The sequence below is a fragment of the Bidens hawaiensis genome, unplaced genomic scaffold (assembly GCF_021521415.1).
Source record: "Bidens hawaiensis isolate Kalapana, Puna unplaced genomic scaffold, B.hawaiensis_p1.1 tig00001792_1, whole genome shotgun sequence".
NCBI classification, from domain to species: domain Eukaryota; kingdom Viridiplantae; phylum Streptophyta; class Magnoliopsida; order Asterales; family Asteraceae; genus Bidens; species Bidens hawaiensis.
The window spans coordinates 205,291-493,648 of record NW_027491100.1 but is presented as its reverse complement, the minus strand read 5'-3'; the positions used below and the strand labels follow the sequence as shown (position 1 = coordinate 493,648).

Genomic DNA, 288,358 nt, shown 5'->3' with positions numbered 1-288,358 from the left:
ATGTATAATTTTATGTACATCAAACATCCACACACTTGAACATTGCTTGTCCTCAAGCAATCTACTTATAAATATTCTCTAAAAATAGCAAGTTAGGACTTAAACATCCCCAAAAGAGTTCCAAGAAAATGGGAATAAAATAACCAACCTTAAATCATAGGAATATATGTAGTGATAAATAAAAAGGCAATTTGGTTTTTATGAGCTTCTGTTTATGCAAAACGTCACGTTCTCACAATGTTCACTCACGCTCGGTTTATATATCTGATCATATATGTGATGTATGTATGTGAACACTCTTAGTCAACATGTAACCTATGATAAATAAGCTTGTAACAAGTTCAAATCTCCACCTTTGTGAAGAGTTGCATATATCAGAAGGTAATTGGGGTTGGTTTTGTCTGAACCGGGATTGGTTATTTTATGGTGGTTAAAGGGTTTTAGGTTAATGAGGATGGTAAATACAACTTCTGCTGTTTGTCGGGAGTCTTAAGATGTCTTAGACGGTTAGCTTTTCTTCTCCCGATATAAAATGTTTTTTTTAAAACATAGCTAGTGATTCTTTTAAGGTTAGATCATCAAGACCAGTTTTGTCGAGGATGTGGATAAGTTCTTCCTTAATCCTATTTTGAACATAACTTCCAACTCTATTGGATCGTTCGGCTTCGAGCCTAATATCCCCCCACCCTAATTAGCTCAGTATATTCATGTTGAGACTGAGTTTAACTTTTTCTACATCTTCCTTCGCGAGACCAGTTTCCGCAACTAAAGTATCGTTCGTATCTTTTTGCCCTTCTTTTCATTGCGCTTTTTAAAACTCCATAAAATGGTGGCCTTTGTTCGTCTTGGCGCCACTTTTTCCTCACTTCATTGCTAAAGAGAAAAATTCTCTCCCTAAGTTCTGGAGGCAACCTAGGTTTTGCGAAATGTATGCAACAAAGGAAATTGAAATCGAAAGAATGCATTTCTAGTTCTTTAGGGTTTGTCGGTAAAAGACCAGTGTTGTATTTTGCCAGTGAAATGGATAAAGTGGTAAGGTTTTGGTTAAGGTTTTTGGGTTTTGTAATTTGAGGAATGGTTTGATGGGATTGTGATAAAATTACCTTCTTCTTTATACAACGCTTCGTGTGGTCTTGAAATGAATATTTGCGACAAGTTCTAAATCACATGAAACATATTACTCACTCAAATCTTCCGAAAAAAATATTTATATGGCTTGAGGTTTATCTCACAGTAACGAAGGAATTGAGTATAAACGTCATATTCTGCATAAATTTCTTCTCAATATTACAAAACTTCTTTTTTACTTTTCCACTTTTCTTTGGTTATAATAGATTAGTAGTTGGTTATTTGCCAAAAAAAAATTCTTGGACTTTTCTTTTGGTTTTGTTATAAAAATAGTCTTTATTTGCTACAAAAAATTTCGTTTATTATAGAATTTTTTTAATTATTTGAGCAAGCAATTGGTCAAGTAATTCCCCTCCCCACACTTGAATCTCACATTGTCCTCAATGTGAAAATAATAATGAAAAGATTAAAATTCTAATTAAATATGGTGGGTTAAAATGGAGAGGTACTTCTTTACGGGTTAACGGAATTTCAACAAAGCGTCCCCTATTTATCGTCCGTTTTCCTGTTTTGTACCTATATAATATAAAAATGCAAACAACCACAAACAACCAAGCATAATTTTTCTGAAAATTGGGTATGGAACCGTCCATCCCTTGCCTACACGGGCTAAATAAGTAGCTAGAATAGTGTCTTGGAACATATGGCCATCATAAGTATCCAAACAAACAAACAATTAAAAGATAGAAAGTAAATTATTCGAACAAAATACTACCAACCCATGCCCATGCTTATGCCCGACCTATCAGTGCCGCTGCTTATCAGTTGCCCATATCCGGGTCAAATGGTCCCCACTGCCTGTCCATGGGATATCCCAAGCGCTCGATCTCTCGCCTCGTTTCTTCATATTCTGTTGCCTGCTGTTCATCGGAGGCAACGATCTGTCCTGTGATCCTATCAAATGAGGCGGTAGTGTTAGCGGAGAATTGATCGATGAGCTCGTAAATGCCCTCAAATGAATACCGGCTATCATGTGATGAGCTGGGGCCGGCCCCTGATGAAGATGGGCCTCCTCGCTGATGGTAAGTACGACGACGGTACTGTCTGGGCGGTGATCCTTCTCTCCTCTCGGGAACATCTTGTAGTAACATCTCTGCCGGGTCTTCAGGGTCCCAAACCTGGTTATAAGCATCACAAAATCTCCACACATCCGTGTTTTGGCCAATCCGCTGAACCATCTGCATGCTGTTACAAAAATCAAGGTTAAGAGCAATCGGATCTGGGCTTCGGGTCCTTCTCTGTCTACACCATAGGCTCCATAGAGGTTATAGATCCATGCCCCGCCAAAGATCGGTGTGTTCCATTTGGCATTCACATTTTTCGTGAACAGCTTGCAGAATAAATAAGTAATGTTGCATGGGATGCCATTCTTCATGCAATATAGTGCTCAGAGATCCCTTAAATTAACAACCCCCTCACTCTGACCTCTAGCAGTGGCGGTGTGACTGAGCAGGCGGTGAATGTATCTCATAAGTGCGTCACGTAGTGTCGTGCTCTTTGAAACACTTGCATTATAGTTTTCGGTCTTGTAGCTTAGTTGTTCCCATACTTCTAACTTAGTGTTTCCAGCTTCAACATCATCATCACCATCTTCGTCTGTGAATGTTGTCCCTGCTCTGAACCAGATTTCATTGTCTGTTTCCTCAGCCGTGTATATTCCCAAATCAATCCCAAGTTGGGTGACAGAAGTTGTGTGCCATTCACCCCTACATCTGAACTCAATGGCGTCTTCATCCCACATGTCCAATTTCTTGGCCTTTATAGAGAAATAAGCCAAGAATTCCTTTGTTAGTTCCGTTACAGCTTCTCCTGTTTGACCAAAAACTCGCTTCCACGGCCCTCTCACAAGGGTTTTGTACCGGTTCCATTGATTGACTCGTCTTAATGTGTCCCTGCATGCATAAAAGTTTGCCTCTGGAAACCGTCGGTTGAGGTAGGTTAATCTGGTTTGGGCTCTTCTATTCCTTGCATCGCGCCCAGGAAAGACCAGAAATGCATGAACGTCGTCCCCATACTCGGCCATCTGCAATTTGTATTCAAATTAGTCAAAATGTATAGAAAATTATTAATATGCTGGAACAGAGGGAAAACTACGGCGCCGTGCTTTTAAAAGCACGTCGTGCTAGTGTTGTTCTTCAGTTTCTTCCAATTTTGACTTTCTGTTAACCAAAAGGTGACCACGATTCGTTTTGTTTAAAGCATGGTTCGTGTTTTTAATCCTAATTTCAAACTTGTCAAGACTCGAACCTGCGTTTCTACCCGGTTGTTTCAATTGGGTTTTCATTTGTTATATATATTACTCAAGATCCGAACCCGAATGATTTCTTCCAACAAATCTTAGTATAAAACCTATATAGCAATTCATTATCTTTAATCTAAACGAATAACCCATCTAATTTTCGGGTTTAAACCCGATTCGATCGATTGGTGAGAAATGGGGGTTAATCTAGACCTAAGAAGATGAAATCGAACAATAGATTTGTTAAGTTAACGTACCTTTGGTTGGATAACGAGGAATTGATGGAGAGATTAGTGAAATTGATGAATGTTCGGCGGTTTGGGGTGATGAACAAAGTTGTTTTTAGGGTTAAGTGGGTGAAAAATTTATTTTATTGGTTAATAACTCATAACTGCCGTGGACTCAAAAGCACGGCCCGTGCTACTCGAGGCAGACAATTTCTTTTGTTTATGCTGTTTATTTGTCGAGCTGATTCGTTTTTAACTGATTTTCTTTGAGGGTTAGAATTAAGACAGTAACTAAAAGTCCTAAATTTCATTAAAACATAAAACATGCTTAAAGCATAAAACATGGTTAAACATAGTAGAAAGAAAACTACAACAACACTTTCAAATCACAAAACATAATACTTAGCAAGAGTAACTTCTTAACAAGACAAATTCGAAACTTCAACAACCACCACTTCTGAACAGGTCTTGAATATGTGATGGGGCTCATTTAACTTCCAAGAGCTCGGAAAGCTTTTTATCGAGCTTTGCGATCTCCCGGTTAAGATAGTTGAGCTTGAAAGCCACATCCTTGTTGTGGCTATCCACAACATGGAAATTTTCAAACCGCAATAGTTCGACTTTGTTGATCAGCTCGATTAGGCGAGCCTCAGTTTGGATGTTACTTTCGACTTGGTCTCTCAAAATGCATTGGAGCCTCATGATTTATTCCTCAAGGTATGAGGAAGAATTACATTGCTTGCCTTTCCTCACTGGCCTCCATTCAACTTTCTTACTTTCCATTTTAGTGAACTTGTGTTTGGTGTGAATGGAATAGTGAGTTTTTACATGCATTACATAGAGACTGAAAAGTCGAGCATTGCCTCGTGCTTTTAAAAGCACGACCCCGCGCTGCTAGGGAAATAAATGTTTCTGATTCAGAGAATTATATGGAGTCAGCGCGTATCATGCTGAAGATTCTAAGGTGACCAGGGCCCGTGCTTTTTAAAGCACGCCCCATGCTTTTTGGTTACTGAGAGTTTCTTTGAATTTTCAGCCAAACGCGAGAGCCGGAATTTTTAGGATGACGTTTAATATGTTATTTTAAGTATTTAATCATCCTAAAATTACTTTTCATTAAAATTAAAAATCCTAAAACAAGTGTGGGATAAGCCTAGTTTTCCTAGAATTAAAACATTACTCAGGTTAAGCCCGAAGATCCTATCACAATGTGCGTAGTGCACTTGTTTACACATGAAAACAGAAAATTAAGGTTCCTATATTTCTCCGAAGGGTTCTCCTCCGCCGAATGGTCCTGGTGGTGGAAATTACGTGAAACCGAGAACTTGAAACTGGAGTTGTTAGTTAATGTCTTGAAGTTCCATTTTCATGTTTTCTACTGATTCGGTGAGTTGAACGAGAAGCATTTTAGCAAGGAGATTCATTTCGGTGAGTTCCTTGACAAGTTCTTGAAGTTTCAATAGAAGCTCGGTTTTGGAAACATGTCGGGCATCGTTTCTCGGTTGTCGAGGAACGGGAATTGCTTCATTCATTTCAGTAGGCATGTCGAATTTTCAGAGAGGAGTGTTTTGGTTTTGGTTGGTGCAAGGAATGCATTGGCATGAGGTGCCTTTTATAGCCAACCGAATGCCAGACACGGCCCCCTGCTTTTAGAAGCACGGTCCCGTGTTTTTGCTCTGACAATTCTTTTATAAACCAGTGTAACTGAGATTTTTTGCAGTGAAGATTCCGGCCCGCACATTGTGGCACGGTACCGTGCTCTTTGAGGCACGCCCCGTGTTTTTGTTTATTTATTATTATTATTATTTTTATTTATTTATTATTTATTTTTTCATATTTACAAGGCCTAGTTTATGAAGGTCTTTGGCCAGACCTTGTCTTCTATATGTCTACTTAATTGGTTGGAGGATTATTACCTCCAAGATTTCTTCAAATGGTCCATCGATATATGCTTTTAATTGATGTTCATTAACTTTGAACTTGTGGCCGTTAGAATTTTAAATCTCGACTGTCCCATAGTCGAAAACTGATTCAACTATGTATGGACCAGTCCATCGTGATTTTAATTTCACTGGGAAAAGACGTAAACATGTGTTGTATAACAGTACTCAATTGCCAACTTGAAACTTTTTGTTTCCTTTCAAATGGGCGTCGTGCAGACGATTAGTCTTTTCTTTGTAAGACCATGAATTTTCATAGGCCAATTTTCTTAGTTCTTCGAGTTCGTGAATTTGATCTTCCCGGTTTTTGCCAGCGGACATTAGATCGAAGTTCACGGATCTTGAAGCCCAATATGCCTTATGCTTAAGTTCTACGGGTAGATGACATGCTTTTCCATATACGAGATTGAATGGAGTTGTTCCTATGGGGGTTTTGTAGGCCGTCCTGAGGGCCAACAAAGCGTTATCTAATTTTTCTGCCCATTCTTGCGATTCATCCCTATGGTTCTTTCTAAAATCCTTTTAATTACTCGATTCGAGACCTTTACATGCCCACTGGTCTAAGGGTGATATGGTGTTGCCAGTCGGTGGTGAACTCCGTATCGCGCTAAGACTTTGTCCATTAAAGCATTGCAGAAGTGAGTACCTCTGTCACTGATTAGGGCTTTTAGAGTACCAAATCGTGATAATAACCTTTTCAGATTCCGTACAACTACTCGAGCGTCGTTAGTGGGAAGAGCTTGTGCTTTTACCCATTTAGATACGTTGTCGACTGCTACGAGGATGTACTTGGTTCCAAAGGAGTTAGGAAATGGGCCCATGAAGTCTATTCCCCATACATCAAATACTTCATAAATTTGAATGCCCTTTTGAAGCATCTCATTCTTGGCTGAGATGTTCCCGGCTCTTTGACAAGCATCGCATGCTTGGATCAAAGCATGTGTGTCTTTATATATGGAAGGCCAACAAAATCCTACATCAAACACTTTTCTGTCTGTGGTGGCGGTACTGTGGTGTCAACCAGTAGGTCCTTCATGGTAGTGTTTGAGAATATCTAAGGTTTCCTTTCCTGCTACACACCTACGAACAACCTGATCGGCACCCATCCTAAACAAGTAAGGATCTTCACAGAAGTGGAACTTAAGGTCGGAAAAGAATTTCTTCCGTTGTTGATGAGTAAGCCCTTTTCTTAGGATTCAACAAGCTAGATAGTTTGCAAAATTGGCAAACCACGGACTATCATCTTTTTTCCTGTATGACTGCTTGGATATGCATGAGAACTTCATGTGGAAAATTATCATCGATAATTTCCTTGTGATGTTCTTCCGAAGCTGGGCATTCTAAGCGTGAGAGATGGTCTGCGGCTACATTCTGTGCTCCTTTCTTGTCCTTAACTTCAATGTCAAATTCTTGGAGTAGTAGAATCCATCAGAGTAGTCTAGGTTTGGCATCTTGCTTGTTGAAGAGGTAACGTATGGCGGCATGGTCGGTGTAAACTATGGTTTGGAAAGAACTAGGTAGGATCTAAATTTTTCAAAGGCAAAGACTACTGCTAGTAACTCTTTTTCTGTTATGGTGTAATTTTCTTACGCATCGTTAAGATTTTTACTGGCATAGTAAATTGGGTGAAAATGTTTTTCTCTGCGTTGTCCGAGTACGGCTCCAACTGCAAAGTCACTTGCATCGCACATTATTTCGAATGGAAAGGTCCAATCGGGTGTAGTCATGATTGGTGCGTTGACAAGTTTGTCTTTCAATATGTTAAATGATTCAACACATTCTTCAGAGAAGACGAAGGGTGCGTCTTTCTCCAGAGGTTTGGTCATAGGCTTGGCAATTTTGGAGAAATCTTTTATGAAACGACGGTAAAATCCTGCGTGACCTAGAAAACATCTAATGGCCTATACTGAAGTTGAGTGCGGAAGTTTAGAGATAGTTTCTATTTTTTCTTTATTAACTTCTAATCCCTTTTGAGAAATCTTGTGGCCGAGAACGATGCCTTCTTTAACCATAAAGTGGCATTTCTCCCAGTTAAGCACTAGATTTACTTCCTCACATTGGCTAACATTTTGTCAAGATTTTTTAAGAAATGATCGAAAGATTCTCCAAAGACTGAGAAGTCGTACATGAATACTTCCATAGAGTGTGTCATACGGACATGTAAAGGTGGTTTTCTCCTGATCTTCAGGAGCAATGGGAATTTGAAAGTACCCGGAGAATCCATCAAGAAAACAGTAGAATATTTTTCCAGATAAACGTTCAAGAATTTGGTCAATAAAAGGAAGTGGAAATGATCTTTTCTTGTGGCGTCATTAAGTTTTCGGTAGTTAATGCAAACTAGCTAGCCTGTGACGGTTCTCATTGGTATTATCTCATCTTTCTCGTTCATTACAACTGTCATTCCTCCCTTCTTGGGTACTACTTGAACTGAACTAACCCATGGTGAATCTGAGATAGGGTAGATTATTCCGGCATCAGGGAGTTTGATTACTTCTTTCTTCACCACATCTTGCATGTTAGGATTGAGACGTCTTTGATGTTGGACCACGGGTTTGTATTCCTCCTCTATGAGGATTTTATAAGTACAAAAAGAAGGACTGATTCCCTTGATATCCATGATCTTTCATGCGATAGCCTTCTTATGGTTTTTGAGAACTTTAAGAAGTTCGTCTTTCTCTTCTTTAGAAAGGTGAGATGAAATAATTACTGGGATTGAGAGTCTTTTTCCAAAAAGGCGTATTCGAGATGGTTTAGAAATTCTTTTAACTCTAAGACTGGTGGTTCTTCGATTGATGGTTTTGATTTTTCGTTATATTCGGTGATCTCACATACCACTTCTGATGCTTCGTGATAATTAGCATTGAGATTTTCTAAAATGGGTATGGCTATGGTTTCGGTTAGGACTTGTGTTTCGAGTGGGTTAGTGATGGAGGAATCTTGCACATAGCAGCTCATGATAGAATCTATGATGTCGACACAATATAAAGTGTCATCATGATGTTGCGGATATTGCATAGATTTTCCTTTGTCAAAAGTGATTGCCTCTTCATTGACCCTGAGAGTGAGTTTGCCGGTGCAAACATCAATAATAGCATTTGCAGTGGCTAAGAAAGGTCTTCCTAAAATCAGATGTACACTTTTGTCTTCCTCCATGTCTAGAATTACAAAATCTATTAGGAAAACAAATTTGTTAATTTTGACAAGCATGTTTTCAACAATGCCCCGAGGATATTTAACAGATCGGTCAGCTAACTGAATGTGGGATTTGGTTCTCCTATCGCTAGTTTTGCAAAACCGCATAAGGCATTAAATTAATACTAGCTCCTAGGTCAGCCAGGGCATTGCTAACAGACAAATTTTCTATAAGACAAGGGATATTAAAGCTCCCTGGATCAGTCATTTTTTGTGGCAACATGTTCTTGAGTACAGTTGAACATTCTTCACTCAGGGTGACATGCGAGAGCTCCTCCAGCTTCCTTTTGTTTGTCAGCACTTTTTTAAGAAATTGGCATATTTCGGCATTTGATCGATGGCCTCGATAAAAGGTATGTTGATATGGAGTTGTTTGAAGAGTTCTAAAAACTTCCCGTACTGTGCTTCCAATATCCCCTGCTTAAGTCTTCCTAGGTACGAAATACGTGGAATATAGGTTCTGACTTGTTCCTTCGGTTGTAGAGTGCCTGTTCGAACTAGTGTTTCTTGTGGCTTGTTAGCGGCTTCCTTTTCCATAGCTGGTTCTAAAGTTCGCGAGGCAACATTGGTTGTACCGCTTCTAAGTATAACAGCGTTAGCTGTCGCATTCGGGTTGGTGATTGTGTTTCTTGGAAGAGTACCGGGTGGTCTTTTGGATAATTGTCGGGCAATTTGTCCGATTTGGGTTCTAGATTCTGTAATGATGCTTGTTGAATTTTTAGGCCAGCTTCATGTTTCAACAATACTCCGCTGATAACAACAGCTCTTGAGTCGGCCTTCTTTTCTGCTTCATTTGTTTTGGTCATAATTTGGATCAACATTTCTTCGATCTTTGAGTAGTTCGGATTTTGATGGCTACTAGAACTTTGATCTTGGAATTGAGGTTTAGGCTGGAAGGATTGATTCATCGGTCTTTTCTCGAATCCGTGTATGGGTTGAGTGTTACCTCCGTCCTTCCAACTGAAATTCGGGTGGTTTCTCCATCCTGGATTGTAGTTATTGCTGAAAGCGTTATTCTGTCGAGCAATGAAGTCAACTTCTTCCATGGCCATAATGACTTGTTTGCAGTCACTTGTCTTATGAGTTCCTCCACAGGTGTCACAGGTGATCTTGGTTTTTTGAAGTTGTTCGAATTTTTTAGAAAGGGCTTCAAGTTGTGCGGTGACAAGGGTGTTGGAATCGACGTGGTGTATTCCTTTATGGGTTGGTGTAGATCTTGGTGGGTTGTAAGCGAAACTCTTCTTTGCTGCTTTTTCTAGGACTTCAAATGCTTCGTTAGGTGATTTGGATCCCAGGTCTCCACCGGCGATTTGGTCGATTACCTGTTTGTTTTGACTGGATTGTGCGTCAAAGAAAGTTTGTACTTGCAAACATATGCTCAGTCCATGATGTGGGCATCTTCTCTGAAGACTTTTGTATCTTTCCCATGCTGCGTGTACCGATTCATCTTCATATGTCCGGAATCCGGTAATGCTAGCTCGATAGTTGGCAGTTTTATCAGGTGAAAAGTATTTGAGGATAAACTGTTCAACCATCTGGTCCCAAGTAGTGATGGAGCCAGAGGAAAGAGATTCTATCCATTCTAGGGCGTGTCCCCTTAGAGAGAAAGGAAAGAGTTTGAGTTTGATTTGATCTTCTGAATAGTTTTGTATTTTAAAGGTTCCACAGATTCGTAAGAATCGAGATATATGAGAAAGAAGGTCTTCATCGAGGAGACCATGAAATTGAACTGAATTTTCCACCATGTGAATGGTGCTTGATTTAATTTCGAAATTTTCAGTGATTTCGGGTGGAGCCACTCCATTGTCGTAGCCTTCGAGAGTTGGCTTGGCATACTGGCTCATGTTTGGTTCATTGTTTTGGGCTGCCATCATTTCTTTGGTTTGATTTTCTCCAGATGTCGTGGCGTCTACTGACTCGTCTTTGATTGTTTCGGTGGTTTATGTAGTCCGTTTACGAGTTTGTTGACGAAAGAGTCGTTCCGGTTAAGAAATTGGAGAAACAAGCTCAGGCTCGAATGTAGAGGACATACGTGGGGTTAAATCAAATTTAAATTATTTAAATTAAACTAATGGTTAGTCAAGTTAAACTACGAGTTAGGCTAAGCTATTCTAAACTAAACTAAGGTCTAAGTTAATTAAGCTAGGGTAAAGGTTAGACAAATAAAGGTAAAAATTAGGCTAGCTGTAAAACTATATAGTATAATAGTTAGTAAAAAGTAAAATAAAATAAAACTTTAAAAAAATTTATACAATTCTAAACAATGATTAAATTAAAACTTGGATCGTTCTTAGAAACGTACCGTGTCCCCGGCAGCGGCGCTAAAAACTTGATGTCTTGCTGGTGTAGCTTGTAAAATAGTAACCAATTGGATATTTAGCTTTTGCACAAGATCGAGTTTTAAATTTATAAAAGTTATTTCTACTAAGACTAAACACACACAAATAGGCAGGTGTACCTATCGTATATGTAGAATAGTATTGGTAAGAACCAAGTATCGATCCGTGGACACAAATGTTTCCAATAATGAATCTTTGTTTTAGTTTAATCTGGGATTTTTAATCATTTTGGGGTTGATTTCTTTTTAAAATTTTATAATATATATATATATATATATATATATATATATATATATATATAAAACAGGTGACCAAGACGAGAAATTCTAAATGAGTATTTCGATTATGTGAAGGTTACCATCTAAAGTCAACCCTTTCCTAATGTCATGCTACCATGAGAATGTCAATTTGAGTTGGCAAGTAACTTAGTAAAGTAGAAAGATTATGATTGACTTCGATTTCTCAAATACCAATTCTAAACAACTTTGGGTGGTTATAGTTTAGTCACACAACCTCCAATTGGTTGATTTAAGTAGGTTATAATTACACATTCCGTTAACATATGATTTCTTTAGCTAGCATGATAACCTAAGCAATCGTGTTAACGATGTTACTTCAGAATTACCCAAATTAGAGAAATAGATCATAACTTATATCTTATTATTTATAAGTACAATATAAGGATCCATGTTTCGATAAATTATCAAAGTATTCTGTCTTTCAAGAACATGAATCGATCATGAATGATTGTCAATATGATTGTCAATCACCAACTTTGAATTGTTGAATTAAGATAGTGAAACATTTCTCATCAAAAGATAATTACAAAATAACCATGTACTTTACTAAACTAAATCACATGTTTTATATAATCATCAAGTAAAACAAAGCTTCTTCATAGATTTTAGATGGTAAATGGAGTTTAGCTCATAATGAGCATGGTTATGAACATTAAAATGGATGATGATAACAAACACATGATTAAACTAGAACAATCTAATCAAATGTGGATGAATCTTCCTTCTTAATGATGATGATGATAGCTGATGATGATGACCTCCTGTAAGGCCCCGTCACCGGTAACCCTACTTTCGTGTTGGATTTACTCATAAACGCAGTTCTAAATATCAGAATTAATTAAAACATTCGCGGAATTTAAAAACTTTATAAAACATTTCATAACAAAACACGTCTTGTCTTAAAACATTATTTTGTCTTTCAAAATAAACGAAACATTAAACTTAAACGTCTTGAGTCTTTCGATGCCAGCCTCTTATTCAGTGCCACGTGTTTCCTCAAGCGAGCTGCCTCATCCTACTCACCTGCGTGCATACTAAAAGTCAGCTACGCTGAGTGAGTTCTAGTTAATCACATAATCATACAATACATTCTTACATTTCATACTTAACCTCTTAACTTTCTTTCGTACACACCTAAGTGCATATACTTTCATTCTTACCTTCGTACTTTCTTTACATACATAGTCATACGTTTTAAAGAGCCTTTCGCCCTATAACCTCACAGATATTATAAGGGTCTGGTCCCTAACATCATAGATATTATAAGGGTCTGGTCCCTAACATCACAGATATTATAAGGGTTTAGTCCCTAACATCACAGATATTATAAGGGTCTGGTCCCTAACATCACAGATATTATAAGGGTCTGGTCCCTAACATCACAGATATTATAAGGGCCTGGTCCCTAACATCACAGATATTATAAGGGTCTGGTCCCTAACATCACAGATATTATAAGGGTCTGGTCCCTAGTTCTCGAATATTAGTAGGGTTCGATTCCCTCTTCGTTACCATACAACCATACATCATACCTCGAGTATTATTAGGGCTCGGTACCCTTTTCGTAACCATACAACCATACAACCGTCTTTTCCTTCTTTTATTAACTTTATTACATTCATACACATAAGCATACATATCATACTTACCTTATACATAGCGTTACAACCTGACGGTACGTGCAATATCCGAAGATCGTTCACGTACCATCAAGCAATCATTCATACATATCACATATATCACATATGGCATACACTTATCACTTAGGATAAATGTATTAACAACACATCGAGTATGCACACAGCCCCGAAAACATAACAAGGAATGGGGCTAGAAACTCACCTGAACACGGTTACGTTCACCGTTAATCGTAATCCCTTTCTTCAGTTGTGCACGGCTGACTGTATAACAAGTATACGTATCAATTAACTATCACTTCTCATATTGCATTTCTATCTTTATATGACCCACAACGAACGGGGGTCCGGGGGCAGCGCCCCTGGTAGCGGGGTCTAGGGGCGGCAGCCCCTAGCAGGGTCCAAGGGGCAGAGCCCCTGGCTGGGGTCGAGTTGCCAGGTCAGCTTGGAAAAATTTTATTTCCATTAACTGTCTTAACACATTTTTCATTAGGTTTTTAATTTATTTCTTAATCGAACTTGACTTTAAGCGAAGTTAAACCTTAGGCGAACTTAGCTTTAAGCGAAGTTAAACCTTAAGCGAACTTAGCTTTAGGCAAAGTTATCAGTTAGGCGAACTTGGCCGTAAGCGAAGTTATCAATTAGGCGAACTTGGCCTCAGGCGAAGTTACCAGTTATGCGAACTTGGCCGTAAGCGAAGTTATCAATTAGGCGAACTTGGCCTCAGGCGAAGTTACCAGTTAGGCGAACTTGGCCGTAAGCGAAGTTATCAATTAGGCGAACTTGGCCTCAGGCGAAGTTACCAGTTAGGCGAACTTGGCCGTAAGCGAAGTTATCAATTAGGCGAACTTGGCCTCAGGCGAAGTTATCGCTTTGAAGGCGAAGTTATCGCTTTGAAGGCGATGTTATCGCTTTTGAAGGCGAAGTTATCGCTTTGAAGGCGAAGTTGCCCAGTTCAGCCGCTGTTTGGTTTCTATCAAGCATTTTTTGGCGATTTTAACACCCTTGTTATGGTTCGACATCACCCACTACGCTCCCCAACCGTTTTCGGTCGTATAAACACTATAAAGCTTGGATCTTTAAACTTCAAAGATCAAGAATCATACCTTTTTGTGCTTGTTTGGATCTCGTTTAACTTGTTTAATCACAACTAATCGCTCACTCTCTCTCGGATCACGCTCGTTCCTCTCCCTCGGCCGCCGGCGGTGTGTGTGGTGTGGGTGTGTTTTGGAGTGTTAGAGAATAAGATGGAATGAGTGATGTTTTAGGGTTTAGGGGATATTTATATCCCTTAAGCCCATGGACCTAAGGCCCATTCTCATTTAACCCATCTCAATTAATCTAAGTCCATGATCCGCTCCTTACTCGATATTAAATAATCAATAACGCGAAATCACTAAACATAACTTTCTTTATTAAACCTTAAAATTTTAGGATGTTACACCTCCATGCCTTCAAACTCTCAACTAGATCTTCAATATGAGTGTTAGTGGGTGTTTTTATAAGTGAAAACCGTATATAATTCTCTTCAAGGCACACTTGATCAATGCAACATGAGCCACTATTTATAGGCAGTCTGAAGGATGAAGCACAACCCCGTGCTTTTATTGACATGTGCTACAATTGTTTTGTCTTTTTGTTGAGGGTGACCATAGCCCCGTGGTCAAGGGGCACGGCCCCGTGCTTCTGTTCTCAGTTTTTGTCTTTTCTTGTAGATTTTTGTCTTTTCTTGTGTTCAGAAGCATGGGGGCGTGTTTCTTGAGGCATGGGGGCGTGTTTCTTGTTTTTCTTACATTTTTCTTTGTCTTTTCGCTTGTTTCTTCATTTGGGGCTTGGGTTTACCTGAAATTATATTTTATTATGATAAGTAGCCTTCTATGCTATGTTATTTGATAGAAGTTTAAGTTTTTATAGATTATTTGATGCTAAAAAGATGTATAATTTTATGTACATCATTACCTGATAGATTAACCACAATATATTTAACAAATTTTGCCGCATTGATATCGCAAGTCACAATTTTTAGCCATACACTCCCTGAAATGATCGGGTAAGTCAGTGGTGTATTAATAATCCAAATAACTTTAAAAAAAGTGTTGGACTTGTGTAAATTAACGATCATGCATTCTTGTGTTAGGTTATATTACATTTTTTTTTCATCCATGTACGAGGAAAGAGATTAATCATGTTTGGAGCTTTATTGTGTATTTGGAACGCCAAAGTTAGTCATGAAGATTCAATACCTCGGTTAAGCAGAAGGATAAGGGACTTTAGGCGTAACAAGTAACCGATTATATGAATCAAGTCTTTTGAATGACGATTAATGCTATGATAATAAACATAACAAAAAGTATAGTATTACAACAACATACCGTGATAGCTAACTAATGCTTTGTGAAGCTCTCATAGCATTTTTTACAGCAAACTGCTTGATCAACTCTTCACAATATTTATTCTCTAAGATTCCGTTCTCAATAGCTATCATTGCAATCCACTAAGTATTTCTAAGGCTGTTGTGGATCGTAAGTAAGATTTCAGTAACCTTAATTTCGAAAAACTTATTTATGTAGATGCCACCGTAACTTATATTGTCAGCAATACTATGCATTTGGGAAATTTTATTGGGTCCAACTTAAATGCTTCAAAATATCTATTAGGTTGCTAAATTCACGGTTATCTAATGTATTAAATGAGTTTAACTCTATTAGCATTCGACTTTCCTTCAAACTTGAGTGCAATTTCAAGAGAATAAACAAGACAACTTTAAGATCTTCATCTTTAATTACCCTCAAGTTATGTGGAAACGAAATACCAAATAATTTTTCATAATTTTTTAATTGATTAAATTTTGTATCAAGAGAAAAAATAACTTGATCAACAATATATGAGAAATAATTTGTTCTAAAATTCTTTTATGGTGTAAGTGAAACTTCTTCGGTACTTAAACTCTAACCAACTTTTTACCTTTGAATGAAAAGTTTTTGTGGAAATATTGGACTACCAATTTCAATAGCAATATACTTAGCTTCAACAATCGCTTTTAGGTCTCAAAATAAATTATCAGACGGTTATTTAGGAGACATAATTGCTAAAAATAAATACCAAGACATAGGAAAATTATGACTCAAGAATTTTTAATTTATGGCTCAACAATTATCAATTTTTAAGAAAACATAATTGGTAGTTTACGAAGCATAATCTACCTATTCTAATAAAGTAAAATAATGTAGACACCTGTCAGTTTCTAGTTAATCCTCACAATTGTTTTCCCTCCAAAACTAATATATGTTATAGATTAATAATTATTCACTTTCCTTTTACACTATATTTATATTATATTATATTTATAACATGATTAAATTATTTATTTTTCTTTAAACTTTATTTATATTATATCTATACACTTTTATAATAATAAATATTTACATATTATACCACTACTTATTGTTAAAATATATTTCACAACATACTTGGTGAAATCTAAAAATCAACAACAAATCGTTAACTATTGAAAAGAATATAATTTTAAATGTTGTCATTAACATATTACACTATGTATATTGTTGAAAATTGTAAATAAAAAAACCCCAATATGCTTTCAATTTACGAAGTAATTTTTTTAATCATTATATTATAAATATAAACTGACATGTGTCTACATTATTTTACTTTATTAGAATAGGTAGATGCTTAAAAGTTTATCCATTTTTTAAAAATAAATCCATTTATCTGATGTTTTTTTTGTACATTGTCATATAATTTTATAAATTATAAATATATGATTTGAATCTATCTATTTATTTTTCCGATTAATTTAGTAAACTATACATATATGTGTTAAATTGTAAAGAGAGTATATACCAACACTTTCAAATATATTAAAGTTTATCATATTTAGTTTCTTATGTTTTTTTATCAAGGATTGCTGCGGGTTTTTTGTGGAACTTAAGTTTGATTGTTACGGGTTAAAATTTGGTTAATAGATTGTTTGGTACAAATTAACTACATTTGGCTCAAATTTGTTACGGGTAAAAAAGGGTAATCTGAATATTTTTAAAATATTGAGAATGCAAATAGATTTATTGTTAAATTTGTTACGTGTTCAAAGTTTTGACTTGAAAATGAAACAAATTAAAGTTAGAATTTTAAACGTGATTGGGTTTCAAATTTATTTTTAAGGACATTTTTGGAAATAGTCAAGATTCGGTATTTTGCACGTTGGGTATTTTTCCCTTGACTATTAAAATTTAAGACAAAATGACAAGCACTTCCGACATGTCACCTCAAGGCCTGTAAATGCTTTTAACTTTTATCAAATTAGAAAAATTTGTGTTAACATTGACTTTTCTTTTAATAGTGATCGAAATGTTTTATGTGAAGCATGACGTACAAAATTATGTTCAAGTGAAGTAAAACATTCACAAAATTGAACGGATTAACATGTTATTTTTTTTGTAAATTGCTAAAGTCGAGAAACCCCTCAAAATTATCAAAAAAAATTTATGATGTTGCTCAAAACCTATTATTATATGAGAAGTATTCTCCAAAATTGGTTCATAACTTTATTTATTTCAATTATACATATATGATACTGAGAATAAATTTTCAATAGATGGAGTGTTCTTTAGTATGTTTTTGCACATGTATTATTTTTTAATTAAGTTCATTTTTTTTAAATTCATTTTATGATGTAAATAAAATCAATTTATGTATAATAATACAAGAATAGATGTAATACATTTTTCTATGTACATTATGTATTACTTTATTTGTAACTTAATTTTTTGGATCATTCCGTGTGCTACACGGGCTTTAAAACTAGTTACTAATAATGCATCTAATTTGGCGCTCAACAATTAACAAAACATTAAATATACGGCTAAATTAAATATTATAATTAAGGCTAAATTAAGTGCATCAAGAACTTGAAAAATAAATAAATAAATAAAACATACGCAAGATCATGTGCTCATGTTCTTTAAGAGTCTTATCGACCTACTTTTGGTGAGTATTAATCTTGGCAACCATTGCTGACGTGAATTAGGAATGAATAAAATTAGGGTTTAGAATTGAACAAAATTGGGGAAAACTGATCGAATGAATGATCAATTAAGATTGATTAAAATGAAATCGGACAAATTGTTGAATGAATTGAAGGAAATTGATCTAAACGAAGATTAATTTCAAGAGATTTGAAACGAACAAGACGGTAACCTATATTGAGTAATGTTTGCGGAAGAAATAGGTAACCTGACGGATCGGTGCTCTGACACCACTTGATAGGTAGGGCCGTTCACGAGCCGAGCCGAGCCCGAGCCAGGGCCAGCTCGAGCTCGAGCTCGAGCTCAATTTCTAATCGAGCTGGCTTGGCTCGGCTCGAGCTCGAACTCTTAATCAAGCTAAAAATAGGAGCTCAAGCTCGACTCGATTTGACTCGATTTTACCTGTATACAGTGTATTCAATAATCAACAAGACATTGTAACCACCAAATGCATACAATGTATTCTTAATATATCACTTATTTACAATAATGCTACTGTTTTTTTTCGGTTTATATAGAAATTAAAATGAGCAAATTACTTTCAACCATCATGTCAACAACTAATTAAGCAGCAGCAATAGTTCAAATCACTTTCAAGCCCCAGGTCAACAACAGTTCTTCGCGACTCCAGAGTCTGCTCTATGCGTCTCTCACAATGCGATGGAATCGGCCCCATCAACGTCGTTGTCTTCGTTGTTTCAGTCGGCTACGGTGTTGGATTTTGATGCCGATGCTGCTAATGGAGATGACAAGGATTATATTCTCAATCAGGGTTTGTGGGCATGACTGCAAGAGCGGCGTGAGGAGAGGAGTGAGATTAGGGTTGAAGAAGTGAAGAACGGTTATTTTGTATAATTGTATTGGGCTGTGGTTAACCGGGTATTTTTTATAATATCGGGCTAGACTCTTTAATTGAAAAGGAAGCCCATGTGTTAAATAATTGGACCGGATATATATGCATGTATGTACGGGGTAAGGATCCTAAGAGAACCCTTTGCAAATTAAGAACTTTAAAAATCATTTTAGACCACTAAAAACACCTTTAAAAAAATATTTAAAAAAAAAATCATAAAACAAAAAATAATAAAAATTTTAAAAAAGTAAAAAACCAAAATTCTTATATTTAATTCCGGTTTCATTAAAAGAAATAAAAAAAAACAAAAAAAGGTCGTATTATACATATATGTATAATTTTATATAATCTTTAGTTATGTAATATACACATATGTACAGTATCATTTGTCTTTAATTATACACATGTGTAAAAAAAACATGTAAATGTACATATATGTATATATCATACATATGTGTATATAATTTAGCTAAACCGAGTTTTTTTTATGAAACCGGGATGATAAAATAAGAATTTTGGTTTTTTTTTTTTACTTTTTTGATTTTTGTGTTTTTTTTTATTTTATGATTTTTTTTATTTTGGGTTTTTTGTGGTCTAAAATTGTTCTCAAAGTTCTCAATTTCAAAAAAGTTCTCTCCTAGACGTGTATATATATATATATATATATATATAATAAATTAAAATAAAATAGTTCGAGCCTATCGAGCGAGCTCGAGTTGAGCCGGGGCTAGCTCATGCTCGGCTCGTTTAGAAATCAAGTCGAGATCGGCTCGGCTCGTTTACAATCGAGCCGATTTCGAGCGAGCATTCTTTGAGATTTTTTCGAGTGAGCTTCGTGCCATGAACTTTTTGAACAGCCCAATTGATAGGTAAATAATGGATTAACATAATAACAGAAGAAGAATTAACCAATTTTTGCCTAACTTTTCATTAATGAAATGGATTTAAGTACACTACGAATAACAACCTCTCTATCCATTACAACATTTCATAACAGACCCCTAATCTAACTATTAAACTTTAGACCCGTGTACTTTTGAACATGTAACAATGTTTTTCTTCTTTCTTTTTGTTTCTCACATTATTAGTTCATATCGTGTCTGCGCATTATAATTGGAAAAATTTGCAGGCTATGTTCAAAATTGCAATATTCTATATTGCTTACACAAACTATACCATATTTTTAATTCCGCAACAATTTTTTTACTTTATGAGTTATGACAAGCTTTGAAAAAATATTGAATTGATGACTATTGTTTAATATTTTTGGAACGGAGCTAACAACGTCTGTATTATTATTGCATTACCAATTATTGAGTGTAAGCGTGCCATCCTTGTTAATAACTATGTTCAACACCGACCCGGGTTGGATTGAATTTAGGGAGATATGTAATTGATTTTATTAGAAAGAGTACATATGTAAATAGTTCTTAATTTAGCTCATTAAGAGCAAACCAATCATTTAATTAATTAATTTTAATTAAATGGGTAAAATATGTAATACATGTGGTTTAGGAATGAGAAATATGTAATTGACTTTTATGGGTTGAGTAAATATGTAATAAAGGATATTTATTAAGGGATAGGAGATGGCTAGTTAAAGGCTAATTTTTTTAGAATTTTTGCTCAGGCTTCTGATAAACTTTGTTTTTCGGCTAATCCAGAACTAACACTTCAATATATTTCTTGTTGGAAGTATCCCTGATCCCATTGATAGCGAGTAGGCCTAAATAATTCGATGGGATGGGAATAGTCGAATTTGACTGAAACTGGAAATGGAACAACAATCTTAATTTGATCTCCTTGATATTAAAGAAAGGATGAGGTCAAAAAAGAGAAAAAAAGGGGGGGGGGGTGGTTAATTAATCAAAGGTCCAACTAATCACCATGATAAAAAATAATGTGCACTCATCAACAAAAGAAGAACCCAAAGAAAAAAAATCCAGTTACTTAACTATGTCTAGTTTGTGATGTTAAATCGCTTTTAAATATTTTAAAAATCAAATAAACGAATGATTGGTGTTTGGCTTGTTTTGGTTCTCGTTGGAGTGTCAAAAAGAAAAGGACAAAGATGCTAAAAACGAATGATGATAATGTAAAAATCAGTGTTAATATTGAATGTATCATAAGTTGTTTGGCGCAATTAAAAAAAATAAAATATATAAAAAAAATCATAAGTTGTTTGGTAGTGGAATTACTATTATTAAAATCTGAAAAGGACCTAAGTCCAACATATCAACAATGGAATTGAAGATATCCTAAAATGGGGTTTTCAGGAACACCCGCCCTTTTTTTAGAAGACCCTCTGTACGTCACGTATAGGGTTATATGAAACATATTGGGTTCCGAATACGCTTTGTATAGGACTATACGGTGACCTAGAGCATGTTTAGGATATGGTGACAAATCTTTCAGGGTAAGTTTTAAGTTTAATATTCAAGCTTCATGTTACATTCCAAAATTATAGTTTGAAGTTGGAGGGGTTATGCTGATATTGGTCAAGTAAAGTGTAATGGTTCTAAAAACAATTATTAGATTCGATCTTAAAACCTTAATGTCTCTGTCTATCAGGTACTGCAGCTATTCCGTGCAAACCTTTGGCAGTAGCTGTTTTATGCTTTTTGTACTGACTCAAGAAGCTTGGTTCTTTAATTTAACAGCTTGAAAGCATATCTTGTCTGTTTGTTGCTTCTTTTTTCTCTCTTCATTTGAAAGCATGCCAAATTTCAGAGGTATTCAAGCTCTGATTTGGATTGTTTTTCCTTCTATTTTGCTTGCCTGGTATTTGATGATCATTGTTCAACGAGTTTACTTTTACCGGTTATCTTGTTTCCGTTATTTGCCTAATTTAGGAGCCTGATTGTTTTATCATCCATGTAAATTAGATAATGGATCGTCTGTTTTTGTTTTTACTGATTTCATTTATGTAGTAAGCCATCTTAAGTGTTTAGCAAACTGAATACTTATATATATATATTGGCTGTGTGCTTTTGCAATTTTATTTAGCATATGTTTGTCTGACGTTATTTTTAGTGGTTTCAAACAACCACCAAATGTGTTAGGCATGGGGCTAAGTGTAAAAGACTTTGAGAACATAACAAATAACTAGTTATAGTCTAGTACATGTATTTATCAACAGTTGTACGTTTTTGATAAAAAGTCCTCGATCAAGCAACACAATTGTTAGAAAGAGTAAAAGTTTTCAATTGTTTCCATTGGTATTATTTCAACTATGTAACCACTTGTATTTTGAGTGTTTAGTTTGTCCTAACTGTTGAATGCATTCAAACTGCACGTGTGTCCAAAAGACAAGACATGATTTAGAAATCGGAAAGACAAACGAGGACATAAACTAAAATTTGAGCCGAATCAACAAGAAAATAACCTGAATATATGTGAACTCTTCTCTTTTTCAAGGCATAGTTAGGAGACAATGGATAATGGGCATGATGAAATAATAGTGAGTGTAGAAGATGATAGACAAAGCAGCTTGCCGGACGATCTTATATATAAAATCCTATCTTATATTAGCATTAAACATGTCGTCAAAAAAAGTGCTTTGTCATCTAGATGGAGGTATATATGGAAGCAGCCTCTCTATTCTTACGGGGTAGAGGTAAGACTGTCTACATCTTACCCTTCTCAGACCCTACCATAGCTTTGCTATTGGTGGGATTTACTGAGTAAGATGATGATGATGATGATGGAGGTATATATGGACCTCAATGTTGTATCTCAATTTCTCAACCCAGGATTTTCATAGGCTGCCCAGGGTCTCCAAGTTTGTTAAAGGTTTACTATCCGGTCGACATAATCAAAGAGAGGTGATTTATGTCAATCTCACTTTTCATGGAAAGGTTAGCCACGAGTTTGTTCAAAGAATTTTGGACTATGCATTCTCCCACAATGTCCAACGACTGAATATTACTTGTTTTGCCCGACCATGTGTACTATCTGGTCGAGTTCCCTCCTCTCCTTTTTAGCTCTCAGTCTCTCAAACATTTAACTTTGACCGAGCGTATTGAAATTGAGAAATACCTCGTTACAATTAAACCCACTTGGGTATTGCCAACTTTAACAATATTGAGTCTTACATTCTATCACTACTAGAAAATTGAGCAATTGCCACCAAAGTTTGCTACCGGAAAAAAACAATATCAAATTTAGCAACCGATTTAGCAAATTTGCTACTGAAAAAGCCAATTACTTAATATGGTGGCTAAGCGGTCGAAGTTTTTGCAACCGATGGCTAGGCGGTTGGAGTTTTTGCAATCTAGGCGGCCAGAGTTTTTTTGCAACCGGTGGCTAGACGGTCGAAGATTTTGCAACCGGTGGCTAGGTGGTCAGAGTTTTTTTGCAACGGGTGGCTAGGCGGTTGAAGTTTTTGCAACCGTGGCTAGGCGGTCGGAGTTTTTTGCAACCGATGGGTAGGCGGTCGGGGGTAGGCGGTTGGAGGTTTTGAAACCTGTGGTTTAGGCGGTCGGAAATTTTGCAACCGGTGGTTTATGTGGTCCGAGATTTTGCACCGGTTATTAGGTGGTCGGAGATTTTGCAACCGGGTTTCTAGGTGGTCGGAGATTTTGCAGCCGGTGTGAGTTTTTATATAAAAAAACGGATTTGTTTACAAACAAATCACGTGACTTATATATGCAGACCATTTAAATGCATACTGATTCAACATCTTTATTATCATATTACATCATAATTACTGGATTCACATATTACATCTTTGAGATGAAGGTGAGTAAAGTATTTGTTGAATTTGCATATAAACACCAACACTTAACAACATAACGTTATTAAGTACCTTTATCTACAACAATTTGTTTGTTTATTTTTGAGTTTCTTAGCAATTTCTTTGTTTTTTCACTTATTTCAATCGTGCACACCTGGTGCTTGATGAAATGTCATAATTTGAATCAAAAATTTTCCAAGTGATTCTTTGGCTTAAGTGATATAAAGTGTCTTTGTTTTTCACTTATTTTAGTCGTACACACCAGGTGTTTGATGAAATGTCCAAGTAATATTTTGAATCGGAAAGTGTTATGAAGGAAACCCGAATTAAAAATAATGTTTTTCGGTTCATTAGGTAGAATCATATAATACCCTTGAAGTTTGTTTTCATCATTTGTAGTTCGGTTATGAATAAATTACCACTCAAGATTTTTCATGATAATCACTCTTCAAACTTTTGCTTTATTTGGAGACTTTTAGTAATTCTTGTTTTTGACACAATAATTTTTGCAGTGTAATTGTTGAAGTTTTGAAGGTGGATAATCTCCAAAAGCTTTGATTTGGAATGGCGTGATACACTGATCGAAAGTGGATGTATGAAAGGATTGACAGTGACGAATTTCTTAATTCTGAATATTGTGACAAGGTGGATTTGTTTTTGGACTCTGCATTTTCTAATGATGTTGTTGATACGAGGGCGAATATGCATGGTGAGACCATACATGAAATAAAATGTCCTTGTTATAAATGCCAAAATATAAGTTATAGAGACAGAGCCACTGTTCAAAAGCACTGGATAAGGAAGGTTTAATGCTTCGTTATGAAACATGGAGTGAACATGGTGGAAATTCCATTCGTGACATTGAACAATCTTCTACTGCAATGGAAGTTGATGATAATGATGACAGATACAAACGCACGGTGGTAGATAACATGTATGCACACGGTTATACTTCAAGTACTTTGGAAGGAAATGCACCGAATCCAGAAGTCAAAAAATTCTATGACATGTTACAAGCTGCTGACGAACCTTTATGGGAGGGAGAGAAGGCTATGAATTTTTCCAAGTTACAAGCTGCCACGAGTTTCTTGACATGGAAATCACTTTTCAATGTGTCCACTGCAGCTTACAACTATAACATTTCCATGGTTAATGCATTGCTGCCTGAAGAGAATAAGACCCCGAAAAGCTTTTATGATACAAAGAAGAGTTTAGAAAAGTTAAGTCTTCCTTATGAAAGAATTGATGTTTGCAAAACATTGCATGATATTCGATAAGCAAGACAAGGCATTGACACAATGAAAATACTGTAAGGAATCCCGTTATAAGAGTGGCCGGAATAAGGTACCTAATTTGATGATGTCTTACATACAAATTGGTCCTAGACTTAAGAGGTTATATATGTCTATGAAAACAGCCAAATATATGACTTGGCACCATCACCACAACACAAAGAAGGGTAGCATGGGACATCCAAGTGACGGCATGGCTGGGAAGCATTTTGACTCGGAAAATCCTGAATTTGCAAAAGAGATTCGATATGTTTGTCTTGGATTATGCACTGATGGTTTTAGTCCAAATAACTCCAAATCAATTCCATACTCACTATGGCCCGTCTTTCTTACAGTGTATAATTTACCTCCTTGGATGTGCATGAAAGACTCATTTATTGAAGTACGTTTGATTATTCCTAGAGGAAAGAGTCCGGGTCGGAATATCGATGTGTTTCTAAGACCATTAATAGATGAGTTAAAAGAGTTGTATAAGGAAGGCATTGAAGTTTATGATGCTGACCGTAAAGAGAATTTTATTATGCGAGCTATTCTTTTGTGGACAGTTAGTGATTTTCCTGCATATGCAATGTTGTCGGGCTGGAGCACGCATGGTTGTAACAACTCGGGTTTACGGATTTATATTTTTATTAAATAACCGACTCGTTTCGATGTTCAGGAAATTTTATCAAGAAAATATCGCTTATTCGAGTTAATATTATATTATAATTAATTGTTATTATAATTATCTAATATATTAAAAACAACTTTATATTATTATATTATTAAACCTTTTTACCCATTTACCCGGATCCAAATCCTAACCCTAGACCCGTTTTGGTTTGAACCCATTTATACAAAATCTCGTCTTGGGCCTCAAGTTTCTTTATTAAAATGGCAATTGAATTAGAAGATGTATTATACATACCATTTGTGGCCTGCCGACAATCGTAATTACGTTAAATCAATCAATTAGACTCGTTATGCCCAAAATACTTAGCAGACAACCCGTAATTTCAGTTTATATTATAATAACCACCATAATTCAATTAACGCAGCAGAAACAGTCTTCAGAACAGCGCCTACTAAACCCCCTTATTCAATTATATCCTCGTTGCCGCAAGTGTTCGTTCTTAATCGTATTAGGGCCGGCGACTGTGGAGTCAATTAACCACCGTTCCTTCATCGATATAGGTAATATATATATTCAATGAATTCGTATTTCCATCCTATTCATAAGCCCTAACAATAATTACAACAACATCAATCAGATTAACCGATTGATGTTGTTAGGGTTCATAAGCAAACTGATGTGTATATTTTTATATATATGAGTATTAAAATTGGTTGAGAGTTTTAAATAAAATATAGATTTAATAAAATATGGTTCAAGTATTTTTAAACGTATAAAGATTTAAATGATAATAATAATATATATTTCTTTAAAACAGACAATATTACTTTTACTTTCCTGCATCTTGTTAAGTATTATAATCATATGTACATTTATATCTGTGTATAAGTATACATATATGTATATGTATAAATATATATATACACAAAAGGTAAACTTTAAAATTAATAAAACTAATAATATGTTTAAAAGGTGTATTTACTTATATAATATTTTCATTTATGATATACTTTTAAAAAGGGATTTTACGAACTAAGAATATAATATGACTTATTAACTTTACAGTTTTCGAACTCGCTCATCCGATCAAGTTCATTAACTTAGCGTATCCGCATTCTATTTTCCTTATTAGGGCTTATCGTCAACGCGTGACTTCCGCTAATCGTCCTTCTTAATATTTCCCTTTAGTTTTTGTTCGTCTATCGAGGTGAGTACCACATTCCCTTATTTTACTTGTTTTACACGTTTTGGGGACATATGCGTAAATTATATTTCTCATTTATACTTATACTCAAAACTACAACTATTGTCTTATGTGTTAACAACTTATACCTTACTTGTTTATATGCTTATTTGCTTTGTATGCTTTCGCATTCGGAGAGGTCCAACATAATCTCAGTCTAGTATGATCATACGCCAGTCGTTAGCCTTTGTGCTTCTCGACATCTCAGTTGTACTTGCTCATTTGGTTAATTTGTTATTCTCATATGGTGTGTTGTTCACTCTACCTTGTGTTGACAAAACTATTTTATTTTCAATGCACATGAAGGTTATCGTGTGACGTGATTATCAAGATTGTTTGAAGCAACTTAGGATGCATGTTAGAGAAAAGTTACAAGAACTTAATTTTGGATGTTTAATGTAATTGTTTATTTATAAATTCGATGTACATGAATATTTTTTTGAATTTATTAAATAGATGTTAAAACTTTTAATGTTGCATGATTGTAACCTTGAGAGCTGTGACAATCAGTTCGCTCCCCGGCATTTCTACCGTAGGTTGGGGTGTGATAGATTGGTATCAAAGCCGAATGTTTAAAATAGGTCGTTAGTGGTGCCTAAGTAACATGTTTGGTATCCCCAAACGTGCTTATCTGTTTACCTTTATGTGTTCGAATTAATTGTTTACAGCTTTCTTAGATAATTATTTATTTATTATCTATTGTATTGTTATGCATACACACAAACTCCGAGGCAATGCCTCAACATTCAAAGAAAACTTTTCAAAATTAGATTGCTTTTATTTTCGGGAAATTCCTTAAGAATTCCTACCTTTTGTTTTTGCTCGTACACCTTAAGGCTAGGTTATGTGGCATGTCTCTACGATAAATGAAAGCGGAAGAGAAACTGTGAGTTGGGCACTGGCAAAATGGTTCCAAGAACCAAAGGTAAGACCCTATTCCTTACCTGGGTGATAACCTGACCACAGTACTCGACCCTATGGACCCGAGCGAGACCCACAAATGCCATATGACCGACACCCTAAGTTTTCAAACGTGACCACATTAGTGGTTGCATCCCTAAACCGAATTCACGGAGATACGTGGCTAAAATTGGTTTTTCCGATTATTGTATTTCGTTATTTAAATGGTTATTTGGGTGAAAAATCCATGGAACCCATGGGCACTCCTACTATCCATTTCTTAACTTGTTTTTGTATTTTTGTTGGAGTAATCAAACGTGGTGATTCACAAGATACTCCGACTACCCATATTTATTTCGATAGTTCATTATTTAGTTTGGTCGGTTAAAACGCCGTGTAACGCTCATTAGGCCGACAAACTTCATTGCATTGTTAATTCGTTAATTAGTTGGGACAATCAAATTGCCATGTAACGCTGATGGGTTGTCCAACTCAGTTGTTTTTCGTTTGTTTGTTGGGCCATTCAAATTGCCATGGAAAGCTCATGGGAGGCCAACATCCACAATTTATATTTCGTTAGTTTATTGTAAACTTAATAATCTAAATTTTAAACTGATTTAACTCCTCGTGTAGTCATCACACGTTAATCTTATTGACTACATCATTTAACAAATATTTACGCATTGTACCCCCTCATCTTATAAATTTACTCTTAATTCACATGACGCAATTCCTCTTACTTCTTAAAGCAACGCTATTATAAGTTATCCACATAGTTAGACATTTTACTATTCTTATGATTCCTCAGTTTATCCTTCATCTTGTAAATCCTCATTTTTGGTCCCTATAGAATGTCTCGTTCAAGAAACCAACGTTATCCTCGACATCAATCGTTTGATTCTCAAGACCATCGTATGGCTGCCTGAATTGCCAAAGAGATAGCTGCTGTGATCCCTAGGATAGTGACGCAAATTCAAAACATCAATGCAACCTATTCAACTTTTCCCACTAATTCCTCTCCTGGTAACGACAAATCATCTACCACCGTTCATCGTCACAGCAAGAAACGTAAGAACCTTGCTGCAACAAATCCTACCCACCCGCAAGTCTCCTCAAACAAGAAACCTTACCTCGGTCCTTTTCCGCTATGCTCCATTTGTATCCGTCATCACTCGGTTAAATCCCTATGCCGTCGTTGCACCCAATGTAACCGTTATGGTCATCTTGCTAACACATGTCGTGTCCCGCATACTGCACAAGCTGTTCCGCAACAACCTGCCCCTCATGCTTAACATGATGTTCCTAATACCCGTGCTTGCTACCATTGTGGAAACCCAAATCACCTTCGTAATGCGCGCCCTCAACTCACCCAAGCTCATCAAGCACAATCTACAACTACACCATACTACTTGACTCATGCTTACCAAGCTCAAACACATCAATCTCATGTCACTCAAGATCCTCCCATCAATCAAGGTCACATTTACTTAACCCAACACTACCAGACCACACAACTGCAAGCCCAAGTTTACCAGACATATTTCCACCAAACAACTCTCTTGCAAACCGTCCAAGCTCTAGTTTTCCAAGCAATGCCGAATCAATCTACCTCAACTGCTCCTACTCGTGCAACTCCTTATGGTGCCTCAAGTCACGTAAATTAAGCTACTCAACGATATTGAAGACCTTTGTCTTTCCCTTTTGCCTATCTTAATTTATTTTGTCTTTTTCTTTACGTATTGTAACGCCTTTTTATGGCCTTAATTCCGTATTTGGACTATTTATCTCCTATAATAAATAAAGTTTCTTTTGATTAAATGGATTGTTTATTAAAGCCTACCTTTATACTTATTTCCTTACCTTTATCCATCATAACCCATTTTATAGACCTCAACTATTAATAAGAAGCATCTTTTTAACTTTAAATACTTATAATTTCACGTTTAAAAGTCGTCTTAAAATATCTTGCTCTATTAAAATTCACTTCAACTTTTGAAATTATTTTATACATTGATGACTTTCTAGTGTTCTAAATTAAAACTCCATAAAACCTTGTTTCCTCAAAGTCATGATTTTTGTAATCAAACGTTTTGTAAATCCACACGATGGGATGAATCATGTGGACCATCCGACGATGAAAATAATTATGGTCCGGAACATAATTCTCGAAGTCCTCGCATGGAAAACATGATGCGTAAGATTGTGTGTCTTAATAGAGAATTGAAAGTGGTTGGGATAACGGTACAAATGTAAAAATGATAAGGACATGGTGGATATGCTGCTGGTGCATTCTATATATAAGTGCCCTTATCGGATTTTCATTTGGAGCGTTACTTCAACTATCTAAAGTTTTGTATTATATATTTTATTTAATGGTGTTGTTATAGTATTTCTTAATTTCGGGACGAAATTTCCTAAAGTATGGGAGACTGTAACAATTCGGGTTTACCGGATTTATATTTTTATTAAATAACCGACTCGTTTCGATGTTCGGGAAATTTTATCAAGAAAATATCGCGTATTCGAGTTAATATTATTTTATAACTAATTGTTATTATAATTATCTAATATATTAAAAACAACTTTCAAATATGTACAACTTTCCCCATAATCTATACTTTAACTCTTTTATGTAACTATCTTTATAGTCTAGGGACCCATTTGTAACTTCTGTTATATTATTATATTATTAAACCTTTTTACCCATTTACCCAGATCCAAATCCTAACCCTAGACCCGTTTTGGTTTGAACCCGTTTATACAAAATCTCATCTTGGGCCTCAAGTTTCGTAATTAAAATGGCAATTGAATCAGAAGATGTATTATACATACCATTTGCGGCCTGCTAACAATCGTAATTACGTTAAATCAATCAATTAGATTCGTTATGCCCAAAATACTTAGCCGACAACCCGTAAATTCGATTTATATTATAATGACCACCATAATTCAATTAACGCAGCAAAAACAATCTTCAGAACAGCGCCTACTAAACCCCCTTATTCAATTATATCCTCGTTGGCACAAGTGTTCGTTCTTATTCGTATTAGGGCCGGCGAGTATGGAGTCAATTAACCACCGTTCCTTCATCGTTATAGGTAATATATATATATATATATACTCAATGAATTCGTATTTCTATCCTATTCATAAGCCCTAACAATAATTACAACAACATCAATCGGATTAATCGATTGATGTTGTTAGGGTTCATAAGCAAACTGATCTTGTATCTGCTTCTGTTTATAATAAATTGAAACCAATTTTGTTTGCACGTCCCGGGTCAGCCCAGTTGGTTAAACATATGAACTATGGGGGCAGAGGTCGCGGGTTCGAACCCCTGCACCTAGTTTTTATTTGTTTTTATTTTATTTTTTTTCTTTATAAATCATTTAATCTTTATATTAATAATAATAATAATTAATAAATTTTATTGTAATAAAAACCGGTTTGTAATACTCGTGTAACACTCATTTCGTTCTCGTCTTTTACATAAAGGATTATACCTATATATTAATACTAATATTATAAAACTCATAATTTAATTTGCATTTTTAACCAAAGAAAAACCGACACCATAACCAGTTTCTTTTCAAACACTGGTTTAACCATATACATGTATATATACTTATATATGTGTATATTTTTATATATATGAGTATTAAAATTGGTTGAGAGTTTTAAATAAAATATAGATTTAATAAAATATGGTTCAAGTATTTTTAAACGTATAAAGATTTAAATGATAATAATAAACGATAAAAAAATATATTTCTTTAAAACAGACAATATTACTTTTACTTTCCCGCATCTTGTTAAGTATTATAATCATATATACATATATATGTGTATAAGTATGCATATATGTATATGTATAAATATATATATATATATATATATATAAGGTAAACTTTATAATTAACAAAACTAATAATATGTTTAAAAGGTGTATTTACTTATATAATATTTTCATTTATGATATACTTTTAAAAAGGGATTTTACGAACTAAGAATATAATATGACTTATTAACTTTACAGTTTTCAAACTACCTCATCCGATCAAGTTCATTAACTTAGCATATCCGCATTCTATTTTCCTTATTAGGGCTTATAGTCAACGCGTGACTTCTGCTAATCGTCCTTCTTAATATTTCCCTTTAGTTTTTGTTCGTCTATCGAGGTGAGTACCACATTCCCCTATTTTACTTGTTTTCCACATTTTGGGGACATATGCGTAAATTATATTTCTCATTTATACTTATACTCAAAACTGCAACTATTGTCTTATGTGTTAACAACTTATACCTTACTTGTTTATATGCTTATTTGCTTTGTATGCTTCCGCAGTCGGAGATGTTCAACATAATCTCAGTCTAGTATGATCATACGCCAGTCGTTAGCCTTTGTGCATCTCGACATCTCAGTTATACTTGCTCATTTGGTTAATTTGTTATTCTCATATGACTTGTTGCAGCTACGCATTTTGTTATATATACTATATGTACAACTAAACTGGTGTGTTGCTCACTCAACCTTGTGTTGACAAAACTATTTTATTTTCAATGCATATGCAGGTTATCGTGTGACATGATTATCAAGATTGTTTGAAGCAACTTAGGATGCATGTTAGAGAAAAGATACAAGAACTTAATTTTGGATGTTTAATGTAATTGTTTTTTATAAATTTGATGTACATGAATATTTGTTTGAAACTATTAAATAGATATTAAAACTTTTAATGTCGCATGATAGTAACCTTGAGAGCTGTGACAAGCATTTCCTCCGTAGGTTGGGGTGTGACAGATTGGTATCAAAGCCGAAGGTTTAAGATTGGTCGTTAGTGGTGCCATAGTAATATGTTAAGTAGCCCCATACGTGCTTATTTGTTTACCTTTATGTGTTCGAATTAAATTGTTTACAGCTTTCTTAGATAATTATTTATTTATTATCTATTGTATTGTTATGCACACACACAAACTACGAGGCAATGCCTCAACATTCAAAGAAAACTTTTCGAAAATTAGATTGCTTTTATTTTCAGGAAATTCCTTAAGAATTCCTACCTTTTGTTTTTGCTCGTACACCTTAATGCTAGGTTATGTGGCATGTCCCTACGATAAATGAAAGTGGAAGAGAAACTGTGAGTTGGGCACTGGCAAAACGGTTCCAAGAACCAAAGGTAAGACCATATTCCTTACCTGGGTGATAACCTGACTACAGTACTCGACCCTATGGACCCGAGCAATGTCACATCCTTTTCGTACTGATAGGAGTGGTGTGACCCTATTTCCGTCGTAGGTTGGGGTGTGACAATGGTCGTTTAGCTTGTCCATATTGTATGGGAGATACTCAAACTTTTCGATTACCTGCTGGACGTAAAGCTTGTTGGTTCGACTGCCATAGAAGATTTCTACCAATGTCACATCCTTTTCGTACTGATAGGAGTGGATTTCGAAAATCAGTAAGATCGTTATTGGGACCTCCACATGAGTTAACTGGTTGGGAAATATCTGAACAAGTCTCTAACATTCAAGTTGTCTATGAAGGTGTGGTGTGTAACCCAAAACATAAAGATCCAGAATTCGGCAAAACCCATAATTGGGTAAAGAAAAGCATTTTTTTGGAGCTTGAATATTGGCCCATGTTGTTAATCAGCCACAACCTTGATGCAATGCACATTGAAAAGAATTTTTTTGAGAATCTATTTCAAACGGTCATGGATACTTCTAAAACAAATGATAATGTCATGGCAAGAAAGGACGTGGAAGAATTTTGCAATCGACCATCATTACATCTTTCAATGGAAACAATAATAAACTTTTAAAACGAAAAGCAACATACACATTAACCAAAGAGGAGGTAAATGACGTTTTTAAATGGTTGAAACAAGTAAGGTTTCCTGATGGTTATGCATCAAATATAGGGGGGGTGTGTTAACGCTATACAAGGTTCTTCTCTACAACTTTAAAAGCCATAATTGTAATGTCTTCATGCAACGATTGTTGCCTAATGTCTCACGAGGGATGCTACCAAAACAAATATGGGAATCGATAGTAGAGCTTTTATATTACTTAATTGTCACGAGCTTCTCGAGTCTGTTTGGTTACTTGATAAAGAGTTGAGAGATTCTTTTCCAAGCTATGATGAAGCAACCCTTGATAAAATGAAAGAGAAGGAATTTTCTAAGTGGTTGCTGATCCATGTAAGCATTCTAAGACATCTTTTATTATCTTAATATTGTACCTTTGCAAAAATAATAACACACTTTTATGAATGTAGGTTATGAATGTTCCAAATAAGGAACATTTGAGAGGCCTATCCCAAGGGCCTCGTACTTATGTAAAGTCACACAAGGGTTATTTTGTTAATAGTTACAAGTTTCACACACAAACAACTTATGATGGCCGAGTCACACAAAATAGTGGTGTGTGTGTGTCAAAGGGGCTGCATACAACGAACATAAAGCGACTACTATGGATTCCTAGATGAGATCTTAGAGTTGGAATATCATAGCACCATTGGGCATTGCATGGTTGTTTTGTTCAAATGTACTTGGTTTGATCCTGTGAGAGGGGTAAGGGTAGACCCCAAAACTCATTTGGTTGATATTAAACCCACAGTTGTAGGATGTTTTGACGACCCCTTTATCTTAGCATCACAAGCGCAACAAGTGTCTTATACACCATATCCCTCAAAAGCAAAGGAACTAAAAGGTTGGTTAGCTGTTGTTAAGACGACCCCAAGGGGAGTTTACGAACTCGCACAAGATGTTAGTGAAGTGGAAAATGATGGTAATGCGGATGGAGAGCATTTCTTTCAAGAGAATGAAAGGATAGAATGCATGGCAAGTGATGATTTTTCCCCGTTTCTTTTGCGCATGAGGATGGGATGCTAGAAGAAGTAGAAGACATGGATAATGATGAAGAAGTTGAGTTTGAAGCCACCATTTAGATGATAAGGATTTTGACGATAACAATGTAGAAGCTGATTTTGACGATGAAGATTCTGAAGATGAAGATTTTAATGAAAATTTGTAACAAAATAAACATAAAACCTTCTTGTTTTGAGAATTATAGTTTTAACTGAACATGTGATTCGGTTTGATTATTCCAAACGTAGTTTTTAGTATTAACTGTTCTTTTTTATTATTCTTTTTATGGTCATATGGAGGATTGATACATGGTTTTGGTTTTATTTTATTTGTTTGGTGAACAGGGGCATTTTTGGTATTTTAAAATGTCTTTTATGCCTAAAGTCAACAATACTTAAAGTAGCCAACTTAGAAAGTCAAATGGGCTAAGATTTGGCAATTGTATGATCTGCTTCAGTTGGTAAGAATTTTTTGGCAAGTGCTTGCTGATGTGATATGTTTCTCAACAAATGTTGCTGATATGTTAATAATATTTACTTGTTGCTGCACAGATTTCACGAACAACAAAGATGAGTTTTATGCAGGGGTATTTTGGGTTATTTGCTGCTGCTGCTGCAATTTTGTTTAAGAGCTGATGCATTGTGTTAATACCGAACATTTGTTGCATGTCACAAAAGATACTGATATGGTGTTTCGAACAGAAGTTTGCTGATCTAATCTGATATATACGGGCTGCTGCACAGTTTTTTTAAGGGGCAAATTGGTAAATTTTGCAGCTATGTGTAGGGGCAGAATCGCAGATTGTTTGCTGCTGATACATTTGTCGTTGCTGCAATCTTAACAGGTCAGATTTGCTTCCAACACGTAATATGTTGTTTCTTGTACAAGTTTAGGCTGCTGATTTTATTAACATGCAAGGGCAGAATGGTAATTTCAGCAGTAGTACAAATGGTCTGCAGTGGTGGAAGCTCCTGATGCAGCTTATGCAGGGGTATTTGGTAATTGTTGCAGTTAATATGAAGTATTCAGGAATAGTTAAAGGGCTGCATTGGATGGTTTATTTCATGAGTACTATATTAAAGAGGCTATGATGATGATGGATTTCTTTCTATATGTTCGACTGGATCGGTCCAAAGTTTGAGATTATCGGCATCTTGGCAGGGCAATTAATAGATACATTTGCAGCCATGGCCGATAAGTAATTAATCATTTTCTTAGTTTTTTTTTCTTGCCTGATCTTTAAGTTGCTTTATTTTGAGGTATGTACAAATAAGTGATGAATCGTTGCATTTTGATTTTTTTTTTGTACAACACAACTAAACTATCAAATATCAATTTCAATTTTGATTAGGTTTTTGAAACGATTAGGTTAATATGCATGCATTATTTTGATTTTTCTAGATGTTATGGGATATTTTTAAGCTTTGCTGTTAGTATATAATTTCTTAGGATTTTGAAAGGATTATTGATTTTTTTTTTGTACAACACAACTAAACTATCAAATATCAATTTCAATTTTGATTAGGTTTTTGAAACGATTAGGTTAATATGCATGCATTATTTTGATTTGTCTAGATGTTATGGGATATTTTTAAGCTTTGCTGTTAGTATATAATTTCTTAGGATTTTGAAAGGATTAGGTTAATTAGTTATTTGAACTACCACGGATTCAATAAATCAGTTATACATTAGCTATAATTGATTGATTTGTAATGCTGGTGTTTTATTGTGAGTTGAATCTAGTGATTAAGTAATTGTTAGTTCTGAACCGGAGAATTGAGGCCCATTTGTTGTTTATGCATTCTAGGGTTTTAGAGATGAATAATTTATTTAGCAGTAAATAATTAGTATAGATACATTTAACATATACATGAAATATCTATAATTTTGTTTTTGTTGTAGTTATCATGGCACGTACTATGGCCGAGGTAGTGTTCAATCAGGTGGTCGAGGTGCTGGGCGGTCTAGTGGTCGAGGTAGTTGTTAATGTATTGGTCTACGTAGTATTCGAGGTATCGGGCAAGGTAGTGGTCATATTGGTGTTTGAGGTGTTGGGCAACATGGTGATTGAGGTGGTGGTCAAGCTAGTGATGGAGTTAATGAACAAGGTAGTGGTCATATTGGTGATGGAGGTATTGGGCAAGGTAGTGGAATAGGTAGTTGTGATAACATTGGACCACAATCAGATGTAGATCATGATCCATTGATGCCTTCTCCCATTAATGGTAGTGATGGTGGTGACGACTCTACTATTCATGTTGCTAGGCGAGGACGTGCTTCACAAGTTCAAGTACCTGAACCGATAAACCGTGAGTGGATTTGGATCGAAGATGGGCAGTAAGTACATATATATTGATATTAATGTTACTAATGTGGTTTCTTTATATATTAATATTAATGTTATTAATGTTTCACAACTTTCATACAAATGGAAAAGAAAAATATATAGTCAATACATGGATCGTAAATACGGAAAGATTAGGATTTCCTTTTAGTAGAATATGAATAAACTGTAAAAGTTTAACTAAGATTGAAAAAATTCACATCAAAATCCTGTCATGCCATGTTAGGGTATATGGGATTTGTGATTAGTGAGTGATTTTTCAAACTTTTTCCTTAAAGTTTAATAAGAATCATTTATGATTTGAATGCATTTGCCAAATAAACTTGGCAAATACAAACAAGAGCAATAGGTCATGGGTGTAAGGTGGGGGTAGACACTACACATTTAATGGAACAGATCTTAATATTGTTATTAATGTTTCACAACTTTCATACATATTAATATTGCTTCTTTATATTTATAAAAATGTTACTCACGTGTTTTCACATTTATTGCTTTTTAATTTTTATATTTAGTAATCAAACGACGTCCACCCGGATTATTGGATTGAACTTAAAGCATATGTGGTTGGATGCATGGGATAGTTGGAAAGACGTATCGTATGAGCACCGGATGAGATTGTTTGAGCGTTTTAAGGTGTGTTTACATAGACATAATCATTTTTAAAATAGTGCAAAATAAATTGCGATTTCACATTTATTGCTATTAATTTATTACCGTTAAACTTATTGGACCATTTTGTATATTTATTAAAAGTTTTTTTTCTTAGTGTTATTTTCAATGGGAGGAGAAATGGAATACCGAAATTTTGAGGTATTGGGAGAAGTGCATTGCAGGTAAATTCCCTTGAATAGGGTGCGAATGGAGGCCATAACAGTGGCAAGAATACAAGGTATGTTGGAGATGACTTTACCCTTGACGACTTTAAACTCTCTTGGATAAGATATGAGACATGTAAGAAAATGCTTGCAGCTTGGAACACCCCTGAATGGAAAGCAAAGCCTAAAAGAAATACAACTGTTAGAAGTAATTCAACCGGGGACAAACATACGATTGGAGCACAAACCTATGTGACTGCAAAAAGAAAAGCGGTAAAATACACTTCAATTTTATTATAATTTTCTCATAATATTACCCTCTTAAATTGCCAAATGCTTGTCATAACTTTGTGCATGTTTCTCTTATTTGTAAGTAGGATTTGTCCTAGCTTTACAGTGTTTAGTTAATATGAATCTAACAGCTACAATTTTATGTTTTCTAGTGATGAATCTTTTCCAATTTGTTGAGGTTATTTGCTAGTATTTACACTATGCTCACTAAAAGGATCTGTTCCAAATTGAGGTTATAGTTCATAGTGGTGGTGTGTTATTGATTTCTATGTTAAAGTGTGTTTTATATTGTTAAAAGATTATTCAGTTTAATTATTATTTACATGCACTGTGTTGTGTTTATGTACACTGTAGATTATTAACACAGGTGTTAATAATTGTAACTGATCGACTTTTTTGGTTATATCAAACAAAGATCACGTTAACTAAATGATTTTTTATGTTTTTTTATTTAATTAATTGCAAATATGAAATTATATAACTACCCTTTTCTTTAAATTAAAAGAAGTGCCACATGTTAATAATCTAATGGTTCTTATTATTTTATACAAAACTACTATTTTAACGAACATTATAAGTATTTGTCGTGACATGATAATATAATATGCATCTCTTAAATGATCCAAGAAATTCGAAAATAGTGATGCCTAACCAAAATCAGAAATTATAATGCAAATTTTGATTATTTGAACAATTTTAAGCAATTTGATAATTCCACCTTTGTAAAGAAAAACACTCGGGCGTGAACTGGCAACTCGTGAGATGTGGAAGCAATCACATTGTAGGAAAGGAAGTCGGCCATTGGATAAAGATCTAAGCAGTTTTCTAGTTTCGGATGATGATTCGGAAGGAAGTGTTCAAGGAGAAAATTTGAATTGGGTTGACAATAGGGCAGAGGAGACTTGGGTAAGTTGACTAATTAGTAAATGCAAACAACATATTTCAAAAGAGAAAAATAGTGAAATTTGAATAATGTAATTATGTGGGTTTAATAATAGGTTAATTACAATAAATATGTTGTGGAGAAGTACGGAGATGATCGTAGCATACATCCGAAATTTGATGAAGACTTGTGGTCACGAGCTGCTAGAGGCATAAAGAAAGGAAAAGTGTACGGGTTAAGCAATGTTAGTGGCCCGCATGTACATGACAGACAAGACCCCGAGGTATACTAATAGAATTTTGTTTTGAAAAAAACTTTGAAATCAGTTTACATTTTGGTTATAAGGCAAAGATAGAGTTGTGTAATTGGTTTACAGTTTAGTAACAATACTTTTTTTAAAAATATTTTTGACAGTTTGACTTTTAAAAAGTCAACTATCACTTTAATTTTCATAATAATAAGTTTAGGATCAAAAGACGTGGTTAATAATTGGTTGTTTGATATTACAAGTCGTTTTGGACAAATTGCAAACGGGTTGGTTAGATTTTATTTTGACATAGGTCAAATTTTTGGCCAAGTCCGGGCTAGTTCGAAAAGTTGTTAAAATTTTATTTGTCTTGGGTCAAAAAAACTTTTCTCACATACAAGGGTTGCGAGTCGGGTCTAGTAGTTCCATGGGTCTTACACTTTACTTGCTTAGTCCTAGTCAAAGACGCATTACTAGTTTATAACTCATTAAACATGTTTGTTATAGCCCGTTAATAATATAATTATATACCATCAGCCCTTTTACAACTCACATATAAGTTGCTTATAACCCGCTTATAAACAGTTTATTACAGCCCGTTTTTATTGACAGTTTGACTTTTTAAAAGTCAAACTATCACTTTAATATAAACAATAATCAATTAAGGATCAAAATGAGTGCTTAGTAACTGGTTGTTTAGATTACAAGTCGTTTTGGAGCTGCAAACGGGCTGGTTATATTTTATTTTGACACGGGTCAAAATTTTTTATTTTTATTTCTGACCTGTTATTAATTGTTTTGTAGATTGAAAATTTGCACTTGGTTATCAAGGAGCTCGTGAAGAAAAAAGAAGATAAAGAAATATTCAATGAGATTATTGCGGAGTTGATGGCTGAAAAGGAAAAGGATAAGGCGGAGAAAGATGCAATTCTTAATAGGATGACTAACATTGAAGCTATGTTAAAATCTGTGGTTGGATAAGCAATTTCATGTATTTTGAAGCCACGTTAACACACTTTATTTTGAATATTTTGAACATTTGGACGTTCATTATGATTATATTACACTTTAATTGGTTTATTTTTGGATGTTTTATTTATTTATTTATTGTTTTGATAAAATGCCTGGACAATTCAAAATGATCCAAATTAACAAGGACGCTGTGGTTTGCTCATGTGACTGCTATTTGAGGTGATTTGCGACCGTAGCGGGGTTGCAAGGATTGCGACCGCAACGGAGTTGCAAGGATTGCGACCGCAGCTGTGGTCTCAAGGTTTGCGACCGTATCGGTGGCCACAAGATTTGCGACCGCAGTTGCGGGTAACAAGATTTGCGACTGCTTTAACGGTTGGTCGCAAAATGTAATGGCAGTCGAAAAATGGTCGCAATAGAGCAATTGCGACCTGCTTTTTTCCAACCGCATTTTCAGTTGCAAAACGGTCGCAACAGGGCAATTGCGACCGTTTTGCGACTGAAGAGATGGTCTCAAGTGCCTTGTTTTCTAGTAGTGTATGATGATAAGTATTCCAGTCTTCTCTCCAACTCTACAAACTTGAAGAATCTCACTTTGAAGAATTGCATGACGTTGAAGAGTTTTAGTATAATTCATTCTGGTCTATCTAGTCACACTTGAAAATGGTAATAAGTCTGTCAATGTGGTTACACCTCAACTCAAGAATCTCACTATAAAACATTGGCGAGGGATACATGTGATTTCCGCATCCAACCTTTCCACATTGCGTTATGCAGATAATTATTATTCTTATAAGGATAAGGGTGCTGTTCTTTTGCAACTTCCTACTGACGTGCATCATATAGAGAAGGTTGATATATGCATTGATCATCTCTGTGATGTAAAGGCACATACTTGCAAAATTTTTTGTCTAGTTCAACAACTCGGTTGTGTCAAATTTCTTACACTTAACTTGGAACTTTCAAGGTATTTTGCTATTGGTCCCTTAATGTTTATTAAGCGCATATAATAAAGTTTTTAAATATACAACAGAATATTCTTGTTATTTGTATTTTTATCTCTTGAGATAAAGGAAATGTTTATTATCATCCCATCCTCCCTAAACTATGCTTTATTGATGCAGCGTACAATGAGAATCTGAAGGCTAAACACGTTGATTCTTGGAATACCCGTGAAAATCCTTCCCAAACCCCCAAATTCGACCCAAAAGTCAAGAACTTGAAAAGTCAAAAGTTTTTTATTAATTCTGATCGATGATCAGTCACATTACATTCATAACATATTAATAGAGAAGCCAAAATAGGTTTGTGCCGAAATAAACAACTAAAGGCCCAACAACAGCCCAAAACAAAACATAAAAAGTAGACGAAAAACATAAAAGTGGCCCAAAAGTGTATCTAGAGGCCTTATTTCGGAAAAATAAACGGGATACCCCGCCCACGGCTGGTTATCACAACATGGCCCACGTTCCAACAGTCGAAACGAATGGTAGAACGCCAGAAACGGAGGCCCGTAGCCCAAGTTAAGCCCATTTTCGTGAAGCCCCTTTTGAAGCTCGATCTTGGGCCTCTAGAAACATAATGGCCCGGTCTTCTATACTTGGGCCCACATTATTTCCCCTGGATAGAAAAATTCGACCTCGAATCAGTAGCACCCTCATCATCAGAAGTGTCCCCGTAATAAGGTAGTAAATGTTTCACATTAAACACATCAGAACAACGAATGTGACTCGACAGCTTTAGACGATAAGCATTTGAGTTTATCTTCTTCACAATTTCCACGGGTCCAATCTTCTTAGCTGATAACTTGTTGTATTCCCCAACAGAAAAACGATCTTTTGTCAAGACAGCCCAGACAAAATCACCTTCTTCAAATTCAATATGTCGTCGCTTCTGATCAGCACCCAGCTTGTACTTTGAATTGGCTCGAACCAGGTTGTCTTGCACATCTTTATGAATCTCATGTAGCCCTTCAACAAAATCTTTCACCTTCTTGGGAACAGAACCAGGAACTGGAAGTGACATCAGATCAAGGGGTCCCCGTGGCTGAGCAGAATAAACCACTTGAAAAGGACTAAACCCGGTACTTCGATTGACAACATGATTATGAGCAAACTCAGCTTGACATAGTTTTTGATCCCAGGCCTTGACATGTTCACCCACAAGGCACCGCAGTAAATTTCCAAGTGAACGATTAACCACTTCAGTCTGCCAATCTGTCTGAGGGTGGTAGGCACTACTGAAATTGAGCTGAGTATTCACCATCTTCCACAGACTACGCCAAAAATAACTTAAAAAACGAGTGTCCCGGTCAGACACAATAGAAGTGGGCAACCTATGCCACCGGTAGATATCTCGAAAGAACAATTGAGCTACATTAAATGCATCTGTCGTCTTCTTGCAAGGAACAAAGTGAGCAATTTTAGAAAACCGATCAACAACAACAAATATCGAATCATGACCACGCTGAGTACGCGGTAATCCCAACACGAAATCTATGCTAATATCAACCCAAGGCTGTGAAGGAACGGGTAAAGGCATATAGAGCCCAACATTAGTAGCGGTTCCCTTTGACACTTGACAGACCCTACAACGCTTCACAAACCGGTCTACTTCCTTGCGCATAGTGGGCCAAAAGTAGGAAACTTGCACCAACTGTAAAGTACGGTCCCTTCCAACATGCCCTTCACCATGTAACTCTTGAATGATTTGAAGGCGAAGACTTGAATCTGGAATACACAGTTGATTTCCCTTGAAAAGGAAACCGTCATGCACTAGGAAATTTGACCTCTTCCCAGATTGCACATCCTGCAAAACAACAGAAAAATAAGGGTCCACCATTAGCTGTTCCATGAAGGTGTCTACACCTGGCACACCAACCCTCATACAGACAAGCAAATTGCTCCTCCTACTCAAAGCATCTGCCACCCGATTCGAAACCCCAGACTTGTGTACCACAAAAGTAAATTTTTCAAGAAAGCCATCCATCTTGCGTGCTTGTGAGACACCTTGTCCTGACTACGAATATGCCTCAAGGAATCATGATCCGTAAAAAGAACAAACTCCTTCTGGAACAAGTAGTGGCGTCAATGTTTCATAGCCTGGACCACTGCATAAAACTCAATATCATAAGTGCTATAACGAAGCTTAGCACCTGTCAACTTTTCACTGAAATAGGCAACGGGCCGCCCCCCTTGACTTAGAACTTCCCCAATTCCACCCTGCGAGGCATCTGTATGTAGTTCAAAAGCTTGAGAAAAGTCTGGTAATACTAGAATCGGCGCCGTTGTAAGTTTTTCTTTGATTAACTGAAAAGCTGACTCAGCATCTTCACTCCACATAAAGGTCTTCCCTTTCATACAGTCTGTCGTTGGTGCCATGATGGAACTGAAATTTCTTATGAATCGCCTATAGAATGAAGCAAGACCATGGAAACTTCGTACTTCAGTTATTGAGTTTGGGGTTGGCCACTGCTTAATGGCTACAACTTTAGACTCGTCTACATGTATTCCTTCCCTCGAAACAACATATCCCAAAAAAAAGAACTTCTGGGGCCATGAAGACACACTTCTTCTTGGCTGCATACAAACTGTCTTTGCGGAGTAAGGCCAAAACCTGTCGTATATGGCTAATATGCTCACCAATATTAGCACTATAAATGAGAACATCATCAAAATACACCACAACAAATTTACCGATAAAGGGCCTAAACAACTGGTTCATGACTCGCATAAAAGTGCTGGGGGCAGGAGATAAACCAAAAGGCATCACCAACCACTCATACAACCCTCACGAGTCTTGAAGGTGGTTTTCCATTCATCACCTGGTCTAAGGCGAATCTGATGGTACCCACTTTTTAAATCCGTTTTCGTGAAAATAGTGGCACCACTTATCTGGTCAAGCAAATCATCAAGTCGAGGAATTGGAAATCTGTACCTGACAGTAATCTTGTTGATGGTACGACTATCAACACACATATACCATGTTCCATCCTTCTTGGGGGTCAACAAGGCAGGGACAACACAAGGACTCATGCTTTCCCGAACATACCCCTTAGAAATCAAGTCTTCAACCTGCCTGTGCAACTACTCATGCTCATTAGGACTCATTCTATAGTGTGGATTATTAGGCAGTTGGTCACCTGGCTCCAAATCAATATGGTGCTGGATGTCATGCAATGGGGGCAAACCATCTGGTAATTCATCAGGAAAGACGTCAACAAATTCATCAAATAATGGAGCCATTGCTTCAGGAATTTCAGTCTCCTGAGACACTTCCTTCCCTATCAAAACGAAAACCATTTCTGCATCCTTTAACTCCTCTTCAAACTGACTAATCATCAAATAATTACCGAAAGAGTTCGTGGCCAACTATTTTGGCTTGCTAGGAACAAGAGTTAGATTCACACCACCGAACATAAAACTGTAAGTATTTGAACGCCTGTTATGTTCAACGCTATGTTCATACTCCCAAGATCTACCCAACAACAAGTGACATGCATCCATAGGAACCACATAGCACCAAATATCATCTTTATATGTTGTACCCACAGAAAAAGAAACAAGAGCTAGCTTGGATACCGTTACCTCACCTCCCTTCTTATGCCACTGTAGCTTATACGGTTTGGAATGACTCTCTGTTTTCAAAGCAAGCTTACGAACTTCCTCTTCTGAGATCAAGGTATCACAACTCCCAGAGTCAATAAAAAAGGTGCAAACCTTCCCCAAGATAGTACACGTGGAGTGGAATATGTTATGCTTTAGCCAATCATCACCATTCGCCTTTGGTGTATTGCAAGAACGCCTAACCACCAAATTCACCCCCACATCACCGGTCACAACCTCTTCCTCATACTCGGGTTCATCGTCATATTCTGGGGTATTTTCATATTCTTCATATTGTTCATCCTTAGATTCAACAAACAAATGTCTCTGACCCGCTTGTTTACAGTCAACTTGTCGATGGCCTGTCTCACCACACTTGAAACACTTCACCCCGCTACTACTAGCCCCCTTAGAAGTTGACCCAGTTTTGTTGGCCCCGACCTCTGCTGACTTGACACGACACGAGGTCCTGCACTACCCGACCCCGAATTTCCTCCAGCAGGGGCTGGTGAATACGAACCGCCCACCCGACGGTTTTGTTTTTCAAAAGCCAATGCCCGTTGGTATGCCTTGGCGACCGTTAATGGATCAAAAAGATTTACAGAGTCCATGATCTGAACCCTTAAACCCCCAATATACCGAGAAACGAGCTGTTCATCGGTTTCTTGAACATCATTACGAGCAACCAAATGATAAAACTCAGTCGTATATTCGTCAACCGATCTGGATCCCTGCTTCAGATTCTGCAAATGTTGATACATCAACCATTGAATGTTGTGAGGTAAAAAAGTATCCCTCAAGAACTTTCTCATCTTGGCCCATGTAACGATCCGTGACTTTCCGAGTCTATTTCGTGTCGTTTTCAACTGTTGCCACCATGCTGACACCCTCCCACGTAGCCTGGTAGCGATCAAAGAGACCCTCTTATTTTCAGGGACCTCTCCGAACTCCAACACCTCTTCTACAGTAACCAACCAATCGATGAACCCTTCCGGATCCAAACTAGTCTCATCAAATTATGGGAAATCAGTACGGATCCCAGCATCCCAACGCCGGTTTCCATCTCCCCGTTCTTGTCTTGGTCCCCTCTTGTAACCTTCTTCGGAAGACGAACCATCATTACCAAAAAAGGAATTATCAAACTCCCGGGACGGCCTTCTACGATTCATCAAGTCAGCCATTCAATCAGTGAGTTGATCGACCACTTGATCCAATCATTGCTCCACCCGCGCCATAAATCGTTGTTCCAACTCTCGTTCGCAAACCTCATCAAGCGGTCTCTGTTGTCTCCTTGGAGGCATTTTGAGCCAGGAATTCGGCTCTGATACCAACTGATGTAGCGTACAATGAGAATCCGAAGGCTAAACACGTTGATTCTTGGAATACCCGTGAAAATCCTTCCCAAACCCCCAAATTCGACCCAAAAGTCAAGAACTTGAAAAGTCAAAAGTTTTTTATTAATTCTGATCGATGATCAGTCACATTACATTCATAACATATTAATAGAGATGCCAAAATAGGTTTGGGCCGAAATAAACAACTAAAGGCCCAACAACAGCCCAAAACAAAACACAAAAAGTAGACGAAAAACATAAAAGTGGCCCAAGAGTGTATCTAGAGGCCTTATTTCGGAAAAATAAACGGGATAACCCGCCTATGGCTAGTCTCCAATCAAACTTCTCCATTTGTCAACTTAAAGAGTTTAAACGTTTACGTTACATTGGGAGAGCAAAAACAGAAAGAAGTCCCTATGCCTAATGAAGGTAAAGACTATTTGCTTGGTGGTTCTCCGGATGCCACTTTTACAATGGTTTCATATGGGGCATTTGCACAAGTATAAAATTATTATTTACATATTTTACTTACGGCATTGTCTAAAATGACTATATTTTTTTTACTGAATCGTGTAATTACAATGAATAGAAAGCCCTTAATGTATATAAATTATAAATTAAATACTCTGATTGTCCTACATTCCGATTTAATTAAGTTGAGCATATTCTAAAATGAACCATTCATTAATATATGAGTTTATGATGACAAACGAAGAGAATTAAATATATATATGATCCATGTAAACCCTGTAGGAGATTAGAGGTGTGATGAATGCTACATGGGCACAAAATTTTATGAGAGAATTGCAAGAAAATATAGAGAAACACAAGGCACCAATGGAGAGCCACATGGCAACAGTGAGTGAGCTATTGGTTGATGTGCGACGCAAACTTTCACTGGTGCAGTGGATTAAAGCATCATGATAAGGATAAGCTGGTAGCAAGGTTTTATGGTTTATGGACAAAGGTCAACCTATCATGAAACATTTGATGGATCAGACAGAACAAGTTGCATGAACCTACTACATCATCACAACCGTCTACATGAAAAGCAGTATGTTCTTGATTTTCTATTCCATATACACGCTTCTGAAAATCTGTCAATTCTCTTTTAATTATAGCAATTTGCAAAAACAAACTAACGAATATGAATACACAAACATAAGTTGAATTGCCAGCAATCTACAAAAAGAAAAGATATGATGGCCCGACAAAATAGATCCGCTGGCAGACCATTTATTAAAAGGTCGGACCGACTGTTTAATAAACGGTCGGCGCCAAAACTAAACGGTGGGGCCTGACCGTTTAAGTGTATACGTGTCAAGATGTGGTTGGTTAAAAAACGGATTGGTGTTAGAAGGATCTGTCGAGTGTCAGTTTTATTAGGGTGGATCCAAGCGTTTAAAAAATGGACATTTTGGTTATTTTTAGCTTGGAATGCTAGTCAACTAATTGGCTTGGTCAAATAAGCCATTTTGATCCTTTTCCCAAGTTATAATTCCACCTTCTAAAGTTGCCTTTTTTAAAAAGGTGCTAATTGCATATCAGCCGTTGAACGCTATGTTCCAGAGTTAATTTACTGAAAGAATGGAAATGAAAGGAAAGAAAAGTTTTTCCTTTCCATTCTACTCTTTTCTTTTTCTTTCCCTTTCATTTTCCTTCCAATTTGAAAAGAAACACTTTCCTTCCATTTTACTCTTCAAACATCCTCTTTTCCTTTCCTTTCTTTGTTGATCAATTCCTCATGGTGATAATGGAAAACATGAATAGTATGATAAACCTAAAATTATGTGTGTACCTGTTATAGGATGGAGAGTACTAACCGCATCGAGAAGGATGTAGACGACATAGTTGTCAGCTTGATCGAGTTCACCTTTAGGATGTATAGTTAAGGATGGTGTTAGGGTTCTTGAGAGGAACCCGGTTTAGGAGAGAGGAGACACACAAAATTGTATGTGTGTGAGATTTGGTTATAATGTTATTATTCCCTCTCTCTATATATACATTCAAGAGGAAACCCTTTATTGGTTAATTATAGGTAATATGACCCATCAACAATTACCAAAATAATATATAATAAGTATAGTTAATATTTTGATCTATTATAATATATATGACTATAATGGCCATATATAAATATATATTATATATTATTCTTACATTCTCCCACTTGGCCGAGTAATCATTTATTATGAGTATTAGATAAGCCTGATCAGAAGTTAACACTCATTTTAGCTTTAAACTTAAACTGGAACAGAGAAATACAGTCATTGAATTGAACATCAGCTCAAGACCTCCATTAATCATACTGCAATCCTTATTTAAAACCTAAGTAGTTATGATCAAAATTTTCAAGTAAGCCCTTCAAACGTTTGATTTGTATAATAATTTGTCTATATGTCATTATGCATGCAGAACATATTAAGAGACATACAAAATCAAAATTGATGAGGAAATATAATAGTTAATCATTCAAAGTACGATATGCAGTTGTACGTGGTCATTAATAAACCCCTCATGATTATAAGCGCTTTCATAATACTTATGGGTCATAGACCTTTAGTTATAGGATCCTGAAGCATATCATGAATGTATTCGATATGAAAATTTAGATTCCTCAATTCGTTCATAAACGAATAATTAATTTCATATCAAAATTTAATACAATACCTCTCAAATTGTTACTGTTTGAGAAAACATGGTAGCTGCCTTTATCACAATTAGTCTTCAATATATAATTTATCTGGAGTTTAATCAAACTTATGAGTCCACTAATAAATATTTAACAACATTTATTGACAACAACGTTGTAATTAATCAACATATTATGTCGTTATGACTTAGGTTGTTGTTATCGGTTTATTATGACTCCTCCATAAGAATATATCCCAAAAATTACATTTTCTTTACCTGTTTGAATTCTCACTTCTTCTTTTAAATTATAGTCTTTCATTTCTTTTAAAGATATTTTAATACTCTTTTAGATGTTTCACATTAATCTAGACATATCTAGTGTGTTGTTGCAATTTTGAGTAATATCTGAATGAGTATAGACTTGAACCTACACAAGGCTTCTACTTAATGGAGCATAAGGTAATAATCTCAATGAACCTATTATCCTCTAAATAGAGCAATATTTTTTGTTACATGTGTAAGGACCCATTTAAGATAAAACTTATAGAACAAAACTAACGTCCCTTTGGGTCTATCTCAGAATGTTATGATATCTATTATGTAAGGGATATATCTGAGATCTATCACATCAAAGTATGTACTAACACTGCTTTGACTTATGAAACATATACTTGTCAGAAGAATGTCATCTATATAAGGACAAGTTTGTTTTTAGTTGCTCCCACTCATCTTTAGGTAGGTACATTAATCCACTAGGTTTTTGATGAAAATAATTGTATAAAGATTTCATCACATTTTGATGTTTGCATTAACCCATATATGGATTTTATTGACTTATAGACTAAATTTTCTTTAACCTTCAGTTATAACTTTTAGGTTGTGTTATGAGCATATAAATATGTAAGCCGATTGTTAGGGAAATTTGTTTTAATTTTCATCTAATGTAGCTCTTAACTATTATAAGCTACTAGAATAATAATGATATTAAAAGAAATCTTTTGTAATATAGGTAAGAAGATTCTTTGATAATTGATTTCTCCTCGAATATAACCTTTAACAATCAATCATGCTTCCTTGTTTCTTAACATTTGTATTAGGATTTAGTTTAGTTATGAACACCCTTAGGTGTTTCAATAAAATCTTAAACGTTATTCTGACTTATGAATTTTAGTTTAATTTGCTAATAATAGCTTTATTCTATTTAGAATATTGATTGATTTAATGGTTTAATTAGAAGGGTATGATCATTAAACTTTCCAACATCCTTTCAACTTTAGTTAGAGATCTTACAAAATCATCAAAGTTAGTAGGTTGTAAAACCTAGATGACCTCCTGAGTTGATTATTGGGTTTATTTGAAGTTTTAGTTTTATGAATTAGCTCTTGGTTAGGTTGCTATCATTTTCAAGATTCTAAGTGTGTAAGAGTTGGTACAGTATGGTGTACAAGAGGTGTAATTGGAGTTAAATTTAGAGTAAAATTTAATGACTCTCTTCCCCCTGCCTCTTGTACTTTTGCCAAGTCATTATAAGGACTTTTACACTCCCACTGACCTTATAAACCTTTAGGAAATTTGCAGGCTTAGGGTCAATATTTATAGACCAATAGATTCTAACAGAGGAACAAGTTAATAATATAAGTTGTTGGAGTTTCTCTTGTTGAGGATTAGTTTAGTAAGAAATCCGAATTTGCCCACTTTAAGCAACAATGAAACTTTTGTAAGAGTAATTGTAAATTCTAAAGAGATAAGTTTTGATAGAATAGTATTGTGATGTAGTAGTGTCTTGTACAGGAGTTGTATTTGAGAGAATATAAAGTTTTCACTCCCACACCTCTTGCAAATCTTGTAAGTTATAATTGTGACACTTAAGGCTCCCACTGATCTTTAATATCTCTAGGAAAAATACAAGAGAAATTTCAATGATGTATGTGACATGGGAAATAGTTATATATATGTTAGACTTGATTTGATTTCATTAACGTCCAGATGTCATAGTAAAATTAGGGACATATTTAGAAGAAATCGTATTAAGTATATATGAATGGATCTCGTTAAGACCGTGGACCATAGAAGACAGATTGGATACAAGTAAATAGCCTTTTAAATTATAAAGAATTATGTCTGAATATTCCATTTGAATAAGTTTCACGAATGCAAGTGAAATATAACTTCTGGTGGACCCATACTTATTTCTTGAGCCAAGTAATGTTTAGGGCATCTAACACATGATTTAAATAACTAAGAATGAGATTATGAAAAATCAACCTCGTCAACAATGTCATGATTTCTTATGATATTTTGTTTTAATGGATGAATTTTATAGGTCTCATTTGTCTTTTATTAAATTTTTATTTGCGTGATAACAAAAGTTGTGAAAGTATATAATATCATCTAGTTCTATTTTATAAATGTTTCAATCCAGATATTAATAACAAATAATATGAGAGTTTAAGATAAGAGTGACTTTATGTTGGCTATGCAAACCTCATAACTGTCATATTGTAGCTTAAGTATGATACTAAATTCTGATTAATCTCTAGAATGTTTAAGGTATCATAAAGCATAATTAGAAGACAGTTTTTATGGTTATAATAGCTTTAACATTTTAATTTTGTCACTAACATTCATGTTAGTTATTTGTTGATATCAGTAAAGAAACTTATAAAACTAGACTCAACCTATCATTTATTAATTGGAATATTAGGATTAGCATACTTAAATATCATTAATACACGACTACTGTTTTAGCCATATATTCTTTTGAATTATGGATAGCCTTGTTACTTATGCCTAATATAATGACATATTTTTACAATGAGACTTCTTCTTAGAGAAAGCTGGAAGTAATACTTGTATTTTGTCAATGAACATTAGAATTATCCTCTTTATGGTTTTAGTGGTAGTGAGTTGAATAACATCTCATGTTCCACTGCCATATTCTTTTCTTTTACATGTGTTGCTAATCAACATACTCGTTTTCCTTTTGTACTTGTGAGTGTTATAGTTAATAGAAAATCTTAGTATGCAATGCATAAGAAAAGTGTACTTATTTCCATGTGTGAGCCCTTAACTTTATGGGTCATGGGACTGTACATTATGATGTATTCGGTAATGCCATTTAACCTTATAGTTAGAATTTTCAAGCAACACATGCATCTTATGAGTTATTTTAATTATTTAATAGATATTTGATTAGTTTAGGAAAAAACAAAATCCATAATAACTCTATTTGATAGCATGAGTTTATTGATTATCATAAGAGACATTCAGTTTTACTCATCCCATTTTTCATGCTCTATGTTTCTTCTTTATTACTATTATAAGAAGGAGCAACGAGATGGTCATGTCTTGAGAATAATAAAAAAAACGAGAAGAGCTAAAAGTTAATGAAACTCTTTATGAAGCAAAACATATTTGGGTTTGAGATTAGAGCGGATGATTTGAATGAGATAATTGGTTATAGAAGAAAATTATAGTGAGTAATGTTATGGGATACTAAAATAATATATATTAAAATTTATGATCATTAGATTAATGAAGGATAATTAATGTGAGGATCATTATATTTTATTGAAGATGTGATATGTCTATTATTAACATCAAACTAATAAACTATAATTAAAAGTTCTACTTAAACAAAAAATAAATCACCTTTGGGCAGAATTAAAATTTATTTAAGTATATGTGTGCAAAACAATTATAACACATCACCTTTGGGCAAAAGTGGGAAAATTGTTTTAATTATGCACGAGTTAAGTTTGTTGGATATAAATGTAGCACAACACCTTTGGGCAGAAATGAGACATTTAAATCATGTAAGCAAAATTAACAAAGCTTTGTAATTAGACCTGAATGAGGAGTTGATGTAACACATCACCTTTGGGCGGAAGTGACACATCAAAATTCATTCAAGTAAAGCTTTTATGTTTTGTAAAAAGATTTTTAAGTTTCAAGAGTTTACAAAACATTTAAATAGTTAACAATAACCTGTTTAGTTTAGAAAAGTTTTGGTTTTCGGTTTTGTAATGAGTTCCCGATTCTAATAATGAGTTCTCGGTCAAATTATGAGTTCTCGGTTTTTATTGGGTTTTCAATTTTTAATAAGTTTTCGGTTTTTAATGGGATCTTGGTTTTAGTGAGATTTTGGTTTTGATGAAATCTCAGTCTGATCGAGATTTCGGTAAACATTAAAATCCAAAAATTATTTAAGGTAATAATATTTTGGTTCAAATTGTTAGAGATTAATTTTATCTCCAAGATTTATTTAATTTTGAAATTTATATTATTAATAATTTTTCAGATTTCAAAAAAATCTTAGGAGATTTGTTTATTCAATTATTTTAGGAAAAACACAATCATAATCTGAATTTTTAACCAAAATATGTATTATTTTCGAAAAAACCATGATGAACACGAAGAACATCACCGAAAAACCATAAATTTTTAACAGGTTTTTAATGTGAAATTGGGTTCTAAAAGTTTTAAATAGTTTATTTAAAAACCGATTTAAATGAGCACAAGCATAAAAAAAATCAAAATTAGGTTTTATCAAGACTTTAGATTCAAGTCTTCCAGTTTAAATCCAGATTTAATGGAAACCCATGAAGAACTGATTAAACAACATCGCTCTGGTACCACATCTTGATCAATTCCTCATGGTGATAATGGAAAACATGAATAGTATGATAAACCTATAATTATATGTTTACCTGTTATAGGATGGAGAGTACTAACCGCATCGGAGAAAGATGTAGACAACATAGTTGCCAGCTTGATCGAGTTCCCCTTTAGGATGTATAGTTAAGGATGGTTTTAGGGTTCTTGAGAGGAACCCGGTCTAGGAGAGAGGAGGCACACAAAATTGTATGTGTGTGAGATTAGGTTATGATGTTACTATTCCCTCTATATATATACATCTAAGATGAAACCCTTTATTAGTTAATTATAGGTAATATGGCCCCATCAACAATTACCAAACTAATATATAATAAGGTATAGTTAATATTTTGATCTATTATAATATAAAATATTATAATGGCCATAAATAAATATATATTATTATATATTATTCTTACATTCTTTCCTTTAATGAATCTCTGGAACACCCTTTTTGTTATTTCCTTTCATTTCCTTCAAAAAAATCAGGAACAAACCTCTTTTGTTCTTTCCATCCCTTTCATTTCCTTTCATTCTTTAAGTGATAGCCATGAAGTTTTATGGAATTTGTAAATTACGTTTTTGAGAATGGAGGAAAATTTAAAAGAATATTTTCTAAGGTTCTGAAGAAACACGGATCTACTCCCCTTGACGGGTCTTAGATCCAATGAGTCCACAGGGTAGGATATGGATAACTGCCAATACGATATGAACTCAATTCCCCAAAGTCCAGTGACGTGAACCTGCAAATCAGACATAGTGAGCTTGTTACTGGAAATTCAAGAGGGGGGGGGGGGGTATTCCCGTAACCACCCTCCGGCGTGAGAATAAGTACGATTCTGATGAAGATAATGCACTTAAGTAAACAATGAGAGTACAGTGGGAGTGAATGAATACCTTATTGAGATTGAGAAAGTATTTATAGCCGAAGGGTGTGGGAAGGTGATTGGGCCAGCTGTCCCTTTGGAAGATGCACTCGTAACCACCTGGACACGTGTCCTCATATGATAGGTTAAATTTATACGTTGCACGTGCATGTATAACAACTTGGACACGTGTGTTCATAGGATAGGATGATAGACAACCCTGACCATGTGCACGGTTATAATTGCCTTGCCAGGTGTCCTTTACTAATTGGCCGAGAGGTCCCGTATTGCCCAAGAAAGCATCTTGCTAAATCTTCCCGAAGGTAATTAGTTGTTGACAGCTGTCTCTGGGCATTACCTCATGGTCATTTACGCGGACGAGTACTCCGTCTTGCAGATGACTTCTGAGGGTGCCAGGATGCTTCCGCATCTCTTGTGAGGGTGTTTCTTCCTCAAATAATTATGCAGGTGATCCATATGTCCCGCGGGTGCCCTATGAGGGACCTCTGATTGAACCGCGGGTGGTACTTAAAGGGTATTTGGGTCTTTTTGGTACCTTACCTCTATAAGTCCCCCCAGTCCAGTGTTTCTTCCACGTGAAGTACTTTATGCGGGTGAAATTTTGGACTTAATATGTATTTGGGGATTTATTTATTCCACAAGTGGATGAAAAATATCTTTTGTTGTTGTGGATAATCATGAAAAAGGACAAGTTGGCCACTCGCAGGCGCGTGGGCAGGTGACGAGGCGTGTATGACGGCTGTCACTGTACCCGACTGTACAACTTTTCCCCTTGTTCGAATTTCCCGCGTGACGCGGCGCCTGTCTATTGGGTGATCTTTTCTCTCTCCACTGTTCATATCCCATCGCATTAATTGCGATGGGTATAAATAGTGGAGTTTAACTTCTTATTGAAATTTTATTGCCTTTGAATTCCAATTATCATCTTGCCTTTTCTTGTTGAACTTCTGACTTACCACTTGATTTTTCATACAACCGCTTACTGCTTTACCAGATCTTACTGTAATGACGACTCTTCAGTCCGAGATTGACGAAGTAGATGTTCAATGGGACCAGGATGACTATCTGAAATTGCTCGAAACTTATGGTATTCCACCAGAATGGTGACCGGAATTTCCTTCTCCTGGTTCCATAGTTAACCTGCCACCGCCCGGCAAAATGGCTGTTTATGCTGACTACTTCGTATACAGGAATTTTCGTTTCCCTCTTACGAAGTCTTTTATGAGAGTAGTTAATGCTTTTGGGATACACTTATCTCAATTGCATCCACGTGCTGTTATGAGAATTCGCCACTATGATTTCATGTGTATGGCTCATGAGATGGTGCCTCGTCTTGACTGGTTCATTTTTTTCTACCGAATGGTCAACCGGAACGGGTGGTTTACTTGTCCAGCTATAGTTGACCTGAGCATTGGTCAAGAAGTTGAAGGAGGCTCTAAAGATTGGAAGAAAAGATTCTTCTGGATCTCTAAGGACGGGTACCGGATCCCATGGTTCACCGTCCAGCTAATGAGGCACTCCCTAGCATTGTCCCGGCCGCTTATGAGGGAAGGGAGTGGTTTCGTACTCTGGTTTCCAATCCAACTCCAATGCCGGCACTACCCGAGGAAGCCCTCGTATGGGCTGGTATGAGCCGCTTATGGCCGTCTTCGTACCTGGAGCCTGTGTTTATTGGCTTGGATGATCGTAAGTTGTCTTCCTTTTATTATTATAAGAGAATTACACGACTAACTTTGGTGTTTCTCTTTCAAGGTCCAGGCCCTATGTTGAATGCTCTGTTTTATGACAAAGGTCATGTGATGAAGAGTATCCGTGACGCGAAGGACACGCCCATCCTTGATAAGACCAACAAATACTTCATTTTTCCGGTCAAGGTGCGTGCCGAGCCTATTGTTTCGGACACCACCTTTTAAAAATGTGCGTATGTTCTAAATCCTCCTCCTCTTAATGTGCTTACTTCTGACGAGGTAATCGTCATTCTATCGTCGAGTGACGATTCCTTGCCCCAGGAGGAAGAAGGCTTTGATGACGCTTCTGAAATTTCATCTGTCTCGCACTTGTTGGCAGAGTTGGCACAGAAACGATCCTTTGGATCATCCCAGGCCAGTGATGTGGGAGCGGGTACCATGAGTACCCAAGATGAGCAGTTGGCCAAGAAGCAGCGGACACATCGGCCAAAGAAACCACAGTCCAGCCTTGCAGAACATTTGAAGACGTTGACTGGTACGTATTTCTTTTTTTAACATGTACTACCTTTGGAAAGTTACTCAGTTGTGATTTTCCTGTGCAGATCCATCGATTGTTGGGAATGACACGTCAAAGAAATTACCATCACCAACCCCAATCATTGAGAAACAACCGTCTCCTCCTCCGAAAAAAGAAGCTGAGGATAGGGCGCCTACCCCTCATACTGTAGCAAATGTGGAGGGGTCTAATCTTCAATCCGGAACTAATGACTCCTTAGATTATCTATTTCAATCCGGGAACGCTACTGGTTTCAGAATGATAATCTTGAAGTCACCGCAGACGGCTTCCGGATTCATGAATCTCCCCTCGATCTCCTCCTCATTTTTTTTTCTACCTCCTCACCCTTAACCATGGGTGCAGGGGGAAATTTCCAATTTGGACCATCTGTCCATGAAGTTGGAGGAGGTTCGACGTAGGGCGCCCCACAACAATCCTCCACGATTCCTGCTCGTTTTGCATATTCAAGCTCTCGTTATTACGGGGAGGCGAATATGGGAGATGACTTTGATTTTTTTGTCCCGCCTTGGGATATTATCAATGGGTCTCGGTTTTCTGAACCCGAGACCTGTATGAGCTTTGTCAAGTAATGCGTGACGCCTGCAGAAATGGCTCACCAACGTGACCGTTCCCGCCATGATCTTCATACTGACTTGTCTTTTTCCTTGGCTAACAGTTTGGCATGTAGCCAGGAAATCTTACGCGAATGGCGTACCATGGGCAGGAATTTAGGTGAAGCTTCCCGAGCCGTCTAGGCTGCGAAGAAAGAAGCTGAGGGGCATCACACAGCAGCAAGTGCCGCAAGGTGGAAACAATCTGATGCCGAGGCTGCCCTTCAAAAAGAAAAAGATCGGAATTCAGCCGCTGCTCAACAATGGAAGGAAGCCTGTGAAAGGCAAAATGCAGTTCTCGAGGCTGCCTGAGCTGAAACTCAGAAGAAGAAGGATGACTTAGCGATGGCTCAAGAAGCAAATTCTGCTCTAGAAAGTCAAGTGACCCGCCAAGGCAGCCGGATCCAAGAGCTCGAGGCTGAGTTGAAATTGCAGAAGGAGCAATCTGAGCTTAAGGACAAAAATTCTACTGAAATGCAGTCCGCTTATGACTCCTTGTTGCAATCTCGCTCCAAAGCGGAGGCTCGGGCCTCCGAAGTAACCAATGAGTTACAAGAGCTTCGTAGTAGGGCGGAGCATGCTGAGCAGGATCGGCAATGGTTCCTCAACCGAGGGCTTGACTCTGTGAGTTTCCCTCATAAGTTGTTTGTTATATACTTTATGTTTACAATGCTAATATACTTCTTTTGTTCTTTCATCAGGTCATCCGCCATGTTAAGGGGAGCACGGAACTCACTGTGTGTTTTGTAAACTTAATGACTGCTTCCTCTGAAAGGCTTCAATGAAGGGGTGGAGTATGCTCAATCTGGTCAAACCTTCGAGAATCAACCGCTTCATGGCCTTGATGCAAAACAATAATATGACATGCGAGTTAAGGAATATGATAGTATGATCTTCCCGCTATAAAATATGCTTCCGGAGTTTGCCTCTGCTGATGATGGCGTGAAGCAACTGCGGATCTATCTGGATGACGAGTCTGAGGATGCCTCATCTGAGGACACTTCTCCAAATGCTCCGGAAGATATACCAGCCCCTAACCCATAAAATAGGTTTAGAGTTTAGGGCTTGTAATTGTTTTCCATATTTTGTAACCACCTTTTGAGTATTAATTGAAAGAATTTTTTGCCTTGTGATTATTATATTTGTTTTGCACGATAATATCTTTGCAAGATATTTTTGAATTTTGAAATTTTGCGAGTTGGATGACGTGGCGGAGAGAGGAAACCCAAGGGGCAAATGACAAGATGTGTAAGACACCTTTTGACAGCCTGTTCCCACTTTTTCGATCCTCCCGCCTGACGTGTCAATCATCCGACAGTCCGCATTTTCTCTTTCTTCTGTTAGTCAGATGGTCGAATTTATTGCGATGAGTATAAAGAAGTCGTTTGTGGTCTTCAATCCATTCTTATTGCTTTAAACTTTTTCTTTCAATAACCAACAGATATAAGATTTCCATAACTTTGCTTTCTATTTCTTTACTCGTACTACATTAAAATGGCAGGCGATAAGAAGAATCCTCCTTCTATCCATGAGGTTGGATGTAACATTAAGGAGAAGGACTTTAACGACGTAAAATATGTATATGGTCTAGCACCGGCGTGGGAGGCTGAACGCCCGGCCGATGGTGCGATTGCCACTGTTCCGCCTGCGAAGAAGATGGTTGTATACTTGGACCATTTCACAACAGGGAACTTCCGTCTTCCTGTGACAAAATTTGTCCAATCTGTCTTAATAACATATGGGCTCCATATATCCCAGATTCATCCCTTTGGGATGTTAAGAATTCGACATTTCGAATTCTGTTGTCAGGCTCATAATTTCGAACCATCTGTTGGCATGTCGCCGTGTTTTACAAGATGACTTTCCGCGACGGTTGGTATAGCTTTTCTACCACCGGGAAGGGATCTATTGGCTTCGAATGGATCCGAAGCATATATGGGTGGAAATCGAAATTCTTCTGGGTCCGGGAGGATACTATTCCTTTTACGATGACTCATCGTAAACCGGAAGATGCGCCACCGGAAGTCCCTGTCATTGACTACGAGGGTCATCAGTGGTTCATTACTCTAACGAAGACGCCTACGCCCATGCGTCCCATTCAAGAGGGAGCAACGGTAAGTGCGAAGATGAGTCGCCTGTGGCCGTTCCCTACTTTGGAACCCTACTACGAGACTTCGAAAAAATGTAAGTTTGTTACTAGCCTTTATTGTCAATATACCTCCTTACTCCTAACTTTATTTTCTTTTTACATAGGTGAGGGTTCAATCTTCAGTACGCTCTTGGATCTTGAGGGGGGGGGGGTTTAATGGTGCGTCGTCCAATTGACCAAAAGGACGCCCCCATTCTGGAGCGAACTCGCTATAACTTCCTTTTTTCTACTACACTTAGCCCGGAACCCGTGGTTTCCGAGGCAATGTATGCCAAAGGTAAGGAATTCGTGTTGAAAGGTGAGGGTATTGCACAACCCTGACGTATTACTGCTGCTACTTCCAGCGGAGTGATAGTACTTCTTTCGTCCAGTGAGGAGTCATCACTCTGTGAAGGAGGGTTAACAACTGATGCCACTAATATGTCGCGTGCAATTGTAGGTCTAACTCGTAAACATGATTCTAAGGCCACCGCCAATCCGTCAACCGGTGACGAGGGTGATCACCAGACGGTCGGTGATGCCAATGTTGAGGAGGAGTCACAAGCTGTTGGTACGGGTGCTTCGAAGGCAGCCGGCAAACGTAAAGCTCAACCCACCAAGGCTTCTCCGTCCAAGAAGAAGAAGAAGACGAAAGTTGTAGATTTGGGAACTCGTCTTCAAGAACTTGCTTCAAAAGACAATTCTTCAGGTAAAATTGTCTGTTTTTAAGTCTTGTATTTATGCGTATTTAATAAACCGATTATTGTTTCTCAGTGGCCTTAAAATATTTCCTGGAAGACGTTTCAAGTCTATGGAAGTCAACTCCACCTTCGTCTCCACTGTCCTCGCCCTCTAAGGCTGTCCAAGAACCAATCGTTGTTGTGGATGAGTCTGAAAATCTCCGTATGTCCCCTTCTTACAATTTTCACCATTTCAAGGACCAGGGGGCGTTGGCGCATTCGCTTACGGGCATTAGAATTCTCCATCTCCCCATGAAGAGGATGCTGCTCCACACCGTCCACGTTGGTCGTTACGTGAAAGCTCAACACTAAACGACGTGGATGTGTGTTTTGAATACTTGCGAGAAAGCCTTCCTCCCGCTGAGAAGGAGCGGCAATGTCGCCGTATTCGCCAAGAGTTGTTAAACTCACTCTTATCACTTGGCGAATACTATGTCTACTAATCAAGAGATATGCCGAGACTGGCTGGCGATGAACGAGGAAAGGGATGCCCTAGAAGTTAACCTTCTTGAAGCCAAGAAAGAGGCTCTCGGGGCCCTAACTGAGGCTAGAGAGAACTATCAAGCTTTTGAAGCTGAGAAAACCAACCGCCTTGCTGCTGAGGAAGCTAAGAATATTCTCCAGAAGCAACTAGATGAATAGGCTGAGTTGATGAAAACTCTTCAAGCTGACTCAGCAGCGAAGGACAAGCGCTTGTCCGACCTCGCCACCAAAAACCGGGACCAAGCCCTGGAATGTGCTGGTCATAAGATGGAACTGTTGCGGGCTAAGGCAGACAAGAAGTGGCTTCTGGCAAAAGGCATTCCTGAGTTACATATAATTTTTATTCCTCCGGAAATAATTATATAAGTCATGATTGGTTATGCTTTAATTATTTTTTGATAGGTTATCACGCAAGTTCGAAATAGTGATGATCTTGGTGATTGTGTTGCTGTGCTCCTGAATGCCTCCAAGCAGGCCGGGCGCCGGATAGGCTTTCAAGAGGGTTACGACTTCGCCTCAGAAGGCAGAGTTCCAGAAGAGTTTATCCTTCATGGCAAGGATACTGCTGCAATACTTATTGAGAAAACGAAGTCTTATGATAATTTGAAGTTTTCGATTTCAGAGCAGATATCCAAGCTTGCCGACAAGGAAGACGCTATTGAGTGATTAAATGATCTTCTTGATCTTGATGAAGAGGATCAGGATGAAGCGGATGGTAACAATGCGGGAGGTGAAGACGTCGCCTCGTAAATCTATATGTATCTTTCTTGTAATCATCTTTGTAATCTCTTTTGATCAATAAATAAAAAGTTTGTTTCCTCCGGTACACTTTGTCTTATGTGTTATAACATAAGTGTTTTGCCGGACCTTCGTTTTTGTCAATAAAGGATTACAAGTTAACAGAATAACATGGGACTAACATAAAGTTTCAATAGATTGGGCATAAGCCATATTACAAAAATTGAAACTACATAACTTCTGCTAGTCAATTTGGGCGCGCATGCCAAAGTAAAAAACAAACGAAACTGTTATATGTAGCACTTTTTTAACTGTGCCACATTCCAAGTTCGAGGGACCTCAGTCCCATCTATCTTCTATAACTTGTAAGCACCCTTAGATAAAACTTGTTTTATCTTATAAGGGCCTTCCCAAGTTGGGGCCAACTTGCCCGGAGGCTCCTGGCCGGAAGCCTCGTTGTTGCGGAGGACAAAGTCTCCCGCATCGAACTCACATTTATGGACCCACGAGTTGTAATACTTCTGAAGTTGTCGCTTATAATTGTGCTCGCGGATCGATGCTAGTTCTCTTATTTCCTCAAGTAGATCAAGATTCATCTGAAGTTTGTGATCGTTATCATCAATCATCAACACTCTTGCGGATGGAATCCTGATTTCTGCTGGGATCATGGCCTCAGTGCCATAGGTTAAACTAAATGGCGTCTTGGAATTGCTAGAATTCCGTTGGGTGCGAAAGGCCCAAAGTACATGAGGCAATTCGTCCACCCAGTCCGTCCGCTTAGTTCCTAACCTTGCTTTAGTCCCTTCCTTGATAGTTCGGTTGGTTTGTTCGACCTGACCATTTGCTTGCGGATGAGCTCAGACGTGAAACTTTGAATGACTTGAAGTTCTTTCAACCATTCCGGTAGTCCGTTATCAGCAAATTGGGTCCCATTGTCACTTACCAGTTCCTGCGGAAGGCCAAACCTGCAAATGATGAATTCCCAAAGGAATTTCTTAACGCTTGATGCTGTTATTGATGCAACCGGTTTGGCTTCTACCCATTTGGTGAAGTAATCAATGGCCAATATCAAGAATTTGACTCGTCCAGGGGCTTCTGGGAATGGTCCCATGATGTCAATAGCCCACTTCTGGAACGGCCAGGCAGATGTTACCGGGATCAGTTCGTTTTTTGGACGCAGGGTGTTGGGAGCATAGCGTTGGCAAGAATCACACTTTCTGATTTCTTGCACAGCGTCCAAAAGCATGCTGGGCCAGTAATACCCCGCGTTCATGATCTTTGCAACCGTCATTCTCGGACCCGCATGTAAGCCACAAATACCTTCGTGAACTTCTCGAATTAAGTAATTTGCGTCTTCCGAATCTACACATCGTAGCAGCGAACCGAGGAATGATCTCCGGTATAGTATGTCATCATTCAACTGGTAATTCAAAGCCTTGTGCTTTATCTTACGGGCCTCAGTTTTTTCTGCTGGGAGGACTCCGGATGATAAGTAAGCCTTGATCGGTGTCATCCATGATTCGACGCCCGTTTGGATTACCAGAACTTGACTTTGTGGAACGGACGGGTGGTCCAGGACTTCAACGCGAATATCTTTAGCAAAGTGCTCGAATTTTGTCGAAGCTAGCTTGCAAAGAGAATCCGCAGACTTGTTCTCACTCCTATTGATGTGAATTATATTGAAGGAAGAGAACTGGAGGGTTAAGTCCTTTGCTTGCGAGAGATAAGAAGCCATAACATCATTTTTTGCTTCATATGTTCCATTTATTTGCCCCGCAATCAGCATAAAAACCACCCGTGCCTCCAGATGTTTCACCCCAAGCTTTTTGGCTATCCGCAAGCATACCAGAAAGGCTTCGTATTCTGCCTCATTGTTAGTGCTTTTAAAGTCTAACTTTATGGCATAGGTGAATTCATGTCCCTCGGGATTGACTAGCCTGAGGCCTGCACCAGATCCTTCGCTGCTTGAAGCTCCGTCTGTGAACAATGACCAAACCTGCCCTTGTTTCGGAGGTACTTGGGGTTGTTGTTCGATCAAACACTCTTTCTCTTTGTGCTGCGGACCTTCGGTAACGAAGTCCGCAAGTACTTGTCCCTTGATTGCTATTCTGGGTTTGTATTCGATCGCATGTTCACCCAAATTGATGGCCCACTTTGCCAATCGTCTAGACAATTCAGGTTTATTCAACACATTCTTGAGTTTGTACCCGGTTAGCACATTGATGGGATGACCTTGAAAATATCTGCGGAGACGCCGAGCAGCATAAACCAATGCTAAGACTAGTTTTTCGAGCATCGAATATCTGGTCTCCGGGTCTGACCATGTCCTACTGATATAATAAATTGGGGTCTGAACATTCTTTCTGTCTGTCAGTAGTACGGCTCCGATGGCAATGTCGGAAGCAGATAGGTATATTGCCAAAGGTTCACCCGCCCATGGTGCTGTCAACATGGACAATTCCATTAAACATTTCTTGACTTCCAAGAATGCTTGTTCAGCCTATGTGGTCCACTTGAAATGCGCCTTTTTGAGGCAATTTCTCAGTGTTGACATGAATGGGTAAGACTTGGCCGCATGATTTGCTAAGAAGCGATTTAGCGCAACAAGTCTTCCATTAAGTGTCTGGACCTCTTTAAGTGAGGAAGGGGAAGGCATGCGGGCGATGGCTTGAACTTTATCAGGATTGGCTTTGAAGCCCGCACCTGCCACTATAGCTCCCAAAATTTTCCCTTCTTCCATCCCAAATGAACACTTAGCCGGGTTCAGTTTCATGTTTATACTCCTCAGAGTTTCGAAAGTCTCTTCGATATCTCTCAGTATTTGATCTTCTTCAATGCTTTTGATTACCAAGTCGTCCATGTAAACTTCTAGGTTTCGACTTATCTGACTCTTGAAAGCTTGATCCATCAATCTTTGGTATGTGGCACCCGCGTTTTTTAGTCCGAAAGGCATCATTCTGTAGCAGAATGTCCCTTGATCGGTGCGGAATGCTGTCTTGTCCTCGTCCCCAGCTGCCATGTGAATTTGATGATAGCCTTTGTAGGCATCGAGGAAGCATTTGAATTTGAACGGGGCCACAACGTCTACCTTTAGATCAATTTCTAGTAATGGGTAGCAATCTTATGGGCAAGCCTTGTTTAAATCTTTGAAGTCTATGCACATCCGCTATGTCCCGTTGCTTTTTGGGACAATGACCGGATTCGCCACCCATGTTTGATACTTGATTTCTCGTATGATACTGGCATGAAGGAGGTCCTGCACTTGTTCATTCATAGCCTTTGTTTGTTCCAGACCCATCTTTCGCTTTTTCTGTACGATCGGGGTAACTAACGGGTTTACCTTTAATTTGTGTTCCGCAACGTTTCGCGGGACTCCGGTCATATCCGCGGGTTGCCAAGCAAAGATGTCCATATTTTTAGTTAACAGTTGTTTCAAAAAGGTCCTCACTATTTCTGAAATAGCGGGTTTAATTACAACTGTTTGATCAGGGAATTTCTTGTTCAAAACCCATTTCTCCGGTTTGGTCCTCTGAGCTTGCTTTGGGACCTTGCTAGGTCTTAAACTCTCAGTTGCAAAGCAATGTCGGTTGACATGAATTATTGCCACGCCGGTGCGAGTTGGGACTCCTACTGCACCGTGGGCTGTGGACGGGTGCGCTTTGTAGTCACCAATCGCTTCTCGTCCCAGAATGATGTCGTGTTTAAAAGTTTCCGGTAGAACCAAAAGTTCAACTTCCTCAGTTCTTGAATGAATTCCGTCGCTGAGTGTTACCGGAAAATTTATTATACCCCTTGGGTGCATCACTTCACCACCGAAGCCAGATACGGGTGCATGAATTGGTTTCAGTAGTTCTTTATCGTCTTCATCGAGTTGTTCGAAGCACTGTTCGTACATGATGTCGGATGTACTGCCGGTGTCAAAGAACACATATTGAGATCGGTAGTGACCGAAAGAGCAGTGATTATCAACGGATTCTTGTTACATGGTCCTCCTTTGATTCGAGGAAAAATCACAGGTTTATTTTTCCATTCCTCATCTAAATATTCCCTTCTTTTTCCTCCAACCCAATGTCCACCCTGAATCATGTGAACGTTCAAATCTTTAACTTACCAAATGCTCAAGTTTACCATTCTTAACAGCTGCTTCAATTTCATTTTTGAGGGCCACACATTCGTTCGTGTTATGACCAATATCATTATGATACGAGCAGTGTTTTTTGTTATCAAGGAATGACTTCCTTGGTAATGGTTGAGGTTTTCGGAATGTCAAATTTTCAGTAGTGATGATTTCTGAGGGAATTTTTGATAATGGAGTCCAATGTTAGAGGACCGAGCTGAAAAATTGTGCTTATTTTTATTGCCAATCAGGGATCTTGCATCAAATTGCTTTGGTGGTTCCAAAGTTGGCTGTAGTCTCGACCAAATTGTTCCCTTGGCTTGTCTGTTCGGTCTCGGAGTTTGAAACTCAACCCTTAGTAATTGCTTTTGACTACTGGAACCCAAAGTTTTTTCAGTTCTTGCAAATAACGTGGCTGCCTTCATGATTTCGTCTCAAGATTCAGGCATTCCGTCTCTTCCTGTGAGAGTGCGGATCAAAGCATCACTATGAACGTTCTTTCGGAATGCTCCTCTCAACATATCCTCGCTAACCCCCCAACCCCCCTTGTTAAGGCTCCCAATATGAAACATGTGGCACAAATATGGAAGAGTCCAATCACTGAATCCTCCAACTTCCACAAATGTAATAACCAAAATTTAATATCGTTCCTTAATACATTTAGATATTGAAAGAACTAAACTTAATAAAAATAAACAAATAAGTGACATCAAACACAAAGTGATAATAAAAGAGTATACATAAAACTAACCGAATTAAAGTCACTCAATTTTAAATATATAATAAAAAGAAATTATGAGATAAATATATGCATTACGTATGATTTAAAGAAAAGGTAATAAAGAAAATAAGAAACAAACAAAATAGTACTCAAATTTAAGTTTAGGACAAAAGTAAAAATAGTTCCATCAGTGAAGGTTTTGACTTGAATAAATTTTGAGGGCGTGGCAATCGTTCAAACTTATCTTTCCTGTATATTTCTATCCTCATCACAAAGTAAATTGATTATAAATATATACGTGTCGAACCTTTAAGCATTCGTACTCATACAATTATATATACCACGATTCCAGCGATGGTTAACTTATCCGATGTGCCGACAGTGGCCTAATTTAACATCTTCACTCCATAGCCAACCTCCACCACCTCTGAACCACCAGTGCGATGCCACAACGGAACCGAAGTTAACCCGACAAACTAATTTAAACACAAACAGTACCTTGTTTACCATTTGTTCATCTCCACCTTAGTTGCGAAGAAAAGTGTATTATATATGAAAAGAGTTGTAAAGTTTTCAACACCGTTCCTCTATATATATTCCGACAAAGTTTCCGACGAAGACAAATTGATATCATTGGCAACTCAAAACAAACTAAAATACCAACAAAATAACCACTTAGTAACTTTCGGTCATATCTCCACCTCCCGTAGAATTCTAAACAAGTTTCCGGTTCTAATAAATCAAAATGAACACAAAACAAATTAATACCCTATTGTTCCCAACCCTGCCACCTTTAAACCACCACACGACAACACCGCGGAACCAACGTTAACCGGCATATATCACTATTATTGTTAAACTTAAAAGTAAGGTATCACCACTTCGATAACTATCATTAACTATCTTTATCTTGTTAAATAATATTTGGTCACGTCGTCATGTTCAGAAATCTTTTGAAGAACTTAAAAGATTTCCGGCCAACCTGCATATTTTCCGGCGACCTATTGAAGAGGAAGGGTTAACCGTAAGGATACTTTGATTATCTTATTTTATTATTTAAAGAAATCACATCCTTTCACTTGCACCTTTTAATTTGTTTTAGATTCATCAAACCATCTTTTTGTAAATAAGTCATCCATCATGGTTTTAAACTTATGAAAGAATAACAGACTTTTATTTATTAACTGACATCAACTTATTTCCAAATATTGAGAACCATATTTGGGACACACTATATATACATAAAATATTTGTAGAGGCTCCACAGAGCTGTTAGTTATATTAACTGACATGAACAACGAAAATAATTGTAGAGAAATCTAATTTTATATGATATAAAATGCTATATATATATATATATATATATATTAAATATATCTCCTTTTAAAATAATAACGAACGTGTATTCAATATGAGATTATTCCAAATCAATAATAAGGTTATAAATATAACTCTATAACTCGTATGTAGATAAACTGAAGGCTCAAAACAAGTTAACATCACTTTGGAACACTAAAGTATACATCAATTTAGGACATTATAGTTACGGATCTTTACCCCCACTTTTCATTGCTTTCATATTCAATTGATATAAACCCACTGAGTTAATATATATTTTAAAACTCCTCACGTCTTTGAGTTATCAATTCACTTGGATGTCCACTGGATTCCAATTCGGATTAAATATTGAATTTAGCATTCATGTTATGTGATATTATTATTTGATTATACTCATTATCTCATTTTCCGATATACGCTACGATAATATATTTGCTATGAGTTATGCGAATAAGGTTCGTATTCCGATACCCTGAGTGCCGCTTCTCGTGGAGTGTCCCACGAGCATGTTGTTGCGGCATCGACAGCACGTGCACCACCCGTGACGGTGAGATCAGTTTACGGCGTATCTTAAGTACAAGTGTGGTACATATGGCTATTTGGAGGCGTATGGATCGATCATAGGATTAATATTAAGGAGATGGATAGCGGGTATGCCAACTCGCCATCTCGTGTGATAAATATGCAGGAGTAGCTACCTGTATATTGTCACGTTTTATGTTCGCTCATGGTTACCTCCGTATGATACGATTTGATTTATTTAATAAAGTTACTTTGTGTTGTAAGTTCAAATAAAATTACGTTTCATTATATATTAATTGTTTAAGCCTATTATTCCGTACTGAGCATTCAGCTCATTCCGTTATTTATTTTTTTATACAGGTCCACACGTTTCTTCGGGCGGGATTATGAGAGAAGAATAAACTATCAGGAACTTAAGTTTGTAAATTAACCTTAAATTTGGCTTGCCTAATGTGTCATGCATTGACAAGTAAATGAATAAAATTACGTCTTTTGTTCAGAAACCATGTTATTGTGACACGTCAGTCCTTCCGGGTCGGGGTGTTACAGCAAATCTCAGCAAATGATCGTTGGGATCTGTCATTCCATTATATGTTCCAACAGATGTTGGAATCTTTGCATTTATTGGAAATGGAGCTGTTGCGATGTTTGAAATAAACTTTGACTTTTCTGCAAAGGATTCTGGACGATATGGTTTACAAAAAACATGGTCGGCATTACTGTAATACTCCGCCTGACGGACAACTGGTCACGGGTAACTAGCCTCTCCATATGATGGGAGTCGGCTATCCCCGCTGTAATAACTGCCCTCAGGACGATACGTTGAATTGTGTCCGTCCAGGTCGTCCTCATAAGATAATACCCGCATATCTATGCGAGGGCGAGGACGCAACCTTCGGATCTCGCTCAAATTTTTCTCCATTGGCTGACTGTACTGAATGTGACTTCCCCTTATAGGAGGAGAAACAATTCTCATGGGAGAATCATCATAAGTTAAGGCATGAGCATGGAAACACTCATCTCGCACCCTACGTTCATACTCAGCGTTCAAATTATTCTGTTGAATACGAAACCATTCATCCGGAGACAAAAGTCCTTTGGATCTGGACTATGGTGACAAGCTCTTCTCGAAGTAGAATCACCGGAATCTTCTTCCAAGCCTAACTTTGAGTGAGTTCGGTGGGCATCTCTCATAATTCGTTCTAGATCTCCTAGATTGGAGCCTCCTGGTGTTGTAACATGCCCCCCTCCTGGGGTTGTAACATGCCCCAGATCAGTAGGAATAGGACCTGTTGGTGTAACGACATTTCCTGTGTTTACCGGAGTAGCACCTACTTGTGGAGTGAAATGTCGCCGAGCCATCGAACCACCTATAGTAAAACCTCCAGGGTTTACGACATCGGTTCGTGCAGTAGGGGTCGTGATTCGAGCAAAAAAGATGTTGCTCCTTCACGTGTTTCGGGATTGAAATCACGTGAAGACTGCACCTGGTTCTCCGTCGGCCCTTTAGGTAACTGATACATATTGTAAAACAAACGGAAAAAACTTCTTGATGTTCTAACAAAAACACGGATGACGCCAATGAAGAAACACGGATCTACTCCCCTTGACGGGTCTTAGATCTAATGAGTCCACAGGGTAGGATATGGATAACTGCCAATATGATATGAACTCAATTCCCCAAAGTGCAGTGACGTGAACCTGCAAAACAGACACCGTGAGCTCGTTACGGGAAGGACAAGAGGGGGGTCTTCCCGTAACCACTCTCCTGTGTGAGAATAAGTACGATTCTGATGAAGATAATGCACTTAAGTAAACAATGAGATTACAGTGGGAGTGAATGAATACCTTATGGAGATTGAGAAATTATTTATAGCCGAAGGGTGTGGGAAGGTGATTGGGCCAGCTGTCCTTATGGAAGATGCTCTCGTAACCACCTGGACACTTTTCCTCATATGATAGGTTCAATTTATACGTTGCATGTGCATGTATAACAACCTGGACACGTGTCTTAATAGGATAGGGTGATAGACAACCCTGGCAAAGTGCACGGTTATAACGGCCTTGCCAGGTGTCCTTTACTAATTGGCCGAGAGGTCCCGTATTGCCCAAGAAAACATCTTGGTGAATCTTCTAGAAGGTAATTAGTTGTTGACAGCTGTCTCGGGGCATTACCTCATATTCATTTACGAGGACGCGTACTCCGTCTTGCGGATGACTTCTGAGGGTGCCAGGATGCTTCCGCATGTCTTGTGAGGGTGCTTCTTCCTCAAATAATTATGCGGGTGATCCATATGTCCCGCGGGTGCCTTATGAGGGACCTCTTATTGACCCGCAAGTGGTACTTAAGGGTATTTGGGTCTTTTTGGTACGTTACCTCTATAGATTCTTAAATACGTATATAAAGTTTCAATGTTATAACCGTTTACTTATATTAAAATATTTATAATTTTATAAGTTTATTTAATATATAAATTTAAATAAATGTTGCTTATTATTAATAGGTTTTTATGCAAGTTTTAAGATATATATAGTAAGTAAACTGATTATTAACCACTTCAAAAACAAAACAAGAAAACAAAGATTTTTTTTTAAAACCCGACCTTGTTGCAAGCACCCGTACATTGCCTCTCAATGGGTCGGTCCTGCATATCATGTGACGTTAATTTCTCAACCAATTTTGTGTAATGTTTTCAGGTTCTCAACTGGCCTCTCTCTTAGGATGGTGAAGGTTTATATTTCATGTGCTAATGGACTTCTCTATTTCAAGGATATGCTTTATTTTTTATGCTGTTGTACTTACGAATTTTGGTTTGCAATATTTCTAGTTATAATAATTGCCTATCACCTGTTTTAATTATGCTGCTATCACATGATGAAATGTTTTAAGAGTTTGTTTTTTTTTGGTAATTAAGTCTACATCTCCACAAATTTTTAACTTTATGCTTTCATGTTTAACCCCTGATTGGAATCAACTATATGGAACCAACTTTAGGCTACATCATTTCAAAAGAAGACAAAAATAATATGTAAAGTGGTAAAATGATGAAACATAGTTATTTTCATGTAGCCTATATATCATTTACCACTTTGTCCATTCAAATCCAAATGTTTTTAAAATTTTGTTGTTTTTAGTCCTCCATAGCACCAACAAGTTACAAATAAAATTACTTGAATTGTTGAGCTGTAACATCCTAAAATTTCAAGTACTAATATTATTTCTTATAATAATCAAGTTTACTTAAGATGGTAAATAAAATAATAATAATAGGGGGAAAGATAAGTAGGCTAGAATAGGGGGATTGATCATGGACTAGAAAGGAAAGATGGGCCTTAGGTCCATGGGCTTAAGGGAGTATAAATACCCCTTAAACCCTAAATCTTTCCATTTCCATCCATCTTATCCATCTTATTCTCCCTAAAACTCCATCACACACACAACCCTTTCTATTTTCGGCAGCAAGAGAAGGAAACGAGATCCAAGATCAAACGAGCATAGGTCTTTGGTTTATCTTCCTTACTCAAGCTAGATAAACGATCCAAGCTCATAATCAAAGCTAGCCGTGGCCTAGAAACATCATAAAGGTACGTTCTTGATCTTAAAGGTTACGTTTTTATGAATGAATAATCATGAAACTCAAACCTAGAGTAGATCGGGTCTAGTTAGTTCATAAAGTAGCAAACTTGATGATTAATATGGACGAAAAGTCTCACGGTTAAATACGGTGCATGGATGAAACCCTAGATCTAGCTTAAAGAACGTTTTTTAGGATTAAAGGTTCAATCTTTATGACTATGATGGGTTAGACCTTGAAGCCGTGATAGTCATGGGTGTAAAACAAGTATGAATGATTAAAAGTTCATGATTTGAACCATGGGACAAGTAATCGGGGTAAAGTGGAAACATAAGATAGAAAATGAGCTGAACTGGGGGTTCTCGGCCAAATTTGGGGAATCCTTGGTCAAACCATGTGGTTTTCGGTCAAACATGCAGTCACCAAGAGTTCTCGGTCCGAGTTCTCGGTGGCCATATGCTCTCGGTAAAGGTTCTCGGCCAAAAACAAGAGTTCTCGGTTAAGTAAGGGTTCTCGGTCAACATTGTGTTCTCGGCCAGTTCTCTGTTGGGTTCTGGGCTGAATCTAGTTGGGCCATAATGGACAGTTGGGCCTGAATTAGCTAAGTCCCCATGTAGCTAAGCCCACGTTCAATTTAAACAAACTGAGCCCATTATCTTAAGCATTAACAAGCAAGCCCAACTTAGAAAATGATTTAAAATGTTAATGAAAAATGTGTTAAGGCAGTTAATGAAAATAAAATTTTTCCCAAGTTGACCTGGCAGCCAGGGGATCTGCCCTTTGGACCCCTCTAAGGGCTGCCTCCCCTAGAACCCCGCTGCCAGGGGCGCTGCCCCCGAACCCCGTTCGTTGGGGGCAATAATTTAACTATAAACGCGATATGGGTAGTGATAGTTAGATTGATACGTGTACTTGTTATACAGTTAGCCGTGCACAATTAAAGAAGGGGATAACGATTAACGGTGAACGCAACAGGATCCAGGTGAGTTTCTAGCCCCACTTCCTTGTTATGTTTTCGGGGCTGTGTGCATACTTAATGTGATTTGTTAATACACTTATCCTAGGTGATAAGTGTATGCCCTATGTGATATATGTGAACGGTATGAATGATTGCTTGATGGCATGTGAACAATCTTCGGATATTGCGCGTACTGTCAAGTTATAATTATGAATATGAATGCTATGTATAATGTATGAATGATATGTATGTACGTTATGAAGGAATGTAAGAGATAGAAAGGTAGAAGAGGGACCAGACCCTAATAATATATGTGATGTTGGGACCAGTCCCTTTATAATATCTGTGATGGTAGGGACCAGACCCTAATAATATCTGTGATGTTGGGGACCAGACCCTTTATAATAATATATGTGATGTTAGGGACCAGACCCTTATAATATCTGTGAGATTATAGGGTGAAAGGCTCTTTAAATAGGATGGATAGTTATATATGAAAAGTAAGTATGAATAATGTACACCCATTCGGGCATGTGTGCAAGTATGTGAACAGATTGTATGTTGTATGATTAACTAGAACTCACTCAGCGTAGCTGGTAACGGGGCCTTACTAGAACTCACTTAGCGGACAAGGTGAACATATTAAATTTTTAGTATGCACGCAGGTGAGTAGAATGAGACAGCTCGCTTGAGGGGAACACGTGGCATTGAATAAGAGGCTGGCATCGGAAGACTCCTGACGTTTATGTTTAATGTTTTGTTATCTTGAAAGACAAGAATGTTTATCTTAAGACAAATTATGGATTAACATAATGTTTTATAAAAGTTTTTATATTCCGCGTAAGTTTTTATTACTCTGATGAATAGAACTATGTTGATGAGTAAATCCAACGTCCAAATGTGAGAAACTGGTAACGGGGCCTTACATGAGCACCCCTCGTTCTTGTGTTTATTAGGGAACTCTAACATCTCTTTAATCGAAGCAAAGACAAGGCTGTTAATTTGACCCAGTTGTGGATAATGGACCAAATCGATTTGGCCACCCGCAATGAACCATTAAAAGCACCAAAGATTATGGAAATTAACCAAACACAAGTTTCATCTCCAATATTTATACCTCTTGTTTCTAGTGCAGTTTTTGTTCAAATTTGATCAAGAAATAGTCTCCAAAGGAAACATTTCACTATTAGTTGTACCCAATACTACCACACATTGGATCAAGTAAAAGTCTCATCTACCACCGGATGCTTTTTGGTATCAAGTTCCCACCTCGGTGATTTGATCATAAAATCTGTGTACAAACCATTTGTAACTCTCCAAACCCACGCATTTGGTTCCAAATTCACCCGTGCCAATGATAATAACTCCAAATACTTACTAAAATCATCTCTATATACTGTTGTGTTTGGTTGATATATAGAAACCAAAACTTTGATTGATTAAAATAGACAAGAACAAGGATAGTTGGGCCGACTTGAGATGGACTATACTCCAATTAATTTGATTCGAGAAGGATTAGAACTTTGATTACAATGATTTTAACCAAGTAAATTGATAAACAAAACATTGATTATCCAGTGAACTAGAATACAAACATATAAATAAACCTAATGGCATTAGTAAATGCTAAGGTTACGGGGACTCTTAACATCCTCACCCTTTTATCTCCCCAAACTCAAGAGACTATTCAACATCCTTTCATCGGGTCCTAAAACCCACTTGTAGAGAAGTCGGGTAATGGTGGGTTAATTTGTATATATATATATATATATATATATATATATATATATTCTCGTGTTAATTGTGTAGTTTTATTGAGTTTATTTATAGAACTTTGGTACTTCTTACGCGCTTTTGTATTTCATGTCATTGGTCGTTAAAGATGCTAAATTGGAGACTTTCACGAGCATGGGATGATATCTCGGGAAGACCGGATCATGATTTGAAGTCTTGGGAAGTGTTAGAAGGATTCGGGAAGAGTATGGATGAGAAATCATAAGTTGATGCTAAAACTGAACAAGATGGGTTGACAAAACGCTACCAAGAAGTAAAACGAGCATATCCTGGGCTACAAATGAGTTACGGGACCCATAATATTTGAATTTTGGTTTCTCAATGAGAGGAATCTGAATATGAGGTTATCTTTGGTCACAGTACGCGAAAGAAATTGCTTATAGTTGTGTTAGTCTAGTTGATTTTGAGAGTTTATTAAGATGAATAGGTATTGCATTATGAGTTTCTAATTTCATTGTCTAAGTTAAATTTAGAAGTTTAATATCAAAATTTTTTATGGTTGATATTAGGATTATATTGTTTGATTGCTAGTAATAAACCCATCTCATATCGCTTAACAAAAAAACGTTTTACCTTTCCTCAATCTTATATAGCAGACCCATCCCACATCGTTTAACATAAAAAACTTTGGCTTTCTACAATCTTATATAAAGGTCGCCTTGTCCGCTAAGTTTCTACATCTTCGTCATATCCTTTTTAATATCTCGACTCTCTCAAAAGAGGTAACCTTACTCTTTATTTTCTAATTAATGTTTATTTTTCATTATTATATTATTAGGTGTTTCAATTTTGTTTGAATTTTTTAATTACTTTATCATTAGGTGTTAGAATTTTGATTCAAAAGCTTTTTATTTTTTATTGTTTTTGTCATATTATTATGTCTTTGTGGATCTTATTTGATTTACTTATTTCTCTCTTTGTTTATGTATTTATCTATATGGGTGAAATGAAGTAGTCAACATGAAAGAGTTTATGCTCTAAGGAACATATAATGGGGTGAAACGATAAAAAGATATAATCTTGAATAAGAACATATATGTATATGTAAAATTAACGCCGGGTATGAGTGGTGAAGCCTCTAGGAAACCATCTTACAAGTGTCTCGTTTTTATTCTTTTATTATTTTGGTTTTTTAAAAGAAAAAGAAATGAAGAGAACATAATTATGACAAACACACTACAAATTGATGTCTTTTTTACAGTCCATAACGGATGTAGATTCCATGACTTAATAAATGTTTCTGGCGAAGACACTGGGCTGCACTGGTAGATCTCGACAACCTGGTCGCGTGGCCGCTTGAATCACTTAAATCGGAGTTCGTTTGATATGGTTTTGGGCTTCTCGAGTGATTTCAGACAAAAACCTCAATGGTACGTTTTTGTTAATAAAAACTTACTTTTCGTGCATGGATTTGCATGAAACTTGGTAGGATGATAGATCGGGTCACGGTTATTGGTAAAGTAATGAACTTGTGTGTAAATGGGTTAGTTGGGTCGGTTCGGGTAAAACGAGTAGTGTTTGGTTCGTGAAGAGAACGGGTAAACGAAGTCGGTTTGCCATGAAAATTAGTAGAGGGCTAGATAGGGCTATAACAAGTAGGAAAAGCACAAACTTTGCTAAAACAAGTTATGTTTGGTTACTCGGTTAAAACGGGTGCGGTTAGATCCTTGGAAAGAATGAGGAAATAAAGTCGGTTTGGCTCGAAACTTGATGGAACAGTGAGTAACGGGGCCAAAAGTAAGAAACTTGGCCATAGATAGTCTAAGTGTTTTGTAAACAACACGATGGGACGACTTATTTGGACCATCCGAAGATCTAACTAATTACGGTCGACATGTAATTATCCAAGTTCTCGCATGGAAATCATAATACGTACAATTGTGTGTTATAATGTAGAATCGAAAGTAGTTGGGATAACGGTCAAATGTAACGAGGATAAGGACATGGTGATATACCGCTGGTACATCCTCTATATAAGCGCCCGGATTTTCATTTGGAGCGTTGTTTCGACTATTCAAGGTTCCGTATTATGATGAGTTTAAAATTATATTTAAAAATTTCCTTTTCTCAAAATTTAATGGTTTTGTCTTGGTATTCCTTAATTTCGGGACGAAATTCCCAAAAGTAGGGATATTGTAACAACTCGGATTTTTAGTTTATTATTTCGTTAATCGTGACCCGACTCGTTTCTATGCTCGGGTTATTTTATCAAATTAAACATCGAAACTATCGAGTTATTATTATTGTTTATTATATTTATTTATTTTATCAAAATAATTGTCAATTATGATACTTTTAACCCTAAACTATAATTTAACCTCGTTATGTTTCCATACCTATAGTCCAGGGACTAAATTGCAAAATCTACTAATTATTATATTATCCAACCCATAAACATGTATCCTGACCCATAAACCCGTGACCCGTTGGTTAAATTGTAGCTTAATCTTCATGTAATCATGGAATTGATAATGTAAAATCGTTCTTCGAGTCTAAACGATCTCACCGACTCAATTAATTAGGAAAACATGATGAAATTCATACGATTTGACATAAAAAAAACTAACCGGCCTAACCTAATTTGGTATATACCTAATATGTTCATCATAAATCAATTATTTTGTCTGCACGTTCATATACTCATCGCAAACAAAACCCCTATAATTAATTACGTTACAACAGCCTGCTCGTGCCTTGTTCTTGATCTTGTTCATACCGTCCATAATATGTTCTAATTAACCATTCGTCATCGTATAAGGTAACTTATATATGTATCTGTCTCGTCATTACGTCTGGATCATTAACCCTATGGTTAATCTACCAAACGATTAATGTATTGGCCGATTGAATTTGCTAGAGTTTCTATAGGAATTGGGTTCAAACTGTTTGTGCATATAATAAACTGTTTTTAGGTTATAACAACTGTCACCCAGCTCAGCTGGTTGGGTGTGTGTCTTTAAGGATCTGGTTGGCTGGAGGGCGCGGGTTCGAGCTCCTCCAAGCCCGTTTTTGGTTATGTATTTTCGGAAATCCATTTTATTATTGTATTAATTCTTTTTAATCATTAAAACATATTATAAATAATATAAATGTTATAATTAGTTAATATTTTGGCATAACCGACCTGTTTACTAGTCGTTTTTCCGAACCTTTGTTAAAACCATATGTATATGTACACACACACACATATATATATATGTATGTATGTATATGTATATATTATAAGTATTAAAAATTGTTAAAGGTTTTAAGAATAAAAATTATAATATGGTTTTTAAATTTATAAAATATAATTAAAATATATCTTATTACGTAACATGTTAAAATAATTATTGGACAAGTGTTTTATAAACAAATTTATTTTTATATATTATTATTTTAATTTTAATTAAAAATAACCCTTATCAATAAATGATAAATTTAAATAAATTATATCATCTTACAAATACCCGTTCAATCTCAAATCTCTATTAATCTAAGAATCCATTAATTAATCGATCCATAGTTATTTCTCCGTAACTACTCTTACTTAGGATTTCCCGTAGATATTTATTGACGAACATGACAATTAATTATTATCTTCTTATCAAACTCATTCCTTTGCCTATTTGATAAGGTGAGTAATCACTCCCCTCTTTTACGATCTTTTAAATGTTTTGGGGACACATGCGTACCTTATATTATTTACATATTATTAGTATACTCATTAGCAAACTGTTAACATTGTGTGCTATCAGTTATTAGCCTAACTTGCTATATGTAACTTGTTTATTTGAAAGCATTCAGAGTGGTCCATCATATTCACATTATTAGTATGATCATACGACCGTCGTAGTAGCCAAAGACCGCTTCGTAAGACGATGGTTTTACCGACACCTATTAATTGCTCATTGGCTTGATTGTATATCTCATAAAGATAGTTTTGCTCATATTATATTATATTATATTTAAATAACTAGTGTTTTACTCACTCAACCTTTTGCTGACAAATATATCTTTATTTTATACCCATATGCAGGTTATAGATTGAACTGATTTCAAGGATGGTGAAGATTTAGAGATATTTATGTTAGAAGAACTAAATCAAGACTTGTTTTAAATTTTGCATTTGAATTACTTGTTGCCTTTATTTCCAATTTATGCACTTTGTTTGTTTAAATTTATTTGGATATTTAATTTAAATAAATAGATATTTCCACATTAAATTATTGCATAATAGTACCTTGAGAGCAGTGAACAATCAGTTCGCGCCCAGCATTTCCGTTTTGGGTTGGGATGTGACAACTATTGTCAACCTAGAGGTTGTTTTCCACCATCTTAGAGCTCCCAAATCGCTGATTCTTGCATGTTTTCACCTATTAAAAAAATAGTCAAGTTAATCACAATGATGAGGTAAGGCTAAACCACTTGTGACCACTTTAGGTGTAGGGTTTGGGCTTGAATTGAATGTACATGTGATTCTTGGCTAGAATTGGATTGATGTTTGATTAGTTATTTGATTAATCTTGCTTTTTGTTTGTTTTAAATGATTAATCGGTTATTTTTCCTGGAATACTCGTCTATCATCAATTGATTGGTATGTGTTCATAAACATTTAGGATTAATTTCTTATAGACATTGCGCCGTTTACCTTTAATCATTGATTTATCATTGATTTATGTGGGTTTTATAATAACGAACCGGTAATTAAGTAGACAGTTATCCCAATTAATCAGATTAGGTATCGTGCATCTGCATGACCACTACTATGACTAGTAATTTCTTATCAATATTAACTGATGATTCAAGTCTATGTGTTTATCCAATTGATAGAATATATAGTTGTTCCGTTTATTGATTAACCCAAACATGAAGTGTAGTTACCATCTCTCATATGGTTTTACAACTAAAAGTAATTGCTATTTCATCAAACAAAGAAATCTTTTAACACATTGACATTGTTTGTCCACCCTCACTTAGTTAATTAATAAACAAAGAGTTTGACTTGCACATTCCACTAATAAACTGTGGAGACAACCTTACATACATGTACTAGTTATAGGTATTTAAGTCTTATAAATACTATTTTTTTTATTAGGGCACAATATCTATAAGAGTGCTCAGCTTCTTAAAATATATGTTTACTTTATTTTGTTTTGTTTATTTTTTTAAAAAGGATTAGATGAGGAACTCCAAAAAAATTTTTAAATGGTATGCAATCGGTTTCTTGTTTTGTTAGTCAGCTTTTGTCTATATTGTAGTTTTATATATACAAGATTATAGTTCTTCGGTTTAGTTTACAAAAGTTTTTATGATTCTTGTTCAAATATGGTGATTCATGTCTATGTGTTTATCCAATTGATAGAATTTATAGTTGTTCCGTTTATTGCATAACCAAAACATGAAGTATAGTTACCATCTCTCATATTGTTTACAACTAAGTAATTGCGATTTCATTAGACAAAGCAATCTTTAAACTGATTGACATCGCTTGTCCACCCTATTTAGTTAATTAAAAAAAAAATTTGACTTGCACTTTTCACTAATACACTGTGAAGACAACCTTACATACATGTAACAGTTATAGGTATATAAGTCTTATAAATACTTTTTTTAAATTAGAGCACAACACTATTATTTTTTATTAGAGCACAACATCTATACTAGTGCTCAGCTTCTTAAAAAAGAATGTTTACTTTATTTTGTTTTGTTTTTTTTAAAAGGATTAGATTAGGAAATCCAATTTTTTTTAAATGTTATGCAATCGGTTTCTTGTTTTGGTAGTCAGCTTTTGTCTTTATAGCAGTTTTATATATATGAAATTAAAGTTCTTATCTTTAGTTTATAAAAGTTTTTAAGATTCTTATATAATTATGGTGATTCATATCTACGTGTTTATCCAATTGATAGAATTTATAGTTGTTCCGTTTAATGCATAACCCATACATGAATTGTAGTTACCATCTCTAATATTGTTTTACAACTAAAAGTAATTGCGATTTCATCACACAAACCAATATTTAATCTGATTGACATTGTTTGTCCACCCGCACTTAGTTAATTAATAAAAAAGAGTTTGACTTGCACTTTCCACTAATAAACTTTGGAGACAACCTTACATACATGTACTAGTTATATGTATTTAAGTCTTATAAATGTTTATTTTTTTTATTAGAGCACAATATCTATATCAGTGCTCAGCTTCATAAAAATAAATGTTTACTTTATTTTGTTTATTTTTTTAAAAAGGATTAGATGAGGAAGTCCAAATTTTTTTTAAATGGTATGCAATTGTTTTCTCATTTTGGGAGTTAGCTTTAGTCTTTATAGCCGTTATATATATATGAAATTAGAGTTCTTCGCTTTAATTTACAAAAGTTTTTATGATTCTTGTTCAAATATGGTGATTCATGTCTATGTGTTTATCCAATTGATAGAATTTATAGTTGTTCCGTTTATTGCATAACCAAAACATGAAGTATAGTTACCATCTCTCATATTGTTTACAACTAAGTAATTGCGATTTCATTAGACAAAGCAATCTTTAAACTGATTGACATCGCTTGTCAACCCTGTTTAGTTAATTAATAAAAAAAAAAATTTGACTTACACTTTTCACTAATACACTGTGGAGACAACCTTACATACATGTAATAGTTATAGGTATATAAGTCTTATAAATACTTTTTTTTAAATTAGAGCACAACACTATTATTTTTTATTAGAGCACAACATCTATACTAGTGCTCAGCTTCTTAAAAAAGAATGTTTACTTTATTTGTTTTATTTTTTTTAAAGGATTAGATTAGGAAATCCAATTTTTTTTAAATGTTATGCAATCGGTTTCTTGTTTTGGTAGTCAGCTTTTGTCTTTATTGCAGTTTTATATATATGAAATTAAAGTTCTTATCTTTAGTTTATAAAAGTTTTTAAGATTCTTATATAATTATGGTGATTCATATCTACGTGTTTATCCAATTGATAGAATTTATAGTTGTTCCGTTTAATGCATAACCCATACATGAATTGTAGTTACCATCTCTAATATTGTTTTACAACTAAAAGTAATTGCGATTTCATCACAAAAACCAATATTTAATCTGATTGACATTGTTTGTCCACCCGCACTTAGTTAATTAATAAAAAAGAGTTTGACTTGCACTTTCCACTAATAAACTTTGGAGACAACCTTACATAAATGTACTAGTTATATGTATTTAAGTCTTATAAATGTTTATTTTTTTTATTAGAGCACAATATCTATATCAGTGCTCAACTTCATAAAAATAAATGTTTACTTTATTTTGTTTTGTTTATTTTTTTAAAAAGGATTAGATGAGGAAGTCCAAATTTTTTTTAAATGGTATGCAATTGTTTTCTCATTTTGGGAGTTAGCTTTATTCTTTATAGCTGTTATATATATATGAAATTAGAGTTCTTCGCTTTAATTTACAAAAGTTTTTATGATTCTTGTTTAAATATGGTGAATCATGTTTATGTGTTTATCCAATTGATAGAAATTATAGTTGTTCCGTTTATTGCAAAACCCAAACATGAAGTGTTGTTACCATTTCTCATATTGTTTTACAACTAAAAGTAATTGCGATTTCATCAAACAAAGCAATCTTTAAACTGATTGACATCATTTGTCCACCCTCACTTAGTTAGTTAATAAACAAAGAGTTTGTCTTTCACTTTCCACTAATAAACTGTGGAGACAACCTTACATACATGTACTAGTTATAGGTATTTAAATCTTATAAATACTTATTTATTATTAGAGCACAACATAAATACTAGTGCTCAGCTTCTTAAAAATAAATGTTTACTTTATTTTGTTTTGTTTATTTTTTTAAAAAGGATTAGATTAGGAAATCCAATTTTTTTAAATGTTATGCAATCGGTTTCTTGTTTTGGTAGTTAGCTTTTTTCTTTATAGCAGTTTTATATATATGAAATTAAAGTTCTTATCTTTAGTTTATAAAAGTTTTTAAGATTCTTGTTTAATTATGGTGATTCATGTCTACGTGTTTATCCAATTGATAGAATTTATAGTTGTTCCGTTTATTGCATAACCCATGCATGAATTGTAGTTACCATCTCTAATATTGTTTTACAACAAAAAGTAATTGCGATTTCATCAAACAAACCAATCTTTAAACTGATTGAAATTGTTTGTCCACCCTCACTTAGTTAATTAATAAAAAAGAGTTTGACTTGCACTTTCCACTAATAAACTTTGGAGACAACCTTACATACATGTACTAGTTATATGTATTTAAGTCTTATAAATGCTTATTTTTTTATTAGAGAACAATATCTATACCAGTGCTCAGCTTCTTAAAAATAAATGTTTACTTTATTTTGTTTTGTTTATTTTTTTAAAAAGGATTAGATGAGGAAGTCCAAATTTTTTTTAAATGGTATGCAACAGGTTTCTCATTTTTTGAGTTAGCTTTAGTCTTTATAGGTGTTATATATATATATATATAATATATATATATATATTATATATATATATATATATATATATTTATATATATGAAATTAGAGTTCTTCGCTTTAATTTACAAAAGTTTTTATGATTATTGTTTAAATATGGTGATTCATGTCTATGTGTTTATCCAATTGATAGAAATAATAGTTTTTCCGTTTATTGCATAACCCAAACATGAAGTGTAGTTACCATTTCTCATATTGTTTTACAACTAAAAGTAATTGCGATTTCATCAAACAAAGCAATCTTTAAACTGATTGACATCATTTGTCCATCCTCACTTAGTTAGTTAATAAACAAAGAGTTTGACTTGCACTTTCCACTAATAAACTTTGGAGACAACCTTTCATACATGTACTAGTTATATGTATTTAAGTCTTATAAATGCTTATTTTTTTTCATTAGAGCACAATATCTATATTAGTGCTCAGCTTCTTAAAGTAAATCTTTTAAATGTTTACTTTATTTTGTTTTGTTTATTTTTTAAAAAAGGATTAGATGAGGAAGTCCAAATTTTTTTTAAATGGTATGCAATTGGTTTCTCATTTTTGGATTTAGCTTTAGTCTTTATAGCCGTTATATATATATATATATATATATATATATATATATATATATATATTAAATTTGAGTTCTTCGCTTTAATTTACAAAAGTCTTTATGATTCTTGTTTAAATATGGTGATTCATGTCTATGTGTTTATCCAATTGATAGAAATTATAGTTGTTCTGTTTATTGCATAACCCAAACATGAAGTGTAGTTACCATTTCTCATATTGTTTTACAACTAAAAGTAATTGCGATTTCATCAAACAAAGCAATCTTTAAACTGATTGACATCATTTGTCCACCCTCACTTAGTTAGTTAATAAACAAAGAGTTTGACTTACACTTTCCACTAATAAACTGTGGAGACAACCTTACATACATGTACAGTTATATGTATTTAAGTCTTATAAATGCTTATTTTTTTCATTAGAGCACAATATATATATCAGTGCTCAGCTTCTTAAAAGTAAATCTTTTAAATGTTTACTTTATTTTTTTTGTTTATCTTTTAAGTAAGGATTAGATGAGGAAGTCCAATTTTTTTTTAAATGGTATGCAATTGGTTTCTTATTTTGGGAGTTAGATTTAGTCTTTAATGCCGTTATATATATATGAAATTAGAGTTCTTCGCTTTAATTTACAAAAGTTTTTATGATTCTTGTTTAAATATGGTGATTCATGTCTATGTGTTTATCCAATTGATAGAAATTATAGTTGTTCCGTTTATTGCATAACCCAAACATGAAGTGTAGTTACCATTTCTCATGTTGTTTTACAACTAAAAGTAATTGCGATTTCATCAAAGTAATCTTTAAACTGATTCACATCATTTGTCCACACTCACTTAGTTAGTTAACAAACAAAGAGTTTGACTTGCACTTTCCACTAATAAACTTTGGAGACAACCTTACATACATGTACTAGTTATATGCATTAAGGTCTTATAAATGATTATTTTTTTTATTAGAGCACAATATCTATACTAGTGCTCAGCTTCTTAAAAATAAATGTTTACTTTATTTTGTTTTGTTTATTTTAAAAAAAAGGATTAGATGAGGAAGTCCAAATTTTTTAAAATGGTATGCAATTGGTTTCTCATTTTGGGAGTTAGCTTTAGTCTTTATATCCGTTATATATATATATGAAATTATAGTTCTTCGCTTTAACTTACAAAAGTTTTTATGATTATTGTTTAAATATGGTGATTCATGTCTATGTGTTTATCCAATTGATAGAAATTATAGTTGTTATGTTTATTGCATAACCCAAACATGAAGTGTAGTTACCATTTCTCGTATTGTTTTACAACTAAAAGTAATTGCGATTTCATCAAACAAAGCAATCTTTAAACTGATTGACATCATTTGTCCACCCTCACTTAGTTAGTTAATAAATAAAGAGTTTGACTTGCACTTTCCACTAATAAACTTTGGAGACAACCTTACATACATGTACTAGTTATATGTATTTAAGTCTTATAAATGCTTTTTTTTTTATTAGAGCACAATATCTATATCAGTGCTCTGCTTCTTAAAAGTAAATGTTTACTTTTTTTGTTTTGTTTATTTTTTAAAAAAGGATTAGATGAGGAAGTCCAATTTTTTTTAAATGGTATGCAATTGGTTTCTCATTTTGGGAGTTAGCTTTAGTCTTTATAGCCGTTATATATATATATATGAAATTAGAGTTCTTCGCTTTAATTTACAAAAATTTTTATGATTATTGTTTAAATATGGTGATTCATGTCTTTGTGTTTATCCAATTGATAGAAATTATAGTTGTTCCGTTTATTGCATAACCCAAACATGAAGTGTAGTTACCATTTCTCATATTGTTTTACAACTAAAACTAATTGCGATTTCATCAAACAAAGCAATCTTTAAACTGATTGACATCATTTGTCCACCCTCACTTAGTTAGTTAATAAACAAAGTGTTTGACTTGCACTTTCCACTAATAAACTGTGGAGACAACCTTAAATACATGTACTAGTTATATGTATTTAAGTCTTATAATTATTTTTTTTTCATTAGAGCACAATATATATATCAGTGTTCAGCTTCTTAAAAGTAAATATTTTAAATGTTTACTTTATTTTGTTTTGTTTATTTTTTAAAAAAGGATTAGATGAGGAAGTCCAATTTTTTTTTTAAATGGTATGCAATTGGTTTCTCATTTTGGGAGTTAGCTTTAGTCTTTATAGCCGTTATATATATATATGAAATTAGAGTTCTTCGCTTTAATTTACAAAATTTTTTATGATTGTTGTTTATATATGGTGATTCATGTCTATGTGTTTATCCAATTGATAGAAATTATAGTTGTTCCGTTTATTGCATAACCCAAACATGAAGAGTAGTTACCATTTCTCATATTGTTTTACAACAAAAATTAATTGCGATTTCATCAAACAAAGCAATTTTTAAACTGATTGACATCATTTGTCCACCCTTACTTAGTTAGTTAATAAACAAAGAGTTTGACTTGCACCTTCCACTAATAAACTTTGTAGACAACCTTACATACATGTATTAGTTATATGTATTTAAGTCTTATAAATACTTATTTTTTTATTAGAGCACAATATCTATACCAGTGCTCAGCTTCTTAAAAATAAATGTTTACTTTATTTTGTTATGTTTATTTTTTAAAAAAGCATTAGATGAGGAAGTCCAATTTTTTTTTTAAATGGTATGCAATTGGTTAATTATTTTGGGAGTTAGATTTAGCCTTTATTGCCGTTATATATATATGAAATTAGAGTTCTTCGCTTTAATTTACAAAAGTTTTTATGATTCTTATTTAAATATGGTGATTCATGTCTATGTGTTTATCCAATTGATAGAAATTATAGTTGTTCCGTTTATTGCATAACCCAAACATGAAGTGTAGTTACCATTTCTCATATTGTTTTACAACTAAAAGTAATTACGATTTCATCAAACAAAGCAATCTTTAAACTGATTCACATCATTTGTCCACCCTCACTTAGTTAGTTAATAAACAAAGAGTTTGACTTGCACTTTCCACTAATAAACTGTGGAGACAACCTTACATACATGTACTAGTTATATGTATTTAAGTCTTATAAATGCTTATTTTTTTTCATTAGAGCACAATATATATATCAGTGTTCAGCTTCTTAAAAGTAAATATTTTAAATGTTTACTTTATTTTGTTTTGTTTATTTTTTAAAAAAGGATTAGATGAGGAAGTCCAATTTTTTTTTAAATGGTATGCAATTGGTTTCTCATTTTGGGAGTTAGCTTTAGTCTTTATAGCCGTTATATATATATGAAATTAGAGTTCTTCGCTTTAATTTACAAAAGTTTTTATGATTCTTGTTTATATATGGTGATTCATGTCTATGTGTTTATCCAATTGATAGAAATTATAGTTGTTCCGTTTATTGCATAACCCAAACATGAAGAGTAGTTACCATTTCTCATATTGTTTTACAACTAAAAGTAATTGCGATTTCATCAAACAAAGCAATCTTTAAAATGATTGACATCATTTGTCCACCCTCACTTAATTAGTTAATAAACAAAGAGTTTGACTTGCACTTTCCACTAATAAACTGCGGAGACAACCTTACATACATGTACTAGTTATATGTATTTAAGTCTTATAAATCCTTATTTTTTTTCATTAGAGCACAATATATATATCAGTGTTCAGCTTCTTAAAAGTAAATATTTTAAATGTTTACTTTATTTTGTTTTGTTTTTTTTTAAAAAAGGATTAGATGAGGAAGTCCAAATTTTTTTTAAATGGTATGCAATTGGTTTTTCATTTTGGGAGTTAGCTTTAGTCTTTATAGTCGTTAGATATATAAGAAATTATAGTTCTTCGCTTTAAGTTACAAAAGTTTTTATGATTCTTGTTTATATATGGTGATTCATGTCTATGTGTTTATCCAATTGATAGAAATTATATTTGTTCCGTTTATTGCATAACCCAAACATGAAGAGTAGTTACCATTTCTCATATTGTTTTACGACTAAAAGTAATTGCGATTTCATCAAACAAAGCAATCTTTAAACTGATTGACATAATTTGTCCACCCTCAGTTAGTTAGTTAATAAACAAAGAGTTTCACTTTCACTTTCCACTAATAAACTGTGGAGACAACCTTACATACATGTACTAGTTATAGGTATTTAAATCTTATAAATACTTATTTATTATTAGAGCACAACATAAATACTAGTGCTCAGCTTCTTAAAAATAAATGTTTACTTTATTTTGTTTTGTTTATTTTGTAAAAAAGGATTAGATGAGGAAGTCCAATTTTTTTTTAAATGGTATGCAATTGTTTTCTCATTTTGGGAGTGAGCTTTAGTCTATATTTCCGTTATATATATATGAAATTAGAGTTCTTCGCTTTAATTTACAAAAGTTTTTATGATTCTTGTTTAAATATGGTGATTCATGTCTATGTGTTTATCAAATTGATATAAATTATAGTTGTTCCGTTTATTGCAAAACCCAAAAATTATGTGTAGTTACCATTTCTCATATTATTTTACAACTAAAAGTAATTGCGATTTCATCAAACAAAGCAATTTTTAAACTGATTGACATCATTTCTCCACCCTTACTTAGTTAGTTAATAAACAAGAGTTTGACTTGCACCTTCCACTAATAAACTTTGTAGACAATCTTACATACATGTACTACTTATATGTATTTAAGTCTTATAAATGCTTATTTTTTTTTATTAGAGCACAATATCTATACCAGTGCTCAGCTTCTTAAAAATAAATGTTTACTTTATTTTGTTTTGTTTATTTTTTAAAAAGGATTAGATGAGGAAGTCCAAATTTTTTTTAAATGGTATGCAATTGGTTTCTTATTTTGGGAGTTAGATTTAGTTTTTATTGCCGTTATATATATATATATATATATATGAAATTAGAGTTCTTCGCTTTAATTTACAAAAGTTTTTATGATTCTTGTTTAAATATGGTGATTCATGTCTATGTGTTTATCCAATTGATAGAAATTATAGTTGTTCCGTTTATTGCATAACTCAAACATGAAGTGTAGTTACCATTTCTCATATTGTTTTACAACTAAAAGTAATTGCGATTTCGTCAAACAAAGCAATATGTGTTTATCCAATTGATAGAAATTATAGTTGTTCCGTTTATTGCATAACTCAAACATGAAGTGTAGTTACCATTTCTCATATTGTTTTACAACTAAAAGTAATTGCGATTTCGTCAAACAAAGCAATCTTTAAACTGATTCACATCATTTGTCCACCCTCACTTAGTTAATAAACAAAGAGTTTGACTTGCACTTTCCACTAATAAACTTTGGAGACAACCTTACATACATGTACTAGTTATATGCATTTAGGTCTTATAAATGCTTATTTTTTTTATTAGAGCACAATATCTATACCAGTGCTAGCTTCCTAAAAATAAATGTTTACTTTTTTTTATTTTGTTTATTTAAAAAAAAAGGATTAGATGGAAGTCCAAATTTTTTTTAAATGGTATGCAATTGGTTTCTCATTTTGGGAGTTAGCTTTAGTCTTTATATCCGTTATATATATATATGAAATTAGATTTCTTCGCTTTAATTTACAAAAGTTTTTATGATTATTGTTTAAATATGGTGATTCATGTCTATGTGTTTATCTAATAGATAGAAATTATAGTTGTTATGTTAATTGCATAACCCAAACATGAAGTGTAGTTACCATTTCTCGTATTGTTTTACAACTAAAAGTAATTGTGATTTCATCAAACAAAGCAATCTTTAAACTGATTGACATCATTTGTCCACCCTCACTTAGTTAGTTAATAAACAAAGAGTTTGAATTTCACTTTCCACTAATAAACTGTGGAGACAACCTTACATACATGTACTAGTTATAGGTATTTAAATATTATAAATACTTATTTATTATTAGAGCACAACATAAATACTAGTGCTCAGCTTCTTAAAAATAAATGTTTACTTCATTTTGTTTTGTTTATTTTTTTAAAAAGGATTAGATGAGGAACTAAATTTTTTTAAATGGTATGCAGTCGGTATCTTGTTTATGGTAGTCAGCTTTTGTCTTTATAGCAGTTTTATATATATGAAATTATAGTTCTTCGCTCTAGTTTACAAAAGATTTTATGATTATTCTTTAAATATGGTGATTCATGTATATGTGTTTATCCAATTGATAGAATTTATAGTTGTTCCGTTTATTGCCTAACCCAAACAGGAAGTGTAGTTACCATCTCTCATATTGTTTTACAACTAAAAGTAATTGCGATTTCATAAAACAAAGCAATCTTTAAACTTATTGATATCGTTTGTCCACCCTCATTTAGTTAATTAATAAACAAAGAGTTTGACTTACACTTCCCACTAATAAACTGTGGTGACAACCTTACATACATGTACTAGTTATAGGTATTAAGTCTTATAAATACTTATTTTCTATTAGAGCCCAACATCTATTCTAGTGCTCAGCTTGATAAAAATAAATGTTTACTTTATTTTTTTTTTGTCTATTTTAAAAAGGAATAGACGAGGAACTCCAATTTTTTTATAAATGGTATGCAATCTGTTTCTTGTTTTGTGTTTATAGCAAGTATATATATATATATATATATATATATATATATATATATATATATATATATATATATATATATATATATATATATATATATATATATATATATATGAAATTATAGGTCTTCCCTTTAGTTTACAAAAGTTTTTATGATTCTTGTTCAAATATGATGATTTATTGTGAATTGTATGTTTGAAGAATGTTGTAGATGGCATATTTTGCTTTCTCTTTCGGGTGATACAAAATTCTAGAAACGCAGTCTTTACTTGTGATATAGTGCCTTATATATCTTCAATGTTTCTTACAAAGTATTTTTTTCAAGTGGATTGCTTCATAAATTTAATGAAGCCGATGTTCATTGGCAACATTAAAACTCTTGCTTATGTTCGGCTAAATATAGAGAATTCTTTCAGTATGTCACAAATGTAGCATTTCCTTGGGTGGGCTCAAAATAAGTTGTGGCTCCCTTAACCACTTTTGTTTTCTTTGGTATGCATGTTTTCTATAGGTTATCTTTTATTGTCTTGAGGGATTAGATAAAGAAATCACTTATAGTTCTGTTAGTCTAGTTGATTTCGAGAGTTTATTAAGATGAATAGGTATTGCATTATGACTTTCTAATTTCATTGTCTAAGTTAAATTTAGAAGTTTAATATGAAAATTATTGATGATTGATATTTGGAGTATATTGTTTGATTGCTAGTAATATACCCATCTCACATCGCTTAAGAAACAAAAGTTTTGCCTTTCCTCAATCTTGTATAGCAGACCCATCCCACATCGTTTAACGTAAAAAACTTTGGCTTTCCACAATCTTATATAAATGTCGCCTTGTCCGCTAAGTTTTTACATCTTCGTCATATCCTTTTCAATATCTCGACTCTCTCAAAATAGGTTACCTTACTCTTTATTTCCTAATTAATGTTTATTTTTTATTATTATATCATTAGGTGTTTCAATTTTTTTGAATTTTTTAATTATTTTATCATTAGGTGTTAGAATTTTGTTTCAAAAGCTTTATTATTATTATTATTATTATTATTATTATTATTATTATTATTATTATGGGTGAAATGATTTAGTGAACATGAAAGAGTTTATGGTCTAAGGAACATATAATGGTTCCGAAGCGTACAGATACAGTGGACGAGGCCGAAATTAGGAGAAGTAGCCAGGTTAGGAAATCCGGTGGTCACTTTAAAGAGTATTTGTTTAATCCCACCTCAGCAAAGGGGTAATATGTTGCTTCCCTTTCTTTTTCTCTTTCTGCTATCTACTTTTCTACATATTTTTATTCATGAGTATGTAAGGCAAACGCATGATAGTTTCAAGTTTTGCTAATAGAGACTCATATTGTTTTATTTTGTTTGTGTCACGATGTCTAAGGTTTATTATTCAGGTATGAGATGTAAGTAAATCAATAAAAATACAATTCAAATCCATGAAACTCGATAAAAAATATAATCTTGAATAAGAACATATATGTATATGTAAAATTAACGCCGAGTATGAGGGGTGAAGCCTCTAGGAAATCGACTTACAAGTGTCTTTTTTTTGTTGGTTTTTAATAGCAAAAGAAATGAAGAGAACATAATTATGACAAACACACTACTAATTGATGTGCTTTTTACCGTCCATAATTGATGAAGATGCCATGACTTAATAAATGTTTAATTGTTTACTGATGTAGATGTTGTAGCTTAATAAAAAAACATGTGAGTTGTCAGTCTTAAGCACTTATATTAAGTGAGTAACATCGTCCCCACATGGAATCTTCGAAAAACGATATTTTAAGAATTATTAAAATACCGATCACATACCTTTTGCAATATCTCCATTCTTTTCTTTAATTTATTTCAAGATTGTGTTTCACATGTTTTCATAGTTTGATTTTGTTTGTGAACCTTAATTATGATTTCAGATTTCAGAATTGGGCTGATCAAGTTCCGATTGTTGTAGCTCCTCTGAACTACGGCGGCTATGATTCAGACATAGCCCAACAGAGTAAGCTCAGCCCTAAGATGATTCACCTGCCCGAACAGTCCATTTTAAACGAACTGGATGGTATCACGTTAACCACCAAACATGGAGTCTTTGTTTATTGGAGTGCTGCGACCAAGACAATTGGACCACTTATGGGATTGTATTTGGTTTGTGTGTTTAAAACCTTAACATTTGAATGTGTGTTTTTTATTTGTGGGTACTGGCCGGGTAGTGCTCATATATACCGATATATTATGATATTATGATTTAAATTCATAGAGGTTACATTTTTTTTCTTAAATTACTATATCAACCTGGGTTTTTATTATTACATCTCCAGAGACTTTCGATCAAGTCCAAGAACAACATAAGGCTCATAGACTGTGTTCATAGACTCAGTCTATGAACCTTTTAGATTTTTTCACTTTGTTTTTTAAAATATTGGACTAAACACAAAGTCTCAAAACAAAATATTTTTTGGTTGATCGTATTCTATTTCCTCATAAATTTATTGTAAAACAGTTTCTGTAATATATTAAACAAAACAAAAAATTAACAAAATTAAAACAAAAGAAAATTCCCCATATAGTCTTACTAGTAGTGTCATATTTCAATTAAGATTAACTAATTTGTTAATCATGCGTTCTTTTTACTGAACACACAAATCTGAACAACCTAAAACATTCTTGATGTTCCTTATATGACAATCCTACGAGTGTGCAAACCAACGGAAAACGAAAATGGTGATCTAAAAATTTTAGTTATATATATTTATCCTCTTTTCGAATTTCTCTATGTGTGAGTGTGTATGTTGTGTTAGACAATTTAAAATGTCTCATAAAAATGTTCTCTTGCTCTCAGTTGGGTGTAATTTTGCCATGTTTAACCACTTTGGAACCAGAGAAGTGCAATGCAAAAGAAACCAACAATCCCTGTCTCGGACGATTTTAATGAGAAGCAGACCAATTCCGCTGCCAAACAATCTAATGTAAGCATTATGTGTAATTATACAGCAATCATATCCATTATCCAAATAAACTTTACTTTTTATGCTAAATATTTATGTTGTTATCATATACATATTATCATTATATTATCATTGTACTCTTCTTAATTAGATATATAGTTGCATTATTTACTGTTTCCATGATATGTTGTTCAAAATCCTCAAAATGTAGGGTGACGTAAAAGAAATAAATGCAGCTACTGATGATGTGAATGTTAATGAGGCAGACCCAATCTCATTTAGCCTACCAACCATACCAATGGTAAGCGTAAAAACTTATCGTCTTGGATGCATGACCTCTGTGGCAATGCTATCTAAGGCATGAGTTCAACTCCCCCTATTCTTCTTAAAGGTGATTTGAGCGAGTGTAGCACTTATCGCTATTTTTCAAACTCAGGTATCATCAACCCTATCAAAGAGGAAACAGAGAACTTTAAAGGAATCCATCTTGGTAGGTACTTCTAGCAAGGCAATCCGCCTTTCTGAGCAGGGGCATACAGACACTGAATCCTTGGATGAGGTGATCAATCTTGAACTTTTTCAGTCTGACTTGATTACGTAAATATCATTTCGCCTTCATTATTATATATAAACAAATTGGCCAAGTTTACAACAACGGTATAATTAGTGTTTGATGGGATAACTGTGTTCCAGAATCAGAATCTATTTTTATAACAAAATTAAAGCATTTTTATTCAGTTTAATGAAGAACTTAATCTTCAAAAGTTAATTATCTCCGGTTTCCGTATATATTACTAAATCCTATTAGTACAAAGTTTCTTACTTGAGTTACGTTCATTTGCGGACACGGGACATTCGGTACCCTCGTGCACCGGGTCGGATCGTAGCCATTACTTAAACGTAGGTATTTACAGTGCCATTTTGAAAACCGTAATGGTTAGAATTGTACTACCCATTTTTTTTTCAAGCTTCAATCCTGTAATTTTATTTTTTGTAAGTGTAGAAATTGCTGGAAGGATGGATAGAAGAGCAAAGGTCAAGAAAGAATTGCAAAATTGATAAGGTTCTTTTACAATACAAAATTTAGCATAACCACCTGAACTCTCTCTTAATATCAAATGATGGACATAACACATATACAATATCCCTTCACAGTTTTACAGGCATTAATCATCGACCAAGAAATTACGCTCTATGGTCGAAGTTACAAAATTTATAATGTCAAAGAGCTATCCAACAAAAAAGAATAAACGTAAACTTGGGGACTCTCAAGAAACTAGCACTTTGGTATGTATGATCAAATAAAATTGTTGATATACTATAATTATTCATAACCAAATTTATCGAATTCAGTAGCTCTTTTGTCCCTTGTTCCTCAGAATAATAATACGCATGTTCATGGTCAAGAAGATAATGAATACAAATTGGATGCTTTGAAACACTTGGATAAATTTGAAGACTTTGAACGCTACTTCAACGGGGAAGAAGAACCCACTGCTGCTGATTGAAGAACCCACTGCTGCTGATTGAAGAACCAAGATTACCAGCTTTCAATAGATTAAGGGGTGAATATTATCCCATTAGTCGAATTAAAAGGCTGCGCCATCATCAGCTTGCTTATTTATGTTTATAAGATACATTATATTATGATATAATTTTTTTATTATTGGGAGTTAAGACATGTAGTAATATAAATCCCATATGTATTGTAAGTATAGAACTGTAACATTTCGATTTTTCGCATTTTATTTTAATAAATTACATTTGCATTCGAATCCATATCCGTATTTGTAAACCCGACTCAGTGATTTTAACATTTCATTTGGTTAATAAATAATTATATCGCATTGATCGATAAGTGTGAAGTTCTTTAGTTGTCTTCTAATAGATCGTTAATAAACCGTAGGGGTTGGAATGGTCGTTTAAATTTTAAAAGTTCATATATTTCATTCAAGTTTAAACTATTAATAAAAGTCCAGGGTCCTTTATGTAAATTCATTAATACATATATATCAAAAAACCTAACCCTAACATTCTATACAAACCGCAGCCGCCTCCCTCCAGCCGTTTTCCGGCGACCACGCAATTCTGGCGAGAAGCCGACGATTGTAAGGCCCCGAACCCGGTAGCCTTACTTTAGCGTCAGATTTACTCATATACACAGTTCTTACAAATCAGAGTTCATTAAAACTTTCGCGGAATATAAAAACTTTCATGAAACGTTACAGCAATCCAAAACTTGCCTTAATTAAACATTCTTGTCTTTCAAAATAAACGTCAATTACATTAAAACATCTTGAGTCTTCAGATGCCAGTCTCCTATTCGCCCACCATGTGCCTGCTCAAGCTAGCTATCTTATTCTACTCACCTGCGTGCATACTAAAAGTCAGCTACGCTGAGTGAGTTCTAGTTAATCGGACGCCATACATTACATACACATACATACATATCCGAAGATACATATCCATACTTAACTAGTTACCCTTCTGTTCTACATACATACTTACTACCATACACACATACATATCTACAATCGCTAACCTCAGTCTACCGAGAGTACGTTCATAGTCCGCCGTCTATACCTGTACTCAAGGTCGTGAACACGTAAAAGGTCCGCAGTCCTTACCTAAGTTCACCATTTATGGTACGTGCAAGGTCCGCAGTCCTTCCCTATACCATCCTACATCCACAACACGTACAAGGTCCACAGTCCTTCCCTATGTTGCAACCTAAACCATAGCACGTACGAGGTCCGCAGTCCTCCCCTATGCTACCACAATACAAATACAGCACGTATAAGGTCCACGGTCCTTTCCTATGCCGATGCCTATCTATAATACGTATAAGGTCCGCAGTCCTTAACTACGTTGTCGTCTATTATCTGTAACACGTATAAGGCCCTCCGTCCCTATCTACGTTTACATCTATCATCTACTTTACGTATAAGGCCCGCAGTCCTTAACTACGTTGTCGTCTATTATCTGTAACACGTATAAGGCCCACCGTCCCTATCTACGTTTACATCTATCATCTACATTACGTATAAGGCCCGTAGTCCCTAACTACGCCATCACCAGCCGAGTCTATGTCCGACAAAAGCTAGAGGGATTTGCCATCCTAACTTACTATGTCGAACGTAGAACTCACATACCATTCGTGTACCTGTATACACATACTTCACATATACAATAATTACATTATAGCATAAGAACACTCTAGGCGTTCTTTACATCATTCATTTAACAACCATACCTCTTGTCGATACGTGCAATATCCGAAGATCGTTCACGCCCCGACAAGTATTCATTTATAATGTTCATACATCTTCGATATATAATATTCGTACCTTTATTTTTGACCTGACAGTACGCGCAATATCCGAAGATCGTTCGCGTACCGACAAGCAATCATTCATATCCATCACATATATCACATATGGCATACACTTATCACTTAGGATAAATGTATTAACAACACATCGAGTATGCACACAGCCCCGAAAACATAACACATAAATGGGTCTAGAAACTCACCTGAACACGGTTACGTTCACCGTTAATCGTAATCCCTTTCTTCAGTTGTGCACGGCTGACTGTATAACAAGTATACATATCAATTAACTATCACTACTCATATCATCTTTCTAGTCTTAATTACTACCCACAACGAACGGGGTCCGGGGGCAGCGCTCCTGGCAGCGGGGTCTAGGGGCGGCAGCCCCTAGCAGGGTCCAAGGGGCAGAGCCCCTGGCTGGGGTCGAGTTGGCAGGTCAGCTTGGAAAAATTTTATTTACATTAACTGTCTTAACACATTTTTCATTAGGTTTTTTTTTTTTTTTAATTTATTTTCTAATCGAACTTGGCTTTAGGCGAAGTTAAACCTTAGGCGAACTTAGCTTTAGGCGAAGTTAAACCTTAAGCGAACTTAGCTTTAGGCGAAGTTGTCATCAGGCGAACTTGGCTTTAGGCGAAGTTAAGCCTCAGGCGAACTTAGCTCTAGGCGAAGTTGTCATCAGGCGAACTTGGCTTTAGGTGAAGTTAAGCCTCATGCGAACTTAGCTCTAGGCGAAGTTGTCATCAGGCGAACTTAGCTCTAGGCGAAGTTGTCATCAGGCGAACTTGGCTTTAGGCGAAGTTAAAAATTTTATTTACATTAACTGTCTTAACACATTTTTCATTAGGTTTTTAATTTATTTTCTAAGCGAACTTAACTTTAGGCGAAGTTAAACCTTAGGCGAACTTAGCTTTAGGCAAAGTTGTCATCAGGCGAACTTAGCTTTAGGCGAAGTTGTCATCAGGCGAACTTAGCTTTAGGCGAAGTTGTTATCAGGCGAACTTAGCTTTAGGCGAAGTTGTCATCAGGCGAACTTAGCTTAGGCGAAGTTGTCACAGGCGAACTTAGCTTTTAGGCGAAGTTGTCATCAGGCGAACTTAGCTTTTAGGCGAAGTTGTCATCAGGCGAACTTAGCTTTGCAGGCGAAGTTCATCAGGTGAACTTAGCTTGCAGGCGAAGTTGTCGGCTGCAGCTACTGTTCGTCCTTAATCGTCTTCGTTTCTTAACCAAATAACTCGATTTAGGTATCCACGGAATCGTCTGACCAGCGCCTACAAACCCCAACCATCAAATCGACCTAACATCGATGTTTAAAGGGTGCGATTTAGGCATATAGGTTACGGGTTTATTTATCAATCGATTAACCCATCAAATCGTAACCATTTTCAGTAAGTTTAGCTTTGTTGGATTCGTTTTTACCAACACAGATCTATCATTTCTATACTAATCCAAACCTAAACGAACAAGTTCTCGATATAAACGTACCGTAAATGAGTCGAACTACGAACACGAGCTGGTCTTGTTGCTTTGGTTCGTCACGACGATCTAGCACCAACGAGCTCGGGTCCTCGCCTTAGGATCTTGGTTCGGGTTGTGTGTGTTTTGGAGTGTGTAGAGATTAGGATGGATAAATGGATGGAATGGAAAGGACTGGGGTTTAAGGGGGTATACCCCCTTAAGCCCATGGATCAAAGGCCCATATTTCCTTTTGGTCCATATCTAATCCCATCTAATTATCCTACTAAGTCTTCATAATTTTGCTATTATTATTATCGTTCCACTAACTCGTTTATTTCACCCGACAAAATAATATATTAAATATTACTTTAGAAATTTCGGGATGTTACAGCGATGCCATGTCCGGCCACCACCTCCTACCGCACCACCACTAACCCTTCTCCCCCTCTGGCCCGTAAACCATCACTCGCAGCCACCCGTCCTTTCCCCCCCCCCTCGGATCGTTTTTTCCGGTGACCGAGAAACCGGCCACCGGTGAGCGTCGCTTTCTCTCACCCTCTCTCGCTGTCAACCTCTCTCTCTCTGCTCTCTACGGCTCTCTCTCTCTCTTTCTCGCAGCTCTCTCTCTGTCTTCATTTTTCGGCGGTTGCTGTTTCTTCGTCTCCAGCGGGTTTGGCTCTGTTCCTTCTCGGTGTAGAGCCACGGCCTCATGTACGACTAATAGGTAAATTAATTTTGGGCGTTGGTGCTATCGGTTTTCGCTTATCATTTTTTCAGATCTAAATTGTTAATAATAGTTTTGTTTATTGGTTATATTTTTGAAACGAGTTGGATGGGTATGGAGTTGGTTTGATTTGGGTAAAAGACGAACAGCCGGGTAATGAATATAAATTCCTTATGGGTTTAAGTTAACAAATTTTATCTTGGTTCGGTTGGTTTGTACGTTAGTTATTAAACTAGAGGTCTCGGGTCTCATCCTAGGACGGTTTTGGTATTATTTTTTTTCATACGTAACAAATTTAATTTCACTAATTAATACTAATATACTACGTAGAAATTATTATTAGTATTATTAGGTTTAACTTAGCATTACATTTATTTAGTATACTATTATTATTATTAATATTATTATTATTATCATTATTATTATAAATATTGAAGTTGTTTTTTTATTATTAAAGATCATATTATTATTATTTATTAAAATCATATGTTATTTATCATTAATTATTAGTAATTTATTTTTATATTTATTTTGGGAACTCGTTTAGAAATCGAACAAACATCGAGGATGGTATCATTATTACTACCAATATTATTATTTATTATTATTATTATTATTATTATTATTATTATTATTTTCTTATCAACCACACTTTAATAAATACTAAGATTACTATTCTTTAACTAGTATTATTAGTATTATACTATATTAGTATTACTAATAATAATTACTGTTATTATTACTATCATCAGTATCTTATATATCTATATATGTATATATTCATAACATGTTCTAAAACTATTATTATCATTAATATCCTTATCATTTAAAATATCATCCTAACCCTTATTATCAACTCATTTGTTTATAATACCGAACTCTTGATTTAATCCGTCTTGTTTCTTTTAATATGGGTTTAGCTATTTAAAAGCCCAATAAAATAATATTATTTTATTTTAATTATCAAATAAGTATGAGTCCCTAATAAATTAACCGGTAACCTGACTAACAATCGAACCTCCTTGTCCAATGTTTCAAATGTAATTTCAACTTAAGTTCAAGTTCATTAATATATTTTATTTATTCGTTTTCCATTAGCTTTCAAGTCGGATTCGCTCGTTCGTTCACAAGCTTTCTATATTTCGATCATTTATTAGTTCTCGATTCGTCAATCGAGGTGAGTACTTTCATACCCCTTTTTCCATCTTTCGTTTTGGGGTGACATTTCATACTTATCAAACTAAATGCTTTATTTACTTGAATCTTAAACCTACAAACGTGATTGTATACTTTACTTAAATAATTGCTCGATTTGGTGTTCTATGCTTACATGCTTATATGCTTATGTGTTTATCGCTTTCGGTTGGTGAAATCTATAGATCCGTGACTGGTATTCTCTAATAGCACGGTGTCGTTAACGTAATGCAATTAACGATAACTATTAAATCCTAGACTACTTGACAACCCCTTGTAGCTAGGTGGTGCTAATGTCTTTAGCAATGGTCATTACAATCCTAGACTACTTGCAACCCCTTGTAGCTAGGTGGCGCTAACGTAATTCTATTAGCAATTGTCAAATTATCCAAGTTGTTGCTTTTACTTATCGTTTTGTATATGCTCAAACTTATGAATTACTCACTAGCCTTTGTGTTGACAAACTTTATTTTATGAAATGTCACAGGTTTGACTTCGTTGACTCGAGGGCTTGATGAAAAACGTTACCAAGACCATTAGGATATTAGAAAAACGAACAATATAAATGTTGCTTGTATTCAAATTGTTTGTGTGAACGAGATGTGTTGATTATTGTAAGGCCCCGTTACCGGTAGCCCTACTTTTGTGTTGGATTTACTCATAAACACAGTTCGAAATATCAGAGTTAATTAAAACATTTACGCGGAATATAAAACTTTCATAAAACTTTACATAATTCATAACTTGTCTCAAAACATCCTTTGTCTATCAACATTAAAGCATTAAAATTAAAACATCATAAGTCTTCAGATGCCAGATTCTTGTTAAGTGCCATGTGTCTCCTCAAGCGAGCTGCCTCATCCTACTCACCTGCGTGCATACTAAAAGTCAGCTACGCTGAGTGAGTTCTAGTTAATCACATAATCATACAATACATTCTTACGCTTCATACTTAATCTCTTAACTTTCTTTCATATACACCTAAGTGCTTTTACTTTCATTTTTACTTTCATACTTTCTTTACATTCATAATCATACGTTCATTTTTACCTTCATGCTTTCCTTACATACATAATCATACTTTTTAAAGAGCCTTTCGCCCTATAACCTCACAGATATTATAAGGGTCTGGTCCCTAGTTTTCGAATATTAGAAGGGTTCGATTCCCTAACATCACAGATATTATAAGGGTCTGGTCCCTATCATCACAGATATTATAAGGGTCTGGTCCCTAGTTTTCGAATATTAGAAGGGTTCGATTCCCTAACATCACAGATATTATAAGGGTCTGGTCCCTATCATCACAGATATTATAAGGGTCTGGTCCCTAGTTTTCGAATATTAGAAGGGTTCGATTCCCTAACATCACAGATATTATAAGGGTCTGGTCCTATCATCACAGATATTATAAGGGTTTGGTCCCTATTTTTCGAATATTAGAAGGGTTCGATTCCCTCTTCGTTACCATACAACCATACATCATACCTCGAGTATTAGTAGGGCTCGGTACCCTTTTCGTAACCATACAACCATACATCATACCTCGAGTATTATTAGGGCTCGGTACCCTTTTCGTAACCATACATTATCATTTCTTTCTTCTATTATCTCTATCATGTTCATACACATAAACATACATAACATACTTACCTTGTACATAGCGTTACAACCTGACAGTACGTGCAATATCCGAAGATCGTTCACGTACTGTCAAGAAATCTTTCATACATTTCACATTATCCACATAAGGCATACACTTATCTCTTAGGATAAGTGTATTAACAAACATATTGAGTATGCACACAGCCCCGAAAACGTAACACATAAATGGGGCTAGAAACTCACCTGAACACGGTTACGTTCTCCGTTGATCGTAATCCCTTTCTTCAGTTGTGCACGGCTGACTGTATAACAAGTATACATATCAATTTAACTATCACTACTTATAACATCTTTCTAGTCTTAATTACTTCCCACAACGAACGGGGGTCCGGGGGCAGCGCCCCTGGCAGCGGGGTCTAGGGGCGACAGCCCCTAGCAGGGTCCAAGGGGCAGAGCCCCTGGCTGGGGTCGAGCTGGCAGGTCAGCTTGGAAAAATTTTATTTACATTAACTGTCTTAACACATTTTTCATTAGGTTTTTTTTTTTTAACACATTCGCTCCGGTGGCAACCCCGGAAGATCCTCAGGGAATACTTCTGGGTAGTCGCGCACAATAGGAACATCTTTCATCTCTTTCGTCTCGGCCGTAGCGTTGACGACATACGCCAGGTAGGCACAACACCCTCGCCTTAGCAAACCCTCGGCTTTCATCATCGAAATGACATTAAGCCCAGAACTTTCCTTATCACCATAAACCATTACCGCACTACTATCTAATGACTTTAACCTTATCATCCTACTTTTACATACTACCTGAGCCTCAAACTCAGACAACCAATCCATACCCAAAACCACATCGAACCCTCCCAAGGTTATAACGTACAAGGTAACCGGGAACTCATGTCCCTCCAGTTCTATCCTACAGTCCTTAACCATTTTCATTATTTTAACCGAAGTGTCACTAGCGGTTTCTAATATAAGAGTCTCAGACACTCGGCAACATTTCATTTTAGCTAGTTTACTAAATGTTGTAGCTACAAAACTTCTATTCGCACCAGAATCAAATAATACGGCAGCAGAAATGCCGTTTACTAAGAACGTACCGGTCACAACATCAGGAATCTGTCTAGCTTGCTCTTGGGTCAACATGTAGGCCCTAGTCCTCGGCCTTGCTTGTTTAGCACCTTTCATCCCACTACCTCCAGCCTCACCTTCAGTGCACTCCCTTGCCATATGGCCTGGCTTGCCACATTTGTAACATGCTGGCTTTGCTCCGCACTCATTAGCATAGTGCCCTACCTTTCCGCACTTATAACAGACATTCAACCCCATTCTGCATTCGCCACTATGAGCCTTTCCACATTTGAGACAAACACCAGAACTTTTACCCCACTTGCACTCACCCCCATGCATCTTTCCGCAGGTCTTACACGATCTCTTCTCCCACACTCTCTGCTTCTTATCCTTGGGGTTCCACGACTGAGTACCGGGTCGTTTAGCATAAACGACCCATTTCTTCTCTTTCTTCTCATCTCCCACCACTACATCATCCGCAGCCAGGTCTGCATAGACCATTTCTGCGAGTTCAACAGCAGAATCGAAAGTAGCAGGTTTACTTGTCCTGACTAACATGCGGATTCTCTGTGGTAATCCCCTCACATAACACTTGATTCTCTTAGCCTCAGTGCTGACCATATCGGGTACCAACCTAGACATTCGGTTGAATTCTGTAGTGTACTCACGATGTGTCATCGTCCCAGCTTTCAAGTTTAGGAACTTCATCTCCGCCCTTTCAACCTCGGCGTCAGCACAGAACTTCTTCATTACTAACTCCTTCAGATCGTCCCACTTCATCTCTTTGATCTCTTCTCTGGTCTTCCTCTGCTCCACACTCTCCCACCAATATATAGCCTCATCTTCAAATGATTGAGTAGCATAACCTACCGCTTGATCGGGACGGCACTCGCTAATGCGGATAACCTTATCCATGGCGGTTATCCACTGAAGAGTAGCGATTGCGTCTCCTAGACCAGTCAGCTTAGGCGGGTCACAACCTTTGAAGGACTTATAGTTGCAACCGCCTCGGCCCCTCTTCCTATCATCATCTTTCACAGACCTTACCTCACTTGAGTCACCTCTTTCCCTCTCGTCATCCTTCCTACCATTACCACCTGCCCCTTCAACAGTCCTTTCACGGCTTCCAGCAGACCTTCCCGGGGTAATATTTTTCACAGCAGTGGCTACAGCTTGATCAATAGCTGCTTGAATTGCGGGATCCAGTTGAACTCCTTCATTGTTTTCCGGGTTTATTCCCGCTGCGCTTCCTTCAGCTTCGGTGTTGGAAGCTGTCTCAACCGAAGGTTGCTGGACACGACGAGGCCTGCCGCGTCGTCCAGTGCGACCTCCAGCTCCAACAATGTCTCCAGCTCCAGCCATCGTATTCTAAAAGGGAAAACACAAACATCATCACTCAAGGAACTATCTAGTACAAGGATAGCAAGGCTAACAGGTAATAACAGTGGCCAGCTGTGACTAGCTGATCACGTTGCTTTCCGTGTCCTATACACTTCCCTTTATGAGTCTATTTGTGCTGGTTCTACTTAAGCAGTTAGCCAAATCAACAATCAGTTATTCCTATCCCTGCCGTTCACGTATCTTTTCTTTCTCATTAACATATATCATTTAATTATACACTTTACCTTTACTGATCTTGCTTGAGCGACACATGGCATTCTTGAACTGGCATCTTCTTTCCTTTCTTACTTATATCCCATACTCTGTTCGAGTCTAAGCATGTAGGATGCTTAAATCTCTCGAACTTTGCTCTGATACCAACTTGTAAGGCCCCGTCACCGGTAGCCCTACTTTTGTTTTGGATTTACTCATAAACACAGTTTTAAATATCAGAGTTAATATAAACATTTACGCGGAATATAAAACTTTCATAAAACTTTACATAATTCATAACTTGTCTCAAAACATCCTTTGTCTTTCAACATTAAAGCATTAAAATTAAAACATCATAAGTCTTCAGATGCCAGATTCTTGTTCAGTGACATGTGTCTCCTCAAGCGAGCTGCCTCATCCTACTCACCTGCGTGCATACTAAAAGTCAGCTACGCTGAGTGAGTTCTAGTTAATCACATAATCATACAATACATTCTTACGCATCATACTTAATCTCTTAACTTTCTTTCATATACACCTAAGTGCTTTTACTTTCATTTTTACTTTCATACTTTCTTTACATTCATAATCATACGTTCATTTTTACCTTCATGCTTTCCTTACATACATAATCATACTTTTTAAAGAGCCTTTCGCCCTATAACCTCACAGATATTATAAGGGTCTGGTCCCTAGTTTTCGAATATTAGAAGGATTCGATTCCCTAACATCACAGATATTATAAGGGTCTGGTCCCTATCATCACAGATATTATAAGGGTCTGGTCCCTAGTTTTCGAATATTAGAAGGGTTCGATTCCCTAACATCACAGATATTATAAGGGTCTGGTCCCTATCATCACAGATATTATAAGGGTCTGGTCCCTAGTTTTCGAATATTAGAAGGGTTCGATTCCCTAACATCACAGATATTATAAGGGTCTGGTCCTATCATCACAGATATTATAAGGGTTTGGTCCCTATTTTTCGAATATTAGAAGGGTTCGATTCCCTCTTCGTTACCATACAACCATACATCATACCTCGAGTATTAGTAGGGCTCGGTACCCTTTTCGTAACCATACAACCATACATCATACCTCGAGTATTATTAGGGCTCGGTACCCTTTTCGTAACCATACATTATCATTTCTTTCTTCTATTATCTCTATCATGTTCATACACATAAACATACATAACATACTTACCTTGTACATAGCGTTACAACCTGACAGTACGTGCAATATCCGAAGATCGTTCACGTACTGTCAAGAAATCTTTCATACATTTCACATTATCCACATAAGGCATACACTTATCTCTTAGGATAAGTGTATTAACAAACATATTGAGTATGCACACAGCCCCGAAAACGTAACACATAAATGGGGCTAGAAACTCACCTGAACACGGTTACGTTCTCCGTTGATCGTAATCCCTTTCTTCAGTTGTGCACGGCTGACTGTATAACAAGTATACATATCAATTTAACTATCACTACTTATAACATCTTTCTAGTCTTAATTACTTCCCACAACGAACGGGGTCCGGGGGCAGCGCCCCTGGCAGCGGGGTCTAGGGGCGGCAGCCCCTAGCAGGGTCCAAGGGGCAGAGCCCCTGGCTGGGGTCGAGCTGCTAGGTCAGCTTGGAAAAATTTTATTTCCATTAACTGTCTTAACACATTTTTCATTAGATTTTAATTTATTTTCTAATCGAACTTGACTTTAGGCGAAGTTAACCTTAGGCGAACTTAGCTTTAGGCGAAGTTACCAGCTAGGCGAACTTAGCTTTATAGCGAAGTTGCCATCAGGCGAACTTGGCTTCAGGCGAAGTTGCCATCAAGCGAACTTGGCCTCAGGCGAAGTTACCAGTTAGGCGAACTTAACTTTACAGCGAAGTTGCCATCAGGCGAACTTAGCTTGCAGGCGAAGTTCATCAGGCGAACTTAGCTTGCAGGCGAAGTTCGTCGCTTTGAAGGCGAAGTTGCCCAGACAGCCGCTGTTTTAGTTTCTGATCGGCATTTCGAGCGATTTTAACACCCTTGCTATGGTTCAATATCACCCACTACGCTACCCGACCATTTCTGGTCGTTTATACACTAAAAAGCTTGGATCTTTAAACTTCAAAGATCAAGAATCATACCTTTTTGGGCTTGTTTGGATCTCGTTTACTTGCTTATCACCACTAATCGCTCTCTCTCTCACTCGGGTCTGCCGGATCTGCCTTCGGTCCGGCGGCGAAGTTAGTGTGGTATGTGTGTGTTTTTGGAGTGTTAGGGAGTTTGGTGAAAAATGAAGATATTTTGGGATTTTGGGGGTATTTATATCCCTGAAATCCCATTCTCATTTAACCCCTCTCAATTAATCCAAGTCCAAGACCCGCTCCTTACCCGATATTAATTAATTACGCGAAATCACTAAACATAACTTCCTTTATTCATCATTAAAATTTTAGGATGTTACAAGTCTCCCCTCCTTAAAGAGGTTTCGTCCCCGAAACCTAACTATTACATAAACAAACTAGGGTAAAACTTGTGCATCTCATCCTCGGCTTCCCAAGTAGCATCTGATCCCTTGTGGTGTTTCCATATCACTTTTACCAAGGGTATAATCTTGTGACGAAGCGGCTTCTCATTGCGATCAACGATCTCTATCGGTTGCTCGATGTAGTTCAATTGTTCATCAACCTCAATGTCCATTAATGGCACGTGAGACGTGTCATCAGCTAGACACTTCCTCAGATGAGAAACATGGAAGGTTGAATGAATTCCTTCTAACTCATCGGGTAAATCCAGTTTATAAGCTACTTCACCCACACGACCTACAATCTTGAACGGTCCAATGTACCTCGGACTCAACTTTCCCCTTTTCCTAAAACGGATAATCCCCTTCCAAGGCGAGACCTTGAGCATCACATAGTCACCAATGTTAAACTCAATTGGTCGTCGCCGCTTATCTGTATAAGACTTTTGTCTGTCTTGCGCGGCTTTCAATCTTGCTTTGATCTGATCGAGCTTTGAAGACGTTTCTTGAACCACTTCTAGGCTTCCCATTTCTTTCTGACCAACCTCACCCCAACACACCGGGGTTCTACATCGTCTACCGTAAAGCATCTCAAACGGTGGCATACCAATACTTGAATGGTAACTGTTGTTATAGGAGAACTCTGCCAGATGCAGATGATCATCCCAACTTCCACCAAAATCTAAAACACAAGCACGTAGCATATCCTTAAGGGTTTGGATCGTCCTTTCAGACTGTCCATCAGTTTGAGGATGATACGCCGTACCGATGTTCAACCTCGTCCCCATAGCTTCATGGAATTTCTTCCAGAACCTCGAAGTAAACCGTGTATCTCTATCGGACACGATCGATAACGGTACTCCATGCTTGGTTACAACTTCCTTGATGAACAAGCTTGCTAACGTTTCTGACAAGATGGCCTCTCGTATGGGCAGAAAGTGAGCACTCTTGGTCAAACGGTCCACAATCACCCAGATGGTATCATGTTGCTTAGCCGTACGAGGTAGCTTAGTTATGAAATCCATGTTGATGTGTTCCCATTTCCACTCAGGTATCTCTAGCGGTTGCATCTTCCCATAAGGCTTTTGGTGTTCGGCTTTGACTTGTAAGCAAGTTAAGCACTTACCAACATAATCCACTACATCGTTCTTCATTCCTGGCCACCAGTAATCTCTTTTCAAGTCTTGGTACATCTTTGTAGCTCCTGGATGGATTGAGTACCTTGACTTATGAGCTTCATCTAAGATTCGACTTCTAAGATCGCCATGGCGTGGGATCCACATACGGTCGAACCTAGTCTTAACTCCATGAGTGTTTTCCATCAACTCATCTTGCTGACCATAAATCCTTTCTTTCTTTACTAACCCTTCATCTACTAACACTTCTGACTGCACCTTGATGATTTCCTCAAAAAGACTCGGGTTCATGATCAACTTGTATGACTTCACTGTTGCAAGGACTTCCTCATTCTTACGACTTAACGCATCAGCGACCACGTTAGCTTTACCGGGGTAATACTTAATCTCACAGTCGTAATCCTTTATCAATTCTAACCATCTTCTCTGCCTCATGTTCAATTCTTTCTGCTCGAAGAAGTACTTTAAACTCTTATGATCGGTATAGATAGTACACTTAGTGCCGTACAGATAATGCCTCCATATCTTAAGAGCATGCACTACAGCTGCTAACTCCAGATCATGCGTCAGATAAGTACTCTCATGGACCTTCAACTGTCTAGACGCGTAGGCTATCACCTTCCCTCGTTGCATCAACACGCAACCTAACCCTTGATGCGAGGCATCAGCACAAACAACAAAATCCTCATCACTATTGAGTAAAGTAAGGATTGGAGCTTGCGTGAGTCTCTTCTTCAATTCTTCAAAGGCTTCCTCCTGAAACTTTCCCCAACTGAATACTATCGACTTTCAGGTTATACCGGTCAGCGGTGCGGCTATCTTGGAGAAACCTTCGATGAATCTTCTATAGTAGCCAGCTAACCCTAGGAAGCTTCGTATATCAGTCGGATTCTGCGGAGTCTTCCAATTCGTTATCGCTTCAATCTTAGCTGGGTCCACGGTAATCCCCTCCGGATTAACCACATGACCTAAAAATTGCACTTCTCTTAACCAGAACGCGCACTTCGAAAACTTGGCGTACAACTTCTCTTTCTTCAGAACTTCCAATACCTCTCTCAGATGCTCGACATGGTAAGACTCACTCTTTGAATAAATCAATATATCGTCAATGAAGACGATAACCGACTTATCCAACATCGGCCGACACACCCTATTCATCATGTCCATAAATGCTGCAGGAGCATTTGTTAGACCGAATGACATTACGAGGAACTCGTAGTGTCCATACCGCGTTCGGAACGCTGTCTTAGGGATGTCTGCCTCTTTCACCTTCAGCTGATGGTAGCCTGATCTGAGATCTATTCGTGAGAACCAACTTGAACCTTGCAGTTGGTCAAACAGATCATCAATCCTTGGCAACGGATATCTATTCTTTACCGTAAGCTTATTCAACTCACGATAGTCTATGCACATCCTCATACTTCCATCTTTCTTTTTCACGAACAATACTGGTGCGCCCCACGGGGAAACACTCGGTCTTATGAATCCCTTGTCGAGGAGTTCTTGCAGTTGGGACATCAACTCCTTCATCTCAGACGGTGCTAGACGGTAAGGCGCCTTTGCGACAGGTTGGGCTCCTGGTATTAAATCTATCTGAAATTCTATCTCTCGCTCCGGTGGCAACCCCGGAAGATCCTCAGGGAATACTTCTGGGTAGTCGCGCACAATAGGAACATCTTTCATCTCTTTCGTCTCGGCCGTAGCGTTGACGACATACGCCAGGTAGGCACAACACCCTCGCCTTAGCAAACCCTCGGCTTTCATCATCGAAATGACATTAAGCCCATAACTTTCCTTATCACCATAAACCGTTACCGCACTACCATCCAATGACTTTAACCTTATCATCCTACTTTTACATACTATCTGAGCCTCAAACTCAGACAACCAATCCATACCCAAAACCACATCGAACCCTCCCAAGGTCATAACGTACAAGGTAACCGGGAACTCATGTCCCTCCAGTTCTATCCTACAGTCCTTAACCATTTTCATTATTTTAACCGAAGTGTCACTAGCGGTTTCTAATATAAGAGTCTCAGACACTCGGCAACATTTCATTTTAGCTAGTTTACTAAATGTTGTAGCTACAAAACTTCTATTCGCACCAGAATCAAATAATACGGCAGCAAAAATGCCGTTTACTAAGAACGTACCGGTCACAACATCAGGAATCTGTCTAGCTTGCTCTTGGGTCAACATGTAGGCCCTAGTCCTCGGCCTTGCCTGTTCAGCACCTTTCATCCCACTACCTCCAGCCTCACCTTCAGTGCACTCCCTTGCCATATGGCCTGGCTTGCCACATTTGTAACATGCTGGCTTTGCTCCGCACTCATTAGCATATTGCCCTACCTTTCCGCACTTATAACAGACATTCAACCCCATTCTGCATTCGCCACCATGAGCCTTTCCACATTTGAGACAAACACCAGAACTTTTACCCCACTTGCACTCACCCCCATGCATCTTTCCGCAGGTCTTACACGATCTCTTCTCCCACACTCTCTGCTTCTTATCCTTGGGGTTCCACGACTGAGTACCGGGTCGTTTAGCAGAAGCGACCCATTTCTTCTCTTTCTTCTCATCTCCCACCACTACATCATCCGCAGCCAGGTCTGCATAGACCATTTCTGCGAGTTCAACAGCAGAATCGAAAGTAGCAGGTTTACTTGTCCTGACTAACATGCGGATTCTCTGTGGTAATCCCCTCACATAACACTTGATTCTCTTAGCCTCAGTGCTGACCATATCGGGTACCAACCTAGACATTCGGTTGAATTCTGTAGTGTACTCACGATGTGTCATCGTCCCAGCTTTCAAGTTTAGGAACTTCATCTCCGCCCTTTCAACCTCGGCGTCAGCACAGAACTTCTTCATTACTAACTCCTTCAGATCATCCCACTTCATCTCTTTGATCTCTTCTCTGGTCTTCCTCTGCTCCACACTCTCCCACCAATACATAGCCTCATCTTCAAATGATTGAGTAGCATAACCTACCGCTTGATCGGGACGGCACTCGCTAATGCAGATAACCTTATCCATGGCGGTTATCCACTGAAGAGTAGCGATTGCGTCTCCTAGACCAGTCAGCTTAGGCGGGTCACAACCTTTGAAGGACTTGTAGTTGCAACCGCCTCGGCCCCTCTTCCTATCATCATCTTTCACAGACCTTACCTCACTTGATTCACCTCTTTCCCTCTCGTCATCCTTCCTACCATTACCACCTGCCCCTTCAACAGTCCTTTCACGGCTTCCAGCAGACCTTCCCGGGGTAATATTTTTCACAGCAGTGGCTACAGCTTGAACAATAGCTGCTTGAATTGCGGGATCCAGTTGAACTCCTTCGTTGTTTTCCGGGTTTCTTCCCGCTGCGCTTCCTTCAGCTTCGGTGTTGGAAGCTGTCTCAACCGAAGGTTGCTGGACACGACGAGGCCTGCCGCGTCGTCCAGTGCGACCTCCAGCTCCAACAATGTCTCCAGCTCCAGCCATCGTATTCTAAAAGGGAAAACACAAACATCATCACTCAAGGAACTATCTAGTACAAGGATAGCAAGGTTAACAGGTAATAACAGTGGCTAGCTGTGACTAGCTGATCACGTTGCGTTCCGTGTCCTATACACTTCCCTTTATGAGTCTATTTGTGCTGGTTCTACTTAAGCAGTTAGCCAAATCAACAATCAATTATTCCTATCCCTGCCGTTCACGTATCTTTTCTTTCTCATTAACATATATCATTTAATTATACACTTTACCTTTACTGATCTTGCTTGAGCGACACATGGCATTCTTGAACTGGCATCTTCTTTCCTTTCTTACTTATATCCCATACTCTGTTCGAGTCTAAGCATGTAGGATGCTTAAATCTCTCGAACTTTGCTCTGATAACAACTTGTAAGGCCCCGTTACCGGTAGACCTACTTTTGTGTTGGATTTACTCATAAACACAGTTCTAAATATCAGAGTTAATATAAACATTTACGCGGAATATAAAACTTTCATAAAACTTTACATAATTCATAACTTGTCTCAAAACATCCTTTGTCTTTCAACATTAAAGCATTAAAATTAAAACATCATAAGTCTTCAGATGCCAGATTCTTGTTCAGTGACATGTGTCTCCTCAAGCGAGCTGCCTCATCCTACTCACCTGCGTGCATACTAAAAGTCAGCTACGCTGAGTGAGTTCTAGTTAATCACATAATCATACAATACATTCTTACGCTTCATACTTAATCTCTTAACTTTCTTTCATATACACCTAAGTGCTTTTACTTTCATTTTTACTTTCATACTTTCTTTACATTCATAATCATACGTTCATTTTTACCTTCATGCTTTCCTTACATACATAATCATACTTTTTAAAGAGCCTTTCGCCCTATAACCTCACAGATATTATAAGGGTCTGGTCCCTAGTTTTCGAATATTAGAAGGATTCGATTCCCTAACATCACAGATATTATAAGGGTCTGGTCCCTATCATCACAGATATTATAAGGGTCTGGTCCCTAGTTTTCGAATATTAGAAGGGTTCGATTCCCTAACATCACAAATATTATAAGGGTCTGGTCCCTATCATCACAGATATTTTAAGGGTCTGGTCCCTAGTTTTCGAATATTAGAAGGGTTCGATTCCCTAACATCACAGATATTATAAGGGTCTGGTCCCTATCATCACAGATATTATAAGGGTCTGGTCCCTATTTTTCGATTATTAGAAGGGTTCGATTCCCTCTTCGTTACCATACAACCATACATCATACCTCGAGTATTAGTAGGGCTCGGTACCCTTTTCGTAACCATACAACCATACAACCATACATCATACCTCGAGTATTATTAGGGCTCGGTACCCTTTTCGTAACCATACATTATCATTTCTTTCTTCTATTATCTCTATCATGTTCATACACATAAACATACATAACATACTTACCTTATACATAGCGTTACAACCTGACAGTACGTGCAATATCCGAAGATCGTTCACGTACTGTCAAGAAATCATTCATACAATTCACATTATAAGGCATACACTTATCTCTTAGGATAAGTGTATTAACAAACATATTGAGTATGCACACAGCCCCGAAAACGTAACACATAAATGGGGCTAGAAACTCACCTGAACACGGTTACGTTCTCCGTTGATCGTAATCCCTTTCTTCAGTTGTGCACGGCTGACTGTATAACAAGTATACATATCAATTTAACTATCACTACTTATAACATCTTTCTAGTCTTAATTACTTCCCACAACGAACGGGGTCCGGGGGCAGCGCCCCTGGCAGCGGGGTCTAGGGGCGGCAGCCCCTAGCAGGGTCCAAGGGGCAGAGCCCCTGGCTGGGGTCGAGCTGCTAGGTCAGCTTGGAAAAATTTTATTTCCATTAACTGTCTTAACACATTTTTCATTAGATTTTAATTTATTTTCTAATCGAACTTGACTTTAGGCGAAGTTAACCTTAGGCGAACTTAGCTTTAGGCGAAGTTACCAGCTAGGCGAACTTAGCTTTATAGCGAAGTTGCCATCAGGCGAACTTGGCTTCAGGCGAAGTTGCCATCAGGCGAACTTGGCCTCAGGCGAAGTTACCAGTTAGGCGAACTTAACTTTACAGCGAAGTTGCCATCAGGCGAACTTAGCTTGGAGGCGAAGTTCATCAGGCGAACTTAGCTTGCAGGCGAAGTTCGTCGCTTTGAAGGCGAAGTTGCCCAGATGAAGGCGAAGTTGCCCAGATGAAGGTGAAGTTGCCCAGACAGCCGCTGTTTTAGTTTCTGATCGACATTTCGAGCGATTTTAACACCCTTGCTATGGTTCAATATCACCCACTACGCTACCCGACCATTTCTGGTCGTTTATACACTAAAAAGCTTGGATCTTTTAACTTCAAAGATCAAGAATCATACCTTTTTGGGCTTGTTTGGATCTCGTTTACTTGCTTATCACCACTAATCGCTCTCTCTCTCACTCGGGTCTGCCGGATCTGCCCGGATCTGCCTTCGGTCCGGCGGCGAAGTTCGTGTGATATGTGTGTGTTTTTGGAGTGTTAGGGAGTTTGGTGAAAAATGAAGATATTTTGGGATTTTGGGGGTATTTATATCCCTGAAATCCCATTCTCATTTAACCCCTCTCAATTAATCCAAGTCCAAGACCCGCTCCTTACCCGATATTAATTAATTACGCGAAATCACTAAAAATAACTTCCTTTATTCATCATTAAAATTTTAGGATGTTACAATTATTGATTTATGAAATGAATGAGTTGATTAAATATTGTCGCTTTAAATAGTGTCTTGTGTATTTTTCCAATCATGTTGCACCCCGGCATATTCCGCCGCCTTTGGTCGGGGTGTGAAAGATTGGTATCAGAGCCACAAGACTATAGGATAGGTGGTTAGACGTAACGACCTAGTCTAGTCTTTACTTTAGGGTCCTTATATGTGTTGCCTATACGTGTTTACCCTACTAGATTGTTCAATACACTTGTTTATGAACAACATAAATGTTACTTGTATTCAAATTGTTTGGGTGAACGAGATGTGTTGATTATTGATTTATGAAATAAATGAGTTGATTAAATATTGTCACTTTAAATTGTGTCTTGTGTATTTGTCCAATCACGATGCACCTCGGCATGTTCCCCGCCTTTGGTCGGGGTGTGAAAGATTGGTATCAGAGCCACAAGACTATAGGATAGGTGGTTAGACGTAACGACCTAGTATAGTCTTTACTTTAGCGTCCTTATACGTGTTGCCTATACGTGTTTACCCTACTTGATTGTTCAATACACTTGTTTATTTATATACTTACTTATTTCATCAAATTGTATATATACACAAAAACTTGAAACTACTAAGGTATCCTTACCTTACTTTTGTTTAATTTTATATTTACACATGCACGCACGTTCATAATAATGTAAGGTATCCTTATCTTAACACGAAAACATTAGTTTTATTGTGTTTTATGGATCACGAGTGTTTAACTTGGATCCCGTTGTTTCAAATCTCCTTAAGGATTGTCTCATATGAGATGACTACTTTAAGTAGTCGAATGCGAGCGTTCCACCCACCATCCTAATTTTTGGTGTTGAAACAATAGAATCACGGTGGTATGTGGACTAGTATTTTGACATGACGTTGTATTCCGATTTATTATTTTTGTTACAATCGTTATTTGAGTCGAAAACATGAAGAAGACGCGGTGGTACGTGCACATGTTTAGACTCCAACATGGTAGTTTTGTAAAAAGGTTTTTAGTGTCGAAATATCAAGTCATGGTGGTTCATGCGCGATTTTTCCACCTTTAAATCTTAAAACATTATTATTACGTTTCAGGAATTTAAACCATTTTTCCTTCATTTTGTTATAAATTCTTATCACAAGTCTTCATTTATAAATGATATATTATTCTTATTGTTAAAAATTCTTTTATATCTCGATTTTATAGGGTAAAGTTTTACACCAATTTTCTCATTTTGATTTCACAAGGATTTTTATTGCAAATTTCTTTCATTAAAAATCTCTTCGATATAAGTAAAAAATATATATATATATGTACATATATAGTTTGATCTATTCATAATGATTTTTAATATGTCATATATTTTCATTAAGACTATTTACAAAAAAAATCTTATTATATGAATTTCATCATATTAAGAATGTTTTATGATAAATTTCCCCTCAAATTTTCAAGTAAATTTCCTATTGTATAAACTTTAAATTGTCTTTAAAGTCCTCGTACAAAATTTTATAAAATCTTTATTTTTATAACTATTCCGTTTATTTCGGACGATCACTTCAAAATTTTAATTATTTAAACTTCTCACGACATTTTAAATTACACCACATTATATAATACACGTGGTAGAATTTTCGCTACCCAAATTTATATTCATAACAATTTTCATCATGCAATCTTTGGTTCATTATAAATTCTCGCAAATAAAAAAATTTACATCATACGATTTTCCGCGTTTTAAAATTCTTATGATAGTTTTGCCATGATTCTTCAAGAAAGTCACATACTTATAGTTTGTAATCTTCTTGAAACTCTCATGCAAAACTTCATAGAAATTTTACTTTAAAGACCAAAAATCGTTACTTGTGATTTCTCGATTTGCAATGCCGGTCATTTTAACTTACCATGGTATTTTTGTTACACGATATTAAGTAACGAACTTGGTAAGAAAAATTTTTCACTTCGCAACTTTATATTCCCAAAAAGACACTCATCATTCAATGTTTGATACCTCATAACAAATTTTGACATTCAATTTACGTATTTTAAATTTCCTCATAAGCAAAACTTTTTTATTGTAATCTTTATATAAAAAAAAATTGTGTGATTCACACTCTCGGATCTCAAAAATTCTATTTGTATAATATATATATTCATATATATATATATATATCAACTTGTAATTTTTATTATTATTAAAATTTTAATGGATATTTCAACCATTATTTATAAATTATGATATTTTCAATTTAATACCTACTATTAGTCAAAAATCTTCCAAAACGCAACCACAAGTTCCCAAACACCCGTATCCCATCTCAAACTACCGCCTTAAATCAAACCATCCCTACACTTCAAAAGTTTTCCCGCGCACTCAAATCTTTCCACAATATGAACGAAACCTAAACATCCAAAAGTATACCCTCACCAACTCAAGCCCCATGCAAAATCCAAGATGTACAACATTAACCTAACAAAAAGCCTTAAATACCGACACTCCCACGCCCCGAAGACCTATCAAACTCTCTATCCTAATACTTCAAAGACACCGACAAACACACTCACGAATGCTTTGAACATATGCAAACCAAAGTTTACCCAACTAAGACTCAAAACCCTTCGACCCATACTATGTTGAGTCACAAACCATATCGCCACATCGTTCGCATCAAACCATTGAGTTTGATATCAAAATAGCAACCCAAACACTCCTTACAAAATACATGTATAAACCAAATCTTAACCCAAACTAGCCAAGATCAGATTATCCAACCCATCAACTTAACCCAAGCTCAAATAAGCCAAACCTCACCTATTAGCCCAACCACTACTCACACAAATAAGCTAAGCCTAACCCACTCAAACGACCTAAACTCAACAAACCTCATCAATCCAACTCAAGAAAACTCAACTATCCAAACGGACCTAAACACTCACACTTACCACAAAAAATTTCCAAACCATTCACCATACGAAGCGTAAAATCCCTCCCTACACATGCAAGCTTCGTTTTTCCCAAAATTCTTTTATTTATATATGTACAGCTAGTGTATTTATAACAACCTCATGTGTTCAAATAATCACTTTTAAATTATAAACTCATATATATATATATATGGTATTGTCATGACAACAAAATTTTATTATGAGGAATTGTTTTCAAAAAGATTATTAAACGATTATATGCGTGTTTTCAAGGTTTTATATATTGTTACTTAAGGTGATAAATCTCTTAATAATTTTATAAATACGAGGTTTCATTTTGATTGTTGAATGTAAGTTTTATTCAATATCAAATTACAACTTTCATCATTTTGCATAAACTCAATGACCTTGGCTTTTACAAATCCCTTGGGACGCATTTATAAATACTTTATACTTCATATTGTGACCTGAATTTTGTTCAATAAATACTTACGCGACTATCACCTCTTATTATCGCAAGCATCATCACTTTATATAATTTATTTTCATCACAATAACTTTATGTATACAAACTCCTTTAACAATTTGGGTTACAAGATTTACATTCAATAATGATTTAAATATTTCCCTAGCAATGCGTTACCGCGATGCTTTGTTATTATCTACATTTCTTAGAAACAATAAAACGGCCTTACTTAAGACCTCTTTTTCAGTTTTAGCCTATTATACGTTGCGCGATTTACATATTTTGACATTAAGTTTGAGTCTCACAATTATTGCGATTTTATTTTCATTTGATGAGATTTTTTGATGACAATATTATGCACATGAGATTTCATAGTTGTGTTTTGATTTTCATGACCGAATGCAAACTATTTAATAATAATTTGTGTAATACTTTCAAAACCTTAACTTCGCCAAAATCTCATTTATCTTTTAAACGATATTTTCATGACTATGTTATTTATATTGGAGCATTTATGTAAACACGATTCTATGCATTATTCTATATCATTTCATCTAATCTATTAACGGCCTATGTGTGTTTGTCTACAAGTTTTGGCGCTATTAGTAACCGTTATTATTATGACAATTATATAAATGGTTTCACAATAGTGGCCGTATTCACGTTTTATCACATTTCATCTATTGTTTTGGTTGTAATAAAATACTACTTTATTTATATTGATATACGTATGCGTCATCCCAAAGAAACTCACCTCATCCTCGTGATTTCACGAAATCGTATTCTCAATTACTTATAACCTCAAGTTTGTACACATATGAAACTCATTGTACGACATTATTGTTAATTGTAACGTTGGTTACCCCGACCTATGTACTCACTTTTGGTTTCTCATTTACACCTATTGGATTTTCATATTTCACTCTTTGAATTCTTGTGTCATCTATTTGATTTCTCTTTTTTCCCTCTATCAGGGTCCTCATTTTTTTTAAAGTTTCACTCATCGGATTTTTTATGTTAATTTAGTGACCCGACTTTCAACTATGGATTTTAATGATCTACTTATTCTTTAAAATGGAGAACATTTGACTTTTAAATCTCGTTTCATATTGCTTACCCTATAATTCTATATTATTCGATCGACTTTACTTATTTAAACCAAATCGATATTTTCACCATGGTTTACATTTTTAAGATTTAGTTGTTTCAGTTATTTATTCTATTTTCCTACTTATTTAAAAAAAGTCAACCCCAAAATTTCCAACTGTTGGTATTGTTTTATCAATATGTGTAAAATTCTATAGATTTATGTACGTTTTTTCTAATGTTTGAGGTTTCAAAATAAATGTCTTTTAAACCACATAATGGGACGAACCATGTGGACCATACGGCGATCGAAATAATTATGGGTGCACACTTAATTATCGAAATCCTCGTATGGAAGCCATAGTAAGTACACTTGTGTGCGATAACTCAGGTCCGAGGATGATAGCGGAAAGACGGTAGAAATGCGAGTTATGATAAGGGCATGGTGGATACGCCGCTGGTACATCCTATATATAAGTGCTTTTATTATGTTTCTCATTTGTAGCGTTTTTCGAGTTATGCAAGGATTTGACGTTATTCTTTTGCTTAAAATTTGTTCACGCAAGTATCTTACTAAAGACAATATTTGTTAATAGTTACCTTTTCTTTAAGTTTGTTTTAATTTCGGGACGAAAATTTTAAAATGTAGGGGATACTGTAACATTTTGATTTTTCGTATTTTAATAAATTACATTTGCAAGCGAATCCATATCGGTATTTGTAAACCCGACTCAGTGATTTTAACATTTCATTTGGTTAATAAATAATTGTTGGTGCATAATGTCAGTAGTTCAGTATCTCGTGTTTTGTATATGTCTGTAATCGTGTTAGATTGTTTGTTTTGGTATTGAATATTGTTTTACACAAGTTCGCCTAGGATATAGGCGAACTTGGAGATAAGCGAAGTTATGACAACTTCGCCTAGTATGTTAGGCGAAGTTGTCGAGGTTTATTTAAACCTCACTTCGGCTTATTCTGGTTAAGTTTTTGATGAACGTGTTGGTGATTATTGATATCACGTGTTGAAGTGTTGCAATACAATCGCGTTTATTAGTATTGTGAGGTGTGTTTGTTTATCGGTTCAACGTATTATCTATCTTACGCTCGTATCGTATTACGTGGGGATTCCGCAACTTCGTGTTACGAGATACTCCTGTGTAGATTCGGCTGGGAACCTATGATGTGTGAAAATGTATAATATAAATAAAGAAATAATCACAATTAAGCTTTAAATTTATAAAAATGAAAATCCTATAGAAACCACACAAAATCGGCAAGTGTACCGATCATAAATAATATAGCATCAAGGAAGTCCGGATGTCGAACTCAAAGACACGTGAAAAAGTTTATGATTAAGAAAACTCTAACCAAGACTTACCAAAATAATATTTATTTAATTTTTAAGATTTTATTTAACTACTTAAATTAATTTAACTAAACGAAAACGTTTGACAAAACACTTTTAGAAAATTTTGATTTAAATTCAATATGTAAAAACTTCTACCTAGGAATGAATCATGTTGACAGAAATAACAAGACAATGGATTGAAAATATTCAAGACACTGGTTATAAACGATGACACAACCAAAAGTTGTTTAAGAAAGTCAAATTACCTCTCAGTCTCTCTAACAAACTTTAACTTATTTTAGTTGATTTTTAAAGAACAAACCGGAAAAACAATTATTAACGTATTCAAATACCGATTCACCTTTCGGTCTCACCGACACACTATCCTAATGGAGACGAATACTACGCAACCAAGGATTGTAACATCCCGAAATTTCTAAAGTAATATTTATTATATTATTTTGTCGGGTGAAATAAACAAGTTAGTGGAACGATAATAATAATAGCAAAATATGAAAAACTTAGTAGGATAATTAGATGGGATTAGATATGGACCAAAAGGAAATATGGGCCTTCGGTCCATGGGCTTAAGGGAGTATAAATACCCCCTTAAACCCCAATCCTTTCCATTCCATCCATTTATCCATCCTAATCTCTACACACTCCAAAACACACACAACCCGAACCAAGATCCAAGGCGAGGACCCGAGCTCGTTGGTGCTAGATCGTCATGACGAACCAAAGCAAAAAGACCAGCTCGTGTTCGTAGTTCGACTCATTTACGGTACGTTTATATCGAGAACTTGTTCGTTTAGGTTTGGATTAGTATAGAAATGATAGATCTGTGTTTGTATGGTAAAAACGAATCCAACAAAGCTAAACTTACTGAAAATGGATATGATTTGATGGGTTAATCAATTGATAAAAGAACCCGTAACCTATATGCCTAAATCGCACCCTTTAAACATCGATGTTAGGTCGATTTGATGGTTGGGGTTTGTAGGCGCTGGTCAGACGATTCCGTGGATACCTAAATCGAGTTATTTGGTTAAGAAACGAAGATGATTAACGGATTTAAGGACGAACAGTACCTGCAGCTGGACAACTTCGCCTGCAAGCTAAGTTCGCCCGATGACAACTTCGCCTGCAAGCTAAGTTCGCCTGATGAACTTCGCCTGCAAAGCTAAGTTCGCCTGATGACAACTTCGCTGCAAAGCTAAGTTCGCCTGATGACAACTTCGCCTGCAAAGCTAAGTTCGCCTGATGAACTTCGCCTGCAAAGCTAAGTTCGCCTGATGACAACTTCGCCTGCAAAGCTAAGTTCGCCTGATGAACTTTGCCTGCAAAGCTAAGTTCGCCTGATGACAACTTCGCCTGCAAAGCTAAGTTCACCTAAGGTTTAACTTCGCCTAAAGTCAAGTTCGATTAGAAATCATGTGCTAAATAATTCCTAGAGTGATGACGTTTGTGTTTTCCCTTTTAGAATACTAATGGCTGGAGCTGGAGAAATTGTTGGAACTGGAGGTCGCACTGGACGTCGTGGCAGGCCTCGTCTTGTCCGGCAACCCTCGGTAGAAGAAGCTTCCAACACCGGAGACGAAGGAGGCACAACTGGAGGAAACTCGAGCAACAACGATGGACATCAACTTGACCCTGCTGTTCTAGCTGCCATTGCCCAAGCTGTGGCAACTGCCATGAAGACTGGGAATCTCGAAGGATCTGCTGGAAGAATTGCTGAAGGATCAGGAGAGAATGGTAGGAAGGATGGTGAGGGAGGGAAGGGTGACTCGAGTGAAGCTGGATCTGTCAAGGTTGGTGATGGAAAGAGAGGTTGAGGTGGGTGTAACTACAAGTCCTTCAAGGGATGCGACCCGCCGAAGCTGACTGGTTTGGGAGACACAATCGCTACTCTTCAATGGATAACCACTATGGACAAGATTATCCGCATTAGCGAATGCCGTCCCGACCAAGCTGTGGGTTAAGTTACTCAGTCATTTGAGGAAGAAGCTATGTATTGGTGGGAAAGTGTGGAGCAGAGAAAGACTAGGGATGAGATCAAGGCGTTGAGATGGGACGATCAGAAAGAGTTGGTGATGAAGAAGTTGTGTGCAGATGCCGAGGTTTAAAGGACGGAGATGAAGTTCCTGAATTTAAAGGCCGGTATGATGACGCATCGTGAGTATACTACTGAATTCAACCGACTAACTAGGTTGGTGCCTGATATGGTTGACACTGAGGTCAAGAGAATCAAATGTTATGTGAGGGGATTGCCACAAAAAGTCCGCATGTTAGTCAGGGCAAATAAACCTGCTACTTTTGACTCTGCTGTTGAACTTGCAGAAGTGGTTTATGCTGACCTGGCTGAGGACGATGTGGTGGTGGAGGAAAAGAAGGAGAAGAAATGGGCTACCTCTGCTAAGCGGTCTGGCGACAACAACTGATGGGAGGAAGGCCAAGGTTGGGAACAAGGATGCATGTAAGACGTGTGGGCAACTGCATCAGGGAGAATGCAGGACTGGGACAGACAGGTGCTATCGGTGTGGAAAGAGTGGGCATTACTCTCGAGAATGCCCTGATTGTCCAAAGTGCTTCAAATGCGGAAAAGCTGACCAGATGGCTAGGGATTGCAAGGAATCAGGGGCGGGAGGTGCGAAAGGATAAAGACTTGGGGAAACTGCAGAGAGGAACACTTGATGAAGGAAAAACTGCTCATGCAATGGTTTTATTAAATTACATTTGCTTAAGAACTTGTTTTGTGTTAAGGTTTAAAACTTATGTTTATCAGTGACGTGTAATATATTGAGTTTGGTTATGAATGATTATTATGTTATGATGAAATGTTGTTTTAGACAATAGTGTTAAAAGTACTAATCGAAGCCTTGGAAGGATGAGATGAGTCTTGGTACATCGAGGGTCTCATGGACAAGCTACCTTAAATAGCTAAAACACATGACCACCATTCGATGGCTGCAAAGTCGGGAGTAAGAAGGATAACTCAGAAAGCAAAGGTGATTCAATAAAGTGTGCGATTATAAAGAAAAAGGTATTCCTTTTACAAAGGTATTCCTTTTAAAGAAATAAGCTAGGTTTCGGGGACGAAACCTCTTTAAGGAGGGAAGACTTGTAACATCCCGAAATTTCTAAAGTAATATTTATTATATTATTTTGTCGGGTGAAATAAACGAGTTAGTGGAACGATAATAATAATAGCAAAATATGAAAAACTTAGTAGGATAATTAGATGGGATTAGATATGGACCAAAAGGAAATATGGGCCTTCGGTCCATGGGCTTAAGGGAGTATAAATACCCCCTTAAACCCCAATCCTTTCCATTCCATCCATTTATTCATCCTAATCTCTACACACTCCAAAACACACACAACCCGAACCAAGATCCACGGCGAGGACCCGAGCTCGTTGGTGCTAGATCGTCATGACGAACCAAAGCAAAAAGACCAGCTCGTGTTCGTAGTTCGACTCATTTACGGTACGTTTATATCGAGAACTTGTTTGTTTAGGTTTGGATTAGTATAGAAATGATAGATCTGTGTTTGTATGGTAAAAACGAATCCAACAAAGCTAAACTTACTGAAAATGGATATGATTTGATGGGTTAATCAATTGATAAAAGAACCCGTAACCTATATGCCTTAATCGCACCCTTTAAACATCGATGTTAGGTCGATTTGATGGTTGGGGTTTGTAGGCGCTGGTCAGACGATTCCGTGGATACCTAAATCGAGTTATTTGGTTAAGAAACGAAGATGATTAACGGATTTAAGGACGAACAGTACCTGCAGCTGGACAACTTCGCCTGCAAGCTAAGTTCGCCCGATGACAACTTCGCCTGCAAGCTAAGTTCGCCTGATGAACTTCGCCTGCAAAGCTAAGTTCGCCTGATGACAACTTCGCTGCAAAGCTAAGTTCGCCTGATGACAACTTCGCCTGCAAAGCTAAGTTCGCCTGATGAACTTCGCCTGCAAAGCTAAGTTCGCCTGATGACAACTTCGCCTGCAAAGCTAAGTTCGCCTGATGAACTTTGCCTGCAAAGCTAAGTTCGCCTAATGACAACTTCGCCTGCAAAGCTAAGTTCGCCTAAGGTTTAACTTCGCCTAAAGTCAAGTTCGATTAGAAATCATGTGCTAAATAATTCCTAGAGTGATGACGTTTGTGTTTTCCCTTTTAGAATACTAATGGCTGGAGCTGGAGAAATTGTTGGAACTGGAGGTCGCACTGGACGTCGTGGCAGGCCTCGTCTTGTCCGGCAACCCTCGGTAGAAGAAGCTTCCAACACCGGAGACGAAGGAGGCACAACTGGAGGAAACTCAAGCAACAACGAAGGACATCAACTTGACCCTGCTGTTCTAGCTGCCATTGCCCAAGCTGTGGCAACTGCCATGAAGACTGGGAATCCCGAAGGATCTGCTGGAAGAATTGCTGAAGGATCAGGAGAGAATGGTAGGAAGGATGGTGAGGGAGGGAAGGGTGACTCGAGTGAAGCTGGATCTGTCAAGGTTGGTGATGGAAAGAGAGGTCGAGGTGGGTGTAACTACAAGTCCTTCAAGGGATGCGACCCGCCGAAGCTGACTGGTTTGGGAGACACAATCGCTACTCTTCAATGGATAACCACTATGGACAAGATTATCCGCATTAGCGAATGCCGTCCCGACCAAGCTGTGGGTTAAGTTACTCAGTCATTTGAGGAAGAAGCTATGTATTGGTGGGAAAGTGTGGAGCAGAGAAAGACTAGGGATGAGATCAAGGCGTTGAGATGGGACGATCAGAAAGAGTTGGTGATGAAGAAGTTGTGTGCAGATGCCGAGGTTTAAAGGACGGAGATGAAGTTCCTGAATTTAAAGGCCGGTATGATGACGCATCGTGAGTATACTACTGAATTCAACCGACTAACTAGGTTGGTGCCTGATATGGTTGACACTGAGGTCAAGAGAATCAAATGTTATGTGAGGGGATTGCCACAAAAAGTCCGCATGTTAGTCAGGGCAAATAAACCTGCTACTTTTGACTCTGCTGTTGAACTTGCAGAAGTGGTTTATGCTGACCTGGCTGAGGACGATGTGGTGGTGGAGGAAAAGAAGGAGAAGAAATGGGCTACCTCTGCTAAGCGGTCTGGCGACAACAACTGATGGGAGGAAGGCCAAGGTTGGGAACAAGGATGCATGTAAGACGTGTGGGCAACTGCATCAGGGAGAATGCAGGACTGGGACAGACAGGTGCTATCGGTGTGGAAAGAGTGGGCATTACTCTCGAGAATGCCCTGATTGTCCAAAGTGCTTCAAATGCGGAAAAGCTGACCAGATGGCTAGGGATTGCAAGGAATCAGGGGCGGGAGGTGCGAAAGGATAAAGACTTGGGGAAACTGCAGAGAGGAACACTTGATGAAGGAAAAACTGCTCATGCAATGGTTTTATTAAATTACATTTGCTTAAGAACTTGTTTTGTGTTAAGGTTTAAAACTTATGTTTATCAGTGACGTGTAATATATTGAGTTTGGTTATGAATGATTATTATGTTATGATGAAATGTTGTTTTAGACAATAGTGTTAAAAGTACTAATCGAAGCCTTGGAAGGATGAGATGAGTCTTGGTACATCGAGGGTCTCATGGACAAGCTACCTTAAATAGCTAAAACACATGACCACCATTCGATGGCTGCAAAGTCGGGAGTAAGAAGGATAACTCAGAAAGCAAAGGTGATTCAATAAAGTGTGCGATTATAAAGAAAAAGGTATTCCTTTTACAAAGGTATTCCTTTTAAAGAAATAAGCTAGGTTTCGGGGACGAAACCTCTTTAAGGAGGGAAGACTTGTAACATCCCGAAATTTCTAAAGTAATATTTATTATATTATTTTTTCGGGTGAAATAAACGAGTTAGTGGAACGATAACACTAATAGCAAAATATGAAGACTTAGTAGGATAATTAGATGGGATTAGATATGGACCAAAAGGAAATATGGGTCTTCGGTCCATGGGCTTAAGGGAGTATAAATACCCCCTTAAACCCAAATCCTTTCCATTCCATCCATTTATCCATCCTAATCTCTACACACTCCAAAACACACACAACCCGAACCAAGATCCAAAGGCGAGGTCCCGAGCTCGTTGGTGCTAGATCGTCGTGACGAACCAAAGCAACAAGACCAGCTCGTGTTCGTAGTTCGACTCATTTACGGTACGTTTATATTGAGAACTTGTTCGTTTAGGTTTGGATTAGTATAGAAATGATAGATCTGTGTTTGTATGGTAAAAACGAATCCAACAAAGCTAAACTTACTGAAAATGGATATGATTTGATGTGTTAATCAATTGATAAAAGAACCCATAACCTATATGCCTAAATCGCACCCTTTAAACATCGATGTTAGGTCGATTTGATGGTTGGGGTTTGTAGGCGCTGGTCAGACGATTCCGTGGATACCTAAATCGAGTTATTTGGTTAAGAAACGAAGATGATTAAGGGATTTAAGGACGAACAGTACCTGCAGCTGGACAACTTCGCCTGCAAGCTAAGTTCGCCTGATGACAACTTCGCCTGCAAGCTAAGTTCGCCTGATGAACTTCGCCTGCAAAGCTAAGTTCGCCTGATGACAACTTCGCTGCAAAGCTAAGTTCGCCTGATGACAACTTCGCCTGCAAAGCTAAGTTAGCCTGATGAACTTCGCCTGCAAATCTAAGTTCGCCTGATGACAACTTCGCCTGCAAAGCTAAGTTCGCCTAAGGTTTAACTTCGCCTATAGAAAATAAATTAAAAACGATAAGTAAAAGTAAGCTAATACTAGGCCACCAGATTAAATCAGGCGAGTATTGATACGTGTAACTTATACAGTCAGCCGAGCTCAGTTAAAGAAGGGATTTACAACTATCGGAGGAAGAAGCAGAGTTCAGGTGAGTTCTAGCCCCATTTATGTGTTATGTTTTCGGGGCTGTATGCATACTCGATATGTTTGTTAATACGCTTATCCTAAGAGATAAGTGTATGCCTTATGTGAATGATGTGATATGTATGAATGATTGCTTGATGGTACGTGAACGATATTCGGATATTGAATGTACTGTCAGGTTGTAATGCTATGTATAAGGTAAGTATGATATGTATGGTTATGTGTATGAACGTGATAAAGTTAATAAAAGAAGGAAATGATGGTTGTATGGTTGTATGGTTACGAAAAGGGTACCGAGCCCTAATAATACTCGAGGTATGATGTATGGTTGTATGGTAACGAAGAGGGAATCGAACCCTACTAATATTCGAGAACTAGGGAACCGAACCCTACTAATATTCGAGGAAAGAGGGTACCGAGCCCTAATAATACTCGAGGAAGGAGGGTACCGAGCCCTAATAATATTCGAGGAAGGAGGGTACCGAGCCCTAATAATACTCGAGGTATGATGTATGGTTGTATGGTAACGAAGAGGGAATCGAACCCTACTAATATTCGAGAACTAGGGAACCGAACCCTACTAATACTCGAGGAAAGAGGGTACCGAGCCCTAATAATACTCGAGGAAGGAGGGTACCGAGCCCTAATAATACTTGAGGAAGGAGAGTACCGAGCCCTAATAATACTCGAGGAATGTAGGGCGTAATGCTCTTTATAACGTAAGATATGAAAGTAAGTTAATACAAAAGAAAGTATGAAAGTATGAATGAAAGAATATAAGTTTATGTGTATTGTATAGTGTATGATTAACTAGAACTCACTCAGCGTAGCTGACTTTTAGTATGCACGCAGGTGAGTAGAATGAGACAGCTAGCTTGAGCGGGCACATGGTGGGCGAATAGGAGACTGGCATCTGAAGACTCAAGATGTTTTAATGTAATTGACGTTTATTTTGAAAGACAAGAATGTTTAGTTGAGGCAAGTTTTGGATTGCTGTAACGTTTCATGAAAGTTTTTATATTCCGCGAAAGTTTTAATGAACTCTGATTTGTACGAACTGTGTTTATGAGTAAATCCGACGCTAAAGTAGGGCTACCGGGTTCGGGGCCTTAGAAGGATAGAGGAACAATTTAACTTAACCCAAATTAAACCAACTAATTGCACATAAACACTCAAACTTGACAAGACAAAAACCCGCTCTCGCGCGGTCTTAATTCTAACCAGTAAAAGCAATGAGACAATATTACTTCTTATCACCTCTCGGTCTCAAAGAAGGTGTATTTTAACTGATTTTAGATAATATATTACCCACTTATCCCTACGGTTGTACTTCCCGCAAATAAACCCAAAACACCAAGTAAAGAGTTTAACAAGCAATCAATTAATCAAAACCAATTCAATTAACTAATGCAAGAGGATTATAAGTAATAACAAATAAAACACAGCCATCACACACAATCTAATTTATGGTTTAGTCAAACTTTACATCAATAATTTAAGTCTTGAACATTAAAAATCCATTAAACAAGTTAAAACCATTCAACAATCATCTATCCTAGATAGAACAAACAAGTTTAGCTACTCATCACTTTTGGACAGCCACAACCAATCAAAGTAAACATCATAAACATCAATATAAACATGATAAAACTCATTCAAGATCCAAACTCAATCAATAACAAGTCAATCTATCAATCAATTGCAAAACAATGTAAAACAAAAGACCAAATCAATCAAAGTTAGGGTTCTTGAACAATAATTAAAGTTTAAAGATGTATACTCAAGGTTTATGGCTGAGATTTTTGAGTGTTTGAAGCCCCTAGCTGCTGCCCCAAGACTCCTCTTCCTTCTCCAGCCGTCAAGCCTCTCAGCCGCCTTGCTTTTCTTCTTTTTTTTCCTTCTTTTTCCGGCAGTTGCCTTAGTTCCAGTCGGAACTAGGGTTTCTAAGATTTTGGTTTTTGACTTCGGGATTAGGTGATGAATAATGGCAAATTTCTCTTGATATTTATTAAATAAAATAATATAAAAGGCTTTTAAGAAGTGGGCTTGGGTCGGGCCTTGATTAAACTTTGAAACTTTGACACTTAAACCCTCCAAGTTTTCTTTTTCTTGCCTTTTTTTCCACATCTTTCCATAACCTACACAAAACATTTCAACTTTGTAAAACTTTGCACTTAACCCCCTAAACTTACACAAATTTGATATTAAAACATTAAAACATTATAAAATTGTAAGGAAATACAAGTGTGTTATTCAACACATCAACCTACAATTGGTATCAGAGCTTTTTGCTCGTGATTGTGTGGTTCCGTGGAACAAGTTTACGTTGAAATACCTAGTTTTTGTGTCTTGCCCATCTCCCATCATCAAATATAACCCAATACACCTTCGCATACCTCGCAATACGTCCAATTAAAACCTGCAAAAACTCGTGTTCATCAGGCGAAGTTGTCGTCATCTTTCGTAGGGTTTAAGCGAAGTTATAAGGTTTAAGCGAAGTTATAGTGAAAGGCGAAGTTAGGGTTAGGCGAAGTTATATAAGTGAAGTTAAGTCCAAGCGAAGTTAAGTCCAAGTGAAGTTAAGCACAAGCGAAGTTCTGATAACTTCGCTATCTGAACACTGTTTAAAAATAAATACTTTCTTTGTATTTCGAGTTGTGTTTCTTTCTACTATGACTTCAATAAACATTACATAACTGGTAAAAATGGAGGTTGAAGCCGGTTCAGCAACTAAAGCTCCAAAAATGCTTAAGGGTACCGATTTCGTTGCATGGAAAGATCGGTTTGAACAGTATGTGAAGTATCAAGATGCTAAGATGTGGGTTTGCATTCAGGATGGATACATTCCACCAACATCCTTGTTTGAAGGTTGTGAACAAATTAAGAAGTACAGTAAGATGGAAGAGGAGGAAAAGAAAATGTATGAGGCAGAGAGTAAAGCTCATGCAGCAATAACAATGGCTCTTCCACAAGAAATTCTTCATACCTTCAAGAAGTACAAAACTGCTAGAGAGCTATGGGAAGCACTAGAAAATCGATATGAAGGTAATGTGGGGATACGTGCTTCCAAGACAAATCTGCTAAAAACCCAATTCTCTGTATTCAAGTATTTGAAAACTGAATCACTTGACGATATCATCACAAGATATTATCACTTGATGACCGAACTTAGTAATTACTCCATTGAATACAAGGAAGAAGAGATAGTAGAGAAACTCCTTGATGCTTTTCCACCGAAATGGGAAATGTACACTGTTCTGATGAGAGAAGATAAAGACTTTGCCAAGATTGATTTGGAGACAGTGGTCAATAAGTTATGAAATTTTGAACTTAACATGATTCGGAAGGAGACACCAACTGATCCGGGAATGTATGGTGCGAAAGTAACTCCAAGCTGAAGTTCAAAATCAGAATCATCTGCCTACTACTCAAAGGGAGAATCAAACTCAAACTCAACTCGCGATGGTCATGTGATTCTCAATATGGATGGCGATGTATGTTTCATAGCTGGAGGTAGTAATTCTTCAAAACCTCAAGCCACAACTGGAAATTTCTCGTCAAATGTTCCAAGCTATAACTACTCACAGATGCCCATGAGTGTTAAATAATCAGCAGTTTGCTCTCTATGCATCCTTCATTGCATCTTATGAGAACTATATCAAAGGTAAAATAGTCGACCCTGCAACTTTGGATGAAGACTATGATCAGATCGATGCTGATGATTTGGAAGAGATGGACCTGCAGTGGCAGATGGCGATGATAGTAAGAAGGGTAAAGAGATTCATGAAGAAAACGGGTAGAAGTTCGTTGGAGAAAGACCAGGGTTTGATAAATCAAAGGTTCGATGTTACAACTGTCAACAAAATGGTCACTTTGCTAAGGAATGTACAAATGAGAGAGTCGAACAAAGTCAGAACAGGCCTGCACAACAGAATGGGGGAGGTAGTGAGAATAGGGCTATGGTATCTAGACATAATGGTGGATACAACTGGAATATACAAGTTGAGGAAGTGTTCGAACATGCTAATTTGGTAAACATCGAAACTGGAGGAAGTGAGAAGGAGACGGGAGAAAATCAAGCATATATGGCGGAAGAGAATGATCAGCTCTCTGAGGTAAGTTCTGAACTTCATTGTATACAATGTGAAAATCTGTCTGAACAATTGAAAACAATAACTGATCAGTTTGTTAGTTTGGACACACAATTTAAAACCTTAAAAGAAGATCATCACAATACTAAAACTAGAGAAAACAGTTACTCGGTAAAAATAAAAGCTAGTGAAAAGGATATCAGAAGTCTTAAAGCCAGTCTAGCTGAAAAAATACAAGTAATTGATCTTAGTTATGAAGTGTTAGAAGAAAAAACCAAACTAATTGCTGAAAAAGATAAACAGATAGCTGATTACCAGGTAAAAGTGGTGGAACTAAACAGAAAAATTGAACAATTTAGAAATTCATCAGCAATGCTAGATCACATCATAAGTGTTCAACGTTCCCCGGTTAACAAAGGGGGAATTGGATTTTCTGAAGTTCCACCACCGTATAACAATAACTATACTTATAATCCTAGTAATCAGCAATCTGCGAATGTTGAGATTAGTCAGATAGTTCCAATCAAAATTTCTACTAAAGAACCTGAAGTTAATAAGAGCGAGACGAGCAAGTCAAGTTCTAACGTTGCGATCTCTGTCCCTAGCTCTGTCTCATCAAATTCGGACAAGTCATCCGAATTGGGTTAGATAAAAGAATAGGTAGTGTTACGAAAACGTTGGGAGGAATATAAGCCCGATAAAAAGAATTCTTCCTTAAATCCGTCTGTCCCACCATATGTTAGACAAACGGGTAGTAATGCAACCTCGACATCTGCAACAACTGTTGAGACGAAAGTTGTTTCAGATGCAATCAAGTAGGATACCTTATTGCTGATTGTCCTTTAAACCAGATAAAATTTAGAGGTATGAGGCCTCCGAAAACTGAGAATACAACGAATATTAATTATGATACTGGTAAGAATGTGAACACACCAAATTTCAGACATTGGACTAATCCAAGATTTCAAAGAAATCGGTCTCATTTTTTCCTAGTTAACTACCAAACCAACAATTATAATTCAGTTAATTCACCAAGGTTTGGATGGCCTCATAGCCAATCCTCTAGAAGGTTTCCTTTCAGAACTTAATGAAATCATCCTCAAACTGACTTTGGGCAACCAAAGTACTGGATGCCGGTCAACAGATTTAATCGACCCAAGACCAGTAGGTCTTGGGTCCCCAGATTTTAATCTATTTCTTTAATTTTGCAGGAACAGTCAAACAGGGCTGTAAACAATATGTGGGTTGTTGACAGTGGTTGTTCCCAACACATGACTGGTAACAAGAAAGTGTTACCTGACTGGAAATCTGTTCAAGGAGGAAGGGTTAGTTTCGCTGGAGAGAGTGGAGGTAGAATCAGTTAGAGAAGGTGAATTTTGTGGAAGAGTAGAAGCATAACTTGTTGAGTGTATCTCAGATTTGTAATAAAGAATACACGGTGCATTTTACAAAAAATGAGGCAATCGTTCTTTATCCTGGTTTCAAGATACCAGAGGCCTGGGTGGTGATGAAAGCTCCAAGAGAAAAGAACACGTATGTGATGGATATGAGGTCAACTGAGATGACAACAGAAGAGTCATGTCTTCTGTCAAAGGCAACTGAGTCGGAGTCAGAGTTATGGCATCGAAGAATGGGACATATACATCTTCGCAAGATGAATTAAATTGTCAAGAATGGGCTGGTTCTTGGAGTTCCCTTGAAGAATTTTAACTTTGAAGATCAATGTTTGTCATGCAAGAAAGGAAAGCAACACAAAAACCTCATCACTCCAAGAAGGTTAACTCAATTATCAGTACCCTAGACCTACTTCACATGGATCTCTTTGGTCCCGTGAATGTAAAGAGTCTAGGTGGAACGTCATACTGCTTGGTTGTAACCGATGATTACTCTCGATACTCTTGGGTATACTTTTTGAAGGCAAAAGATGAGACAGTTCAGTTGGTAATTAACTTGATTACCAAGGTTGAAAATATTGTTGGGAGAAAGGTTAAGTAGATTAGGAGTGATAGCGGTACAGAGTTCAAGAACTATCAGATGGAGATATTCTGCTTACAGAAAGGGATAGAACATCAGTACAACGCCCCGTATACTCCGCAACAAAATGGGGTAGCTGAGAGGAAGAATAGAACGCTGATCGAAGGAGCCAGAACCATGCTGGCAGATGCTAAACTTCCCGTGGTGTTCTGGGCTGAGGCTGTTGCCACAGCCTGTTATATCCTTAATCGTGTTTTAACTGTTAAAAGATTAAATAAAACTTGTTATGAACTTATGCATGGTAGAAAGCCAAACTTGAATGGTCTTGAACCTTTCGGGTCCCCATGTTCGATATTAAAGACAAACTCAAAATTTGGTGAGAAAGCCGACGAAGGTATTTTAGTCGGATATGTTGTTGGGACACCCAACAGAAGAGCCTTTAATTTATCGAACAGCAAGGTTGAGGTGGTATGTAACACTGACATTACAAGTTACAAATCACCAAGGCTTAGCATGGGACCCGCTGAAGCTTTCGACTATGATAAACTATTCAAATCTTTTAATGTGCCTTACTTGGATTTTGCAGAAGTTGATGAGAAACTTGCTTCACAGATTTTGTATGACGAGGAGGAAAATATTGTGCGACGTCCGCAATAATATGAAAGTCAACCTACCTCGTCAAGTGTCGTTGATACTCCTGCTGCCTCTACTGAAGAAGAATTCTTCAATCCATTTCACACTCAACATCAATCACACACTGATGAACTCTCTTCATATTTAGAAAACAATCTGGAAGTCGGTCCGGTTCAGACTACTGGAATTCACAAAAATCACCCTTTGGAGAACGTGATAGGTAATCTGTCTGACGGTGTTCAAACAAGAAGAAGTTTAGATGAACACACATGTGTTTACGCAAGCATTAAAGACACAGGTATCATAAACGAATGCTTGTACACCTGCTTCATCAGCCAGATTGAACCGAAGAATTATCAAATGGCTCTAAAAGATAGCTCGTGGGTTGAAGCCATGCAAGAAGAATTAGCATAGTTTGAGAAGATGGAAGTATAGAAATTAGTTGAAAAACCACATAATGTAAACGCTATCGGTACAAAGTGGGTTTTTAAATGTAAGAGAGATGAGAAAGGGATAATCATACGGAACAAGGCAAGGCTGGTAGTAAAAGGGTTTAATCAGTAAGAAGGAATCGACTACAACGAAGTGTTTGCTCCTGTGGCAAGATTGGAGGCAATTCGACTATTTTTGGCATTTGCTGCACACAAAGAGATGAAAGTGTTCCAGTTAGATGTGAAAAGTGCCTTCCTTAATGGTAAAGTCGATGAGGTGGTGTATGTTGAACAACCTCTGGGATTCCCTGACCCAGATTATCCTGATCATGTGTACAAACTGAGTAAAGTTCTATATGGGCTACATCAGGCCCCTCGTGACTGGTACGCAACCTTGTCCGATTACTTGCTAGAGAATGGGTTCGAAAGAGGAAAGATCGATAGCACGCTGTTTGTCAAGAGAAAAGGGGGAGATTTTCTACTCGTTCAAGTCTATGTGGACGACATCATTTTTGCTGCATCAAAAGTCGCCATGTGTCAGGAATTTGAAGCAGTCATGAAAAGGAGGTTTGAAATGAGCGCCATGGGCGAATTAACTTTCTTTTTGGGATTGCAGGTAGATTAGAAGAAAGATGGGATGTTTATTTATCAAACAAAATATGTCCATGATGTGCTCAAATGCTTCAAGATGGACGATAGCACCCCATTTGATACACCAATTTGCGTCAACCACAAACTGGGTGCTGATTCTGACAGTGATGAAGACGTTGATCCCACCCAATATCGAGCAATCATAGGTTCTTTAATGTATCTAACTGCATCTAGACCTGACATTATGTTTGCAGTTTGTCTTTGTGCTCGTTTTCAGGCAAGCCCGAAGGAATCTCACATGAAGGGAGTAAAGAGAATATTGCGGTATCTCAAAGGCAAGCCTAAGTTGGGATTGTGGTACACGAAAGGGGGAGAACTGGATTTGGTAGCTTACACAGATTCTGACTATGGAGGTGGCAATCAGAACAGGAAGTCAACAACCGGTGGATGTCAGTTTCTGGGAGGAAGATTGGTGTCGTGGCAGTGCAAAAAGCAGACCTTAGTAGCCATTTCCACCTGCGAAGCAGAGTACATGGCAGCATCGAACTGCTGCTCCCAGGTTCTTTGAATAGAACAGCAATTGAGCGATTACGGTCTGAATTTCACTCAAACTCCTATTTGCATTGATAATACTGCTGCAATCTCAGTAACTAACAATCCCGTAAAACACAGCAAAACTAAACATATTGACATTCGTCATCATTTTATACGGGATTGTGCTGAGAATAAATTAATTGTGCTTGAAAAGGTTGATTCTTTGGATAATTTCGCCGATCTTTTTACTAAAGCGTTTGACCGATCCCGTTTTCAAAATCTTGTTGAGCTGAATGGGATGATCAATCCCGAGTAACCTTGTTTTTCGTTTTTATTTAAAAAAAAATCAGTGTCGCTTAGAATTATGTCGGTTGCTTCAGTTTGGAGGACACATCTTCGGATATGTTTGGTCCTTACTTCTACTAGTAGATTATGAGGATAGCCATTAACCAGATGACTGAAAGTGACCGGGGCGGTTTATGATGGGTTTTTATTCTTTCGCTGAAAAATAGTCGTTCATACTTAGTTAGAAGGACACATAGTCGTATGTGTCGGTCCAGTTGATCCATTGGATCTTGAGGATAGCCGTTTACCCGAAGACTTTGACTTGATCGGGGCGATAAAATTTAAATTTTTTTTAGGGAGATGATATAAATTTTCAAGTCTATAACTTCGTAAGAAGTTTCAATACAATGTTTAAAAGAAAATTGATCCAACCATGGAAAGTGATAGAAAAACTAATTTTATGTGCTTAACTGGTGAAGTTATTAGGCCTAAAAGACTCTAGAACAGCCATTGTATGTTAGAGTAGCTTTCTATGGTGCGTAAAAGTAGAAGTGATACAAACTAAATCTCCTCGATTTAATGTGGAGAATCATTCTGAGTTGTGCATGTCTCCATATACATCATTCTGATAGGCAGAAAAGTGATTACCCAGTCATACACGAGCTCGTAAGTGTTATGATTCTCGAGAAGATAGTGTCAAGTACCTGCAGTGATCCAGATTCGGGACTTGTAGTTGTCTATAATTTGAAGCTGTATTTTTGTCTTTATTAAATATATATATATATATATATATATATATATATATATATATATATATATATATATATGTTGTTAAGCCTTCGGAAGCTTAGGTTGTTTCAAATATCGATAAAGAGGCAAGAAAGAGAACGGGAAGAAGACTCTGAAGATCGATGTGTGCTTACTGTTTAATCAGACACTACGGGTCGAAGTCAACTTAGGGTGACTTGGGGAAAGCCAAATACGCTTTGAGAATAGATAGGAGGCATCACAATCTCTCATGTGATGTCCATCTAAAGTTTGAGCTTAACTGAACCTTATCCGTATCACAGAAGCGATGAAAGCCATACTAAGTTTTATACCTGCTTACAACCTGTTTCTTTATGTCATAATACCGCTGAACATGGATCTATGTGACAGCCGCTTAATTAGTATGATTCATGTTCGGATCTTTTCTAAAACATGCAGGTCCTCGTCAAGACTGAAATTTGATCCCGTTTATTTAATTACTAAAATTTTCATTGCATATTTTGTTTTATGGTTTAAAACTTGGTTACTTGGTTCTTAAAAGCCAGTTGCTTTTTGATCAAATTTATAAGGTCTTGTTTGTAAATTAAAATAGTTGAACTTACTGGTAAGGTAAAGGGGCGAGGTTGTTCAGGGGTCAACTTGGTAAGCGAAGTTAATGGCAAGTGAAGTTGAAAATAACTTCGCCCATGTATTTTCAAAAGTATAAAAGATGTTACAGGGTCAACTTGGTCAAATACTTTCAACCCTTCAAACTCTCGGCGAACTTATAACCACACTTCTACCCTCGGCGAACTTAATCCTTGAATCGAACCTCATTATTATCTGTTTATTGCCCGTGATCAAGGTGTGTAGGATCGGTCTAACTTGTAATTCATATTAATGGTGTTAATCAGAAGCCTTTGTGGTCCGATTTGTGACATAGTTTGTACAACCCTTTAAACACTCGATAAACTTTCTGTTTCTACTGTGTTTGTAACTCATTTAGTCTTCTAGGTCTCGATATTACTATCTTCTCATGTTTTCATTCTCAAATATTACCAAACAAAACCTTAAAAAAACGATCAGGTTTGCGCCGTTTCAGTTATAACTTCGCCTCCTCAAGTTTTTTTTAATTAATTAGTCTGGTTTGTTCTCAGGCGAAGTTAGGGTTAGGCGAAGTTATATTCAACTTCGCCTTAGGTTTAACTTCGCCTGCTCAAGCTTATGTTATTTAAAACTTCTGGTTTGTTCTCAGGCTAAGTTAGGGTTTAAGGCGAAGTTGTACTCAACTTCGCCATATGGCTAACTTTGCCTGCACATTAGATGTTATCATAACTTCACTCATGGTAACAGGCGAAGTTATGACCTCCTACGTCGATGTTCTAACTTAGACCGTTTGTTGTGCAGATATGGCTGCTGTGGCAGGGGCTGGTGGTGCTGGTGGTGACGAAGGTGGTGACAACAACCGACAGTTCTTTCCGGGTCACAACATGTATATCACTTTGGATCCGGATGTTAGTGGTATCGACGACTATCGCGAGATCATCTCCTTCCTCGTCCGCTCACGTATTTTTCACGCCATCACTACTATTCTCCCCATTTCTCTAAAAAATATTGAAGACTTTTGGCGAACGGTAGAATATGACTGTAGAGTTGATCCTCCGGTTATGCGCGCTATAGTGAACAATCAGGTAGTGCAGTTATCGGCAGATCAAATCAGACTCGCCTTGCAGTTCGGGGCTGAAACTACAGATGATCCAACAGATTTTCCGGCTCCATTCTGAGATGGTGCGTTTCTACGTATGGGCTATTCGGGTCCGTTGGGTGACACTCAAAGGAGAAAGGGATTTCTATTAGATCAGTGGCGTTTTCTGATGCACGTGATGATAGTGTGCATGTCTGGTCGTAAAGCTGGTACAGACGGTATGGGGGCAACGATGCAATCTGCAATGACAGCCCTAACTTACAACAAGCCATACAGCTTTAGTCAGATGGTGTTTTATGAAATTGATCGTCAGAGGCGCGGTCGCCCGGGAAAGATTTTTAATGTACCCGAGATTTCTACAGATGATTTTGAATCATGTAGCCCCTACGCTGCCTAGAAGACGTCCTGTCTGTTATGTTGAGAGTGTAAGTAAGAGAATCTTTGCGCAGTGTAGGTCGTCAAGTGCTCGTAGCAAACCAGAGCTTCGTCCGCGGCACACTGCATTGTTTGGTTATTTGGTGAACCCTGCTTATATTGCTCCTCCAGGAGATGAATTTCGTGACCCGGCACCGCAAAAGGCTGATGTTCCTCAACCACCTGTACAACAAGCACTGCCTGTTGATCCTGTTGCAGCTCCGGAAGAACAGGTCGATCTTGAAGAAGCCTTTGGTGGGCAAGGATTCTTTGACATGGAACAAATTGATCCAGCTGCTGAGGTTCGAGCCCCAGTAGCTGAGGCATCTGGTGTAAATGTTTTGATGGTAGCTACGTCTGTAGCGGATTCTGAGAGAACCGACTCTGACTCCTCCACTGATGATATTGCTGAAGCACAACAGATTCTGGTCAGACAAGAAAGAATACATGGCAAGAGAAAGAAAGACTCGGATGACAGTGAATCTGACTATGAGGAGGAGTTAGACAAGTTGGTATGAAGATCGAAGAAGGTCAGAGCTGGTGAAAGTTCAGGAGTGGGTGAAAGCTCAAGGGTGGTTCGTTTCTCTCCATCCTCGTTATCTGGTATGACTATAGTTCCTGCTTCGATGACTGTGACAGAACCGATCACCTCAAGTGTTCCCGTGGTGACTACATCATCATCATTTGGTATTCCACCAACCACGTTTCAGTTTTCTGCTCCGGAGATAGTTTCCTTGCCACCTCCTACTGTTACTCCATCGGAATTTATTTCAAGATTTGGTGAGTCAACGTTGGTAGCTACTGCGGGGTTATCGGTAACAATACCACCCGCGGTTACTGTTCAGCCTGCTTCTGATACTCCAGCCAGTTTGGGAATACCTCCACCTTATGCTCAAGACGTTTCTCACATGCGTTTTTATTTTGATGCTACCATGTCTGATTCTGAAATGATAGCTGCTCTTGAACGGGTAGTTGCTGAACATACAAGAATCAATCTAATCCAGACTCAAGCTATCCAGCGACTTGTAGCAGAAAATCAGATCCAATCGTCCCTCCTTATTGAACACGGTAAACTATTTGATGCTCTAAGACAGTTCTTAGCATCTCAGGGGGAGACGAGTTGAGAACCAAGAAGAGTCAAGATAGAGACGATGATCCCAATGCATTGAAAGGTGCAGGTGGTGAGCTGCCAAGAACTGAACAAACTCTTGGGACTTCCACATCTCAGGGGGAGTCAACAGGTATGGCAGGTAGATCAGGTGGTGAAAATGTCGTGGTTGTGGATGATGAGGAAATGTTGGGTGAAGATGATGATTTAACCGATGATGTGTTAACTATTGAGGAGATTGAAAAGATAGGAGAACAGATTGTGATTGATAGTGAGATAGAAGAAGGTGAGATTGTGGATGATAGTGTAGAACATGATATTCCAGATGTTGAGAAGGTGAATGTGCGTCAAGATATGGTTGTGTCTGATGAGTCTGAGTGGGAAGAACAGCCGAGATGGAAAGAAGGCTACGCTCAGTGGTTTGTTAAGACAAAGAAGCCAGCGGTTCCAACAATGTTCAAAAAGAGGTACAATATCAAAGGGTATGCTGAGTCGATGAAAGGTATTATTTGCTAGGTGTATGATGATCAGTTAAAGTTATTTGTTATTAAACGCTTTGATGGGATTCAGTATTTTAAAAGGACGTTGAGATCTCTCAATACCTTGCCTGAGTGTGAGGTGAAGGATTTGGCTAGATTGAGATTTATTAATAGGAGTGATGACAATATGGCTAGAATAATTGGGAAGATCGTGTGGAAAGAAAGTGTGAAAGAAAAGAAGTTTGAGTTGTTAAAGCCCCAGAAACGGAAGTTAGTTGAAGATAAGGAAAGGGGAATGCGAGCTGATGGCAAACCTTGGATGGTGATGAAATATAAGCCGATTCGGTGTTTGAAAGAAGTGCCGATGAAGATAATGCCCAAGGATGTTTTAAAGAGTCTTAAGTGGTGGTACGTTGATAGTCAAACAGCTGAAGATGTTATGGAAGATGAAGACGAACAGGAGATTCTGAGACTGTATGATCCCATGCACTTGGTAAATTTGTCCCAAGCTGATTTGCAGGTACTAAATGATAAGAAGATATTCTACATTCTTGCATGGAAAGATGAAGCCAAGAAGTACCAGAGGGTGGTCTCTGTCTGTGTAAGACAGGGCGTTCATGCTTGAAGAAGGGTGACACGAGATTTTTGGGATTACTAGACACGAGAATGAAGATAGAGATAGGAAGCTACTGCCAAGGGGGAGTATGTTGGTGCATAATGTCAGTAGTTCAGTATCTCGTGTTTTGTATGTGTCTGTAATCGTGTTAGATTGTTTGTTTTGGTATTGAATATTGTTTTACATAAGTTCTCCTGGGATGTAGGCGAACTTGGAGATAAGCGAAGTTATGACAACTTCGCCTAGTATGTTAGGCGAAGTTGTCGAGGTTTATTTAAACCTCACTTCGGCTTATTTTGGTTTAGTTTTTGACGAACGTGTTGGTGATTATCGATATCACGTGTTGAAGTGTTGCAATACAATCGTGTTTATTAGTATTGTGACGTGTGTTTGTTTATCGGTTCAACGTATTATCTATCTTACGCTCGTATCGTATTACGTGGGGATTCCGCACCTTCGTGTTACGAGATACTCCTGTGTAGATCCGGCTGGGAACCTACAATAATTATATCGCATTGATCGATAAGTGTGAAGTTCGTTATTTGTCTTCTAATGCATCGTTATTAAACCGTAGGGGTTGGAATGGTCATTTTTTAAGAGTTCATATATTTCATTCAAGTTTAAACTATTAATAAAAGTCTAGGGTCCTTTATGTAAATTCATTAATACATATATATCAAAAAACCTAACCCTAACATCATATACAAACCACAGCCGCCTCCCTCCAGCCCTTTTCCGGCAACCACGCAATTCCGGCGAGAAGCCGACGACGCCATCTCCGGCCACCACCTACCACCGCACCACCACTAACCCTTCTCCCCCTCTGGTCCGTTAAACCCGCAGCCACCCGTCCTTCCCCCCACCCCTAGGATCATTTTTCCGGTGACCGGGAAACCGGCCACCGGTGCGCGTCGCTCTCTCTCAACCTCTCTCGCCGTCACTCACCCTCTCCCTCTCTGGCTCCCTCTATCTCTCTCTGCTCTCTACGGCTCTCTTTCTCTCCATGTCCTCTCTCTCACTGCTCTCTCCTTGTCTTCGGTTTCCGGCGCGCCACAGGTGGCCGGAATCGGCTCCGGCGGCTGCTGTTTCTTCGTCTCCAGCGGGTTCGGCTCGGTTCCTTCTTTGTGTAGAGCCACGACCTCATGTATGACTAATAGGTAATTAATTTTGGGCATTGGTGCAATCATTTTTCGCTTATCATTTTTTCAGATTTAAATTGTTAATAATAGTTTTGTTTATTGGTTATATTTTTGAAACGGGTTGGATGGGTATGGAGTTGGTTTGATTTGGGTAAAAGAAGAACAACCGGGTAATGGATATGAATTCCTTATGGGTTTAAGTTAACAAGTTTTATCTTGGTTCGGTTGATTCGTACATTAGTCATTAAACTAGAGGTCTCGGGTTCGGGTCTCATCCTAGGCCGGTTTTGGTATTATTTTTTTTATACGTAACAAATTTATTTTCACTAATTAATACTAATATCACTACGTAGAAAGTATTATTAGTATTATTAGGTTCAACTTAGCATTACATTTATTTAGTATACTATTATTATTATTATTATTATTATTATTATTAATATTATTATTATTATCATTATTATTATACATATTGGAGTTGTTATTATTATTAAAGATCATATTATTATTATTTATTAAAATCATATGTTTTTTATCATTAATTATTAGTAATAATATTGTTATATTTATTTTGGGAACTCCTTTAGAAATCGAACCAACATCGAGAATGGTATCATTATTACTACCAATATTATTATTATTTATTATTATTATTATTATTTTCTTATCAGTAACACTTTAATAAATACTAAGATTACTATTCTTTAACTATTATTTTTCGTGTTATACTATATTAGTATTACTAATAATAATTATTGTTATTATTACTATCATCATTATCTTGTATATCTATATATATATTCATAACATGTTCTAAAACTATTATTATCATTAATATCCTTATCATTTAAAATATCATCATAAGCCTTATTATCAACTCATTTGTTTATAAAATCGAACTCTTGATTTAAATCCATCTTGTTTCTTTTAATATGGGTTTAGCTATTTAAAAGCCCAATAAAATAATATTATTTTCCTTTAATTATCAATTAAGTATGAGTCCCGAATAAATTAACCGGTAACCTGACTAACAACCGAACCTCCTTGTCCAATGTTTCAAATGTAATTTCAACTTAAGTTCAAGTTCATTAATATATTTTATTTATTCGTTTTCCATTAGCTTTCAATTCGGATTCGTTCATTTCGTTCACAAGCTTTCTATATTTCGATCATTTATTAGTTCTTGATTCGTCAATCGAGGTGAGTACTTTTATACCCCTTTTTCCATCTTTCGTTTTGGGGTGACAATTCATACTTATCAAACTAAATGGTTTATTTACTTGAATCTTAAACCCACAAATGTGATTGTATACTTTACTTAAACAATTGCTCGATTTGGTGTTCTATGCTTACATGCTTATATGCTTATGTGTTTATCGCTTTCGGTTGGTGAAATCTATGAATCCGTGAACTATCTGGTATTCTCTTATAGCACGGTGTCGTTAATGTAATGCAATTAATGATAACTATTAAATCCTAAACTACTTGGCAACTCCTTGTAGCTAGGTGGTGCTAATGTCTTTAGCAATGGTCAATAAAATCCTAGACTACTTGGCAACCCCTTGTAGCTAGGTGGCGCTAACGTAATTCTATTAGCGATTGTCAAATTATCCAAGTTGTTGCTTTTATTTATTGTTTTGTATACAAGTTTTGTGGATTTTTATTACTATATACTTATATGCTCAAACTTATTAATTGCTCACCCACCTTTGTCTTGACAAACTTTATTTTATAAAATGTTACATGTTTGACATTCATTGACTCGTGGGCTTGACGAAAAACGTTACCAAGACCATTAAGATATTAGTAAAACGAACAATATAAATGTTACTCGTATTCAAATTGTTTGTGTGAACGAGATGTGTTGATTATTGATTTATGAAATAAATGAATTGGTTAAATATTGTCACTTTAAATAGTGTCTTGTGTATTTGTCCAATCACGTTGCACCCCGGCATGTTCCGACGCCTTTGGTCGGGGTGTGACAAGAACCGTGTTTAGAAACAGAATAGAGCAAAACACAAAGGGCGTCTGACGGTTGTGTAACCTTCTTAATGAAACGACGTGCCATTTGAATAGTACCTGTTATACTTAAAAATATATCTATTTCTAGATTGTAAAACACCATTCGATTGAATGCAATATGCATGTCGTTGTTATAACTAGATTCATTTCAATTTCAATATCAATATATATACTACTAGTTTGAGACCCGTGTATTACACGGGCAATTAATGAAAATTTTAATATTTAAAAATTAAGCAAAATACAATCAATACACAGTTGTCATATATTGTTAATACAATTACAAATTACATTAAAATTACAAGAATTACAAAAAAAAAAAAAAAAAAAAAACATTACACAAGTATTTTATAAATAAGAAAAAATTTCCTTGTACATAACATTTGTTGTTATATTGGTCAAATTACCTTGTTTATAAAGCATCAAAATCTTTAGCCCACACGTCCTTGTAACTCTTGACAAGGCGACGTATAGTTGTCCATGTGAGAACACGGGTTCTTTTAAGTACAAACCTACCCTTGATAACGATTGACCTTGGATTTTGTTTATCTTCATCGCGAAACATACTGCAAGGGGAAATTGTCGTCTTTGAAATTTGCAGGTTATTTTGTTGTCTGATGGAGTTAGCGGCGATCTATGAATCAAAACTCTATGACCAATTTTAGTTCCATAAATAATTTTGGCTTCAACTACACGAGTACCTAAAGATATAATCTGTAGTCGAGTACCGTTACATAAGCCTTCTTTCTAGTTAAGATTTCTAAGGAGCATAACATGAACACCAACTTTTTGCACAAATTTGTGGTTTGGTAGTCCGGATATTCTTAGACCATTAAGCAGTTCAGGAGAGTATAAAGCTATATCAACAGTGTCATTGATATATTCTGAACTGCATATGGTATCTTAACTTAAGTACTCGACTTCATCATCTGGAAAAACTTGAGCAAACTATCATTAATCTCATCAACAATTTCCTTTGTTGGTGCAAGTATTGCTCTATCCTGAAAGTAATGTTAGTTCTCGTAATTCAATAGAATATCAGGATATACAAAGTCAAAAAGTTTTGGTACAGGATCAACTGAATCTTTTATAAGTAGATCGTCAGGTATATCTATCGTTGCAATACCATCATTAAGACCGCCAATAGTACCTTCACCTATATCTAAAATCCATTTAGCAAATAATCTGGTTTCCACAACATCAGATGACGTCGTGCCCATAGTTAACCTAAGGTTTTTTGTTAATCTCAAGACATTGCATTCACTTCAAATGTAAGTAGAACATAGAGAGGCGTTTACGATGTCTTGTCTAGTGCCCTTTTGAACTACAAGTAGAATTTGTCGAAAGCCTCCTCCAAATACAACAAATTTTCCTCCAAATAGAAAATTAGAAGATAAAACATCTTTTAAAGACCTGTCAAGAGCTTGAAAGCCATGTTTGTGGTGCATTGGAGCTTCGTCCCAAATTATTAATTTGGTTTTTTCTAATAATTGCGCCTCATCTATACCTGGATCCATGAAGCAAGTAGAATCCTCATTAATATCTATCGGAATATGAAACGTGGAATGTGCTGTGCGACCTCTGGTTAACAATAACGAAGAAATTCCAATTAAAGCAACACTAGGACGATTTTGCCTTTTGATCTTATGGCAGTTGATAAGGTCTTCCATAAGTACGTTTTACCTGTTCCACCATAACCATATACGAAGAACAAAACCCCTTTATTCTGTTGAACAACCATCATTATATGATAAAAAACATTTTTTTGCTCATTAGTAATTGAATTAAATAGAGTTTGGAACTCTACTTTTAGCAAGTTTTGATCGTATGAAAACTCTTCTTGAATCAAACTATTAGATGCGATAGATATATACTCGGCATTGGGGAAAGGCATGGTTTGATATTTTCTTAAGCTTGAGTTGTTGCGCAGCAAGATTTTTTCAATCTCAAATAAAGTGAGGTTCTTGATTTGATCTTCGGTTAGCGATAACTATGTTAAAATTGAATAAAAAATTAATTTTCAAATATTAATGACTATATATATAGATATAAAGATTGTAAAACTAACTTCCAAAATATTGATACTGTAACCCTCCGAAATTTCTAAGAATAATATTTAATATATTATTTATTTATGGTGGAAAAATTTACTTAAGTTAGTAGAGAAATAAAATAATAAAGATGGAAGGATAAGTAGGCTAATTAGATGAATTAATTATGGACTAAAAAGGAAAGATGAGCCAAAGGTTCATGGGCTTAAGGGAGTATAAATACCCCTTAAAACCCTAATCCTTTCCATTTCCATACATCTCCACACCATAACCTACACCATCAAAACACACACTTAACTCAATTCCCGTTTTTGAGAAAACCACCCACAAAGACACAAAGATTCCCGGATATCTAGCCGTCGGATCGGTCTCAAATTTTAATTGAATGTTCATGATATATAAATAAAGATTTCAACCGAACGGATTTTCGATCAGAGGTCCGGAAGTCCCGTTTTAATTAACAAAACCGTAGCAGCTCAAAAATGAAGATTCCGGCGACTGTTCAGCTTTTCCGGCGACTGTAGCGGCGGTTTCTGGCGAAGGTGAGCTTATTGGTTTGTAGATCGGGGCGAGACGGTTCCATGGCCGCTTGAATCACTCAAATCCGAGTTCGGTTGATATGGTTTTGGTCTGTTCGAACAAAAACTTCAAAGGTACGTTTTTGTTAAAAATGTTTACTTTTCGTGTACGGATTTACATGAAAATTGATAGGATGATAGATCGGGTCATGATTAATGATAAAGTTATGAACTTGATATTACACGACTTAGTTGGCTCGTTTCGGGTAAAACGAGTAAGATAGTAAATCAGACCCTATTATGTGAGAAAAATGTAAACTTAAACATAAATAAGTTGTTTGGAATGAAAAACGGGTAAAAGGGGGTAAGATCCCGGTTTTCCGGCTATGACGGCGCCGGAAAAACGTATACATGGATGAAAAGAATTTTGAAACCCTAACCCTAATTCGTTATTTGAAACTAACGAATTAAAGGTAATTCGTTAACGGACTAACCTTAATTCGTGAACTGATTCGTTAATGAAGGAATGACAAACTAGCTCTGATTCGTTAAATAATTCGTTATGGTGATTCGTTAAGGAAGAACGACGAACTAGCTTCAATTCAGTTAAGCCAGTTCGTTATAAAAGATCAGTTCGTTATAAAGAGTCCAATTCACTATAAGGTTTAATTCGTTATAAAGGCTAATTCGTTATGTGGCCATTCGTTAGAGACTAGAATAACGAATCAGATAATGTAAGATAGCGAATCAGACAACGAATCAGGTGATTCGTTACTCACCTAGTTTGCTATATTCTGAATAACGAATTAGAAGTTTGAAAGAAGGATTTGTTAAATAAGCAGTAAGAAGGGCTAGAACAATAGTTAATATTGTATCTATTAAACAGTTAGTTGCACACAACAAAGGAAGGGAATAACCTTAATCGACGGACACAACCGAGATCAGGTGAGTTTCTATCCCCATTTCTGTGTTATGTTTTCGGGGCTGTGTGCATACTCGATGTGATTGTTAATACATTTATCCTAAGTGATAAGTGTGTGTATTATGTGATTATGTGAAAGTTAAGAATGATTGCTTGTCGGTACGTGAACAATCTTCGGATATTGCACGCACTGTCAAGTTATAAGGTTATGTATGAACTATGAATGATATGTATGTATGTTATGAATGAATGTAAGAGATAGAAAGGTAGAGAAGGGACTGAACCCTAATAATATCCAAGGCAGAAAAGGGACCGAGCCCTTTAATAATCTCGAGGCAGAAAAGGGACTGGACCCTAATAATATCCAAGGCAGAAAAGGGACCGAGCCCTTTAATAATCTCGAGGTAGAAGAAGGGACTGGACCCTAATAATATCCAAGGCAGAAATGGGACCGGACCCTAATAATATCCGAGGCAGAATAGAATAAAGTAAAGTAGAATTTAAAATAAAGTATGAAGGTAAGTATGTATGTTATGAACCAAGTATGATAACATGAAGTATGTATGAAAGCATGTAGTTATAAGAATAGTGCATGTTGTATGATTAACTAGAACTCACTCAGCGTAGCTGACTTTTAGTATGCACGCAGGTGAGTAGGATGAGACGGCTCACTTGAGGGGAACATGTGGCATTGAATAAGAGGCTGGCATCGGGAGACTCGAGACGTTTATTAATTATGTTTAATGTTTTTTTATTTTAAAAGACAAGGATGTTTGTTCAAGACAAATTATGTAACGTTTTCTGAAAGTTTAAATATTCCGCGTATGTTTTTATTAACTCTGATGATTAGAACTATGTGAATGAGTAAATCCAACGTCCAAATGTGAGTAACCGGTAACGGGGCCTTACAAGTTGGTATCAGAGCAAAGTTCGAGAGATTTAAGCATCCTACATGCTTAGACTCGAACAGAGAATGTGATTTAAGTAAGAAAATAAAGAAGATGCCAGCTCAAGATAGCCATGTGTCACTCAAGCAAGCTTAGTAAAGGTAAAGTATATGGTTAAATAATGTGTAAATATGTTAGCTTAATTGTTAAAGGAAGAATATGTGTATGTAGGGATAGGATTAATTGATTGTTTGATTGATTAACTGTTAAAAGTAGAAACTAGCACAATTGAAATCATAAAGGGAAGTATGTAGAACCTGATGAGTAATGCAAATAGTTAATTACACTTGGCCACTGTCATTAACTACTTACCTTACGAATCATGTGCTAAATAATTCCTAGAGTGATAACATTTGTGTTTCCTAGAGATAAGATAGATGACTGCTATAAAAGGGACAAGCGCGAAGAGGTCATACTGGACGTTGTGTTAAGACACATGCCAACCAGACACCTGTTGAAGAAGGTGTGACAAAGTAATATACGAAAGCAATAGGACTTCGACTTTAGGAAGTAAAGAAGAAGGATCATGCCTGGAGCTTGTAATCATATACACCAAGGGAGTTTCTCAAATGTTTCGCACTACAATGCCAAAAATGTTCGCCAAAGCATCAAAGGTAGCACGAACTGTGAAGTCCAAATGGAAGTAGCATGAAAGAAATAGAGATAAGCCAACTAGAATGAGTCAAGACAGGTAGTATGTCTGGAATAGTTAACTCCATAAAGGAACTTGCTGGGATCGTGAGTAACGAAGCGAATGACGAGAAATTAGAGATGATCGAGAAGGACGGGTGAAAGTCGAGGTATCCTAATTGAAAAGGAATGAAAGTATGAGACTACATAGTTTAGCAAATATTAAATAAGACGTTAAGAAGAATGTAGTTGTGTACTTGATACTTTATGGAAGAGACCACTAGCGTTACTTTCATCAAAGTATGAGAATGGTTAAGAATTTTAAGGTAGAACTAAAGGGACGTGAGTTCCTTTCTACTCTTTATGATTGACCTTAAGAGAGTTCGATGTCGTTTGGGAATGGATTTGACGTCTGAATTAAAGATCGAATAGCATGTAAGAGTAAGTTGATAAGGTTTATGTCATTGGATGGCGGTACAGTGACGGTTTATGGTAATAAGGAAAGTGCAAGGCTTAACGTCATTTCGATGATAGAAGCTGAAGGCTTGTTAAGACGAGGGTGCAGTGCCTACCTTGCGTATGTTGTCAAAGCTACGGCCGACACGAAAGAAATGAAATGTGTTCCTGTAGTGTGTGACTAACCAGAAGTCTTCCCGTAGGACCTTCTGGGGTTAGCACTAGAATGAAAGGTAGGATTCCAGATAGAGTTAATACCAGGAGCACAGCCCGTCGCGAAAGTACTTTACCGTCTGGTTCCGTCCAAGATGAAAGAGTTAATGTCCCGACTACAAGAACTCCTCGACGAAGGTTTTCTATGCCAAGTATTTCCCTACGTGGTGTACCGGCGATATTCATGAAGGAAAAAGATGGAAGTATGATGTAACATTCGTTACTTTTCAAACCCGAAAATCCGACCCATTTTAAATTTTAGATTTTGTTCTATTTAAATTTATATATATATATATATATATATATATATCCCATGTTTTGTTTCATGTATGTTTAAGTTTTTGGTATTTATATTCGTCAAACCGACTCGTTTTGTCATTTCAATTTATTCGTATTTCTTGTTTATCAGTAATATATTATCCTCAATGATTTATGATTATTAAAGCCTTTATTTAATCTAGCTCCAAACTCTTTTACAAATATATAACAATTCAAAAGTTCAAGGTTCGAATGGTAATTATGCATTTAATTTTCTGTTTTAAAGATTGTTTGAAACTTGAAGGGCTAAATGTGAAATTCTATTTAAAATATAATAATAATAATAATTAAACCCAGCCCTCATCAACCCCTATTCCCACGTTTTTCCGGTTCCAGATTCCGGCCACCGGAGTTCGGCTCCGGCCAACTCCAAAACCCACTCTAATACGCGATTTGACCCAATTAAAAGCTGTAACGACCCTAGAATGTAACAAAAAGTGATAATATTCTATTAATAACCCGTAATAACACCTAATCAAGCCGCAATTAAACCTATTAACCACCGGAAATTATATTAAAGCGCAATAAACAATCATTTAACCTTAAACGACCCAATTGACACTATAAATAGAACCTACTCGTTCATCTATACTCGCTCACACCTTTATCTTCATGTAATATGCCCTCTGTAACCTATAATTGGTTCGGTTTACCGACTCCGGCCAACCATGGTTCTCTGTCAATTGGTTAAAATACAAGGTAATTGTTTTATCAATTGTTATAGTTTTAGCCGATTAACAAAACCCCTAACAATGTTTAAGCAAACATAGAACCAAATGAACGAATTGAAATACTAGGGTTTTATGAAGAAGATGAACCTGTAACTTGTTTTCTATATTTTTATTTTCTAAGATCCTAACAAACAAATGATCTGGTTCATTTGGTTAGTCTAGTAACATGTCAATCAGGGACCCGGGTTCGAACACGGGTCATAGCAGTTTCTTTTTGTTTTGTTTTCTTTTATATTTTTAAAACCTATCTTTTAATACTTGTTAACCAAATAAAAAAATATAAAAATTATATAAATCAAATAAAATTATATTAAGTTAAATAAAAATAGTTATAATCTATCATTTTGTCACCTAAAAACCAATCTTTCAAACTCGACAAATTCGTTTTAAACTCATTTAAATTATATATATTATGTTTCGTTCGTTAGACTTTATAATTCGTTAACACTTTCGTTTTCAAAATAAAAATATATCGTTTACACCAATATTTCCATTACCCTTGTAATATTCAAACTTGATATTGATATCTTAAATTAAACTAATATTGAATTCATAATTTATTAACAAGTCGTTAAAATTCGTTAAAGCTTAATAATAACATTATATTATCAAAAACTCCATAAATTCATAAAATATACATTAAACACTTATAATTCCTGACAACCCGATTTATTTACTTTTATATATTGTAGTTAATATTTTATTTTGTATATTCAATTCTAGTTCGTGAAGTTCAATTGCTTGGTTTCATTTACACGCTTTTGGTTTTATTACAAGTTTATCTTCGACTTCAAGGTGAGTTTCTCACACCCCATTTTTACCTTTTTACTATTTTGGGGGTAGCATATATATCCTATCAAAATTCAATTTTATTTATTTATTATTTACAAACTACAATTCGCATCATGGACTTGTGTGTTTACTTGTTACTTGCTCAAATATTACGTGCATGGATTTCTTCGATAAGTATGATCATACGCCCCCCTTTGCACTCAGGACCATTGTTTCTAGTGGAAAAGGGACTCCGATCTGAGTACGTTGGTGCACAATCCCAACTGAAAAAGACCTTCATTTATTCTTTACACTCATGGACCGTTGTTTCTAGTGTAAAGAAACCTTATGTGTTTTTCACAAGTTTTCACGGAATTGTATGGTTTTTATGTAGTATTTAAACTGTGTGAACTCACCAATTATTCAATTAGTTGACTTTATTTTATATATATGCTACAGATACTTTCATTAGAGGTTGAAATGAAGAGGATGCTAGAAGTTAGGTTATCTAGATGATAAACAAGAAGATGTTTGTTTTGTTCCTTTTCCCTTGTGTTTGTTCATTTGAAATAACTTGTGTACTTGATGCTTTGAAATGAATTAATGATAATATTGTCACTTAATAGTGTCACATGTATTTTGGGAAATCTGTACGCCACACTCAGGCGTTTTCGCTTTAGCCTGGGTGTTACATATGAGAATGTGTATAGATTTCTACGAGTTGAACAAGCTTACTGTGAAGAATAGATATTGCCAAAAATGGATAATTTGTTTGATCAAATGCAAGGTGCGAGTTGGTCCTCGCAAATAGACCTTATAGCAGGCTATCATCAGTTGAAAGTGAAAGAGGCAGACATCCCTAAGACAACATTTCAGACTCGATATGAATACTACGAGTTTCTCGTGATATCGTTTGGATAGACGAATGCTCAAGCAGCATTTATGGTTATGATGAATAGGGCATGTCATCCGATATTAGGACAAATATGTCGTTGCCTTCACAAACGATAGTTTCGATTATTCAAGGGATAAGTCTGACCATGCTAAACACTTGAGAAAAGTGTTGGAAACGCTGAAGAAAGAGTAATTGTATGCTAAGTTTTCAAGGTGTACCATTGACACATGTCATAAGAATCAGAAGGAATGGAATACGAGGCAAGAAGACGAGTGAGTCTGATAAAGGATTATGATTGTGGAATCAAGTATTATCCTGGTGAGGCTAATATGGTTGCTGACAGCCAGAATGTGGAGAAGATATCACGACATTTAAGTAGTATAAATTAGTTAGTACTCCGGATTGCATTAGCGAGATCCACATGGTATAGTTAAAAGTTATAAAGGATGAGAGCAAGACGAAAAATTAATGAATTCTCTAGTTACACCGGGAGTTGAAAGATAATACTTATGATGTGAAGATCAGATTTGGTCGCCTGAGGATTCCACGTCATGGATATCTTCGAGGCCAAATCCTAGATGAAGGTCATAAGTCTTGATGTCGCTTATAATGAAGGCATATACTAATAGAAGTGAAACGCTTTAGTAGAAGTCAGATGAAGATGAGTCAATGGTATATAACAGTTGTGGATAGACATGATACTTTGCCAACACTGATAAGAACAACCACGAGTGTTACGAATGTGGAGCCGAAAGTCACACTGCAAGAAAATGCTAGAAACCAAGGACTAAAGGTGGAAAGACATGCAAGGAAATCGTAGATATGGTTTAGACTTATTGAGTCTTGACACAAATGATTAGTGAGTAATTGATAGTCATGTGATCATGGAAGGGAAGTCCTCTGGAACGGAAAGGATAGAATGGTATTATAAACGAAGGTCAAGACGTACCAGAAAGGAAGTCGGTTAAGGTAATTGGTTAAGATATATCAGGTAGCCTGATATGCAACGACAAACAACAATGGATTCATAGGACAACGTGAGACTTGATTAGTCAAGAAAAGGAAGATGTATCATCATGGACTTCATGATCAAGCTACCCAAGACATCTATAACTCATGAACCCTACATGTTGATACAGAGTTGATAATGAAAGAAGGTTTAAGTGGTTACTTAAGGAGTTCTCCGACAAGTTATGCAATGGATGCGCTCAAGAATTGCAAGAAGTGTTCTCTCTCAAGGAATAGACAAAGGAATTTTAAGAAGTAACCCTTAAGGAGAAACTGGAAAGGTTTCCTTTGTGGAATTAATATGTTTTGAACATATTGCAAAGCAGTATATTTACTAAAGGTTGTAATTGGACGGAATGGTCATTCAGTGCTAATTTAAAGGACAATAAAGGAGGCCATAGTTGTGGAAGTAATATGCACTTGAAAAGTCTGGAAGAGGAAGCGTATCATAGATGACTTCATGGACAAGCTACCTAAGAAAGCTAAAATTAATTAACATAACTCGTTGATTTTAAGAGAAATGATAAACAGGTAAGACAGGAAGATGTGAATACATAAAGTATTCCTCTTTACAAGGACTAAGCAGGTTTTGAGGATGAAACCTCTTATAAGGTGGGTAGACTTGCAACATCCCGAAATTTCTAAGAATAATATTTAATATATTATTTATTTATGATGGAAAAGTTTACTTAAGTTAGTAGAGAAATAAAATAATAAAGATGGAAGGATAAGTAGGCTAATTAGATGAATTAATTATGGACCAAAAAGGAAAGATGAGCCTAAGGTTCATGGGCTTAAGGGAGTATAAATACCCCTTAAAACCCTAATCCTTTCCATTTCCATACATCTCCACACCATAGCCTACACCATCAAAACACACACTTAACTCAATTCCCATTTTTGAGAAAACCACCCTTAAAGACACAAAGATTCCCCGAGATCTAGCCGTCGGATCGGTCTCAAATTTTAACTGAGTCTTCATGGCATATAAATAAAGATTTCCACCGAACGGATTTTCGATCAGAGGTCCGGAAGTCCCGTTTGTATTAACAAAACCGTAGCAGCTCAAAAATGAAGATTTCGACGACTGTAGCGGCGGTTTCCGGCGAAGGTGAGCTGATGGGTTTGTAGATCTGGGCGAGAAGGCTCCGTGTCCGCTTGAATCACTCAAATCCGAGTTCGTTTGATATGGTTTTGGTCTATTCGAGTGATTCGAACAAAAACATCAAAGGTACGTTTTTGTTAAACATGTTTACTTTTTTGTGTATGGATTTACATGAAAATTGATAGGATGATAGATCGGGTTATGATTATTGATAAAGTTATGAACTTGATAGTACACGGGTTAGTTGGCTCGCTTAGGGTAAAATGAGTAGTGTTCGATTTGCGAAAAGGAAGGGTAAACGAAGTCGGTTTTGCATGAAACTTGGTAGGATAGTAAATCGGACCCTATTATGTGAGAAAGATGTAAACTTTAACATAAATAGGTTGTTTCGAATGAAAAACAGGTAAAAGGAGGTAAGATCCCGTTTTTCTGGCGATGACGGCGACGGAAAAGGGTATACAAGGATGAAAAGAATATTGAAACCCTAACCCTAATTCGTTATGTGAAACTAACGAATTAAAGGTAATTCGTTAACGGACTAGCCTTAATTCGTGAACTAATTCGTTAATGAAGAAATGAAGAACTAGCTCTGATTCGTTAAATAATTCATTATGATGATTCGTTAAGGAAGAACGACGAACTAGCTTCAATTCAGTTAAGCTAGTTCGTTATAAAAGATCAGTTCGTCATAAAGAGTCCAGTTCGCTATAAGGGTTAATTCGTTATAAAGGTCAATTCATTATGTGGCCATTCGTTAAAGACTAGGATAACGAATCAGATAATGTAAGATAGCGAATTGGATAATGAAACTGGTGATTCGTTACTCACCCAATCAGGTGATTCGTTCAGTTCGCTATATTCTGAATAACGAATTAGAAGTTTGAAAGAAGGACAAAAAGGTCCTTGGACTTAGAATAAATGGTTTAATTACATATTAGCCCCCGGCCTTTATTAATTTATTAAAGATACCTTTAATGGTTAACGAGTAACGATTAACTAACCGGGTAATGACTCAATGGAGTAAAATCAGCTTAGACGCTTCAGATTTGTTAAGTAAGCAGTAAGAAGGGCTAGAACAATATTTAATATTGTATCAATTAAACAGTTAGTCGCACACAACAAAGGAAGGGAATAACCTTAATCGGCGGACACAACCGAGATCAGGTGAGTTTCTAGCCACATTTCTGTGTTATGTTTTCGGGGCTGTGTGCACACTCGATGTGATTGTTAATACATTTATCCTAAGTGATAAGTGTGTGTATTATGTGATTATGTGAATGTTAAGAATGATTGCTTGTCGGTACGTGAACGATCTTCGGATATTGCACGCACTGTCAAGTTATAAGGTTATGTATGAACTATGAATGATATGTATGTATGTTATGAATGAATGTAAGAGATAGAAAGGTAGAGAAGGGACTGGACCCTAATAATATCCAAGGCAGAAAAGGGACCGAGCCCTTTAATAATCTCAAGGCAGAAAAGGGACTGGACCCTAATAATATCCAAGGTAGAAAAGGGACGAGCCCTTTAATAATCTCGAGGCAGAAGAAAGGACTGGACCCTAATAATATCCAAGGCAGAAATGGGACCGGACCCTAATAATATTCGAGGCAGAATAGAATAAAGTAAATTAGAATTTAAAATAAACCATGAAGGTAAGTATGTATGTTATGAACCAAGTATGATAATATGAAGTATGTATGAAAGCATGTAGTTCTGAGAATATTGCATGTTGTATGATAAACTAGAACTCACTCAGCGTAGCTGACTTTTAGTATGCACGCAGGTGAGTAAGATGAGACGGCTCACTTGAGGGGAACACGTGGCATTGAATAAGAGGCTGGCATCGGGAGACTCGAGACGTTTATCAATTATGTTTTATGTTTGTTTACTTTAAAAGACAAGGATGTTTGTTCAAGACAAATTATGTCAATTCTTCTGAAAGTTTAAATATTCCGCGTATGTTTTTATTAACTCTGATGATTAGAAGTATGTGAATGAGTAAATCCAACGTCCAAATGTGAGGCACCGGTAACGGGGCCTTACAGATACCTATTGAATTTAAAGACGTCGTTGGTTGTAGAGAATGTCATCAGAATGCCTTTTCCAAGTATTTATCCAGACATGCTCTAGTCTAGGAAGGCTGTCCGTTGACAACATTGTAGCGAACAACGTGCGTACTCCGTTACCCAACGATGAATGGCTTGCCTCTTCAATTTCCTCAATGTATTCTTGATCGTCTTCTAACAATCCAAGAGAGTAGCAGTCGTCTCTAAACGAAGGTTGAAGACGACCGTTAACGGTACGGATTTCTTCAAACGATTCCGGACCTTTAACTATGTTCAAAAGAATTCGTAAGAAGTACGCTTCCCCAGCAGCAGGAGACACGGCATGAATTCTTTTTATGGAAAACCCCGATTTTCTTGGTTCCCAACGACGGGGTTGAGCATGCCAAACAAATTCGGTAGGTAATTCAACGTAAGTCAATTTACGCGCGTTAGCATACTTTTTGTTGCACTTCATCCAAGCAGTAAACATGGAAGATGAGACGCTTTCAACTTTTTCCAAGACATTATCAAGATCATCATCCGCACCATAAACTACTGTTGTTGTCCAGGAAGATGGAAAGGTAGGAGGGTAACAAAATGCATCTTGTAATGGACATCATAGCCGAAAATATGCCAAGCTGCCTCAGTTTCAGATAAATAACGACATTCATAAAATTGTTTTCTTGTGTGTCGTTTTTGGATAAATAAGCAGTGGCCCGATCAGGTCCGTTGTTGATGTATTTAAACAAATACTTTATAGATGATGCCTGATTGCACTATTCAACATTAATGTGTGCTTGATATCGTTTTAATAGGTACTTGTTATAGAGGACTGCACTTCTGTTATCTAATTGAATGTCTCCTTTTTGAACAAATTGACCATCATCGCATCTTCTATACAGGGGATAGCCTTGTGAATCGACAGATGATGCATCGCGAAAGTTCTTTTGGAAATTTTTTTGAACATTTTTTATCAAACATGCACGAGCAGGTCGGATTATGGGCACCACATGGACTGTGAATCATCAATTCACTCACAAGGTAATGTAATTCAGGGTCCTCATTCTTATCAGGAATCTCCACAGAAATAAAAGGGTCAACATGTTCTACATCAGGAAGCTTATGATCGGCATCCATAAATAAGCACATATGAGCATGAGGCAAACCACGCTTATGAAATTCGATTGTATAAACAACCGCATGAAAAGTTTTGTTTATAAATAAAAACATTAACGGGTTTCAGTTATATGTTTCTACAAAACTGTAATACTCTTATATTAGAAAATACGATTAAAGAAGCATATGTAAAGGATTCATGCCTGCTTGTACTTTGCCGAGGACCGCTTTATCATTCAGGTCGTTTAAAAGGGTGTCAAGCTTGATTTTAAACAATTGCACAAGATGTCGGGCCTATCCTCGGAGTTAAGAGTGGTGTCTTTAAGAAATCTTGTAACTTCGTGACAATTTGGGTTGCACGTTATGGTTATAAAAAATCAGGGTATCCAAACCATTTGCATAGTGTCATAGCATCCAGATAGTTTTGAGTCAGATACCGAGCACCTCCTGTAAAACGACGAAAGTAATATGACAGTGAGACCCACTATTGAAACACTCGATGTTCCCTGATCTCTAAGATTCATGAGGTTCTCGTATGTTGATGATCTTAGTTTTTTTTGTAGACTACGTATAAAAAAAACCCTTTCGCTTTCAATCATCGTATAAGTGTCAACTAAGAACTGATTGATCCTATGTTGAATCCTTAAGGCGAACCATTCCCTCATTGTAGTAAAAGGTCGTTTGCTGTCATCACCCTCGTTAACACCTCTATGATATATGTCAACTCAATAGCCATCTTCGCCGTTAGTAAATATGATTGGATATTGAAAAGGGACATATGAAAGATGTAGTTCACTTATAGGTATTATTTTCCCGCCCATAGTAGTTACAAGAATATCACGAGGCTGAAGAGTGTCAGAAATGTCTCCTACGATTAAATTAGCAACAACAGATGTTGTTGGTAGGTTGTAAGTTCTTCCATCCTTTTGTCGGTTTGCAATAAGACGTAATTTTAAATCTATATGAGGGTTTTCTTGCAAAGAATCTCTTGCCATTCTATACGTCTTAACTAAAACATTTTGTGAATCTAACATTTCTTTCTAACGTTGAATATTCTGAAGATCCATTGCATTTGCAGCATCAGCTAACATATTCTTAGAGTCACTAAAAAACAACATGAAACACATAAATATGAATATATACCCAAATTTTCACAAATGTAATGTCGCATGAATAAGAAAGTGACGTGGTACTAAAACAAAGATATTTTGTTGTATAGTTGTAAGTGTGATTACATACCCCAAATATTTTTTGTCGGTTTGTAAGCTCGTTTTCGGTGTCATATATGTAAAAATGTGAGAATTTGGGTTTGCATCGAGGTTCAGGTTGAAGGCTTCCAATCGAATGATAATTTTGACCACTCAACCTGAATACAAATGGACCTTTTCCTCGATTAATGGCTGTATCGATTTTACCTCGCATTGAAGTAAAAGAAAAAAACGAGTTGTAACGTCTAATGTTTTTCAAAAAATATTTTCTTGTTGCGTCAATGCCTCGAAATAGGTTTTCATATCCAGGGTTGGATGGGATATATTCTGGTAATTCGACCTTCCCATAACGGCAGCATAGCGAGTAACTTCCTTTTGCAATTTTGTTTTGTCCCCTCTTTGCATCATCTTTCCAAAGTTTTGCATGACATATCACACATACAACATTTTGATCACCATGATCCAAGTAATCTGATTATAATTTTATAAAGTTAATAAAATAATGTAATGAACAAACTATATAAGGAACAATGTAAGTAGTATTTGTTTAACAACCTTTAGACATGCCGGAAAAAATATCAATAGCAATTACTTGAGGCTGTTGATTTGACTGTTGTGTCGTTAGAGAAGACTAACTTGTACTTCAAGACTGGATATTTGATGTGGTTGATTTTTTCTACCCCTTTTCATATCCATTAATGTTTTCCTCGATCTACGATTATCTTATGTGACGGAAACATCAATTTGAATACCTACAATTCGAATAAATAAAAAAAGGAATAGTTAGTTTTAGTTTGATTATAAGTGAAGATTGAATTTGATGGGAATAACTATGTTACTCTTGTTTATTTGTGTGAGATATGCAGGAGACTGGCATAGAGTTGTTGGTTGAAGGCTTGATGACGGTGAGATACGTTTTTGTTTCTTGCTGTCTAAATTTACCTTTTGAACCTTTCGTGCATGTTGAGCACGTGTAATACCCTATATATTACCTATATGTTTGTATTTGCATGAAAACAGTAAATGGTATATTGATACTCAATAGTGAGTATAATAAACTGTAACGTAAAAGAAAAATTACTAACCATTGGTACTCGTGTCTTCAAAAGGTCTTCGTGCATTTCTAACAGCAAAAGGGAAAAAAATCTAAGTTTGGATTTATTAAATTTAAAAGACCTAAATATTTGAATTTGCATGAAAAAAAGTAGATAGTAAATGGATAACCAATAGTGAGTATAATAAACCGTAACGTAAATTACTAACCATTGGTAATGTCTTGAAAAGGTCTTCTTGTGTTTTCGACAGCTAAAGGGAAAAAAATCTAAGTTTAAGTATAGATCATAATTTTTGTAATAAGATTTAATTTAGTTATATTGACTTCATGTTGTTTACGTATAGATTATAATTAACAAATAAGTTATTGAAAGTGATAAAGTAATCTTAATAAGATATAATATAGAATTAATACCATTAGTAATGTCATGAAAAGGTCTTCTTAAAGTTCCGACTACAAAAGACAAAACAAAAAAAAGTTATTTGTAACAGTAACTGTAAAAGTTTAAGTATTATACTTATATTGTGAAAATTAGATAACTAAATTTTTTGTTATGAACTTTTGTTTTTTAATATAAAGTCAAATAGTATACTCCTAGTTATTGTAAAATAAACAATTCTTAGTAGGAAGACATAATAGTACTATTTATTGTTTACAAATTCATAAATTTTTATTATAATTTAAAAACATGTTATTGAACGTTACAACATATTGTAAAGAAATAACAAAACCATAAACCATAACAATTAAAACATGAAATAAGTAAAACATAAACCATTTGAATTTGAAATTTAAAATTGTGCATAAACAAAAAAAACCCAACTGTCGATAAGTACGCAAAATTCAAAGTAGACGATACGAATAAATTAAAAATGTTTAAAAGAGGGGTTTCCTCAATTTTCCATTTTGGGAATCAAGAGCTTGGGCTTGCAATTTTGTTCACGACCAATAGTTGCCACCGACTGAGACTTGGTTGTAGACTGAGTCGGGGTCATGCACATCAATAAGATTCCTTTTTAAAGTTGGAGTTGAGCAGGTCGGGGAAGTCTTCTCATTGTTGGAAGCGATGGTCTTTCCAGTGCTTTTTTCCACTGCTTTTAGATTGTCATCAGTCACCAAGATAACATCCTATTAATATAAATACAAAAAATATGTATTAACAAATCTGTCAAATACTAAATATAAATGGATGTGGTAAAAAAAAATCTTGTATATTAGTTTATTGTTTTTGTAAATTAAAGTTATAAGCCACAAATACAGGAGCTATTAAAAATAATTAAATACAAAAAAAACAAAAGTAAGAGTTAAATTACCTAATGTAAAATAAATAATTACATTGGAATTTACATTAGGTAAATTTTTTAATGGATTTCATTTCCAATTCAATACACTTCCAAATAATTTTAAAAGATTTTAAGATTCCTCGGACATATTGAAGGAATGTTGATCAAATTATAGTAGAAATGTATAAAAATGGGGAAAATATTTATCAATAATTATTAACCAAAACACAAGACAAATTTCGTTGAACCAAACTGATGGTTAGTACCTACTTAGAGTTAACTTTCTTTTGAAGTTCCGCTAATATAAAAGCATCTTCAGTTATCTTGGATATATTAATATGAGAGCCTTGATTATCCAAATTAAAATGACTAACAAAAATCTTGAAAGCAAACAGTTTATTCTCAAGGTTCTTCAGTTCCCCATGAAATAGGTCCGAATCAGGAGGCCCCTACGCATAATTTCCTAATTAACTATTAATAACAATTGATATGTATAAAGTACAAACATAAAAAAAAATATTTAATTCTTTAAAAAACATACAATTATGACTTTGAGCAGCAAGTCATAAGCACTAATCTTAAGAAGTCTATTAGCATGCCCCTCCCATGAACACAAAGCGACAACCCTAGTGGCATCTTGGACTGGAAGATTAATACGATACCTACATATATGGAAAAATATTTATTTTAGTAAAGATAAAACAAAAAGTATTAAAAATTTTAATACGATACCTACATTTTCCATACATAGGAAGAATATTTCCACATATAATAACCTGTTTAGGCTGGAACATAGAAACACAAATTTTAGTAATGAAGTATTAAAAATGTTTTGAACAAATCAAGTTACCTTATAAAATTCTTCGAGTTCAATGATATGACAGAACTCGGTTGAGTTAAGAAACTCCTCGCAAAAAGGAACACGAATAGTTGGTGCAGAAAGACGGCTACTTGATGAAGGTTCAGAAGGCAATGAACCAAGATACCTAATAAACGACAAATAAATATTATATAAAATGTGAAATAAATTGTAAACTAATTAACAAAAAAACAACGGGTAGTAAATTTAAATGAAAACAAAACCTCATCTTGAATTCACTGTTCAAGTATGTCTACGTTGATGTACATCTTACTAACATTAAGTGAATTGGAAATAGTGGGACGCCCTTGAAATAAACAAAAATAATAAAGTAGTCAAAAAATTATAAATTTAAAAGGTATCTAAGTTTAACATTATCAATAAGAAATAATCAACATATCAAACCTTCACGTATCTTGAATAACCCAAATTGTAACACGACAAATACGGGTGCTTGATCACGATTTGACAAAATATATTTTGACATGTCAACCGCGTATCATCCCCATAGAGTTAAAGGTAATTCCTTGTTGTTTCTAAAAAAAATGTGAGCAAGTTTTATCTTATAAAAATTTAACATTTATTAAAATTTAAATAAAAATGAAGTTACCTCAAACCCTTTAATGTTAGATACATCATCTTGGTCTCAACACCATTATTTTGTCTTCAATTGGTTCATATTTAGCTAAAAAGCCAACCACATCTATATTGCAAAAAATTAGATTAGAAATAAGTGATGACAGTTATAAATAAATAAAGCTCCAAAATAACTAAGACAATATAAAAACAAATATGTTGGTTATTTTTTTCATTAAAAAATTTCAACTTGTGTTTATTGTCGTGTTACACATATATAGACAATGTTACTCACAAATCCAAAAAAATATCCATATAGAACAACATATATATAGACAACTTGTGTTTTTTGGTGTAAAAATCGAATTATTATTAATAATTAATATCTATAAATAATATCCACAAACACACGCAGTTCGGTTAGATTAAAAATTACAAATTTCATTATTTTTTAGATTAAGTATTCAATACTAAAAAGGGTTTTCTTATTTTTACTACTTAGATAATATGCCTTATATCAAAAATACAAAATTTAATTATTATAAATATTAATATACACCCAATATTAAAGATACAAATAACCTACTTAACTGAACTGTTACTGACAGTTCGGTTAAGTCATAACTGACTAATCAAAATTTAAGATTCGGTTATGGTTTCGTTGTGTGTCAAAACCGATTAACCGAAAATATATTGATTAAACTTTTTGGAGCTAACATTTTGGCATAACCGAAAAATCTAACAGTCATTTAAATAATAGTAATTACTGGTAATTGATTAATTGCTTATATTTAACCCAAAACAATCAATTAAATGTTAGAAATATTTTTTTGTATACATAACCATACGACATGGGTTGACAAAACCATAAATTAAGCTTTTAAAAAAATAAGAAAAAAAAGTTGAAATTTTATGATTTATAATTATTTTTCATCAATCAGCCAAATTTATATATTTTTATTGAGTAACATAATACTTACCAACAATGGTGTTCGATTTAGTAACTATGTCAATAAGCGCGTCAACGCTTTGAAACTTGAATCCGTGTAAATCACCACCAAAATCTTCACAAGGTGTAATAGTTGACTTCACGAAGAGATTGACCTTTTTGTCATTATCCACATACTTGTATTTAGTATTGTAGTCACCAACCGAAACATTCTTTATGATGTAACATGCATTTTCAGATAAATATCTCTCTAAATTGTATATAAATTTTTTTAGTATGCTCCCTTGGACCATGTTTCCCTAGCATATAAAATGAATTAATATCAACTTATAGGCAATATAAACGAATATATAATGAAACTAACACATATATATGTAAACACATAACAAAACATACGTCTTCATAAATTAAGACTATGTCCTTTGAGATTAGTTGCTGGGGTTTATCAAAAATATGATTTTACCAAAGTCGGATCACACGCACTTGGATGATTAAGTCTTGCATACAGTCCTTTGATGAGGGAAGTTGATTCAGCATAATGATTTTCCGGTCATCGACCGATCTGTATTGAAATAATTTAAGGTTTTTTTAATTTATTACAATTAACAATCATATTAGCATATGAAATAGTTGAAAGTAATAGATAAGGATTGCAAATGGGAGGAATATGAAAAAAAACATACTAACCAGCTATTTGCCATAGTTGTTCTAAGTTGATTTGTGTGTGTGTGAGAGATAGTAGATGACAGAAGGTCGTGTGTTATATATATTATTGAAAATAGTAAATAAGGAATTTTATTTTTAAATTTTAAATACTATTCCCCTAAAATTAGGGGATATTTGAAAAATAAATTAACCTGTTGGTTATAGATATTAGTTTAAAAATTTATAGATATCTTCCATATAAAATCCTAACTTAATTAAGTTAATAGTTGATAATTACACATTCTTTTAAAAACGAATTATTAGTAATATTAACATAAACTTTATATTTATATATATTGATATCTTCCATATAAAAGGTAATTGATATCTTCCAAAAAAATTGATAAAAAATTGTTATTCTGAATGATAAACAAGTAATAATCCTTAATTGTAGGTTTTCATAGTTATCTACAAATAATCATGGTAAAGTCATATTTGAAAAAAAGTATTTTTTTCCAATTTTATTCGAAATATTTAAATATTATGAAATATTATTGAAAATTTTAGTTGCATTTGTAGATTAGTTATACGATTGGTTATACTATTTTATTTAAATTTAAAAAATGTTTCATGTCTACCATTAGGTAAACGATTTTATTTTTAATAGAGTAGTTATGCGATTTTATTTAATTCTGTTTAAACTCAAAATTTGATATTCACCTTAATTCGTAGACAATTTTAGTTAAGTTTGATGACCCAATAATTTTAGTAAAGTCATATTTTATTAAATATATTAATTTAAAATAGTTCAAACCATTGATAAAACAAAACTTTAAATTTTGAATATTAACAGATACGTCATTCTTAATAACCAATTACCATAATAAAATTTGATGTTGTATTTCTTTGAGACTACATCGCTTTCTAAAAAACGTAACATATAAAAAAACCAATATAAATAATGTCAATATAACTAATTTATTAAAATTAAAGATATTGAAACCCGAAATAGTGGGATTTGTTGTCTTTTATGTTTTGTGATATACATTTAAAAGTAATTTGAAATTCTTTCCTAAAAAAATCTTTATTTTTGGTTAATGAGTTTCTAATAAGAAAATGAAATTATTTCCTAAAATGTCTCCTTAGAGTTATCTCTTGCTCTCAGCAAGCTGAAAATATGACATCTTTCAGTACTACTATGGAAGCTGAGAACCGCTGTGCAAAAGAAACCAATAATCAGAATACCGAGTCAGCCAATTTTAATGTGGAGAAGCGATCCTATTCCGCAGACAGACTTTATGAGTCTAACGTAAGCATTGGATGTAACTATAAAGCTATCATCTTAAATAACTTTTATTTTTATATTAAATAAATATGTTTTAATCATTATTCTTTAATTGTTTTCTTCTCCTATGTTGTTCACAATAATGTAAATGTAGTGTGTGATAAAAGAAGCAAATGTGGGTAGTGATGATGAGGATGTTATTAACGCCAACCCGAACTCATTTTGTCTTCCAACCACAAAAACGGTAAGTGTAAAAACTGATCATCTTGGATGTGTGAACTATGTGGCAATGCTGTCTAACGCATGAGGCCAACACCTACATACTATTCTTCTTGAAGGTGAGTCGAGCAAGTGTTGCTGTGTAGTACTAATCTCTATTTTTTTCAAACTCAGGTACCATCAAACCCTAAGAGGAAACGGAGAACTTTAAAGGAATCCATCTTGGTAGGTACTTCTAGCAAGACAAGGTTGGACCGAAAAAACCAAACACTCTCTTTACGGACGTTAAGGTTCTTCTTAATAGAACTAAACACTTGGTTAAGCTTCTTTGATTTCATTGAGTTATCTCATAAAATTTAATACTTTGGAATATCGGCTTCGAGCTTGACCAATTATCAAGACTTGAACCGACAAATCTGAACACCCGTAAAATCTCGTTAAGGTATCTATTTAACTTTGCAATATTGCAATTATACCCAAATATTTACTTAACAAAGGTTAAGTAAAAAACTAATGATTGGAGTACCATTACTTTAATTCTTATGTATTTACACTTTAACTCTCAAACTTTAATGATTTATTTTATTTGTCAAGTTATTTTACTTTAAAGCTTTTAAAACCATCTACTAACTCAAGACCCTTTTTAATCTAGATCTTCCCGTTGAACTTATCCTTCCTCGTTTTATCACAAACTATCTTTCAAGTTACTTATTTCACGTTAGTACATTTCATCCCCCTGTTTCTTTTTTTACTTTAGGGGTAGCATGCACACTTATTCAAAACAAGAATGATTATTGCACTCTATCCTCAACCCACAAGCTCTAGGGTGTATGATACTAAGAATACTTGCTCTATTGTGTGTTATATGTTTCATATGCTTTACGTGCATGAGTGTTTATTTTAATGTTGTTTTGGAGCCTCAATAAGTATGATCATACGCACCCCTAACTACTTTAGCCTTGTGCTAGTAGAATAGGGCCTCATTATCCGAGTATGTCAGTTGTTACCGATTAGAAAGGAGCCTCAATAAGTGATATGGAATGATCGGAAGGGTTCTGATGCTACTTGGGAAGCAGAGGATGAAATGCGCAAGTTTTACCTGAATTTGTTTATGTAATAGTTAGGTTTCGGGGAAGAAACCTCTTTAAGGAGGGAAGACTTGTAACATCCTACTTTTGGTATTAATAATAAAATAAATTTTGTCTATTTTATAGTGGGTCGTTATCGGTTTAGATAAATAGAATATGAGTTGGGCTTGTGTTGCTTAAATGGATACGTGTTATTGACTGGGGTTATGTGACAATCGTCAATTTCAGGTTAACTCCGTTAACTCAACTCCGTCAATTCAAACTTAAGATCATTGAATCTATAACGCACACTTCATTACATTTAAACTAGGGTTTAAATGACGCTTAACACTTACTACATGTGTAGTCTTTCGGGAATTGCACCGAAACGCAAACGAGTTGACGCAAAGGATTGGTGGATAAACAAAAAACGTCAAAACAGTAATTATGTGATAATTATGTGTTAGACTTATGTGTTGTGTGATAACATCATTATAAACACTAACTCAAGATGTAAACAAGTTAGTTTAAGCTAGATAAGTAATACTTAGAAGTGGAGGGGCCAAAGTGTAACATAGTATTATTATAAATAATAATAATAATAATAATAATAATAAACCCTAACTCATTCTTTTCTTCCCCACACAATCCCGATCGGACTTCTCCCTTGGCTCCCTTGGCTGCCGCCACTTATACACACACATACAACCAAGAATTCAAGCCTTTGATTGAAGATTAAGGTGCTAGGAAGGTATAAACGACTATCCTATGCATCCTTTATACTTAATTTTGATGTTTAATGGTTTAATTGGAAACCCAAGAGGCCGATTTTATGTGTGTATGTAGTTCTTATGATTGTTGTTGATTTGTTGATGATTTGATAACTAGAATGGATATTGTTACATGTTAATTGCTTGTGTCTTTGATTTGAGTTCAAACAAAAACCCTAATCATGTATGTAATGTATAATTGATGTGCATGAGTAGTGATTATGGAGTCTAGAGTGTTATATGAATGAATGATGGTCCATAGATAGTTAATATGTTGAGTTTGGATACAAACAGTTTCTGGACAGATTGTGTTATTGATGTTTAATTGACTGTAACGAAGTGTAAATGCAAAAATTGGTTGAGATTATTGATACTACAGTAAACTAGGTTGAGTCTAGTTTCTAAATAATATAAACATGTAATTTTTGGACAAGTAAAGGTTAACTTTTATGATTTTACAAAAACGTTGTGCAAAGCTGAGCTGTTAGACCTGTTGTTAGGTTGTTTTGTAAATGTTATATCTCATGAACTACGAGACCAATTGGGTTGGTTCCACTTCTGTAAGTTGACTCATTGAGTTAGGAACCTAACCCAAGTGGTCTCGCATTTATTGGATTTTTCGTTTAACGGGAATTTCAAATAACATTCTGTTGCGCATAAATTTGACTGTTATGAGTTTGCTGTAATGATTTAATGATTGTGAGAAACCTATGTGGAATGAAAATATAATAAAATATGTTCTGGAAACCTAAGACATATATGCTCTTTTGATGATTTTTGGTAAATTAATTGTAATACTATGATTGGTGGAATAGACTAGTTTTTCAAGTAGGATTTCTGTCTAATTGTTATGTGTTGACCAAATTGCCCTTACGGGGAGTAATTGCTAGTGATGTACTTTATGAATACATGACACGTAAATAATTGCCTACACATGTAACGTATCACAAATACCTTTGTTAAAGTCACGCACGATTCACAAACGAAACACGAAACATGTTATGTGCATAGGTATTATGTTCCGGGTCTAGAGACTCGATAATATTCCGACACTTAGAAAAATCTCGTTGTTGTTTTAGAACGCTAGAGAGAGTTTTTCTGTGACGCGCATCTTGGTGAATTATTTTGGGAATACTTCGCAAACAGTGAGTTTCACTTTCCCATTTTAAACTTTTTAAACGCTTTTCACTTGGGGGAGATAACATACTCCGAAAACGCATTTAAGATTTTGTTAATATAGATTATATATCACTTGTAAAGACTAAGTGGCAAACGCAATAACTAAAGTCCTTCATTCACATCGAACCGTTTAATATTGGATAATAGCGAGTCATTGTTGAGCAGGACTACTGGGTTTGACAAACCCCACCCAACGCTAAACTCGACTGGAGGTCGAGTGGGTGTAATCTTGGCTAAACACATACCATGGTCTGGATGACCTGGTGGCAAGGCAAATGATAAACAGTCAGCTTCGGTGTCGAACACTTAGTGATACTTGTTTTATAGGCTAGCTACCTATAGATATATAATTGACATAACACTATCTGGTAACGCAAAACGCTGTAACGCAAAACGCTGAACGCAAACGCTAAACGCTTTATTTTATATAAACTGTGAACTCACCAACCTTGTGTTGACACTTTTAGTATGTTATTCTCAGGTAGCCGAGGCGGGCGCGCGGTTTAGGAACATGCATTGCTTGAAACACTTTTAACTATGCAAACTTATTTTTAACTGTTATCATTGGGTTTTAAGTCGTCCTGCGTGACGTAACATTGTTTTCTATGGTTTTACGCTTCCGCGTTTAATTACTCGTAAACGTTTTCATGGTTTTGAAACTTTGTTTTATGGTTTGATTATAACTAATGATTCCGATCCTGTTAGTTCACACCCTCTAATGGTAAAACTCCGTTAGTGGATTTTGAGGGTGTGACAGATTGGTATCAGAGACATTGGTTATAGCGAACTAGAAGCTGCATGCATACTAGACTATAACCGCGACGACCCATTAGTTATAATGATACGCACTGTATAGATTTGTGTAGTCTTTGTTATCCTATCTCTTTACCTCTTTCACTCATACGAGCGCGCATACACGGCTTACCTGTAGGAATGTCGACGCCGCCACCCTCATCATCATCTGATCCGATGACTCATGCTCATGGGAAGGAACCGCAGTTACCTACCGGATCGCCACCCCGCGTAGTCCCGGAACTCGAAGCTCCCGCACCGATGAGGTACCGCTTATCCGAAGGCATGTACGAAAACGAAGTTAGCTGGGATTGGTACCCCAATATGATTAGACGTATGGTCTATCGCGAACAAGTTCCCCCGTTACCTCACCCGAACCACCTTGCTTACCCCAACACCTTACCACCCATAACCGAACCTGTAGAGCGAGTTCTCGCAGCTCTCGTTTCTTGCTTGGAGTGTGACGTGGGTTACATGTGCTATACGAGTGCTAACGTTTCCGGAACTGTTAAAAGACGGAACCGATACTAAGGAGGAGATTGCGGCAGCGGCAATGAAGGAAATGCAAGAGGCTATTGATCAACAGATGAAGATTATGAGAAAGATGCAAGCCGAGATGATAGACTTGCAAGAGCAACTCCAAGTAGCAAGGACCCGAACCGAGATAGCTTTAGAGCGCTGCGATGTCTTACAAATGCAGATTGCTCAGAACGCAGCCGAACCCGAGGCAGAGCCTGAGGCAGAACCTGAAGCCGAGCCTGAGGCAGAGCCTGAAGAGGAACCCGAAGAAGATCCCGAAGAGGAGCCTGAGGAAGTTCCTGAGGAAGATCCCGAGGAGGAACCTGAAGAAGAACCGGAGGAAGAATCGGCTGAGGAGGAGGCACACTCAGAGGTGTCCTCAGATGATGACATCTAGTGATGATGACACCTAGATGGAGGGGTTGTCTCCATCCGAACTATTATTTTCTATGATTTTAAGGATTGATTGGAAATACTTTGTAGCGAATACAATGGTTTTAATCATGAATTATTAATTAGATTAATATATGGTTGTGATGTGATGTTGTTTCTTATGTCTTTCTTACCTATCTTTTTATTACATGTATGGTGTGTTGTATATGAAAGAAAAATTCATGTTTAACATTTTATACTGTGATTCTAGGAAATGGCTGGAAGAAACGCTGGACACGGACGTGGTAACATCAACTTGACTGCAGCTGAACTCCAAACTCTGCTGAACGACCATGCGACGGCCGCTTTAGCCGCACACGTTCAGAATCAAGCTGGAGGTCCAAGTGGATCGTGTACCTTCAAGAATTACCTTGACTGCAAGCCCAGTTCGTTTAAGGGCACCGAGGGAGCTATAGGCTTCCTGCGTTGGGCTGAGAAGGCCGAGTCGGCCTTTGAGATGTGTAATTGTCCCCCTACCAGTAGGGTCAAATTCGCTGCTGGAACACTTGAGGATTCTGCCCTCACTTGGTGGAATTCGAACGTGCAGATCCTTGGATTGGAACTGGCTAACGCGATGAACTGGGAGGAGTTCAAAAACATGATGCGAGAAGAGTACTGTCCGAGAGAAGAGATTTCAAAGTTGGAGTTAGAATTTTGGTCGTTGAAGATAGTGGGTTCAGAAATCGAAGCCTACACTACCCGTTCTGACGAGTTAGCTGTGATGTGTCCGCGGATGGTGGATCCGCCGAGTAAGAGGATTGAAATGTATCTTGATGGGTTAGCACCGCAAATTCAGGGCATGGTGACGTCTTCCAGACCAGCCACGACTCAACAAGCGATCCGTTTAGCTCACAAACTGACGGATCAAGTAGTGACCCAAGGTGCGCTACCACCTAGGGGTTCAACCGCTAAAGCCCGTGACAACCCGAGTAATGAAAACAGCAGCAACAGCAACCCGAGCAGCGGAAAGAGAAAGTTTGACAACACCAGATCCTCATCCTCAAACCTCCCACAGCAACAACACTACCGTAAGCCCGAATTCACTCGGAGCTTTAACAATCAGAGTCACAACAACAATAACAACGGTAGCGGGCAGGGTTCGATTGGATATGCTGGGAAATATCCAAAGTGCAATAGGTGCAACTATCATCATGTAGGCCTGTGTGACCGTGTCAAGTGTCAGAGATGCGGAAAGATGGGTCACCAGGCGAAGGAATGTAGAGGATACCTTGCGGCAAAGGGTGCTCCTAAACCACCTATGACGACGAAGGGATGTTTCGAATGTGGGCAGGAAGGTCATTTCAGGAAGGATTGTCCCAAGCTAAAACAGAACGACAACAATGGAGGTAATGGAAGTGGCAGTAGTGGTGGAAACAATGGCAAGGGAAGAGCTTTTGTAATTGGGTCGGGTCAAGCCCGCAATGATCCGTACGTGGTGACTGGTAAGTTCCCTGTGAACGATTGTTTTGCTTCTGTATTGTTTGACACCGGAGCTGATAGGAGTTTTGTGTCGAAAGCCTTTAGCCAACTCTTAGACTTAACTCCAACTCCGTTAGATGCTAAGTTTCCTGTTGAATTAGCTGACGGTAAGACTATAGTAACGACTCATGTACTTGTGGGATGTAAGTTAAAACTGTCAGGTCATGTCTCTGATATCGACCTTATTCCTTTTACGCTTAGTAGTTTCGATGTTGTGGTCGGCATGGACTGGTTGTCCGAGAACCGAGCGGAGATTATATGTCACGACAAGATAGTCCACATTACTACCCCTTCCGGCGAGATCATTTCGGTCTGAGGCGAGAGAAGCGGCATGACCACCAGCTTCATTACCCTCATGAAGGCGCAGAAGTACCTGCGAAAGGGTCATCCGACAATTTTGGCGCAGATTGTTGAGAAACCCGAGGAGGAGAAGCGAATTGAAGATATACCGATTGTGCGGGATTTTCCGGAAGTTTCCCGGAGGATTTGCCTAGACTCCCTCCTATACGACAAGTCGAATTCCAAATCGAGTTGACACCCGGTGCAGCACCCATAGCACGAGCCCTGTATCGGCTCGCACCGGCGGAGCTTCAGGAACTGTCCACTCAGTTGCAAGATTTGTTGGATAAGGGTTTTATCCGACCTAGCTCATCGCCATGGGGAGCCCCTGTCTTGTTTGTCCGAAAGAAGGACGGGACTTTCCGAATGTGTATCGACTACCGGGAGTTGAACAAGGTGACGGTCAAGAACCGTTATCCTTTACCCCGAATTGATGATTTGTTTGACCAGCTTCAAGGATCGAGTTACTACTCGAAGATCGATCTGCGATCCGGTTACCACCAACTAAGAGTGCGCGAAGAAGATATCTCAAAGGCGACTTTCAGAACACGGTATGGTCACTACGAGTTTTCGGTTATGCCTTTTGGACTAACCAACGCACCAGCCGTATTTATGGATCTCATGAATCGAGTATGCAAGGCGTACCTCGACAAGTTTGTGATTGTTTTCATTGATGACATTCTCGTCTACTCCAAGAACGAAACTGACCATGAAGAACACTTAAGGGTAATTCTGGAATTATTGAAGAAGGAACAACTGTATGCTAAACTCTCGAAATGTGAGTTTTGGCTTCGCGAGGTTCACTTTTTAGGACATGTGATCAACGAGAATGGTATCCATGTCGATCCCGGTAAGGTAGAGGCCATCAAAAACTGGGAAGCACCTAAGACTCCGACTGAGGTGCGGCAATTCCTAGGACTGGCCGGCTACTACCGACTTTTCATCGAGGGATTTTCAAATATTGCTCAACCCCTCACCGCTTTGACTCACAAAGGCACAAAGTACAATTGGGGTGACGCGCAAGAATCCGCTTTTCAATTGTTGAAAACCAAACTCTGTAGCGCCCCTATTCTAGCCCTCCCCGAGGGAACGGAAAATTTCGAGGTACACTGTGACGCATCAATACAAGGTCTCGGTTGTGTGCTGATGCAACTCGAGAAGGTTATAGCTTATGCCTCTCGACAACTACGGGTTCACGAGAAGAACTACACGACCCATGATTTGGAACTCGGAGCTGTGGTGTTTGCCCTTATGATATGGAGGCATTACTTGTACGGTACCAAGTTTACCATTTACACCGACCATAAGAGTCTCCAGCATATCTACGATCAGAAGGAGCTGAACATGCGACAGCGCCGTTGGGTCGAGCTGCTTAAGGATTATGATTGTGCCATCAAGTACCACCCTGGCAAGGCCAATGTAGTGGCTGACACCCTCAGTAGAAAAGAAACAGATAAACCCAGACGAGTGCGAGCATTGCAACTCACGATTCATGCAAACTTACTCGACCAGATTCGCGATGCGCAACTCGAAGCTTTGAAAGATGATAATCTTCCATCGGAACTCATGCGGGGCATGAACAAGCAACTTGAAACCAGATCGGACGGGGTCCGATATTTTGAGAACAGGATTTGGGTTCCACGGTTCGGAGAGTTGAGAACTCTGGTGATAGACGAAGCCCACAAGTCCCGATATTCTATCCACCCTGGCGCAGATAAAATGTACCATGACTTAAAGGCACTTTACTGGTGGCCGAACATGAAAGCCGACATTGCCACCTACGTGAGCAAATGCTTGACTTGTGCCAGAGTCTAAGTAGAATACCAGAAACCATCTGGCCTACTACAACAACCAGAACTTCCAATGTGGAAATGGGAACACATTTCAATGGATTTTATCACGGGTTTACCAAAGACACCGACGGGATGCGATACCATCTGGGTGATCGTTGACCGGTTGACTAAGTCTGCACACTTCTTAGCGATTAAGGAATCGGACAAAATGGAAAGACTGACTCGTGTTTACATGAAAGAAGTGGTGTCTAGACACGGAGTGCCTGTCTCAATCATTTCTGATCGAGATTCTCGTTTCACTTCGCACTTTTGGAAGTCGCTGCAAAGCGCACTAGGCACCCGTCTTGATATGAGCACAGCATACCATCCTCAGACGGATGGGCAAAGTGAACGAACTATTCAGATCCTAGAGGATATGTTGCGTGCATGCGTGTTGGATTTCGAAAAAAGTTGGGAACCTCACTTACCTTTGGTAGAGTTTTCGTATAATAACAGCTACCACGCAAGTATTAAAGCAGCGCCGTTTGAAGCGCTGTACGGACGGAAGTGTCGATCACCACTCTGCTCGGCAGAGGTGGGTGACAGCCAAATCACTGGTCCAGAACTGGTACTCGAAACTTCATAAAAGATTGTACAAATCCGAAATCGCATGGCAGCAGCACGAGATCGCCAAAAGAGTTACGCCGACAAGCGCCGAAAGCCTCTCGAATTTCAAGTGAATGACCAAGTGTTACTTAAAGTCTCACCTTGGATAGGTGTGGTTCGCTTTGGTAAGCGAAACAAACTCAACCCACGATATGTTGGTCCTTACCGGATAACTGAGCGCATTGGTCCGGTGGCGTACCGAATGGACCTACCAACGGAACTCAGTGGCGTACACAATGTATTCCACGTATCCAATTTGAAGAAATGCCTATCTGATGAAACCCAAGTAGTCCCTTTGGAGGAACTGCAAGTTGATGAACAGTTACGTTTCATTGAGGAACCAGTCGAGGTTTTGGATTGGGAAACCAAAACGCTCAAGCATAGCAAAATTCCAATCGTTAAGGTTCGTTGGAACTCGAGACGTGGACCGGAGTTCACGTGGGAATGCGAGGAACAAATGATGAAAAAGTATCCTCACCTTTTTGAAGGGCTAACCAAACACAGAAAACCGCGAAACCCGGCAAACCGTCAGAAATCACCGGAGGTACGAATTAAATTTCGGGACGAAATTTCTTTCTACTAGGGGATGATATGACAAACTGAAAATTTTTCTTACTTTTTCAGACACTCATCACGACTTGACTCAAATTTTCGGGACGAAAATTCTTTAACATGGGAATGATGTGACAATCGTCAATTTCAGGTTAACTCCGTTAACTCAACTCCGTCAATTCAAACTTAAGATCATTGAATCTATAACGCACACTTCATTACATTTAAACTAGGGTTTAAATGACGCTTAACACTTACTACATGTGTAGTCTTTCGGGAATTGCACCGAAACGCAAACGAGTTGACGCAAAGGATTGGTGGATAAACAAAAAACGTCAAAACAGTAATTATGTGATAATTATGTGTTAGACTTATGTGTTGTGTGATAACATCGTTATAAACACTAACTCAAGATGTAAACAAGTTAGTTTAAGCTAGATAAGTAATACTTAGAAGTGGAGGGGCCAAAGTGTAACATAGTATTATTATAAATAATAATAATAATAAACCCTAACTCATTCTTTTCTTCCCCCCACAATCCCGATCGGACTTCTCCCTTGGCTCCCTTGGCTGCCGCCACTTATACACACACATACAACCAAGAATTCAAGCCTTTGATTGAAGATTAAGGTGCTAGGAAGGTATAAACGATTATCCTATGCATCCTTTATACTTAATTTTGATGTTTAATGGGTTAATTGAAAACCCTAGAGGCCGATTTTATGTGTGTATGTAGTTCTTATGATTGTTGTTGATTTGTTGATGATTTGATAACTAGAATGGATATTGTTACATGTTAATTGCTTGTGTCTTTGATTTGAGTTCAAACAAAAACCCTAATCATGTATGTAATGTATAATTGATGTGCATGATTAGTGATTATGGAGTCTAGAGTGTTATATGAATGAATGATGGTCCATAGATAGTTAATATGTTGAGTTTGGATGCAAACAGTTTCTGGACAGATTGTGTTATTGATGTTTAATTGACTGCAACGAAGTGTAAATGTGAAAATTGGTTGAGATTATTGATACTACAGTAAACTAGGTTGAGTCTAGTTTCTAAAGAATATAAACATGTAATTTTTGGACAAGTAAAGGTTAACTTTTATGATTTTACAAAAACGTTGTGCAAAGCTGAGCTGTTAGACCAGCTGTTAGGTTGTTTTGTAAATGTTATATCTCATGAACTACGAGACCAATTGGGTTGGTTCCACTTCTGGAAGTTGACTCATTGAGTTAGGAACCTAACCCAAGTGGTCTCGCATTTATTGAATTTTTCGTTTAACGGGAATTTCAAATAACATTCTCTTGCGCGTGAATTTTACTGTTATGAGTTTGCTGTAATGATTTGATGATTGTGAGAAACCTATGTGGAATAAAAATATAATAAAATATGTTCTGGAAACCTAAGACATATGCTTTTGTGATGATTTTTGGTAAATTAATTGTAATACTATGATCGGTGGAATAGACTAGTTTTTCAAGTAGGATTTCTATCTCGGTGAAACTAGCTGCTGAATTTTGTGAAAAAGCATGAAACATGATACTTGCTATATAATTGATATGTTTTGACCAAATTACCCTTGCGGGGAATAATTGCTAATTGATTGTCATGATTTGACCAAATTGCCCTCATGGGGAATAATTGCTAGCAAATTGTTATGTGTTGACCAAATTGCCCTTACGGGGAGTAATTGCTAGTGATGTACTTTATGAATACATGACACGTAAATAATTGCTTACACATGTAACGTATCTCTAATACCTTTGTTAAAGTCACACACGATTCACAAACGAAACACGAAACATGTTATGTGCATAGGTATTATGTGCCGGGTCTAGAGACTCGATAATATTCCGACACTTAGAAAAATCTCTTTGTTGTTTTAGAACGCTAGAGAGAGTTTTTCTGTGACGCGCATCTTGGTGAATTATTTTGGGAATACTTCGCAAACAGTGAGTTTCACTTTCCCATTTTAAACTTTTTAAACGCTTTTCACTTGGGGGAGATAACATACTCCGAAAACGCATTTAAGATTTTGTTAATATAGATTATATATCACTTGTAAAGACTAAGTGGCAAACGCAATAACTAAAGTCCTTCATTCACATCGAACCGTTTAATATTGGATAATAGCGAGTCATTGTTGAGTAGGACTACTGGGTTTGACAAACCCCACCCAACGCTAAACTCGACTGGAGGTCGAGTGGGTGTAATCTTGGCTAAACACATACCATGGTCTGGATGACCTGGTGGCAAGGCAAATGATAAACAGTCAGCTTCGGTGTCGAACACTTAGTGATACTTGTTTTATAGGCTAGATACCTATAGATATATAATTGACATAACACTATCTGGTAACGCAAAACGCTGTAACGCAAAACGCTGAACGCAAACGCTAAACGCTTTATTTTATATAAACTGTGAACTCACCAACTTTGTGTTGACACTTTTAGTATGTTATTCTCAGGTAGCCGAGGCAGGCGCGCGGTTTAGGAACATGCATTGCTTGAAACACTTTTAACTATGCAAACTTATTTTTAACTGTTATCATTGGGTTTTAAGTCGTCCTGCGTGACGTAACATTGTTTTCTATGGTTTTACGCTTCCGCATTTAATTACTCGTAAACGTTTTCATGGTTTTGAAACTTTGTTTGGTTTGATTATAACTAATGATTCCGATCCCGTTAGTTCACATCCTCTGACGGTAAAACTCCGTTAGTGGATTTTGAGGGTGTGACATGTTAGAATGAAAGAAGGAAAGACCATGGGCTTAAGCCCATGATCCATAATTATATAAACCTTAAATCACCCATTTAATTCATTTCACACATATTCCCTACACCACCAAAATAAACACTTAAGCTCTATATCTAATTCTCTCCTTATATTAGCCGAAACCAAGAAGGAAACCGAACACCGACCCGAGGTAATAATAGTATGATGTTGTATGAGCTTAAACCCGCTAGATATGGTCGCGAAATGACGAGCCGACACCGTTAAACCGTTTAAGTCATGAGATCCGGGTGGAATCGGGTATAAAACGAACCTAAGATGAGCTTAGGGATCACCCTACCTCAGATCTGGATAGAACAGGATGAAAAACGGTGAAAACGGTGGAAAAACGAGTAAGATCTCGTTTTTCCGGCGAATGTTCGTTATGGAAAACTAACAAATTAACAAGTAATTCGTTAGCAGAGGTTTAACGAACTAGATCTAGTTCATATCCAATTCGTTAAGGGAAAAAGATAACGAATTACCCTTGATTTTTAAAGTCATTCGTCATAAGAGATAACGAATTAGATGGAATGATTCGTTACATGGACTGGTTCGCTATGGACTGATTCGTTAAGGGTCCAGTTCGTTATAAGGTTCAATTCGTTAAAAGAACCAGTTCATCATAAGGTACAATTCGTTACAAGAACTAATTCGTTAGGACCAAGTAACGAACTAGAAGTTTAACTTAATGACAGAATAGTCCCTGGACTTAGAAAAAGAATTGTTTAACTACAAAGAAATCCTCTAACTTTATAGGTTTGCGAATTAGAAAATAAATTAAAATCCTAATGGAAAATGTGTTAAGACAGTTAATGAAAATAAAAATTTTCCAAGCTGACCTGGCAGCTTATCTCCAGCCAGGGGCTCTGCCCCTTGGACCTGCTAGGGGCTGACGCTCCTAGAACCTCGCTGCCAGGGGCGCTGCCCCCGACCCTGTTCGTTGTGGGTTATATAAAGATAGAAATACGATATGAGTAGTAATAGTTAATTAATACATGTAATCATTATACAGTTAGCCGTGCACAGCTCAAGAAAGGAATAACCATAAACGGTGAACGTAACCGCATTCAGGTGAGTTTCTAGCCCCATTCCTTGTTATGTTTTCGGAGCTGTGTGCATACTCGATGGGAATTGTGAATACACTTATCCTAACTGATAAGTGTATGCTTATGTGATTATGTAAAAAGTATAGATGATTGCTTGTCGATACGTGAACAATCTTCGGATATTGCATGTACTGTCAAGTTACACCTATGGACATGAATGTTATGTATAATGTATGAATGATATGTATGTATGTTATCAATGAATGTAAGTGGTAGCCAGGTACAGAGGAAAGGGACTGAGCCCTAATAATACTCAAGGCAGAAAGGGATTGAGCCCTAATAATACTCAAGGCAGAAAGGGACTGAGCCCTAATAATACTCAAGGTAGAAAGGGACTGAGTCCTAATAATACTCAAGGCAGAAAAAGGGACCGAGCCCTAATATTACTCGAGGCGGTAGGGTGTAATGCTCTTTAAAACGTATAAGTATGTAAAGTATTGATAGATGTAAGGTATGAAAAGAAAGGATAAAAGAAGGAATGAAAGCAAGAATGTATATACTTATATGTGTATGAAAGAAAGATGACCAGGTTAAGTATATAATATGTATCTTCGGATGCGTATGTATAAGTAGGTGAAAGTATTGTATGTTACCTGACTAACTAGAACTCACTCGGCATAGCTGACTTTTAGTATGCACGCAGGTGAGTAGAATGAGGCAGTTCACTTGATGAGGACACATGACATGGAATTGAAGATACTGGTATCTCAAGGAAATGTTATGATGTGTTGAAGACTATGTTTTATTTTTTTTAAATGAGTATGAATGTTTGATAAAACGAGATTTGGATGTTATGTAATATATTATGGTTGAAGTTATTATGTTCCGCGAAAGTTTTCAATTGACTCTGATAATTAGAACTGCGTTTATGAGAAAATCCAACACCAAATGTAGGGCACCGGTATCAGGGCCATCATCGAAGATGCTATCGTATTTAAGACCGTTTGGGTTATTAGAAGTATGAACAATTAAAGTCTTATATTTGGTGTTATTTGTATGAACAAGATGTGTACTTTTGGTGATTGAATGATATTAATGTGTTGTTTAAATATTGTCACTTTAATAGTGTCATGTGGTCATGGGCAATCCGTTGCACCCCGGCATGTTTCGTCGCCTTTGGTCGGGGTGTGACAACGCATTCGGAGAGGTCCATTTTAGACACATTATTAGTATGAGCATATGACTGTCGTTGTAGCCAAAGCCCACTTCGCAAGGCGATGGTTTTACCGACACCCATTAATTGCTCAATGGCTTGATTGTATATCTCATAAGGATAGTTTTGCTCTTTTTATATTATATTTAATTAACTAGTGTTTTACTCACTCAACCTTGTGTTGACAAATCTATCTTTATTTTATACCGATATGCAGGTTTTAGATTGATTTGATTTCATGGTTGGTGAAGGAATAAAGATATTTATGTTAGAAGAACTAAATCAAGACTTGTTTTGAATTTTGCATTTGAATTATCTTGTTGCCTTTAAATAATCACAATGCTGAGGTAAGGCTGCTGAGGTAAAGCTAAACAACTTGTGACCAATTTAGGTGTAGGGCTTGTGCTTGAAGTGAATGCATATGTGATTCTTCGCTAGAATTGGATTGACTTTTGATTATTTATTTGATTAATTATGCTTTTGGTTTGTTTTGATTGATTAATTGGTTATTTTTCTAGAATACTCGTCTATCATCAAGTGATTGATTTGTGCTCATCAACATTTAGGATTAATTTCTTATAGTTATTGCGCCGTTTGTCTTTAATCATTGATTTATGTGGGTTTTATAATAACGAACCGGTAATTAGGTAGACAGTTATCCCATATATTCGGATTAGGTATCGTGCATCAGCATGACCACTACCGTGACTACTAATTTCTTATTAATATTAACTGACGATTCATGTCTATGTGTTTATCCAATTGATAGATTTTTTAGTTGTTCAATTTATTGCATAATCCAATATTGTTTTACAACTAAAAGTAATTGTGATTTCATCAAACCAAGCAATCTTTAAACTGATTGACATCGTTCGTCCACCCTCGCTTAGTTAATTAATAAACAAAGAGTTTGACTTGCACTTTCCACTAATACATTGTGGAGACAACCTTACTTACATCTACTAGTTATAGGTATTTAAGTCTTATAAATACTTATTTTTTATTACAGCACAACATCTATTCCAGTGCTCAGCCTCTTAAAAATAAATGTTTACTTTATTTCGTTTTTTTTTTAAAGGATTAGATGAGGAACTCCAATTTTGCTTTTGTATTTATTACAGTTTTATATATCAGAAATTATAGTTCTTCGCTTTAGTTTACAAAAGTTTTTATGATTCTTGTTTAAATATGGTGATTTATTGTGAATTGTATGTTAGAGGAATATTGCAGGTGGCATAATTTGCTTTCTCTTTCGGGTGATTCAAAATTCTATAACGCAGTCTTTACTTGAGATATAGTGTCTTATATATTTTCAATATTTCTTACATGGTATTTAATTCAAGTGGATTGCTTCATAAATATTGAATTTTCTTAACGAAGCCGATGTTCATTGGCAACATTAAAACTCTTGCTTATATTCGGCTACAGATAGAGAATTCTTTCGTATGTCACAAAAGTAGCATTTCCTTGAGTGGGTTCAAAATAAGTTGTGGCTCCGTTAGTAACTTTTGTTTTCTATAGGTAGTTTATTAAGATGAATAGATATTGCATTATGACTTTCTAATTTCATTGTCTAAGTAAAATTTAGAATTTTATTATTAAAAGTGTTGATGGCTAATAGTTGGATTATATTGTTTGATTGCTAGTAATATACCCATCCCATATCGCTTAACAAATAAAAGTTTTGCCTTTCCTCAATCTTAAATAGCAGACCCATCCCACATCGTTTAACGTAAAAAACTTTGGTTTTCCACAATCTTATATAAAGGTCGCCTTGTCCGCTTAGTTTCTACATCTTTGTCATATCCTTTTCAATATCTCGACTCTCTCAAAAGAGGTAATCTTACTCTTTATTACCTAATAATGTTTATTTTTTTATTATTATATCATTAGGTGTTAGAATTTTGTTTCAATTATTTAATATTATATCATTAGGTGTTAAAATTTTGTTTCAAAAGTTTTTCTTATTATTGTTATATTATTAGGTCTTTGTAGATCCTATTTGATTTACTTATTTCTCTCTTTCTTTATGTATTTATTTATATCGGTGAAATGATGTAGTGAACATGAAAGAGTTTATGCTCTAAAGAACATATAATGGTTCAGAAGCATACACAAATAGTGGACGAGGCCGAAATTAGGAGAAGTAGCAACGTTAGGAAATCACTGGTCAATTTAAAGAGTATTTGTTCAATCCCACCTCAGCAAAGGGGTAATATGTTGCTTCCCTTCGTTTCTCTTCTTCTACCATGTATTTTTCTACACATTTTTATTTTCATGAGTATGGAATTAATTAATCCACGTTAAGGCAAACACATGATAGTTTCAAGTTTTGCTAATTGCGACTCAGATTGGTATATTTTGTTTGTGTCACGGTGTCTAAGGTTTATTATTCAAGTATGAGATTTAAGTAAATCGATAAAAATACAATTCAAATCCATGAAACGATAAAGAAATATAATCTTGCATAAGAACATATATGTATATGTAAAATGAACGCTGGGTATGAGGGGTGAAGCCTCTAGGAAATCGACTTACAAGTGTCTTTTTTGTGCTTTTTAATAGCAAAAGAAATGAAGGGAACATAATTATGACAAACACACTACAATTTGATGTGCTTTTTACAATCCATAATTGATGAAGATGCCATGACTTAATAAATGTTTAATTGTATACTGATGTAGATGTTGTTGCTTAATAAAAAAACAGGTGAGTTATCGGTCTTAAGCACTTATATTAAGACGAGTAACATCGTCCCCACATGGATTCTTCGAAAAACGATATTTTATGAATTATTAAAATACCGATCAGGGGCGGATTTATATAGTAGATGGGTGGTTCCGCGGAACCACCCGAGTTTCGAAATAATAGTGTATTTATATATAGAAAATATCATAGGAACCATCTTATAAATTAGGAATGAACCACCTTATTAATATTTCAAGCTCTTGTCCAACCGGTAGTTTGTTGGTTTTGTAACCTGATGGTCACGGGTTCAACTCCGTGTTATGGTGGTTTTTTTGAATTTTTTTTTTGTGCTAACTCAGCTTTATTATTAATTAGGGTTTTATAATAAACTAATAGAAGACAAAAACGACTGTATCTCCTTTACAAACTCAAGTTGCAGGCTGCCTATCTCCTTTTCAATTAACAATTAGGGTTTTATAAACGGATCACCCTCCTTCTCCGACCACCACCGCAACGCTGCTGCCCGCTACTTTTCCGAGCCTTCCGACCGACCACACTGCCACACACCTCCGCCCTTCTACTCTTCCTTGAAGCTCGATTTCTCGAATCCTCCCACTTTGAAGGTAAGTTTACATTCATTTGTTATATGTCAATTGTTCTTGACTTCTTGTTAATTGTTCTTGATTGCTAATTACCTAATTGTTAAGTTATTTGTTAAATTTAGTTTTAATTTGTTAGTTTCTTAGTTTATCGTATGTATATTATGTAATGAACTTTTGCTCGAACCATCGAACCGACCCGAACCTCAAACCGACTCAGATTTTTTATGCCCGACTCTATGATATCGAAGCATCTAAAAGTAGTGCACAATTATTCTTGACTTCTTGTTAATTGTTCTTGATTGCTAATTACCTAATTGTTAAGTTATTTGTTAAATTTAGTTTTAATTTGTTAGTTTCTTAGTTTATCGTATGTATATTATGTAATGAACTTTTGCTCGAACCATCGAACCGACCCGAACCTCAAACCGACTCAGATTTTTTATGCCCGACTCTATGATATCGAAGCATCTAAAAGTAGTGCACCACCTGAAAAAAAATCCTGGATCCGCCACTGATACCGATCACATACCTTTTGCAATATCTCCATTCTTTTCTTTAATTTATATCAAGTTTCACATGTTTTGCATAGTTTGATTTTTGCTTGTGAACCGTAATTATGATTTCAGATTTTAGAATTGGGCTGATCAAGTTCTGATAGTTGCAGCTCCTCTAAACTACGTCCCGTACACCGGCGCACCTCTAGACGGCTATGATTCAGACAAAGCCCAACAGAGTAAGCTCAGCCCTAAGATGATTCACCCGCCCGAACAGTCCATTTTAAACGAACTGGATGGTATCACGTTAAACCACCAAACATGGAGTCTTTGTTTATTGGAGTGCGGCAACCAAGACAATTGGACCACTTATGGGATTGTATCTGGTTTGTGTGTTTAAAACCTTAACATTTGAATGTGTGTATTTTTTATTTGTGGGTACTGGCCAGGTAGTGCTCATATATACCGATATATTATGATATTATGATTTAAATTCATAGCGGTTACATTTTTTTTTCTTAAATTACTGTATCAACCTGGGTTTTTATTATTATATCTCCAGAGACTTTCGATCAAGTCCAAGAACAACATAAGGCTCAAAGACTGTGTTCATAGACTCAGTCTATGAACCTTTTAGATTTTTTCACTTTGCTTTTTAAAATATTGGACTAAACACAAAGTCTCAAAACACAAAATATTTTTTGGTTGATCGTATTCTATTTCCTCATAAATTTATTGTAAAACAGTTTCTGAAATATAATAAACAAAACAAAAAATTAACAAAATTAAAACAACACAAAATTCCCCAAATAGTCTAACTAGTTGTGTCCTATTTCAATTATGATTAACTAATCTGTTAATCATGCGTTCTTTTTACTGAACACACTAACCTGAATAACCTAAAACATTCTTGATGTTCCTTATATGATAATCCTACGAGTTTGCAAACCAACGGAAAACGAAAATGGTGATCTAAAAATTTTATTTTTGTATATTTATCCTCTTTTCGAATTTCTCTATGTGTGAGTGTGTATGTTGTGTTAGACAATTTAAAATGTCTCATAAAAATGTTCTCTTGCTCTCAGCTAGGTGTAATTTTGCCATGTTTAACCACTTTGGAACCAGTGAAGTGCAATGCAAAAGAAACCAACATTCCCTGTCTCGACGGTTTTAATGAGAAGCAGACCAATTCCGCTGCCAAACAATCTAATGTAAGCATTATGTGTAATTATACAGCAATCATATCCATTATCCGAATAAACTTTACTTTTTATGCTAAATATTTATGTTGTTATCATATACATATTTTCATTGTACTCTTCTTAATTAGATATATAGTTGCATTATTTAATGTTTCCATGATATGTTGTTCAAAACCCTCAAAATGTAGGGCGACGTAAAAGAAATAAATGTAGCTACTGATGATGTGAATGTTAATGAGGCTGACCCAATCTCATTTAGCCTACCAACCATACCAATGGTAAGCGTAAAAACTTATCGTCTTGGATGCATGACCTCTGTGGCAATGCTATCTAAGGCATGAGTTCAACTCCCCAAAATGTAGGGTGATTTGAGCGAGTGTAGCACTAATCGCTATTTATCGCTATTTTTCAAACTCAGTTATCATCAACCCTATCAAAGAGGAAACAGAGAACTTTAAAGGAATCCATCTTGGTAGGTACTTCTAGCAAGAAAATCCGCCTTTCTGAGCAGGGGCATACGGACACTGAATCCTTGGATGAGGTGATCAATCTTGAACTTTTTCAGTCTGACTTGATTACGTAAATATCATTTCGCCATCATTATTATATATAAACAAATTGGCCAAGTTTACAACAACGGTATAATTAGTGTTTGATGGGATAACTGTGTTCCAGAAACAGAATCTATTTTTATAACAAAGTTAAAGCCTTTTTATTCAGTTTAATGAAGAACTTAATCTTTGAAAGTTAATGATCTCCGGTTTCGGTATATATTACTAAATCATATTAGTAAAAAGTTTCTTTACTTGAGTTACGTTCATTTGCGGACACGGGGAATTCGGTACCCTCGTGCACCGGGTCGGATCGTAGCCATTACTTAAACGTAGATATTTACAGTGCCGTTTTGAAAACCGTAATGGTTAGAATTGTACTACCCATTTCTTTTTCTAGCTCCAATCCTTTATCTTTTGTAAGTGTAGAAACTGCTGGAAGGATGGATAGAAGAGCAAAGGTCAAGAAAGAATGGCAAAATTGATAAGGTTCTTTTATAATACAAAATTTTACATAACCACCTGAACACTCTCTTAATATTAAGTGATGGACATAACACATATACAATATCCCTTCACAGTTTTACAGGCATGAATCATCGACCAAGAAATTACGCTCTGTGGTCGAAATTACAAAATTTATAATGTCAAAGAGCTATCCAACAAAAAAAATTATGCGTACACTTGGGGACTCTCAAGAAACTAGTACTTTGGTATGTATGATCAAATAAAATTGTTGATATACTATAATTATTCATAACCAAATTTATCGAACTCAGTAGCTCTTTTGTCCCTTGTTCCTCATAATAATAATACGCCTGTTTCTGGTCAAGAAGATAATGAATACAAATTGGATGCTTTGAAACACTTGGATAAATTTGAAGACTTTGAACGCTACTTCAAAGAGGAAGAAGAACCCACTGCTGTTGATTGAAGAACCAAGATTACCAGCTTTCAATAGATTAAGGGGTCGATATTATCCCATTAGTCGAATTAAAAGGCTGGGCCATCATTAGCTTGCTTATTTATGTTTATAAGATACATTATATTATGTAATATTTTTTTTATTATTGGGGGTTAAGATATGTAGTAATATAAAGCCCATATGTATTGTAAGTATGAAACCGTGTTTAGAAACAGAATATAGCAAAACACAAAGGGCGTCTGACGGTTGTGTAACCTTCTTAATGAAACGACGTGCATTTGAATAGTACCTGCTATACTTATAAATATATCCGTTTCTAGATTGTAAAACACCATTCGATTATATGCAATATACATGTCGTTGTTATTACTAGATTCATTTCAATTTCAATATCATTATATATATTACTAGTTTGAGACCCGTGTATTACACGGGCAATTAATAAAAATTTTAATATTTAAACATTAAGCAAAATACAATAACACAGTTGTCATATATTGTTAATACAATTATAAATTACATTAAAATTACAAGAATTACAAAAAAAAAACATTACACAAGTATTTTATAAATAACAATAAATTTCCCTGTACACAACATTTGTTGTTGTATTGGTCAGATTATCTTGTTTATCAAGAATCAGAATCTTTAGCCCACACCTGCTTGTAAATCTTGACAAGGCGACGTATAGTTGTCCATGTGAGAACACGGGTTCTTTTAAGTACAAACCTACCCTTGATAACGATTGGCCTTGGCTTTTGTTTATCGTCATCGCCGAAACATAATGAAAGGGGAAATTGTCATCTTTGAAATTTGTAGGCTATTTTGTTGTCTGATGGAGTCAGTGGCGATCTATGAATCAAAACTCTATGACCAGTATTAGTTCCATAAATAATTTTGGCATCAACTACATGAGTACCTAAAGAAATAATATATAGTCGAGTACCGCTACATAAGCCTTCTTTCTAGTTAAGGTTTCTAAGGAGCATAACAGGAACACCAACTTTTAGCACCAGTTTGTGGTTTGGTAGTCCGGATATTCTTAGACCATTAAGCAGTTCTATAGAGTATAAAGTTGTATCAACAGTGTCATTGATATATTCTGAACTGCATATGGTATCTGAACTTAAGTACACGACTTCATCACATGGAAAAAACTTGAGCAAACTATCATTAATCTCATCAACAATTTCGTTTGTTGGTGCAAGTATTGCTCTATCATGAAAGTAATGTTGGTTTTCATAATTCTATAGAATATCAGGATATACAAAGCCAAAAAGTTTTGATATAGAACTGAATCTTTTATAAGTAGATCGCAAGGTATATCTATCGTTGCAACACCATCATTAGGACTGCCAATAGTATCTTCACCTATATCTAAAATCCATTTAGCAAATAATCTGGTTTACTCAACATAAGATGACGGCGTACCTATAGTTAACCTTAGGTTTTTTGTTAATCTCAAGACATTGCATTCACTTCAAATGTAAGAAGAACATAGAGAGGCGTTTACGATGTCTTGTCTAGTGCCCTTTTGAACTACAGGTAGAATTTGTCGAAAGTCTCCTCCAAATACAACAACTTTTCCTCCAAATAGCAAATTAGAAGATAAAACATCTTTTAAAGGCCTGTCAAGTGCTTGAAAGCCATGTTTGTGGTGCATTTGAGCTTCGTCCCAAATTATTAATTTGATTTTTTCTAATAATTGCACCTCATCTATACCTGAATCCATGTAGCAAGTAGAATCCTCATTAAGATTTATCAGAATATGAAATCTGGAATGTGTTGTGCGACCTCTGGTTAACAATAACGAAGCAATTCCACTTAAAGCAACACTAGGACGATTTCGCCTTTTGATCTTATGGCAGTTGATAAGGTCTTCCATTAGTACGTTTTACCTGTTCCACCATAACCATATACGAAGAACAAACCCCCTTTATTATGTTGAACAACCATCATTATATGATCAAAAACATTTTTTAGCTCATTAATAATTGAATTAAATAGAGTTTAGAACTCTACTTTTAGCAAGTTTTGATCGTATGACAACTCTTCTTGAATCAAACTATTAGATGCAATAGATATATACTCGGCATCATGGAAAGGCATGGTTTGATATTTTCTTAAGCTTGAGTTGTTGCGCAGCAAGATTTTTTCAATATCAAATAAAGTGAGGTTCTTGATTTGATCTTCGGTTAGCGATAACTCTGTTAAAATTGAATAAAAATTAATTTCGAAATATTAATGACTATATATATAGATATAAATATTGTAAAACTAACTTCAAAAATATTGATACCTGGTGACTTTAAAAGACGTCGTTGGTTGTAGAGAATGTCATCAGAAATCCATTTCTAAGTATTTATCCAGACATGCTCTAGTCTAGGAAGGCTGTCAGTTGACAACATTGTAGCGAACAACGTGCATACTCCGTGACCCAACGATGAATGGCTCGCCTCTTCAATTTCCTCAATGTATTCTTGATCGTCTTCTGACAATCCAAGAGAGTAGCAGTCGTCTCTAAATGAAGGTTGAAGACGACCGTTAACGGTTTGGATTTCTTCAAACGATTCTGGACCTTTTAACTATGTTCAAAAGAATTCGTAAGAAGTACGCTTCCCCAGCAGCAGGAGACACATCATGAATTCTTCCTATGGAAAACCCTGATTTTCTTGGTTCCCAACGACGGGGTTGAGCATGCCAAACAAATTCAGTAGGTAATTCAAAGTAAGTCAATTTACGCGCGTTAGCATACTTTTTTGTTGCACGTCATCCAAGCAGTAATCATGGAAGACATTATCAAGATCATCATCCGCACCATAAAATATTGTTGTTGTCCAGGAAGATGGAAAGGTAGGCGGGTAACAAAAGGCATCTTGTAATGAACATCATAGCCGAAAATACTCCAACCTACCTCAGTTTCAGATAAATAACGAAATCATAAAATTGTTTGATCTCATCAACCTCTGGTTGTTCCACAATTGCTTGTGTGACGTTTTTGGGAAAATAAACAGTAGCCCGATCAGGTCCATTGTTGATGTATTTAAACAAATACTTTATAGATGATGCCTGATTGCACCATTCAACATTAATGTGTGCTTGATATCGTTTTAATAGGTACTTGTTATAGTGGACTACACTTCTGTTATCTAATTGAATGTCTCCTTTTTGAAAAAATTGACCAGAATCGCATCTTCTATACAGGGGATAACCTTGTGAATCGACAGATGTTGCATCGCGAAAGTTCTTTGGGAATTTTTTTTGAACATTTGTTGTCAAACAGGCACGAGCAGGTCGGATTATGGGCACCACATGGACTGTGAATCATCAATTCACTCACAAGGTAATGTAATTCAGGTCCTCATTCTTATCAGGAATCTCCGCAGAAATAAAAGGGTCAACGTGTTCTACATTGGGACGCTTATGATCGACATGCATAAATAAGCAAATATGAGCATGAGGCAAACCACGCTTGTGATCGATTGTAAAAACAACTGCATGAAAGTTTGTTTATAAATAAAAACATTAATGGGTTTCAGTTATATGTTTCTAAAAAACTGTAATACTCTTATATTAGAAAATACGATGAAATAAACATATGTAAAGGATTCATACCTGCTTGTACTTTGCCGAGGACCGCTTTATCCTTCAGGTCGTTTAACAGGGCGTCAAGCTTGATTTTAAACAATTGCACAAGATGTCGGGCCTATCCTCTGAGTAAAGAGTGGTGTCTTTAAGAAATCTTGTAACTTCAGGCCACTTTGGGTTGCACGTTATGGTAATAAAAAAATCAGGGTATCGAAACCATTTGCATAGTTTCATAGCATCCAGATAGTTTTGAGTCATAAACCGAGCACCTCCTGTAAACGACGAAAGTAATATGACGGTGCGACCCACTTTTGAAACACTAGATGTTCCCTGATCTCTTAGATTCATGAGGTTCTCGTATGTTGATGATCTTAGTTTTGTTTGTTGACTACGTATAAAAAGGTCGTTTGCTGTCATCACCCTCGTTGAGCCTATCTTGAATCCTAAAGTCTAACCATTCCCTCATTGTAGTAAAAGGTCGTTTGCTGTCAACACCCTCGTTAACACCTCTGATATATGTCAACTCAATAGCCATCTTCACCGTTAGTAAATATGATTGGATATTGAAAAGGGACATATGAAGGATGTAGTTCACTTATAGGTATTATTTTCCCGCCCATAGTAGTTACAAGAATATCACGAGGCTGAAGAGAGTCAGAAATGTCTCCTACGATTAAAGTTGCAACTACAGATGTTGGTAGGTTGTAAGTTCTTCCATCCTTTTGTCGGTTTGCAATAAGACGTAATTTTAAATCTATATGAGGGTTTTCTTGCAAAGAATCTCTTGCCATTCTATACGTCTTAACTAAAGCAGTTTGTGAATCTAACATTTCTTTCAAACGTTGAATAATTTGAAGTTCCATTGCATTTACAGCCTCAGCTGATATATTCTTAAAGTCACTGAAAAACAACATGAGACACATAAATATGAATATATACCCAAAATTTCACAAATGTAATATCGCATGCATAAGAAAGTGACGTGGTACTAAAACAAAGATATTTTGTGGTATAGTTGTAAGTGTGATTACATACCCAAATATTTTTTGTCGGTTTGTAAGCTCGTTGTAGGTGTCATATATGTACAACTGTGAGAATTTGGGTTTGCATTGAGGTTCAGGTTGAAGGCTTCCAATCGAATGATAATTTTGACCACTCAACCTGAATACAAATGGACCTTTTCCTCGATTAATGGCTCTATCAATTTTACCTCGCATTGAAGTAAAAGAAAACATCGAGTTGTAACGTCTAATGTTTTTCAAAAAATATTTGCTTGTTGCGTCAATGCCTCGAAATAGGTTTTCATATCCATGGTTGGATGGGATATATTCTCGTAATTCGACCTTTCCATAACGGCAACATAGCGAGTAACTTCCTTTTTCAATTTTGTTTTGTCCCCTCTTTGCATCATCTTTCCAAAGTTTTTCATGACATATCACACACACAACATTTTGATCACCATGATCCAAGTAATCTGATTATAATTTTATAAAGTTAATAAACAATGTAATGAACAAACTATATAAGGAACAACGTAATTAGTAGTTGTTTAACAACCTTTAGACACGCCGGAAAAAATATCAATAGCAATTACTTGAGGCTGTTGATTTGACTGTTGTGTCGTTAGAGAAGACTGACTTGTACTTCAAGACTGGATATTTGATGTAGTTGATATTTTTCTACCCCTTTTCATATCCATTACTGTTTTCCTCGATCTACGATTATCTTGTGAGACGGAAACATCAATTTGAATACCTAAAATTCGAATAAATAAAAAAAGGAATAGTTAGTTTTAGTTCGATTATAAGTGAAGATTTAATTTGATGGGAATAATTATGTTACTCTTGTTTATTTGTGTGAGATATGCAGGAGACTGGCGTAGAGTTGTTGGTTGAATGCTTGATGACGGAGAAATACGTTTTCGTTTCTTGTTGTCTAATTTAGCTTTTGAACCTTTCGTGCATGTTGAGCACGTGTAATACCCAATATATTACCTATATGTTTGTGTTTGCATGAAAAAAGTAAATGGTATATTGATATTCAATAGTGAGTATAATAAACTATAACGCAGTCTTTACTTGAGATATAGTGTCTTATATATCTTCAATATTTCTTACACGGTATTTTATTCAAGTGGATTGCTTCATAAATATTGAATTTTCTTAACGAAGCCGATGTTCATTGGCAACATTAAAAATCTTGCTTATATTCGGCTAAAGATAGAGAATTCTTTCGGTATGTCACAAATGTAGCTTCCTTGAATGGGCTCAAAATAAGTTGTGGCTCCCTTAGTCGCTTTTGTGATAAGTGTATTGTGACATTCGTGACAAAACAAGGTATACCTTATTCATTACATAGCGAGTAAACGATAAATCGGTTAATTCGTAGTGCTTAAACGAGTAACCGACCGATACTAATTATGACCCGTATATATACTGAGGGGTCATATACGAGATATATATATATTATAGTGGCTAACATATTGATATTTAGGCCCCAGTACGTTTAAAACCATTTAAACGAAAAAGGTTTCGTTTATTGATACGCTATGAGTTTAAACGCAATCGTTAACATCAAAACGAGCATTGTAGCATCCGTTAAGCCGAAAAAGATTTATAAAACACTTATATGACATGTTCTAGGCAATCCGTGAAAATATTTTGGATTTTTAAAACGAGTTAGTACATTTTTCTTATTTTACAAAAATGGACTGAAAAATACTCGTTTTCGCGCTATTTTTCGCACTCGAACTAGTTTTCTTGTGAAAAACCGAACCCGAATTAACTTTTGGACCGAATTTATGCGTGGCACGAAAACTGAGGCACCAATGGGCCAAAAAGAGGCCCAATGGGCCCCATTCATGAGCCGGTCGCAAATAAGGGTATATCCCTTTTGTTTCTAGCTTGTTGTATAAGTTAAAAAAATTGGATATTTTAACACACAAACCAACCAAGATCAAGATCAGCTGATTTCTTGCTTCTTCCAGCCAAAACCTCCAAGGTAACAATCAAAACTCACGAGATTTTTACTTGATTAACAAAGTTTAACCATGAAAAATTAAGTCTTGATTAGTTTTAAACATGTTTAACCATCCAAAAACCCTAAAAATCACCTAAAATCATTTTTTGATGTCAAACATGTTTACAAGTCAGTACCATGTGGATTTTTGGCCAAAAACACGGATTAGAACATGAATATGTTGTTTTTACGGTTCGAAAGTTCGGTTTGAAACCAAAACCGAAACCCTAATTAACAAGGCTGTTATATGGATGATTTATGCTTGGTTTGATGTTATATGATATGTATATACACTGAGTTTGTGACCCAAGACTTGGAGAGTTTTTTAAACCATCAAAACTCATCGAAAACCGACAAGGTAAACCCGTAACACTCGTTTAGGGGCTGTTTAGTATTAGGTTGTGACGTTCTTGTTTTTAGCTTGTGAAAATTTTCAGGGACATTAGGGATCATTTAAATGAGTCCCTGTTCAAATTTGGTAATTTTCTGATAAACAGAGAATATTTGGAGAATTTATTACTGTTTATTGGCGTTTATTCGGGAAAAATAGTTAAACTTCATCAAAAATTATAAAATTTGGTTTGGAACCCATAAATGTTATGTGAATATCACTGGAAAAGTTTTAGGACATTTGAAGATGTTTAGGTATTTTTTGTGCAATTGTGTTGTAGTCGAGTTTTAACAGCCGAAAAACACGCAAAAAAAGCATTTTGGCCAAAGAGTTAGGTTCTGAAGATTTTTCAGGAGCTATGTGATGATATTGAGACCACTTGGAAAAATTATCGGATTTTTCAGATGTTGTTTGGTATAAACGGGATATTTATTACTTAATTATAACACATTTAATGAAATTTTATAAATAGATAATTAATCATAAAATTTCTGAAAGTATTTTTATAAAATTATCCATATTTTAATGTATTTTTACAAAAATTTCCATAATTTATATATAAGTGCATAATTAGTTATGAATAATCAAAGATTTAAACTATATTTGTTTTAACGAAACCGGCAGTTTTGTGTTTAACGGACTGACTGGTATGTCAAAATGTCAAAAGTGGTCAAATATCATATTTTTAGGTGAATTTGATAAAAAGGAACTTTTTACGAGAATTCCGGACAATTCAGATGATTTGTACGCGCTTCGTATAATCAAAACCGTAAGAAAACGGAAACGAAACCTGTGATCAATCCAGATACCGAAACCTTAAAATTCTTTTATAAATCAAATCATTTTATCAATCAATATGTTTACATAAGTTTATATGATCTTACCTATTTCCGAAACGCATAAACGATCAACTTGGCTAGGCTCGGAAAACGGTGAAACTGAGCCAAATCCAGTTTTAAACATTTCATAGTATACAACGTCACAATCTAAGACTATGGTCATGTTTTGGGCCTAACAGCTATAACCAGACTAGTTATACAGCCCGATTTGGTTTAAACACTGTACTAGTATTAACAGTACGATACCGATTATAGGATACGAGTTATAATCGAGGCATAACACTTATTGACGTATATTACCTGCTCGAACTACAATAAGGTGAATTTCACGACCCCACTTTCTAAACTGTTTTACGAACTTTTGGGGTGGAAAGCATGTTTACATATACTTATATACTTGAAAACGTGTGGTGATGTGAATTATCTAAGTACTAACACTTGAAAGTCCCCACAAACACAAGTGATTAACTTCGTGCCAGTGACATGTGGATAGTACTATCGGTTTGACAAACCCAACTGAAGGCGCCGATGGGGTATGCCAGATATACTTGTTTACGCAGTTGCACATTGTCATTTATACTGATTACATTATGCTATGTGGTGTTAGATATAGTACATACTTGGGGCAAAGTGGCTGTTAAATGCCAACGGGAGTACAAGGGCAAGGGTGGCCATGCAGTGCGAGCTGTCTCGGTTTCACTTGTGGCTTAGTATAATACATCATACACATACTTATATACATACGTACTGTGAACTTTACAAACTCGTATAATGATTTTGTTCGAACTCGTGAAACTTGAAACTCACCAACTAGACGTAGTTGACCTGTTTTAACATGCTTTTCAGGTAACCGAAGTTGGAATGATTTGCTTACGTGCTTGGTGTTAGAAGGAAAGTTGAATAGCTACGAATAGATGCAAATACGTACTAATGAATAAGGAACCGAGAACTGGTTATGTGTTTTTCATCTAGTTTGTAAACATAGTACCTACCAATGTAATATGATTAAACAATGTGGTTGATACCAGTGTTATCTGTTACATTCCCGTATTACGCTTCCGCAACTACCTAGTCGGGGTGTGACATGTATGAATATGTGATTATGTGAAAAGTATAGATGATTGCTTGTCGGTACGTGAACGATCTTCAGATATTGCATGTACTGTCAAGTTACACCTATGGATATGAATGTTATGTATAATGTATGAATGATATGTATGTATGTTATGAATGAATGTAAGAGGTAGCCAGGTACAGAGGAAAGGGACTGAGCTCTAATAATACTCAAGGCACAAAGGTACTGAGCCCTAATAATACTCAACGCAGAAAGGGATACTCAAGTCAGAAAAAGGGATCGAGCCCTAATAATACTCGAGGCAGTTGGGCGTAATGCTCTTTAAAACGTATAAGTATGTAAAGTATTGATAGATGTAAGGTATGAAAAGAAAGGATAAAAGAAGGAATGAAAGAGAGTGTATAAACTTATATGTGTACGAAAGAAAGATGAGCATGTTAAGTATATAGTATGTATCTTCGGATGCGTATGTATAAGTAGGTGAAGTATTTTATGTTGCCTGATTAACTAGAACTCACTCAGCGAAGCTGACTTTTAGTATGCACGCAGGTGAGTAGAATGAGACAGTTCGCTTGATGAGGACACATGACATGGAATTGAAGATACTGGCATCTTAAGGAAATGTTATGATGTGTTGAAGACTATGTTTTATTTTTCTAAATGACTATGAATGTTTAATAAAACGAGATTTGGATGTTATGTAATATATTATGGTTGAAGTTATTATGTTCCGCGAAAGTTTTCAATTAACTCTGATAATTAGAACTGCGTTTATGAGTAAACCCAACACCAAATGTAGGGAACCGGTATCGGGGCATTATATGTTGGTATCAGAGCAACGATCGAGAGATTTAAGCATCCTACATGCTTAGACTCGAACAGAGAATGGGATTTAAGTAAGAAAAGAAGGAAGATACCAGTTCAAAATAGCCATGTGTCACTCAAGAAAGCTCAGTAAAGGTCAAGTGCATGGTTAAATATGTATGTTAATGTTAGCTTAATCGCTAAGGATAAGATATGTGAATGTTATGGATAGGACTATTTGATTGTTTGATTGATTAACTGTTTAGAGTAGAACCAGCACCAATAGACTCATAAAGGGAAGTGTGTAGGACATGGAAAGTAACGTGATCAGCTAATCACAGCTGGCCACTGTTATTACCTGTTAACCTTACTATCCCTGTACTAAATAGTTACTTGAATGATGACGTTTGTGTTTTCCTTTCCAGAATACGATGGATGGATCTAGGGCAGTTGTTGGAGCAGGAGGCCGCACCGGACGCCGTGGCTTGCCTCGTCGTGTCCAATGACCTTCGGTAGAAACAGCTTCCAACACAGGAGGTGAAGGAAGCGCAATTGGGTGAAACCCAGTCAACAATGAAGGGGTTCAACTAGATCCCTTAATCCAAGCAGCTATTGTTCAAGCTGTAGCCACTACTGTGAAGAACTTGAACCCGGATGGGTCTGCTGGAGGCCTTGAAAGAACTGCTGAAGGAGCGGGAGGAGGTGGTAGGAAAGATGATGAATGAGAGAGGGAGGCTTCGAGTGAGGTAAAGTCTGTGAAGGTTGATGATAGAAAGAGGGGCCGGGGTGGGTGCAACTATAAGTCCTTCAAGGGTTACGACTCGCCGAAGCTGACTGGTTTGGGAGACGCAATCGCTACCCTTCAATGGATAACCGCCATGGATAAAATTATCCGTATTAGCGAGTGCCGTCCCTACCAAGCTGTGGGTTATGCTACTCAGTCATTCGGTGACGAGGCTATGTATTGGTGGGAAAGTGTGGAACAGAGGAAGACCCGAGAAGAGATCAAAGCGATGAAGTGGGAGGATCTGAAAGAGCTGGTGAAGAAGAGGTTCAGTGCTGACGCCGAAGTTGAAAGGGCGGAAATGATGTTTCTGAACTTGAAAGCTGGAACGATGACACATCGTGAGTATACCACCGAGTTCAACCGAATGTCTAGGTTGGTACCCGATATGGTTAAAACTGAGGCTAAAAGGATCAAGTGCTATATGAGGGGATTGCCACAAAGAGTCCGCACGCTAGTCAAGACGAGTAAACCTGCTACCTTTGACTCTGCTATCGAGCTTGCAGAGATGGTTTATGCGGACCTGGCTGCGGATGATGTTGTGGTGGAAGAAGAGAAGAAAGATAAGAAGTTGGTCGATCATGTCAAACATCCCGGTACTCAGTTATGGAACTCCAAGGATAAGAAGCAGAAAGTGTGGGAGAAGAGATCGTGCAAGACATGTGGAAAGATGCATGGAGGTGAGTGCAAATGGGGTAAGGGTTCAGACGTTTGATATAAGTGTGTGAGGAGCCATGTTGGTGAGTGAAAATTTGGTACGAACGGCTGCTACAAGTGTGGAAAAGCGGGACATTATGCTCCCGACTGTACTGCAAAACCCGCATGTTACAAGTGCGGTAAGCCGGGCCACTTTGCTAAGGAATGCACTGATGGGGGAGTTGGAGGAAGTGGAAAGAATGATGTTGATCAAACTAGGCCGAGGACTAGAGCCTGCATGCTGACTCAAGAACAAGCCAAGCAGATTCCAGATGTTGTGACTGGTACGTTTTTAGTAAACGGTATTTCTGCTTCAGTATTATTTGATTCGGGTGCAAACAAAAGTTTCATAGCTACACCATTTAGTAAATTAGCTAAAATGAAATGTTGCCGAGTGTCTGAAACTTTTATAGTAGAAACCGCTAGTGACACTTCAGTTAGAATAATGAAAATGGTTAAGGACTGTTAGATAGAGTTAGAGGGACATGAGTTCCTTGTTACCTTGTATGTAATGACCTTAGAAGGGTTCGATGTGATTTTGGGAATGGATTGGTTGTCTGAATATGAAGATCAGATCGTATGTAAGAGTAGGATAATAAGATTAAAGTCCTTGGATGGTAGTACGGTAACGGTTTATGGTGATAAAGAAAGTTCAGGGCTTAATGTCATTTCGATGATAAAAGCCGAAGGTTTATTAAGGCGAGGGTGCGGTGCCTACCTGGCGTATGTTTTCAACGCTACGGACGAGACAAAAGAAATGAAAGATGTTCCTATCGTGCGCAACTACCCAAAAGTATTCCCCGAGGATCTTCCGGGGTTGCCACCGGAGCGAGAGATAGAATTCCGAATAGATCTAGTACCAGGAGCCCAACCTGTCGCAAAAGCACCTTACCGTCTAGAACCGTCTGAGATGAAAGAATTAATGTCCCAACTGCAAGAACTCCTCGACAAGGGTTTTATTAGGCCTAGTGTTTCCCCGTGGGGCGCACCCGTGCTATTCGTCAAGAAGAAGGATGGAAGCATGAGAATGTGCATAGACTATCGCGAGTTAAACAATCTTACGGTAAAGAATAGGTATCCTTTGCCAAGGATTGATGATCTGTTTGACCAACTGCAAGGTTCAAGTTGGTTCTCCCGAATAGATCTCAGGTCTGGCTATCATCAGCTAAAGGTTAAGGAGGCAGACATCCCTAAGACAGCGTTCCGAACGCGGTATGGACACTACGAGTTGCTCGTGATGTCATTCGGTCTAACAAATGCTCCTGCAACATTTATAGACATGATGAATAGGGTGTGTCGGCCAATGTTGGATAAGTCAGTTATTGTCTTCATCGACGATATATTGATTTATTCAAAGAGTGAGTCTGATCATGTTGAGCATCTGAAAGAGGTATTGGAGACTTTGAAGAAAGAGAAGTTGTATGATAAGTTTTCGAAATGCTCGTTCTGGTTGCGGGAAGTGCAATTTCTAGGTCACGTGATTAATCCTGAAGGGATTACCGTGGACCTAGCTAAGATTGAGGCAATAACGAATTGGAAGACTCCACAGAATCCGACTGATATACGAAGTTTCTTAGGGTTAGCTGGCTACTATAGGAGATTCATCGAAGGTTTCTACAAGATAGCCGCATCGTTGACCGGTATGACCCGAAAGTCGATAGTATTTAGTTGGGGTAAGTTTCAAGAAGAAGCTTTTCAGGAGTTAAAGAAGAGACTCACGCAAGCTCTATCCTTGCTTTACCCGATGGTGACGAGGACTTGGTTGTTTGTACATATGCTTCGCATCGTGGGTTAGGTAGCGTGTTGATGCAACGAGGAAAGGTGATAGCTTTCGCATCTAGACAGTTGAAAGTCCAAGAGAGTACTTATCCGACGCATGATTTAGAGCTAGCAGCAGTAGTGCATGCTTTAAAGATATGGAGTCATTATCTGTACGGTACTAAGTGTACCATCTACACAGATCATAAGAGTTTAAAGTACTTCTTCGAGCAGAAAGAATTGAACATGAGGCAGAGAAGGTGGTTAGAATTGATAAAGAATTACGACTGCGATATTAAGTACTATCCTGGTAAAGCTAATGTGGTCGACGACGTGCTAAGCCGTAAGAACGAGGAAGTCCTTGCAACAGTGAAGTCATACAAGTTAATTATGAAGAAATTATCAAAGTGAAGTCAGAGGTGCTGGTAGATGAAGGGCTAGCGAAGAAAGAAAGGATTTTCGGCCAGCAAGACGAGTTGATGGAAAACACTCATGGTGTTAAGACTAAGTTTGACCGTATGTGGATTCCACGCCATGGAGATCTCAGAGGGTCGAATTATAGATGAAGCTCATAAGTCAAGATATTCGATTCATCCAGGAGCTACGAAGATGTACCAGATTTGAAAAGAGACTACTGGTGGCCAGGAATGAAGAAAGATGTAGTAGATTATGCCAGTAAGTGCTTAACTTGTTTGCAAGTAAAAGCAGAGCACCAGAAGCCTTATGGAAAGATGCAACCGCTAGAGATACCAGAATGGAAATGGGAACACATCACCAAGGATTTCATAACCAAGCTACCTCGTACAGCTAATAATCATAATACCATCTGAGTGATTGTGGACCGTTTGACCAAGATTGCTCACTTTCTGCCTATACGAGAGGCTATCTCGTCAGAAACGTTAGCAAGCTTGTTCATTAAAGAGGTTGTGTCTAAGCATGGAGTGCCATTATCGATCGTGTGTGATAGAGATACTCGATTCACTTCGAGATTCTAGAAGAAGTTCCATGAAGCTATGGGAACGAGATTAACATTAGTACGGCGTATCATCCTCAAACCGATGGACAGTCTGAAAGGACGATCCAAACCCTTGAGGATATGCTACGTGCTTGTGTTTTAGACTTTGGAAGAAGTTGGGATGATCATCTGCATCTAGTAGAGTTCTCCTATAACAACAGCTACCATTCAAGTATTGGTATGCCACCGTTTGAGATGCTTTATGGTAGACGATGTAGAACCCCGGTGTGTTGGGGAGAGATTGGTCAGAAGGAGATGGAAAGCCTAGAGGTTGTGCAAGAAACCTCTTCAAAGTTCGATCAGATCAAGGCAAGAATGAAAGCTGCTCAAGACAAACAGAAGTCGTATGCTGATAAGAGGCGACGACCGATTGAGTTTAACGTTGGTGACAACGTGATGCTCAAGGTCTCGCCTTGGAAAAGAATCATTCGTTTCAGGAAGAGGGGAAAGTTGAGTCCAAGGTACATTGGACCGTTTAAGATTATAGACCGTGTAGGTGAAGTGTCTTATAAGCTGGGATTGCCAGAAGAGTTAGAAGGAATTCATTCAACCTTCCATGTTTCTCACCTAAGGAAATGCCTAGCTGATGACACGTCTCATGTGCCATTAATGGAAATTGAGGTTGATGAAGAGTTGAATTATATTGAACAACCGATCGAGATAGTTGACTGCAAGGAGAAGAAACTTCGTCACAAGATTATACCTATAGTGAATGTGATATGGAAGCATCGCAAGGGTTCTGATGCTCTTGGGAAGGCGAGGATGAAATGCGCAAGTTTTACCCGAATTTGTTTATGTAATAGTTAGGTTTCGGGGACGAAACCTCTTTAAGGAGGGAAGACTTGTAACATCCTACTTTTGGTTATAATAATAAAATAAATTTCGTCTATTTTATAGTGGGTCGTTATCGGTTTAGATAAATAAAATATGAGTTGGGCTTGTGTTGGTTAAATGGATACGTGTTATGGACTTGGGTTAGAATGAAAGAAGGAAAGACCATGGGCTTAAGCCATGATCCATAATTATATAAACCTTAAATCACCCATTTAATTCATTTCACACATATTCCCTACACCACCAAAACACACACTTAAGCTCTCTCTCTAATTCTCTCCTTATATTAGCCGAAATCAAGAAGGAAACCAAACACCTACCCGAGGTAATAAAAGCATGATATTGTATGAGCTTAAACCCGCTAGATATGGTCACGAAATGACGAGCCGACACCGTTAAACCGTTTAAGTCATGAGATCCGGGTGGAATCGGGTATAAACCGAACCTACGATGAGCTTAGGGATCACCCTAGCTCAGATCTGGATCGAACGGGACGAAAAACGGTGAAAACGGTGGAAAGAAGAGTAAGATCTCGTTTTTCCGGCGATGACGGCGCCGGAAAAACATATACGAGGTTGTCTGGGAATGTTCTGACAAATCTGACCTAACCCTAATTCTTATGGAAAACTAACGAACTAACAAGTAATTCGTTAGCGGAGGTCTAACGAACTAGCTCTAGTTCGTATCCAATTCGTTAAGGGAAAAAGATAACGAATTACCCATGATTCGTTAAAGTCATTCGTCATAAGATATAACGAATTAGATGGAATGATTCGTTACATGGACTGGTTCGCTATGGACTGATTCGTTAAGGGTCCAGTTCGTTATAAGGTTCAATTCGTTAAAAGGACCAGTTCGTCATAGGGTCCAATTCGTAACAAGAACTAATTCGTTAGGGACCAAGTAAAGAACTAGAAGTTTAACTTAATGACAAAACAATCCCTGGACTTTATAGGTTAGGGAAATAGAAAATAAATTAAAATCCTAATGGGAAATGTGTTAAGACAGCTTAACCCCAGCCAGGGGCTCTGCCACTTGGACCCTGCAAGGGGCTGCTGCCCCTAAACCCCGCTGCCAGGGGCGCTGCCCCGACCTTGTTCGTTGTGGGTTATATAAAGATAGAAATACGATATGAGTAGTAATAGTTAATTAATACATGTAATCATTATATAGTTAGCCGTGCACAACTCAAGAAAGGAATAACCATAAACGGTGAACGTAACCGCATTCAGGTGAGTTTCTAGCCCCATTCCTTGTTATGTTTTCGGGGCTGCGTTCATACTCGATGTGAATTGTGAATACACTTATCCTAAGTGATTATGATAAGTATAGATGATTGCTTGTCGGTACGTGAACGATCTTCGGATATTGCATGTACTGTCAAGTTACACCTATGGATATGAATGTTATGCATAATGTAAGAATGATATGTATATATGTTATGAATGAATGTAAGAGGTAGCCAGGTACAGAGGAAAGGGACTGAGCCCTAATAATAAAGGCAGAAAGGTACTGAGCCCTAATAATACTCAAGGCAGAAAGGGACTGAGCCCTAATAATACTTAAGGCAGAAAGGGACTGAGTCCTAATAATACTCAAGGCAGAAAGGGACTGAGCCCTAGTAATACTCAAGGCAGAAAAAGGGACCGAGCACTAATAATACTCGAGGCAGTAGAGCGTAATGCTCTTTAAAACGTATAAGTATGTAAAGTATTGATAGATGTAAGGTATGAAAAGAAAGGATAAAAGAATGAATGAAAGCAAGAATGTAAATAATTATATGTGTATGAAAGAAATATGAGCAGGTTAAGTATATAATATGTATCTTTGGATGCGTATGTATAAGTAGGTGAAAATATTGTATGTTACCTGATTAACTTGAACCCACTCAGTGTAGCTGACTTTTAGTACGCACACAGGTGAGTAGAATCAGCAGTTCGCTTGATGAGGACACATGGCATGGAATTGAAGATACTGCCATCTCAAGGAAATTTTATGATGTGTTAAAGACTACGTTTTATTTTTTTAAATGACTATGAATGTTTGATAAAACGAGATTTCGATGTTGTGTAATATATTATGGTTGAAGTTATTATGTTCCGCGAAAGTTTTCAATTAACTCTGATAATTAGAACTGCGTTTATGAGTAAATCCAACACCAAATGTAGGGCACCGGTATCGGGGCCTTACATCGAAGATGCTATCTTATTTGAGACCGTTTAGGTTATTAGAAGTATAAACAATTAAATTCTTATATTTGGTGTTATTTGTATGAACAAGATGTGTACTTTTGGTGATTGAATGATATTAATGTGTTGTTTAAATATTGTCACTTTAATAGTGTCATGTGTTCATGGGCAATCCGTTGCACCACGGCATGTTTTGCCGCCTTTGGTCGGGTTGTGACAACGCATTCGGAGAGGTCCATTTTATACACATTATTAGTATGATCATATGACTGTCGTAGTAGCCAAAACCCACTTCGCAAGGCGATGATTTTACTGATATCCATTAATTGCTCAATGGCTTAATTGTAAATCTCATAAGGATAGTTTCGCTCTTTTTATATTATATTATATTTAATTAACTTGTGTTTTACTCACTCAACATTGTGTTGACAAATCTATCTTTATTTTATACCCATATGCAGGTTTTAGATTGAACTGATTTCAAGGTTGGTGAAGATATAAAGATATTTATGTTAGAAGAACTAAATCAAGACTTGTTTTGAATTTTGCATTTGAATTATCTTGTTGCCTTTAAATAATCACAATGCTGAGGTAAGGCTAAACAACTTGTGATCAATTTAGGTGTAGGGCTTGTGCTTGAAGTGATTGTATATGCGATTCTTGGCTAGAATTGGATTGACTTTTGATTATATATTTGATTAATTATGCTTTTTGTTTGTTTTGATTGATTAATTGGTTGTTTTTCTGGAATACTCGCCTATCATCAAGTGATTGATTTTTGCTCATCAACATTTAGGATTAATTTCTTATAGTTATTGCGCCGTTTACCTTTAATCATTGATTTATGTGGGTTTTATAATAACGAACCGGTAATTAGGTAGACAGTTATCCCATATATTTGGATTAGGTACCGTGCATCTGCATGACCACTACCGTGACTACTAATTTCTTATTAATATTAACTGACGATTCATGTCTATATGTTTATCCAATTGATAGATTTTATAGTTGTTCCATTTGTTGCATAATCCAATATTGTTTTACAACTAAAATAATTGTGATTTCATCAAACAAAGCAATCTTTAAAATGATTGACATCATTCGTCCATCCTCACTTAGTTAATTAATAAACAAAGAGTTTGACTTGCACTTTCCACTGATACATTGTGGAGACAACCTTACTTACATGTACTAGTTATAGGTATTTAAGTCTTATAAATACTTATTTTTTATTACAGCACAACATCTATACCAGTGCTCAGCCTCTTAAAAATAAATGTTTACTTTATTTTGTTTTGTTTATTTTTTTAAAAAGGATTAGGTGAGGAACTCCAATTTTTTTTAAATGGTATGCAATCGGTTTCTTGTTTTAGTAGTCAGCTTTTGTCTTTATTACAGTTTTATATATCAGAAATTATGGTTCTTCACTTTAGTTTACAAAAGTTTTTATGATTCTTGTTTAAATATGGTAATTTATTGTGAATTGTATGTTTGAGGAATGTTGCAGGTGGCATAATTTGCTTTCTCTTTCGGGTGATTCAAAATTCTATTAACGCAGTCTTTACTTGAAATATAGTGTCTTATATATCTTCAATATTTCTTACACGGTATTTTATTCAAGTGGATTGCTTCATAAATATTGAATTTTATTAGCGAAGCCAATGTTCATTGGCAACACTAAACTCTTGCTTATATTTGGCTAAAGATAGATAATTCTTTCCGTATGTCACAAATGTAGCATTTCCTTGAGTGGGCTCAAAATAAGTTGTGGCTCCCTTAGTCACTTTTGTTTTCTTTGGTATGTATGTTTTCTATAGGTAGATTATTAAGATGAATAGATATTGTATTATGACTTTCTAATTTCATTGTCTAAGTTAAATTTAGAATTTTATTATTAAAATTTGTAACGATTCCGGCAGAATCAGGTATACCCTAACCGGTATATACTATATATGTGTTACTTAATAATGAATATATGAATTATAATGTGTTTATACGAGTATGTATGATTCACATTACGGATTATACTCGATTATACAGTTAATCGTATTGGAAATACGATTAACCGATTAACGGTTATTGAAGCCCGAACGAATCGAGGATTACATTATAGATGACATTATTAGTGATGTTTACGAAGTATTAAAGCTTCGGGATAAGTGAATTAAAGCACAGAAAAAGAAATTTCGATTAATGGTACGTCGGTACATTAAACGAAACCTTTAATACCAAACCAAGCAAGAGACGATCGATCAAGCCGAAAAAGATGCGCAATTATTAATAATATGATGTTTTAAAGTTAATAAATGTCATGGTTTAAGTTTTTAAAGTTTTTAAATCGTTTTTACATAAAGTTCTTTTTTTAAGCCGAAAACGACCATTTTAGCCTCGTTTTAAGCCGAATTAAACATTTAACCGAAAAACGAACTGAACCAGATTATCCAAAACATTATCGAGATTACAGAAATCTGAATGTGTGGCTAAAAATGAAGAAGTGGGTCCCACCCCACCCCTTTCTTTGGGCCGATCGGATAAGGGAGGGGATAACCCCTTTCCTTATCATTTTTTTCTCATCAACCATTCAACAAATCCTTCTTCTCTCTCAACTTCATGATCTAAAACCGAGAATTTTTAGCAAGAAAATAAGGTAATGATCGGGTTATATACGTTTCCATCTTCGTTTCTTGAGTTTGTTTGCAAGAAAATGAGTTTTCAAAGATGAAAAACGATTCTTGCATGATCAAGTGATGTATACGGGTTATACAAGGGATCTTGGTCCAAGAAAGGAGTTAAACGAACCAAAAACGAATTTTTACGGTTTAAATCTTTGTTTTTATATCATAACCGAAACCATGAAAGAAATGGCTTGATTGTTGGTGTAACTTGCTTGGTGTGGTGTTATTGTGCTTGTAGGTGTTGTATCTATTTGTTAGCAAAGGGTAGAAAGCGAGATCCTTGCGATTTGAAGCTAGAAACACAAGGTAGTTCGGTTTTTGTATGATTTTTTGTGTTTTGGACAGATTGTGACACGTTTAGAGTTGGTCGCGAAATTTCACAGAGATGATCTACACATGAAAATATGAGATCTGTGAAAGTTTGGTAATTTTTGGACAAAGGATGAATATTTGGTGAATTTAATGCTCGGTTTTGGCTAAAAATGGTGAAAAATAGTTAAATATCATGAAAAATTCTGGAAAATTCCAGATAAGCTTCTTATAACATGTAAAAGTCACACACAAAATTTTAGGTCCGTTGGAGAAGTCTAAGTAGGCTTTTCGGTTAAACGAGTTCTAGGGTTTTCTAGCTCGGTTTTTAGTGAAAATGGAATGTAAGAAGAGATTTTGGTTCTGTAAAAATTATAGGGGACTATGGGGATGGCAGGGGTCATCCAGGAAAAATTTGGGATTTTTCTAAGATCGTTTGGTATTTACGACATATTTAGTGTTTAAATGGTGTTTAAAAATAGATAAATAAATCTTAAATATAAAAATTAATTCTGGAAATATTTTTATAAACTTCCCCACTGTCAAAAAGTGATTGGTGCAAAATTTTTAGATCCGAGACTAAACGGATAATTATTTGTGATAAAAAGAAGATAAAAACAAACTTTTAAAGCTTAAAACTCGTAACCGGTAAAGTTCGTCTAAACGAACTGACTGGTGTATAAAAACCCTAAAAATGAACTATTTTCATATAACTGAGTTAAATGTAAATCATCCGAAAAAAATTCGGATGATTTGAGTAATTTTAACCGCTTAAACAGTTTCCGGTACGCCAAAGACGGAAACGGGTCCCGCGGCCAATCGGGGCGTCTAAACCGAGCTCTAAATTCACAACTTTAATTAAATTATCAGTCAACAACTATTTTCGGGTCGTGTGTGACCAAACTCATTTTTGAAACGTAAAAATGGATAACCGTGCTAGGCACACAAAACGGGAAAAACGACTAATAGTAATTTTGACTAGTGAACTCTAAACGATATCACAATCTGAGTCCGGAGAAGTGTTTCTGGGTTAACATTGCCCCCAGAACGGTTACAGTACTGGGTTAACAGTGTCCCCAGATGTACCGGTTAACACGGTTAAAGTTATATTAATAGTGATTGTATAGTAACGAATTTAGGGATCGTATTACAGATCCGGATTAATAGCTCACATACTGTGTTACTGCTTGCGATAAGGTGAGTTTCACGAGCCTCTTTTTCTGAATTGTTTCTAAATATTTTCCCGGGGCAGAAAGCATGTTACTATTGAAATGTTTAAGTACATACTGAACGCATGGATTTGCGTGTATTTATAAATATTTGATTGTACGGGAATCGTACGGAATGGGTACAGTATTGGGTTAACAGTGTCCCCAGATGTCCCTAGAAGTGTTTCTGGGTTAACATTGCCCCCGGAATGGGTACTTTACTGGGTTAACAGTGTCCCCAGATGTCCCTAGAAGTGTTTCTAGGTTAACATTGCCCCCGGAATGGGTACTGTACTGGGTTAACAGTGTCCCCAGATGTCTCTAGAAGTGTTTCTGGGTTAACATTGCCCTCGGAACGGGTACAGTACTGGGTTAACAGAGGTTTCACTTGTGGGCTCAGCATAATTACATCACTAATAAATGATTATTATAATGATTTGTCACAGTTGTTTAAATTAGTGAAACTCACCAACTATTCGTAGTTGACCCGTTTTCTTTACATGCTTTCTAGCTACTCCCAAACTGGAATAAGTGCTACATGCTTGACGATGCGTGCTTTTTGTGGAAGCTTAATGATCTTTTTGTATTAAATATGTTAATGTATTGTTGGTAAAACTTATGTGCTAACGCCTAGATGGTAACTAAACTCGGAACAATGTAATATGATGTAAATTAATGTAGTGGTGTTTTCTTTATAAGCAATGCTGTTGATATCAGACGTGTCTGTTGCATTCCGTTTACGTTTCCGCTGCGGTTACGGGGTGTTACAGAACTTGGTATCAGAGCCATTGGTTATAAAGAATTAGGATGTTTTTAAAAGATACCTAAAATATAACCGGTAGCTCAAGTATTATAGGATCTGAATATCAACTAATAAATTATAGTGACGAGATCTGGATGAACTTGGATGGACAAGTGAGCTATTATGGTTCGGAACATAATAACAGACTTGTCTGCACGAGGGAATTCAAGGGAAGTCACGGGGAGCATTAATAGGTAAAATTGGCAACATATGTGTAAGTATATGATAATATTTTTATGTGACAAAGTTGTATAAGTATGTGTATATTAATTATGATTTACATTATGGAAGAAACTATATGTTTGCTAACTTGTGTACAGGTAAGGATGTCGAGATCACGAAGTTTGTCAGTGGAGGAGGACCCGGAGGAGGTCAGTTCCGGGAACTCCAGGAGCTTACGCTTAGCATCCAGCACTGAGCCTAGTGAGACTATGTAAGGCCCCGAACCCGGTGACCCTACTTTAGCGTCGGATTTACTCATAAACACAGTTCTTCAAATCAGAGTTTATTAAAACTTTTCGCGGAATATAAAACATCAATCATTTGTTACAAAACATTAAATCTTTTCTTTGATACCATAACACAAAACCTTATATTTAAAACATCTTTACTTCTTTCTTCAGATGCCAGCCGTTCAATCCATGCCGTGTGTCATCCTCATGCTAACTCTATAATCAGCTCACCTGCGTGCATACTAAAAGTCAGCTACGCTGAGTGAGTTCTAGTTAATCGAACGCCATACAATACATACACATACATACATATCTGTAGATACATATCCATACTTCACTAGTTACCCTTCTGTTCTACATACATATTTGCTAATATACATACATACATATCTACAATCACTAACCTCAGTCTACCGAGAGTACGTTCATAGTTCACCGTCTATACCTGTACTCAAGGTCGTGAACACGTACAAGGTTCGCAGTCCTTACCTATGTTCACCATTTATGGTACGTACAAGGATCGCGGTCCTTCCCTATACCATAGTACATCCACAACACGTACAAGGTTCACAGTCCTTCCCTATGTTGCAACCTAATTCATAGCACGTACGAGGTTCGCAGTCCTCCCCTATGCTACAAAATCAGCACGTATAAGGTTCACAGTCCTTTCCTATGCTGAAATACATCCACAACACGTACAAGGTTCGCAGTCCCTCCCTATGTTGCAACCTAATTCATAGCACGTACGAGGTTCGCAGTCCTCCCCTATGCTACAAATACAGCACGTATAAGGTTCACAGTCCTTTCCTATGCTGACGCCTATCTACATTACGTATAAGGTTCGCAGTCCTTATCTACGTTTACATATATCATCTACTTCACGTATAAGGTTCGCAGTCCTTAACTACGCCATTACCAGCCGAGTCTATGTCCGACAAAAGCTAGAGGGATTTGCCATCCTAACTTACTATGTCGAACGTAGAACTCACATGCCATTCGTGTACCTATATACACATACTTACATTATAACATAAGAACACTCTAGGCATTCTTTACCTCATTCATTTAACAACCATACCCCTTGTCGACACGTGCAATATCCGAAGATCGTTCACCCCCGACAAGTATTCATTTGAAACATTCGTAGATCTTCCATATATAATATTCGTACCTTCATTTATAACCTGACAGTACGCGCAATATTCGAAGATCATTCGCGTACCGACAAGCAATCATTCATATCTATCACACATATCACATATGACATACACTTATCACTTAGGATAAATGTATTAACAACACATCGAGTATGCACACAGCCCCGAAAACATAACAAGGAATGGGGGCTAGAAACTCACCTGAACACGGTTACGTTCACCGTTAATCGTAATTCCTTTCTTCAGTTGTGCACGGCTGACTGTATAACAAGTATACGTATCAATTAAATATCACTTCTCATAATGTATTTCTATCTTTATATGACCCACAACGAACGGGGGTCCGGGGGCAGCGCCCCTGGCAGCGGGGTTTAGGGGCGGCAGCCCCTAGCAGGGTCCAAGGGGCAGAGCCCCTGGCTGGGGTCGAGCTGCCAGATCAGCTTGGAAAAATTTTATTTACATTAACTGTCTTAACACATTTTCCTTTAGGTTTTTAATTTATTTTCTAAACGAACTTCACTTCAGGCGAAGTTAAACCTCGGGCGAACTTGGCTTCAGGCGAAGTTAAACCTTCGGCGAACTTGGCTTCAGGCGAAGTTAAACCTTAGGCGAACTTGGCTTCAGGCGAAGTTATCCTTAGGCGAACTTGGCTTCAGGCGAAGTTAAACCTTAGGCGAACTTGGCTTCAGGCGGAGTTAAACCTTAGGCGAACTTGGCTTCAGGCGGAGTTAAACCTTAGGCGAACTTGGCTTCAGGCGAAGTTAAACCTTAGGCGAACTTGGCTTCAGGCGAAGTTATCCTTAGGCGAACTTTGCTTCAGGCGAAGTTAAACCTTAGGCAAACTTGGCTTCAGGCGAAGTTAAACCTTAGGCGAACTTGGCTTCAGGCGGAGTTAAACTTTAGGCGAACTTGTCTTCAGGCGTAGTTAAACCTTAGGCGAACTTGGCTTCAGGCGAAGTTAAACCTTAGGCGAACTTGGCCGTAGGCGAAGTTATCCTTAGGCGAAGTTACACTTGAAGGCGAAGTTACGCTTGAAGGCGAAGTTCATCAGGCGAACTTATTCTTGCAGGCGAAGTTATCGCGCTGCAGATCTGTTTGCCCATAAATCCTTCGTTTCTTAGCCAAATAACTCGATTTTGGTACCCACGGAATCGTATGATCGGCGCCTACAAATCCCAACCATCAAATCGGCCTAAAATCGACGTTTTAGGTGTCCGATTTGGGCAGTTTGGGTTTCGGGTCTGGTTAACCCATCCAATCCTAACCATTTTCAGTAATATTAGCTTTGTTGGATTTGTTCTTACCTTACCAACTCAGATCTATCAACAAAATCTCGGGTCTCGGCTTCGAATCTTGATCGGTTAGAATGTGTGTGTTTTGAGTGTGTGTATGGAATATGTGAGAAATGGTGGTTAAGGGTATTTATATTAGGGATCATGGGCTTAAGCCCATGGACTCTCCTTCCTTCGTTCATAACCCAAGTCCATAACCCATATCCATTACCCAACACTAGCCCGACCCATACCAACTCCTACTCTATTTATATCCCGATAACCCGAGTAAACTTTCCCTCTATTATTAAGTAATATAATTAATATTATCTTGAAATTTCGGGATGTTACAAGTCTTCCCTCCTTAAAGAGGTTTCGTCCCCGAAACCTAACCTATTCCCTATAAAAGGAAAACTTCTTATATTTAAACACTTTATTGAATCGCCTTCGCTTTCTGAGTTATCCTTCTTACTCCCGACTTTGCAGCCATCGAATGGTGGTCATGTGTTTTAGCTATTTAAGGTAGCTTGTCCATGAGACCCTCGATGTACCAAGTCTCGTCTCATCCTTCTAAGGGTTTCGATTAGTACTTTTAACACTATTGTCTAAAACAACATTTCATCATAACATAATAATCATTCATAACCAAACTCAATATATTACACGTCACTGATAAACATAAGTTTTAAACCTTAACACAAAACAAGTTCTTAAGCAAATGTAATTTAATAAAACCATTGCATGAGCAATTATTCCTTCATCAGGTGTTCCTCTCCGCAGTTTTCCCAAGTCTTTATCCTTTCGTACCTCCCGCCCCTGATTCCTTGCAATCCCTAGCCATGTGGTCAGTTTTTCCGCATTTGAAGCACTTTGGACGATCAGGGCAGTCTCGAGAGTAATGCCCACCCTTTCCGCACCGATAGCACCTGTCTGTCCCAATCCTGCATTCCCCCGGGTGTACTCGCCCACACGTCTTATACGCATCCTTGTTGCCAACCTTGGCCTTCCTCTCATCAGTTGTTGTCACCATCTCGCCAGACCGCTTAGCGGAGGTAGCCCATTTCTTCTCCTTCTTTTCCCCCACCACCACATCGTCCTCAGCCAGGTCAGCATAAACCACCTCTGCAAGTTCAACAGCAGAGTCAAAAATAGCAGGTTTATTTGCCCTGACCAACATGCGGACTTTTTGTGGCAATCCCCTCACATAACATTTGATTCTTTTGACCTCAGTGTCAACCATATCAGGCACCAACCTAGATAGTCGGTTGAATTCAGTAGTATACTCACGATGCGTCATCATACCGGCCTTTAAATTCAGGAACTTCATCTCCGTCCTTTCAACCTCGGCATCCGCGCAGAACTTTTTCATCACCAACTCCTTCAGATCGTCCCATCTCAACGCCTTGATCTCATCCCTAGGCTTTCTCTGCTCCACACCTTCCCACCAATACATAGCTTCTTCCTCAAATGACTGAGTAGCATAACCCACAGCTTGGTCGGGACGGCATTCGCTAATGCGGATAACCTTGTCCATAGTGGCTATCCATTGGAGAGTAGCGATTGCGTCTCCCAACCCAGTCAGCTTTGGCGGGTCGCATCCTTTGAAGGACTTATAGTTGCACCCACCTTGGCCTCTTCTCCTGTCATCGACTTTCACAGACTTATCCTCACTCGAGGCCCCTCTTTCTCCTTCCCCATCCTTCCTACCATCACCACCCGCCCCTTCAGCAGTTCGTTCACGGCTTCCAGCAGATCCTTCAGGATTCAGGTTCTTCACAGCAGCAACTACAGCTTGAACAATGGCTGCTTGAACTGCAGGGCTAAGTTGAACTTCTTCGTTGTTGTTCTGGTCTCCTCCAGCTGCGCTTCCTTCATCTTCGGTGTGGGAAGCTTCTTCTACCGAGGGTTGCCGGACAAGACGAGGCCTGCCACGACGTCCAGCGCGACCCCCAGTTCCAACAAATTCTCCAGCTCCAGCCATTAGTATTCTAAAAGGGAAAACACAAACATCATCACTCAAGGAACTATTTAGTACAAGGATAGCAAGGCTAACAGGTAATAACAGTGGCCAGCTGTGACTAGCTGATCACGTTGCTTTCCGTGTCCTATACACTTCCCTTTATGAGTCTATTTGTGCTGGTTCTACTTAAGCAGTTAGTCAAATCAAACAATCAATTATTCCTATCCCTATCGTTCATATATCTTTTCTTTCTCATTAACATATATCATTTAATCATACACTTTACCTTTACTGATCTTGCTTGAGCGACACATGGCATTCTTGGACTGGCATCTTCTTTCCATTCTTACTTAAATCCCATTCTCTGTTCGAGTCTAAGCATGTAGGATGCTTAAATCTCTCGAACTTTGCTCTGATACCAACTTGTAAGGCCCCGAACCCGGTGACCCTACTTTAGCGTCGGATTTACTCATAAACACAGTTCTTCAAATCAGAGTTTATTAAAACTTTTCGCGGAATATAAAACATCAATCATTTGTTACAAAACATTAAATCTTTTCTTTGATACCATAACACAAAACCTTATATTTAAAACATTTTTACTTCTTTCTTCAGATGCCAGCCGTTCAATCCATGCCGTGTGTCATCCTCATGCTAACTCTATAATCAGCTCACCTGCGTGCATACTAAAAGTCAGCTACGCTGAGTGAGTTCTAGTTAATCGAACGCCATACAATACATACACATACATACATATCTGTAGATACATATCCATACTTCACTAGTTACCCTTCTGTTCTACATACATATTTGCTACCATACATACATACATATCTACAATCACTAACCTCAGTCTACCGAGAGTACGTTCATAGTTCACCGTCTATACCTGTACTCAAGGTCGTGAACACGTACAAGGTTCGCAGTCCTTACCTATGTTCACCATTTATGGTACGTACAAGGATCGCGGTCCTTCCCTATACCATAGTACATCCACAACACGTACAAGGTTCACAGTCCTTCCCTATGTTGCAACCTAATTCATAGCACGTACGAGGTTCGCAGTCCTCCCCTATGCTACAAAATCAGCACGTATAAGGTTCACAGTCCTTTCCTATGCTGAAATACATCCACAACACGTACAAGGTTCGCAGTCCTTCCCTATGTTGCAACCTAATTCATAGCACGTACGAGGTTCGCAGTCCTCCCCTATGCTACAAATACAGCACGTATAAGGTTCACAGTCCTTTCCTATGCTGACGCCTATCTACATTACGTATAAGGTTCGCAGTCCTTATCTACGTTTACATATATCATCTACTTCACTTATAAGGCTCGCAGTCCTTAACTACGCCATTACCAGCCGAGTCTATGTCCGACAAAAGCTAGAGGGATTTGCCATCCTAACTTACTATGTCGAACGTAGAACTCACATGCCATTCGTGTACCTATATACACATACTTACATTATAACATAAGAACACTCTAGGCATTCTTTACCTCATTCATTTAACAACCATACCCCTTGTCGACACGTGCAATATCCGAAGATCGTTCACGCCCCGACAAGTATTCATTTGAAACATTCGCACATCTTCCATATATAATATTCGTACCTTCATTTATAACCTGACAGTATGCGCAATATCCGAAGATCATTCGCGTACCGACAAGCAATCATTCATATCTATCACACATATCACATATGACATACACTTATCACTTAGGATAAATGTATTAACAACACATCGAGTATGCACACAGCCCCGAAAACATAACAAGGAATGGGGGCTAGAAACTCACCTGAACACGGTTACGTTCACCGTTAATCGTAATTCCTTTCTTCAGTTGTGCATGGCTGACTGTATAACAAGTATACGTATCAATTAAATATCACTTCTCATAATGTATTTCTATCTTTATATGACCCACAACGAACGGGGGTCCGGGGGCAGCGCCCCTGGCAGCGGGGTCTAGGGGCGGCAGCCCCTAGCAGGGTCCAAGGGGCAGAGCCCCTGGCTGGGGTCGAGCTGCCAGATCAGCTTGGAAAAATTTTATTTACATTAACTGTCTTAACACATTTTCCATTAGGTTTTTAATTTATTTTCTAAACGAACTTCACTTCAGGCAAAGTTAAACCTCGGGCGAACTTGGCTTCAGGCGAAGTTAAACCTTAGGCGAACTTGGCTTCAGGCGAAGTTAAACCTTAGGCGAACTTGGCTTCAGGCGAAGTTATCCTTAGGCGAACTTGGCTTCAGGCGAAGTTAAACCTTAGGCGAACTTGGCTTCAGGCGGAGTTAAACCTTAGGCGAACTTGGCTTCAGGCGAAGTTATCCTTAGGCGAACTTGGCTTCTGGCGGAGTTAAACCTTAGGCGAACTTGGCTTCAGCGGAGTTAAACCTTAGGCGAACTTGGCTTTAGGCGTAGTTAAACCTTAGGCGAATTTGGCTTCAGGCGAAGTTAAACCTTAGGCGAACTTGGCCGTAGGCGAAGTTATCCTTAGGCGAAGTTACACTTGAAGGCGAAGTTACGCTTGAAGGCGAAGTTCATCAGGCGAACTTATTCTTGCAGGTGAAGTTATCGCGCTGCAGATCTGTTTGCCCGTAAATCCTTCGTTTCTTAGCCAAATAACTCGATTTTGGTACCCACGGAATCGTATGATCGGCGCCTACAAATCCCAACCATCAAATCGGCCTAAAATCGACGTTTTAGGGGTCCGATTTGGGCAGTTTGGGTTTCGGGTCTGGTTAACCCATCCAATCCTAACCATTTTCAGTAATATTAGCTTTGTTGGATTTGTTCTTACCTTACCAACTCAGATCTATCAACAAAATCTCGGGTCTCGGCTTCGAATCTTGATCGGTTAGAATGTGTGTGTTTTGAGTGTGTGTATGGAATATGTGAGAAATGGTGGTTAAGGGTATTTATATTAGGGATCATGGGCTTAAGCCCATGGACTCTCCTTCCTTCGTTCATAACCCAAGTCCATAACCCATATCCATTACCCAACACTAGCCCGACCCATACCAACTCCTACTCTATTTATATCCCGATAACCCGAGTAAACTTTCCCTCTATTATTAAGTAATATAATTAATATTATCTTGAAATTTCGGGATGTTACAGACTAGCCGTAGGAGTGCTAGCTTGTCCTCCCCTACTAGGGTTGCAAGATCCCCCACCCCACCCGCACCACAGGCCACCCCTACCCCTCCCAGACCTGGTCCACGCCTCACGGCGGGGACCAGTGTCCCCTATGTCCCACCTACCTCTACCTCACCTAGACCTACTTACCACAGGGGCGAGTCCTCCCGCCCCCAGCCCGAGCCTGTGCCTCCACCCGTGTGGGGTACCCCTAGGCTGGAGAGGGATGAGCGTCCCTCCGCCGAGGCTGCATGGCTCCGAGTGCTCACCGAGTAGGTGGTTGAGCACACCATCGCCTTGACGGTGGGGATCAGAGGAGGAGACACCTGGCGGACTGCGTACTGGACAGCCAGTATGCTATTGGCCAGCTGAGGAGGGAGGGCGCATACTCCCAGTGGATGATTGACCGGATGGAGACACGGATCCGGGGTCTGATGGCGGTGTTGGTGGTGATGGTGGCAGTGTTGGTGTGGTTGGTATACCACCATGCTTAGATCATGTTAGGGTGGTAGTAGTCAGGGTCCGCTTTTTGATACTTTGTGTAAGCAGTTAGTGGCGATGCTAACATAGAGTGAATCTTGGGTAGTTATAGTACAGCCACTAGCCCATAGGGGGTCTCTTTTTGGGAATATCACTGTAGATATTGGGTGTATCATTCAAGCACTGACCCATAGCGGGTTATGTCGAAATGATGCCGATGTAGGACTGATGTATGGAAACTTAATCTATGGGCTGATGTTTATGTAATGTGTACTGATGTTTATGTAATATGTACTGATGTTTATTAATGAATGGAATATGTGTTGTGTATCGAGATTGGAATTTGTATTAATTATATGTATTTTCTTAATGTTGTGTAGAATGGCACCAAAATGGTCAGCTCAAATGTCAGAAGTGGATGTGGACCGTCTGATTGCTCGACAGCTAGAGGCGGCGATACCGGATATAGTTTCGCGCATCGCCGCCAGTATTAATAATACGACCAATCCAGGCCCTGCGAGCAATCAAACGACCACCAATAATGATGGGGAACAAAATGTTAATCTTCCACCGAACGATAATCCGATTCCGAGTTATGACGCACCGCCTAGGGTGGTCGTTACAGACAGTAATGGCCATATACCTAGTGTAGAAACGAACCGCACTGAACCGACTCCTGCAACAAAGGGATGTTCAATCAAAGATTTTATGTTGTGCAAGCCCCTAGAATTTAGCGGGTCTGAGGGACCAAATGGGTTGGTTAAGTGGATTGAGAAAATAGAGTCTGTGGTGAACATCAGCAACTGCCCTGAGGATTACGTTGTTAAGTATGCTACCTGCACGTTCACGGACCATGCCTTGACATGGTGGAACACATTAGTGCAAACTCGCGGTCAGGCAGCGACAAACTGCATGACCTGGGCAGAGCTCAAGGCAATTGTACTAGAGCATTTCTGCCCGAAAAACGAACTGCAGAAATTAGAAAACGAATTGTGGAACCTGGAGATGCAGGGGGCAGACCACTTGGGTTATACGAACCGATTCAATGAGTTGTCGCGATTGGTGCCATGGTTGGTCACCCCATAGTCAAAGAGGGTTGAGCGTTATATATGGGGACTAACTCCAGTAGTAAGGAGTATAGTCAACGCTGGGGGACACGAGACGTTTGAGGGTGCGGTGACGCAAGCTGGTATCGTCACATACGATTTCGTGAGAAGTGGGTCACTGAAGGTGGCAGGAGAGTCTGCCGGGGGAAAGCGGGGTACGTATGACCATAGGATCAGGAGAAGCAGCAAAATAAACGTGCTAGGCCCGCTGCCCAGAACTACGCCATGACTAGTTCAGGCAGAAGGCAGGAATCACAGAAAGGGACGTTCCCTAAGTGTGGAAAATGCGGTTACCAGCATGGTGGCGTGTGCAAGGAGGTAGTGTGCCACCGGTGTGGCAGGGATGGGCACTACGCACCGAGATGTAGGACAAACCTGAACAATCTGAACCGACAACCGCAACCTATCCGTGCGCAGCCATTTAGGACCCAACCAGCCCGACAACAAAACCCACAAGGAAACCAAATGATGACCACCAGCCGTGCTTGCTTTGAATGCGGCAGCACAGATCACTTCAAGAGATACTGTCCGAAACTGAACCAGGGAGGAATTGGGAGGCAAACCGTGGGTCAGGCATCGTCGTCCAATCCGGTGAGAGACCGAGCATTTGTGATGGGGGCGAACGAAGCATGCCAGGACCCAGCGTAGTGACAGGTACATTCCTCGTCTATGATCATTACGCTTCTGTATTATTTGATACGGGCGCCGATAGAAGTTTTGTCTCCGTTAAGTTCCTATCGATAGCAAACCTTCCAATTAGTGAAACCATAGAACCTTATACCGTAGAAGTGGCTAACGGTAAAACCATGATAGTCAATCAGATAGTTCGGAATTGCCCTTTTATTCTGAACGATCAATCCTTCCTGATTGACTTATTACCGGTAGAATTAGGTAGTTTTGACGTGATAGTGGGAATGGATTGGTTAGCACGTAACAAAATGGAAATAAACTGTGAAAAGAAAATCGTCAAGATCCGGGTGTCGGATGACGAAGAGGTGTTAGTGCAAGGGGAGATGTCGGGCACAATGATACCATTTATATCCCACCTCAAGGTGTTAAAATATATACGCCAGGGATGTGTGGCGTATCTAGCGAGCTTGACGGCCACAGATTCTGAGGAGAAACGGGTGGAAGATATCCCGGTAGTACTCGAATTTCCACAAGTTTTCCCAGAAGAACTTCCTGGATTACCGCCAACCCGACAGGTCGAATTCAGAATCGATTTAATACCTCGAGCTGGCCCTGTTGCTAAAGCACCCTACCGACTTGCACCGTCCGAGATGCAAAAATTATCCAATCAGTTGCAAGAATTGATGGATAAAGGATTTATACGTCCTAGTCATTCCCCGTGGGGTGCACCTGTATTATTCGTGAAAAAGAAGGACGGGAGCCTTAGAATGTGCATTGATTACAGGGAGTTGAACAAGTTAACAATCAAAAATAGGTACCCTCTTCCCCGAATTGATGATCTGTTTGACCAGCTGCAAGGTGCGAGCTATTTTTCAAAAATCGATCTTAGATCGGGATACCATCAGGTTAGAATTCAGGAAGAAGATATCCCAAAAACCGCATTCCGGACTCGCTACGGCCATTACGAGTTCTTAGTTATGACTTTCGGGCTAACAAATGCGCCGGCAGTGTTCATGGACCTCATGAATCGAGTCTGTAAACCCTACCTCGACAAATTCGTCATCGTGTTTATTGACGATATTTTGATTTACTCGAAAAGTAAAGAAGAGCACGAGCAACACTTAAGAATAATTTTAGAGCTTCTGAATCAGGAGAAGTTGTATGCAAAATTCTCCAAGTGTAATTTCTGGTTACAAGAAGTGCAATTCCTCGGTCACGTTGTAAACCATCAAGGAATACACGTTGATCTGAGTAAGATTGAAGCAATTAAGAATTGGCAAGCGCCTGAAACGCCAAAGGAAATCCGCCAATTCTTAGGTTTAGCTGGATATTATCGTCGATTTATAGAGAACTTTTCCAGCATCGCCCAACCTTTAACTCTCCTGACTCAAAAGGATCGAAAGTATGAATGGGGGAAGAGCAGGAAACGGCGTTTCAAACGTTAAAGCAAAAATTGTGCCAAGCGCCGATTTTAAGTCTCCTCGATGGAGACGATGGTTTTGTCGCGTATTGTGACGCATCGCGTAGAGGGTTAGGATGCGTGTTGATGCAGAATAATAAGGTTATAGCCTATGCTTCCCGACAGTTAAAAGTACACGAGAAAAATTATACTACTCACGTCTTAGAACTGGGAGCGGTTATCTTCGCACTTAAAATCTGGAGACATTATCTCTACGGTACGAAGTGCACCATCTTCACCGATCATAAAAGTTTGCAACACATATTCGATCAGAAAGAACTGAATATGAGGCAACGAAGATGGGTCGAGTTGTTAAGCGACTATGACTGTGACATCCGTTATCACCCCGGCAAGGCTAACGTCGTAGCCGATGCCTTGAGTAGGAAAGATCGGGTTAAGCCATTGCGAGTGCGAGCGCTGGGGATGATAGTCCAGTCGAACCTTTCGGACCTGATTCGAGTCGCTCAACGTGAGGCGTTGAAAGAGGAACAATTGGAAAATGAGGGACTTTACGGCAATGAGAAGGATTTCGAACAGCGCGTGGACGAAATTCTCTATTTCAAAAATCGGATTTGGATCCCGACCCTCCATGACCTTCGTGAATTAATCATGGACGAAGCGCATAGATCGAAATATTCCATACATCCGGGATCGGATAAGATGTACAAGGATGTGAAAGAGTTCTACTGGTGGCCGGGTATGAAAAAGGATATAGCAACGTACGTCGGTAAGTGTATGACTTGTGCGAGAGTTAAGGCGGAGCACCAGAAACCCTCGGGGATGTTACAACAACTGGAAATTCCCGAATGGAAGTGGGAGCAAATCACAATGGATTTTGTGACACATCTCCCTATGACGTCCCGAGGACATGATGCAATTTGGGTAATCGTGGATCGATTAACCAAATCGGCACATTTTATTCCGATTAGAAATAATTATAACACTGAGAGACTTGCGCAGATTTATATAAACGAAATTGTGTCTCGTCATGGGATACCCATCTCAATCATCTCCGATCGGGATAGCCATTTCACCTCCAATCTTTGGCAAGCTGTCCAAGAAGCGCTGGGAACGCGTATCGATCTAAGCACAGCTTACCACCCTCAGACCGATGGTCAGTCTGAGAGGACCATCCAAACCCTGGAGGATTTGCTTCGTGCATGCGTGCTGGATTTTAAGGGAAATTGGGATCAACATCTCCCACTCGTTGAATTTTCCTATAATAACAGTTACCATAGCAGTATAAAGGCAGCGCCTTACGAAGCATTGTATGGTCGGAAGTGTCGATCTCCACTCTGCTGGACTGAAGTGGGCGACACTCAGGTTATTAGATCGGACCTGGTCCAGGAAACGACCAGCAAAATCCTTGAAATTAGGAACAATCTGAAGGCCGCGCGGGATCGGCAGAAGAGTTATGCCGATACCCGTAGAAAACTATTGTCGTTTGAAAAAGGTGATAAAGTGTATTTGAAGGTATCACCTTGGAAGGGTGTAGTCAGATTTGGAAAGGCGGGGAAGTTAGCCCCGAGATATATTGGACCATTCGATATTACTGCAAAAATCGGTCCCGTAGCATACCGATTAGAATTACCCGATGAACTGAGTGCAGTTCACAACGTGTTTCACGTATCGAACTTGAAAAGATGTCTGGCGGATGAGACATCGGTGTTACCTTTAGAGGGTGCCCAAATAAGTGATAAGCTCAATTTTGTAGAGGAACCTATAGAAATAGTAGAAGGGAAAATCAAGCAACTTAGACACAATAAGATTTCGTTGGTCAAAGTTAGATGGAATTCGCAACGAGGCCCAGAATATACATGGGAACGAAAGGACGAATTCCGGAAGAAATACCCTTATCTATTTCCTCAAAAGAAAGTAGTCGACGCGTAAAAATTTCGAGGACGAAATTTCTTTTACGGGGGAGAATGTAACGATTCCGGCAGAATCAGGTATACCCTAACCGGTATATACTATTTATGTGTTACTTAATAATGAATATATGAATTATAATGTGTTTATACGAGTATGTATGATTCACATTACGGATTATACTCGATTATACAGTTAATCGTATTGGAAATACGATTAACCGATTAACGGTTATTGAAGCCCGAACGAATCGAGGATTACATTATAGACGAGATATATGATATTTAGTGATGTTTACGAAGTATTAAAGCTTCGGGATAAGTGAATTAAAGCACAGAAAAAGAAATTTCGATTAATGGTACGTCGGTACATTAAACGAAACCTTTAATACCAAACCAAGCAATAGACGATCGATCAAGCCGAAAAAGATGCACAATTATTAATAATATGATGTTTTTAAGTTAATAAATGTCATGGTTTAAGTTTTTAAAGTTTTTAAATCGATTTTACATAAAGTTCTTTTTTTAAGCCGAAAACGACCATTTTAGTCTCGTTTTAAGCCGAACTAAACATTTAACCGAATAACGAACTGAACCAGATTATCCAAAACATTATCCAGATTACAGAAATCTGAATGTGTGGCTAAAAATGAAGAAGTGGGTCCCACCCCACCCCTTTCTTTGGGCCGATCGGATAAAGGAGGGGATAACCCCTTTCCTTATCATTTTTTTCTCATCAACCATTCAACAAATCCTTTTTCTCTCTCACTTCATGATCTAAAACCGAGAATTTTTAGCAAGAAAACAAGGTAATGATCGGGTTATATACGTTTCCATCTTCGTTTCTTGAGTTTGTTTGCAAGAAAATGAGTTTTCAAAGATGAAAACCGATTCTTGCATGATCAAGTGCTGTATACGGGTTATACAAGGGATCTTGGTCCAAGAAAGGAGTTAAACGAACCAAAAACGAATTTTTACGGTTTAAATCTTTGTTTTTATATCATAACCGAAACCATGAAAGAAATGGCTTGATTGTTGGTGTAACTTGCTTGGTGTGGTGTTATTGTGCTTGTAGGTGTTGTATCTATTTGTTAGCAAAGGCTGGAAAGCGAGATCCTTGCGATTTGAAGCTAGAAACACAAGGTAGTTCGGTTTTTGTATGATTTTTTGTGTTTTGGACAGATTGTGACACGTTTAGAGTTGGTCACGAAATTTCACAGAGATGATCTACACATGAAAATATGAGATCTGTGAAAGTTTGGTAATTTTTGGACAAAGGATGAATATTTGGTGAATTTAATGCTCGGTTTTGGCTAAAAATGGTGAAAAATAGTTAAATATCATGAAAAATTCTGGAAAATTCCAGATAAGCATTTTATAACATGTAAAAGTCACACACAAAATTTTAGGTCCGTTGGAGAAGTCTAAGTAGGCTTTTCGGTTAAACGAGTTCTAGGGTTTTCTAGCTCGGTTTTAGTGAAAATTGCATGTAAGAAGAGATTTTTGTTCTGGAAAATCTACAGGGGACTATGGGGATGGCAGGGGTCATCCAGGAAAAATTTGGGATTTTTCTAAGATCGTTTGGTATTTACGACATATTTAGTGTTTAAATGGTGTTTAAAAATAGATAAATAAATCTTAAATATAAAAATTAATTCTGGAAATATTTTTATAAACTTCCCCACTGTCAAAAAGTGATTGGTGCAAAATTTTTAGATCCGAGACTAAACGGATAATTATTTGTGCTAAAAAGAAGATAAAAACAAACTTTTAAAGCTTAAAACGCGTAAACCGGTAAAGTTCGTCTAAACGAACTGACTGGTGTATAAAAACCCTAAAAATGAACTATTTTCATATAACTGAGTTAAATGTAAATCATCCGAAAATAATTCGGATGATTTGAGTAATTTTAACCGCTTAAACAATTTCCGGTACGCCAAAGACGGAAATGGGTCCCGCGGCCAATCGGGGCGTCTAAACCGAGCTCTAAATTCACAACTTTAATTAAATTATCAGTCAACAACTATTTTCGGGTCGTCTGTGACCAAACTCATTTTTGAAACGTAAAAACGGATAATCGTGCTAGGCACACAAAACGGGAAAAACGACTAATAGTAATTTTGACTAGTGAACTCTAAACGATATCACAATCTGAGTCCGGAGAAGTGTTTCTGGGTTAACATTGCTCCCGGAACGGTTACAGTACTGGGTTAACAGTGTTCCCAGATGTACCGGTTAACACGGTTAAAGTTATATTAATAGTGATTGTATAGTAACGAATTTAGGGATCGTATTACAGATCCGGATTAATAGCTCACATACTGTGTTACTGCTTGCCATAAGGTGAGTTTCAAAAGCCCCTTTTTCTGAATTGTTTCTAAATATTTTCCCGGGGCGGAAAGCATGTTACTATTTAAATGTTTAAGTACATACTGAACGCATGGATTTGCGTGTATTTATAAATATTTGATTGTACGGGAATCGTACGGAATGGGTACAGTACTGGGTTAACAGTGTCCCCAGATGTCCCTAGAAGTGTTTCTGGGTTAACATTGCCCCCGGAATGGGTACTGTACTGGGTTAACAGTGTCCCCAGATGTCTCTAGAAGTGTTTCTGGGTTAACATTGCCCCCGGAATGGGTACTGTACTGGGTTAACAGTGTCCCCAGATGTCTCTAGAAGTGTTTCTGGGTTAACATTGCCCCCGGAACGGGTAAAGTACTGGGTTAACAGAGGTTTCACTTGTGGGCTCAGCATAATTACATCGCTAATATATGATTATTATAATGATTTGTCACAGTTGTTTAAATTAGTGAAACTCACCAACTATTCGTAGTTGACCAGTTTTCTTTACATGCTTTCTAGGTACTCCCAAACTGGAATAAGTGCTACATGCTTGACGATGCGTGCTTTTTGTGGAAGCTTAATGATCTTTTTGTATTAAATATTTAATGTATTGTTGGTAAAACTTATGTGCTAACGCCTAGATGGTAACTAAACTCGGAACAATGTAATATGATGTAAATTAATGTAGTGGTGTTTTCTTTATAAGGAATGCTGTTGATATCAGACGTGTCTGTTGCATTCCGTTTACGTTTCCGCTGCGGTTACGGGGTGTTACAAAATTGTTGATGGCTAATAGTTGGATTATATTGTTTGATTGCTAGTAATATACCCATCCCATATCGCTTAACAAACAAAAGTTTTCCTTTTCTCAATCTTATACAACAGACCCATCACACATCGTTTAATGTAAAAAACTTTGGTTTTCCACAATCTTATATAAAGGTCGCCTTGTCCGCTTAGTTTCTACATCGTCGTCATATCCTTTTCAATATCCCGACTCTCTCAAAAGCGGTAATCTTACTCTTTATTTCCTAATTAATGTTTATTTTTTTTACTATTATGTCATTAGGTGTTCGAATTTTGTTTCAATTATTTAATTATTATATCATTAGGTTTTAAATTTTGTTTCAAAAGTTTTTCTTATTATTGTTATATTATTAGGTCTTTGTTGATCCTATTTGATTTACTTATTTCTCTCTTTCTTTATGTATTTATTTATAACGGTGAAATGATGTAGTGAACATGAAAGAGTTTATGCTCTAAAGAACATATAATGGTTCAGAAGCATACACATATAGTGGACGAGGCCAAAATTAGGAAATCACTGGTCAATTTAAAGAGTATTTGTTCAATCCCACCTCAGCAAAGGGGTAATATGTTGCTTCCCTTCATTTCTCTTCTTCTACCATGTATTTTTCTACACATTTTTCTTTTCATGAGTATTGAATTAATTAATCCACGTTAAGGAAAACACATGATAGTTTCAAGTTTTGCTAATTGCGACTCAGATTGTTATATTTTGTTTGTGTCACGGTGTCTAAGGTTTATTATTTAAGTATGAGATTTAAGTAAATGGATAAAAATACAATTCAAATCCATGAAACGATAAAGAAATATAATCTTGAATAAGAACATATATGTATATGTAAAATGAACGCCGGGTATGAGTGGTGAAGCCTCTAGGAAATCGACTTACAAGTGTCTTTTTTGTGCTTTTTAATAGCAAAAGAAATGAAGGGAACATAATTATGACAAACACACTACAAATTGATGTTCTTTTTACCATCCATAATTGATGAAGATGCCATGACTTAATAAATGTTTATTTGTATACTGATGTAGATGTTGTAGTTTAATAAAAAAAACAGGTGAGTTATCGGTCTTAAGCACTTATATTAAGACGAGTAACATCGTCCCCACATGGAATCTTCGAAAAACAACATTTTATGAATTATTAAAATACTGATCACATACCTTTTGCAATATCTGCATTCTTTTCTTTAATTTATTTCAAGTTTCACATGTTTTGCATAGTTTGATTTTTGTTTGTGAACCTTAATTATGATTTCAGATTTCAGAATTGGGCTGATCAAGTTCCGATTGTTGCAGCTCCTCTAAACTACGTCCCGTACACCGGCGCACCTCTAGACGGCTATGATTCAGACATAGCCCAACAGAGTAAGCTCAGCCCTAAGATGATTCACCTGCCCGAACAGTCCATTTTAAACGAACTGGATAGTATCACGTTAACCACCAAACATGGAGTCTTTTTTTATTGGAGTGCTGCAACCAAGACAATTGGACCATTATGGGATTGTATCTGGTTTGTGTGTTTAAAACATTAACATTTGAATGTGTGTATTTTTTATTTGTGGGTACTGGCCGGGTAGTGCTCATTTATACCGATATATTATGATATTATGATTTAAATTCACAGCGGTTATATTTTTTTTCTTAAATTACTGTATCAACCTGGGTTTTTATTATTACATCTCCAGAGACTTTCGATCAAGTCCAAGAACAACATAAGGCTCATAGACTGTGTTCATAGACTTAGATTTTTTCACTTTGTTTTTTAAAATATTGTACTAAACACAAAGTCTCAAAACACAAAATATTTTTTGGTTGATCGTATTCCTTTTCCTCATAAATTTATTGTAATACAGTTTCTCGAATATATTAAACAAAACAAAAAATTAACAAAATTAAAACAACACAAAATTCCCCATATAGTCTTACTAGTAGTGTCCTATTTCAATTAAGATTAACTAATTTGTTAATCATGTGTTCTTTTTACTAAACACACTAACCCGAATAACCTAAAACATTCTTGATGCTCCTCATATGATAATCCTACGAGTGTGCAAACCAACGAAAATGAAAATGGTGATCTAAAAATTTTAGTTTTTTATATTTATCCTCTTTTCGAATTTCTCTATGTGTGAGTGTGTATGTTGTATTAAACAATTTAAAATGTCTCATAAAAATGTTCTCTTGCTCTCAGTTGGGTGTAATTTTGCCATGTTTAACCACTTTGGAACCAGTGAAGTGCAATGCAAAAGAAACCAACATTCCCTGTCTCGATGATTTTAATGAGAAGCAGACCAATTCTGCTGCCAAACAATCTAATGTAAGCATTATGTGTAATTATACAGCAATCATATCCATTATCCGAATAAACTTTACTTTTTATGCAAAATATTTATGTTGTTATCATATACATATTTTCATTGTACTCTTCTTAATTAGATATATAGTTGCATTATTTACTGTTTCATGATATGTTGTTTGAAACCCTCAAAATGTAGGGCGACGTATTAGAAATAAATGTAGCTACTGATGATGTGAATGTTAATGAGACTGACCAAATCTCATTTAGCCTACCAACCATACCAGTGGTAAGCGTAAAAACTTATCGTCTTGGATGCATGACCTCTATGGCAATGTTATCTAAGGCATAAGTTCAACTCCCCCTATTCTTCTTAAAGGTGATTTGAGCGAGTGTAGCACTAATCGCTATTTTTCAAAATCACGTATCATCAACCCTATCAAAGAGGAAATGGAGAACTTTAAAGGAATCCATCTTGGTAGGTACTTCTAGCAAGACAATCCGTCTTTCTGAGCAAGGGCATACGGACACTGAATCCTTGGATGAGGTGATCAATCTTGAACTTTTTCAGTCTGACTTGATTTCGTAAATATCATTTTGGCTTCATTATTATATATAAACAAATTGGCCAAATTTACAACAACGGTATAATTAGTGTTTGATGGGATAACTGTGTTCCAGAATCAGAATATATTTTTATAAAAAAAGTAAAGCCTTTTTATTCAGTTTAATGAAGAACTTAATCTTTGAAAGTTAATGATCTCCGGTTTCGGTATATATTACTAAATCATATTAGTACAAAGTTTCTTACTTGAGTTACGTTCATTTGCGGAAACGGGGCATTCGGTACCCTCGTGCACCGGGTCAGATCGTAGCCATTACTTAAACGTAGATATTTAAAGTTCCGTTTTGAAAACCATAATGGTTAGAATTGTACTACACATTTCTTTTTCTAGCTCCAATCCTGTAATTTTATTTTTTGTAAAATTACAAAAAAAAACCATAAGGTACACGATCTGACCCTCGTGCACCGGGTCAGATCGTAGCCATTACTTAAACGTAGATATTTAAAGTTCCGTTTTGAAAACCATAATGGTTAGAATTGTACTACACATTTCTTTTTCTAGCTCCAATCCTGTAATTTTATTTTTTGTAAGTGTAGGAACTGCTGGAAGGATGGATAGAAGAGCAAAGGTCAAGAATGAATGTCAAAATTGATAAGGTTCTTTTATAATACAAAATTTTACATAACCACCTGAACACTCTCTTAATATCAAATGATGGACATAACACATATACAATATCCCTTCATAGTTTTACAGACATGAATCATCGACCAAGAAATTACGCTCTATGGTCGAAGTTACAAAATTTATAATGTCAAAGACCTATCCAACAAAAAAGAATAAACGTACACTTGGGGACTCTCAAGAAACTAGCACTTTGGTATGTATGATCAAATAAAATTGTTGATATACTATAATTATTCATAACCAAATTTATCGAATTCAGTAGCTCTTTTATCCCTTCTTCCTCAGAATAATAATACGCCTGTTCATGGTCAAGAAGATAATGAATACAAATTGAATGCTTTGAAACACTTGGATAAATTTGAAGACTTTGAACGCTACTTCAACGGGGAAGAAGAACCCACTGCTGCTGATTGAAGAACCAAGATTACCAGCTTTCAATAGATTAAGGGGTGAATATTATCCCATTAGTCGAATTAAAAGGCTGGGCCATCAGCTTGCTTATATATGTTTATAAGATACATTATATTATGTTATATTTTTTTTATTATTATTGGGGGTTAAGACATGTAGTAATATAAAGCCCATATGTATTGTAAGTATAGAACCGTGTTTAGAAAAAGAATAGAGCAAAACACAAAGGGCGTCTGACGGTTGTGTAACCTTCTTAATGAAACGACGTGCCATTTGAATAGTACCTGCTATACTTATAAATATATCCATTTCTAGATTGTAAAACACCATTCAATTGAATGCAATATACATGTCGTTATTACTAGATTCATTTCAACTTCAATATCCATAAATAATTTGGCTTCAACTACACGAGTACCTAAAGATATAATCTGTAGTCGAGTACCGTTATATAAGCCTTCTTTCTAGTTAAGATTTTTAAGGAGCATACAAGGAACACCAACTTTTAGTACCAGTTTGTGGTTTGGTAGTCCGGATATTCTTAGACCATTAAGCAGTTCAGGAGAGTATAAAGCTGTATCAACAGTGTCATTGATATATTCTGAACTGCATATGGTATCTGAACTTAATTACTCGACTTCATCACCTGGAAAAAAACTTGAGCAAACTATCATTAATCTCATCAACAATTTCGTTTGTTGGTGCAAGTATTGTTTTATCCTGAAAGTAATGTTGGTTCTCATAATTCAATAGAATATCAGGATATACAAAGCCAAAAAGTTTTGATATAGGATCAACTAAATCATTTATAAGTAGATCGCCAGGTATATTTATCGTTGCAACACCATCATTAGGACCGCCAATAGTACCTTCACCTATATCTAAAATCCATTTAGCAAATAATCTTGTTTCCTCAACATCATATGAAGGCATACCCACAGTTAAACTTAGGTTTTTTGTTAATCTTAAGACATTGCATTCACTTCAAATGTAAGAAGAACATAGTGAGGCGTTTACGATGTCTTGTCTAGTGCCCTTTTGAACTACATGTAGAATTTGTCAAAAATCTCCTCCAAATACAACAACTTTTCCTCCAAATAGCAAATTAGAAGATAAAACATCTTTTAAAGTCCAGTCAAGTGCTTGAAAGCCATGTTTGTGGTTCATTGAGCTTCGTCCCAAATTATTAATTTGATTTTTTCTAATAACTGCGCCTCATCTGTACCTGGATCCATGTAGCAAGTAGAATCTTCATTAAGATTTATCGGAATATGAAACCTGGAATGTGTTGTGCGACCTCTGGTTAACAATAACGAAGCAATTCCACAAAAAGCAACACTAGAACGATTTCGCCTTTTGATCTTATGCCAGTTGATATGGTCTTCCATAAGTACATTTTACTTGTTCCACCATAACCATATACGAAGAACAAACCCCCTTTATTCTGTTGAGCAGCCATCATTATATGATCAAAAACATTTTTTTGCTCATTAGTAATTGAATTAAATATTGATACCTGGTGGCAAAAGACGCCGTTGGTTGTAGAGAATGTCATTAGAAAGCCATTTCTAATGTCATTAGAAAGCCATTTCCAAGTATTTATCCAGACATGCTCTAGTCTAGGAAGGCTGTCAGTTGACAACATTGTAGTGAACAACGTGCGTACTCCGTGACCCAACGATGAATGGCTTGCCTCTTCAATTGCCTCAATGTATTCTTGATCATCTTCTAACAATCCAAGAGAGTAGCAGTCGTCTTTAAACGAAGGTTGAAGACGACCGTTAATGGTACGGATTTCTTCAAACGATTCCGGACCTTTAACTATGTTCAAAAGAATTCGTAAGAAGTACGCTTCCCCAGCAGCAGGAGACACAGCATGAATTCTTCCTACAGAAAACCCCGATTTTCTTGGTTCCCAACGATGGGGTTTTAGCATGCAAAACAAATTCGGTAGGTAATTCAATGTAAGTCAATTTACACGCGTTAGTATACTTTTTGTTGCACTTCATCCAAGCATTAAACATGGAATAGGAGACGCTTTCAACTTTTTCCAATACATTATCAAGATCATCATCCGCACCATAAACTACTGTTGTTGTCCAGGAAGATGGAAAGGTAGCCGGGTAACAAAAGGCATCTTGTAATGGACATCATAGCCGAAAATACGCCGAGCTGCCTCAGTTTCAGATAATAATGACAATCATAAAATTGTTTGATCTCGTCAACCTCAGGTTGTTCCACGTTTGCTTGTGTGTCATTTTTGAAAAAAATAAATAGTAGCCTGATCATGTCCTTTGTTATAGATGACGCCTGATTGCACCATTAAACATTAATGTGTGCTTGATATCGTTTTAATAGGTACTTGTTATAGGGGACTACACTTCTGTTATCTAATTGAATGTCTATTTTTTGAACAAATTGACCAGAATCACGTCTTCTATACAGGGGATAACCTTGTGAATCGACAAATGTTGCATCGCGAAAGTTCTTTGGGAATTTTTTTGAAAATTTGTTGTCAAACATGCACGAGCTGGTCGGATTGGGCACCACGTGGACTGTGAATCATCAAGTCACTCACAAGGTAATCTAATTCAGTGTACTCACTCTTATCAGGAATCTCCCCATAAATAAAAGGGTCAACGTGTTCTACATTGGGAAGCTTATGTTCGGCATGCATAAATAAGCACATATGAGCATGAGGCAAACCACGCTTGTGAAATTCGAATGTATAAACACTACATGAAAGGTTTTGTTTATAAATAAAAACATTAATGGGTTTCAGTTATATGTTTCTACAAAACTGTAATACTCTTATATTAGAAAGTACGATGAAAGAAACATATGTAAAGGATTCGTACCTGCTTGTACTTTGCCGAGGACCTCTTTATCCTTCAGGACAATCTTGATTTTAAACAATTCCACAAGATGCCGGGCCTATCCTCTGAGTTAAGAGTCGTGTCTTTAAGAAATCTTGTAACTTCGGGCCACTTTGGGTTGCACGTTATGGTTATAAAAAAATCAGGGTATCCAAACCATTTGCATAGTTTCATAGCATCCAGGTAGTTTTGAGTCATATACCGAGCACCTCCTGTAAACAACCAAAGTAATATGACGGTTCAACCCACTTTTGAAACACTGGATGTTCCCTGATAAATTAGATTCATGATGTTCTCGTATGTTAATGATCTTAGTTTTGTTTGTTGAATACGTATAAAAAAACCCTTTTGCTTTCAATCATCGTATAAGCATCAACTAAAAAATGTTGTAACAACCTCCTTGAGTTTAAAAGAATTGAGAACTGATTGAGCCTATCTTGAATCCTAAATTCGCACCATTCCCTCATTGTAGTAAAAGTTCGTTTGCTGTCATCACTTAACGTTAACACCTCTATGATATATGCCAACTCAATAGCCATCTCCACCGTTAGTAAATATGATTGGATATTGAAAAGGGACATATGAAGGATGTAGTTCACTTATAGGTATTATTTTCCCGCCCATAGTAGTTACAAGAATATCACGAGGCTGAAGAGAGTCAGAAATGTCTCCTACGATTAAAGTTGCAACTACAGATGTTGGTAGGTTGTAAGTTCTTCCATCCTTTTGTCGGTTTGCAATAAGACGTAATTTTACATCTATATGAGGGTTTTCTTGCAAAGAATCTCTTGCCATTCTATACGTCTTAACTAAAACATTTTGTGAATCTAACATTTCTTTCAAACATTGAATAATCTGAAGATCCATTGCATTTACAGCCTTAGCTGACATATTCTTAGAGTAACTGAAAAACAACATGAAACACATAAATATCAATATATACACAAATGTAATATCGCATGCATAAGAAAGTGACATGGTACTAAAACAAAGATATTTTGTTGTATAGTTGTCAGTGTGATTACGTACCCAAATATTTTTTGTTGGCTTGTAAGCTCGTTGTCGGAGTCATATATGTACAACTGTGAGAATTTGGGTTTGCATCGAGGTTCAGGTTGAAGGCTTCCAATAGAATGATAATTTTGACCACTCAACCTGAATAAAAATGGACCTTTTCCTCGATTAATGGCTCTATCGATTTTACCTCGCATTGATGTAAAAGAAAACATCGAGTTGTAACGTCTAATGTTTTCAAAAAATATTTGCTTGTTGCGTCAATGCCTCGAAATAGGTTTTCATATCCTAGGGTTGGATGGGATATATTATGGTAATTTGACCTTCCCATAACAGCAGCATAGCGAGTAACTTCCTTTTTCAATTTTGTTTTTTCCCCTCTTTGCATCATCTTTCCAAAGTTTTTCATGACATATCACACATACAACATTTTGATCACCATGATCCAAGCAATTTGATTATAATTTTATAAAGTTAATAAAACAATGTAATGAACAAACTCTATAAGGAACAACGTAAGTAGTAGTTGTTTAACAACCTATAGACACGCCGGAAAAAAATATCAATAGCAATTACTTGAGGCTGTTGATTTGACTGTTGTGTCATTAGAGAAGACTGACTTGTACTTCAAGACTGGATATTTGATGTGGTAGATATTTTTCTACCCTTTTCATATCCATTAATGTTTTCCTCGATCTATGATTATCTTGTGAGACGGAAATATCAATTTGAATACCTAGAATTCGAATAAATAAAAAAAGGAATAGTTAGTTTTAGTTCGATTATAAGTGAAGATTGAATTTGATGGGAATAATTATGTAAATCTTGTTTATTTGTGTGAGATATGCAGGAGACTGGCGTAGAATTGTTGGTTGAATGCTTGATGACGGAGAGATATGTTTTCGTTTCTTGTTGTCTAAATTTAGCTTTTGAACCTTTCGTGCATGTTGAGCACGTGTAATACCCAATATATTACCTATATGTTTGTATTTGCATGAAAAAAGTAAATGGTATATTGGTACTCAATAGTGAGTATAATAAACTATAACGTAAAAGAAAAATTACTAACCATTGGTAAATGCGCCTTCAACAGGTCTTCGCATTTCTGGCAGCTAAAGGCAAAAAAATCTAAGTTTAGATTTATTAAATTTAAAAGACCTAAGTATTTGAATTTGCATGAAAAATAGTAGATGGTAAATGGATACCCAATAGTGAGTATAATAAACCGTAACGTAAATTACTAACCATTGGTAATGTCTTGAAAAGGTTTTCTTGTCTTTTCGACAGCTAAAGGGAAAAAATCTAAGTTGAAGTATAGATCATAATGTTTGTAATAAGATTTAATTTAGTTATATTGACTTCCCGTTGTTTATGTATAGACCATAATTAACAAATAAGTTATTGAAAGTGATAAAGTAATCTTAATAAGATATAATATAGAATTGTACAATTGGTAATGTCATGAAAAGGTATTCTTAAACTTCCGACTACAAAAAACAAATAAAAAAAAAGTTATTTGTAATAGTAAGTGTAAAAGTTTAAGTATTATACTTATATTGTGAAAATTAGATAACTAAATTTTGTGTTATGAACTTTTGTTGTTTAATGGAAAGTCAAATAGTATACTACTAGTTATTGTAAAATAAACAATTCTTAGTAGGAAGACATAATAGTACTATTTATTGTTTACAAATTCGAAAATTTTTATTATAATTTAAAAACATGTTATTGAACGTTACAACATTTTGTAAAGAAATAACAAAACCATAAACCATAACAATTAAAACATGAAATTATTAAAGCATAAACCATTTGAATTTTAAATTTAAAATAGTGCGTGAATACAACAAAAAAACCCAACTGTCGATAAGTACTCAAAATTCAAAGCATTCAAAGCAGACGATACGAATAAATTAAAAATGTTTAAATGAGGGGTTTCCTCAATTCTCCATTTTGGGAATCAAGAGCTTGGGCTTGCCATTTTGTTCACGACCAACAGTTGCCACCGACTGAGACTTGGTTGTAGACTGAGTCAGGGGATCATCCACATCAATAAGATTCCTTTCTAAACTTGGAGTTGAGTAGGCCGGGGAAGTCTTCTCATTGTGGGATGCGATGGTCTTTCCAGTGCTTTTTCCACTACCTTTAGATTGTCATCGGTCACCGAGATAACATCCTATTAAAATAAATACAAAAAATATGTATTAACAAATCTGTCAAATACTAAATATAAATGGATGTGGTAAAAAACAAATCTTGTATATTAGTTTATTGTTTTTGTATAAAAGAGGAAAGTAACTTAAAATGAAAAGTGACATACCTTTACACTAAACATGTCAACGGACGCATCAACAGCAGTGTAGTCGGATTCTTGATGCTATTGAATGAATTAAACAAACGAATTTAAGAAATATTATATATTTGAATATCAATTGAATTGAAATTTACAAAAAAAAAATCTCTCTAAAACGTTGGTTGACCATGGAAAGTTTAAAATAACAATTGAAGTATACTAAGATATTGATGAAAATAAAAGACCATTAATTTTGTAAATTAAAGTTATAAGCCACAAATACAGGAGCTATTAAAAAGATAATTAAATAAAAAAGTAGGAGTTAAATTACCTAATATAAAATAAATAATTACATTTGAATTTACGTTAGGTAAACTTTTTAATGGATTTCATTTCCAATTCAATCCACCTCCAAATAATTTTAAAAGATTTTAAGATTCCCTCGGACATTTTGAAGGAATGTTGATCAAATTATAGTAGAAATGTATAAAAATGGGGAAAATATTTATCAATAATTATTAACCAAAACACAAGACAAATTTTGTCGAACCAAACTGATGGTTAGTACGTGGTTAGAGTTAACTTTTTTTGAAGTTCCGCGAATATAAAAGCATATTCGGTTATCTTGGATATATTAATATGAGAGCCTTGATTATCCAAATTAACTGATTAACAGAAATCTTGAAAGCAAACAGTTTATTCTCAAGGTTCTTCAGTTCCTCAGGAAATAGGTCCGAATCAGGAGGCCCCTACGCATAATTAGTAATTAACTATTAATAACTTATGATACATATAAAGTACGAACATAAACAAAAATATTTAATTCTTAAAAAACATACATTTATGACTTTGAGCAGCAAGTCATAAGCACTAATCTTAAGAAGTCTGTTAGCATGCCCCTCCCATAAACACAAATCGACAACCAAGTGGCATCTTGGACTGCAAGATTAATACGATACCTACATATATGGACTAATATTTATTTTAGTTAAGATAAAACAAAAAGTAGTTGTACCATAGATATATTATTAAAAGACTAGAATTAAGGACAAAATTTAAAAACCTAGGTACAGCTTCAACAATAGCGCCCTCAATTTGGACAGAATTTAAAAACCTAGGTACAGCTTCAACAATAGCGCCCTTGCACTTTTGGTTACAAATATAAATAACACGAAACTTATTCAGAATAGGTGATCCCTCAATTTCACCTTCATTGCTGGCAGGATCTTTGACCAACTTTGTGCAAACCTTGCAACTCACGTAATACCATTGCATTTTCCATACATAGGAAGAATCTTTCCACATATAATAACTTGTTTAGGCTGGAAAAACATAGAAACACAAATTTTAGTAATGAAGTATTAAAAATGTTTTGACCAAATCAAGTTACCTTATAAAATTCTTTGAGTTCAATGATATGACAGAACTCGGTTGAGTTAAGAAACTCCTCGCGAAACGGAACACGAATAGTTGGTGCAGAAAGACGGCTACTTGATGAAGGTTCATAAGGCAATAAACCAAGATACCTAATAAACAACAAATAAATATTATATAAAATGTGAAATAAATTTTATACTAATTAACAAAAAAACAACGTGTAGTAAATATAAATGAAAACAAAACCTCATCTTGATTTCATTGATTTCATGTATGTCTTCGTTATTGTACATCTTACTAACATTAAGTGAATTGGAAATAGCGGGACGCCCTTGAAATAAAGAAAAATAATAAAGTAGTCAAAAAATTATAAATTTAAAAGGTATCTAAGTTTAACATTATCAATAAGAAATAATCAACTTATCAAACCTTCACTATCTTGAATAACCCAAATTGTAACACAACAACTACGGGTGCTTGATTATGATTTGACAAAATATAATTTGACATGTCACCCGCATATGATCCCCAGGTAATATCTTGTTGTTTCTAAAAAAATGTGAGCAAGTTTTATCATATAAAAATTTAACATTTATTAAAATTTGAAATAAAAATTAAGTTACCTCAAACCCTTTGATGATAGATACATCATCTTGGTCTCAACACCATAAGATTTGATTTTGTCTTCAACTGGTTCATATTTAGCTACAACGCCAATCACATCTATATTGAAAAAATTAGATTAGAAATAAGTGATGACAGTTATAAATAAATAAAGCTCCAAAAAAACTAAGACAATATAAAAACAAATATGTCGGTTATTTTTTGCATTAAAAAATTTCAACTTGTGATTATTGTCGTGTTACGCATATATAGACAATGTTACTCACAAATCCAAAAAAAATATCCATATAGAACAACATATATATAGACAACTTGTGTTTATTGGTGTAAAAATCATATTATTATTAATAATTAATATCTATAAATAATATCCACAAACACACGCAGTTCGGTTAGATTAAAAATTACAAATTTCATTATTTTTTAGATTAAATATTCAAATACTAAAAAGGGTTTTCTTATTTTTACTAATTAGAGAATATGCCTTATATTAAAGATACAAAATTTAATTACTATAAATATTAATATACACCCAATATTAAAGATACATATAAACAACTTAACCGAACTGTTACTGACAGTTCGGTTAAGTCATAACTGACTAATCAAAATCGGTTATGGTTTCGTTGTGTGTCAAAACCGATTAACCGAAAATAGATTGTTAAACTTTTTGGACCTAACATTTTGGCATAACCGAAAAATCTAATAGTCATTTAAATAATAGTAATTGCTGGTAATTGATTAATTGCTTATAAAATGAGATTTGGATGTTATATTTAAATAATAGTAATTGCTGGTAATTTTATGATTTATAATTATTTTTCATCAATCAGTCAAATGAATATATCTAACATCCTACTTTTGGTTATAATAATAAAATAAATTTCGTCTATTTTATAGTGGGTCGTTATCGGTTTAGATAAATAGAATATGAGTTGGGCTTGTGTTGGTTAAATGGATACGGGTTATGGATTTGCGTTAGAATGAAAAAGGAAAGACCATGGGCTTAAGCCCATGATCCATAATTATATAAACCTTAAATCACCCATTTAATTCATTTCACACATATTCCCTAAACCACCAAAACATACACTTAAGCTCTCTCTAATTCTCTCCTTATATTAGCCGAAATCAAGAAGGAAACCTAACACCGACCCGAGGTAATAATAGTATGATGTTGTATGAGGTTAAACCCGCTAGATATGGTCACGAAATGACTAGCCGACACCGTTAAACCATTTAAGTCATGAGATCCGGGTGGAATCGGGTATAAACCGAACCTAAGATGAGCATAGGGATCACCCTAGCTCAGATCTGGATCGAACGAGATGAAAAACGGTGAAAACGGTGGAAAGGTCTTGTTTTTCCAGCGAAAACACGTTTTTCCGGCGATGACGGCGCCGGAAAAACATGTACGAGGTTGTCAGGGAATGTTCTGACGAATCTGACCTAACCCTAATTCGTTATGGAAAACTAACGAATTAACAAGTAATTCGTTAGCGGATGTCTAATGAACTAGCTCTAGTTCGTATCCAATTCGTTAAGGGAAAAAGATAACGAATTACCCTTGATTCGTTAAAGTCATTTGTCATAAGAGATAACGAATTAGATGGAATGATTCGTTACATGGACTAGTTCGCTATGGACTGATTCGTTAAGGGTCCAGTTTGTTATAAGGTTCAATTCGTGAAAAGGACCAGTTCGTCATAAGGTCCAATTCGTTACAAGAACTAATTCGTTAGGGACCAAGTAACGAACTAGAATTTTAACTTAATGACAGAATAGTCCCTGGACTTAGAAAAAGAGTGGTTTAACGCTACGGCCGAGACGAAAGAAATGAAAGATGTTCCTATCGTGAGCAACTACCCAAAAGTATTCCCCGAGGATCTTCCGGGGTTGCCACCGGAGCGAGAGATAGAATTTCAGATAGATTTAGTACCAGGAGCCCAACCCGTCGCAAAAGCACCTTACCGTCTAGCACCGTCTGAGATGAAAGAATTAATGTCCCAATTGCAAGAACTCCTCGACAAGGGTTTTATTAGGCCTAGTGTTTCCCCGTGGGGCGCACCCGTGCTGTTCGTCAAGAAGAAGGATGGAAGCATGAGAATGTGCATAGACTATCGCGAGTTAAACAAGCTTACGGTAAAGAATTGGTATCCTTTGCCAAGGATTGATGATCTGTTTGACTAACTGCAAGGTTCAAGTTGGTTCTCCCGAATAGATCTTAGACCAGGATATCATCAGCTAAAAGTGAAGGAGGCAGACATCCCTAAGATAGCGTTCCGAACGCAGTATGGACACAACGAGTTCCTCGTGATGTCATTCGGTCTAAAAATTGCTCCTGCAGCATTTATGGACATGACGAATAGGGTGTGTCAGCCAATGTTGGATAAGTCAGTTATTGTCTTCATCGACGATATATTGATTTATTCAAAGAGCGAGTTTGATCATGTTGAGCATCTGAAGGAGGTATTGGAGACTTTGAAGAAAGAGAAGTTGTATGCTAAGTTTTCGAAATGCGCGTTCTGGTTGCGGGAAGTGCAATTTCTAGGTCACGTGATTAATCCTAAAGGGTTTACCGTGGACCCAGCTAAGATTGAGGCAATAATGAATTGGAAGACTCCATAGAATCCGACTGATATACGAACCTTCTTACGGTTAGCTGGCTACTATAGGAGATTCATCGAAGGTTTCTCCAAGATAGCCGCACCGTTGACCGGTACGACCCGAAAGTCGATAGTATTTAGTTGGGGTAAGTTTCAAGAAGTAGCTTTTCAGGTGTTAAATAAGAGACTTATCCTAAGTGATAAGTGTATGCATATGTGATTATGTGAAAAGTATAGATGATTGTTTGTCGGTACGTGAACGATCTTCGGATATTGCATGTACTGTCAAGTTACACCTATGGATATGAATGTTATGTATAACGTACGAATGATATGTATGTATGTTATGAATAAATGTAAGAGGTATCCAGATACAGAGGAAAGGGACTGAGCCCTAATAATACTCACTGCAGAAAGGGAGTAAGCTCTAATAATACTCAAGGCAGAAAGGGACTGAGCCCTAATAATACTCAAGGCAGAAAAAGGGACCGAGTGTAACAACTCAGATTTTTCGATTATAATATATACACAAATAACCCGACCCGTTTTATGTTCGGGAATTTTATCAATAAACAAATACTGCGTTTATAGAGTAATTATTATTTTATCATTAATTGTTTATTGCATTTATCATTTATCTAATATTAACATACATATAAATAAACTTTCCTTTATATTCATTTTAACCCCTAAAACCATACTTTAACCATATATTGTATCCACCTCCATAGTCAAGGGGTCCATTTAAAATTTCTGTTATATTTATTATCATATTATAAACCCGTTTACCCAACCCATGTTCATACCCGTATTCAAGAACCGGTTTAATTTCTTGCAGCGTAATACTTGTATTAAACTTGGAATTGATCTAGGGATATTATTGTTTTTGATATTGTAAGGCCCCGTTACCGGTAGCCCTACTTTAACGTTGGATTTACTCATAAACGCAGTTCTAAGTATCAGAGTTAATTAAAACATTCGCGGAACATTCAAAACATTCAAACCATTACATTCCATAACCATAATTCTTGTCTTATCGAGCATTCATAGTCATTTAAAAACAAGACATAGTCTTTTAAAATAAAACATCATAGCAAAATCTTCAGATGCCAGCTTCGTCCAACTCTGTCATGTGTTCTCCTCAAGCTACCTGCCTCGTTCTACTCACCTGCGTGCATACAAAAAGTCAGCTACGCTGAGTGAGTTCTAGTTAATCACATAATCATACAATACCTTCGTACATTTCATACTTAACCTCTTAACTTTCTTTCATACACACATAAGTGCATATACTTTCATTCTTACCTTCATACTTTCTTTACATACATAATCATACGTTTTAAAGAGCCTTTCGCCGTATAACCTCACAGATATTATAAGGGTCTGGTCCCTAACATCACAGATATTATAAGGGTCTGGTCCCTAACATCACAGATATTATAAGGGTATGGTCCCTACCATCACAGATATTATTAGGGTCTGATCCCTTTGCTTTATGCTACTGTACCATACCTGCTCTTACATAATTTCCTTGACAATACGTGCAATCTCCGAAGAGCGTTCACACACCATCAACATTACATACATACATTATGCAAACGTCATATATTCATACATACATCATATTTTGCATCATACGTATCAATGGTCCCTTTGCTTTATGCTACTGTACCATACCTGCTCTTACATAATTTCCTTGATAATACGTGCAATCTCTGAAGAGCGTTCACGCACCATCAACATAACATACATACATTATGCGTACGTCATATATTCATACATACATCATATTTTGCATCATACGTATCAATCATATCTTTAACTACCACCTAACGGTACATGCAATATCCGAAGATCGTTCACGCACCGTCGAGCAATCATCATAAATAAATCATACGAGGCATACACTTACCACTTAAGGTAAGTGTATTAACTATCACATCGAGTATGCACACAGCCTCGAAAACATAACAAGGAAGTGGGGCTAGAAACTCACCTCAATGCGGTTGCGTTCACCGTTTACGGTTATCCCCTTCTTTAGTTGTGCACGACTAGCTGTATAATAATTATACGTTTCAGTAAACTATCACTACACATATCGCCTTTCTAGTTTAATTATTACCCTCAACGAACGGGTGTCCGGGGACAGCGCCCCTGGAAGCGGGGTTCTAGGGGCGGCAGCCCCTAGCGGGGTCCAAGGAGCAGAGCTCCTGGCTGGGGTTAAGCTACTTAAAAGTTTAAGGGCTTATTTGTAATTAAATCATTCTTTTCTAAGTCCAGGGACCATTCTGTCATTCTGTTAATCTTCTAGTTCGTTACTTATCCTTAACGAACTGACTTGCCATGACGAACTGGTTACTTACACGAATTGGACTTTTAACGAACTAGACTCTTAACGAATCAGTCCATGTAGCGAACCAGTCCAAGTAGCGAATTGGACCTTCTAATTCGTTATCTCCTTTAACGAACTGGTCATAACGAATCAAGGGTAATTCGTTACCCTTTTCCCTTAACGAATTGGATACGAACTACAACTAGTTCGTTAATCTTTCCTTAGCGAATCAGTTGGCGAATTACCTCTAATTCGCTAGTTATTTCTTAGCGAACTAGGGTTAAGTCAAGTTTTTCAGAACATTCCCTGACAACCTCTTACACGTTTTTCCGGCGCCGGAAACGGAAAACTCACCGGAAAAACGTATCTTCACCGTTTTACACCGTTTTTCATCGTTTTTCGTCCCGTTCGATCCAGATCTGAGCTAGGGTGACCCCTAAGCTAATATTAGGTTCGGTTTATACCCGATTCCACCCGGATCTCATGACTTAAACTGTTTAACGGTGTCGGCTCGTCGTTTCATGATTATATCTAACGGATTTAAGCTCAAACAATAGAATACTATTATTACCTCGGGTCGGTTCTCAGTTTCCTTCGTGATATCGGTTTAGAGAGAGATAGAACTAGAGAGAGAATCTTAAGTGTGTGTTTTGGATGGTGTAAGGGATATGTGTAAATGAATTAAATTGAGGATTAAGGGTATATATATTTTTGATCATGGGCTTAAGCCCATGGTCCTTCCTTCATTCTCCATAACCCAAGTCCATAACCCATATCCATTTACCCAACACAAGTCCATCTCGTATTCTATTCAATTAAACCGATAACGACCCGCTATAAAATAAACGAACTTTATTTTATTAATATAACCGAAAGTAGGATGTTACAAGTCATCCCTCCTTAAAGAGGTTTCGTCCCCGAAACCTAACTATTACATAAACAGATTCGGATAAAACTTGCGCATCTCATCCTCAGCTTCCCATGTAGCGTCCGATCCCTTGCGATGCTTCCATATCACTTTCACTAGAGGTATAACCTTGTGACGAAGTTGCTTCTCTTTGTGATCGACAATCCCTATCGGTTGCTCAATGTAGTTCAACTGCTCATCAACCTCGATGTCCATCAATGGCACGTGAGACGTGTCATCATCTAGACATTTTCTAAGATGAGAAACGTGGAAGGTTGAGTGAATTCCTTCAAACTCTTCTGGCAAATCTAACTTGTACGCCACTTCACCTACTCGATCTAAAATCTTGAACGGTCCAATGTGCCTTGGACTCAACTTTCCCCTCTTCCTGAAACGAATGATTCCTTTCCAAGGCAAGACCTTGTGCATCACATTGTCACCAACGTTAAACTCAATCGGTAGTCGCCGCTTATCAGCATACGACTTCTGTCTGTCTTGAGCAGCTTTCATCCTTGCCTTAATCTGATCAAACTTTGAAGAAGTTTCTTGAACAACTTCTAGGCTTCCCATCTCCTTCTGACCAATCTCTCCCCAGCATAATGGAGTTCTACAGCGTCTTCTATACAACATCTCGAACGGTGGCATCCCAATACTTGAATGGTAGTTGTTGTTGTAAGAGAACTTGCCAGATGCAGATGATCGTCCCAACTCCCTCCAAAGTCCAAAACACAAGCACGTAGCATATCCTCAAGGGTTTGGATCGTCCTTTCAGACTGCCCATCTGTTTGAGGATGATACTCCGTACTGATGTTCAATCTTGTTCCCATAGCTTCATAGAACTTCTTCCAAAACCTCGAAGTAAAACGAGTATCTCTGTCTGACACGATCGATAACGGCACTCCATGCTTAGATACAACCTCTTTAATGAACAAGCTTGCCAATGTTTCTGACGAGATAGCCTCTCGTATAGGCAGAAAGTGAGCACTCTTGGTCAAACGGTCCACAATCACCCACATGGTATCATGATGCTTAGCTGTACGAGGTAGCTTAGTTATGAAATCCATGGTGATGTGTTCCCATTTCCATTCTAGTATCTCTAAAGGCTGCATTTTCCCATAAGGCTTCTGATGCTCTGCCTTGACTTGTAAATAAGTTAAGAACCTACTGACGTAATCTACCACATCATTCTTCATTCCTGGACACCAGTAGTCTCTTTTCAAATTTTGGTACATCTTCGTAGCTCCTGGATGAATAGAATATCTTGACTTATGAGCTTCATCTAAGATTCGACCTCTGATATCTCCATGGCGTGGGATCCACATACGGTCAAACCTAGTCTTAACACCGTGAGTGTTTTCCATTAGCTCGTCTTGTTGGCCGTAAACTCTTTCTTTCTTTACCAACTTCTCGTCTACTAGTACCTCTGACTGCACCTTGATGATTTCTTCGAAAAGGCTTGAATTCATAATCAATTTGTATGACTTTACAGTTGCAAGGACTTCCTCGTTCTTACGGCTTAGTGCATCGGCGACCACGTTAGCTTTCCCAGGGTAGTACTTAATATCGCAATCGTAATCTTTATCAACTCCAACCATCCTCTCTGTCTCATGTTCAATTCTTTTTGCTTGAAGAAGTACTTTAAACTCTTATGATCTGTGTAGATGGTACACTTAGTACCATACTATTAATGCCTCCATATCTTTAAGGCATGCACTACTGATGCTATCTCTAAATCATGCGTCGGATAAGTGCTCTCATGGACTTTCAACTGTCTAGATGCGTAAGCTATCACTTTTCCTCGTTGCATCAACATGCAACCTAACCCACGATGCGACGCATCAGTACAGACAACCAAATCCTCGTCACCATCGGGTAGAGCAAGGATTGGAGCTTGCGTGAGTCTCTTCTTTAATTCCTCAAAGGCTTCTTCTTGAAACTTTCCCCAACTGAATACTATCGACTTTCGGGTCATACCGGTCAGCGGTGCGGCTATCTTGGAGAAACCTTCGATGAATCGCCTATAGTAGCCAGCTAACCCCAGGAAGCTTCGTATATCAGTCGGATTCTGCGGAGTCTTCCAATTCGTTATTGCTTCAATTTTAGCTGGGTCAACGGTAATCCCTTCAGGATTAATCACGTGACCTAGAAATTGCACTTCTCTTAACCAGAACGCGCATTTTGAAAACTTAGCATACAACTTCTCTCTCTACATGGTCTCCAATACTTCTCTTAGATGCTCAGCATGATCGGACTCGCTCTTGGAATAGATCAATATATCATCTATAAAGACGATTACTGACTTATCCAGCATTGGCCGACACACCCTATTCATCATGTCCATAAATGCTGCAGGAGCATTTGTTAGACCGAATGACATTACGAGGAACTCATAGTGTCCGTATCGTGTTCGGAACGCTGTTTTAGGGATGTCTGCCTCTTTCACCTTCAGCTGATGATAGCCTAATCTGAGATCTATCCGTGAGAACCAACTTGAACCTTGCAGTTAGTCAAAAAGATCATCAATCCTTGGCAAAGGATATCTATTCTTTACCGTAAGCTTATTCAACTCACGATAGTCTATGCACATTCTCATACTTCCATCCTTCACTTCACGAACAACACTGGTGCGCCCCACGGGGAAACACTTGGTCTTATGAAACCTTTGTCGAGGAGTTCTTGCAGTTGGGACATCAATTCTTTCATTTCGGACGGTGCTAGACGGTAAGGTGCTTTCGCGACGGGCTGGGCTCCTGGTATTAAATCTATCTGGAATTCTATCTCTCGCTCCGGTGGTAACCCCAGAAGATCCTCAGGGAACACTTCTGGGTAGTCACACACGATAGGAACATCTTTCATTTCTTTCGTCTTGGCCGTAGCGTTGACAACATACGCCAGGTAGGCACCGCATCCTCGTCGTAATAACCCTTCGGCTTTTATCATCGAAATGACGTTAAACCCTGAACTTTCTTTATCACCGTAAACCGTCACCGCACTACCATCTAAAGACCTTAGCTTTATTATTCTACTCTTACATACTATCTGAGCTTCAAACTCAGACAACCAATCCATTCCCAAGACTACATCGAACCCTCTTTAGGTCATAACATACAAAGTAACAGGGAACTCATGTCCCTCTAACTCTATCTTACAATCCTTAACCATTTTTGTTATTTTAACCGAAGTGTCACTGGCGGTTTCTACAATAAAAGTTTCAGACACTCGGCAGCCTTTCATTTTAGCTAGTTTACTAAATGTCGTAGCTACAAAACTTCTATTCGCACCAGAATCAAATAATACGGAAGCAGAAATGCCGTTTACTAAGAACGTGCCGGTCACAACATCAGGAATCTGTCTAGCTTGTTCCTGGGCTCTAGTCCTCGGCCTTGCTTGATCAGAATCTTTCTTCCCACTACCTCCAACCTCACCTTCAGTGCACTCTCTTGCCACATTTGTAACATGCTGGCTTCACACTGCACTCATTGGCATAATGCCCTACCTTCCCGCACTTATAACAGGCATTCGACCCCATTTTGCATTCTCCACCATGAGCCTTTCCACATTTGAGACAAACATCAGAACTTCTACCCCACTTGCACTCACCACCATGCATCTTTCCGCAGGTCTTACACGACCTCTTTTACCAAACTCTGGGTTGCTTGTTCTTGGGGTTCCATAACTGAGTACCCGGTCTCTTGGCAGGAGCGATCCACTTCTTCTCTTTCTTCTCTTCCATAACCGCTTCATCTATCAAGTCCTCATAAACCGTTTCTGCGAGTCCCACAGCAGAGTCAAAGGTACCCGGTCTACCAGTCTTGACCAAGACGCGAACATTCTGTGGTAGTCCCCTAAGGTAACATTTGATTCACTTGGCCTCGGTGTCCACCATATCTGGCACCAACCCTGACAGGCGGTTGAATTCAGTGAAGTATTCTCGGTGTGTCATCTTACCCGCCTTCAGACTCAAGAACTTCATTTCAACCTTCTCTACCTCAGCATCAGCACAAAATCGTTTCATCACTAACTCTTTCAGATCGTCCCACCTGAAGGCCTTGATCTCTTCTCGACTCTTCCTCTGCTCAACTGTCTCCCACCAGTACATCGCCTCCTCACCGAAGGATTGGGTAGCATACCCCACAGCTTGGTCGGGACGACATTCGCTAATTCGGATAATTTTGTCCATCGTGGTTATCCATTGGAGAGTAGCGATTGTGTCTCCCAAGCCGGTTAGCTCCGGTGGACCATAGCTTTTGAAAGACTTATAGTTGCACCCACCTCGGTCCCTTTCCTTGTCATCAACCTTCACTGACTTCACCACGCTTGATTCTTCCCCTTCCCCTTCACCATTTTTCTTACCATCTCCTTCCGCCCTTTCAGCGGTTCTTTCACGGCCTCCAGCAGACTCTTCAGCATTCCAGTTCTTCGCAGCAGCTGCTACCGCTTGAGCAATGGCAGCTTGAACAGCAGGGTCAAGTTGATACCCCTCGTTGTTACTCGGATTTCCACCAGCTGCACTTCCTTCTTCCTCATTATTAGTAGCTGCTTCCACTGACGGTTCTCGGACAACGCGTGGCCTGCCACGACGTCCCGTACGTCCTCCTTTTCCAGCAGCTTTCTTAGCTCCAACCATTCGTATTCTATAAGGAAACACAAACGTCATCACTTAAGGAACCATTTAGTACAATGATAGTAAGGCTAACAGGTAATAACAGTGGCCAGCTGTGATTAGCTGATCACGTTACTTTTCTTGTCCTATACACTTCCCTTTATGAGTCTATTTGTGCTGGTTCTACTTCTAACAGTTAGACAATCAAGAATTTCATATCATCTTATACCCCTATCCCTAGCAATTAAGCTAGCATTCACACATCCTTTATTTAGCAATTACGCAAACATTCATTCATTATTCTACTTTACATGTGAATTTAATCACGTACTTTACCTTTACTTAGCTTGCTTGAGTGACACATGGCATTCTCGTACTGGCATCTTCTTTCTTTTCTTACTTTTATCCCATTCTCTGTTCGAGTCTAAGCATGTAAGATGCTTAAATCTCTCGAACTTTGCTCTGATACCAACTTGTAAGGCCCCGTTACCGGTAGCCCTACTTTAACGTTGGATTTACACATAAACGCAGTTCTAAATAACATAGTTAATTAAAACATTCGCGGAACATTCAAAACATTCAAACCATTACATTCCATAACCATAATTCTTGTCTTATCGAGCATTCATAGTCATTTAAAAACAAGACATGGTCTTTTAAAATAAAACATCATAGCAAAATCTTCAGATGCCATCTTCGTCCAACTCTGTCATGTGTTCTCCTCAAGCTACCTGCCTCGTTCTACTCACCTGCGTGCATACAAAAAGTCAGCTATGCTGAGTGAGTTCTAGTTAATCACATAATCATACAATACCTTCTTACATTTCATACTTAACCTCTTAACTTTCTTTCATACACACATAAGTGCATATACTCTCATTCTTACCTTCATACTTTCTTTACATACATAATCATACGTTTTAAAGAGCCTTTCGCCCTATAACCTCACAGATATTATAAGGGTCTGGTCCCTAACATCACAGATATTATAAGGGTCTGTCCCTAACATCACAGATATTATAAGGGTCTGGTCCCTACCATCACAGATATTATTAGGGTCTAGTCCCTACCATCACAGATATTATTAGGGTCTGGTCCCTTTGCTTCATGCTGCTGTACCATACCTGCTCTTACATAATTTCCTTGACAATACGTGCAATCTCCGAAGAGCGTTCACGCACCATCAACATAACATACATACATACATTATGCATACGTCATATATTCATACATACATCATATTTTTCATCATACGTATCAATCATATCTTTAACTACCACCTAACGGTACTTGCAATATCCGAAGATCGTTCACGCGCCGTCGAAATCATCATATATAAATCATACGAGGCATACACTTACCACTTAAGGTAAGTGTATTAACTATCACATCGAGTATGCACACAGCCCCGAAAACATAACAAGGAAGTGGGGCTAGAAACTCAACTCAATGCGGTTGCGTTCACCGTTTACGGTTATCCCCTTCTTGAGCTGTGCACGACTAACTGTATAATAATTATACGTTTCAGTAAACTATCACTACACATATCGCCTTTCTAGTTTAATTATTACCCTCAACGAACGGGGTCCGGGGGAAGCGGGGTTCTAGGGGCGGCAGCCCCTAGCGGGGTCCAAGGGGCAGAGCCCCTGGCTGGGGTTAAGCTACTTAAAAGTTCAAGGGCTTATTTGTAATTATATCATTCTTTTCTAACTCCAGGGACCATTCTGTCATTCTGTTAAACTTCTAATTCGTTACTTATCCTTAACGAACTGACTTGCCATGACGAACTAGTTCTTGTAACGAATTGGAACCTTTAACGAACTGGTTACTTATACGAATTGGACTTTTAACGACTGGACTCTTAACGAACCAGTCCATGTAGCGAACCAGTCCAAGTAGCGAATTGGACCTTCTAATTCATTATCTCCTTTAACGAACTGATCATAACGAATCAAGGGTAATTCGTTACCCTTTTCCCTTAACGAATTGGATACGAACTACAGCTAGTTCGTTAATCTTTCCTTAGCGAATCAGCTGGCGAATTACCTCTAATTCGCTAGTTATTTCTTAGAGAACTAGGGTTAGGTCAGGTTTGTTAGAACATTCCGTGACAACCTCGTACACGTTTTTCCGGCGCCGCCTTTCCGGCACCGTCATTGCCGGAAAATTCACCGGAAAAACGTATCTTCACCGTTTTTCATCGTTTTTCGTCCCGTTCTATCCAGATCTGAGCTAGTGTGACCCCTAAGCTCATAATAGGTTTGGTTTATACCCGATTCCACCCGGATCTCATGACTTAAATGGTTTAACGGTGTCGGCTCGTCGTTTCATGATTATATCTAACGGATTTAAGTTCAAACAATAGAATACTATCATTACCTCGGGTTGGTTCTCAGTTTCCTTCTTGATATCGGTTTAGAGAGAGAGAACTAGAGAGAGAATCTTAAGTGTGTGTTTTGGATGGTGTAAGGGATATGTGTAAATGAATTAAATGGAGTATTAAGGGTATATATATTTTTAATCATGGGCTTAAGCCCATTGTCTTTCCTTCATTCCTCCATAACCCAAGTCCATAACCCATATCCATTTACCCAACACAAGTCCATCTCGTATTCTATTCAACTAAACCGATAACGACCCGCTATAAAATAAACGAACTTTATTTTATTAATATAACTGAAAGTAGGATGTTACAGATATAATCTGCCTTGCCGACTCAATTAATTAGGGAACATCGATCAAATGGATACGAATTAACTATTATAATGTAGCCGCCTTTAAACTATAATAGGATGAACAATATTACTCGTGTAGAGATCAAGAGAATTCAATTAACAAAGTCTGCTCAACCTTGTATGCATCGTAAACAATACCCCCTTTGTTAATTTAATTATAGACACCTGCAACTACTTGTTCTCGACCATCGTTAGCCGGTGCCAAAACGAATGATTAACCCCTCTATCCAACATCGTTAAAGGTAATCTGGTATGTTATCATGCTCGTCTTGTTTCACCTTTCATTAACCCCATCGTTAATCGAATCAACATTGATCGGATTTACGGATTGGGATTTCTAGGGTTTGCTCTATTGATTATCATTTCTTATATCTTTTTTTTTGTTTCTGTTTCGGGATTGATAACATCAGCAGCCAGATAAGTTAGCTGGGTGGTCGCGTTAATATCGTAAAGCCGGCCATGGCCCGGGTTCGAGTCCCGGCCATGGCAGAATCCTTTTTATTTTTGTTTTAGATTTAAAAGGTTTATTAATTTAATATAGTTAATATTATATATAATTAACTAAACGTTATACTATTAAAACCAACAAATAAACCGATCTTTTTCCTAACTTTGGTTAAACGCCACATATATTTGTGTATACATTTATATCTATATGTTTATGTATGTAATAGATTATTAAAAGTTTCAATATTTAAAAAGAATTTAATTTTATATAGATATTTAAAATTTATTGATTTACGTGTTGAAATATATAAATTCAAGTATTTTATAAAAGATTATAGTTATTCAAATATTATTATCTATTATTTATCCATTATTTATAACATTTACTTATCAAGAAATCTTTATTTATAATAAAAATATATATACATATTAAACATATTTCTAGTTTAAAATGAACATTTAAAACAATCTCTTATTACAATTTATAAAAAACTTTATAAACATTTATTTTTATGTAATTTATATAATTAAGTCATACTATTTGTGTAAAGTTTTGATAATGAAATTTACGTTAAATCAATGAGATAAATAGCTTAGTTAGATTACCTCGATCATCAATCCCCGAGTCTTAATCTAGTTTCAGTTTATTTATACGATCCATATTTATTTCCTCAAGTGTTCTTTATTATGACTTCTCGTCGGTATCATTCCCGAAGAGCTTCGTTCACCTAGTCATTATCTCTTGCTTATTTACTAAGGTGAGTAATCACTCCCCTTTTTACTTATTTTAACCTTTTTGGGGACATGTGCGTATCTTATATATTTACCTATTATCTAGTATACAAAACCGCAAATATTTAATCCTTGTGTGTATATCAGTTTATTCTTAACTTGCTATTTGCTTACTTGCTTTACTTGAACGCTATTTGCTTATTTAGGCAATCGTTGTCCATTTTATGGCACGGTTTAGTCCTTGCTTGGTAACCAATGTCCATTTATATGGATTGGTTGAGCCCTTTCTTTATGGTTTGCTTTCTTTATGGTTTGATTGTTTGTTTATGTGCTAAGGCTTAACTGATGATTCTCACAGGAACAGTTTGCATCTTTCTTTATTTACTATATATTATTATTGTTGTGTCTTAAACTGGTGTTTTACTCACTCAACATGTGTTGTTGACAAATATTCTTTTTTATACACATATGCAGGTTATTGTAGAAATTTAATGCAGGTTGGTGAAGACTTACTAAGGAATTTAGTTAGAAAATATTGTAATCAAGAAATATAAAATTTGTATTGTCGCATGAATTATGTATTTGTTTGTATTTGATTTATTTGATAATTAAATTTAATTAATAGAAATTGTCATTTAAATGTTGCATGATTGTAACCTTGTGAGCTGTGACAATCAGTTCATGCCCCGGCATTTCTGCCTTAGGTTGGGGTGTGACACCGAGCCCTAATAATGCTCTTTAAAACGTATGAGTATGTAAAGTATTGATAGATGTAAGGTATGAAAAGAAAGGATAAAAGAAGGAATGAAAGCAAGAATGTATATACTTATATGTGTACGAAAGAAAGATGAGCAGGTTAAATATATAATATGTATCTTCGGATGTGTATGTATAATTAGGTGAAAGAATTGTATGTTACCTGATTAACTAGAACTCACTCAGCATAGCTGACTTTGAGTATGCACACAGGTGAGTAGAATGAGGCAGATCGCTTGATGAGGACACATGGCATGGAATTGAAGATACTGGCATCTCAAGGAAATGTTATGATGTGTTGAAGACTATTTTTTATTTTTTTAAATGACTATGAATGTTTAATAAAACGTGATTTGGATGTTATGTAATATATTATGGTTGAAGTTATTATGTTCTGCGAAAGTTTTCAATTAACTATGATAATTAAAACTGCGTTTATGAGTAAATCCAACACCAAATGTAGGGCACCGGTATCGGGGCCTTACAATATATTTTTATTGATTAACATAATACTTACCAACAATGGTGTTCGGTTTAGTAACCATGTCAATAAGCGCATCAATACTTTGAAACTTGAATCCGTGTAAATCACCACCAAAATCTTCACAAGGTGTAACAGTTGACTTCAGGAAGAGATTGACGTTTTTGTCATCATCCACATACTTGTATTTAGTACTGTAGTCATCAACCGAAACATTCTTTATGATGTAACATGCATTTTCAGATAAATATCTCTCAAACTTGTATATAAAACTTTTTAGTATGCTCCCATGGACAATGTTTCCCTAGCATATAAAATGAATTAATATCAATTTATAAAGGCAATATAAATGATAATATAATGAAACTAACAAATATATATGTAAACACATAACATAACATATGTCTTCATCAATTAAGACCATGTCCTTTGAGATTAGTTGCTGGGGTTTATCAAAAATATGATTTTCCCAAAGTCGGATCACACGCACTTGGATGATTAAGTCTTGCATAAAGTCCTTTGATGAGGGAAGTTGATTCAGCATAATGATTTTTCTGTCACCGACCGATCTGTATTGAAATAATTCAAGGTTTTTTTAATTTATTACAATTAACAATCATATGAATTTTATTTTTTTAAATTTTAAATACTATACCCCTAAAATTAGGGGATATTTGAAGAAGTCTAAAATTAGGGGATATTTGAAAAATAAATTGACCAGTTAGTTATAGAAATTAGTTTGAAAATTTATAGATATCTTCCATATAAAACTCTAACTTAATTAAGTTAATGGTTGATAATTACACATTTTTTAAAAAACGAATAAATAGTAAAATTAACATAAACTTTATATTTATGAAAAAATTATTTTTTTTCCCAATTTTATTCGAAATATTAAAATATGATGAAATATTATTGAAAATTTTAGTTGTATTTGTAGATTATTTATACGACTGATTATACTATTTTATTGAAATTTAAAAAATGTTTCATGTCTACCATTAGTTATACGATTTTATTTATAATAGAGTAGTTATACGATATTTTTTAATTCTGTTTAAACTCAAAATTTGATATTCACCTTAATTCGTTAACAATTTTAGTTAAGTTTGATGACCCAATAATTTTAGTAAAGTCATATTTTGTTAAATACATTAATTTAAAAAAGTTCAAACTGATTGATAAAATAAAACTTTAAATTTTGAATATTAACAGATATGTCATTCTTAATAACCAATTACCATAATAAAATTTGATATTGTATTTCATTGACACTGCATCGCTTTATAAAAAACGTAACATATAAAAAAACCGACATACATAATGTCAATATAACTAATTTATTAAAATTAAAGATATTGAAACACGAAATAGTGGGATTTGTTGTATTTTATATTTTGTGATATACATTTTAAAAGTAATTTGAAATTCTTTCCTAAAGAAATCTTTATTTTTGGTTAAAAATGAGTTTCTAATAAAAAAACGAAATTATTTCCTAAAATGTCTCCTTAGAGTTATCTCTTGCTTTCAGCAAGCTCTGAAAATATGACAGCTTTCAGTACTACTATGGAAGCTGAGAACCGCAGTGCAAAAGAAACCTATAATCAGAATCCCGAGTCAGCCAATTTTAATGTGGAGAAGCGATCCTATTCTACAAACAGATTTTATGAGTCTACGTAAGCATTGGATGTAACTATAAAGCTATCATCTTAAATAACCTTTATTTTTATATTAAATAAATATGTTTTAATCATTATTCTTTAATTATATTCTTCTCCTATGTTGTTCACAATAATGTAAATGCAGTGTGTGATAAAAGAAGCAAATGTGGGTAGTGGTGATGATGATGTTATTAACACCAACCCGATCTCATTTTGTCTTCCAACCACAAAAACGGTAAGTGTAAAAACTGATCATCCTGGATGTGTGAACTATGTGGCAATGTTGTCTAACGCATGAGGCCAACACTTACGTACTATTCTTCTTGAAGGTGAGTCGAGCAAGTGTCGCTGTGTAGTACTAATCGCTATTTTTTTCAAACTTAGGTACCATCAAACCCTAAGAGGAAACGGAGAACTTTACAGGAATCCATCTTGGTAGGTACTTCTAGCAAGACAAGGTTGGACCGAAAAAACCAAACACTCGCTTGACGGACGTTGAGGTTCTTCTTAATAGAACTAAACACTTGGTTAAGCTTCTTTGATTTCATTGAGTTATCTCATAAAATTTAATACTTTGGAACATCGGCTTCGATCTGAACACCGGTAAAATCTCTTTAAGGTATCTATTTAACTTTGCAATATTGCAATTATACCCAAATATTTACTTAACAAAGGTTAATTAAAAACTAATGATTGGAGTACCATTACTTTAATTATTATGTATTTACACTTTAACTCTCAAACTTTAATGATTTATTTTATTTGTAAAGTATTTTACTTTAAAGCTTTTAAAACAATCTACTAACTCAAAACCTTTTTTTAATCTAGGTCTTGCCCGTTGAACTTACCCTTCCTTGTTTTATCGCAAGCTATCTTTCAAGTTACTTATTTCACATCTGTACATTTCATCCCCCTGTTTCTTTTTTTACTTTGGGGTAGCATGCACACTTATTCAAAATAGGAATGATTTATTACACTCTATCCTCAAACCACAAACTCTAGGGTGTATGATACTAAGAATACTTGCTCTATTGTGTGTTATATGTTTCATATACTTTACGTGCACGAGTGTTTATTTTTATGTTGTTGTGGAGCCTCAATAAGTACGATCATACGCACCCCTAACTACTTTAGCCTTCTACTAGTAGAATAGGGCCTCATTATCCGAGTATGTCGGTTGTTACCGATTAGAAAGGATCCTCATTTACTCAAGATTCATATACCACAATTGTTGCTTTTATTTATAGTCTCATATATGTTTGTGGATTTCGCCTAATATTATATATAGTCAAAACTATGAAATTGCTCACCAACATTGATGTTGACAAATATTATTTTATGCATTGTTACAGGTTTAATTATTGGTTGATCAGAGTTCAAAGATGCTATCTAATTTGAGACCGTTTAGGTTATTAGAAGTATGAACAATTAAATTCTTATATTTGGTGTTATTTGTATGAACAAAATGTGTAGTTTTGGTGATTGAATGATATTAATGTGTTGTTTAAATATTGTCACTTTAATAGTGTCGTGTGTTCATGGGCAATCCGTTGCACCCCGACATGTTTCGCCGCCTTTGGTCAGGGTATGACAACGTATTCGGAGAGGTCCATTTTATACACATTATTAGTATGATCATATGACTATCATAGTAGCCAAAGCCCACTTCGCAAGGCGATGGTTTTACCGACACCCATTAATTGCTCAATGGCTTGATTGTATATCTCATAAGGATAGTTTTGCTCTTTTTATATTATAATATATATAATTAACTAGTGTTTTACTCACTCAATTTACTCACTCAACCTTGTGTTGACAAATCTATCTTTATTTTATACCCATATGCAGGTTTTAGATTGAACTGATTTCAAGGTTGGTGAAGATATAAAGATATTTATGTTAGAAGAACTAAATCAAGACTTGTTTTGAATTTTGCATTTGAATTATCTTGTTGCCTTTAAATAATCACAATGCTGAGGTAAGGCTAAACAACCTGTGACCAATTTAGGTGTAGGGCTTGTGTTTGAAGTGAATGTATATGTGATTCTTGGCTAGAATTGGATTGACTTTTGATTATTTATTTGATTAATTATGCTTTTTGTATGTTTTGATTGATTAAGTGGTTGTTTTTTCTGGAATAGTCATCTATCATCAAGTGATTGGTTTGTGTTCATCAGCATTTAGGATTAATTTCTTATAGTTATTGTGTTGTTTACCTTTAATTATTGATTTATGTGGGTTTTATAATAATGAACCTGTAATTAGGTAGACTGTTATACCATATAATCGGATTAGGTATCTTGCATCTGCATGACCACTACCGTGACTATTAATTTCTTATTAATATTAACTGACGATTCAAGTCCATGTGTTTATCCAATTGATAGATTTTATGGTTGTTCCATTTATTGCCTAACCCAATATTGTTTTACAACTAAAAGTAGTTGTGATTTCATCGAACAAAGCAATCTTTAAACTTATTGACATCGTTTGTCCATCCTCACTTAGTTAATTAATAAACAAAGAGTTTGACTTGCACTTTCCACTAATACATTGTGGAGACAACCTTACTTACATGTACTAGTTATATGTATTTAAGTTTTATAAATACTTATTTTTTTATTACAGCACAACATCTATACCAGTGCTCAGCCTCTTAAAAATAAATGTTTACTTTATTTTGTTTTGTTTATTTTTTTAAAAAGGATTAGATGAGGAACTCCAGTTCTTTTTATATGGTATGCAATCGGTTTCTTGTTTTGGTAGTTAGCTTTTGTCTTTATTACAGTTTTATATATCAGAAATTATAGTTCTTCGCTTTAGTTTACAATTTTTTTTATGATTGTTGTTTAAATATGGTGATTTATTGTTAATTGTATGTTTGAGGAATGTTGCAGGTGGCATAATTTGCTTTCTCCTTAGGGTGATTCAAAATTCTATTAACACAGTCTTTACTTGAGATATAGTGTCTTATATATCTTCAATATTTCTTACATGGTATTTTATTCAAGTGGATTCTTTCATAAATATTGAATTTTCTTAACTAAGCCGATGTTCATTGGCAACATTAAAACTCTTGCTTATGTTCGGCTAAAGATAGAGAATTCTTTCGGTATGTCACAAATGTAGCATTTCCTTGAGTGAGCTCAAAATAAGTTGTGGCTCCCTTAGTCACTTTTGTTTTCTTTGGTATGTATGTTCTCTATAGGTAGTTTATAAAGATGAATAGATATTGCATTATGACTTTCTAATTTCATTGTCTAAGTTAAATTTAGAAGTTTATTATTAAAATTGTTGATGGTTAATAGTTGGATTATATTGTTTGATTGCTAGCAATATACCCATCCCATATCGCTTAACAAACAAAAGTTTTGCCTTTCCTCAATCTTATATAGCAGACCCATCCCACATCGTTTAACGTAAAAAACTTTCGTTTTCCACAAGCATATATAAAGGTCGCCTTGTCCGCTTAGTTTCTACATCTTCGTCATATCCTTTTCAATTCTCGACTCTCTCAAAAAAGGTAACCTTACTCTTTATTTCTTAATTAATGTTTATTTTTTTATTATTACATCATTAGGTGTTAAAATTTTGTTTTAAAAGTTTTTCTTATTATTGTCATATTATTAGGTCTTTGTAGATCATATTTGATTTACTTATTTCTCTCTTTCTTTATGTATTTATTTATATCGGTGAAATGATGTAGTGAACATGAAAGAGTTTATGCTTTAAAGAACATATAATGGTTCAGAAGCATACGCATACAGTGGACGAGGCCGAAATTAGGAGAAGTAGCAACGTTAGGAAATCACTGGTCAATTTAAAGAGTATTTGTTCAATCCCACCTCAGCAAAGGGGTAATATGTTACTTCCCTTCCTTTCTCTTCTTCTGCCATGTATTTTTCTACACATTTTTATTTTCATGAGTATGGAATTAATTAATCCACGTTAAGGCAAACACATGATAGTTTCAAGTTTTGCTAATAGAGACTCAAATTGTTTTATTTGGTTTGTGTCACGGTGTCTAAGGTTTATTATTCAAGTATGAGATTTAAGTAAATCGTTAAAAATACAATTCAAATCCATGAAACGATAAAAAACTATAATCTTGAATAAGAACATATATGATATGAGGGGTGAAGCCTCTAGGAAATCGACTTACAAGTGTCTTTTTTGTGCTTTTTAATAGCAAAAGAAATGAAGGGAACATAATTATGACAAACACACTACAAATTGATGTGCTTTTTAAAATCCATAATTTATGAAGATGCGATGACTTAATAAATGTTATTTTGAATACTGATGTAGATGATGTAGCTTAGGTGAGTTATCGGTCTTAAGCACTTATATTAAGACGAGTAACATTGTCCCCACATGGAATCTTCAAAAAGCGATATTTTATGAATTATTAAAATACCGATCACATACGTTTTGCAATATCTCCATTCTTTTCTTTAATTTATTTCAAGTTTCACATGTTTTGCATAGTTTGATTTTTGTTTGTGAACCTTAATTATGATTTCAGATTTCAGAATTGGGCTGATCAAGTTCCTATTGTTGCAGCTCCTCTAAACTATGTCCCGTACACCGGCGCACCTCTAGACTGCTTTGATTCAGACATAGCCAGTAAGCTCAGCCCTAAGATGATTAAGCTCAGCCCTAAGATGATTCACCTGCCCGAACAGTCCATTTTAAACGAACTGGATGGTATCACGTTAACCACCAAACATGGAGTCTTTTTTTATTGGAGTGCTGCAACCAAGACAATTGGACCACTTATGGGATTTTATCTGGTTTGTGTGTTTAAAACCTTAACATTTAAATGTGTGTATTTTTTATTTGTGGGTACTGGCCCGGTAGTGCTCATATATACCGATATATTGTGATATTATGATTTAAATTCACAGCGGTTACATTTTTTTTTCTTAAATTACTGTATCAACCTGGGTTTTTAATATTACATCTCCAGAGACTTTAAATCAAGTCCAAGAACAACATAAGGTTCATAGACTGTGTTCATAGACTCAGTCTATGAACCTATTAAATTTTTTCACTTTGTTTTTTAAAATATTGGACTAAACACAAAGTCTCGAAACACAAAATATTTTTGGTTGATCGTATTCTATTTCCTCATAAATTTATTGTAAAACAGTTTCTGAAATATATTAAACAAAACAAAAAATTAACAAAATTAAAACAACACAAAATTCCCCATATAGTCTAACTAGTTGTGTCCTATTTCAATTATGATTAACTAATCTGTTAATCATGCGTTCTTTTTACTGAACACACTAACCTGAATAACCTAAAACATTCTTGATGTTCCTTATATGATAATCCTACGAGTGTGCAAACCAACGGAAAACGAAAATGGTGATCTAAAAATGTTAGTTTTATTTATTTATCCTCTTTTCGAATTTCTCTATGTGTGAGTGTGTATGTTGTGTTAGACAATTTAAAATGTCTCATAAAAATGTTCACTTGCTCTCAGCTAGGTGTAATTTTGCCATGTTTAAAGAGGAAACTAATCGCTATTTTTCAAACTCAGGTATCATCAACCCTATCAAAGAGGAAACGGAGAACTTTAAAGGAATCCATCTTGGTAGGTACTTCTAGCAACACAATCCGCCTTTCTGAGCAGGGGCATACGGACACTGAATCCTTGGATGAGGTGATCAATCTTGAACTTTTTCAATCTGACTTGATTACGTAAATATCATTTCGCGTTCATTATTATATATAAACAAATTGGCCAAGTTTACAACAACGGTATAATTAGTGTTTGATGGGATAACTGTGTTTCGGAATCAGAATCTATTTTTATAACAAAATTAAAGCCTTTTTATTCAGTTTAATGAAGAACTTAATCTTCGAAAGTTAATGATCTCCTGTTTTGGTATATATTACTAAATCCTATTAGTACAAAGTTTCTTACTTGAGTTAAGTTCATTTGCGGACACGAGGCATTCGGTACCCTCGTGCACCGGTTCGGATCATAGCCATTACTTAAACGTAGGTATTTACAGTGCCGTTTTGAAAACCGTAATGGTAGAGATGTACTAACCATTTCTTTTTCTAGCTCCAATCCTGAAATTTTATTTTTTGTAAGTGTAGAAACTGCTCGAAGGATGGATAGAAGAGCAAAGGTCAAGAAAGAATGGCAAAATTGATAAGGTTCTTTTATAATACAAAATTTTACATAACCACCTGAACACTCTCTTAATATCAAATGATGGACATAACATATATACAATATCCCTTCACAGTTTTACAGGCATGAATCATCGACCAAGAAATTACGCTCTATGGTCGAAGTTTCAAAATATATAATGTCAAAGGGCTATCCAATAAAAAAGAATAAACGTACACTTGGGGACTCTCAAGAAACTAGCACTTTGGTATGCATCATCAAATAAAATTGTTGATATACTATAATTATTAATAACCAAATTTATCGAATTCAACGGGGAAGAAGAACCCACTGCTGCTGATTGAAGAACTCACTACTGTTGATTGAAGAACCAAGATTACCAGCTTTCAATAGATTAAGGGGTGAATATTACCACATTAGTCGAATTAAAAGGCTGGGCCATCATAGCTTGCTTATTTATGTTTATAAGATACATTATATTATGCTATATTTTTTTTTATTATTGGGGTTTAAGACATGTAGTAATATTAAGCCCATATGTATTGTAAGTATAGAACCGTGTTTAGAAACAGAATAGAGCAAAACACGAAGGGCGTATAACGGTTGTGTAACCTTCTTAATGAAACGACGTGCCATTTGAATAGTACCTGCTATAATTATAAATATATCCATTTCTAGATTGTAAAACACCATTCGATTGAATGCAATATACATGTCGTTGTTATTACTAGATTACTTTGTTTATCAAGAATCAGAATCTTTAGCCCACACATGCTTGTAACTCTTGACAAGGCGACGTATAGTTGTTCATGTGAGAACACGGATTCTTGTAAGTACAAACCTACCCTTGATAACGATTGACCTTGGCTTTTCTTATTATTGTCATATTATTAGGTCTTTGTAGATCATATTTGATTTACTTATTTCTCTCTTTCTTTATGTATTTATTTATATCGGTGAAATGATGTAGTGAACATGAAAGAGTTTATGCTTTAAAGAACATATAATGGTTCAGAAGCATACGCATACAGTGGACGAGGCCGAAATTAGGAGAAGTAGCAAGGTTAGGAAATCACGTGGTCACTTTAAAGAGTATTTGTTCAATCCCACCTCAGCAATATGTTGCTTCCCTTCCTTTCTCTTCTTCTGCCATGTATTTTTCTACTCATTTTTATTTTCATGAGTATGCAATTAATTAATCCACGTTAAGGCAAACACATGATAGTTTCAAGTTTTGCTAATAGCGACTAAGATTGTTTTATTTGGTTTGTGTCACGGTGTCTAAGGTTTATTATTCAAGTATGAGATTTAAGTAAATCGTTAAAAATACAATTCAAATCCATGAAACGATAAAAAACTATAATCTTGAATAAGAACATATATGATATGAGGGGTGAAGCCTCTAGGAAATCGACTTACAAGTGTCTTTTTTGTGCTTTTTAATAGCAAAAGAAATGAAGGGAACATAATTATGACAAACACACTACAAATTGATGTGCTTTTTACAATCCATAATTTATGAAGATGCGATGACTTAATAAATGTTATTTTGTATACTGATGTAGATGATGTAGCTTAGGTGAGTTATCGGTCTTAAGCACTTATATTAAGACGAGTAACATTGTCCCCACATGGAATCTTCAAAAAGCGATATTTTATGAATTATTAAAATACCGATCACATACGTTTTGCAATATCTCCATTCTTTTCTTTAATTTATTTCAAGTTTCACATGTTTTGCATAGTTTGATTTTTGTTTGTGAACCTTAATTATGATTTCAGATTTCAGAATTGGGCTGATCAAGTTCCGATTGTTGCAGCTCCTCTAAACTATGTCCCGTACACCGGCGCACCTCTAGACTGCTTTAATTCAGACATAGCCAGTAAGCTCAGCCCTAAGATGATTAAGCTCAGCCCTAAGATGATTCACCTACCCGAACAGTCCATTTTAAACGAACTGGATGGTATCACGTTAACCACCAAACATGGAGTCTTTTTTTATTGGAGTGCTGCAACCAAGATAATTGGACCACTTATGGGATTTTATCTGGTTTGTGTGTTTAAAACCTTAACATTTAAATGTGTGTATTTTTTATTTGTGGGTACTGGCCCGGTAGTGCTCATATATACCGATATATTGTGATATTATGATTTAAATTCACAGCGGTTACATTTTTTTTTCTTAAATTACTGTATCAACATGGGTTTTTATTATTACATCTCCAGAGACTTTAAATCAAGTCCAAGAACAACATAAGGTTCATAGACTGTGTTCATAGACTCAGTCTATGAACCTTTTAAATTTTTTCACTTTGTTTTTTAAAATATTGGACTAAACACAAAGTCTCAAAACACAAAATATTTTTGGTTGTTCGTATTCTATTTCCTCATAAATTTATTGTAAAACAGTTTCTGAAATATATTAAACAAAACAAAAAATTAACAAAATTAAAACAACACAAAATTCCCCATATAGTCTAACTAGTTGTGTCCTATTTCAATTATGATTAACTAATCTGTTAATCATGCGTTCTTTTTACTGAACACACTAACCTGAATAACCTAACACATTCTTGATGTTCCTTATATGATAATCCTACGAGTGTGCAAACCAACGGAAAACGAAAATGGTGATCTAAAAATGTTAGTTTTACATATTTATCCTCTTTTCGAATTTCTCTATGTGTGAGTGTGTATGTTGTGTTAGACAATTTAAAATGTCTCATAAAAATGATCTCTTGCTCTCAGTTGGGTGTAATTTTGCCATGTTTAACCACTTTGGAACCAGAGAAGTGCAATGCAAAAGAAACCAACAATCCCTGTCTCGACGATTTTAATGAGAAGCAGACCAATTCCGTTGCCGAACAATCTAATGTAAGCATTATGTGTAATTATACAACAATCATATCCATTTTCCGAATAAACTTTACTTTTTATGCTAAATATTTTTGCTTTTATCATATACATATTTTCATTATACTCTTCTTAATTAGATATATAGTTGCATTATTTACTATTTCCATGATATGTTGTTCAAAACCCTCAAAATGTAGGGCGACGTAAAAGAAAAAAATGCAGCTACTGATGATGTGAATGTTAATGAGGCTGACCCAATTTCATTTAGCCTACCAACCATACCAATGGTAAGCGTAAAAAACTTATCGTCTTGGATACATGACCTCTGTGGCAATGCTATCTAAGGCATGAGTTCAACTCCCCCTATTCTTCTTAAAGGTGATTTGAGCGAGTGTAGCACTAATCGCTATTTTTCAAACTCAGGTATCATCAACCCTATCAAAGAGGAAACAAAGAACTTTAAAGGAATCCATCTTGGTAGGTACTTCTAGCAAGACAATCCGCCTTTCTGAGCAGGGGCATACGGACACTGAATCCTTGGATGAGGTGATCAATCTTGAACTTTTTTAGTCTAACTTGATTACGTAAATATCATTTCGCCTTCATTATTATATATAAACAAATTGGCCAAGTTTACAACAACGGTATAATTAGTGTTTGATGGGATAACTGTGTTCCAGAATCAGAATCTATTTTTTAACAAAATTAAAGCCTTTTTATTCAGTTTAATCAAGAACTTAATCTACGAAAGTTAATGATCTCCAGTTTCTGTACTATTAGTATAAAGTTTCTTACTTGAGTTACCTTCATTTGCGGACACGGGGCATTCGGTACCCTCGTGCACCGGGTCGGATCGTAGCCATTACTTAAACATAGGTATTTACAGTGCCGTTTTGAAAACCGTAATGGTTAGAATTGTACTACCCATTTCTTTTTCTAGCTCCAATCCTGTATTTTTGTAAGTGTAGAAACTGCTAGAAGGATGGATAGAAGAGAAAAGGTCAAGAAAGAATGGCAAAATTGATAAGGTTCTTTTATAATACAAAATTTTACATAACCACTTAAACACTCTCTTAATATCAAATGATGGAATAACACATAGACAATATGCCTTCACAGTTTTACAGGCATGAATCATCGACCAAGAAATTACGCTCTATGGTCGAAGTTACAAAATTTATAATGTCAAAGAGCTATCCAACAAAAAAGAATAAACGTACACTTGGGGACTCTCAAGAAACTAGCACTTTGGTATGTATGATCAAATAAAATTATTGATATACTATAATTATTCATAACCAAATTTATCGAATTCAGTAGCTCTTTTGTCCCTTGTTCCTTAGAATAATAATACGCCAATTCATGGTCAAGAAGATAATGAATACAACTTGGATGCTTTGAAACACTTGGATAAATTTGAAGACTTTGAACGCTACTTCAACGGGGAAGAAGAACCCACTGCTGTTGATTGAAGAACCCACTACTGCTAATTGAAGAACCAAGATTACTAGCTTTCAATAGATTAAGGGGTGAATATTATCCCATTAGTCAAATTAAAAGGCTGGGCCATCATCAGCTTGCTTATTTATGTTAATAAGATACATTATATTATGTTATATTTTTTTTATTATTGGGGGTTAAGACATGTAGTAATATAAAGACCATATGTATTGTAAGTATAGAACCGTGTTTAGAAACAGAATAGAGCAAAACACAAAGGGCGTCTAACGGTTGTGTAACCTTCTTAATGAAACGACGTGCCATTTGAATAGTACCTGCTATACTTATTAATATATCCGTTTCTAGATTGTAAAACACCATTCGATTTAATGCAATATAAATGTCGTTGTTATTACTAGATTACCTTGTTATCAAGAATAAGAATCTTTAGCCCACACCTACTTGTAACTCTTGACAAGGCGACATATAGTTGTCCATATGAGAACACAGAATCTTTTAAATACAAACCTACCCTTGATAACGATTGAACTTGGCTTTTGTTTATCGTCATCTCGAAACATACTGCAAGGGGAAATTGTCTTGTTTGAATTTTGTAGGCTATTTAATTGTCTGATGGAGTCAGTGGCGATCTATGAATCAAAACTCTATGACCAATGTTAGTTCTATAAATAATTTTGGCTTCAAATACACGAGTACCTAAAGATATAATATGTAGTCGAGTACCATTACATAAGCCTTCTTTCTAGTTAAGATTTCTAAGGAGCATAACAGGAACACCAACTTTTAGCACCAGTTTGTGGTTTGGTAGTCCGGATATTCTTAGACCATTAAGCAATTCAGGAGAGCATAAAGCTATATCAACAGTGTCATTGATATATCTGAACTGCATATGATATCTGAAGTTAAGTACTCGACTTCATGACTTGGAAAAAACTTGAGCAAACTATCATTAATCTCATCAACATTTTCGTTTGTTGGTGCCAGTATTGCTCTATCCTGAAAATAATGTTGGTTCTCATAATTCTATAGAATATCAGGATATAAAAAGCCAAAAAATTTTGATGTAGGATCAACTGAATCTTTTATAAGTAGATCGCCAGGTATATCTATCGTTGCAACACCATCATTAGGACCACAACAGTACCTTCACCTATATTTAAAATCCATTTAGCAAATAATCCGGTTTCCTCAACATCAGATGACAGCGTACCCATAGTTAACCTTAGGTGTTTTGTTAATCTAAAGACATTGCATTCACTTCAAATGTAAGAAGAACATAGAGAGGCGTTTACAATGTGTTGTCTAGTGCCCTTTTGAACTACTGGTAAAATTTGTCGAAAGTCTCCTCCAAATACAACAACTTTTCCTCCAAATAGCAAATTAGAAGATTTAACATCTTTTAAAGACCTGTCAAGTGCTTTAAAACCATGTTTGTGGTGCATTTGAGCTTCGTCCCAAATTATTAATTCGGTTTTTTCTAATAATTGCGCCTCATCAGTACGTGGATCAATGTAGCAAGTAGAATCCTCATTAAGATTTATCGGAATATGAAACCTGGAATGTGTTGTGCTACCTGTGGTTAACAATAACGAAGCAATTCCACTTAAAGCAACACTAGGACGATTTCGCCTTTTGATCTTATGGCAGTTGATTAGGTCTTCCATAAGTACGTTTTACCAGTTCCACCATAACCATATACGAAGAACAAACCCCCTTATTATGTTGAACAACCATCATTATATGATAAAAAACATTTTTTTGCTCATTAGTAATTGAATTAAATAGAGTTTGGAACTCTACTTTTAGCAAGTTTTGATCGGATGACAACACTTCTTGAATCAAACTTTTAGATGCAATAGATATATACTCGGCATCGGGGAAAATCATGGTTTGATATTTTCTTAAGCTTGAGTTGTTGTGCAGCAAGATTTTTTCAATCTCAAATAAAGTGAGGTTCTTGATTTGATCTTCGGTTAGCGATAACTCTGTTAAAATTGAATAAAAAATTATTTTCCAAATATTAATGACTATATATATAGATATAAAGATTGTATAACTAACTTCAACAATATTGATACCTGGTGACTTTAAAAGACGTCGTTGGTTGTAGAGAATGTCATCAGAAAACCATTTCCATGTATTTATCCAGACATGCTCTAGTCTTGGAAGGCTGTCAGTTGACAACATTGTAGCGAACAACGTGCATACTCCGTGACCCAACGATGAATGGCTTGCCTCTTCAATTGCCTCAATGTATTCTTGATCGTCTTCTAACAATCCAAGAGAATAGTTGTCGTCTCTAAACGAAGGTTGAAAACGACCGTTAACGGTATGGATTTCTTCAAACGATTCCGGACCTTTTAACTATGTTCAAAAGAATTCGTAACAAGTACGCTTCCCCAGCAGCAGGAGACACAACATGAATTCTTCCTATGGAAAACCCCGATTTTCTTGGTTCCCAATGACGGGGTTGAGCATGCCAAACAAATTCGGTAGGTAATTCAAAGTAACTCAATTTACGCGCGTTAGCATACTTTTTGTTGCACGTCATCCAAGCAGTAAACATGGAAGAGGAGACGCTTTCAACTTTTTCCAAGACATTATCAAGATCATCATCCGCACCATAAAATATTGCTGTTGTCCAGGAAGATGGAAAGGTAGGCGGGTAACAAAAGGCATCATGTAATGAACATCATAGCCGAAAATACGCCAACCTACCTCAGTTTCAGATAAATAACGACAATCATAAAATTGTTTGATCTCATCAACCTCTGGTTGTTCCACAATTGCTTGTGTGTCGTTTTTGGGAAAATAAACAGTAGCCCGATCAGGTCCATTGTTGATGTATTTAAACAAATACTTTATAGATGACCCCTGATTGCACCATTCAACATTAATGTGTGCTTGATATCGTTTTAATAGGTACTTGTTATAAAGGACTACACTTCTGTTATCTAATTGAATGTCTCCGTTTTGAACAAATTGACCAGAATCGCGTCTTTTATACAGGGGATAACCTTGTGAATTGACAGATGTTGCATCGCGAAAGTTCTTTTGGAATTCTTTTGAACATTTGTTGTCAAACATGCACGAGCAAGTTGGATTATGGGCACCACATGGACTGTGAATCATCAATTCACTCACAATGTAATGTAATTCAAGGTCCTCATTCTTATCAAGAATCTCCGCAGAAATAAAAGGGTCAACGTGTTCTACATCGGGAAGCTTATGATCGGCATGCATAAATAAGCACATACGAGCATGAGGCAAACCACGCTTTTGAAATTTAATTGTATAAACAACTGCATGAAAAGTTTGTTTATAAATAAAAACATTAATAGGTTTCAATTATATGTTTCTACAAAACTGTAATACTCTTATATTAGAAAATACGATGAAAGAAACATATGTAAAGGATTCATACCTGCTTGTACTTTGCCGAGGACCGCTTTATCCTTTAGGTCGTTTAACAGGGCGTCAAGCTTAAATTTAAAAAATTGCACAAGATGTCGGGCCTATCCTCTGAGTTAAGATTGGTGTCTTTAAAAAATCTTATAACTTCGGGCCACTTTGGGTTGCACGTTAAGGTTATAAAAAAATTAGGGTATCCAAACCATTTGCATAGTGTCATAGCATCCAGATAGTTTTGAGTCATATACCGAGCACCTCATGTAAACGACGAAAGTAATATGAAGGTGCGACCCACTTTTGAAACACTGGATGTTCCCTGATCTCTTAGATTCATGAGGTTCTCGTATGTTGATAATCTTAGTTTTGTTTGTTGACTACGTATAAAAAAAACCCTCTCTCTTTCAATCATCGTATAAGCGTCAACTAAAAACTGTTGTAACAACCTCCTTGAGTTTAAAAGAATTGAGAACTGATTGAGCCTATCTTGAATCCTAAAGTCGAACCATTCACTCATTGTAGTAAAAAGGTCGTTTGCTGTCATCACCCTTGTTAACACCTGTATGATATGTGTCAACTCAATAGCCATCTTCACCGTTAGTAAATATGATTGGATATTAAAACGGGATATATGAAGGATGTAGTTCACTTATAGGTATTATTATCCTGCCCATAGTAGTTACAAGAATATCACGAGGCTCAAGAGAGTCGGAAATGTCTCCTACGATTAAAGTTGCAACTACAGATGTTGTTGGTAGGTTGTAAGTTCTTCCATCCTTTTTTCGGTTTGCAATAAGACGTAATTTTAAATCTATATGAGGGTTTTCTTGAAAAGAATCTCTTGCCATTCTATACGTCTTAACTAAAAACAGTTTGTGAATCTAACATTTCTTTTAAACGTTGAATAATCTGAAGATCCATTGTATTTACAGCCTCAGCTGACATATTCTTAGAGTTACTGAAAAACAACATGAAACACATAAATATGAATATATACCCAAATTTTCACAAATGTAATATCGCATGCATAAGAAAGTGACGTGGTACTAAAACAAAGATATTTTGTTGTATAGTTGTAAGTGTGATTACATACCCAAATATTTTTTGTCGGTTTGTAAGCTCGTTGTCGGTGTCATATATGTATAACTGTGAGAATTTGGGTTTGCATCGGGTTCAGGTTGAAGGCTTCCAATGTAATGGTAATTTTGACCACTCAACCTGAATACAAATGGACACTTTCCTCGATTAATGGTTCTATCGATTTTACCTCGCATTGAAGTAAAAGAAAACATCGAGTTGTAACGTCTAATGTTTTTAAAAAAATATTTGCTTGTTGCGTCAATGCCTCGAAATAGGTTTTCATATCCAGGGTTGGATGGGATATATTATGGTAATTCGACCTTCCCATAACGGCAGCATAACGAGCATCTTCCTTTTGCAATTTTGTTTTGTCCCCTCTTCGCTTCATCTTTCCAAAGTTTTGCATGTCATATCGCACATACAACATTTTGATCACTAGGATCCAAGTAATCTGATTATAATTTTATAAAGTTAATAAAATAAAGTAATGAACAAACTATATGAGGAACAACGTAAGTAGTTGTTGTTTAACAACCTTTAGACACGCCGGAAAAAATATCAATAGCAATTACTTGAGGCTGTTGATTTGACTGTTGTGTCGTTAGAGAAGACTAACTTGTACTTCAAGACCGGATATTTGATGTGGTTGATATTTTTCTACCCGTTTTCATATCCAATAATGTTTCCTCGATCTACGATTACCTTGTGAGACGGAAACATCAATTTGAATACCTAGAATTCGATAAATAAAAAAAGGAATAGTTAGTTTTAGTTTGATTATAAGTGAAGATTGAATTTGATGGGAATAATTATGTTACTCTTGTTTATTTGTGTGAGATATGCTATGGCGTAGAGTTTTTGGTTGAATGCTTGATGACGGTGAGATACGTTTTTGTTTCTTATTGTCTAAATTTAGCTTTTGAACCTTTCGTGCATGTTGAGCACGTGTAATACCCAATATATTACCCATATGTTTGTACTTGCATGAAAAAAGTAAATGGTATATTGATACTCAATGGTGAGTATAATAAACTGTAGTGTAAAAGAAAAATTACTAACCATTGGTACTTACGTCTTCAAAAGGTCTTCGTGCATTTCTGACAGCTAAAGAAAAAAAATCAAGTTTAGATTAATTAAATTTAAAAGACCTAAATATTTGAATTTGCATGAAAAAAAGTCGATGGTAAATAGATAACCAATATTGTGTATAATAAACCGTAACGTAAATCACTAACCATTGGTAATGTCTTGAAAAGGTCTTCTTGTGTTTTAGACAACTAAGGGAAAAAAATCTAAGTTTAAGTATAGATTTGACTTCCCATTGTTTATGTATAGATCATAATTAACAAATAAGTTATTGAAAGTGATAAAGTAATCTTAATAAGATAAAATATAGAATTAATACCATTGGTAATGTCATGAAAATGTCTTCTTAAATTTTGTGTTATGAACTTTTGTTGTTTAATGTAAAGTCAAATAGTATACTCCTAGTTATTGTAAAAAATACAATTCTTAGTAGGAAGACATAATAGTACTATTTATTGTTTACAAATTCGTAAAATTTTATTATAATTAAAAACATGTTATTGAACATTACAACATTTTGTAAAGAAATAATAAAACCATAAACCGTAACAATTAAAACATAAAATAATTAAAACATAAACCATTTGAATATTAAATTTAAAATAGTGCGTGCATAAACCAAAAAAGCCCAACTATCGATAAATACGCCAAATTCAAAGCATTCAAAGCAGACCATGCAAATAAATTAACAATGGTTAAATGAGGGGTTTCCTCAATTTCCCATTTTGGGAATCAAGAGCTTGGGCTTGCCATTTTGTTCACGACCAACAGTTGCCACCGACTGAGACTTGGTTATAGACTGAGTCGGGGTATCATCCACATCAATAAGATTTCTTTTTAAAGTTGAAGTTGAGCAGGTCGGGGAATTCTTCTCATTGTTGGATGCGATGGTCTTTCCAGTGCTTTTTTCCACTGCTTTTAGATTTTCATCGGTCACCGAGATAACATCCTATTCAAATAAATACAAAATATATGAATTAACAAATCTGTCAAACACAAAATATAAACGGATGTGGTAAAAAACAAATTTTGTATATTAGTTTATTGTTTTTGTATAATAGAGGAAAGTAACTTAAAATGAAAAGTGACATACCTTTACACTAAACGTGTAAGCGGACGCATCAGCAGCAGTGGAGTCGGATTCTTGATGCTATTGAATGAATTAAACAAACGAATTTAAGAAAGATTATATATTTGAATATCAATTGAATTGAAATTTACCAAAAAAAAATCTATATGTTAAAGCGTTGGTCGACCATGGAAAGTTTAAAATAACAATTGAAGCATACTAAGATATTGATGAAAATAAAAGACAATTAATTTTGTAAATTAAAGTTATAAGCCACAAATACAGGAGCTATTAAAAAATAATTAAATACAAAAAAAAAAGGAGTTAAATTACCTAATGTAAAATAAATAATTACATTTGAATTTACATTAGGTAAATTTTTTAATGGATTTCATTTCCAATTCAATCAACTTCCAAATAATTTTAAAAGATTTTAAGATTCCCTCGGACATATTGAAGGAATGTTGATCAAATTATTGTAGAAATGTATAAAAATGAGGAAAATATTTATCAATAATTATTAACCAAAACACAAGACAAATTTTGTTGAACCAAACTGATGGTTAGTACCTGGTTGGAGTTAACTTTCTTTTGAAGTTCCGCTAATATAAAAGCATATTAATATGAGAGCCTTGTCTATCCAAATTAAACTGATTAACAGAAATCCTGAAAGCAAACAGTTTATTCTCAAGGTTCTTCAGTTCCTCGGGAAATAGGTCCGAATCAGGAGGCCCCTACGCATAATTTAGTAATTAACTATTAATAACAATTTATGTGTATAAAGTACGAACATAAACAAAAGTATTTAATTCTTTAATAAACATTCATTTATGACTTTGAGCAGCAATTCATAAGCACTAATCTTAAGAAGTCGATTAGCATGCCCCTCCCATAAACACAAATCAACAACCCCAGTGGCATCTTGGACTGCAAGATTAATACGATACCTACATATATGGACAAATATTAATTTTAGTAAAGATAAAACAAAAAGTAGTTGTACCATAGATATATTATTAAAAGACTAGAATTAAGGACAAAATTTAAAAACCATGGTACAGCTTCAATAGTAGCGCCCTTTCACTTTTTGTTACAAATATACTTAACACGAAACTGATTCAGAATAGGTGATCCCTCAATTTCACCTTCATTGCTGACAGGATCTTTGACCAACTTTGTGCAAACCTTGAAACTCAATTAATACAACTGCATTTTCCATACATAGGAAGAATCTTTCCATATATAATAACCTGTTTAGGCTGAAAAAACATGGAAACACAAATTTTAGTAATGAAGTATTAAAAATGTTTTGTACAAATCAAGTTACCTTATAAAATTCTTCGAGTTCAATGATATGACAGAACTCGGTTGAGTTAAGAAACTCCTTGCGAAAGGGAACACGAATAGTTGGTGCAGAAAGACGGCTACTTGATGAAGGTTCAAAAGGAAATGAACCAAGATACCTAATAAACGACAAATAAATATTATATAAAATGTGAAATAAATTTTATACTAATTAACAAAAAAACAACGGGTAGTAAATATAAATGAAAACAAAACCTCATCTTGAATTCATTGATTTCATGTATGTCTTCGTTGATGTACATTTTACTAACATTAAGTGAATTGGAAATAGCAGGACACCCTTGAAATAAACAAAAAATAATAAAGTTGTCAAAAAAATTATAAATATAAAAGGTATCTAAGTTTAACATTATCAATAAGAAATAATCAACATATCAAACCTTCACGCATCTTGAATAACCCAAATTGTAACACGACAACTACGGGTGCTTGATCAAGATTTGACAAAATATAATTTGACATGTCAACCGCGTATGATCCCCATAGAGTTAAAGGTAATTCCTTGTTGTTTTTAAAAAATGTGAGCAAGTTTTATCATATAAAAATTTAATATTTATTAAAATTTAAAATAAAAATGAAGTTACCTCAAACCCTTTAATGTTAGATACATCATCTCAGTCTCAACATCATTAGATTTGATTTTGTCTTCAATTGGTTCATATTTATCTACAACGCCAATCACATCTATATTGCAAAAAATTAGATGTAAAAATCGTATTATTATTAATAATTAACATCTATAAATAATATCCACAAACACACGCAGTTCGGTTAGATTAAAAATTACAAATTTCATTACTTTTTTAGATTAAATATTCAAATACTAAAAAGGGTTTTCTTATTTTTACTACTTAGAGAATATGCCTTATATTAAAGATACAAAATTTAATTACTATAAATATTAATATATACCCAATATTAAAGATACAAATAACCTACTTAACCGAACTGTTACTAACAGTTCGGTTAAGTCATAACTGACTAATCAAAATTTAAGATTCGGTTATGGTTTCGTTAACCGAAAATAGATTGATTAAACTTTTTGGACCTAACATTTTGGCATAACCGAAAATACTAACAGTCATTTAAATAATAGTAATTGCTGGTAATTGATTAATTGCTTATATTTTACCCAAACAATCAATTAAATGTTAAAAAATATTTTTTTGTATTCATAAGCATACGACATGGGTTGACAAAACCATAAATTAAGTTTTTTAAAAAAATAAGAAAAAAAGGTTGAAATTTTATGATTTATAATTATTTTTCATCAATCAGTCAAATGTATATATTTTTATTGAGTAACATAATACTTACCAACAATGGTGTTCGGTTTAGTAACCATGTCAATAAGCGTATCAATGCTTTGAAACTTGAATCTGTGTAAATCACCACCAAAATCTTCACAAGGTGCAACAGTTGATTTCAGGAAGAGATTGACCTTTTTTTCATTATCCACATACTTGTATTTAGTATTGTAGTCATCAACCGAAACATTCTTTATGATGTAACACTCTCAAACTTGTATATAAATTGTTTTAGTATGTTCCCATGGACCATATTTCCCTAGCATATAAAATGAATTAATATCAATTTATAAAGGCAATATAAACGAAAAATATAATGAAACTAACACATATATATGTAAACACATAACATAACATACGTCTTCATCAATTAAGACCATGTCCTTTGAGATTAGTTGTTGGGGTTTATCAAAAATATGATTTTCCCAAAGTCGGATCACACGCACTTGGATGATTAAGTCTTGCATAAAGTCCTTTGATGAGGGAAGTTGATTCAGCATAATGATTTTCCTATCACCGACCGATCTGTATTGAAATAATTCAAGGTTTTTTTAATTTATTACAATTAACAATCTTATAAGCATATAAAATAGTTGAAAGTAATAGATAAGGAATGCAAATGGGAGGAATATGAAAAAAAAACATACTAACCAGCTGTTTGCCATAGTTGTTATGTAGTTAATTTCAGTGTGTGTGAGATAGTAGATGACAGAAGGTTGTGTGTTATATATAGTATTGAAAATAGTAAATAAGGAATTTTATTTTTAAATTTTAAATACTATTCCCCTAAAATTAAGGGATATTTGAAGAAGTTTAAAATTAGGGGATATTTGTAAAATAAATTGACCTGTTAGTTATAGAAATTAGTTAAGCATATAAAATAGTTGAAAGTAATAGATAAGGAATGCAAATGGGACGAATATGAAAAAAAACATACTAACCAGCTGTTTGCCATAGTTATTATGTAGTTAATTTCAGTGTGTGTGAGATAGTAGATGACAGAAGGTTGTGTGTTATATATAGTATTGAAAATAGTAAATAAGGAATTTTATTTTTAAATTTTAAATACTATTCCCCTAAAATTAAGGGATATTTGAAGAAGTTTAAAATTAGGGGATATTTGTAAAATAAATTGACCTGTTAGTTATAGAAATTAGTTTGAAAATTATTGATATCTTCCATATAAAACTCTAACTTAATTAAGTTAATGGTTGATAATTACACATTTTTTTAAAAATGAATTATTAGTAATATTAACATAAACTTTATATTTATATATATTGATATCTTCCGTATAAAAGGTAATTGTTATCTTCCAAAAAAATTGATAACCAATTGTTATTCTGAACTATATTGATAAACAACTAATAATCCTTAATTGTAGATTTCCATAGTTATCTACAAATAATCATGGTAAAGTCATATTTGAAAAAAAATATTTTTTTTCCAATTTTATTCGAAATATTAAAATAGTATGAAATATTATTGAAAATTTTAGTTGTATTTGTAGATTAGTTATACGATTGGTTATACTATTTTATTGAAATTTAAAAAATGTTTCATGTCTTCCATTTGTTATATGATTTTATTTTTAATAGAGTAGTTATACGATTTTATTTAATTATGTTTAAACTCAAAATTTGATATTCACCTTAATTCATAGACAATTTTAGTTAAGTTTGATGACCCAATAATTTTAGTAAAGTCATATTTTATTAAATATATTAATTTAAAATAGTTCAAGCTAATTGATAAAACATAACTTTAAATTTTGAATATTAACAGATACATCATTCTTAATAACCAATTACCATAATAAAATTTGATGTTGTATTTCTTTGAGACTACATCGCTTTCTAAAAAACGTAACATATAAAAAAACCCGATATAAATAATGTCAATATAACTAATTTATTGAAATTAAAGATATTGAAACCCGAAATAGTGGGATTTGTTGTATTTTATATTTTGTGACATACATTTTAAAAGTAATTTGAAATTCATTCCTAAAAAAATCTTTATTTTTGGTTAAAAATGAGTTTCTAATAAAAAGATGAAATTATTTCCTAAAATGTCTCCTTGGAGTTATCTCTTGCTCAGGCTGAAAATATGACATCTTTCGGTACTACTATGGAAGTTGAGAACCGCAGTGCAAAAGAAACCAATAATCAGAATCTCGAGTCAGCCAATTTTAGTGTGAAGAAGCGATCCTATATTGCAGACAGACTTTATGAGTCTAACGTAAGCATTGGATGTAACTATAAAGATATCATCTTAAATAACTTTTATTTTTATATTAAATAAATATGTTTTAATCATTATTCTTTAATTGTATTCTTCTCCTATGTTGTTCACAATAATGTAAATGCAGTGTGTGATAAAAGAAGCAAATGTGGGTAGTGATGATGAGGATGTAAAAACTGATCATCTTGGATGTGTGAACTATGTGGCAATGCTGTCTAACGCATGAGCCCAACACCTACGTATTATTCTTCTTGATGGTTAGTCGAGCAAGTGTCGCTGTGTAGTAATAATCGCTAATTTTTTAAAACTCAGGTACCATCAAACCCTAAGAGGAAATGGAGAACTTTAAAGGAATCCATCTTGGTAGGTACATCTAGCAAGACAAGGTTGGACCGAAAAACCAAACACTCGCTTGACGGACGTTGAGGTTCTTCTTAATAGAACTAACAACTTGGTTAAGCTTCTTTGATTTCATTGAGTTATCTAATAAAATTTAATACTTTGGAATATCGGCTTCGAGCTTGACCAATTATCAAGACTTGAACCTACAAATCTGAATACCCGTAAAATCTAGTTAAGGTATCTATTTAACTTTGCGATATTGCAATTATACCCAAATATTTACTTAACAAAGGTTAAGTGTAACATCCCAAAAATTTCGAATAATAATAATAATGAATATTGACTCGTTATGATGGAAAAGTTTACTTGAGTTTATAAATAAATAGTAAAATGGTAAAAAGGGAAAGATAAGTAGGCTAATTAGATGGAGATAATTATGGACCAAAAAGGAAAGATGGGTCTTAGGTCCATGGGCTTAAAGGAGTATAAATACCCCTTAAAACCTAAATCTTTCCATTTCCATCCATTCTACACTCTTGCCTACACCATAAAACACACACTTAAGCCTAAAACACCTCGCATAGCCGTCGGCCACCATCCAAACCTTAAACCGATTATAGCAACGTTAGACCTTTGATAATACAAGCAAGATAACAAGTCCAAGACCACGCATCAAGCTAGCCGTGACCTAGCAAACGATTAAAGGTATGTTCTTGATCCTTAAGCTTACGTTTTTATGAACGGATAGCCATGAAACTTGAACATAGACTAGATCGGGTCTAGATAAAACATAAAGTTAACAACTTGATGATTAAAAATGAACGTAATATACTCATGGCTAGATATGGTTCATGAAGGAAACCCTAGGTCTAGCGTAAAGAACGTTTCTATGATAAAGGTCCAAGCTTTATGCTATAAACGAGTAAATCTTGATAGTGGGATGATATTGGGCGGTTAAACGGTTGAGAACGATGAAGAAAAGTGGTTAAAATCCTTGATATGCACCTGTAGCAGCTAGCTAGACTAGGAAAGAAACAAGAAAATAGGCTGATAAGCTGAAAACACCTGACCTGTGGGTTTTTGGCCAAAACTGAGAGTTCTCGATCAAACCATGAGGGTTCTCGGCCATGAGGGATCTCGGTCAGGAACAAAGGTTCTCGGTCAACCAGGGTTCTCGGTCAAAACTCAAGTTCTCGGCCAAACATGTGTTTTCGGTCAAGCAGGGTTCTCGGCCACCCCATTATGTTGGGTTTTGGGCCTAAATCCAAATGGCCCAGATACCATAATGAACAGTTGGGCTAAGCCATATCTAATATAAAGCAAACTGGCCTATTATCTTAGGCTTAGCAAACGAGCCCAACTTTGAAAATAATTTAAAATGTTAATGGAAAATGCCTTAAGACAGTTAGCCGAGCTCAGTTAAAGAAGGGAATAATGATTAACGGCGAACACAACAGGATCCAGGTGAGTTTCTAGCCCCATTTCCTTGTTATGTTTTCGGGGCTGTGTGCATACTTAATGTGAATGTTAATACACTTACCTTAAATGGTAAGTGTATGTCTTAACGACAATTGTGATAGTTAGGTATGTATGCTTGACAGTACGTGAACGACCTTCGGGTATTTCACGTATTGTTAAGGCAAGTATAGTGTAGTATGTATGATATGAGTATGTGAATAAGGGAGTCTGTATGATTATGTTGTGTATGGCATTAAATGTATGGATATGATAATGAAATGTACGGGAAGGTAAGGTAAAAGGGTTGCATACCCTACTAATATATGCGACGGATAAAGGGTTGCATACCCTAAGAATATATGCGAAGGATAAAGGGTTGCATACCCTAATAATATATGCAAAGGATAAAGGGTTGCATACCCTAATAATATATGCGAACGATAAAGGGTTGCATACCCTAATAATATATGCGAAGGTTAAAGGGCTGCATACCCTAATAATATATGCGAAGGTTATAGGACGTAATGCTCTTTAAAACGTAAGGTAATTATATGAACGAAAGAAAGTACGAAGGTAAGCAAGTATATTATAAATGAAAGTATGAAAGTATGTAGCTATGAATGTATTGTATGTTATGTGATTAACTAGAACTCACTCAGCGTAGCTGACTTTTAGTATGCACGCAGGTGACTAGAATGAGGCAGCTCGCCTGAGGGGAACACGTGGCATTGAATAAGAGGCTGGCATCGAAAGACTCAGGACGTTTATGTTTAATATTACGATATTTTGAAAGTCAAGGTGTTTGTTCTAAGACAAGTTATGGATTAATTTAATGTTTATGTAAGTTTTTATATTCCGCATATGTTTTTTATTAACTCTGATTATAAGGACTATGTGAATGAGTAAATCCAAAGTTCAAATTTGAGGTACCGGTAACGGGGCCTTAAATTAAGTAAAAACTAATGATTGGAGTACCATTACTTTAATTCTTTTGTATTTACACTTTAACTCTCAAACTTTAATGATTTATTTATTTGTCAAGTTATTTTACTTTAAAGCTTTTAAAACCATCTACTAACACAAGACCCTTTTTAATTTAGGTCTTGCCAGTTGAACTTACCCTTCCTCGTTTTATCGCAAACTATCTTTCAAGTTACTTATTTCACGTTAGTACATTTCATCCCCATGTTTATTTTTTTACTTTGGGGGTAGCATGCACACTTATTCAAAACAAGAATGATTTATTACACTCTATCCTCAAACCACAAACTCTAGGGTCTATGATACTAAGAATACTTGCTTTATTGTGTGTTATATGTTTCATATGCTTTACGTGCAAGAGTGTTTATTTTTATGTTGTTGTGGAACCTCAATAAGTATGATCATACGCACCCCTAACTACTTTAGCCTTGTGCTAGTAGAATAGGGCCTCATTATCCGAGTATGTCGGTTGTTACCGATTAGAAATGATCCTCATTTACTCATGATTCATATACCACAATTGTTGCTTTTATTTATAGTCTCATATATGTTTGTGGATTTCGCCTCATATTATATATAGTCAAAACTATGAAATAGCTCACCAACATTCATGTTGACAAATATTATTTTATGCATTGTCACAGGTTTAAGTATCGGTTGATCGGAGTTCGAAGATGCTATCTTATTTGAGACCGTTTAGGTTATTAGAAGTATGAACAATTAAATTCTTATATTTGGTGTTATTTGTATGAACAAGATGTGTACTTTTGGTGATTGAATGATATTAATGTGTTGTTTAAATATTGTCACTTTAATAGTGTCATCTGTTCATGGGCAATCCGTTGCACCCCGGCATGTTTCGCCGCCTTTGGTCGAGGTGTGACGACGCATTCGGAGAGGTCCATCTTATACACATTATTAGTATGATCATATGACTGTCGTAGTAGCCAAAGCCGACTTCACAAGGTGATGGTTTTACCGACACCCATTAATTGCTTAATGGCTTGATTGTATATCTCATAAGGATAGTTTTGCTCTTTTTATATTATATAATATTTAATTAACTAGTGTTTTACTCACTCAACCTTGTGTTGACAAATCTATCTTTATTTTATACCCATATGCAGGTTTTAGATTGAATTGATTTCAAGGTTGGTGAAGATATAAAGATATTTATGTTAGAAGAACTAAATCAAGACTTGTTTTGAATTTTTCATTTGAATTATCTTGTTGCCTTTAAATAATCACAATGCTGAGGTAAGGCTAAACAACTTGTGACCAATTTAGGTGTAGGGCTTATGCTTGAAGTGAATGTATATGTGATTCTTGGCTAGAATTTTATTGACTTTTGATTATTTATTTGATTAATTATGCTTTTTGTTTGTTTTGATTGATTAATTGGTTGTTTTTATGGAATACTCATCTATCATCAAGTGATTGGTTTGTGCTCATCAACATTTAGGATTAATTTCTTATAGTTATTGCGCCGTTTACCTTTAATCATTGATTTATGTAGGTTTTATAATAACGAACAGGTAATTAGGTAGACAGTTATCCCATATAATTGGATTATGTATCGTGCATCTTCATGACCACTACCGTGATTACTAATTTCTTATTAATATTAAGTGAAGATTCATGTCTATGTGTTTATCCAATTGATATATTTTTATAGTTGTTTCATTTATTGCATAATCCAAAATTATTTTACAACTAAAAGTAATTGTGAATTCATCAAACAAAGCAATCTTTAAACTGATTGACATCGTTTGTCCACCCTCACTTAGTTAATTAATAAACAAAGAGTTTGACTTGCACTTTCCATTAATACATTATGGAGACAACCTTACTTACATGTACTAGTTATAGGTATTTAAGTCTTATAAATACTTATTTTTTATTATAGCACAACATCTATACCAGTGCTCAGCCTCTTAAAAATAAATGTTTACTTAATTTTGTTTTGTTTATTTGTTTAAAAAGGATTAGATGAGGAACTCCAATTTTTTTTAAATGGTATGCAATCGGTTTCTTATTTTGGTAGCCAGCTTTTGTCTTTATTACAGTTTCATATATCAGAATTTATAGTTCTTCACTTTAGTTTACAAAAGTTTTTATTATTCTTGTTTAAATATGGTGATTTATTGTGAATTGTATGTTTGAGGAATGTTGTTGGTGGCATAATTTGCTTTCTCTTTCGGGTGATTCAAAATTCTATTAACGCAATCTTTACTTGAGATATAGTGTCTTATATATCTTCAATGTTTCTTACACGGTATTTTATTCAAGTGGATTGCTTCATAAATATTGAATTTTCTTAGCGAAGCCGATGTTCATTGGCAACATTAAAACTCTTGCTTATATTCGGCTAAAGATAGAGAATTCTTTCGGTATGTCACAAATGTAGCATTTCCTTGAGTGGGCTCAAAATAAGTTGTGGCTCCCTTAGTCACTTTTGTTTTCTTTGGTATGTATGTTTTCTATAGGTAGTTTAATAAGATGAATAGATATTGCATTATGACTTTCTAATTTCATTGTCTAAGTTAAATTTAGAAGTTTATTATTAAAATTGTTGATGGCTAATAGTTGGATTATATTGTTTGATTGTTAGTAATATACCCATCCCATATCGCTTAACAAACAAAAGTTTTGCCTTTCCTCAATCTTATATAGCAGGCCCATCCCACATCGTTTAACGTAAAAAACTTTGGCTTTCCACAATCTTATATAAAGGTCGCCTTGTCCTCTTAGTTTCTAGATCTTCGTCATATCCTTTTCAATATCTCGACCCTCTCAAAAGAGGTAATCTTACTCTTTATTTCCTAATTAATGTTTATTTTTTTATTATTATATCATTAGGTGTTAAAATTTTGTTTCTAAAGTTTTTCTTATTATTGTCATATTATTAGGTCTTTGTAGATCCTATTTGATTTACTTATTTCTCTCTTTCTTTATGTATTTATTTATATCGGTGAAATGATGTAGTGAACATGAAAGAGTTTATGCTCTAAAGAACATATAATGGTTCATAAGCATACACATACAGTGGACGGGGCCGAATTAGGAGAAGTAGCAAGGTTAGGAAATCACGTGGTCACTTTAAAGAGTATTTGTTCAATCCCACCTCAGCAAAGGGGTAATATGTTGCTTCCCTTCCTTTCTCTTCTTCTGCCATGTATTTTTCTACACATTTTTATTTTCATGAGTATGCAATTAATTAATCCACGCTAAGGCAAACACATGATAGTTTCAAGTTTTGCTAATAGAGACTCAAATTGTTTTATTTTGTTTGTGTCACGGCGTCTAAGGTATATTATTCAAGTATGAGATTTAAGTAAATCGATAAAAAACAATTCAAATCCATGAAACGATAAAGAAATATAATCTTGAATAAGAACATATATGTATATGTAAAATGAACGCCGGGTATGAGGGGTGAAGCCTCTAGGAAATCGACTTACAAGTGTCTTCTTTGTGCTTTATAATAGCAAAAGAAATGAAGGGAGCATAATTATGACGAACACACTACAAATTGATGTGCTTTTTACAATCCATAATTTATGAAGATGCCATGACTTAATAAATGTTTTATTGTATACCGATGTAGATGTTGTAGTTTAATTAAAAATCAGGTGAGTTATTGGTCTTAAGCACTTATATTAAGACGAGTAACATCATCCCCACATGGAATCTTCGAAAAACAATATTTTATTAATTATTAAAATACCGATCACATACCTTTTGCAATATCTCCATTCTTTTCTTTAATTTATTTCAAGTTTCACATGTTTTGCATAGTTTGATTTTTGTTTGTGAACCTTAATTATGATTTCAGATTTCAGAATTGGGCTGATCAAGTTCCGATTGTTGCAGCTCCTCTAAACTATGTCCCGTACACCGGCGCACCTCTAGACTGCTTTGATTCAGACATAGCCAGTAAGCTCAGCCCTAAGATGATTAAGCTCAGCCCTAAGATGATTCACCTGCCCGAACAGTCCATTTTAAACGAACTGGATGGTATCACGTTAACCACCAAACATGGAGTCTTTTTTTATTGGAGTGCTGCAACCAAGACAATTGGACCACTTATGGGATTTTATCTGGTTTGTGTGTTTAAAACCTTAACATTTAAATGTGTGTATTTTTTATTTGTGGGTACTGGCCGGGTAGTGCTCATATATACCGATATATTGTGATATTATGATTTAAATTCACAGCGGTTACATTTTTTTTTCTTAAATTACTGTATCAACCTGGGTTTTTATTTTTACATCTCCAGAGACTTTAAATCAAGTCCAAGAACAACATAAGGTTCATAGACTGTGTTCATAGACTCAGTCTATGAACCTATTAAATTTTTTCACTTTGTTTTTTAAAATATTGGACTAAACACAAAGTCTCGAAACACAAAATATTTTTGGTTGATCGTATTCTATTTCCTCATAAATTTATTGTAAAACAGTTTCTGAAATATATTAAACAAAACAAAAAATTAACAAAATTAAAACAACACAAAATTCCCCATATAGTCTAACTAGTTGTGTCCTATTTCAATTATGATTAACTAATCTGTTAATCATGCGTTCTTTTTACTGAACACACTAACCTGAATAACCTAAAACATTCTTGATGTTCCTTATATGATAATCCTACGAGTGTGCAAACCAACGGAAAACGAAAATGGTGATCTAAAAATGTTAGTTTTATTTATTTATCCTCTTTTCGAATTTCTCTATGTGTGAGTGTGTATGTTGTGTTGGACAATTTAAAATGTCTCATAAAAATGTTCACTTGCTCTCAGCTAGGTGTAATTTTGCCATGTTTAAAGAGGAAACTAATCGCTATTTTTCAAACTCAGGTATCATCAACCCTATCAAAGAGGAAACGGAGAACTTTAAAGGAATCCATCTTGGTAGGTACTTCTAGCAACACAATCCGCCTTTCTGAGCAGGGGCATACGGACACTGAATCCTTGGATGAGGTGATCAATCTTGAACTTTTTCAGTCTGACTTGATTACGTAAATATCATTTCGCGTTCATTATTATATATAAACAAATTGGCCAAGTTTACAACAACGGTATAATTAGTGTTTGATGGGATAACTGTGTTTCGGAATCAGAATCTATTTTTATAACAAAATTAATGCCTTTTTATTCAGTTTAATGAAGAACTTAATCTTCGAAAGTTAATGATCTCCTGTTTCGGTATATATTACTAAATCCTATTAGTACAAAGTTTCTTACTTGAGTTACGTTCATTTGCGGACACGAGGCATTCGGTACCCTCGTGCACCGGTTCGGATCATAGCCATTACTTAAACGTAGGTATTTACAGTGCCGTTTTGAAAACCGTAATGGTAGAGATGTACTACCCATTTCTTTTTCTAGCTCCAATCCTGTAATTTTATTTTTTGTAAGTGTAGAAACTGCTCGAAGGATGGATAGAAGAGCAAAGGTCAAGAAAGAATGGCAAAATTGATAATGTTCTTTTATAATACAAAATTTTACATAACCACCTGAACACTCTCTTAATATCAAATGATGGACATAACATATATACAATATCCCTTCACAGTTTTACAGGCATGAATCATCGACCAAGAAATTACGCTCTATGGTCGAAGTTTCAAAATTTATAATGTCAAAGGGCTATCCAATAAAAAAGAATAAACGTACACTTGGGGACTCTCAAGAAACTAGCACTTTGGTATGCATCATCAAATAAAATTGTTGATATACTATAATTATTAATAACCAAATTTATCGAATTCAACGGGGAAGAAGAACCCACTGCTACTGATTGAAGAACCCACTACTGTTGATTGAAGAACCAAGATTACCAGCTTTCAATAGATTAAGGGGTGAATATTACCACATTAGTCGAATTAAAAGGCTGGGCCATCATAGCTTGCTTATTTATGTTTATAAGATACATTATATTATGTTATATTTTTTTTTATTATTGGGGTTTAAGACATGTAGTAATATTAAGCCCATATGTATTGTAAGTATAGAACCGTGTTTAGAAACAGAATAGAGCAAAACACGAAGGGCGTCTAACGGTTGTGTAACCTTCTTAATGAAACGACGTGCCATTTGAATAGTACCTGCTATAATTATAAATATATCCATTTCTAGATTGTAAAACACCATTCGATTGAATGCAATATACATGTCGTTGTTATTACTAGATTACTTTGTTTATCAAGAATCAGAATCTTTAGCCCACACATGCTTGTAACTCTTGACAAGGCGACGTATAGTTGTCCATGTGAGAACACGGATTCTTGTAAGTACAAACCTACCCTTGATAACGATTGACCTTGGCTTTTGTTTATGTCATCGGGAAACATACTGCAAGGGGAAATTGTCGTCTTTGAAATTTGAAGGCTATTTTGTTGTCTGATAGAGTCAGTGGCGATCTATGAATCAAAACTCTATGACCAATATTAGTTCCATAAATAATTTGGCTTCAACTAAACGAGTACCTAAAGATATAATATGTAGTCGAGTACCGTTACATAAGCCTTCTTTCTAGTTAAGATTTCTAAGGAGCATAACAAAAACACCAACTTTTAGCACCACTTTGTGGTTTGGTAGTCCGGATATTCTTAGACCATTAAGCAGGTCAGGAGAGTATAAAGTTGTATCAACAGTGTCATTGATATACTTGACTTCATCACTTGGAAACAACTTGAGCAAACTATCATTAATCTCATCAACAATTTCGTTTTTTGTGCTAGTATTGCTCTATCCTGAAAGTAATGTTGGTTCTCCTAATTCTATTGAATATCAGGATATACAAAGCCAAAAAGTTTTGATATAGGTTCAACTGAATCTTTTATAAGTAGATCGCCAACACCATCATTAGGACCGCCAATAGTACCTTCACCTATATTTAAAATCCATTTAGCAAATAATCTGGTTTCCTCAACATCAAGATGACGGCGTACCCATAGTTAACCTTAGGTTTTTTGTTAATCTCAAGACATTGCATTCACTTCAAATGTAAGAAGAACATAGAGAGACGTTTACGATGTCTTGTCTAGTGCCCTTTTGAACTACAGGTAGAATTTGTCAAAAGTCTCCTCCAAATACAACAACTTTTCCTCCAAATAGCAAATTAGAAGATAAAACATCTTTTAAAGACCTGTCAGGAGCTTGAAAGCCATGTTTGTGGTGCATTTGAGCTTCGTCCCAAATTATTAATTTGGTTTTTTCTAATAATTGCACTTCGTCTGTACCTGGATCCATGTAGCAAGTAGAATCCTCATTAAGATTTATCGGAATATGAAACCTGGAATGTGTTGTGCGACCTGTGGTTAACAATAACGAAGCCATTCCACTTAAAGCAACACTAGGACGATTTCGCCTTTTGATCTTATGGCAGTTGATAAGGTCTTCCATAAGTACATTTTACCCGTTCCACCATAACCATATACGAAGAACAAACCCCCTTTATTCTGTTGAAAAACTATCATTATATGATAAAAAACATTTTTTTGCTCATTAGTAATTGAATTAAATAGAGTTTGGAACTCTACTTTTAGCAAGTATTGATCGTATGACAACTCTTCTTGAATCAAACTATTAGATGCAATAGATATATACTCGGCATCGAGGAAAGACATGGTTTGATATTTTCTTAAGCTTGAGTTGTTGCGCAGCAAAATTTTTTCAATCTCAAATAAAGTGAGGTTCTTGATTTGATCTTCGGTTAGCGATAACTCTGTTAAAATTGAATAAAAAATTAATTTCCAAATATTAATGACTATATATATAGATATAAAGATTGTAAAACTAACTTCCAAAATATTGATACCTGGTGACTTTAAAAGACGTCGTTGGTTGTAGAGAATGTCATCAGAAAGCCATTTCCAAGTATTTATCCAGACATGCTCTAGTCTAGGAAGGCTGTCAGTTGACAACATTGTAGCGAACAACGTGCGTACTCCATGACCCAACAATGAATTGCTTGCCTCTTCAATTGCCTCAATGTATTCTTGATCGTCTTCTGACAATCCAAGAGAGTAGCAGTCGTCTCTAAACGAAGGTTGAAGACGACCGTTAACGGTACGGATTTCTTCAAACGATTCCGGACCATTTACTATGTTCAAAAGAATTCGTAAGAAGTACGCTTCCCCATGCAACACCCTTGGCAAACACAACATCGTCTGACTCTTAAGTAAATCTCACATCGGCCGTGGACAAGAGAGATCCTTGGTTCATAAGTAAATGTCCAGCCTCTTCAATCACCAACGCATTTTGCCTAACCAAAAAACAAATCTGTGAGCTCTTCGTGGTCAGAGCGGACAATATTGATGGTGCGAGGGGCTGGATGTTACAGGTGGTATCAGATCCACTCATGTGCCGTTCGGGATGATGGGACATGCCTCATCGAGGACGATGAGTCCATAGGGGGGTTGTTTGTAACACCCTTAGAAAACACAACATCGTCCCACTCTTAGATAAATCCCACATCGGCCGTGGACAAGAGAGATCCTTGGTTCATAAGTAAATGTCCTACCTCTTTAATCACCAACGTGTTTTGGGCAACAAAAAACAAATCCGTGAGCTCTTTGTAGGCAGAGCGGACAATATTGGTGGTGCAAGGGGCCGGATGTTACACCCCAGCAGCAGGAGACACAGCATGAATTCTTCTTATGGAAAACCCCGATTTTCTTGGTTCCCAACGAAGGGGTAGAGCATGCCAAAAAAATTCGGTAGGTAATTCAACGTAAGTCAATTTACGCATGTTACCATACTTTTTGTTGCACTTCATCAAAGCAGTAAACATGGGAGAGGAGACGCTTTCATCTTTTTCCAAGACATTATCAAGATGCGGGTAACAAAAGGCATCTTGTAATGGACATCATAGCCGAAATTACGCTAAGCTGCTTCAGTTTCAGATAAGTAACGACAATCATAAAATTGTTTGATCTCATCAACCTCTCGTTGTTCCACGTTTGTTTGTGTGACATTTTTGGAAAAATAAACAGTAGCCCGATCAGGTCCTTTGTTGATGTATTTAAACAAATACTTTATAGATGATGCCTTATTGCACCATTCAACATTAATGTGTGCTTGATATCGTTTTAATAGGTACTTGTTATAGGGGACTACACTTCTGTTATCTAATTGAATGTCTCCTTTTTGAACAAATTGACCGTAATCGCGTCTTCTATACAGTGGATAAACTTGTGAATCGATAGATGTTGCATCGCGAAAGTTCTTTGGGAATTTTTTTGAACATTTGTTGTCAAACATGCACGAGCAGGTCGGATTATGGGCACCACATGGACTGTGAATCATGAATTAACTCACAAGGTAATGTAATTCAGGGTCCTCATTCTTATCAGGAATCTCCGCAGAAATAAAAGGGTCAACGTGTTCTACATCGGGAAGCTTATGCTAGGCATGCATTAATAAGCAAATATGAGCATGAGGCAAACCACGCTTGTGAAATTCGA

At 36.2% G+C, this 288,358-nt stretch overlaps 2 protein-coding genes, 4 long non-coding RNA genes and 1 pseudogene across 7 annotated transcripts; 5 read left to right on the top strand and 2 right to left on the bottom strand.

The window, feature by feature from the left end:
- The first annotated feature begins 22,329 nt into the window (after window positions 1-22,329).
- On the top strand, window positions 22,330-46,968 carry LOC143597497 (F-box/LRR-repeat protein 25-like; annotated as a pseudogene).
- Window positions 46,969-90,649: 43,681 nt separating this feature from the next.
- LOC143597353 (uncharacterized) lies at window positions 90,650-226,100 on the top strand. Its single transcript, XR_013146889.1, has 3 exons — window positions 90,650-90,695; window positions 90,884-91,035; window positions 225,934-226,100. It is a non-coding gene; the product is annotated as an uncharacterized LOC143597353 (long non-coding RNA).
- On the top strand, window positions 164,591-185,652 carry LOC143597347 (uncharacterized). Its single transcript, XR_013146888.1, has 4 exons — window positions 164,591-164,740; window positions 165,110-165,164; window positions 185,005-185,069; window positions 185,509-185,652. It is a non-coding gene; the product is annotated as an uncharacterized LOC143597347 (long non-coding RNA).
- A 2,999-nt stretch (window positions 226,101-229,099) lies between the features above and the next one.
- LOC143597605 (uncharacterized) lies at window positions 229,100-229,568 on the bottom strand. The gene is made up of 2 exons (XM_077076066.1): window positions 229,304-229,568; window positions 229,100-229,209 (listed from the first exon to the last, which is right to left on the bottom strand). Exons 1-2 carry the CDS (start codon window positions 229,566-229,568, stop codon window positions 229,100-229,102), a joined length of 375 nt encoding a protein of 124 aa, XP_076932181.1.
- A 2,471-nt stretch (window positions 229,569-232,039) lies between these two features.
- On the bottom strand, window positions 232,040-232,722 carry LOC143597591 (uncharacterized). The gene is made up of 2 exons (XM_077076064.1): window positions 232,541-232,722; window positions 232,040-232,415 (listed from the first exon to the last, which is right to left on the bottom strand). Exons 1-2 carry the CDS (start codon window positions 232,720-232,722, stop codon window positions 232,040-232,042), a joined length of 558 nt encoding a protein of 185 aa, XP_076932179.1.
- Window positions 232,723-262,252: 29,530 nt separating this feature from the next.
- LOC143597331 (uncharacterized) lies at window positions 262,253-283,916 on the top strand. Its single transcript, XR_013146880.1, has 3 exons — window positions 262,253-262,280; window positions 262,979-263,104; window positions 283,746-283,916. It is a non-coding gene; the product is annotated as an uncharacterized LOC143597331 (long non-coding RNA).
- LOC143597339 (uncharacterized) lies at window positions 263,534-264,469 on the top strand. Of its 2 annotated transcripts, none has more exons than XR_013146884.1 (3): window positions 263,534-263,632; window positions 264,206-264,337; window positions 264,430-264,469. It is a non-coding gene; the product is annotated as an uncharacterized LOC143597339 (long non-coding RNA). The 2 variants fall into 2 exon arrangements; XR_013146887.1 differs by lacking the exon at window positions 263,534-263,632 and adding an exon at window positions 264,072-264,114.
- Window positions 283,917-288,358: the final 4,442 nt, after the last annotated feature.

What these genes read in the sequence shown, in the direction of transcription:
- LOC143597591 (XM_077076064.1), bottom strand. Translation starts at nt 232,722, where the DNA reads ATGCGAGGTAAAATCGATAGAGCCATTAATCGAGGAAAAGGTCCATTT. An exon ending in AGCCAACAAAAAATATTTGG is followed by an intron (nt 232,416 to 232,540) that starts GTACGTAATCAC and finishes GTTGTTTTTCAG; the next exon opens with TTACTCTAAGAATATGTCAG.
- LOC143597605 (XM_077076066.1), bottom strand. Translation starts at nt 229,568, where the DNA reads ATGCCTTCATATGATGTTGAGGAAACAAGATTATTTGCTAAATGGATT. An exon ending in TGTTGATGAGATTAATGATA is followed by an intron (nt 229,210 to 229,303) that starts GTTTGCTCAAGT and finishes CTGTTGATACAG; the next exon opens with CTTTATACTCTCCTGAACTG.